Source organism: Dunckerocampus dactyliophorus, chromosome 14 (assembly GCF_027744805.1).
Source record: "Dunckerocampus dactyliophorus isolate RoL2022-P2 chromosome 14, RoL_Ddac_1.1, whole genome shotgun sequence".
In the NCBI taxonomy this organism is placed as follows: Eukaryota; Metazoa; Chordata; class Actinopteri; order Syngnathiformes; family Syngnathidae; genus Dunckerocampus; species Dunckerocampus dactyliophorus.
Window position 1 is genome coordinate 1,287,113 of NC_072832.1, and position 288,358 is coordinate 1,575,470.

A 288,358-nucleotide genomic window follows, 5' to 3' on the forward strand; every position below is an offset into this window, starting at 1 on the left:
ATCATAGTGTCCACTGATGAGTTGCTTAAATAACTTGAGAAGTAATTATCATGTCCTGCAGTCCTCCGCTGTAAAAACTACGCTGAAACCATTCATGGCTTGCTGTGTGACCCCTGACAGGGAAACACCAAAAAAAGAAGAACTGAAGAACTCATTTCACAAAGAAAACTAAAAAGCAGCAAACATTTTTAAATCAGCAGTCATTTTACAGGAAGTAAGTCCAAATATTAAGAGACTATCGTTGGAATGTAATGAGGAAAAGTCGTCATTTTACGAGAAATAACGTTGTGATATTATGAGGAGAAATTATTTATAGTAGTATCATGTTAAAGAAAAAAAGATATTTTTTTAAACAAAATAAATTTGTAATTTTGGAAAATAAGGTTTGCGGAAAATGTTACAAGGGTAAATTCCAAATATTATAGGAATCAAGTTATAATTACAAGAACAAAATTTACAAAAGCTTAAATAGTTGTAAAAAAAAATAACAGCAATGGAAAAAAAACAGCTTTAATTTTATGAGAAGAGGAAAAAGTGGTATTCTAACTAGAAAACAAGTCACAATTTTCAGAGAATAACGTTGTAATATTATGAGGGAAAATAATGTCATTTTAGCAGCATGAAATATGAAAGAAAAAAAGCCGTTTTTTATTGTAATATTATGAAAAACAAACAAAACAACAAATGAAAGTGTCATTCTTGGGAAAATCAGGTTGTGGAAAACGTTTGAGAATGAAGTCAAAATATTATGGAATAAAGTCACAATTGCGAGAAGATAATTTACAAAAGAAAAGTTGAAATAGTTGGAAAATTAAAAAAAAAACAGCAGCAATGGAAAATACAGCATTTTATAAGAATAAAGTCAAAATATTAAGCGAAGCACAAATTTGAAATATTAAAGAAAAAAGTTGTTATTTTTTATAATGTCATAATATTATGAGAAACAAACAAAACAACGAATATAGTTGTAATTTTTTGGAAAGTTTGGTTGCAGAAAAATTTATAATGTTATGAGAATTAAGTCATAATTATGAGAAGAAAATTTACGAGAAGAAAGTTGGAATAGTTGGAAATTTAAAAAAACAAAAAATAACAGCAGCAGCAATAGAAAAAACTGCTTAAATTTAAAAAGAATCAAGTCAAAATATTAAGAGAAAAAATCATATTCTAAGTAGAAAGGAAGTCGCAATTTTATGAGAATAACGTAATATTATGAGGAATAATGATGTCATTTTAGTAGAATAGTTGAAATATTAAAGAAAATAGATGTTATTTTGAAAAAGTTGTAATATTATGATAAATAAACAAAATAAATATGATTTAATCATTAGTATTATACAATTATTATACTATACAATATTATTATTATGCTGTATATTATTTAATTTTTGGAAAAAAGGTTGCAGAAAAAGTTACGAGAATAAAGTCAAAATATTATGGGAATAAAGTCAGAATCATGAGAAGAACATTTACACTAATAAAGTTGAAATACTATACAACAGCAGCGATGGAAAAAACTCTTGTCTTACTAGCGATCGTCGACCACTCGTTTTTTTCTGCGAGTTTGTTGCTCCCGCCAAAATAGTCCGAAACCTTTGAATCAGTGCGGAGCTCTTTTCAGTCCGTCCGTCCCCACATGAAGTGACGACAAAAAAGAATGTTTCACTTTAGAAGAAACACTAAACATGCATACTCTCTTTAGTGTACTGTACATAATAATAACAATAACAATAATAATAATAATAATAATAATATCCCTGCAGGGTTTAAGAAGATAGGTTCAACATCAGCCAGTCACTGAACTCGGAACATCAAAGTGCTAACAAAAAACAACACGTGCTGTATCTTGTAATTGGATCCATTTCAGGATTCTCTCTGAATCCATAAATAAATTCGCAAAGGACACACATGCAGGAAGCGTTTTTGTTTTGTTTGCCTCCTTCGTCTGGGAGTGTTATTCAAACGTGGCAGTAAATAATCATTTGGTTCGCACACGCACATTGTCTGCAGGAACGGATGGCTGTCTGCTGCCTCTCCCACACTTTTAATTCCGCCACAAATGAGACGTGCACAAGTTGTGACACACTGTCCATCACTAAGCATGCGTGCGCGTGCGGGCGTCAGCAGCCACATTAACCTTGAGATCAAATTAGTACTTGTGTTTGGATGTATTCTTTTAGCCGCGTTGTTGTACTGTTGCACCCACATGCTAATGTGCTCTCAATTAGGTCCACCTGCACAAAACTGATTTAGCCATACATACAGGCTAAATATGTGTGTGTGTGTGTGTGTGTGTGTGTGTGTGTGTGTGTGTGTGCGTGTATCTATATGGCTGGGAAACAACACGTACTTGTACTATGATGCAGAATGCTTCTTCATAATAAACGGTGTTCAATCAAAAGTATGCATTATTACTACTTTTCTCTGTCTCAGTATCAGCGGCGGAGCCAACCCCCCCCGCTTTCCCCTTCCTTCCATCCATTGGCCAGTTATCTGCCACCACGTTGGCCGGTGCTGCTCGCTGACATGTGGGCTGCAGATGGCCGCCGCGTTGAACTGGCTGCCAGGGAGCGTCGCTTCTCTTCTGCCGAGCCAAAGAATTGTCACGGTTGGCCACATGACGCTCTTTACTTCTCGCGACCGTGCGCAAAGCTTTGTGCATAAAACATCACAACAGCAAAAACACAATGTAGTCTCAGCGTAGCAAACTAGCGTGAACGGTGGCGATGTTGCGTTTTACTGCCAGATGCAGCAAAGTCCGAGTCAAGGCCCGAGTCATTGATGTCAAAGTCCAACTTGAGTAGGAAGCCTTTGATGATACTGTCAAGTCTAGTCCAAAGTCATCAATGTTGTGACCCGAGTCTGAGTAGAATGAAGCCGTGTGACTATTTGTACACTTGGGTTATGACTCGGAATGCCTGATTTTTTTCCAATAACCGATATGCTGATATTGTCCAACTCTCAATTTCCCATTTCGATATCAACCGATACCAATATGTGCAAGATCACATACCTCCTGTCATGAAATTAACACGTTGTGGTGACCCACAGTATTGTTTTAGAGACTTCTCTTAGAGATGAATAAAGTATCTTTGTATCTATCCATCCATCTACTCCATCTACCAAGTTTACTTCCATTTCTGGCTCATGAGGTTGTTGTAGCCACTTTGCTATTGCTAAAGAATTGTTGCTTGTAGTTGAGCTGAGTGGAGATTAAACTGGTTGGTGCCCCCTACCTCGAATCCTGTCTCGTTGTGAATCGCATCTCCATATTTGCTGACCCTCGACGTGGGTGAAAATGTTGACTGACAACAGAGACGAGACCGTACCGCTACAAGCTAACAAGTTAGCTAACGTCGGTGCAATCTGCGCCGGCACACCCACGGCCGCGGCTTCAACATATCAAGCCCAGTTCCAGACTGCGAGGAATAACACATGAATGTCTGGCACAACTAAAGGTACATTTGTTTGGACAAATATGATAACAAATATAGCTCAGAAGACTTCCATTTAAGAGCTGATATCTAGCAACTTCCATGCTTTTCTTGATGATAAAGTGACCAAAATCACTTAAGTTCTTACATGAATAGCTATAGCATTGTACTGCCAAAAAATGAAACACTTATGAGCTATTTTTGTTGTCATTGTTATATTTGTCCAAACCAAGGTAGCTTTAGTTGTATCAGGCATTCAAATGAACAAGAAACCGAAGAAACAAGGGCGCTCTAATCATTTTTTCCATGACTGTACAGCAGTTTTTTATTACCGGTTTTCATGACAGGGAAAAACCTGATACCGATATCAACCGATATTAAATTAATTATTATAAAGGAATCAGAATGGCGAGGCGTCTTTGACATCTGTATGAAGAACCGTGGTTGGAATTCCACCTTTGAATTCTCTGTTTCTTTTTAGATGCAAGTCCTTTCCAGTCAACATGGTGGTTGGCAACATGGGAAAGTCTTTACATGTGCTTGAGCCAGCTTGTACTGTCCAAGCTGAAGTCTCACTTTTTACAAAGCCTTCAGATTGGGCATTGCCAGGCTGTCTTCTGGCTTGTCCCAGTAGAATTGCGTGGGGACTGATCTTTCTGGCTTTGCACTCTTGCATCAACGGGTCTCGCATTTGCAAACTTATTCACCGTGAAAAGATTTTTGGATTTCTTCCCAAATCCAACCTCCATTTCCTTCAAGAATGGCGAGGGCTTGTTTTTCCATTCGGACTCGGGCCAGGGCCACTTCAGTTGCTCCAATGCTGTTGGGTGAGTTGATCCAGTGGTGATCAGCTGTCAAGTTCTTTTGAACTTTAGCCAACCTGAACTTGAAGAGACTGAAATGATTTTAAAGGACAACTCCGGTAGATTTTCTTCAGTTTATTTCACACATCAACTATTTCCAGGAGCAACAAAGCTTGCTCAGTATGTCCACGGTTTCACCTTAATTTCACATCTCAGGAAGAACACACACACTTAGCGTGCCTGCCGCAAAATAACAAGCAATAAGCAACGGCTCATAACACGGTTGAAGTGCGATTCAAGTGTTGCTATGATTAAAGAAGCTAGTGTGAGGTAAATAGACTTTCCGACGTGTGCGCTATCTTTTAGTTTCATTTACATTTTCTGTTCATTTGGAGCTGTTGATACATACAAATATTCATAATCCTGTCCTGTCTTGTATCTTTCTTTCAATAAAATACAGTAAAAATTGCCATATTTCAGACATAGTTGCAGATGGTTAATCCTGATGAATTTATTTGAAAACTGTGGTTAATCTGATTAAAATGTGTAATTATTTGACAGCCCTACTGTTTTCTTTTAATCTAAGAATTTATTTTACTTTATTAGCGGCCCCCCTGTATTAAGACAAGATATGCCTTTATTAGTCCCACAACAGGAAATTACCGGTTTACAGCAGCAAACGTACAAGAGCACACAATCGCACATTAGAAGAGAAAAACAGTGCCATCTAGTGGTGACCGCACCCTAATTGAATATTGCCACTGAGGGGCACAAAACTGTCGGCCCCCCAGCATGGCATTCAAGCAGCCCACTAGGCTTCACTGGGGCATGCTAATGTTTTCATTGACCTATGGGGCCGTCATGATTGTGCTCTCTGAATTCCAGCGACCAACAAGTGGGGAAAAAAAGCAAATCAGATATGAAAGGGTTTTTTTGTTATTAAAAAAGCGCGCGTGCTTCATCAGCGATGCACTTTGAGCACATGCACAGTACAGCAAGCGCTTCAAGCTGCCACGAGGAACCCATACATCACCGGGGGGAAGGGGCACTGATGCGTCAGACCGGTGCATTTCGCTATCGCTGCGACGTTCTCGCTCCATCACCATGGCGGGGCGGCGAGCGAATGTAATTGTCAAACATATGGGCGTATGGTCCCCTCGCTGCGTGTTTGTCATGACACCCTGCACATTCAGACAGCTTGTCATTTGCTGAGCTGCTAAGTCGCTTGTGCCCAATGGGCTGCTATAGCAATCTTGATTAGCTCAACACGGCCAACACAGCACCTCCCCTCTCAAAGCAGGGCCCCTCTCAGCGTTAACAACCCACATATGAGACATATGGGGTGTACATCGCCATGGCAACACAGTTAATAAAATCATTAAAGGATACAATGCCATACATTTTGTTCTGTTTGCAGAGGCCCCCGCTCCAGCTGATTTGTTTGCAGCTGGGAGACGCCGCTTTTTTTCTTCCATACTCCGAAGACGCTCTCGCTGTGACTTTTTAGACAATTAATAGTTGAGTCTTCTGATTTTCTTTGTTTTATAACACAAAGTGGTGCCTTTTTTCAGTCAAGTTGTTGCGACCATCGCCTTTTGTTTCTGCTCCCTGCTTTGCCGGTGTTACACTCATGAATATGACAGTTCCTCAAGGTGTTCCATAAGTTGTATTGTTGTGCTGAAACGTCAAATAACAAACATAAAACTGCATTTTCCAAACACTTTGCAATTATAGCCTAATTGATGATCAATAAAACAACCTTTAACAATCGCTAAATATCACTGAAATGCTAATATACACATGTGAATGGAACAGACTTTAGTCAATATGGCGTGCCGTTAGCGGCTAACATTAGCCGTGCATGCTAACGCCAGCTAAGTACAGCATTAGTCAACATTGGACACATATAAGTGAGATGGAATGCAGCGCCATTACAAATAAGCAAATACTGATGAGAACAAATGCATTTTTGACACACTAACCCACCTGAAACATCAAATAACAAACACTCAAGGCGTCTGTGCGTAAGCGCCTCTCCAGTGCCCGCTCTTATCGCGGCTGCCACCCGGTGACGAAAACGAGTATTGCAACACTGCGTACACAGATGGGTCTTTCTTTGCTGAGAATGACTGAACACATTAATGTGAAAAAACAATGTCTCTCCCTGCAATGTGGTTCGAACATCGTGCCCTCACTCTGTCACAGCTTTTCAAAAATTCATTATGCAATAAATGATCACGGTTTTGTGGTTGAATACGGCCTGTTATTAGTCAAAACATATGCGTATATAAGCAAATTGTACATATTCCTGGCCCAAATTAAGCATAGTCAATCATAAAAATGGCTAAATTATTAAATATAAATAATAAATATAAATGAATAAATATAAATACAAGGAATTTAGAAGTTGTTATATGTAGTGTGTGACCTTGTTTGCACCTTTAAGAGGCGGGGCCCGGGAAGTGACGTGCTTGACTGACGTGCTGTAGAGTTGCTGCTGTTTGTGCACAGTGCCGGTGACTGGCGCGAATTGTGGCTGACAGCAGCTCCTGTGTTCACTACGCCATTGCAGTAGTATTCCACTAGAATGGCCACTAGATGTCAGGAGTGTTACCTTGAGCCAATAGCCACCAAGTACGCTGTTGTTGCTAACGTGTGAGTCTATGTAGTGTCTTATTTATGTCTAAGTAGTCTTATTTTCCAGTATTATGTTACCTTATTGGGTAATACAAGTATAAAAGTGACTGTAGGGGTGTTATTTCATGTGTAGAGGGTTCTAAAAATGCTAAAAAAAAAAAATCATATTTAGAAGGTCTTAAACAGGTTTTCTATGCTTTATCAAAATATTAAATTCAAAAAATAAGGAATCCTACTTCACAGAAATTCACTTATCACGGTTGGGTCTGGACCCAAACGAGCGACGTCTGTACGGCAGTTCCTCAAATAGCTTGAACTTTAGCTTTAGCTTTTGGCATCCCCAATTGATTAAGGAATAAACGCCGCACCTTTTTCCCCATCGAACCCTCACGATGAGTGATGGAATTGGTTGACCTCCAAAACGTACTACTTTTGAGATGTTTGACTTTGTGGGTTCCTCTGCAGCTGGCATGTTCTTTGCCGGCTAACTCAGCATTAATATTAAAGCCTGCAAGAGGAAACCGTTACGTAAGCTGGGTGACATGAGAGGCTGTCACATGCTGCGCTACCTGAGCTCACTCAAGAGCTTCACTCCTCCTCAAACGCTGAAAATCTTCACCAAAGAAAAACCCACGTTGACGGAATCACTCAGGAAAGGTTAGCATTTTACCAGCGATTGGTTGATCCTACATCCTCTTCTTGTTCCAGCGCCACCTTTGAACCATCGAGAGGAGCTCACAGTGTCGTTTATCAGCTGAGAGGAGTTTCCTGCTGGACCACAGATCATTGTGGACTGCTTTGGTGACCGCTGCGATCATTTCCTCTCTATCTTGACTTGACTTTAATAGGATTTAGCAACGTGGCTTGTGCTGGTCGACAGGAATATATTGTCTGTGGCCTCCAAAAAGATGAACAGCTAGAAGCTCAACAAGGTAAGATGTCTCCAGTGCATACATTGAGGGCTATGCTGTCAGGTTACATTTAAAATCTTAGTTTTCTTTATTTTGATGTATTTCTTTTTCAACTGGACTATGCATATTAATGAACCTTGATGAATGGAAATCATCTTCATTTAATTCAATCAAAATGTCAATGAGCTGATAACAATGTGCAGCATATGTAAATAAATGCATAAAAAAGTCATGAAATAAATCAATAAATAAAATGTAATGAAGTAAATTCATCTGTCAGGAAATAAATGGATCAATGCAAACAATTTTTATGTTATTTCGCATTCATGTAATTATTAACCGTTTGGATCATGAAATAAATACATATTCTATGAAATAAATACAAATGTTCAGGCCAGATATGTTAAAATATATTTCTTAATAGATTATTTCAAGATTCAAGAGATTCAAGATTCAAGAGAGTTTTATTGTCATGTGCATAGTACAACAGCAGTTATACCATGCAATGAAAATCTTATTCTGTTCATTCTCCCAAGAAAAGAAAGAAAACACAAGAAAGAATAAGAACATAAGAAACATAAACACATAAACATAAATACCAATAAATTAAGCAACAACAACAGAAGAGACATTAATACAAGTAAATAATGCAAATAAATAAATAAATAAATAAAGTGCTATGAGTGTGTGCGTGTGTTGCGTGCGGCGTGTGTGAGTGCTTCGTTGAGAAGCCTGATGGCCTGTGGGTAAAAGCTGTTTGCCAGCCTTGTGGTCCTGGACTTCAAACTCCTGTAGCGTCTGCCTGACGGTAGGAGTGTGAATAATGAGTGTTGTGGATGTGTGCTGTCCTTGATGAGGTTGTGTGTTCTTCGTAGGACTCTAGATTTATAAATGTCTTGCAGTGAGGGGAGGGCTGCCCCAACAATGTTCTGTGAGGACTTGATCACCCGCTGGAGTGCCTTCCTATCACGTGTTGTACAGTTACCGTATGTAATATTTGATGTAATATTTTTCATTGTTTATTTAACGTTTTAATTATTCATTGAAATTATTTTGAACTATGTATTTTGGGCACAAGCAAGTAAAACGCAAAAAAGGGTTCAGTGTTAATAAAATATCGCTGCACAGTGTTAGCGTTAAATAAAGTGCACAAACGAGCTTCCTCATGTGCTCCCCTGGCACAACAGGCCTCAACGTTTTACGCTATTGTTTAGCGTTTTGCGAAATTCTCCGGAATGTGCCAAGCAAGCAAGGCAGATAACCGCATTAAGGAGAGTCGTCATGTGCAGAGAAGTGAGAGATTATCTTGTATCTTGTGGAACATGGCTTCGGGACGGACTAAAAAGGATAGCGACGTGATAAAGTGAAGAATGTGCTCATGGAGCCTCAGAAGAAAAAGCTATTTTCACTGCCTGGTTTTCACTGGCTTTATCGTGCGATCGCGTGGTGAGTGGAGTGTTGATTGCCACATATTCTCCTGCCGTGTGCTTTGTATGTGTTTCCACAACAAAACAGTAGAGGATCGATGTCAGCTGGACGTCCCTGAGCTTATAGACACCTCACATCAATGAGGTAAACATCCCCGTGCATCATTACCCGCAAGGTCACGTGACCTTGAAAACGATGGATTGTTTTTACTCCAAGTTAAGGTTCACAACATGTTTGAACTTCTTTTTATACTTGTCGGCCTGCGATAGTTAAGAACGTTATTATTTGACAAACCATACCTAATAGAGCGAAACGTGTTGCATCCTTATTTCAGCAGCAGCTCACTTATTTTTACACTTGTATGACAGTTTAGGACAGGGGTTCTCACATAGTGACAGCCTGGGACCCACATTTGTTTAAGTTGTTTTTATTTGTATTATTGTTTTACACATTTATTTACGTCATTGTTGATGTTTAACACTTTGAGTCATTTTTATTATTTTTTTATGCTTTTATTTAAGTCATGTTTAATTGTTATTTGTTTTTATTATTTTTATGCTTTTACTGTATTTAAGGCATTTTTATTTACATTGTTTTTTTAGTTTTTACATTTTTACACTTTTATTTAAGTCATGTTTAATTGTTATTTGTTTTTATTATTTTTATGCTTTTATTTCAGGGTTTTTTTATTTTAGTTTTTACATTTTTATCAAAAACATTAGTATTTTTTTGTATAGTAAAAAAATGATGTATATATATTGCACTTTTATTTAAGTAATTTTTATTTATACATATTTTTATTATTTTGTACACTTTAAGTAATTTTAATTTTTATTATTTTTACGCTTCTACTTAAGTCATTTTTTTAATGCTTGTCATTTTCATTTGTATTTTTTTTACACTTTATTTCATTACACTTTTATTTAAGTCCTTTTTTTTATTTTTATGTTTGTTTGTTTTTTACAAATGTATGTTTTTTAAAATTGCCTATCATCTTTAGAAACGTTAATAGACATAATTGCTCGGCCAAAGTGCATTTTAAGGGAATTTATGAAGGCGTTTTGTCAGGGAAATGAGGAAGAACATGAGAACTGCAAGTAAAATGAAATATGAAAAAGAGCACAAAATCAGATATTTCCCTTACAAGTGTGCAATGTACATGCACCAAGGAGGACGATGACTCAAATATTACTCAATTTGACACGTAAGGCACGTAAATTTAGACTAGTTACTAAGGAACTAATGAAGAACTATTGAGGAACTAATGAGTAGAGTAGTTACTGAGGAACTAATGAAGAACTACTGAGTAACTAATGAGTAGAGGTTAGGGTTAGGTAGCTTCGTTCCTCATTAACTACTGCAATTTTGTGTACCTTATTGTAACGTGTTACCGTAACTCCCTATTTTTAAGTACTTGTAATTTATTTCCGAACTATAATTCTTACAAGAAATGAACACGAGAAGAAAGTGTATTGCGCAGAGTTTTATTTAAAATTGGATAACCAGTTTCCAAGCATGCCGTTTCAGCTCTTTTGTGAGCTTTCAGTTCGTACACGGTGAAAGGAGAGTTCGCTTTCCCTTGCTGCTTGTCGAATGGACTTCTTCGGGCTATGAGTAAACAATTCTTGACCTCCGGGTGACTGGAATTGGAATGCCGACCTCTTCTTCGAGCCACGGGTCATGTAGCGATGACTTTTGCGTGACAATTCTTGATCGTCTTAGCGTCAACTTGAGCATGTCTTCTGTCCCTCCACCATCTTTGCACTTGAACAACGCACCTCCAAACTTCGTAACGTGCCGCCAGCTGGGCACGTTCCTGTAGGGTAAGATGCCCAGCCATTTTTGTAGGGCGTTCAAATTTCAAACAAAATAATCAATCTGAAAAGAAAAAAAAGACTCACAGATTTAATTCCCATACATCATGGAACATAAACCCAAAAATATTGCAACATGAACAAATGATAAGTATTTCAATCACCCTACATGTATCTCCAACTTACAAACACCACGCCCGAGGAGCGGAGTTCCAGTTACGTACTTCCGGGCCACTTAAATAAAGAGTTTGGCTTCTCAAAACTACGTTTTCCACAGCGCTCACATGCATGGATGACTCTGTGGAACAATGGACGTGCAGTGATACAACGGGACAGAAAGTAACACCGGGTCATTGTGAGGTCTGATTTTTGTGATGCAAATGTATTACACTTATTGTTTTGAGAAGCCAAACTCGTTACTTAAGTGGCCCCTCCAACTAACCAGAATTACGTTCCTCATGACCAAAATCCAACCAAAACTCTGCTCATGGGACAAAGTGGGGGGTAAGTCACCATTGATGCACTACACTGCCGATGGGGATACAATTTCATGTCAAAAAAATCCCTTTAAGTATTCTTGGAAATCCCATAAATTACATCTACACTCAGAACATGTGGACTCAGCAGAAATGACATTGTGTCTTTGAACGCAACCCTTCATTGCTCATAATACGGTTAAAGTGTGATTCAAATGTTCTGCTACTGTTAAAGAAACTAGCTTTCCACACATGTGTGCTGCCTTTTAGCTTGATTAAAATGTTCAGTTCATTTGGAGCTTTTAATACATACAAATATAAATCCTGTCTTTCTTAATATATATTAATATTTCAGATATAGTTGAAAATGGTGATTAATCATGATTAATGAATTTGGAAACTGATTAATCAGATGAAAAATTGTAACCTATTTTTTCCATTTGAATTCAACAGTTGCCTGTACAGTTAATGCACATTTATGATGTTCACTGATGAATTCAATGTTTTCAATACTTTCTGTAGGAAAACTTGTTTCTGCATCCAAACAAATCAGCCGTCATTCCGGATGGATCGCCTATAGACGTCCCACAAGGTCCTGCTGTGGTTCCAGCCCAGTCCAGCAGACCTAGAATCTGTCAGGGTAGTGTAATCACTCACCGTGAGTGTCTCAGGCGCCCGACAGTACATGTGCCAACGGAATCCTGCAATCATGAGGCCTAATGAGTGCAGACAAGCCCACTCACCAGCTGATGGATTGGCGCTGAGCGGTCCAGGGAATGGGACGATTCAAATTGCACAACGCAGACCCATTTCCATGGAGAGGGGAAGAACTCACGACGTGATAGATGGCTCAATCATTCCCACATCTCTGCCAGCCTCTTCCTATCGTACCTGCATCCGCCGAGAGGTGCCGCCGAGGTGCACCAGCTCTGTCGTGTTTTTGGACAGGCTATTTTCGCTGTGTCTGGTGGCACCGCAAGAGAGAGAAGCGCGTCAGCAGCACAGGTCCAGCTTGTTTGTTCGCCTTTGCGCATCCTCGGTTAACCAGCGGGATAAAGCAAAACAAACCTCCGGGAGACCCAGAGTGGCCATGTTGGACATCAACCAGCATGGAGAACCTCCCTCAGAGCAGCCAGGGCAAGAGGTTAGGCTAACAACGTTGGCTCGTGGTGCGAACAGGGAGGCCGCCACTGTGAGGTTCTTGCCAATCCCAAAGCCAAGCCCTGCAAGCAAACGGAGGCAGAATGCAGATGAAGCATCCCTTGCCGGCCGCAGCCTTTTCCATCACACTTTCGATCCCGGCCCAGGTATGAATTTCATCATCTCGCCCCACAAGTGAAAAGCTAAAGTACGCGCAGCAATTGATCTGTGTATTCGCCCATTTTCTCCAGCTATTGTTGATAAGATCACATTTCCGAGGTGCCGGGAATGAATGCTTGACTGTGGCTGCCTAGGTGGCTTTAAAAGACTTGGAGATTCTCATTTTTTCTTGCCACACACTCTGCCTTTCACGTTTTTGATTTATTCCTCTCCCTCTCTCTCAAGCGTACGCCGCATTCATCTTGCGGCACATTCACAATCTTTCAAATGAATCCCAAATGTGACACAAAAACAAAAATAAAACACATTCATTTATTCTTCCCTGCCTCCCAACTTTATGAACTCTTTGCATTGCTGTATGTCAGGGGTGTACAAAGTGCACCCTGGGGCCACATGCAACAGCAAAAAAACAACAAAAATGGGAAAAATAGAATGAGAAGGAATAATGTAAAGGCAAAAACCTGAAATGTTGATACCAATAAATGATAACACTTTAAATATACATCATGTTTTTAGCCTTTCACACATTTTAAAGAATATCAAAGTGCCCCCCAGCATCCTTTGATTTGCTTTGATCCACTGCTGTATATACAGTAATAACAATTATTGTCTATTTAGCACAGTGTGATGTCAGATATAGTGCACAAGGATACAGACAGGCCATTGATAGTGTAGTGGTTCATATAGCTGGCTTTGGTACAATGTGTTTGATACTGTATATTCAGGTGTGTGTGACCTGTGGATGTGCAAAATATACGCAGTCGACTGCTACAACGTATAAATCGCTTCATTTTGATTTGGTAGATGAGGTGGGAGAATCTCAACCTGAATGTTCTGCAGATTGTAATGTAGATTTCAGAAAACACATGAACAAAACTTGAAATTTGCATTTCAGGAAACAGATTAACTAAAGCTGAAACAAATGTACTTGTCAGAAAACACATGAACAAAAGGCAACACAAGTTAACGTTTCAGGAAACACATCAGCAAGAGTCGAAATAAATGTACATTTCAGAAAACAAATGAACAAAACTTGACACAAATTAGCATTTCAGGAAACACATTAACAAAAGTGAAACTAATTTACTCGTGTAAATGTACACGTACTGCTAAATTGACATGTATTTACTCATTTACAACACATTAACAAAGCTCAGAACAAATGAGCATTTCAGGAAACATATTCAAAATAAAAAGAAACAATCACACTTTTCAGGAAACACATTAACAAAAGACCCCGCCCAAAGTCAGCTGGGACAGGCTGCAGCACACCCCCGCAACCCTAATGAGGACTACGCCGCATAGAAAATGAAATCTACTTACATTTCAGAAAACACATTTTCAAAACTCAAAACAAATTAGCATCTCGGGGAACACGTTAACAATCGGCAAAAATTCATTTACATTTCAGAAAAGGTGAAACAAATGTTCCTTTTCGAACACACGTTAGCAAAACTTGAAACAAATGAGGAAACATTAACAAAAGACGAAAGGAGTTATTAAAACGGAAAGAAACGGAGGCCAATTATGGCGCGTGTCGTTGAAACAATTAGCTCTAAACGTGCGAGTGTACGTGGTGTGTTGCATAAAGACGTGAAATAGAGCGAGGCCACCAACAGGTGATTGAACAGCGGTGAAAGCTCGATCTTTCGGGTCAGACATTATGAATGTAGCAGATGATACGTCTATCTGCATCCCTGCACCAAATACATACCTGTAGTGTATGTGCATGCGCCCTCCATCGTTTCACCGTGCAAAATGAGTTTGTTTTCTGAAATGTTAAAGCGTTTCACAGTTCAAGTGTTATGCGCTTCTCAGCTACCGTAGGTTTTTGAAAGAAACATGAAAAATCCAGAGCCCGGGCTTGCGTCAAGCGAAACCTTGATGTATTTTGCAGTGTGATGATAACCACAAAACCAGAAATGGAATTTAATGATAATGCCCTGGCTGCTCAGTACAATATAGCATACAGTAGTAGTAACAGTAACGTGTCATAAAAATGATGGCTAACTTCTTTTTACACTTGCATATTGTGCTCTCTCCCTGTGGAGCAGATTCTGTTTGTTATTTCTTCTGGGAGCCCAAATCTGAACGAAGTGAATGTCTGTTGGACTGATTGCCTTTCCGCCCCGAAACTAAGAATCCGTTTGTTTTTTGTCACCATAGCATGTGTTTTATTACCACTCTGCTCCTGTGAGAAGATGCTCTGCAGGTTACCATGGCTCCCCGGGACAGTAAATGGAATGAAGCCATCACATGTGCGCCATTATTTATGGCGGCGCGCTTCCCGCGTGGACAAAATCCAAAATGCTCGCCGTGAAAAGCGTCTCTACATTTGCAGCCGGGCTCGCGGCTGCCTAACGGTCTCGAAAAGTGTTGCTTTACTAATTCATTGCTTGCAAAATATCATTGCTGCTGCTTTTCTTGGAACTTGTTGTTTAGTGTCTCAACGGCCCGGCGTATCCTGGAGGAATCATTTGGGCGGACATTACGTTTTTCTTCAGAAATGAGATGATCCTCGGTTTACATGGTCCTAGCTGGGTTATTCAGCTGTGATGCATGTTCCATCAAAGCAGGAGGAATGGGGTCAGAAGAGCAGGAGAGGATGCACTGTCATCTTCTGCATTATTCATAGGCCACACTCATGTTGCCCAAGGCTCTTTTCACTTTATGAGCTGCTGCTGCTGGTCATTTTCAGGTGTCTTCTTCTCGTTTTTACACATCATAAAGCGCTGATGGAACTCCATAGTGTCGTGAAAGTATTTACTGTGACTCCATCCACTGGATTACGGTCTTTAATACAGCACCATCAGCATTCTAAATGCTGTTCCTGCTCATTAAGGACATGTTTTGATGTTTTTGCTTTGTTTTTCTCTCTTTGTTCAGCAACGAGAGCTCACAGCTGGACAGAAGAACCCCGAGAATGTCCTGCACGGCCGTCAGCATATCTTTCCCACCTGAACTGTCTGGAAGACTCGCCCAAGTCACTCAGTCTCAAAGTAGGAGCAAAAACCAAACTGATTTTTGTTTTAGGGCCATATTATGCAAAATACTCCACTTTATGAAAAAACAGGCTTTGCTACACATCATAAAACTTAGTAAAAGACTTTTAAGCTGTCTAAATTCCAGCATCAAGGATCAGGTTTGGCCAATTTGCTTCCAATGGCTATCAAAGCACTTTTTTCTAACTGGCTTTTTAATGTTGTGGACATCTTTCTCTTGATTTAAGTTAAGTTAAGTCCAGCCAGGTTTTCTTCCCTCCTGTAGGATGCTCCCTTCCTTTTATCCCCCCTAAAGCAGAGCATAACGCTACACCACCTCGCTATTACAAGGCCGTGAAGAGGATTTATCAAGGTTAAGGAATAGATTACATTCCAAGCAGGTTGAACCCAGCCAGGATTCACCCCCTCCTTGCAGGATTAGTGTCAAAGTGAACTTCTTTCCACCAATAAGCAGCAGCAGCAGCAGCTCACTCCTCTACCGTGTTCTACTCTCCCTTCCCAGGAGGCTCTGGAGCTCTTCAGGCCAGACTTCATCAGCCGATCCCAGGGTCGAGTGAGGAGGATGGAGCAGAGGGCGAGGAGGAGAAGGAGGAGAGCCCTGCAGGTCCCAGGTCTCGGGACGGGCAGGGGCACACCAAGGAAGAATTGCACCACACCAGATCCACTTAGCGGTAAGCAGTGATCCGGGAAGGCCTTTTTTAATGCATTCTTACAGTTTTTATACAGACTGACACACTACAGCATACTTTAGGGGTTAAGACCTCCCATGAAATAACATTATAAGAAGTCACTGAAGGGGAATTTATTCTTGTTCAATATGTGGACTGGTTCATTTGAACTTAATGGATTCTGATAGGTGGCGGTACTTGACTGTGCAGTGTTGTGCTGGCTGGCATTTATCCAGCTTTGCTCTCTGCTGGCAGCTGTTGAGCATTGCAGGTCTTTGAAAGCAAATAAGACACATCAACATAAAAACAGCACAAAAAATATGTCTTTGCAAAATCACGTTGCTTACACAGACATTATGTGAGGTCATGTTTATTATTAATTAGCGAATTAATTAAAATGAAAAAAGGATTCAAAAATATATTGTGGAACGTTAAAGTGTTTTATAATCATAATGAAAATAATAATATAATGAAATAAAAAGGAATTTGAAAGCAAGTAAAATAAAAACAGTGTTACGTCAAAGAGATATTCATTTGTGTTGATCATATATTTTATATGAATGATGAAATTCATTCAAATGTTTTAAACATTTTATCAAATCAAAGAAAATAAACAAAAGGTATTAAATAAGTAGGATCAATAAATAACATGTTTTAATTGTAACTCTTTTGTAATATTAGCATTTATATTATAAATAATATGAATTTTTAAAACATCTCTACACAACTAAATTCATAAAACAATGAAAAAGTAAAATAACATTTGCAAATTAAACTTATTAAATTCATTCAAAGAAAGCAAGCTATCAAAATATGTATGGCTGTGGAATTTTTGTTATATTCAAATGTTTATTCATAATAATTATGCTTTTGAAAGGTCTTCAAAAGCGACTAAAAATGTTGAACACACAAATAAGTTCAGTAAAATCTGCCTTTAGAAAATTAAGAAGGGTCATTTTTGTCATAGAAATGTTAATTTAAAAAAATGTTGTTATTGTGTTTATTGAATTTTGCGTTATTAATTATTGAATTGATAAGAACGTATTTTCAAATATAAAAAATGTATTTTGCAACATGTTTCAGTACTAAAAGGTGTATTATTATTCATTTTAAAAGCAAAATACAATTATGTTTATGATTGTAGAATATTCTGTCATTGTTTTTGGTGCTGTTTTATGCCACTGCAATTATACATCAGGTAATATTGTTCATTTGCACATAATTGTTGAATGTTCCGCATAACACTGTTCCTTTTTCTACCTTTATGCACTGCTGCAGCTGATAACTCTGCCTGCACACACACACACGCACACGCACGCGCACACGCACTGACACATTTACATTTCTGTCTCATCAAAAATTCCTCTCATGCTTTCTGATTAAATCACAATCACATTTTTTATCACACAAGATTTTTTTTTCCTTTTTTTAATGGATCGTTCCGCAGCGTGGGACACCTGGCTGCTTGGTGGAAAATCTAATTAATGAAAGTGTTCCAAAGAGCTGCATATGGATGGTCATAATAATTACTATATACTTTTTATTGTTATTGCACACGTTTTCACCTTTTTCATGCATTGCACTCATGGAATTCCAATCTGAGGCAAGCAGATGCGTCCCGCTGGGGCTCAAGCCCAAACATCCTGAGGTGTTTCAAGTATTCATTCAACGGTGGTCAAACTCAAACTACAACAAACATGAAGGGGGGCACCAGGAGTTGAAACAGGGACCCCTCGATCGGCAGTCAAAGGCTCTACCACTGAACTATGACCTCTTGCTCCTGAATGTGCTTCGGTTTTGTGCATTTGTATTTTTATCGTCATTAACATATGAATTCCCATTTGCAATTCATGTGTGCGTCCTAGATAACCTTTTCAAGCCAAGGGATCGGTCTATATCAGGCAGAGAGATGCAGCGCAGGTCCAGACGGTGAGTGCTGTGCCCAAACACCACGTCACTTCACACCTTTATAGCCGAACCTATAAGGTCACCCGCAGTTTGTTTTGGTTTCCATTTTCCTCATAGGAAATATTGAAAATAGAAATAATCACTTCCAGGGCCAAACTGACACTCTTAGCAAAGTTTTAGGTTGCATTTTAAATCTCGAATCAAGAACAAAAGTCTCAATTTTACAAGAATAAACTTGTATTATTACTATATCATTTTTAGTAGCATTTCACCGAACTCGTGGAGTTCATTCAAAAAACGACACCAAGAGGTTGCCTACAGCCACAGCTGTTAACACCATTGTTTTCTGAGCCGGCGCCAATTCCAGACCCCGGCGGTTATTTGCTTCTATGGACCACATCGTTCATTTAATCCAGGCGTTCATTCGGGCATTTATGATGTGTGCACTTTAACATCCACCCGTTACGTTTCTGAGTAGAGGTCGAGTCTGCTGTATCTTGGTATCGGCATCAGCGCCACATCTCGACAGTATTGTCAACAAGATGCAGCTTTGATGCCCATCCTCTCCACACACACACACACACACACACGCACGTGATCCTGTCTCTTGACAGGAGATATGAACAGTCCTCCGCGTGCCTTATCGCCCACCTTTTATGTCGCTTATCTACGATGTCGCCCGAGATCAGGAGATGGCGACCCATTGTAACTTTGTCAGACGTGACACTATCTGACTCGCAGCATCTCGTAACAGACCGACCGACAGCAGGGGTGTGGAGTGCGTTCACTAGATAACTCCTCATGTTCGTCAGGTCCCCTAATCCCTGTCTGAATCTGCCTTTTGTGCATGTTTGTGTGTGTGTGTGTGTTTGGGGGTGTTTGCAGGATGTACAACAGGCTGCCGGAGGTGGAGAAGAAAAAGCAGGAGGAAGAAAAGAGAGCAGTTTCACAAGCCAACAGACTGAGAGCTGACCTCTTTAAGAAGGTGTGCAGATTTGAATGCTGGTGGTTGGAAAATCAAGTTCAAGTTCAAGTTTTTTATTAGCCATAGCAACAGTGTAGGTATACAGTTGCTAGGAATGTATTTGGTTGCTCACAGTTTGACAATGCAATCACAACAATACAACTCGAGAAACAAAACTAAGGAGGGGTCAAAAACAGCACATAGAAGACAGGAATGACAGCGTACGACCATTGAAAAAGTGCAGTGGTAAAAGTGCATGGTTGTATGGGGCTGCTGGAGTAACAGTGTGCAAAATAAGCAGAAGAGGTAGCAGGTCGGTAGTGGAGTCCAGTAAGTGTTAGCGCATATTCAAGTGGCAGATGGCTTGTGGGTAGGTGCTGTTTCTAGAACGTGTGATTGATGTTCAAGGCAATATGTAATAGAAAACGCTCCACCAGAATAGCATTTCATAGATGGCAAAACCACATTTGGTAACTTAAATATTGTTTCTTTAGGCCAAAGACAATGATTACAGTTTTGTCTAAGTTTGGCTGGAGAAAGTTGTTTATCATCCACACACTGATGTGTCGGATGCAGTGACAAAGTAACCTTGCAGGACCGTGTTCACCGGCCGTCAGTGACACGTGGATCTGGATGGTCGTAGTAGGACATGTCGCAGCTGCGTATTAGCTGGCCTAAAAGAAGCATGTACAGACTGAACAATGGGGGTCCCGGGATTGACCCCTGGGGAACCCCACAGGTCATAGCCATTTGGTCTGAGACACAGTTACCAATTCCAACAAAGTACTTCCTGTCCTCCAGATAGGACTTGAGCCAGTTTAGAGCAGTACCAGAGATTTACACCCAGTTTTCTAAATTCTGTAATAAGATCTCATGCTACTATAATACTATACTTTAATACCATAATATAATATGAATGCAACTTGTATCATATATGTTGGATTTATTTTCCAATATCATTAATTTACAAACAAATAAAAATGTCATAATAATAATAATATAGTGTATTGTTCATGTATTTTATAATATAGTTGAATAAGAATTTTACAAATGTGACTAAAGTAACGTCCAGCAATCTGGAGTTCTTATAAAGGATTTTTATTGTGTTACCAAACATTTCTCAAAACACACACTTTTTATTTTATGTTGAAAGTCAATATTACACTTATTATTCAATGATTCAAACTGCTGTTTTTTATGGTTCTCAATTAATTGGACTTAAAGGATTACGTTAAATTTTATTATACAAAAAACAGAAGTCATGTACAGAATGTTATTTTTTGTCATCCAGCAGAGGGCGCTGTTTGACTGCTAAAGTCCAAATCCCCTTAGACGTCCATTTTTTCTTGTACGTCAAACTACTATTCAGAATAAAATCTTGATTGTAACATGGATAATTATAGTCAATCAATCAATCCGTCAATCGAACTAGATACAACTTTTTTTTTAAGTGTTGTCTATATTACCTTTTTAAGTAACATTTTAGCATTCTTAACTGCAAGCCTAAAAAGAAGTTAATCGTGATTCATTGGCACACGAGTGTAAAAATAAGCGAACCAAAGTAAAACTAGACATAACCACTGAGAAGTGATGATGCGTATGTTGTATAGACTTCTTCTTCTCTGTAGGCATCTTCTTCTTTTGCAACAAGTGTCACAAAAGAGTACCACCCCCAAAAACAAAACAAAAGAAAAAGTTGAACTGGGCTCTCATGGTGTAAAGTAACACCATGCATGACAGGGGCTCCAAATCCAAAGTTCTGTGCAACTTTAGGAGTGTATTTTCACCAGAAATTCTGAGTGCATTCTATGTTTTTTTGGGTAGTGTGACCTTTCCACCTCTCAAATGAAGTTATTACCTCAGCTCAACTGCGGTGAGATTGGCACCTCCCTGGTAAAGTTGTGTTTGCTTATTTTCCGGGGATAGGGGACCTTATTTCTGTTCAACACATATATATGTGAGTAGGCGGGGCTTAGAGAGGATGGCGCCGGGTGCTTTTAAAATGAGCTTCCAGCTGCTTGGGGCGGCACGGTAAGATTGCACAGCAGCGTGTTTGGTCAGATAACAAAGTCAAATGATTGCTGCTGCACCTGAGCTGGGCCACAGCAGGACTGACACCGATGGTGTGAAAAAGCAATTTAGCCGCACCGCTTTGCTGCCACGATGCACAGCTATGCTCCTCTAGGAGATTATAGGCATGCGGCCTCGGTGCTGATATTGTTTTACTTTTCTTTCAGGAGCACCACTAATGTTTTTTTCTGTTTTTTGCAGAGACTTCTGGAGCAGATCCTGCAACGATGAAAAACTGAAGGCGATACACTGAAAGGCAAATATTATTACTTATTTCAGCTATGCAGTACATTTGAATAATAATAACATAGTGTTTCATTCATGTAGTGCTCCATACAAAGTTGAATTAGAAATAAACAAAAAATATTCCAAACTAATCCTGATTTTGAAAAAAGTACAAATGTATTAAGCCCTTCCCTAGAATAATAGTTATTTCTAGCTAATGCCATCATAAGCATAGTGGAATATAATAATGAATTCCACTTTTATATGTCAGTTTCTACTAATCGCTCTTGCATTTTCTAAATGTAATACAAAATATTTACCCTACAAATATTCTCAGTGTATGTGTTCAGTTATTAACGTTTACATGCTTTTAGAGTTCTCAATATACAACATCAGTTTGTTAACACATTAAAAAAAAAGCAAAAAATATATATTATTTTCAGGAAAACATTTGTATGTTTATATTTGTTAATATGTATTTTGTACATGTATAAAATGTATTATATATATGTATGTATGTATATATATATATATATATATACAGTATATCCAAGTTTACTTCCTATAGTAGCCAAATAATGAGTATAAAATATAGAAACAAATATATTCCAGTGTGTGTCATGCTGCTCGTGCTTAATCTTTTGACAGGTGCAGTAAAATAGGGAAACAATATAATAATACTGAATAGGTAAGACATGCAAAAACAAAAATGAGTATGAAAAGACTGTAGTGTGCATGCCAGACCAATAGATGGCTCTCTCGACGCTCTCTTTAAATACCATTCTTCAGCATATCATATAATGCATGACTTTAAAACTGGACGTAAAGTTTCTCCCCTAGTAGGTGGACAACGCTGGACAATCATCCCTCGCCACTTCGCGCCACAACTTTGGCGACGTCACACCATCACGTTTTCTCCAAACACATTCATTCATATTTTAAAAATCATATCGTGATTCCACTTTGTTTCTCAGTTGACTATGGCCTATTATCTGTCAAATAGATGCATATTTAAGCAGATTTTATGAACTTTTGGCCAAAATTAAGCATTTTCCAGCATAAAAATGGCCAAATGAAGTAAACATTGAGAAGACATACTGCCATTCAAAGACAAAGGCCTGGGTATACAGTACATATCGAATGTACAAGTATGTAAGTATTATTGCTATCTTAGCATGGAGCATCTCAAATGAAACAAACCATACGATAGTGGTACAGTGTTCCCTCATTTATCACAGGGGATGAATTCCCAGAATAGCCTGCAATAAGTGAAATCCGCAAAGTAGCCAACTTCAATTATATATGTTTTAAGGCCGTAAACCCTCCCACCATACACTTTTCTCAGACAGGCATAACACTTTCTCACGTTTCTCTCCTGTTTAAACACTCTTAAATAAAGTTCAAACCTTCCTTTGAATTTTAATGATCAACCTACAGGTCGTACACGAGAACTGATTAAGTCACTCATGCCTATTTCACTCCTGGGACCACGCTTTTTTGTCATGCCGCCGTTCCGCTGTACAGTAGCGTTTTTGTATCCTTGTTAAAATACAATACTGCAGTCCAAACGAAGATTAATTTACAAGCTAGCAAGCAAGCAAGCTAGCCCTGACACAGGAGACACGGCAGGGCAGCAAGAAGGAGATTGATTGACAATGGTATACAGCCAGTCAGGACGCAGAGAACAATGGGTGGTGAGAGACGAGAGAGAGAAGAGAGAGACACTCAGCTTCCCACAGTGCAATTCTTCTTAAAGACCCAGGCTCGGCCTGTAACTGCGTTCATACGCTGTAATAAAAAAAAAAAGAAGCACTAAAAAAATCAGCAAAACAGGGAATCTGCGATAGAGCGAGGGAACACTGTATGTGTGTCAGTGTTGTCAGGTGTCAAGAGACAAACAAGCGACTAGCTCTCTGAAAACAAGCCCAAAGCAACAGGGAACGTTACAAAAAAACAAGGCCAAAGTCACTTATAAGAAGTGTGTGTCTTATTTATTATTATGTCTACTATATTGGGTAATACGAGTGTAAAGGTGACTACAGGGGTGTTATTTCATGTCTAGAGGGCTCTGATAATGTTAAAAACAGTATTTAGAAGGTCAGAAACAGGTTTTCTATGCTCTATTTGGTTTGTAAATAAGAAATTCTACTTCATGTTCACTGTCAGACCTGATAAACGAGGTATCATTGCTGTTTTATTTATTTTCGTGTAAACGTGGAATGTCCAAACTTTTTCCATCGAGGGCCAAAATCAAAGGTTTCATATAATTTCCTGATTTTCTCAAAAAACAGACAAAACTTTGTGTTGTTAGTATGAACATTTCCGCTTTTTCTCTTTACATTGTGGGGGGGTAAAACGGGCCACAAATGGTCCCTGGCTTGTACTTTGGACACCCCTGGTGTAATGGCCAAAAAGCATCCGTTAATGGCAGCCTTGTGTCTGGCTGTACTGCAAGCCAGGGGGAGCTCTATTTGTGTCCTCATAATGTGAAGATGGTGACGAGTCCAAGTCAGGAGTGTTGCCATGTTCTTCCGAGCTTGTGATTGATTATGGCCTGTAGCATTCGTCATGTCCATGCGGTATCTTCTGACACCACAGGTGCGAGGGCAGTAGAAGCTGCTCTCCTACCATGTCGCCTGCTTCCAGATAATGAGGAAGGACTGACAGACAGTTGGACGCAAGAAGAAGGCCTGCCAGGCTGCAGCATCGCCCTCCTCATCGTCTACTCAGACCCCTTGACTGTCTTCCCCTGTTGGCTGACTCACACGGCCTCGAGGTGTTGGACTGACGGAGGAAGAATAGCTTGTTACAATCAAACAGGAGTGTTTGGTTGTACAGGTACCATTTCACTGACACCTGTATCATGTCCACATCTGTCCTCCACGGTCCTCTCTGAGTTACCAACAGGGGCTTCTGACGAGATATTATGACGAGATATTATAGCAATGCCTCGGTAGAAAACAAAAATGCCTCCAAGTGTCTCATCTTCTTTTGTAAGATTCGTTAAACATCCCCTATTATACAAAAATGACTTTTAATGATGTTCTAACAGTCATATGTGTCCCTGTAGCCTGTTTATGACCACCAAACGTGAGAAAAATCTGTCATCCCCCTCACTTGTTTGCTCCACTTTGATAGAAGAGGAGCTCAAATACCGGCTTTTGATGACGTCATGCAAGAAAACCCGCCTTCCTCATGGACAAGATAGTTTGTTATTATCGCTCATATTTTTATTTATGTATTATTATTATTTCTCTCTGCTTTCTTTTAATTATTTTTATTTGGTTTGCCTTGTAAACCTGTCATCATGCTAGTATATTATACCGTATGTAAGCTTCAATAAAGTTACAATTACTAACGTTTGTGTCCTCCAGTCCCACCCCTTAGTCTTGAATTGTTGTATGTGATACATTACGGTGTATATGGATACTAAAACTACTCTTAAACTGTCTGAATTCCAGCATCAGGGCTAGCTTTCAGCCACCACACGGAGAGTCACTTAAAATTGTTGAAAATTACTATATTATAGTAATGGGACCTTTAAAATACCACCTTGTTGTGTCTTGTATGTAACCGGCCGGCGCTAGGACCCTGCGTGGTGCCCATCGCACATGTCTCCAAATGTGTGTTTCGGGGTCTTCTCCACACTCCAACATCCTTTCATTCAATGTTTATTGCCCTCGTGACTGCCATGCCCTCAGCAGACGAGCAACACAAGGAAACATTAAGCTAACACATGTATTCCCAACACCGTACTTGAATGTCATTCATCTAAAGGACTAAGGAAAACTTTCCCTCCTCTTCTCAAGTGTGACCACCCGCCACTTGACGCTGGAATCCAGGCGGTTGAAGCCGTACGTTCCCCGCAACACTTTTCACTACAGCTTTGCCTTGACCGGGTCTCCATTCCGGTTTTGGTTCGGCTACGGGAGTTTCCATCCGTTCCCACCATGGGAATGTGGCGGAGGAGGAAGAACTTAGTGTTCCTCGTCTTCGTCGCTGTCATCTGGTGCCTGACCTCGGCTATCGCTAACGTTGACGGCGACATTTACAACACTCTGGGGGGTAAGTGAAAGCAACATACCTGTCAAAGCCCTTCACTTTTTCGTGTTTGTATTGTCAGTACTACTACGGCCACGGATGTATATTCATGTTTAAATCTTTGTTTACCTTTCCACTGCAATACTTCACATTTTGATGCATGCTTTTATGCGTTTCATTTTATGTACAAGTCATAAGTCTGTGAACATAACTTAAACATGGCACAAATAGGCTGCTTTTTCAACTGATACGTTAGCAGGACCATTAAGCAGCAAATTATGAATGAAAAAATAACATATTGATCCAAAGTAGTATTCCAACTGCCCACTTCATTTGGTACACTTTCACAATGTAATAGTACATGAGTTGTGCAAGAAATTCTGTCTTTACAAAGATAATGCTCACTTTTGTTTGACAAGTAATATTTCATGTTTATTATTGTCTTTGTACTTTGCAGGGGTATAGAACTGCACTGCATCCTATTCAGAGGTGTTTATTTCTACGATTAACTCAATCTATATGTAGATTTTAATGTATTCAGCTTATGTTTTGGAACTTTTTGCAAAGTTTCACTGAAGAAATGTTTACCAGCAGGGTGATTAAAACTTTCACATCAACACAGGATGAATGTAGTGAGTAAAAATAGTTGTATGTGTGAACAATGAAGTAGGACAGCACGAGGCATCTCTTTGATATCAGCGGGATATCCACTCCACCGCCTCTATGAATTGTTTGTCATGGCTTTCCTCCAATTTACACCCGAAAACTTGGGTATACGATATAACGGGATCGGATGCAAAATCAGTATTAAAAAGGTACGAATATGTTTATTATTACAGCTGCAGCAGTGTAGAAGTGCACTTCATCATCATACTGACAGGTCCAACTGACCAAGTGTGTTTACAAGCTGTTGTCAAATGACAGGCAGGGCTTCTGTGTTGGAAATAGTTGCCAGATTGGTGATGAGAGCCAAAGCTGGGCTGCTGGACTCTTGCCCAAATCCAGCCTAAGTGCAGTTTAGTAGTTCAGTAGCCCAAACATGGATGAACTCCTGGAACGCAGCCAGATAAAGAGCCAAATGTGCACCAGAGTCTTATCATGGTATCAGGATGCTGCCAACACCCGCCGGCACTCGGCCACCTGAATAATACTGAAGTTAGTGATGCAGCACATAATCAGGACATTCTGTGGAAGTGCTTGTCTTGTGTTAAAGCAACTGAGGCAAAGGCACTGTTGATTCAACAGGACTGCCGTCTAAACAAAAAACACACGTCAACTATGACAAGTTGAGCTCCATCGAGTTAATCCATCTTTAACTTTCCCAGTTAATCGATCAAGGGAATTTAGTCGAATGCGGCTGAACATCGGTGAACTGTTAAAACCCCCAGAGAGGACATGCGTTTGGACATTTGAAAACTCGTAATGGTTAACAACTTAATTTTTTAAAACTTGAATAATGATTTGGAATGCATGAGAAAGTGGAACGGAAAGTGTAGCTGTCTTTGACTACATGGTCATTATTAACAAGTATATTGTACAACAAAGCAGCAACAGAACCGATGTTGTAATGGCGGTAAGGTGCCAACTGCCAGCATTTTTGTCGCTGATGAGTTCATTGTAAGTAACAGTACGGCAGTAACACACGAGTTCAACACCAAAAGCTGAGTAGCAAAATTTTAAAGCGCATGCAGAGATAGATAAAGCTGCTGATTGCTGAGCACTCATGACACGTCAAATGTGGCTACTGCCATCTTGTGGAGTTCCTGAAAAACTACATCAGTTGCCTACAGCCACAGCTGCTTATGTTTTTTGACCAGGCGCTAATTTGAGACCTTGGTGGTTATTTGCTTTTGTAGACCACACCCCCGGCGACTATATGAATTGAATAGAGGCGTTAACTGAGCATCTACGGTAAATATTACAGAGGAATCAAGCCTTGTACGTGCATGTTGTGTAAGAACGTAGTTCCCTACCCCTTGTAGAAATAAAAATAATCTTTCATTACTAGCCTGTTGAACACATTAAAACGAAAGAAAAACACCAAGGAGTGTTTAAATCAAGCGTTATCACTTTGGCCACGACAATCAAAACAGCAAAGAATGAAGCCTATGTATTTTTAAATCCGTGATAAATCCCCTCTGCCTGTCTCTCCTCTGCATATCAACTACTTGTCTGGGGGGGGGTCTGATCTCATCTTTTGAGCCCAGGAAGCTCAATAAATAATTAGCGAGACGACCAAATGACCTGGATTAGATTTGTGACTCTGATCTGGTCCGGCTGCAGCGTCAGACAGAATTCATTAGAAAGATTAGTACGTCTTCTGTTGGCCAAACAAAGACATTTTCCCTTCTTGCTCTCCGGGGGAGCGCAGTCCACCTTTTCAGCGGCGCAGTTTTTCTTCACCAGGATGTAACTTGCTGATGAATGGCTGCCATCCGGTTAAAACAACCAACGTCTGCTAAAACCATTTAGGAAATAACCTCAGCCTGGTCTGTCTTTCAAAGCCCGCGGGTGGCTTGTCACTTGACATTTGGAGGACAGGCTGGCATTGATTTGTTGTCTTCCTCTGTGAGGCCTCATTGGTCATCATGACTATCAGCGTGATTCAGCGTCTTCCTCCTTTTTTGCCCGAGGAAGACGCAATAGATACGCTGACGTTATTAGACGTCCGCTGGCATGCTTATACCGCTTGTAAAGGATGCTTTACAGATGTCATGACCGGAGACACAGCTGGAAGACAGACAATTCATCTTGAGTCCTGATGCAGAGTTTGATGGACGGATGTGTGGTTGCACTTCCTCCATCTCCTTTAGACAGGTGCAAAAGGCCAATCCCGGCCATGCATCCAGAGGGTACAATTTTTATTTGTGTCCAGGAAGGGTTATGAAAACACTACATATTTATTTAAAACGAGAAAACAACATAACTGGGTCTTTGGAAACTACTGTGGTGTCATGCGGGCCGAGGAAAAAGGTTATCATGACTGACTATTTCATTAGCCACATAAAAACGACATAGCACATTTTCAGTAAACGTTGTTGCGGGGTGCCGTCAAGGAAGACCATTTGATAGCTGTTGGTCATTTATTTACTTAGATTTTCAGGAAACTTAGTTCTGCATCAGTCAAGGATGGATGAGCTGTGGACCAACTAGTTAGTTTGCTAGTAGGATTACACAAAAACTACATAACCAGTTTACAAGAAACTTAGGACAGTAGTGTCTTTTGATCAATTAGTTGGTTAGCAGAACTGCACAAAATAGTGGTGTTGCACAGTTATTTATTTAGTTTGTGAGTTATAAAGTAACCTAGTACATTTCGGTGCAGATCTGTGAAAAAACTGGGAATAAATTTGACTTTCCTGAAGCAGTTGGTGACCTTTTCAGTATCCTTCTGTTTATGTCTACGTTGGTGTGCAAGTTCTCCTTTCACTTTGACGAAATCACAAGAGACATAAATATATGTGCGTCTTAAGGAATATGCATGAAAATCTTGAAATGCGCTTTTTTTAGAATGACCTAAAAAAAAAAAAACATGACATTGTCGGGCGTTTGTCCCCACTGCCTCAACTGGGAGGTGACCCAACACGTGTAATAAATTCCCACTAATCCCGTAATCCCCCTTTAAATTCGCATCAGGCCAAAATCTGGAGACTGGAATTGACTCCCTTGTGATAAAAGTGGGAATCTCCATCACCAGGATCCTCCTGTCAGTATTTTTCCCAGTGAACCCTTCACCTTAAAGATGATTCCATGTTTTTGCAATGGTTCAGCGAGGGGTCTGGGGGTCCCACAGCAGCTGGGATTAACACCTTCTCAACTTCTCCACTAATTACCGTGTTGTCACTTGGGAAATTAGATAGGAGGGAGTCGACTAGGGGTGTAACGGTACATTTATGTGTAATCAGATTTTTTTTTGGTATGCAACATTCGATACGGTACCAAGTGACAGGTCTACTCTGCAAACAAATACAGTGCCTCCCTGAGGAGGTGTTCAGGGCACGTTCGATGGATCGAAGGCCTCGGGGGAGACCCAGGACACGTTGGAGACACTGTCTCTCAACTAGCCTTGGAACGCCTCGGGATCTGCCGGGGGAGCTCGACAAATTGGCCGGGGAGAGGGAAGTTTGGGCTTCTCTGCTTAGGATGCTGCCCCCGCGACCCGACCACGGATAAGTGGTAGAAGATGGATGGATGGATGGAAAAAAAAATATTGAGTTCATTTTCATTTATTGTGTCATGAAAGTATTAATTTATCGTAAGACAGTTTTTTTCTGAATGACAAATCTCGTCATGTTTTATTCTTGCAAGATTTAGTGAAAGCTCTCGTGACACCCCAGATAGGTACTCATCGCAAATGACTGATGTAAGATGATCAACAGAACACATGGAATCGGAGTGACAGTCTAGCCTTTAGCCTGGTTGCCAGGCTCGTGCTACGACCGTGCTTCTGTTTGACGCGGGGCCACCTCCATCTGCCTCTAGAGCGCCGGTACGCGGCGTTTCTCCAAGCCGCGTCTTCATCATCTACAACGAAGCTCATGCTTTGATGCCCACTGAACCGAGCTCGATTGTGACTCATTGAAATTTGCTAAATTATACGTCTTTAGGTGCGTTCCACTTCATCGCGTCCACTGTAATTCCATTAACACAATCATGGGTGAGGAAGTTCCAAGAGAATTCAGAGGGACATCAATTAAAGTCTTTCCCTTTATTGCTTCCTTTTTTATTAGCCTTCAAACCGCAGCCTTTGTTTGAGTCACACTGCTCCATGTCCAAAGTAACTGAAATGTTCAAATGCTAGTATTTAATGCACTTGTTTTAAGGATGAACGTGCACTGAGGGCTGTTGCGGACCGTTTCAAGTGGATAGACGTGTGTAATTATGTCCAAAGAGTCATTGCGGGATTTTATCGTCAAAGAGGGCGACAGACTTTATTTAAAAACACAGTGGATCTGAATGAATACATCACCAGCAGAGTAAACACGGCGTGTATCAGTGTACTAGTGAACTCCCCGTGTGCCCCACACACATTCCCACAGATGCTTTACGCTCGCATCCCGGCGGATTTAGCAAACGGGCCGTGGCGTGAGGCGTGTGGAGGCTTTGCTGTGAAACCTTGAACACCCCCCTCCCCCCAGTTCTCACCCTTTGCTCGTCTTCCTTATTGGCTCTGGAACATTCGCCGGGCTTTGCCTGAAGCGCGACCGCCGCGGTTGTTAGTGAGAGAAGAGGGAATGCGGTTCCCGCATTTCGCCTGAAGACACTGATTCGTTTGAATGCATTTCATCATATGCTGGCTATATACATCCCATACTGTTTGCGCAAAGGGACCATCTTTGGAGCTTATTTTAATAATTCTGCTGTAACTATGTGCTAATTTAAGCGTGGTAATGGTAATGAGATTTGTAGCCACAAAACACTCTGATGCGAACTGAGTAAAAATGTCATCCTATGAGGGCTGTGGGCATTTTTACACTGTCATGCAAGCGTAAAAAGAAGTTAACTGCTGTTAATAATTACACGTAAAAAACAAATATTTTTAAAGACCTAGGATGAAGGGGTAGTGCAAAGTCACACATGTCGCTGTCGCAATTTAACAATTTAAATTGTCACGCAAGTGTTAAAGCACGTTACCCAAGTGTTAATAGCAACATGAGAAAAAAGTAAAGCACTTAACCTGAGTTTTTAAATACAAATGAAGGCCGGATGCAAAGTCTCACAGGCGCCTCTTGCGTTTTAACATTCTTTTCACACACGCAATTGTAAAAATAAGTTAACCGCCCTAAACTGTAACACGTGAAAAAACAATAAAACATTCAAGTGGAACTTTAAAGACAAAGGATCGATGCCGAATGCTAACTGCAGATGCTCCTCTTTCATTTTAACATTCTTAATTCTCACGCAAGTGTAAAAAGAAGGTAATTACTCTTAAGAGACACACACAAAAATGTGTCTGAACTCCGATAAGAAGTGTGTTGCATGCGGTGTATACAGTAATCCCCCGTGTCGTGATTAATCAGTTCCAGACCCGACCATGATAACTGCATTTCTGCAAAGTAGGATTCCTTTTTTATGACTGTAATATTTAGAGTATTTTTATACCTCTTAGATTTGGAACATTTACCTTTCAACATGTCTTAATGTTGCTAGAAATGGAAGTGGAGCACTGTGTGCAATGACAATAAACATCCAAAGAAAAGCCAAAGAAAAAGTCAACATACCAACGGTTAACCCTGTTTGATTTCCAGTAAGTCCTGTGTGATATCACGCATGATGGTGATGGTGATGATTTTTCCCAGACCCGTGTGCCTGCTCCCAATTTGTACCATGTGTTCAAAAGTCATCGCTCATGTCGAGGTCATGTGTTCTCATACTGTTTTTTTTTTGTTTTTTTTGCAGGAAGGGTCTCTGCCAAGGCTGAACATCAAGGCCAGGCAGCTCAACCACAACGCTACGGGACCACCGTACCACTGCTGCTGACGGGCCGGCACACGCGGCCACTCAGCCAACTGTCCCCAGGGGTAAGAACCATGATATTTATCACATCACCACAATGGCAGTCTGTAGACCTCAGCCAAGGTCTAATTTGGATCAGCACCATCAAAGACAGCCGCATCCTACATAAGGGAATTTAGTCAGGCGCACATCGTTGGTGTGTCTGTGCATACTGCATATTGAATCTAAAGTACATGTGCTATATGGACAAAAGTCTTGGGACATACCTCAAGGGGTGTGGCCTAGACTTTGACCTGAGGAATTTAGCTTAACAAGATATTTTGGAGAATTTTTGCCGGGGACCACCTGTTCTTCCATTTTGCAGCTGGGCTCATGTCCCAATTCTTTTGTCCACGTGGTGTATTTTATTGGGAAGGATGCGGAAGCTGTCTTCCTCTCCCTCCAGCTCTATTGTGCCTCTTCACATCCTGCTTTGTGCGAACCAGAGGTGAAGTGTGACACGTAAACAGGGAGTATAGCTGACATGAACACCATCCCCCATTTTTTTTTTTTCATGTTTCAGGGTTATCCTCCGTCACTGCGGCTGCTGGTACTCGTGGAAGGTGAGCAGCTGGTCCTGCTGCTGGAGAAAAATGAGTGAGTTTGAAATGTAATTTGTCTTGGTTGTGGTGGTCATTGCGAGCAAAAGGGGACAGAGGAGAGGAAACATTTATTTATTAATCACAAACAGATGAATGTGCACTCCCCCGCTGCCTATGCAAGTATAGACGATGATATAGTATATTCAAGGAGGGAGAAAATAATATGTCCCCCAGTGGTTTTGCCCTTTTCAAAGTTCACTTTCTGTGAGATGAAAGCTGATAGAGAAGAAGGCAGAGAATAACTCTGAGAACGTGCTCGTTCTCTCCTCTTTCTCTGTTCTCATCACCCCCCTCCAGACGGCCCAGAATAACAGTCAATGGTGAGGGGTGGGGATCACGCGGAGTTCATAAATATGGCAGTATGTACATAAACACTGGGGGGAGGGAAGACGAGAAGAGCGTGCACAGGCGAGGAAATGTTACAGTCTCCATAGTATGATGCCATCGCTGACTCATGCCTCGTGTTCTGCCAGTGGTTCTTATTCACAGGGAGTGGAGCTGCAATATTTCACTCATTTGACGTTTTTGACAACAAAAGTTGCCGAGTAACAAGCATAGCACAAAAACACAACCTGATGTTGCTGATGAACTTTCAAAACAATAATGCTTGCCAGCTGCGATGTCGCAACGAGTTTTTCAAATGAATATATACATTCAAAGTTCACGTTTTGACTGTAAATTACATTTGTGGCTGCAACGCTTTGGAAGACGTGCAAGCATGCAACAATTTTTTATCATCATTAAAGAAATGGTCAATGACTTCTGGTCAATGTACTTGCCAGGTCCCGCCTGCGCCCCCGCCCGTGCCATATTTTTCAACCAATCTTGCTCAAATTTTACAGACTTAAGCGGCGTTTACACTTGCATGCATTTTGCCTCCACATTGTCTCGCAATTTGCCGTGGCAATGCGTGTCATTTATTTCTTTATTTATTTATGGCACGCCTGAAAAGCATGAAGACTAGTTTGCGAAATGTTTGCATTCTGTTGATGCATAACTTACACACTTGGCACGCAATTCGTGAACGAAAATGGTGCACATCGGCACGAAATGACCACACTCCCACACAACTTATTTATACCATGTCAAGTACTGTTTACGTCTAGCACAGGACAGCAGTACGTGAGATGTGCATTGTTCCTGCATGGGTATGCGTTGTCACTAGGGATGTCCGATAATATCGGCTCACCTGGGCTTGATAAGTTGAAACCACGGGCATGGGTGTGCCGCAGATAGCACCGACGTTAGCTAACTCATTAGCTTGTAGCGGCGCCGGCACGGTCTCATTGTCTCTCTTGTCAGTCGTCATTTTTACCCATGTCCAGGGTCACCAAATGTGGAGATGCGATTCACAACAAGACAGGAGTCGAGGTACGTGACATCAGTCAGTTTACTCTCAACCACAAGCAACAACTCTTTAGCAATAGCTAAGTGGCTACAACAACCTCCTATAGATAGATAGATAGATAGATAGATAGATAGTTAGATAGATAGATAGATCGATTGGGCAATTGTCCTGATTGTTATATAATCATGACTCTAAGATATGTATAGTGTTGCTATCTAGTTGGGTGTGCACCACTGTTCTGTTAACAGTTTTTTTCCATCAAACAACCTACCATCCATCCATCCATCCATTTTCCTCCCCTTATCCGGGTCCAGGTCACAGGGACAGTAGTCTCAGTAGGGAAGCCCAGACTTCCTAGTCCCCGGCCACCTCTTCCATTTCCACCCTGAGGACACCATGGCGTTCCCAAGCCAGCTGTGAGACATAATCCCTCCAGCGTGTCCTCGGTCTGCCCCGGAGCCTTCACCCGGCTGAGCATGCCCAGAACACCTCACCAGGCAGGGGTCCAAACAAACTAGACTATCAGATCATATGTTTTAACCAAACCTGTCAAGTAGTAGTGCCTCTAATTGTAAATGAGAAGCACATTTTCATATCCACATACATCTTTCTTCTAGGTTTTAAAGCAGTATACTGTATGTCTTGTATAGCCAAAGCTGACATATTGCTAATTTTCCTTGAAAGTGTAAGGTGAAATTTTCCCTGACAGACAAAATGAATGACTTTTTTTTTTTTTACACAGTCGTGTTCAGTAGGACCCATTAACCAGTTTTAAAAATAAACTCTCTTCATAGTCTCCCTGCCCACACCTCGCAAATCCACTTCCTTCGATCGAGCCTCCTTGCCCTCCGATTCTTCCTGCGACCTGTGAGCTGTGAGTCATCCGTCACCAGCTTTGAGGTCCTGGTGTATGCCGCCATTCCCATCCGCTCCACTCGCCGCCAGGCCAGATGTGTCCTCTTGATACGTGCGGCCACATCTGCACACGTAGTCTCTGACCTCGCTTTGTCTCGTCACAAGCAAATTTCGGGGATTGATCCACCTAGTCCTGAAACGGAACTGATGACGACAGCAGATGTACGCAGTTTTATCCTACCAGAGTGTTAAGTGCGTATTTTCTTGCCGCCTGCCCGCCCACTGGCTCACGCACGTTGTCAGTAAGAATATTTCTGCTGGTTATTCCTCCTGGCTTGTATTTATTATTTTGTTCACACCAGTCTGTGGTGAATGTTCAGCACTGCGGGGCTGCATGCGACTCACACTTGTGACACTACCCATGCCAAATGATTGGCTCTAATCCTGACCTTTCGGTCTCATCATAGTTCCGTATGACCTTTTGAGCTGAGCAAATAAGAGCATCGCTTGCTGGAAATTGTCCAACAGCCACAAGATTGGTTAAAAAAAAAAACTCTTATTGCTGTGGGGTGAATTTAGCAGAACAACATACCGCCCTCCTAAATAATTTATCAGCTGTACAGGTCATATTTTAAGTAGCATTTTGTCATGCAAGTGTAACAAGAAGTTAGCCACACAATAACATCAATATGTACAAGCTTCAAGGCATTTTGACACAAAACCACTGTAAGCGGTAAGGCCATGATATATTTTTTCAGTTTTTGAATACAGTGCATACGTTTCTGTGCAAAAGCCTTCTAAACTGTTAGCATGTGACTTGTCTTCCTGCTGGGAGCGTGATACATATGAACCACAGAAATGATACGATGTAGATCTGATATATTATTAGCTCATTACGCTACAACTCTCCCAGCCATTATGAGCCACCATTATCCGCCTCTCGTCCTTTTTTCTTAACACAACTCATTTGTTCGCGCTCCCGAGCAGCCATGTGCAGAAAACCTTGTTCGCTTCCCAATGAGAACATTTCCTTTCATTCTTCTGCGGCAGGAAGAGACAAGAGGAAAGAGTCCTTCTGAAACACATGGCAACACTGCAACAACAGCATTATGTTTGTGACTGAAATCCCCATAGCAACATCCTCTGTGTGCTTTCAAAGGGGAAGAAGATGAGCTAGCTGCTGAGTAGATAGACCCAGTTTGAGCTTTTTCTTATCTCCAGCTGTTTCTTCCCAGTTCTAGCCAAGCGCTCGCCACGCAACCTTGGGTGTTGGGACAGTGATGGCTTCCGTTTGATGCCAAAACGAGCGTGTTGTAATTTGGTTCCGTGTCCCTGCTGACGGTGTTGCGGATGCCAAGGCATTTTCTTCCGCCTGTCACAATTTGTTCATGCCTAAATGCAAAATGATGCGCGGGTTGAGGGAGAGGGAAGACATTAAAGAGTTTTTGGTACTATACTTGCTACTGATTATAGAGATACATCTACAGTGGACTATCTAAATTCAAATGCCCTTAACCTTTTATATACCGGATTGACCCGGATATAGGGCAGAAAGTATGTAAAAAGAAAGTTGGAAGAACATGTTGTCTTATATTTGAGCTGTAGAGATTTGACCGCTCAGGACAAAATGGCTAAAGCAGCTATCGCTTCATTTGATTTAGTGCTTATTTGATGCGGAAATCACCATTACATTGGACAAACCAGATGCATTTTGAATGTTTTGTTTTGTTTTGTTGTTTTTGTTTGCTAATTTGTAACGATTGTCCACAGGAAATTGTAAAACATTAAAAGGAACAAGAGTAAAAGAAGGTTAGAAAAAGAAAATGCAATGTACAATAACAGTTTTTCAAAAGAAATGCATTTGTCAGTGAAAAAGCAAAGGCAACATGCTCAAGCAATGAACCAGTTAAAACTATTCATGTGAGCACTGTTGTTTTGATTTTCACCATTGTTTAAGGCTCTTGTTAAGATCATTACTGTTAGTCTCTCATTTTAAATGAGGTGGTAGAAAGTTCCAAAACTGTGCCCCCTTTACAAAAAGAATAGACTGACAAAATGAAGTCTTGCATCATGGGACACGGCAATCACCACCGCTGGAGGCTCGTATGGTCGCTCTGTGAGAGCTCTGACGCCTAGTGGCCAATGTAGAAAACAACGGACACCTGATTATTTAGACATTTATAAGCAGTTTAAGAGTACTAAAATTCATAACATTTTCAAAAGTAAAAGAGTTGTGATTTCTTAAAATGCGGCAGTGGTGCCATCTCGTTGGTTTCCGGTCCATGATTTTTATTGCCCGCTTGTATATTGAGATGACGGGTGTTCATGTGGTTGGGGAAGCTGGTGACCAAGATGGAATGCAGTATGACAGATGAGAAAGGATCATTGCATGCTTGCACTGTTTTGCAGCTCGATGTGACATGCGTGAAGTGACTCGCCTACGCAGTACACATTCTAATCCCAACACAGTTAAACTGCACATCTTGGAGTGGCCTTTTATTGTGGCCACCTGTGCAATGCTCATGCTGTGCAATGAGCATCTTGATTTGCCACACCTGGGAGATGGATGAATGAATGCTCACTAACACAGTTTTTTTTTTTAACAAAGCAGTCGTCCCTATCACAGTTTTTCAAAAATATATTAATGAATAAATAATGCTGGTTGAATTCATGGCTGAATATGGCATATTATTAGTCACAAATATGCACATTGAAGCAAATTTGATGTATTCCATCCATACATTCATTTTCAGCCTAGAGGAACTCATTCAATCCCAGCTGTTTTTCAAAAGACAAACCCTCCAGCACCGGATATTTAAGACTATTTTGACTGATCTTTCAAGGCACACAGAATATTGTTTTCTATGGTTATATAAATATGGAACCTACCAAAAGAAACATTAGACTCTCATCTTTCATCAGAAAAAAAAAGTTTGTTTCGACCATTTTTCATTCTTTAGTAATCAGCAGTAGAACATAGGTTTGTTTCAGGAAAATATCAGTTCCCGACTAAAACATGGAGAAAACCAGCTTTTTGTGGAAAGATACATTTCAAGCATAACTTTCACTTTGAGACAATTTTTTTGCTTTTGTGACAGCTCATATATCTAACCAACGATACCACAACACAAACAACACAAAAAAGGGTTGTTTTACATCAAAATAACAATTTATCTGCAAATATAACACCAGGAACTGTTTACAGTTTTCACGTTGGTAATTAAACTGTGCGTGTGCATGAGTTCAAATTTCCCTACAATGACAATAACCTTCTGCATGCTACACTCCTCCACGCTCTTCCGTGTCCTTCTTTTGTTCGGTGTGTTTTTACATGCAAACCATCCACACCGAGCTCTTATCAAATGCACTTCTCTTCTGCCACCTTGTGGCCGTTTTTATGGCTTAAAACTGCTCGAAAGGTACTTCTTTCAGTCTGCAGATGCGTCATAACATCTTTTTGCCTCTCTTGCGCAAAAAAATTTAAAAGACGTACAAATACGTCTTTGAGATTGGGCGTTATTGGGTGTATAAAAATGTATAAAGATTTCTTTCATATTGAATGAGTTAAGAGCACTAGAGAAAGTGTGTAAAAACTTATAAATGAGCCTCTCTTGAAACACCTTTGGCTGACCTGTGTGGGGTGTGTGTTTCTGAGTCCAACATCCATTACCTGCAGTGATGTTTTGGGAGGTGGCAGAGTGTGCTCTCCGGATGTTGATGGTGCATAATATCATCCTGAGCATCATTTATCGCCATGAGAGGCATTGTATTACCTTTCTGCAGGCAGATAATAATAAAATGCACATGTGAAGTGTGCGTTCATGTGTTAGTTTGTGACAGGATACAGCCATTAGTGTGCTATTTGTCTTGGGAGATGACTGGTTAAAACAGCTTGCACTTTTAGACTCCAGCCCAGCAAACCCTTTTTCCATAAAAGCGTGATGTAAGACTTTTAATGTGATAAGAAATAGCGAGACTCGCATTTCTTGTTTTTTTTTTATATATAGTTGCATGTGGCACACATCGAGTAAAAACATGAGAAATAAGAAATATTCTAGTTCAACAGACTCCCTGGTGGTTGGCTAGCCTCCATAGTGTCCCTCAACCCTCCTGGGGAGATGAAATCCAGATTCATTTCATGGTGCAGATCACATGTGTGTCAAAAAACACACTATACTGTCCGTCTAAACATCACAAACACAAACAAATTTCCGGTGTATAAGACGCACCGGTGCTTAAGCCGCACCCACTAAATTCGGAGAGGAAAAACCTACTTGTACATACACTATATAAGCCGCACCGGACAATAAGCCGCACATGTCCACGTCATAAAATGGCATTTTGTGGCTCGCACGAGTCCGTTAGGACCAGGTAGCTCCTTATTTGACAGGAGCCAATCATTAGCTATGAAAAAACTGAGCTGGTCAACCCAGAGGCGAGAGGCTCCTCTGGCTCCCTCTGGTGGACAGAGGCAGCTGAATGAATCAGCTTTGAAATGCTTTGAAAGAATGAAATGCTTTGCTGGGACGAAATGCATTATGTGAAGAAGTTAAAATAGCGGTTGTTTTTTATTTGACTGTACTTGCAAGGTATATCACCATATCACCTCCACGTGAGCCAGCAGCCATTATGGCTCACGTTACGCCGCATTAGCATTGGTTATGGATGGTTCACCCATAGCATCAGCTTCATGCTATCATCGCCTCCATCTTCGACGAGGTAAATGGGGCGAAGACCAACAGATTCTATGCTGTTATCTTTTGGGAACCTCGGTGCAGATCAGCAGAAGTGTTTAATGGCGTGGAGGGGTGGGGGGAAGCATAGCTGGGTGCTCTCTGTCATATTAAAGCATGCAACTCAGCCTACTTCTTTCTTGTGCGGAATAAAATGATTGATACCTAATGAAGTGTCCAGTGAGTGTGTCTTTTCTACAGTGCTGGTTCATGTTATCTGCGTATTCTATAAAGGGATTGCTGTTCTTTGCTGATAAATTGTGCTTTTGTGACTTCACAGCATCAGTATTCACGAATATTCTGTGCTCGTGTGTTGAATGAAATCCCACCTTCACAAAGTGTCTGATGTGCAGCCATGAAGCTGTAACGCAGCAATGTGGAGGATAACAATGCCAGGGGCTCATTTAGCACCGCATACTGTGGTCGTGACAGAAGGTAATGCACATTCAACTTTTCCTTTTAAGGGCGTACGCGGCACAAGCTAACTATTCTTTTCCTGAACCGCTTGCGTGTCTTTCAAAGCATTTTGAGCACAATGCATAGACTTTAATCCTTGCTTTTGCACTTGTACTTATTTTTTGATGTATTTTAATCATCGGGACTATTCAGTTCCAATGCCTTTGAGGATGGTACTGTTTTTGTATAGCGGACGGAAGGCGCTTTAAAGGCACATACAGTACCTTCAGTGGCTCAGTGTATACAATGATTCTTTTTTGTTGACTATCTCGCGGGCCTGAACATTTTATTCCTCAGGGTCATTCACAGAAAAACACATCATAATAAAAATATATATTTGTATGTTCATGGAAATGCCCTCATCCACATGTCGGCGAAACATCTCAAAGTAAACATGCTGTTCTTTTTGTGACAGCCATTGTTGCTCATTAAGAGCTGTATTTGCTTTGCTTTGTCAATATTTGAATAGGTTCAGCCCATTAGCCAGCCAGCCAGACAGTCAGTTTGTTTGCACGTTTATATTGGCAAATTTTACTCCACTTTTTCATTGATCTGCTTTACAAGTCTGCCACTGGTGATGGCAAACAGTCCCACGGTCGATCGTCTTTCCAGATATATGGAAAATGACGGTGACTGTTTTTTTTTTTTTTTTTTTTTAATATTTACACATTTTACTCAGGCAAGCTACGCACCTTCAATAGTTAGATAATAGTTAGAATAGTTTCGCCCAGGCCCCAGTGTGCCTCTGTCTAGCCTGCCTAGCTACATAACAGACCTATTATTTACATTTTTATGTTACATTATATCTTATTTTAATCAATCATTGTTATATTTTGTCAAACATGATGAAAAAAATATCCATATATTAGAGCTAGATTAGATAGCATTTTATTAATTGGTTGGCCATGTTCTCTCAGGGAAATCAATTGTTGAACTTTTTTGAAAATTGTTTTACAAATAAAGGCTTAATTATATCTTATTTTAACACAGCAAAATTATGAAAAATATGTAACATTATTGCATATTATTGCTTTAAAAATGTGTTGTTTTTTTTAAAAAGGCTCAAATTCCAACTTTGTTGCAGGTTAATTTTTAAACAAGTAACTATTTGGGGAAAAAATATTTTAGTTCATTTAGCCATTTTTATGCTTTGAAAATGCTTTTGGACTTTTTTGACTAATAATAGGCCATATTCAACCATAAAAAGTAATTTTTTTGAAAACTGTGATAGCGTGACGCTGCGAAATTTAAAGCACGAAGTGACCGTATAGCATTCAGTCAAACAGTTTCATTTATTCATGGAAAAAATATGTAGAATTATTTGAGCTGTACATAAAATGCCCTAACTATTGACGTCTGGTCCTCTCTGCTGTTGAGTAAATAAATAAAGTATGAGGAGCTAAGGTAGTTGGCAAAGGGGGGCCACAATATCAATATTTTGTTAGAACAAATAAAAGGCAAAAATGAAGGGAGTCTTTTAAACAAGGGCAGAAGACGTGCAGTCGTGCACTCGACTGTCCAAATGATTTAGCTCTTTTGATATGGCCGTGGAAAGCGAGGGGGTGACACTGAGCCGTGTGTAGAATCTTTTGGAACACGGCCACATGTGGAAATAGAATAGGACTTGTCTTCCGCAGTAGTATGTCGTCGCCTTCCAAAGTGTGGCCTCCAGCAGCTCCACTTGTAGGAAGGCTTTGGGTTCCACTGGGGGAGGGGAGGGGGGGCGAGAAGCGATTAAAACAAAATCACTGAGGTTAGCAGTTAGTCTTCAAAGGAAGCGAGGAGCCACGCTTCTTGTCAGTGGTTTTTCACACTGGAGGGCTTATGTGATGGTGAATTATTACATGTTCCAAAATGTAAATGAGACCGCTCTCAACCTCCTTGGATATGGAGGACGCAGCTTGTGACAAACATTCATCAAATAATCCTATCCTTGGTGACTTTTTTGTGTTTATGATGTCATTTCAGATATGGTCGCTTTTATGGGGTTTTGGGCTCACAAAGGAGTCTGTAATGAGTTTTCTGCTGCATCCTTGTCAGCGGCATGCCTGCATTGTGACGGCCGTATACTGTATATCGCTGCTGGGTTGTTCGCACACGGTCGTGGTGGCCCGCAAACCAATTATGTCAAGGAATGGGAGAGAGCGACAGATACGGTGGATTGGAGGTGGAAAGGTCGGGAAAAGAATAACAACAGTGCATACGCAGTACATTGCTGTATTTGTAATGTTTGGGGTGAGTGACATTTATATGATACTGCTGGAGATAAACCAGCACATACGCTACATACTTGTACACAGAGACATGTTTTTTCAGTGAAAGCCCCTGCTAGAGTAGTGATTCACAACACCTTAAGCCAGTGCTTCTCAAATAATCCCCAATTTATTTAGGTGTTGTGTGCCTTTTCCGGAAATGACTCTCTTCAGATTTCTGTCTGGCAAAAATGGCCTACAAATTGGAGCTCACAGGCGTTTGATAGCTTGCAAATACATTTTCCTCTGGACCATTTGTATGCACATAAATTACCTACAACATTGTTTTATGAGGCTTTATGAGTTCACGCTGATCGATTGTTTGTGAGGCCCCGAATAAACAAACGGGATAATTTTGAGGGCCATTTATTTTCCTTTCTTCTAGCCATTAAGGAGCAGCTCATTCATCACAATTAACCTGTGCGGCCATTAGCGCATCCTTAATTAGACGCTGTGTCTGGAGACTCACAACACTGCCTCCGAATCGATTATCACTGAGTCGAGCAATTAGAGGAGCTCAGCACCGCAAAGACAAAACAGACTTTTCACTTCAAAATGTAACGTCAGTAAGCATGGAGGCACACTAGATTCATTTATGAGTATTGTGATCGAAATTGAGAGCTCACGGGGTGTTGATGGATGCGCTCACAGAAAAAGACTTTGGGGAGGGAAAACAGTCGGTGGACACACGTCGTCAAACCTACGCAATGTTAATCTTGCCAAGTTGTTGACGAGAGGCGGCTTTTAACATGTCACGTTAATACACGATGCATCATCGTGGCCTAAGCTGGCTTTCCCAGTCATGTCGCCTGTACAGTCGCACGGGAGTATTCACTGGGAATTACGGCTCACGTGCCGCCACTAATCCAATATCGAGTGCCGAAAAACACATCCTCACTTGCCCTCATGGCGGTCATGTATGATATTATTACATTATAATATATCTTGTATATTCAATTATTGATAAAAACATTAATAAATAAATATTTTAAAGATTGACACACTTAGAAAAGAATACATGAATATAAACCACTGTACATACTGTGCACATAGGATGTGCCATGTGAGCTTGTGTTCAAATTGCATTTAGTCTTGCAGGCGTTTTTACCTTCTTAAAATATTGTCCCAGGCTAGTCTGGAAGGATAAAGCCTACGGCTGGGCGATATATTGGTATTATTAATATATTGATATTTCTTTTAAGCGAGATATCAAAAACAACCATATCGTTCATATGGATATCGACTGGATTTGCACTGCAACTCTTATCGAGGAAAAGGCTTCTTGAGACGTCATCTGTACTTCTGTGTAGAAGGTGTCGGACGTTTCGCTCCTCATCCGAAGAGCTTCGTCAGCAAACTAATAAGTGCTGGTAGCTTAGGCCTTAAATACAGTAAGAGTGGGCGGAATTGGTGTGCCAACACCCTCCTCCTATTGGTTCGTTACACTAAGCCTGGGCGGAGCAGTGGTATAATCCTATCCTGTTATTCACACTTACGATAAAAGGGAAGTGTCACTCCCTGAATTGGGTATGAACGACTCTGATACTGGCTTGTTAGCATCTATTGTTCTGGCTCGGCCCTGCCTTCACCTCATTTGCAAGACTAAGAGCTGTGGGTTTTGGTCTCAGTAACCTGCTGAACACAGGGTCCAAATTAAACCTCAAACCACCATTCCGATTCAAAGATGGGTTCTGTTGTTTGACAAAAATAGCTTCCTTTACTCCTCTTTCAAACCATCTGTTTTCTTTGGCCAAAATCTTTACCTCGCTGTCCTGAAAAGAGTGATTGGTAGCTTTCAGGTGTAGATGTACTGCTGATTGAGGACCACTAGCATTGTCCCTGCGATGTTGATAAAGCCTTTTTTGGAGCATTTGCTTAGTTTCCCCAATGTAGTGCTCTTTGCATTCCTCATCTTTACAGTGGATGGAATAGACCACATTGCTCTGTTTCTGGTTTGGAGCCTTGTCTTTAGGATGCACTAATTTTTGTCTCAGGGTATTTACTGGTTTGAAATAGGTAGGAATTTTGTGTTGCCATAAGATCCTCTGGAGTTTTTCGGAGACCCCCGCTACATAAGGGACTACCACTCCTCTCCTTTAGGAACCAATAGGAGGAGGGTGTTGGCACACCAATTCCGCCCACTCTTACTGTATTTAAGGCCTAAGCTACCAGCACTTATTAGTTTGCTGACGAAGCTCTTCGGATGAGGAGCGAAACGTCCGACACCTTCTACACAGAAGTACAGATGACGTCTCAAGAAGCCTTTTCCTCGATGGACAACTCCTGTACGACTGAGAGCCTACACAGACGCACTGCAACTCTTAGCATCTCAGTCATCACGCTGCACTGTGTGTGAGCTTCTGCCCCGCCCCGTTCAAGCAGGAGGAGGGAGGATGCGTGGAGCAGAACCCCGGCAACTTAGTCTTTGATGAAAATGGAGGACGCGACATTGTCTGCGGTGGAAGAATTAGTCATAATGTGGCCTTAATAATCCGCCGTAGCTCAGTAATTTGGAGGTACTTCGGATTCAGAACATTAAAGAAATCTTTTTCACCACCTTAAAACTTGGCACAAACTCCAATATGAGGAATGTGTGAAGCTGCGTTCTGGCTGCACAACTCCTCCTGTCGTTGCAACAGTGGAAAAACACTTTAAAAACCTGCTGAAAACGATGGACTCGCGATGTCCAGCGAGCTTCGCAGTCACAAATATTTAGCACGACAAGCTCTACCACAAATGTACAAGGAAGTCAGACAGTTGCTAAGCCTGATGCAGTTGACAGGTTGATGTTCCTGGCGCAAAATAACGACTTGTGTCTTCTAAAAATGTGTACCTAAAAAATACTTCTGTTCAATTGAAAGTGTTTTTGAGTTGCTGACATTTAAACATTACCTCTTAAACCGGGCACTCCTTCATATTTTGTTCTTTTGTGCTTTTGTTATCACCTGAGGATTTGAGCATAGCTAAAAGGTTTGTTATAAAAAAGATTATATTTTACTTTTTCTATATTTATTTCAAAAAGAGACTGGTCTACTTTATTTTAGCGGCTATTTTTAGATACGATTTTTTCAATGTTCATCTTGCATGAAGCTTTAAAATATAAAAAAGTTATTTTAATAAAACTACTTGACACGCATATTTGGCTTTGACTTTGTCTAAACTCACTTTGCGGAAAATATATCGGGATGTACTGTATATCGTATATCGATATTCAACTTAACTATATCGGGAAATTACTTTTGGTCCACATTGGCCAGCCCTAATAAAGCCACGTTTAAAATTGCACACATTTTGTCCCCACAGTGGTAAGTGATCATAATGCCCAAAGTGATGTCTTTTAGTCAGCAAACCCTCTCCCACACTGTCCGTCCCTCCTTTTTTCTAGATTATGCCTCCTCCTTGCTCTTTTCAGATTCTGTCTTTGCAGCTGCAAGATAATATAGACCTTTCTTACCTTTCTTTTCTGCAACGAGGGCTTCTTCTCTGGAGTTCAATGTCTTGTAGGTCCCTTGCACATAGAGGAATGAAGGAAGCTGACGTCACATGGGACACAGCAGGACCAAATAATGCCACTACGTACCCTTGAAGATGGTTGCCACAGTCGAGCGCCCGATATTGGTGGCCATTTCTCCTCTTTCTGAGCTTTTTATGATGTCCGTTTTTACATCCATGGTGATGGCTTTCCTTTTCTTTGGCGCACTGCCGCTTGGGAGACATAATGAAGTGTAAAAAGTTAACTGATACGCGATGTTGTACACTGAGCAAGCACACACCGTGTTCTTCTGCCTAGCACGAGGCACACCCTGCATTCTTTCACATCACATCACATCATTGATAAACACGAGACCAAACACCCAGACGCTGCATTCATTATATCTGGCGATTTCAACCACTGTAACCTCAGGACTGTCCTCCCCAAATATTACCAGCATGTGAGCTTTCCCACAAGGGAAAATAACATCCTGGACCAAGTCTACAGCAACATGAAAGGTGCTTTGAAGGCTGTTCCAAGACCCCACTTTGGAAAGGCTGACCACATCTCTATATTCCTTTATCCAACATACAGACAACTTCTTAAACAAGCCCCCCCTGTAAGTACAGCAGTTAAAGTGTGGAATGAAGAAACTGATCAAGTACTTCAGGACTGCTTTGACTGCACAAACTGGGATGTGTTTAAAACTGCAGCGGGGAGGGAAGATTGTACTGTTGATTTGGATGAATATGCTTCTGCTGTTACTGGCTACATTAGCACATGCATAGAGACTGTTACCACCACCAAGTATTACAGAAAATACCCTAACCAAAAACAGTGGATGAACTGTGATGTAAGGGCTAAGCTACGTGCTCGTTCGACTGCATTTGTCATGGGCACCGCTGATGACTCCAAAAAGGCCAGATATGACCTGAGGAGGTCCATACGAGAGGCCAAAAGACAGTACAGACAGAAGCTGGAGGGCTACTATTCCACCTCAGACCCTCGGCGCATGTGGGCGGGGCTCCAGCACATCACAGACTATCGACAGCGGAGTAGCGTAGCCACGTCCAGCCAAACCACACTTCCTGATGAGCTGAATGAGTTCTATGCCCGCTTTGACACTCCTGATGAGCAGAGAGGGTGGCTGGACTTGGGGAGCACACAGGACTCACCTCTCATGGTGACATCAGCTGATGTGCGCAGGGTTCTGAACAAAACAAACCCACGAAAAGCAGCAGGCCCAGACAACATCTCAGGACGTGCACTTCGGGTTTGCTCATCAGAGCTAGCTGATGTGCTTGCTGACATATTTAACCTGTCGCTTGCACAAGCATCTGTACCGACCTGCTTTAAGTCCACCACCATAGTGCCCGTACCCAAGAAGAGCAACGTGACCTGCTTGAATGACTATCGCCCTATAGCACTCACTCCTATTGTTATGAAGTGCTTTGAAAGAATAGTCATGACCCACATCAAAAAGAGCATCCCGGCGGCAACTGTGGACCCTCTACAGTTTGCATATCGCCAGAACCGGTCCACGGATGATGCAGTCAACACTGCCATCCACACAGCCCTTTCTCACCTACAGGGCCAGGACACATACGTCAGAATGCTATTTATAGACTATAGCTCTGCTTTTAATACAGTCAGCCCCCACAAACTCACAAATAAGCTCCTCACACTTGGCCTGTCACCCTCCCTCTGTAACTGGGTGTTTAACTTTCTAACAGGCAGGCCCCAGTCAGTCAGAGTCCACAATCGCACATCCAGCTCAAGAATTGTGAGCACTGGGACCCCACAGGGGTGTGTGCTGAGTCCGCTCCTCTGCACGCTCTTCACCTACGATTGCGTGGACTCCCAGAACAACACCAGCATCATTAAATTTGCGGATGACACTACAGTCATCGGCCTGATCACTGGTGGTGTTGAAACATCATACAGAAGAGAGGTGGCGGACCTCATAGCTTGGTGTCGCGATAACAATCTCCTTCTCAATACAGATAAGACTAAAGAGATGATCATCGACCCAAGAACAAGGGAAAAGGAGCCGCATAGACCCCTGTTTATTGGTGAGACTGAGGTCGAGAGGGTGAAAACCTTCAAGTTCCTTGGCACACACATCAGCGAGGACCTCACCTGGTCTCACAACACCCAACAAATTATGAAGAAGTCCCAAAGGAGACTGTACTTCCTGAGAAGGCTGAGGAAATTTGGCATGTCCACCAAAATCCTGAGTTGCTTCTACAGATGCCCCATCGAAAGTGTCCTTACCGCCTCCATCACTGTTTGGTACGGTAACTGTACAACACGTGATAGGAAGGCACTCCAGCGGGTGATCAAGACCTCACAGAACATTGTTGGGGCAGCCCTCCCCTCACTGCAAGACATTTATAAATCTAGAGTCCTACGCACAACACACAACCTCATCAAGGACAGCACACATCCACAACACTCATTATTCACACTCCTACCGTCAGGCAGACGCTACAGGAGTTTGAAGTCCAGGACCACAAGACTAGCGAACAGCTTTTACCCACAGGCCATCAGGCTTCTCAACGAAGCACTCACACACGCCGCACGCAACACACGCACACACTCATAGCACTTATTTATTTATTTATTTATTTTGTATTATTTATTTGTATTAATGTCTCTTCTGTTGTTGTTGCTTAATTTATTGGTATTTATGTTTCTTATGTTCTTATTCTTTCTTGTGTTTTCTTTCTTTTCTTGGGAGAATGGACAGAATAAGATTTTCATTGCATAGTATAACTGCTGTTTTACCATGCACATGACAATAAAACTCTTGAATCTTGAATGTCTTGAATGTCTTGAATCTTGTTGTGCTGCGCGTGGCGCGTATTCCTTCGCTGTTACTACTTCCTGAGCGAGTCTTGTTTTTACAGACCACAATTGGGTTTTTAGTGAATGTGTGGGAGCGTGTTTGCAACCACGAAATATCGTAACACAAAACGCCATATGTATGTTCATTGGTTTTAGATATTTTTGCATGTGAAATGACAAAAAAATCTCTATATACAGTTTTTTAAAGACGTTTTTTGTCCAATCATCTCCAAATTTGGTGCACTTATAGTTAGGAAGTAGCCACTTTGCAGTTTTTGGTAGCCGTTGACCTTATCCTTACTGAGCTCGCATAGGTCAAAGTTTAAAAAAACAATCACATAGCGGCAAACCCCATCAAGCCACATATCAAATTAAAGGCCTTGATGGATGTTTTCCATATATGTAATCATTTTTCCAATCTGGACTAATGTGATGACGTAAAGGCCAAAAGGCTAACGTGTAGTCATTTTGTCAATGTCATATATGACAGCACATTTGGCACATCAAGTGACATGCTACAACTAATAACGTCCACGGGTGACATCACTAGTTCTATTGTATTATGTCGCCTTGGGACATGATGAATATGAAAAGCTCATATTTTTGTCCTGCATCACGTCATGTGCACATGTGAGATCATCCCGGCTGACATCCACGTGATGCAGCTGTAATAGTTCCTGCAGCTCCTTGGCCAGCGCTCAGGGTGGGGCTCCTTATGTCCATCTGCTAGTGGCTAGAGGAGTTGAAACCCACACACACTAAATAATTACCTCTGCAGAGATTTGTGCTTATTCTCAATAGAACATGTTCTAATCATGAAGGATGGCTCATGAAGACGCAAAATGTTATCCCTTAAATCCTTACAAGCAGTCTACTTGTAAACATCCAAGAAAGCTTTTCTGCACACTTGTCAAAAAATGTTCTTCCTTTTTTTTGTGTGTCCTTTTTCAGAGGTCTCTTTGCCAGCCATTACACAGAAACACACTACCAAGAGGACGGACACGTTGTCACCGGCGCTCAGAACATGACGGTATGACAAAAAACACACACACAGCTATCAAGGGAGTGAAGTTCAAATCAGGTTTTAATGTGGTACTGGATTGTTTTTACCGCAAACTACAACATGTGTGACCTAGTGTGTGTATGTGCGTGCGTGCGTGTGTGTGTGTGTGTGTGTGTGTGTGTGTGTGTGTGTGTGTGTCAGAGCCTCTGGCACAACATTTTATCTAGTGGCCTACTTGTTGATAAGCTGAGTATTTTTTTTTCCATTCAGAATGATTTTCAGCCAATGTTTCCGTCAGGGTTTTATTATGGAATCCCCTTTAACAGCTGACCCATTGCTCGCTACAGCAGGTTATATTTTCATCCTTGCGGGTGAGTCAGAATGTGGAATTGAATGCCACAGAGGTTTGTGTGTGTACGTGTGTGTGTGTGTGTGTGTGTGTGTGTGTGTGTGTGTGTGTGTGTGTGTTCTTCAAATATCAAGTGAATTTCAGTTGTGGAAATGCTGTAACTTCACATAGATTGAATATTTTTCCAAGCTGAAACTGTCGTCATTATAAAACCTGAGCGATCTATACAGGCGGTGTATTCAACAACCTGCACACCAGGGGTGTCAAACTCGCCGCCCTGACCATATCTTGACATCAAAGTGTTAGTATGGCCCCGTGATCTTGAGTCGTGCAAGAGCTTGCTTATAGGAAGAAGCTCTTTCATTTGGTAAGCACTAGCCAACACTGGACGTGCAGTGAGCTTGTGACACAGTGAAGTGAACGTTAGACAGAACACTACCAACAGTCACGGCGCAAACACGAAAATGACAGCACAACATGGAACAGATAAATAAACACACTACTACTACTTTCATAGGGAATAATAAACAAGTATGTTAACTCTAAACACGCAACTTTTTACAAACACCTGCCTCAAGGCATGCTTGGAAGGCAGAAGCAGTACAGTATGATATATTACAGTAATCCCTCATCTATTGCGGTTATCTGGCCACGATAAGTGAATTTCCACAAAGTAGGATTCAATATTAATAAACAAACAAATATGTTTGTAGTTCGAGCATAGAAAACCTGTTTATCACTTTCTAATAGGATTTTTATTATTATTAGAGCCCTCTAGATGTGAAATAACACCCTTATAGTCACCTTTACACTCCTATTAGCCAATATAGTAGATATAATGAGAGAAAATAAGCCATTTAAGACATAAATAAGACTCGTGCTCATGTGTGCTTCAATAAATGTCTTCTGGGCATGTGGACAGGAAGTGACAACGGGGATTCAGAGTTGAGTTGCTTGAAAATGCTTAATTTAGGCCAACAATACATAACATTTGCTCACATATGCATTTTTTTTTACTAATAATAGGCTGTAGTCAACCATGAAACAGCCATCATTTATTAATTATTTGAATTTGAAGAACCGCGATAGTGTGAAGTAGCGATGTTCGACCTGCAATGGGACGATGGTTTATTTTTATATGTATGTTTTATGTGTTTTTTGGACTACTTGAAACCCTTTGTTTGTGGAATACAATGGCTCCCAGTTCAGCTGCATGCCAATTATGTTACACGTCTGCTTTGTAACATTAGTATGTATAAAGTATGTGAATGATATTTCCTTCTTTGTACTTGCATCGTTTTCCATGTTTGCAGTTGTCGTCACTCTTTTTACTAACGTAAGCATTTTGCATTGAATAATACCAAACGGCGTACAGTAATGCTGAATAACAGTTGTAACTACATGATTATCCATTTCCGCACTGTAAACACAGTTACAGTTTCGCGTGATCCACTGTGGCGACCCCCAACGGGCAAGTCGAGGGTGGAAGAAGAAGAAACACAGTTACAGAATGGAATGAAAAACTGCCTTATGTTTTATTAGCCAATGGTAATCTAATGTAGGTCACACACAGCCTGAGAGCACAGAGTTCTATTTTTGCATGTAATGTAATTAAACGCTATTGCATCAGCATCTGGCTTGGTAATGTAGAAGAAGTCCCGGCAGCACTGCTTCACTTCAGCTGTGCTGTCTAATATGCAGCAATATTATGCAGCATCTTCACCAATGACCTTTGATTTAAACACACCATTAGGCAATAAATACTTCCTCTTTTAGCCATCGTACATTTTCCTTGAATGTTCAATACATGAAGAGTGTTTGTTTTGTAGAAGAACTGCTACTATCACGGGGAGGTGCAGGCGCATCCCGACTCGGACGTCACCGTCAGCGCCTGCTCGGGCCTTCGGTAAGAGTTTGCATTCACTCCATGCCCCTTTCCTGCTATTTGCCACTTTTATATTTCCTTATGTGGCTTTGAGTCGGAAGATATCTCTCATTTCACAGCTCATTGTCTTTTTCCACAGAGGGACTAGTCGGCATGGACGCTGATTTGTGCGCTAATTGGCGTCTAATGGTGAACCGCAGTTGAAATATTCAACATTTTCAGAGTCAGCACCGTCCCACCCAGTTAAAGGGTGGCGGGTGTTTAATTTGCCATGATAGCCGTTCAACAATTGTATCGGCGCTAATGATGGAGATCATTAAAGGCGCTAATAGTCTGTTTTGAGATGCTGTGATGTCACTCGTAATTGTGGCTCAAGGCAAAAATGTCCTATTGAGTCTTATTAAAAGGGGGAGGGGAATGCAATGTATGGCGCCGGGCATAAGTCTTAGCTCTGTCGGTATGTTACCGCCCATCTGTCCATCACCCTCTGTGAAGCAGGAGGTAGCCTGTAACTAACAAACTGCCGTCATGGTTCATTGTTATTATTTGTCATCCTCACACAGAGGCTTCATCACGCTTGAGAACAAGTCATTCATCATCGAGCCGGCGTCTGGCCAAGAAACGGGCGTCCACTTCATCTACCGAGCCGAGGAGCTGCGACTGACCCAAGGAGACTGCGGGCACGGGTTCAACATGTCCTCTGTCGCGCCTGAAGACCACTTGAAGAAGCCCTTCCAGTCCTTCCGCAATAGGGTGAGGAATCTGCATATGGAAAGGTTGCACATTTGCGCACAAACAAAATTAAGTACAGTCGTCCCTCCTTTATCGCGGTTAATTGGTTCTAGGCTTGACCACGATAAGTGAGTTTCTGGGTAATAGGATTCATTATTAATAAATAGAATATTTTTGCAAGACACAAGAGACGGCCGCCGCTTTAAACATTGCATGCTACCGAGCCAACTAGTTAGCCTCCACTTTGTTTATTCTAAACTTAAGAAAGGGTTTCCGACGGAGTGGGGAAGAAGGAGAAAGTAAGAAACCAAAATCGTACCACCTCTACACAGAATGGGAGGAGAGAACGTGTTTTGTCATGTCGGACATGCCATGGCTGACTCCATGCAGTGTTAAGGTGATCTAATGTAAAGCATATGTCTCATCAGTGTAACATTACTGACGACTAGTGACAAGAATACTACATTTAACTTGTCTTTCAATATTTTTTGACTAATAATAGGCCATAGTCAACCACGAAACAGCGACCATTTATTAATTCATTCATTAATGTTTGAAAACCCATCAATATAGCGAGGGGTGACTGTGTATGCAATATAGAATATAGAAATCTAATTAGCATGTCTGCATGCGAACGCAGCCTCGTAACAGCAGCTGAAAACACCCGCTCCCAATGAGTGTGCAGACGTAGTAGACGGCTAGTGTTTACGTTTATGTTGTTGGTGTACGTCACATGCAGTTTTACTTCCTGCTTTAATTTCCTCTGCAGCCCATCTAGGCGGGAAACTTGGGCCTGAATCCATTATATACATCTGCTGTCTCAAAATGTGGTGCCGACACAGCATGACCTTGTTCATGCAAACGTCAGATTGATCATCATGCACTGACTGGGTGACAAATGGCTGTTTGGACAAAAGAGTGACAAACTGGCGCATCACGTTTTGGATGAATTCCCAGAAGGATGTTACTTTGGGCTTTTTGATCTGTGCTTGGAGTCCAAATTTTGTGGGTCCATGCAGAGAGTTTTGGCTAAACATTAGCATGGAGCAGGTGCAGCATCCATCTGTCCGTATTATCCCAAATTGTCAAACACGGAGTTAGGCAGTGTAACATAGCAGGGCAGTTTGTGTATCTGTGCATTACCTCACATGCCGTTGCCGTTTCTAACATCACTTTTGTTATACCTCAGCATAAACGGCACGCACAGAAGACGACCAAATACGTGGAGCTGATCATCGTTGCAGACAACAGAGAGGTAAAACCACCCGCCCCATTTTGATTCATCACCTGCCCCACAATGAAGAGCGCTGTCTGTGTAAGCAGAGCGGGTAGGCGGGTGGGAGTTTGTTGTAGTAAGAGTAGAGATGCAGATGTAGGTCAGTGTGCAACAAGCACCATGAGTGTGATTTGATGCCAGCGGCTTGGCAGGAAATGACTCCCCAGTGGAGAGAGCAGACAGGAAAACAGGAAAAAGCAGAGAGGATGCAACGGCGTCCCAACGGGGAGATCTACGCTGGGTTTCCTTCTGGTTCTGTTTACGTCAGCAACCTCAAACCTTTGGGATGACTTAGAGTGGAGATGGTCAGCCAGCATCAGTGGCATTTGACCTCAACTGTTTTTTCTGGCTAAATGGAGCTAAATTCCCACTGTCCATATTTATACTACACTTCCTGTAGCTATAGTTTTCCTTATGTTTCAATGGTATTATTATTATTTAAATGAAAACAACTTTCTTACATTTTGGTGATCAATTTTCCATTTCTTTTATTTATGTACAGTGGTATTAGCAGTATTCAGCAATTACACATTATATTGTTTTGTTTTTCTAGTTTCAAAAACAGGGGAAGGACTTGGAGAAGGTGAAACAAAGACTGGCAGAAATTGCCAACTATGTGGACAAGGTAAGCGTTCCATCGTCAGATCACTGAAAGATAAGTTGATACTACGCTGATAAATGTAATAAATGGTCTGTTTCCTCTCTTCCGTTGCCTTGACCACGTCACCTTAATATTCTCAAACTTTCCTCAACATGTCCTATTTTCTTTTCGCAGTTCTACCGAGCACTGAACATCCGTGTGGCCTTGGTGGGTCTGGAGGTGTGGAGCGACCATGACAAATGTCCTGTCACGCAGGATCCCTTCGCCACCCTTCACGAGTTCCTCGACTGGCGCAAATTCAAGCTGCTCCCCCACAGGCCTCACGACAATGCTCAGCTCATAAGGTTTTACTAACAAGACTTTTTATTCATTCTTAAGTAAATAGATGCATTAAAGTCATAGTAAGGAAGTGCTGAGGACTCCCTCGATAGTTTGTCATTTACTTCAGTTCTGTGTTAAATACAAAGTCAGCGGCCACGTATGAGCCTTTGTTTAGTGACGTAGACAATATTTGCATGAACACTAGCACAAAATGAGGTGGAGGTGACCTGGCTTGTCCAACAACACCACAGACAACATAAGTATTTTATGCTGTTTCCCCCAAAAACTAACAAAAATGTTCCAGCTAACAAGATGGAAAAGAAGAGGCATTATCCAGAGGATACATTAAAGTAAACCGTTTACCTTAAAGTTACTATAAGGAATAAAAATTGGGGTCTTCTTTTCTCCATAGCATTCCCTATGGATTGTAGTAGTAGCAATAACAGTAACACATGAGGCAACATAAGAGGTGTCCTGGCTGGTCCAACAACATTATTGACCTCGAAAGTAATTGATCTATCTAGCTGCTACAGAAACTCGACAAATGCGCAACTGTTAATGTGAAAAATATGCGCTAACTAATTTTATGAATGAAGCGTAGCTCATTAAAGTCACATTATGGAATAACTATTGGATTTTTTTGTTACTAAACTGCTTCTTCTGCTATTTTCAGGTGTCATTTACATCAGGCCACTTTATTAAAAATAAATTACCAGCAATAAACAAGCATTTGCGACCAGTCCAGGGTGTACCCTGCCTCTCACCCAAAGTCAGCTGGGATAGGCTCAGGCATTCCTGAGTGAGGACAAGCGGCATAGAAAATGGATGGATGGATAAACAAGCATTTGCTAACCGACAATGACAACATGGTGTCCTGGCTGGTCCAACAACATTATTGACCATTAAGATAATTGATCTGGTTTCCCCACAAACCCGACAAATGCTCTTACTGACTAGATTAAAGACACAATAAGGAAAACTATTGGATCATTTTGTGGTTGTTGTGGTTGTTGTTGTTGCTCAACTGCTCATTGTATAATTTCCAGGTGTCCTTTACATCAGGCCGCTTTGTGAAAAATAAATTACCAGCAGGAAACAAGCATTTGCATGAGAGGTGTCCTGGCTGGTCCGTCAACATTATACAGTAGACTACGTAACCATTTATTGCGTTGCTGTGAACTCGCGTACCATCCTAATAATGTCACCCTTGTTGAAGGTGAAACGACTACAAATTTTCCCTTTAAGGTTGAATACTACAATTGTCACATTGTGTTACTTTAAAACTGAACAGTAGTTTCCCATCATTGAAATGTTTTTTTATTGATTTTATGATCAGATAAGATAAGATAAGATATGCCTTTATTAGTCCCACATTGGCAAATTCCGGGTTTACAGCAGCAAAAGTACAAGAGCACACAAGAGCAGAGGAATTGCAAAAATCAAGTTAATATAAATCAAGAAGTTATAAATGCCCATCGTGGAGGACAGCTCGGCTGTCATCCTGCTCTTTCCCACCTCCTCGACCAGTTCCAGAGGACATCCCAGGACACAGCTGGCCTTCTTAATCAGTTTGTCCAGCCTCTTCCAGTCAGCTGCTATGATGCTGCTCCCCCAGCAGACCACGCCATAGAAGATGACAGAGGCCACCACAGAGTCATAGAAGGTCTTCAGGAGTGCCCCCTGACTCCGAAGGACCTCAGCCTCCTGAGCAGATAGAGTCTGCTCTGACCTTTTTCATAAAGTGCATTTGTGTTGTCAGTCTAGTCCAGCTTATGGTTCAGATGAACAGCAGGCACTTAGAAGATGTCACCATCTCAATGTTCAGTCTTTGAGGCTTATTATCACAATAAAACTGAGAATAGCACATCATTCTCCCTGTAAAATGAGTCGCAAAACCTAAAATTGGAATATTTATTTTTGCTTTAAATGGAATCTTAGGTCTTTAGCATCCAACAAATACAAACTGTCATGTCACATAGAGAGAAACTGATGCAATCCTCCAAGCAATAGTCTTGTATTCTTGCTTATCTAACGTTCTTGTGTTCTTTCTTTGTAGTGGGGTTTACTTCCAGGGCACCACCATCGGCATGGCGCCCATCATGAGCATGTGCACGGCCGAGCAGTCTGGGGGCATCGTCATGGTGAGGGTGAAGTCTTTCCTCTTCTCCCTCCTCTTGCTCTATCGCATTCCATTTATGCAAAAAAGGTGTTGTGTCATTGCCGCAAGGGCGTTTGTGAACATGAAATACCTTTCTACGCACGGACACGACAATGTATGACTTAATATGTAGTTGGTAAAGGCCCGGGGCTGCCAGTGCTCACGCGGCTTTGTAATGACCTTCTGAGTGTTGCGGTCATTCAATCTCAAGGTGTTTTACTACAAAAACACATTTACATTTTTATGACTTGTGATAAATTGTTGGTGCCGGCCAGCCAGCCAGCGCTCAGTCCAATCAAAAAGTATTTTCCCCACAAGCCGGTGCGCCCTCGTCACTGTGCTGTGGCTGAAATATGACGCCTTGTAAAAAACAATTAGCTGCCAGCGTGATCCGGCTGTCCTGATCACAAAGTGGATATCAGCCCGATGCCATTAGGCACCAGCCCAGATGCAGCCCCCCTGTTAATAGATATGTCTTCTTCTGGCCGGGGCTTCTCCACATGTTTGCCGTCCCCATTACTTACTCATGGCAGATGGCTGCGATGAAGATTAAAAGGCTGGCGAAGCAATCAGTGGGCAATCACAAGAGACAACAGCTCTGAAACCGCACAAAGAAAAATCATATCACCTGACTGGATTCTCATGCCTTCTCAGTTAGCGCGTTGAAAATTGGCTTTCTCACGTCCGTCCTGTGCTGTCTTTTTGCAGGATCACTCCGAGAACCCGCTGGGTGCCGCCGTGACGCTGGCCCACGAGCTCGGACACAATTTCGGAATGAATCACGACACACCGGAGCGCGGCTGTGGCTGCAGGATGACGGTGGACCGGGGAGGCTGCATCATGACGCCCTCCACAGGGTAAGATCTATACTGTATATATATATACAGTATGTGGGCTCCAAATGTGGACTGTTACAGCGTACTGCTGTATTGTTGCTGCAAAGGCCCAATTGGAACTACAGTCGTCGCTCGCTACATTGCAGTTGGAACATGGCTTTCTCACTCTATTGCGGTTTTTCAAATTGATAAATGACCACTGTCTTGTGGCTGAATACGGCCTATTATTAGTCAAAACATATACATACTTGATATAAGCAAATTGTACGTATTCTTGGCCTAAATTAAGCATTTTCAATCGTAAAAATGGCTAAATGAACAAAAATACAAATATAAGGCGTTTAGAAGACATTATATATACTGTGGTCTAATATCTGTGACGTTGTGTGTGCCTTTAAGAGGCAGGGCCTGGGAACTGACATGTGTGACGTCAGCTAGCTACTGTAAAGTTGTGCCCTGTTTCGCAGCGCCCGCACCGGGGCTTGGACACAGGACCTTCGTAATGGGAGGCGAGAGCGCTGACCACACGGCCAAAAGTCCGCACTGTCGACCGCTTGTTCAGCACAGCTCTTAAGGCAGAGGGAGTGAGGTTTACCAATGTACACTTGCACAGCCTCACAGGCTGGCATCCGTTACACTAGCATGGTTAGCAGTGTAGAAAGTGCCAGTGTCTGGCATGAGTTGTGGCTGACAGCAGCTCCTATGTCAATCTTCACTGCACCATGGCAATAGTATTCTACTACACTTGCCAGTAGGTGTCAGGAACCTTGTTTATGTCTAAAAACGTCTAAAATGTCTTATTTTGTATTATTATGTCAACTATACTAGGTAACACAAGTGTTAAAGTACTATAGGAGTGTTATTTCTTGTCTAGAGGGCTCTAATAATGCATTATGCTATGCTCTAACTACAAAAATATATATTCCATTGATAAATAAAGAATCCTACTTTGAGGAAATTCACTTGTCGTGGTCGGGTCTGGAACCAATAAACCGCAATGAACAAGGAACGGCTCTACTATGTTTATTATTGCTATTTAGTGTATTTCCTTGCATTTTTGGGTGCCTTAAATTGCATAAAAACTCACCAAAGTTTGCAAGCATGTCAGACCTGGTGAAAAATGTGGTATTTTAAAGGTTCTGAACTCAAACCCCCAAAACTCCCTCAATTGTGACCCCTATAATTAAAAAATAATATAATAAGCCTGCCACTAGTTTCACCTGTCGTCACTAAATATGCTGTCCTGTCATGACAGGACGCACAAAAACCCATGTTCGCTAGCAAACAGGAAGTTGGCCATATTGGTCTGGACCAGCCATTTTGGGCCAACATCAGGGGTCATAGTTTGACGAACTCCTCCTGGGGACTTTGACCAAATGATCTCAAATCAAAATCACAGACACTAGACAGATGGACGATGACAAGGTACGAAGCATTTTAGCCTACACCTAGCCTAGGATGTGGGCGGGGCATAGCAACAAACTTTGGTTGATAACTCTGTTCCACAAGGTTAAATCTTGATGATAATTGTTGTGTGTGAAGACGATGACACCCTGAAGCTATGCACAGGTCACTGACAAAAAAGATTTGCTTCCTCGCGTGAACCCCGTGTTATGTAGGGGGGCGAGGGCCTGTTCAACACCGCCCGCGGCTTTCATTTTTAGCTGACATTCAAAACAAGCTGGCCAAGTTTTCTTCTTCTTTGAACTTCTGCTTGACTTTGTCTAAAGCGTTACACTCAAACAGATGAATGAAGCCCAACTAGGTCCACACCGTGGTTGGATCATTATCATTTGTACTGCAGCTGATGCTGTACATGCTCATAATTGCTCTTGTGGCTTGTGAGGCAGGCCGCACACACAATTTATAAACACAAATACACACACACACACACACACACTGTGGCCCGAGCATCTGCTCCAGCATTCCGCCCACGTCGCCTGGGCCGCCGAGATAACAATGCGGCTGCAAGCGATGGACTGTTAGTAAACAGCAAAGCCGATAAGGCGAGTCCACAGCGCAATGGCGGATTTGACTCCGCTGGCTCCGATGTCAGTCATCTGCTTTGTCTGATGGAACTTTTGCTTGGGCGCCATTCCGATGCTCTACGAAAACAAATAGGAGGTCGAACATTAATTGCAAGTGCAGCATCTCACAAAGTGAGTGCGCGCCTCACATTTTGAGCAATTTTTGTAATGTCTTCTCAGGGGACAATGTTATAGAATATAGTTAGTTATACGGTGGTGGGAAAAAGTGTTTGCCCCCTTCCTGATTTCTTTTGTATTTGCATGTTTGTCACACTTAAATGTTTCAGACCATCAAACAAATGTAAATATTAGTCAATGGCAACGTAACTCAACACAAAATGCAGTTTTTAAATGAAACTTTTTATTAAAAATTGAAACCTACATGGCCCCAAGACAAATTGTTTGAGCAGGCAACTCGTGCATCTGCACTGCAACATTTGTATCCGAGAAGATTGTATGCTGAGCAGTGTTGACATTACAGTAATTTATTCACTTCTGTATTTCATGTGATCTTTTTGATGCATAAAAAAGTGATAAGTAATGTATCAATGTGGTAATATAAATGTCAGGGTTCAGGATTTAAGAGGAAAATTGAAATATTAGGAAGATTAAAAAAAAACAGAAAAAAAGAGCAAAGAGCGACGTTCATGCTAATAATATGCTTTTTCAGCTCTATTCCAAAGCTGAGATGCATTTTTTTTCTTGAAATTTTAACTTCTTAGCATATCTTTACATCCTTCCATTTTTCAGTAGGTGGAAAAAGTGTAGACACCCTTGCACTAGTGTCATGTTGAACATTAGGGGAAATGATGGTATGATCTAAACAAGTCTGCACGAGTCACAGTGCTGGTGAATTATTAAAAACAAAAAAAAAACACACCACAACGCTGCTTTGGAGGTACTTCATGGAGACTTGACGAGAATGGCTTGTTTATTCATGGCGCCTTCCGACAGCAAGGCAGTTTAATATTCCTCTCATGAAGCCTAAAAGATGGGCTTAATTTACCCAAAATGAGTGGAACTCAAGTTAATTAAAAGGCATAAAAGTAATGAATGTTGCTGTCTGGTCTTCATCTCTCATGTTTAGTGCATATTATTAACTAACTAACAACTTTGTAGTTACATTCAGAGCGAAAAGGGAGAGTTTTCACATTTACCTCAACCGCAAAGAGGAAGGGGAGTTAATTGGAAGCGGGCGATAATTGGACAGAGGCTTTTATTTCTGAAAAATTTGAAAAGTCATTCTGAACAACTTCATTTCTCACCATTAATAATCGTTTTGAGTGTATGAGAAAGTGGAAAGGAAAACAGAGCTCTCTTTGACCACATGGTCATTTATTAACAAGTATATCGCACAACACGGCAGCAACAGAACCAATGTTGTATTGGCAGTAGATTTGTAGATGTATTTATTTAAGAAAGACAGGGACAGTGCATATTGTTCTAATTTCCATCTGTCGTTCCTGAGGGCAGGTTGATGTTAAATACCTTACTGTATTTAACACCAACCTCTATTTAACATTTGACATAACAGAAGAGAAGAAAGAACACAACTACAAAAACAGTAGGAGTGTCACGAGACAAGACCATGCATGAGACAAGACGACATTTTAACATAACTTTTAAGAAAAGTACAATGAAAAAATATATGACAATATACCGCAATCTACTCACATCTACTACGTTACACTCTTCTGTACTCTGTGTGTATACTCGTGGCCCCGCCTCCACCCACCGAGACGACGAGACTGTATGACTGACAAAAGGGCTCACCCTTGTTCTATTTAACAAAAGCGAGAAGGTGCTGAAGCCAATGCACAGAGTGAACCCCTCTTCCTGCCTGTTTGGAGGCGAGAGACAAGGAAAACAGACACGCACGCACATGGCAATCTATTGAGGCCGGCAAAATGATCATGTTCGTTTTCATTTATTGCATGATTAATGACTTTATTTATTATCATCCCAGGCCTGGTGCACACGAGACATTTTTTTTGTCCCGTTTTTGTCTTGTCACGTTTTAATCTTGCGAGATCTTGTGACGCCCCTAAAAAAACAGTAATCAGACAAACAATTGGCATAAAATGGTGTGGACTGACAAAATCACGAGTTTGGGGAGACATAAAGTGCTAAAATGTTTAGGTGCTAAAGTACTAGAGTGCTAAAGTGCTAGATGCTACAGTAGCCAAACCTGCTGGTGTGATTGCATGTTTCCAGATACTTCTTCCAATTCTAATAAATGGAATAGCGCTGATGAGATGCATGCAAATGGCATTTTAAAGTGTATACAGAGGTAGATAAAGCTGAGCGCTCATGTTACTTCAAATGCAGCTACTGCCATCTTGTGGAGTTAATTAAAAACACTACATCGGGAGACTGCCTACAGCCGCATGCTGTTAATGCCGCTGTTTTTATTTTCTAATGTAGACTTAGTGGTGTTAATTGAAGCATTTACAGACTTCCCATTCTTAGTTCTAAAACTTACACCAACAATTCCAGCAACAAAAGTGATTTCCATCCAGCGTTGTCCATGTAAAGCTGTTTAAACACAGCGTGACAAAGCATTGGAGCTTGTTGGGTCATATTTTTGGAGGTCCTCTCACTCGCTAGACTTGCTAATGAGGCAGAGGGCGGTCTGCATCCAAATGATGTGATTATCAGTGACGCTGCCAGCTGCAATCAGGACCAGAATGCGGAGAGATCCACAGAGAGGTGCTTTTAGGCAGCCAGACACAGAGCAGACCAGCTGAATGCGGAGGCGAGGCTTGTATTTATCTGTGTGCAAGTGGAAAGAAAGGAAACGAGTAGAGCAAGGTGAGCGTGACAGGCCTCCATGATAGAGATGACGGGAACAGAACGATGTCTTGCAGTACTTTTGTATGACAGCAGCTATCTATGGAACCATTTTCTCATAATTCTATTCTTTTTATCCATGTTTTTAATCACCAAAAGGCCCCCCGACCGATGTTGTAGCCTAATATTTGCTTAAAGGTCACACACGTCTCCCCATGTTAGCCGGGACTTCATATTTGTCACAGTGGAGGTAGCAGCTCTTCTGAAAGTTCCTCCACAGAAAAAACACTTTCACTCTCGTCCCTTCTGAATTTGCCGTCAGTGAGCACTCACTCATTTTGTGTCTCCTAAAATATGCATTTCACTTTCTTGTCTATTTGTGTGTTTAGTGTCGAGGTTTAAAAGTTGAGGGAACTGTCAGTGTGATCACGGAGAAACTGTTGACTCGCTTGCTTTGCAAGCAAGACGACTTTTTCTAAAGCAGCGGTACCAAATGGGGTACCGGCACTTATGAAAAGTTCCAGAAAGGCGATTTTACACCCTAAATACCTTCAGAATTTGGCTGGAATGTAAGTTATACGAGGCCCTGCTAGAGCCCAGACCTAAATCCAGTTGCAAATCTACAAGAGATGCCCTTGCTATCTAACAGATTTGAAGCACTTCTGCAAGGAAGTTCTAAGAAAAAGACAGAACTGAGGCATAATATGCTTCAACAAAGTTTTATATTTTTTTAGATTTCTCCTACAGTGTGTGCAGCTGTTTTTTAAATGTAATTATTTTATTCTTAGTTTTTATTTTATTGATTTATTTATTGTCTTTTGACTTGTCACCAAAATTGGGCGCCCCATGGAGTCAATCGTGTGTTTTATTGATTTGGATTTTTTTTTTTTGTTTACGCCGCTTTGCATTCCTGACGCAACGGTCCCATTGGTCCAAGGTTGGGAGTAACACTGGACATCTCCAAAGGCTGGGTATGGGGGCTCTGGCCGGGAATAGAACCAGCGCCGTGTGCACAAAAGTGTACCATTCCACTGTGCTTCAACCATCTCATTGTGCTTTCTATTGCTTTTATTTATTTTGGGGATGTTTAACAGATTTTTTAAATTTTATTTTGCAGGTTATATGTCACCTAATAATAAAAATACATTTTCTAATTCATCTTTAATCATTTAAATGATCAAGTATGGTTCTTTTGTATTGGAAAAGCTATTTTTTATGTGTTCTAGCATCAATGGTTTGTAGCTTGTTCCCTCCTGCTGTGAAATACCACAAAGAGCATAAGAGCTTTTTTCCAATGCCATTATTGGACCATGTGCAAGAAGAGTTGTAAACAAATGGCAGAGAGGTGGTGAATTGTGATTTCTCTTTCCACTTGATAGGCATTTGAAAGCAGCCCTCACGTCTTGATCAATAAAGGAGGAGAGCACAATGGAATGGAAAGCAGCCCCCTCCTCCCTTCCCCGCCTCTAAAGCACACGATATTATCTTGAACAGTGTGTTTATTTTCACTAAGAAATGGGCTGGCTAATTAAAATGTGCCTAATTGTTGTGCGCACAACGGCATTAGTTCCGCTTGGGCGAACTACACCAGGAGGAGATGCTGCAGGGCTTGAAGCCAATATCATCCAAGGAAGTCTACACTTGTTCAGCTTCAGCTCATATTCTCTAAACCTGGTGGCCTCTGCTGTCGTAATAAACACCTTCAAGTGTGGCTCCACTCCAAAACGGATACATCTGAGTCCATGCTGGAGTGCATTTTTGAACAAGAGTCTACTTCTAGAGCAGTGCTACCAGTGCTGTGGTTTCTGCTACTGTAACGTTGGCATTTGGTTCACCTGTTGACTGCTGGAACAGAAAAACTGACCAATGACTGAATAGTCCAGCCGTGTCAGAAAACATTAGCATTTGCAGCTGTGGCTGAAGGCAACCTCCTGATGTCATTTTCTATTAACGCTGCAAGGCGGCAGTCGTTGCATTTGATATCATGTGTGGTCAACCGCCAACAGTTTTATCTATCTCTGCATGCGCTTTAAAATGTTGCTACTCAGCTCCTACGTGTGGAAAGAAGTATTAATGCTGACTGAGGCCCTGTCCACTCGGGAACGCTCCTGAGATTTTATGTATTTTTTTTGACACTGTGCCGGTTTACAAAATACAGTAGTACCTTGCATAACGTAAACCTCCTTTTACGTAAATTCCACTGAACTTAAAGAATTTATGTAAATTGTTCGCATCGTATTACGTAAGGAATTCCATATAACGTAAAGCGTCAAGTCCGTGCAAGCAACAGAGAGACTAACAGAGTACACTTGGTGACGCCTTCTGACGCTTCACGCTCTCATTGGCTGATTATCGGGGCACCGCCTACGCTCTCATTTCATTGGCTGACTAATCCAGCGCGTCAGTGTGTTTATGAGAGACATGCTGCTCCCTTCCTCATCGTAGTCGCCCTTAAACTAGTTTGCACGTATTGAAATCTCTTCTTATTTTGTTTACTTTTCTTTGTGTTAAAATGGCCGCAGTCATGGGCCCTAAACCAAGTGGAAGTGAGAAGAAAAAAAGGGAAAAGTTGTCGATTGAAACAAAGCAGGAAATGATCCAGAAGCATGACGGTGGTATGAAATGAAGTGATGTTGCTAGACTATACGGCCGTTCCTCATCGACCATTATACCTTATTTACCTTATTTTATATTGGAATGTTACTCTACTATGTTTATGCTGTTTTCTTATATTTTCCCACCATATTTGGTGGACTTTGAATATTTTGAAGGCCCAAAGGTGTGAGTTTGGGAAGATCTTGGAACGGATTAGGCTATTTACATGTATTTTACGCTTCGTATAACATAAAATCCCAGGTTCTTGGAACGGATTATTTACGTTGTAGAGGTGTCTACTGTAGTTGCATCCAGATCCAGAACGGATCACCAAGTGGAAAGGATGTTATACACAAGGTACACCTACGTGTGGCACTGTGAACAGACACGCAGACGGAACCACGGGACACACCAAACCATAGAAGAAGAAAGAACGCACGCGCGTAAGTTTGTCTTCTTGTGCTTCCAAGGGTCATCTAGACTTACGAGGAGTGGAATTACGTCTGCAAGTCATGATGGAGTTTATGTCAGGAGAACGTCGACAGGGGCGAGTCGTGCCGGTCGAAATATTCAGATATTACGTTGCCTTGTCATCAAAGCTCACCAGTATATGGAGCTCAAGAAAAAACTGCATTTCACCTTTGTAATAAATCTGTAATTTAGGTGAAATGCTCCTAAAAATGACGTGTTTTCTTTAATAATACGAGTTTATTCTTGTAAAATTGGCACTTCTGTTCTTTATTCGAATATGACTCATATTTTGACTTTATTCTCGTAAAATTACAGCTGTTTTTTCCATTTCCATTTTTCATTTCCGTTTTTTCCAACTGTTTCATTTCAGCTTTCCTCTTGTAAATTTTCTTCTCGCATTTTTAACTTTATAGCTTTAAAAAAAAAAAGTATTTTTTTTCTTTATTTCAACATTGTTACTGAAATGAGTTTATTCTCATATTTTTTCAATGCTGACTGAGGCCCTGTCCACTCGGGAACGCTCCTGAGATTTTATGTATTTTTTTTGACACTGTGCCGGTTTACAAAATACAGTAGTACCTTGCATAACGTAAACCTCCTTTTACGTAAATTCCACTGAACTTAAAGAATTTATGTAAATTGTTCGCATCGTATTACGTAAGGAATTCCATATAACGTAAAGCGTCAAGTCCGTGCAAGCAACAGAGAGACTAACAGAGTACACTTGGTGACGCCTTCTGACGCTTCACGCTCTCATTGGCTGATTATCGGGGCACCGCCTACGCTCTCATTTCATTGGCTGACTAATCCAGCGCGTCGGTGTGTTTATGAGAGACATGCTGCTCCCTTCCTCATCGTAGTCGCCCTTAAACTAGTTTGCACGTATTGAAATCTCTTCTTATTTTGTTTACTTTTCTTTGTGTTAAAATGGCCGCAGTCATGGGCCCTAAACCAAGTGGAAGTGAGAAGAAAAAAAGGGAAAAGTTGTCGATTGAAACAAAGCAGGAAATGATCCAGAAGCATGACGGTGGTATGAAATGAAGTGATGTTGCTAGACTATACGGCCGTTCCTCATCGACCATTATACCTTATTTACCTTATTTTATATTGGAATGTTACTCTACTATGTTTATGCTGTTTTCTTATATTTTCCCACCATATTTGGTGGACTTTGAATATTTTGAAGGCCCAAAGGTGTGAGTTTGGGAAGATCTTGGAACGGATTAGGCTATTTACATGTATTTTACGCTTCGTATAACATAAAATCCCAGGTTCTTGGAACGGATTATTTACGTTGTAGAGGTGTCTACTGTAGTTGCATCCAGATCCAGAACGGATCACCAAGTGGAAAGGATGTTATACACAAGGTACACCTACGTGTGGCACTGTGAACAGACACGCAGACGGAACCACGGGACACACCAAACCATAGAAGAAGAAAGAACGCACGCGCGTAAGTTTGTCTTCTTGTGCTTCCAAGGGTCATCTAGACTTACGAGGAGTGGAATTACGTCTGCAAGTCATGATGGAGTTTATGTCAGGAGAACGTCGACAGGGGCGAGTCGTGCCGGTCGAAATATTCAGATATTACGTTGCCTTGTCATCAAAGCTCACCAGTATATGGAGCTCAAGAAAAAACTGCATTTCACCTTTGTAATAAATCTGTAATTTAGGTGAAATGCTCCTAAAAATGACGTGTTTTCTTTAATAATACGAGTTTATTCTTGTAAAATTGGCACTTCTGTTCTTTATTCGAATATGACTCATATTTTGACTTTATTCTCGTAAAATTACAGCTGTTTTTTCCATTTCCATTTTTCATTTCCGTTTTTTCCAACTGTTTCATTTCAGCTTTCCTCTTGTAAATTTTCTTCTCGCATTTTTAACTTTATAGCTTTAAAAAAAAAAAGTATTTTTTTTCTTTATTTCAACATTGTTACTGAAATGAGTTTATTCTCATATTTTTTCAAATTAGAAATCGATTTTTTTCCTCGTAATATTTTTTCTTTACTCTGGTAAAATTTCTGCTGTTGATTTTATATTTCAACTTGTTTTCTCCTGATATTTTGACTTTATTCTCATGTTATACATTTTCCCCCAATCTAAGTTTCCAAAAATTGCAACTTTATTTATTGTTTTTGACTTAAAAAAAAAATCTTTAATATTTCAACGTCATGCTGCTAATATGACATTTTTCCTCATACTATTACCTAAAAAACAATACTTTTTGAGAAATTATGTCTTTTTTTTCCTTGCTAGATTACAACTCTTTTATTGTCTGGCTTTTAACTCGGCGTGAGTCGTGTGGTCCTCTGTGTCTTTTATTCTATTTTTACTTTTAATTATGTATTAAAATTATTTATTTTTTTATTAATTTAATTTAATTCATTTATTTATTTATTTATTTTTACCTACTTCTTATTGATTTATTGCTTTTATTGTTTTTACTTCTTGTTTTAAATATTTTACTGTTGTACGTTTCTTTGTTTTTATTTGATCTTTTGGTTTTTACTGTAGTCATTTTTACTTTTAATTATTATTTCTGCTTTTACTAGTCTGTAAACAAAGTGTTTTACAACACTTTGGAAACTGTTTATAAAACGTGATATATAAGTAAAGTGGATTGGATTGGATTAATATTGTGACTTTTGATTGATTTTTCCATTTTTGCTGCTGTTGTTTTTTTTTTATTATTTCCTTGTGAAATTGCATTTTTAGACTGTGCAGCGGGTCGATAAAATCACAGCCGCAGGCTAAAAATGGCCCCGGGCCGTACTTTGGACACCCCTGGTTTGAAGTGTGCTGTATTGATCATGCAGTAGAAGAAGTAGTGGAATCCTGCGCGGAGTTGTCTTTGCTTTCTGATAACGATTTGGGTTTGTCGTTGTAGGTATCCGTTCCCGACGGTGTTCAGCACGTGCAGCAAGAAGGACCTTGCAGCCAGCCTGGAGAAAGGGGTGGGCATGTGTCTCTACAACATGCCCGAGGTCAAGGTGCTCTACGGGGGCCAGAAGTGCGGCAACGGATACGTGGAGGAAGGGGAGGAGTGCGACTGTGGGGAACCCGAGGTAAGGAGAGCGCTTTGTCATTTATTTTGATCCAGCTTTTGCACAGGATCCTATTTCTCCAGATTGTGCAGGCTTACCTGTGAGAATGTGGCGCAAACTTCAAGTGAAAGTTAACCTTCACGCTGACTAAAAGCGTTAAAAATCCTCAAAAAGGCACACCCAGCCATCCAAGCTTTCTTTTAGAAGTATTTTATTTCCATCACACTTCTCTCGGTCCACCTTTGGTGCTCAGTCGGTGGTTTGACAGGCCATCGCAGTGATGTCATTCCCCAGTCTCACACCCATTCATCAAGCTGCTCTCCAGTGTGTGAGGAAAAAAGGAAAAAAGAAAAAGTTTGTTCAGGTTGAGGCTGAAATAAACTTTCCTCTGCTTTTTGTGGCACGCCGCCTTTACACGCACGGCGGCACCACCAGGGGGAGTGGCTCACGGCAGGGCGACGTGTTGAGTCAGTGAGTGATCGTCATCCAGTTCTCCATTGAAGTGTTTTGGCCTACGAGTTTATTTCTGCTGCGTTCACAGTGAAATATGATGACTCGTGATTTTAAGGTGTGATGATGTGAAATCAAAGCTTGACTGCTGGAATCAAAGCGGTAATGCTTCAAATGGCCGAAATACACAAAATACTGTAAGTATTCCATGTTGTCATGAATGTAGTTCTTACTACATGGCCACAGCATGGAAAGAAAACCATAAAACCTGGTTGGAGGTTTTTGGAGGTCTTTTAATTGTGGGCTTTGTAGACGGCATCAGTGTATCCCATTACGTGCACTACTGAGCTGTCACTTTTTATCTGTTTTTATATCTTTAAAACGCACAGAAAAGATCCTCATAAGGTTTGTGGATGATGGGCACACTTTTTTTAAAAGTGCAGTTTTCCTTTAACTCTTGTGTGTATGTTGTGCTTTTTCTTGAGCTTTTGTGCTTCTTATTCCGAACAAAGAAGCAGCTTCAACCCGGGATGCTATGGGAAGAAATAAGTGTTGTCACTTGCTATAAAATGTAAAGTTTGTTGTTTAATAACTTCTTCTGGTTAACTTCTTATTACTCTTTAATGGCCTTTGCCATTCACCATTAAAGTTAAGATCAGAGTGCTGCATGTCTTGTTACGAGTAGCACAAGTTTTATTTACGCCTTAAATAGCTTATTTTCTCTGATTATATATACTATATTGGGTAATGTGAATGTAACGGTAACTATAGGGGTGTTATTTCATGTCTAGAGGGCTCTAATAATATTAAAATAGAATGTAAACAGGTTTTCTATGCCATAACATGAACATAAATATTCCATTCATAAAGAAGTAGTCCTCCTTCATTGAAGTTCACTTCTCACGGTCGGGCCTGGAACCGATGGACCGCGACAAACGAGGGATTGCTGTATTTCTATCCCATTCTCCTTTTTATGGAAAAATTAGTTTGGCCGTCTTCATTTCCTCCCGCCGCCACCTGCTTGTTTGATGTGCGGGTGCACTTGGACCAGAAGATGAAAGCAGTCTTTTGTGTCCTCCGTAAGCAAAAGGCTTCTGTCAGGTCCAAGAGATAAACAACCTTCACTTGTCCGACTTCAACACATCTCTCGTTACCTTCGAGAGCCGCCCAAACAAGCACACAGAGACCACTGAACCCAGCGACACTAATTCTTTGCGTGACGGTGCAGTACGTGACTTGCTTGGAGATGTAAAAAGATGATGTGTTTTGGCATCTAATAAAAGATAAAAACAGCCCCAGGGGTTTTTTACAGCATTACCCCCCATCTCTGCTTCTCCTTGGGGGGGTGGCGGGCGGGTAGCAGGCTGGTTTTGTCACTGTGGAGGATCTTTACCCAAAGAAAAGTCTTGCTCCCGCCCCTGGCCACCGTCAACCACGTCAGGTTATGTCACATCAGACGTAAAGATCTCATTAGAGACGCTGCTGCAGCCAATTTAGGACTTCCTTCGCGCTGTCCCACTTTGTTCGACGGTCCTTGAACGCACCATCTAACTTTCTCCACCGCTGCACAGTTACACCACTACTGTATACTGTATTTTTCCCAGGTTTTTTCCCAAATGCTGGTACTATGTAGGAATGCATCAAGGTAAGGTTTGATGGTTTGATGGTTTGAAGTTAATTCATGCTAGCACATGCCAGTGTGTCATCACACACATCAAACAGCGACGTCATAATCTTCTCTCTGAAGAACAAACTCTGCGCTCGTACTGATGGATATTGGCTCTGTATTCATTTTGTGCTTTTAATTTGATGTCGTTCCTGTCTGAGTTTTACACACTTGCCAATTTGGCACATCTGTGCTCATAAGCATTAGGATGTCGTTTCAAAAGTCACTTTTGCATGATATAATAACAACAATAAGCATGTGGTCTGCTATATTTCTGCTTCCCTCAGGAATGTTTGAATCCGTGCTGCAACGCCACCACATGCACGCTGAAAGGAGACGCCGTGTGCGCCCATGGGCAGTGCTGTGAAGACTGCCAGGTGAAACTTTTATACTTTCACGTAAACATGCAAGATTAGAACCGGTGGCTAATTTCCCTCTTTAGTCCCTGAGAGCATGTTGATGAACATTTGATGTCAGAGAAGAGAAGAAAGACTAAATAAAAGTGACATGAAGTGCTCGAATGCTAAAGTGTTTAGGTGTTAAAGTACTTGAGTGCTAAAGTGCCTCAGTGCTAGAGTGCAAAAGTGCTAGGTGCTTATAGTTGGTTTTCTCCTGTCCGGTCTGACGTCCTGGAATCTTGTTTTACGTGTGCAGCTCAAACCGGCGGGGACCGTGTGTCGGGAGTCGGGCAACTCCTGCGACCTTCCCGAGTTCTGCACGGGCGCCGACCCTCACTGCCCGGCCAACGTCTACCTCCACGACGGCCACGCCTGCCACGACGTGGAGGGCTACTGCTACAACGGCATCTGTCAGACGCACGAGCAGCAGTGCATCACGCTGTGGGGAGCAGGTAATGCTTGACTCTCGTCTCGGCTGGAATGTGACTCATGTTTTGACGTACTGAACCACTCTCCGCGTGCAGGAGCCAAGCCGGCGCCGGGGATCTGCTTCGAGCGAGTCAACTCGGCGGGGGATCCTTACGGGAATTGCGGGAAGGATTCCAAAGGCTCTTTTGCCAAATGCGATGCAAGGTGGGACGCCGCTGCCGCTGCATTGCTCTGCTTGATAGGACAGTGGAAATTACTGAGCAGAACAATTATGACTATAAGCTCAAAGGGTGTCATTCGCAATCATTCTCAAACAATAACTGAAAAGTAACGCCAAACAGACGACAGTTCATTTAGTCTACTGAAGTATTCGTGCATGTTTTCAAGCTGTTCACGATGGTTCAGTCCTGTTCCGCACTCTTCATGCGTTTTGTGCCTTAAAGACGCCAAAGCCAGTGCAGATGAGGTCCACGTATGCAAAGCCACCTGAACAAAACCAACATAGCTACAGTATGTGTTTCAGGCGGCAACAGGGATGTGCTGGTCCATGCTGAAGTATCGACGCTTCCCACACCAGCTCTTCACGCTCGAAAATCGAGACTCAAATCAAAATATTGACACTTTTGATACTTACACTATTCATTTGAGGCAATGTGTGTCTGAAACGATGAGCGATGGCAAACAGAGACACGCGTGAATCGTGAATAAAGTTTGCATTCTCAGAGTGGTTTTTAATAATCGCTAATTTTAATAGTGTTATTATTTGACTTATTTTACCATTTTCACATATTTCATATGATGTAGTCTTCTGTTTTTTCTGTTGTGTATTAGCTTGGCTATATTGTAAATCCCCTCGTTACCTCAATATACCCGAGGCTTCCAAATCAATATATAAATTACTTCAATTAATTATTTTTCTTATTATGCATTTAATTAATCAATTAATTGCAAATAAATTGTATTCTTTATGCTATGATACGAAATACACTCATTTACCAGACACATTAGGTGAATCTGCACACAGTATCGGTATCGGATCAGTATCGCCGATACCAGCCTGACTTTTACTGAGCATCAAATCAGAAACTGTGGTATCGCACAGCAATGGGTGACAAAGCAAATAAGTGTCCTATCTTAAACAATCATGATTTCCTTTTATTTTTCGAATACGCTGATTATTTCAGTGGAAACAAAACAGGTGCGTGCTGAAAACGGCCCCCGTGCTGCACTTTGGACACATCTGTCTTAATGAGTAAGAACTGCACATGCAAACTGCATGTTAGCGTCTGTTCATTAGCATCTAATTGTCTTACAGTTTAGCTGCTCAAGTGCCACCTGCTGGTGCTTACACGTTTTCTCCCCGAGTCTACGTGTGTACATGTGCGTGTTGTGTTTGAGTCCAATATGTAAGTGTGCGTGTCGGAACCAGGGACGCCAGGTGTGGGAAGATCCAGTGCCAGGGCGGAGCCAATAGGCCGGTGATCGGAACCAACGCCGTTTCCATCGAAACCAACATCCCGCTCCAAGAGGGGGGCCGTATCCTGTGTCGGGGAACGCACGTTTACCTGGGGGACGACATGCCGGATCCAGGTCTGGTTCTGGCCGGTACCAAGTGTGGAGACGGCAGGGTAAGTGGCCCGGCGGTTTCACCAAATGCTAATCGTTACTCAAGCACGTAACACCAATACTATCACGTACGCCATCGTTTGCTATCCTGTCAATGAACCGGTTGAAGACATGACGAAGTGCGCTTTTTGTTATTCATTCGTTCAAAGAAACCGAAACGTACGAAAACCGAGGCAATAATTCCCACAGGAAATCATGCAAATCCAATGAATCCATTCCACACACACAAAGTATTAACCAAAAAGACTTTTTCTAGAGAATAAGTCTAGTTTTACATGCAGAAAACAACGCAAAATACTAAATATGACTGGACGGCCGAAGTGGGTTTTCTCCATAGGGTGGATAAGGTGAGAAGCGCCGTCATCCGGGAGAAACTCGGAGTAGAAGCACCGCTCCTCCGCATTGAGAGGAGCCAGATGAGGCGGCTCGGGCATCTGGTCAGGACGGCTCCCCGGGGAGGTGTTTGGGGCACATCCGACTGGTAGGAGGCCTGGCCTGGGAACGCTGTGGGATTCAACGGGAGGACCTGGACAGGGAGGTCTGGGCCTCCCTGCTTAGGCTGCTGCCCCCGCGACCCAACCTTGGACAAGCGGAAGAAGATGGATGGATGGAACTTAATGTTGATGTGGACTTCCTGTACATTCTCACCGTCTTGGTCAAAGTGCTGCCACTCACAACTTTCTTTGGCCCCGTGGTGGGTTATTTATCAGTCGCACTCCATAAAAAATGCACGGACCGTGAGTCAGCACTCGATTTTGCGGACTGTACGAAAGCCGAGACGGTGTCTTAAAACCGACGCAAAATTTCAGACAAAACCCAATCATAGGAAAGCTGAGGTTTGACTGGAGCTTCCTTTTCCCTCTCAGTTTCAAGACTTTTTGATCCTCGTCTCGGGACCTCCTAAAAAGTGCCTAATTCTGCTTTGCAGGTGTGTCTGAGTCGCCAGTGTCAGAACGTCAGCGTCTTCGGCGTGCACGAGTGCTCGGGAAAATGCAATGGACGTGGGGTGAGTGCAGACTTGACGAGATGGGAATCACGGCTCCCGTTCTTCTCAGTGTTCACTTGGCGCTGATCTAGCAGGAAGTGTTTAGGTTGGCTGTGTAGGAACATTCCCCTCTATTTGTTAATATAAAGACATAAAGCTGCCACACGTCATCCCCCTCCCTCCCTCCGAGTGCCTCTTAACCCCCCCAACCCGCAGCAGCGCAGCATCCATCCAGCGTGAACTGGAAAACTCCTCCTTGCAGCTGCACAAGTCCTGCTCCTTCCAGCATCACAATGACAGCTGGGCCCTGTTGCCTCGCTCGGGAATCCTCTTGGATCTCAGCGAACCCCCCCCGGATGGACTTTACACATGTTTTATCTGTTACGACTTCCCGTGCACAGCTAGCCATTTTTCCACAAAGCAAAAGTTCAGCTAAGGTGGCAGCTTTTGCAGTGTGCCTGAAGTAACACATCTCATTAGCACAACAACCGACCACATGGTCATTTGTTAACAACAACAGAACCAATGTTGTAATAGCGGTAAGGAGCAGACTGCTCAGCCAGCATGAATTCATTGTGACACGCATGACTCTCACGCCAACAACCAACATTTCAAAGCGCATGCAGAGGTAGATAAAGCTATTGGATGTTAGTTGTAGCATTTGTAGCATTGCTTGATGGTCAAAGATCCTTTATATGACAGAAGCGCATTGCTGTTTTTAAGAGCGTACTGCAAAAAACGCCAGTCAAAGATCGTCTGTGTGACGGAAGAGCTCTGCTGGTTTTTTTAAATCTGTAAAAATGCTGGTCAAAGATCCTTTAAATTACAGAAGTTCTGTGCTGTACTACAACAACGCCAAAGATTCTTGGCATGACATGACAGCTCTGCTGTTTGTAAGAACGTACTGCAAAAATGCTAGTCAAAGATCCTCCACATGACAGAAGCCATCAGCTGTTTTCAAGAACCTACTGCTAAAATGGTAGTCACGAGGCTTCTGTGTGATGGGAGCACTTTGCTGTTTTTAAGAACCTTCTGCAAAAATGCTAGTCAGAGATCCTGTATATGACAGGAGCGCTCTGCTGTTTTTGAGAACCTGCTGCAAAAAATGCTAGTCAGAGATCCTGTATATGACAGGAGAGCGCTGCTGTTTTTGAGAACCTGCTGCAAAAATGCTAGTCAGAGATCCTTTGTGTGACAGGAGCGCTCTGCTGTTTTTAAGGATCTGCTGCAAAAATGCAAGTCAAAGATCTTGTATATGACAGGAGAGCGCTGCTTTTTTTGAGAACCTGCTGCAAAAATGCAACTCAAAGATCCTTTATATGACAAGAGATCTGTTTTGGTTTGAAGAACGTACTGCAAAAATGCTAGTCAAAGATCCTTAGTATGACAGAAGAGCGCCACTGTTTTTAAGGACCTGCTGCAAAAATGCCAGTCAAAGATCATCTATACGACATAAGAGCTTTGTGGTTTTTAAGGACCTACTACGCCGCCTGTCAAAGATCATCTATATGACAGAAGAGCTCTACCGTTTTTAAGGACATGCTGCAAAAGTGCCTGTCAAAAATAATCACAAGAGAGCTCTGCTGTTTTTAAGCACCTATTTCAAAACTGGTCTGTTGAAGGATCGACTGCAAAATCAATGATTGTTGTGACGTGAGTGCTGTGATGTGAATATTCCTGCTTCCTGGAGTAGCTGCGTGTCTGTCCACGCCATTTCAAGCACGGCAGAGAAGAACTGCTGCTCGCAGCATAACGCAGACGCTGTGTGCTTAATTGCAGGTGTGCAACAACAAGAAGAACTGCCACTGCGAAGCACACTGGGCGCCCCCGTTCTGTGAGGGGGCAGGCTTCGGAGGGAGCATCGACAGCGGGCCGGCGAGACTGGCAGGTTAGTGCGGATGATTTCAACAGCTGCATGCTACACGTCTCCTCCCGGCGCGCTCAGCCGTAAATTACACCGCACGCACTTCCAAAGAATGGCAGCTCATCGTGACGAGAAGCACTCGTTCTCCGCCTCTTGTCTTGTGGTCGTGGTGTGTGTGGCGTAGACGTGTGCGCATTAATGTGCGTCTTGTCCCGTGTGGCGTCAGCCCACAGCGTGCTCATCGCCGTGGCCATCCTGGTGGCGACAAGCGGCCTTCTGCTCGCCAGCGCCCTCGTCTTCATAAAGAGGAAAACTCTGCTGCGGCTGCTCTTCACCAAAAAGAGCACCTTGGAAAAGCTCAGGTATGAAATATTATCACAGACGTGATGAAAGATGGGTTGAAGGAAAACCACCCACAGGGCGAGAATTGGTGGAAATAATCAGCACAAATATGAAAGACAAATTATTTAATTTTTACATAATCACCTCAGGGCGCCACCCTGAAATAGCCAATTAAATTAAATGATTGTCTCATGAGCAATATTGCAGTTAACATTATGAATTATGATTAATAGCTTAATTAATAACATTAACCATGACGCATTCACTTGAACTTACTGTATCACATTGGGTAATTGTGGCTGAAGTGGGACCCCGAAGTGATTTAAATTAAAACAAAACAAAAAAAATCCTGAATATAATGGATAATTGTTTGCAATAATTATTCATTTTATGTGATAGCCGAATTCTAACTGATTCACTCTCAAAAGGCTAAGAGTTGGCGCTCCCTGGTGGCGTAACACCTCCATTGTTATTCGTTTTCATGACGGTCGATGCGTTCAACGCAGCTTGGTTTTCGCAGCTTTCTACGGTACTTAATGCAACTTTAACAAACAGTAAAAACGGAATAAATTATCGGAAAAATAAAATGAATGTCGATTTTTTTACCGTCTTGCAGCACGCAAGTGAGAAATGAATTAGTTTAATAGAAACATGCACTTTTCTCTCATTTATTCTCTATATAATAGAGTAAATATTGTAATATATAAATCATATTATTATTACATTGTTATATTTTTACTGTATATGTACTATTATTAAATAATGATTAATAATAATATATAATGTAGTTAAATGTATCTCCCATATTAAGCTGTGTGTTAGCACTAGCATCAATGCTACGTGAAGGTGTAGTGCTAATATGAACTTTGATTTCATTGACATTTTAAGACTATTTCAATTCCATTTTAGAACAGTAGGGGGAGCCCCGATGCTAAAAAAAAAACAATAAACAATTATCCCCTACTGCTTTTAAAAATTAAATTGCCTCAATCAAAGATGGGGGTTTGATAAAGAGTGTGTCAAGCGTGTTTGTGGCCTTTTAAGACCTTCCTTTAAATGCAGATCCATTGAGGCAAAGAGGCCCACCAGCCCAATCAGGACCCAGTCCATTTGTAGACCACTACCACAGCGGAAACCTCCCCCCAAACCATGTGGGGCCAGCATTTACAAGGTGAGTCTCCTTCTTTGACCTCCTTTTACCTGTTAAATCCATCTCAAACCTCCTTCGTGGTTTCTCCCTGCAGCCTTCTTCCCTCCTGAGCGCCGAGCCTCTCCTCCCCCAGCACAGGTTCCACTCCCACAGCCTGCGCCGCCTGCCTCTCTACCAGCCTCTGCACATCAGCCAGCCCATGCCCGTGTCACACGGCGTGGGACAGCCCACACTGCCTCCCCTGCCGGACCGACAAAGGCTAGCGCCGTCCCACCACGCTCTCTCACCGCCACCGGGCGTGCCGCCTTTTCTCAGTCTGCCCCGCCAGCCGGCATCTTACCGACTGGTCCAGGTCTGTCTAGTGGTTTTTTGCTGATTTTTTTTCCCCGCTGTTTTATGTAGCAGAAAACCATGACTTTTATTGTCATTTCCACTGTCAGAAAGTGTGTAGGATTTCATGCTGTGCCAGTGTACCTAATGAGGTGTCCTTTCGGCTATGTATAAAGTTGTTTATGTGTCATCTTCAGGACGTGGACAAGCCCAGTCCTCCCCAGAAGCCGCTTCCTGCAGACCCGCTGGGGAGAAGCTCTCGTCTGGGTCACGGCTCCCCGATGGCAGGCGTTCACGTGCCGGTAAAAGGACTGTTGCCCATCCCCATCCCCACTGTTCCCAGGCCTCCGCCCAGCATCCCTTTACCCAGCAGGTTGGTTCGTGTACTATATCTCATTTATTTTGACTTGTTTTTCCATCAAAGGTTTGCTTTTTTTTCAGACCTGCACCAGTGTTGCCCTACAGACCACCAAAGACCCCCAAAGACTGCTGCTGAGTCTTGCTTTCTTTTAAAAGCACGAGGAAGCTTTCTTGATTTTTGCACTAATCACTAAAGGGAGGCTCGGCAGCCATTGTTTTTACACAGCTGGACTGTTGTTACGCCTCGGCGCTCCACGAGGGGGCGGTGTTACAGCACCGAATGGAAGTGCATAGTGCAGCGATTCAAGTCACGTGACAAAAAGCCGGAAATTAGCTTGTCGGGACTTTTTGTGAACACTTTGGAAGCTAAATGAGGCTATGATCTCCCATTGACTAAAAGGTGCTCTTTTGTCCTCGCTCAGGTACCAATGGACTAATGGTGGACTTAATTTCAAAGTATGTGTTTCGTAATGTGTGAAGTACATTTTGGAGACGAATGGAATGTCCACGTCACCAAGTGGTCCATAATGTAGTAAATAAGCCAACAACCATTGTCACGTTTCAAGCATTTTATTTTAAGTGAGCAGAAAAAAAGTTGTAAAAGTTAAGTTCAGTTATTTTATTTATTAAGGCTGTTAAGGCGTATGTATGAAAGTATGGTGTCATTTTCCTCAATATGTTTTCTCGTTTACCTCCACTTCGTACCTTCAGTGTCTCCGGTGTTTTGATGCTTTCTTGTCTTTCATGTACAGCAGTTTGTACATCCTAAAATGTGGTTTATTTACATAAAAGATCACGTAAAATTAGCGTACCTTGTTTGTGTCCCACACTGCCACCTTTCCAAAAGAGTATTAATACAAGCCAGGTATAGGATTGCAGTCATGTTCCGCGTTAACACAGGTTGCATGGGGGAGGGGTTCAAGTGAGACACAGTGTAGGAAGTGTTGCGAAGGATGCAGTGATTGTACTTGCTGATGAAGTTAAAGTGAGCAAGTGTATGTACAGCGTTAAGCGTCTCCAGAACGAACTAGTGATACAAAGCCCTCCGACATATCCTCTAGTATTGTCTCAACACTGCCCTCTATTGGACTAAATAGTCACTGCACGAAATGTAATCTATGATCACTCTGCTAACAGATGGCGTTCATATGTAAACAAAAATAATTCATGACGATAATTAGGAGGTTGGAGAAGCGTTGAAAAGGTGCATACGTTTTTTAATTTCCATGTCACAGCAAGCATGCCCTTATTTATAATGTATATAACACATTTAGACAATTGCACTGTTGCGTTGAAATGTTTAAAAAAGCAGACACGCTTGGTTGATGTTTACAGCATCCATGTAAGCTCTGCATATCAAAAATATAAAAAGAGTAGCCTTCCAAATGCTGCTGGTGTCAAAGTGACCAGTTCATCTTCAAGTCGTCACGGCGTGTTTACTGATGTCACGACACCATATCAGCGTCGTCGTCTCGTCCAGTTTGCGTCGTCAGAAGCTGCAGGAGCTCAGCGTAGAGCTGGACTCGGGCGAGCAGAGGCATGTTTTTGTCGCAGCGCAGCAGCTTGGAGTAAATGTTCTTGTAGGTTTTCAGGAGCTCCTCGTGGCTTTTGCTATCACACAAAGACGTGTGAGTCTCTGTGCCAAAAAGAGAACGAGTGGATCATCTCACCTGGGTTTCCGTTTGGTCTTAGCCATGACTTTTATTAGCTGGAGAAGCAGGTCGGAGAAACGCGACTCGAACAGAACGATCAGCTTCGTCACTTCCTGGAGGTTCAGTCCTGATGCCGAGCAGTCGGCTGCAGCAGGAGAAGACGGCGAAATATCTGCGTGGCTTCCCTGCAGAGGGACACAAAAGATGGATGGCAGGTTCGTGCATGAAGACTGCTTGCCACCGTCTAGTACGTACCTCGCTCTGCTCCTCCAGCATTTCTGCATGAATCATCTGAAAAGCAAAGCGAGTCTCAGCCATGATGTCAAGAGCTGCAGTCAAGCTCTTCAGCTTCGCGGCGCTGCTGTTCTGAGCTGCAGAGAGAGACACACACACACACACACACACACACAAAAGGTTAGTTATTTATAAAAGGGGGTTTCCAGTCCAGCACCTAACTAATCCATGTACCCGCCATAGTGAACTCGGCGAAGGCCACCCTCTCCAGAAGTGCGCGGAGCAGCTCGCAGGGTGCGTCTTTGAGGCTGAGGAACAAATAGATGGCCTTGCTGTAGTGGAGCTCCGCCAGGCTGCGATGGTGCTTCCTTAAGCGTTCATCTCCTACCTGCTCCACACAAACGTTCCTTTGAGTGTTTGCAACTTTAGTCGCATGTAAAACTCACTTGTCTTTGTCCACAACATGAGGACAAAAATATCAATAAGTAGCAATTGCAGTGGAACCTCTACATTTTCATGATCATAAAAGGGTAGCAGTGATGGCAAAGAGGGAAAGTGTGATTATAACCATAGAGAAGGAAATGGAGGAAATGGAACTTTCTTGGAATAGAGTACAGTAGTCTGTCCTTGTTGCTCAGTACAATGATGCCTCGGTAACAATAAGTCAACATTAACTCATTCAATCCCAGCCATTTTTCAAAAGATGTACCTTCAGTAGCGGCCGTTTTAGACGATCTTTCAAGGCACACAGAATATTGTGTTGTATGGTTTATCAACATGGAACTTACCAAAAGAAACATTAGACTCCCGTCTTTCATCAGAAAAAACAAGTTTGTTTCTAGCTTTTTGTGTTCTTTAGTAATCAACAGTGATGGAATGGATACGTTTCAGGAAAATATCAGTTTCCAACAAGAAAAATAGCTTTTTGTGAAAAGATACATTTCAAGCATAACACAATTTTTTTGCTTTTGTGGCAGCACAAATACCTAAACAACTGTACCACAACATAAACAACACAAAACAGGGTTGTTTTATATCAACAGAGTATTTACAAATGTAACACGCTGAACTATTTACAATTTTCACATTTGGAACTACACTGTGTGTGTGTGTGTGTGTGTGTGTGTGTGTGTGTGTGTGCATGTGTTAAAATTTCCCTACAATGCATAACGTAAAGCACCGTGTATAAACCGCACCCCCATTTTCAGGCTCATGGCGAGGAAAAAAAATTTTTAGTTCATAAATGCTAGCCAACTCTTTCATCTCAAATCAACATGCGTAAAAGGTACTAAGCAATTTCAAAAAGAAGAATAAAGGAGAAATCTGAACTTCGGCATCTAGATCTTTAATATTATGGCTAAGCACAGATTAATAATAATAATAATAATAATAATAATAATAATTTTTAAAAAAATCTAAAGAAATTTGCAATTTTCAGAGATGTTTTGATATTTTATCTTTCACTGCTTCTCTTTTTCTCTATTATTATTTTATTGCATTGCTTCAGTGTGAATTTGAATAAACTACTGTATTGTATTTGACATTGGAAGCTTAGGTTAGCTTCAGTGTATATAGAGATCCTTTCACTGTGTGAAAATACAGACAGCCGTCAGATAAGTTAGTTGCATACACAAGCATTTTCAGCAGCTGTACAGCAGAGGGCGCTAAAGTCAAAGCAACTGTCTGACCCACAGACGGCTATTCAAAATGGGCTTCTTGTCAATTTCTGCGTCTGGTCACAGACCTGTCATCGTGTATAAACCACACCCCGATTTTTTGCTTCTTACCTGTGGAAAAAAAGTGTGGTTTATACACGGTGCTTTACGGTAACCTGCATTCTACATACACTCTGCTCTCCCACTTCCACCTTGCTGTGGAGTGTGTTAATTCATGCAAACGATCCATGCCGAGCTCTTGTCAAATGCACTTCTGCCACCTTGTGGCAGTTTTTATGGCTTAAAATTGCTTTAATGGTGACTTCTATTGGTGTGCACTTGCGTCACCACCTCTTTTCGCCTCTTGCACAAAACGACGTACAAATACGTCTTTCGGATCAGGCGTTCAGGTTTATAAAAAGGTATAAATACATCTTTGGCATTGAATGAGTTAATATTAAAAGGAGAACAAAGTGTCCATAGCAGGATGAAGCTGTGACGAGTGACGAGACCCCCCCCCCCAGGCGCACACAGCAAAATCCTCCTCCTACGTGTCAAGTTACCAGGCCATGCAGTAGTGCTCTTCATGTGTCAGGAGCTACGGTATGTATACATAGTATTGTTATCAGGCTGATATCAGCCTGATAACAATAGGCGTATTGGATTATATGGGCCTTTGTCTAAAATCTCAGATTTTGCCACTCCGATACAAGCAGTCGATTCCAGACTCCGCACCAGCACGTCTATCCAGCAGCAGCCAGATGGAGCCCACGCATGGAGTGGGAGCGGTGTCGGCTGTGTGTATTTTTTCTTAAAAGTCCGAAAAAGACGTTGCAGCTGAGTGCAAAACTTGTCATGCACAAGTTTCCGCGGCACCGGGTAAGTTTAATACGACCAAACTCATTGCGCATTTAAAGCGGCCTCAAACGGGGTAAAAAAAAACTCCCACGGGACGACAAGAAGTCATTCGCTACAACAGAAAAGATGACCAGCCCCTGCCGGCAGTGAGTAAAGTCTGGTTTAAACGCTTCATTCGCTACATCATGCCTAGCCACCACTATTATTGTTCTCAGTTTAAGAGGAGGATAAGCGGCATAGAAAATGGATGGATGGATGTTTGCGTAAGATTGCTTGACAAGCCTTTTCTAACGTTGCTCGCTACAAAATAAGTCAGAAAAGCTTGAATGATTCGTGCTGACATCAGATCGATATCGGTATCGGTATCGGCTGATAGTCAAGGGTGCAATATCAACATGGGATTGGAAGTGAAAAGGTTGTATCAGGACACCCCAACACATAGTCATGGTTTTTAAGTTTCACTTTCCAGGGGTTCACTTCTCTTCTCTTCTGACATCAAAGGGGAGCTGATTGCCTTCTTCAACACCACGCGTCATCAAAGGGTGAGTAGTGGTTCCACTACAGAGGTTAGCTTCTTTTTCCACTTGTGCGACCATTACGAATGTTACAATGTTACATAAAATGTCTTTATAGTGCATAAAGGTTTAACTCGGAACTGATGAATTACATTTGAAAATACTACGTTCCAAATTCAGCCGCATTTGTCATGCGCGTCCAAGAACTGGTTGGAAATGGTTTTCCCACCTGGTTGCGGAAACAGCTGTGGTACATGGAGGCCAGGCGGTGGTGGATGGTGGCGGCTCTGTACTGGTACAGTGGCTGGCGGGCCGACTCGGTCTGCAGGTCGCAGTACTTCAAGGACTTCATCATGGACTCGGTCACCTCCCGCTCGATCTAGGAAAGAAAGCGCTGATGCAGAGATTAACCTATAAGATGGCGGGTGTCGTGAAAACCGACCTGCTCCGGAGCCTTCCTGGAAAGCGGAGCGTAGTCCTGCAGAAGCGTAGCCAGGGTGAAATACGTAGTGGACAGTTCCCAGTTGACGCTGTCCCACACGCCCTGGTGGTTCTCTCTGCATGACAGGGACCTCATGGCCCGCAGATAGTAGTCTATAGCCTGGTGTTATAGGAAGACACAAATGTGTGAATGCATATGGCGGTGAAGTTGTGAGGGGGGGATTGTGGAGAGAAGGACACCTTGTGGTAGTAGAGAGCCTCTTCAGGGGAAAACTCCCCTCTGTTGTCGTCCGCAGGGACGCCAGAGTGAGCCTGAGCACAGATTCTCATCAGCTTGCCTGTATTGCACAGCAGCAAAGCCTTGTTCGTGCTGTCCCCGATGGCCTCAAAGTCCTTCATGCCTTTCTCAAAAAAGGCAAAACTCTTTTTCCACAGCTCCTGCTCTGCGATCGACACAAAGGTCTTCACTGCAAAAGGAGGCCCGTGTTTAGCCATGGCAATAAGTCCAAAAGTCCCTGCCAGTCTCACCTTTCTCAGTCTGCATGGTCGCCGACTGGTTCATGTAGTAGACTCCCATCTCGTTGCGGATGTTTCCCAGCCGTTTGAGCACCTGAGCCAGCTGATCAGACGCGTCATCTTTCAAAGCGTGCGAGACGAGCAGCTCGTAGGCGGCCTCGTAGCACTTGCTGCTCACAAACAGCTGATACTCGGGGTCCATGGCCAGGTCTGTCGCCATGTTAAAGGCTGAGAGATGACAAATGTAATGGTTTGGAAACTACAAGCATGTTGCCTCACCGGAATGAGCAACTGACCTTGGCAGCTGCTCTCCCGGTGCAGACTGTGTAGGATCTCCTGGTCCTCTTTGGTCTGGTAGCTGTACTCCTCCTGGTAAGCGGCCCTGTTGTTGGCATTTTGGGCCAACATCAGCTGGATGTCTCCACACAGAGAGAGGCACTGGCTGTGGAACAGAAGCACTTGCGGGTGCAGAGCGCCGCCAATGCAACAATAGGCATCTGGGGAGGACACAAAAGGAGAGAGAAATGACCACAAAATAACAGAGTCCTGGATCAGAGTTCTATACCATAACACTGCAGAGACAGCTTGATGTAGCGCAAGGCTCGGCCGTATTTCAGCAGGTTGGTGGCAGCATCAGACAAGACGTAGTACGCCTTGGAGGCCTTGAGGAAGAGCTGCAGCTTCATTTGGTGCTGCCACGTGCCGGGAATCATCCCTGAGCGTGTTGGGTGCTTCTGGTCTGCCTGCAAGGGCCCTACTGAGAAAGACAGTTGAGTCCTGCTTACCTCGCTAGCGTTATTCCAGTGTAGCAGGAAACAGACTTACCTCTTTCAAGGAGAGGAGAGATGCCTTTCTCTGCAGCACAGCCTCTACCGGCACTTCTGTCCTCATACTTCAGGGGGATTGGTATGTTTGGGTCTACCGCTGGGAGATCGCTCTCTTTTTTGATGCTCCCATCCACTGCCTTTAGTCCCTGTGTAGCCATTTAATAATATTACACAAATACATTACAAAAATATCATATTATTTTGTTTATTTACTCAATTCCAGCAAATAACAGGCATTTATCAGGGAGTGCTTTTATTTGTGTGTCACCGTCTATGCAGTGGTTGTTCTGGGGGCCCTAAACTGATGATGTCGGTGTCTGGGGGCACCTTATGGGCCGCTTAGGTTGGGTGTACAGTCGTCCCTCGTCACTTCAAGTTTTGAATATTGCAGCTCTATCACGGTTTTCAAAATATGCTAATTATTATAATTAAATATACTTATCTAAGCAAAGTTCACATATGGAGCATCTAGCCTAAATTACGCATTTTCAAGCATAAAAGTGGCTAAATGAACTAAAATACAATAAGACTCATTCAAATACACGTTGTTGATATGTAGTATTCTACATTGGATGCAAGGTGTCAGTAATGGTACATTGATGAGAAATGAAATGAGACTCTCCCAAAGCAAACACATGAGTCTATCCATCCATTTTCTATGCCGCTTCGCCTCATTAAGGTCGCGGGGGTACGACCTCGGGCGACAGGCGGGGTACACCCTGGACTGGTCGCCGGCCAATCGCAGGGCACATATAGACAAACAACCATTCACATTCACACATTCATCCCGATGTCAAATGTAGTTTCCCAACTATTACAAGACAATTTAGAGTCGCCAATAAACCGTCATCCATGTTTTAGGAATGTGGGAGAAAACCGGAGTACCCAGAGAAAACCCACACACGCACAGGGAGAACATGCAAACTCCACACAGAAATGCCCAAGGGAGAATTGAACCCAGGTCTTCCCGATCTCCAGACTGTTACTGTGTGGCCAACATGCTAACCACTAGACCACCGTGCGACCCATGTGTGAGTCTATATTATGTCTTACTTGGATAATGCGAGTGTAAAGGTGACTATGGGGTGTTATTTTATGTCTAGAGGGCTCTAATAATGTTAAAAACCATATTTAAAAAGGTCATAAACATGTTTTCTATGCTCTAACTACAAAAATATTTGATTTATAAATAAGGACAGTTGGGTCTGAAACCAATTAACTGCGATAAACAAGAGGTAACTATGGTAACTGAAAAATGATATAATAATAATACAAACCTTAAACAAAAAATGTGTTGTTTTTCCCCCACAAAACAAATTGTTTTAATATAAAATAAAATGTATTTTTTATTGAACAGCAATTTAAATTTTAATATTTTACATTGTTATGTAGAAATCATAATAAAATGTGAACATGCTAAAATTATATTTTTAATTGTTGTTTTCAATTGTTTTTGTTTTGTTTATTGCAAATTCCTGAAACAAAAATAGATAATAGCATTCCAGTACATAATTCTAATACCTGTGATTACACCCACCAAGTAGCCCTTTCCATCTTTAAGTACGTGACGAACTCTGCACTTAATTGAGACACTGTGAAGGCTACCGTCTGAGGAAATACGGTATTCTCCTGGAACAAAATGCACTCCTGTAGACTTGCCTTTAATACGTAGTTCAGGACGTGTCTGCATCGCTCCTCTTTGTCTTGTGAAACAGGGAAAGCGCAACCAGGCTGCAAAGACAAAAACACACTTGGTGTCCAATTTTTTCTGCTGGAAAAGCTAACCACTACCACATCAGGAGAAACTGCAAACACTGACTCGGATCAGCTGAGTGGATTTGTATTTCTCCGGGACGGATAGTTCTCCTACAGAGCGGATGACAGCCACGGCTTTACTGTCGTCCTGAGGGCTGTTACTGCCTGAACTGCTGTCGTCGCTGTCCTCCTCCAGGTCCTCGTCTTCTTCGCGGCCGTCATTACTGTAGCTGTCCTCTGAGCCGCAAGCCCGGAGCGACTCGCCTCCGTCGTCGTCCTCCTGAGGTTCATCCAGCTGGAAGAGTTCTGACAACATGTAGTGGGCTGAGGCGATGATCTGCACAGGTGGAGAAGACAGCAGGACTGAAATGTGACCATCGCACTCACACAGAAATAGGATGCTGTCTCCGAAGCTTACCTGGGGATGCCGGTCCTGGTCCAGAAGCTTGACGCAGTTTAAAAGCAGAGTTCGGATTGTGCCGTAGTGTTTTCTGTTTTCGCTGGCCTTGAGCATCAGGTTGCAAGCCACTCTGGAGCACAGACAGGCACAAACGAGTTGCTAATCAGCACAATTTGTGCTGCACAGAATGAAAAAAAACGGGTGGCAGCCAGCGTGGTTGTGTGGATGTACATTGGTAAACCTCACTCCCTGCACCTTAAGAGCTGCACTGGACGTGGAGTTTACAGTCCAGCATTTTAGCTTGACAGCTCGTGGTTTCGGCTAACTTTGGTGCGAGCCCAAGGACGAACACGGGGCTACACAACCTCGAGTCACACTGACATGTGATCTAATTTCTATATGACATCCGACGCTTCCTCCTCGCTCTCGCCATCCCTTATCGCGTCCCACCGGCCAGGGAGAGTTGGCTGTGTTGCCCTGGGTTTACCCGCTGATGGCTGATGCCAGCAGTCAGGCACACTTAGCTGTCATCAGTCTGCTCTTGCATTAACTCATCAACTTTCCTTTTGATTTGTCTTTATTACGTGCAGGACTGTATTATTCAAGTGAGCAAGCGTGCTGTGTTTTTGACTTCATGGATTATTTTTGTGTTCATTTCTGTTCCTGCATCAACTGTTCTTCTGGAGTTGTTCTTCCACATTCTTTCAGGTTCTTCCATGAAGAAAGGCCAAAAGACGCCTGTAAGCTTCTTTATGCAAAACAAGACAACGAGAATTCTAATAATAATGATATCACAACAAAAATTAGTGTGATTACTTTAAAACACGGCCCTGAACACAGGGCGTGTATTTGTGCATGTGTGGGAAAAAAAATCATCCCAGAGAATCGAGATCTCACTTTCTATGCATGAGAGGATATTTTGCAGAATCATGCGGCTCTAGTAAACAAACAAACAAAGACGTTTTCCTACTTGTAAAGTAACACGGCCACAGGAAGCGTGAACGGATTGTGGCTTTTCTCCTCTTCGGCCTCCTCGCACAGCGTTGTAAGATCGTAAAGTTTGACGATGTCGCTCCCACTAGCTAAAAAGGAGGGAAAAAGCAGGAGGAGGAGTGAGGAAACAATAACAAGCATTGCGGATGACTTCTCCCACCTTTAAAAAGCCAGTAGGTGTGACCCTCTTTGGTGCAGTTGGACTTGAGGAACGAGAGGATGTTCTGTGCGATGTCTTTCACCACCCTTGTGGAAAAAGTAGAGTTCTCCAAATGGGGGATGTCCTCTGTTTTTATCATCTCGTACTTCTGCAAGGAAGACGATTTAAGCGTGCAGGAATGTACAGACACAGATTAAGGCTAAATGAGTTGTTTACTTGAACGATGCCGTTGACGTGAAAGCACATGACGAGTTCTGGAACGTTACACATCAGATTGTCGAGCCAGTAGTCAATACCTGTCAGGATATTGATCGGTTTATTGTTGTCCCTAAAAAAAAAAAAAAAAAAAAAAAAAAAAAAAAAAGACAGAAAAAGAGAAACGGCAAATTAAAGTATGACGCGAGCATGTCCAACTCTAACTTCACGTTTTCATTAAAACAATAACAACATGCAGTTGATCAGCTTTAAATATTAATGGCTTGCATTCGGTTGGTGTATATTTTCAACTGGACACCCTACACGGGAGCCATATGTCGACAGCCCCCAAACCGGCTGACTCACGTCGACATAAGTGGTTGCCCAACTGGCCATTGCTTGCATATTTCCTTGTGACGTTGACCAGAGACATAAGGACAATGGTCAATAATAAAGGATTTTTGAACATACAGTACTTGACATTGTTTTCCTCTAGTTGTGCATAGTCGTCCCTCGTTTACAGCAGTTAACTGGTTCCAGGCCCGAACGCGTTAAATGAATTCCCGCGACATACGATTCAATGTTAATAAATGGAATATTTTCGTAGTTACAGAATAGAAAACTGTTTTATGACTTTCTAAATACGGTTTCTAACATTATTAGAGCCGTGTAAACATGAAATAACACCCCTAGAGTCACTTTTAAACTCCTATTATTCCTTGTTTCCAGTACACTACACTGCAACTCTCATGCTGCAGGAACTCGAGATGGACTCGAGTGAGCTAGCCAGTTAGTCTCCAATTTATTTCTTCTAAAACTTAAGAAGTCAAAAACTTACCACTTCCAAACGGTAAGTGAGGAGAACATCATAAGGGACATGGCTGACTTCATGCAGTGTTAAGGTAATGTAAGGTAAGGTAATGTCTCAATGTTTTGTGCCATTACTGCTACCTGGTGACCAGAATACTATTTATCACTTGTATTTACATGTGTTGTGACTAACAATAGCCCATAGTCTATCACCAATCATTTAATTAATTTCTGAAAAAAACACAATATAACGAGGAAGCGATAATCGGACAGTGATATTGCAAGGGTTGACTGTATTTTTATGTCGATTCTTCTCTTTTCATATTCTTTATACTCTTATCTAACAGAAATGCTGCGATAATTTGTTAATAATGGGAAAATCTTTCTTCTGGTGGCTAACACAAAAAAAAAAAAAAAATCAATTGGGTGCATTTTCTTGCTTTTATTTTGAGGCCTACAAGTCACTGTGTGCATGTTTTAATGCTGTAACTGGATGGTAGTTATGTTGCTGTTGTTTCACGCTACTACGGGATAACGCAGACGTTGACAAAACGACAACACGTTGACATACGGTGAGAACGGTCATACAGTCAGAACTTGATTTGTTTGTTGACGAAAATGGGACCAACTTTGTCACTATGCGTCTCGATCCTGTTATAGCCCTTTGACGATGGTTGAGCATGTGACTTGTCATTTTCTGGGGCAGTGTTTTCCTGAGAGTGAGCAACCACCCCTCTCGTTGACTAGCTATTTAGCTTCCTGTGTAGAAGGAGTGAACCATGGCGGCTGAAGTGTCATCCAGATTGCTATTGGAGCTGGAACACCAGTCGCTTTTATAGCGTATGTTGCCCTGAAACCTTTTTTTGGTGGATTTAAAAAATGGCACTTACACAGTAGGAAAAAACAGGAAAAGTTACATAGTGGAAATTATGTACTTTAAAAAAATACAAAAATAAAAAAGCTGACCAATCACAGTTCTGAGGTCTGTTATGCAGTTGACAAAAGGTTAGGTTTTTTGCAGGTGCACGAGGCATATAGCACAATGAAACCTTTAAGCGGGTTCCACTACATATTGGTGACAATTCCCACCTGAGTTTAAGGCTGACGGCTGGATAGCGCCCCCCTCCAAATATAGGCATGTTGGAGCCAACCAACATGTGGATGTCCTCAAAGGTCCACATGATGTTTCGCACAAAGTCGTTCCTCAAACCCTGCAAAGAATATCACTATTAATTGTGCTAAGTCAAATCATGACTGAGTAGACTTACCTGACTGTTCTCTCCTTCGTTAAAGAGCGCCGGCAGGTTTTGCTCTTGTGGCACCGCCGTCACCTGGCCCAGAGCGTACTTGCTGTCCATGGGAACACTTTCCTAAAACATTTGGAATGAAATGTTACTCAAAAGTCAGCAGTGCTTCTTGAGATAATGCTAAATAAGTGCTACGCTACCTGTTTACAGGCAGACTCTTCCTCTGCGTCCGAGCTGGAGAAGGTGGTGGGCCACGAAGAGCTGAACTCCTGCGCCCCACTGTCCTCATCACCATCGTTCAAGGTGTCCTCTACAGGCTCGGCGGCACAGTCGCCATTAATACTGTAGTAGAGGAACTTAGACAGGATCGCTTTCTGATACCAATGCTCTTTGCTCTTCTTTTTCCGCTGCCACTTCTGATCCATCAGCCGCTGATAAAAGTCTTTTAACCACGTCCAATCTCCTGTCTGGACACATGTGCGCTTATTATACTTCCTTGAAAGACGGGACTAGACAACTGTTGTACCTGAGAGGATCTCATGAAGAGCTCTTGAATGTCCAGCTCGTCCAGAAGAAGGGTGCGACCCACGCGATGGACGGCCATGCTGACATGGGACTTGCTGTAGGGGATTTTCAAGAGCTTCTTGATGTTCTGAGTGGGTCATGGGGACAGGTCAGTATTACTACAACACATACAAACATATCTGGTCTGTGACAGTTCCACAAACCTCCGAGTCTGACACAACATCAACGTCATCCCCGATGCAGTCAATAAAATCATACGCCATACCAAAACTGCCAAAAAAAAAAGGTGTTACAATTGCAAGAGATACTATAACACTCTTGACTCAACCACACTAACAGTGTTTTATTGTGTATTACAGTACTTGTATGATATAGTACCTTGAAAATGGCTTGCCCTTGCTGCTGGAGCCCAACACTGTGGTGCCAGCACTGCCCAGCTGGGGGTTCTCTCTCAGCCAGTTGGCAGGTGGCAGCTTCAGGTCTGTCTTCTCCTGCAGCAAGGCATATGCGCTTGGAGGTGGGGCTGCACAGTACTTGACAACAGCCCGGCTTTTGATTTCACTGCTGCTCGAACATATGGCTGAGTCCTTTACAACAACCACCACAACGAATTGCTTAGTTTCGAATTAATGTACTCGCACAGATCCATAACTTTCTACTCACTTGCTTGCTGTCGTCTTGGGCATTATCCCTCGGGATTCCAGGCTCTCTGCACCCATTTGAATCACTCATTATGCACATACGACCAACCACATACAGAGAACTAGGCAAGCTTTCCCCGGCGTCGGTAGTCCATGGACAACACCTTCAGCGACACTTTCAATGTGTGTCGCTGAAGTTGCTGACTTTTATTAGCTTAGCTTAGCTAGCTAGCTAGCTAGCTAGCGCCTCGACAGCACCGCGACTTTAGACATGAAACGCCATGAAGTGTGGTAAAATACCACATGCACAGATTAGAACGGTAAATGAGTCGTCTTTTCTTTTATGCTGGCAACTTCAGTCAAACGAAGTCCCAAAATAATTACTTCAACTTCTCCTCCCCCTTAACAGCAGCCAGTCACTAATGTGTCTTATGACAACACACGACAACTTCCGGTTTTGATAACGTCATTCTCTCACCCAAATTATTTTGTATTTATGGTAAATTAAAAACATCACAATAAAATATAAAAATTAAAATTACACGACCTAAGTCATTTTTTATTAGGCTTAATGTTAACAACCGTGTTCAATTTAAGAACGAACTCGGAAGTACTTGACAGCCGGCGAGTCTTCTGGAAAAGTTAATATTTCTTCCTACATGCCTCTAGAAAGTACTGGACGGAATCATCTTGTGTAAAATATTCAAACTAAATCATTCTTTATTGAAAGAACACAGGAAAAAGGTACATGTTAGACGAAAAATAAATAACCTGATCAATATATTAAAGTAAAATACATTACATTTTTACTTAATATTTTTAATAATAAGCCATAATATATATTTGCGTTTTTCTATTAGATTTATTTATAACGTTTTAATTGCCATTAACGTTGTATATTGATTTACTGTGAGAACTCATGGATTAGGTTAGTTACGTTTTATGTTGAAAATCTAACTCAACTAGAGTGGAGATGTCATAAAATGACGTAATGCAAACATGCTTTAAATGGAAGAAAGTCAAATTTAATTAAGGGTGTCAACCTTGATTGAGGGCCGTTTGGACATGAACAACTTTTCTTTTACTTATCGGATAAGTAAAAGCGGAAGTAGAAAACAACATCTGCCTTCTCTAGTCGCATAACTCGTGTTTTTCAGAGCAAAATAAAAATACAAAAATTGAACAGAGTGGAATTTTATTTTCCATAGCTTATTTGTTATTCATATTATATTATGAAATTATGAATAATTGATATATTATTGTAGGTTGGGGGAGGCGCCATGGCGTCAACGTGCCTGCTCTGTGGGCAGGGCAGGCAGCCATCAGCTGATGCCAGCGTTTTAACAATCAACTGTTGTATTTGACCAGTGCAGGAACACACTGTAGTTTGTGACCTATTTTTGCGTGAACTAGTTAACTAAAATGGGGAGCTGGAAGAATCAAGTGCGTGCTCGATTGCTACTCAGAGACCAACGAGAGAAACATCCATACGAAGGAGTCTTTACAAGCTGTAAGACTCCCTGTTTTTAGATACTTTTCAAAATATTACTATGTAAACATTGTCTTTACCTTTTTAACTGTTGTAGTGTCTCAGTTGGAAGAAAGGTCTGAAATTCGCCAGCAATTTTTGGAAGAAGTCCAGTCAAACAGGTTAGAAATGACTCTTTGGTTCATCTGTTTATGTTTGACACGTGCAACATTTTCCATGTAGCTCAGAAGGTGGAGTTAATGTGAGATTACTTCAACTACAGCTAAGGGAGAGTGAACGTCTTGCTGAAAAGGTGACTTGTGCCATTTCAACAAAGTGACAACAATCATTTGATTCTAGGCATTAAGGTTTGCGCTGCCTTAATGGTCTGTCCATGCGTTGGTTTGTGTCTCCTCAGTTGTCTCAGACTGTCTCTGATCTGACCACTGTCCTGTATTTGAAAGACGCCGAGCTGCAGCACTGGCAGTCACGGTAATTACCTCCGCCAGGGAGCTTGTGTTTGTTTAGTTTGTGTGTTTGTGTCTCATTGCATCCATAGAGTTGATGAGGACAATACTGCTGGAGTACCACCTCTCTATGCTACCGTTTCAGTGTATCCCGCCACCGCCAAGAGGCCCTCACTCTGGCCAAAGGGGGCAACGCTCTGAAGGCGACCCTTTCACAACAAGAGTTCACCATTGAGTGTCAGAATAAAGAGCTGGCCGCCCTGCACGTGGAGCAGAAGGGACTAAAAGAAGCGCTATCACAAGCTTGGCGTGACAAAGAGGAGCTGCTGCAGCGTTGGATGGAGGAGAAGAAGCAAGAGGCGGCCAGGTTGAATAAATACAATGATGCACAGGAGAGGTACGCGGAGAGTCGACACTTGAATGCAGCTTTTTTTTTTAAAGCTTTTTACAAATTATTTCCTGCTGCTTTTGCGTGCCTTTCTCCAGGTGGCAGCGTTTGGCCAGACACTTGAGGAAGCACCTGTGTAGGGAGGTGAAAAAAGATGGTGAGCCCATTGCAAGCAGCCCTTGAGCACTCCTCATTTACCTCAGCAGGCATGTCAGCAAGACGGTATGTCAATATAATAACTTAAAAAAAAAAAAATCTAGCACCATGTCAGGTCATCTGCTAGTCTATACAGTTCACAAATTCAACCAATTTGGATTTAGGTTCATGCTTGAACTGCCTCCTGTTAATACTTTCATACTATTTCAGTGTTGTGCGTGCGTTGACTTCTACCGCCTATCGCTTTGATTGCCTTGATGGTGCAACCTACCTCATCAAAGTACCTTGTTTCACCTTATTACACACTTGATGATGTCACAGTTCATTTAAAGAGCCAACTTATTCTGTTTTTGCCAAATAGTTGCTTCTAGCAAACCCATCTGTTCTCCAGGTAAAGTGTGATTCACCACGTCACTTGTCAACTTTTAGCTAAGTAACTAGATAACGTTTAACATTTTTAACCCCTTGGCCTGAAAAGAAAGCGGAAAACTTTTAACGTGTTTTAAAACAAATTATATTTGCTATTGAACTACTGTATGTTCTCTGTTCTGTAGATCGCTACTGTATTGAGTGTTGTGGAAATAAAGTCAGTTGCTAATGTACATTCTCTGTTTTGTGTAGCGTCTCTTTTGTTCAGTCATTTTCTGTTTGAAAACAAATCTCAGTTAATTGTAACAGACAGTGGCATCAGTAGTTCATCGAATCTTTAATAAGTAGTCACTGGAGATAACTGTTGTGTCCCTTTTGCATTCCAGTTCCCCATTTCTGTGGCAAACGGAGATCACGTATCACCTTGTTTGTCGGCAGCACGTTTCCATAGTCTCCAGTGTTTTCATGAGGTGTTAAGTTGGACTGTGTGCGTGCGTGTTGTGTGTGTGTTTGGTGAAACTCTGCAAGCTTAAATGTGTGCCAAAATGGTAAAAAGTGGAAAGCGGTATTATTCGTCAAAGGCCAATGGTGGCAAATGGGTAAGACACCTTTCCCCCCATTTTGTTAAATCAAAACTACTTTATCCATGTCACTTGCTAAAACTGCACAATCCAACTGGATCCAGTGCAAGAGTTGTTTAAAAATGTGCTTTTACAAAGAAAAAGGCAGAAGTCTTATTACATCGTGCAGGTGTGCTGATGTACTGAGTGATTGTATGTTGCCTTTTCATTTTTGTCCTCAGTTTCCTCATCCAGATGTGCCGCGAAACGAGGGCAGGGATCGCGAGCTGTCCACAAGCACGGGGCTCATGCTGACTCAAGTGAACCCGTCTTTGCCGCAGGCTTTGAGCTTTGAACGCTTTCCAAAATGGAGACTAGAGCAGGTATGTGTGTAAAGAACAAAACACCTAATAAAAAACTTGCATGTGAGTTTTACATCGCAAACACTCTTTTAGCCACCTAATCATTGAATTTCTATTAGAAGTCAGGATGGACGTTTGACTAAATCTGATCCAACTGTGATGGAAATGAAGGATTAATTGCTTTTTTTTTAACAGGATGGGCTAATATGTAAATGTTCTGAATTCTTGTTGTCATTGACCAGTGTTCTATTGATCAAATTCACCCTTGAGGCCCCTTTAAAAAAGTACACATTTGACCTTTAAAACAGTCCCTCTCATAAAAGTGAGATACAGCGATGTTTCTTTTCTCTTTCGCTGCATTGAATCCAGGAAACAACTTCAACCCTCATTTTTATGATTATTTTAAAACGTATTTTTAATGTTTCTATTTTAGAAGATCACCTACATTTTTTGGACGGGAAAAAAAACACCCAAATATGCTATATTTTCCTTTAAAAAATGTGGTTGTAATTGTAGCCACTTGGACCAAATCGGTCCCAACGGAAAATGGAACTATATGGTCTATACAACTTACATTAACAATCATAAAAAGCAAATGAGTACACATTTCTGGTTCCTCAAGGGTCCTTGAGGAGTTGTGCCTGTAGGCAATAGCTGAAGGTGTTCTTTAGACGGCAAACTACTGTAGTTAATACTGAATCAACAGCGCCTCTGCTGGTGCTACCCAAGTAGTGCACCTCACTCCTCCTTTAAATAACAATTCCACGCACTGATCTAAAAAAAAGACTGGATCGAGCAACCTATTGTTTTCACGCGCCAAAATTTGAAGCCAGATTTTTTCAATCGCCGCCATCTTGGTGAGACCACCTTACACGCCACAGCTTTGTGATTGTGCTGGTATACGAACGCAGAATTAGTGAAAAATCATCAAAAACATCAGGAGTGCCAGTGAAGGAAGCGAGGATGAGGAAACACAACTTAAAAAGCACTTCCCAAGAACCTTCCACTTGTAAGTACTTTTACCTGGCACCTTTTTTTGACCTGATATATGTGCCACTACTTGAACGGCTTTGCTTTGAAAAGTTCTCGAAATGTAACCAAAAGTTAAAGTATGAACTTTGATGGGTGGTTTTGCAAGAATTTTCTTGTTACACCTTCCTGTAACAACTAGGCCTTTTTTTGGTGCCTAGCCTAGCAATCAATGATAAAATTATTTCTATGCAGTTTTTTACAGTAGGCTTTGAGTATTTGCACTTATCTAATGTCTTTTTGTACCAAAAAACAGCTTTTTTAAAAGCTACCACAACTACCAAGTTACATTAATTCTGATACCACACATGATTCACGCAAAGGTAGAAGACATGTCACAAAATTTCTGCTTTCTTCCTGCCTTAACCTTATCCTGAGATTAAAAAAAATAATGGTTTACCGTAGGAAAATAATTAGACAAAGATAGACTTTAAATTCCGTACGTAAACAATGTTTGCAGGCTGCCACACAGCCAATTTTTCGTCCGTCTCGAAGCTAAAATACATCTTACTAGCTTGATAAATGACACAAAAGCGTATAAATCTGAGTAGTTATAACCTTTAGCAGTTGATTTTGGTGGCTATACGATCAATCGAAGTTTTACCAGTGCGTTGCCATACTGTTGTCTCACAGCAAAGTGGTCTCACCAAGATGGCCGCCGCAAATTTCCATTGGCTTCAAAAATAAAACAATAGAAGCTCGATCCAGTCTTTTTTTTAGATCAGTGATTCCACGCAATCGACAGATCAGTCATTCAAGCCCATCCTGACACCGAAGATTTTACCCAACTAATTCTTCCCTCATGATCAGTGTTGACCGCTTAGGTCACAATTCCTTTCCAGCATGTATTTTCTATGTAATACAGAGCGGTGATTGACATGTATACATACTGTATACTTGTCTCATAGACCCTATAGTGCTGCTCTTGCTGCCATTGAAACAGCCTAGTAGGGGCATAGCATGTTTTTAAATATAAAAAGTAACTAATGGTGATGATTTTGTTGCTGACAGAAATCCAGGGCATATCCAGTCTCAAACCACGACAACAGGCTTTCCTACAAAGACAATATCCTCGTTTTCGATGACGTGAGTAAGAAACCATGTCTCTTTTACACGTTTGCCCTTGAAAGCACACCCTGTCTTTCTTGGCCGTCAGGGGGCTGGACGCAGAAAGTGCCCCAGTGAGGTCAGTCTGCACAGATCTCATTTCTGCCTGTGCCAAGGCCCCGCCATGGTAGCCAACACCGTCTACCAAGCTGACTTTGCCACGCAACCGACTGATGACGTACCGACTGGTGCCAGGCGCTTTGCACGTGACCACAAGAACAAGTGTGAGGAGGCGGCTCTGGCACAGGGAGGAGGGGATTTCATGTGGTTCGGACAACACAACCGTGCCGAGCGTGTCAGCATGGAAGTGCTGGGCTTCGCCAACCTTAAAACATCTATCAGGCCATAAGATGCTCATCAAAAGAAGAGGGAAATATATCTTGCAGTGAAGAACTGAATGCAAAATACTTGCCTTCTATTTTCTCCTGACATGTTCCAATAAAAGAGGTATATAATTTATTTGCGTCAATTATGCAGCAAATGCCCTAAATCCAAGTTGCATTTACTTGCATGTGAATTTTATATCGCAAACACTCTTCTTAGCCATTTTTGCAGAGGGTGCTTTTTCATATAAATAAATATTCACACAAAACTACTGTAAACACTGTACAACTGAATAATAGCAAGAACAACAATATACAATAGAACAATAAATAAAAAGAGGAAATTGTGGATCAAAACAACAAAAACTGTATAAAAGCCAGACAAAAATGTGTACGTTAGCAACACCAATGCAAAGTACTGCGGTTAAAACATGTTTGATAGGATTGAAAATGCACAAATAAAATAATCATTTCTTGTGATATTTTATAAAATGTTCATATAGTAGTATATTTTCAAATATTCCAAATGCAGTTCATATACTTGCCGGCAGATGGCAGCAGCTCCGTGTCAGATGTCCCGAAGAGTTGCCTAATTGACATTATTTGCTCGATATACTGAAGTTAATTTCTTTTCACCGCACGTCAACACAAATAAGAACATGTGAGACAAACCGAGCTCTTGGTTTAGTTTCATTTAGCCGAGGAAGCGTGGGAGCAACAAAAGCACTGATGGGAGACGAGTAGGCCTCACCGCAGCAGCGCTCCGTCCAAAAGCTGTTTTTCTTTCTCCAGGGTGCTTTCATAGAAGCTACTGCTACTTAAAAGCATCCACTTGGGAGAGCTGAAGTCATTAGCTGATCCCCATGCAGTCCTGACCAGGCAATTTAACTGGATTACACTTGTTTGCGTATTGTTGTGTTGATTATTCTGGTTTGAGTTGCAGGGGTGGACACAATCTCACTGAGGGCTGTTTCCACTATTGCAGAGTACAGTCATTAGATTACATGTGTGACTGCGTGTAGCGCATCATTTGGAGTAGATCATGGCAAACTACGGCCCTCGGGCCACATCCGGCCCATTAAGCCTTTTAATTCAGCCTGCCCATATTTCAGTTTTTCTTTTTAAAACATTTAATATTGAAGCTGTAGCCGGCATTAGCAATGCTATGCCAGATATTACGGTAATCATAGGGACTACGGCATCTCCAGGAAGACAAAGCAATGAAGCAGCGTGGATGTTTACGGAGCAGGCAGCAAGCACTAGTATTGTGACGGAGAGAGACACAAGCGCTTTCTACGACAAAGTTTGGCAGAAGGTGATATTTTATTTTGGTGTTTTTTTTATATTGGGCTGTTTTTAACCTTTGCTTTCATGTTTAACCATGTGGCCCATTTTTGTCACATTTTTGCTTGATTGCAAAACATTTCGCGGAGGTCGTCAAGGAAGTAAACGAGGGACAATGACGTACTCAAGATATTACATCATGATATTCTATCATTCATTACTGTATACATTTTTTTTGTCCTGTCCAGCCATTACATACTGCATTGAAACAGTCATACATACTAGTAGTATTTCATTAACTATGCTAGTGATCAGAATGACAATAACTGTAATGCACACAACTGTAATAACTAGAATCATATTGCTGATATCACCGTCACTGTAATAAAAGCAACAACATAATAACACCCTGGTTAACTCAGTGAGTTATGTCTACATGTTTTAACCCAACGTGGCCTGCGATTCAAAACAATTGCCCGCCCCTGAAGTAAAGGGTTTAAAGGCAAGCTTATGCCAACATGTTAGCCTTGTAGAAGCAAGGAGAAAAGAGGTAATAAACAAGAACCCAAGCACTGGAAGCTTTGCAATTCATGAATATTAAACAAGGCCCTCCAAATCCAGACTCTTTGGTGTCTGAAGTCTTAACATTTGCTGTGATTTATGCACAGGTGCACCATTCTTTGATGTATTGCGCAGCACAGAGCTTTTGCACCTGTTGGGGGGGGGGAATAACAAGAAGTGGATTTGCCGGTTGACATAACAGCGAGGAGAAAGGATGTGCTGGGGAAAATGTTCTGACACTATGAAGCTATGCCTTTTGGACACATTTATTGCAATAGCGTTGCCATAGAGATGCTACCCGAAGATGATATATTCCCCATGGAGTGTCCTAATTTTTTTCACAAACTGTATTTATTTATTCGTGAAAGCTTCTACTGTTGAACTGCTGCACACAGTTCTGCTATTATTTTCCCAGACAAGCCCCAAAATCAAACTGACTTGAAATTTCTCAGAGTTTTTAAATGCTGTCAATAAAAGACCCACTCTAACTTTAGGGTGTTTAGCCAAGTCACCACCAAATTTGGTACACACCTTTAGGGGACTGATGAGCAGGTGGGTGTAAAATTTGACCGTGATTGGACGAAAAACATGACCGCCATCAAGCAAAAGGTCTTTGCAGTGGCACTGGTGGGATTTAGCAACAAACTGTCCTTAAGTCAGTGACCGTTTGTCTCATGAAGGTGAAATTGGCTGGTCCATCAGCTGAAAAAAGTGTACTAACACAGCCTTTAAAAAACAAAATCTTGACAAAAATATGCAGTCAATGTCAATGTCATGGAAAAAAGTAAAATGGTACACCCAAAAAAATGTCACCGGCCCTGAGCCGGAGGATCCGATTGGCTGTCCGTAGTGCAGTCCAATAACCATCACATGGCATCTGCAAAAGACAGGCTTAAAGAACAAAAACATGTCTGCTACGGCCTCATCTCCTTCAACGCCAAAAAAGTGCCCCTTTGGAATTTGCATGAGAGCACCAAACATGAAACAGAAGGTTTTATTCTCTGATGAGAAAAAATGTAACCTTGACGGTCCTGGTAGCTTCCAATGTTTCTGGCATGACAAGGAGAGCCCACCTGAGATGTTTTCTACATGGCACACTTGGAGGGGGCACTACCATGATCCCTCAATGGAACAATGGAGCTTCAGGTTGTGCAGGGGTGTCAAACGGCAGCGGCTATGTGGAGATGTCGCAGGAAACATCCCTCATGACCGAAGGCCCTCATCTGTGTGGTGATGACTGGCTTCTTCAACAGGACAACGCTACTGTTCACAATACCTGCCAGACAAAGGGCTTCTTCAAAAGGAATATGCTCACTCTTTTGGACCATCCTGCGTGTTCCCCTGATCAAAATCCATCTGAGAACATTTGAGAATGGATGGGAAGGGACGTTTACAAAAACGGCCATCAGTTCCAGACAGTGGATGCCCTCCGTGAAGCCATCTTCACTACCTGGAGCAACATTCCCACAAGCCTCCTGGGAACACTGGCATCAAGCACGCCCAAACCCATTGTTGACGTGATTAACAATAATGGCGTATCTACTAATTACTGAGCCCTTTTCTTGAACATTTTATTTAGATTTTAGGGGGGGGTTTGGTTTTTTTTTGAGCTATCGTCTTAAACTTTTGATCAGCTGATGAACAGCCTGTTTCACTTGAATGCTTATTTGCAATACATTTCTTACTCAAACATTTTTTTTGTCTCACTTCCATTTGTTCTTTTTGCATTTAAAATCCAACAGTGCAAAAGATAAAATCTTGTAATTTTTCAACTGGTCTTAAAAATGTGATCAGGAGTGTACATACATGCCTAAATCCCTTTCTTGCTATGTTAGTTCAAACATTAAAGTGACGCAATGCTGTATCATAGCATCTTTTACTGTCAACATGAGAGGCTGCTTTGTGTTTTGCTCAAATGATGCGTCATTACAATAATGGTTGTGTTATTGTGTCCCCCTTTCAAGCAAGTAGCAGATGCAGAGCCGCTCTCTGCTTGTTGTGTGACTTACTGCATTAAAAACGTCTTAAGATTGAGCAGCTTGCCTCTGAAGTAGAAGAATCGCGTTGCATTTTAAAAAGGTCACAGACCCTCAGATTTGCGCCAGGAGGACTTTTTGCCAGGAAAAGAAATAACTGTAGAAATGTGCCGTTACGCTCCACACTAATCCTGTCAGTTAAAATGGATATAGAAGCCATTTGTTTGCATGCTTGAAGGCGCTAATAGCTGCTACTACCGTACTTTTATTGGATAAATATCTGTATATGAGATGACAGTACTGCTGTTTCTAATGATTTGGAGCATATACAGTTGAAAAACTAATGTTGAACACCAGAAAAGTTGTACAATTTGAAATGTTGAATTCAAGCCATCAAAAGTGTTGTGTGTTTCTTGCCATGAAGATTGAAGAGGAAAAGTGTGATGATAACCACAAATGTGAAAACTGAATTTATCATGACATACCAATCACCATGCAGATGCTAAGATCTTTTTTGTACCTTTTAAAATGTTTCTGTTTCTTACCCCTTAATAAAAATTGGTGCTGATGCAAATTAAGGGTAGAAGAGGCTCAAAAATGGTCCCAAGAGTGGAACAATATGTACATACATACTTCAGACAGATATTGCTGGAAAAATATCACTCAAAAGACAATCAACTTTGCACGTGTTTTGCTTTTTCTTTGGATTTTTTGTTATGACAACAGAAGGTTACCATTTTGGACAAAAGAGAATATGTGTAAGCGAAATAACATTACCAAAATATGCTAAGAGGCAATGTGGCAACTATTTTTTTATTTGGCGGCAGCTCAGCAGTAGTTTCTTTAATTATCATATTATATTTCATACAGAGCAGTGATTCAATCGTAAAATTAATGTGTCGATACAAATATGACAGCTGTGACTGAAAGTACCAATTTTTGCATTAACCAGTGGGGCAGTCATGGTCGCTCTCTACAAACTGTTAGAATTGGGGCAGTCACGAATTCGCCCTATTGTCTCTGCCTATCGACATTTTTTAACGTAAAGGTGTACAATTTGGTACTAATCTGAATTACGATTGTAACTTTAATGTTTTGGAAAATGCCACGCCTCCTGTTCCAGAGATGCAGCGAGCGGGGGGAAGAAAAGCAGGAAGTAGGCGTGAAATTGCAAGAAAATTCCCACTGTCCCATCTCCAAGTGCTGCAAATGTGTGTCTGTGTTTGCGTGCGTGAGAAGTGTGCAAAAAAGGCTCCGCCTCATTCACCAAGCGACCGAGGAAGAGGAGGGAGGGAAAAAAGTGATACACACCTCTCGATCCTGGAAGGAGAGAACCAAGAAGAAGAAGAAGAAGAAGAAGAAGAAGAAGAAGAAGAAGAAAAAGACCAGGATATTGTTTATCCGATTCGAGGCTGCACTTTCCCTCCGTCTGCAAAACAAAAACCCTCACCAACAACGGAGATTCAGGATTAAGGTTTTTTTTTATTTATAATCCAAATGGGAGCGAATTTGCAACGCGTGTAGCCTGTGATGCTGCTTCCGGGATCCGACGCTTCAACTGTCACTCAGCATCTATTGGAGGTAAAATGAGCATTAATACCAAACATGCTAATGTGTGTACATTATAATACAACACTCTTTGAATGGCTCTACGTGGATTCCCTACGCCATCCCAGCTACTCTTTATCGTGGACTGGACTCACTTCCAAACGAATCTCACCTAAAAGCATACAAGTAGTAAAAGTTTGGTGTTTAAGCTAACTTCTGCGGAGAGCCACTGTTAGCATGAAGCTAATCACTCAATTAGTGAGCACCTGCGCAAATATAAAGACGATAAGCCCTCCATTTTTTTTATTGTGACAGACAAGTCTTTCTATTCTTTCCTCTTTTTTAATGTATTGTTGAGTTTTGGAGGCTCTTGTTGAAGAAGCGGAGGAGGAGGGAGGATCTATTGTTTGGAGTTGGACACAAGGGGTGGGCCGGTCGATCCAAACATAGATAGTATTGATACCATCGTCGTGCCATTATCGGGTCGATACTAGCGTGATGAGATTGATATTATTCAGTTCTCTTCTATGTTTAGTTTCACAATTTAACAACACATTCTACGCCACTTGTCTACCGATATTGATAAAGTTTGTCATGAAGCTATAACTAACTGTCTACCTATAACTAATCACGTACTATTTATTCAGAAGGAGCACACAAAGCAAAACATAACATTTTACAGTCATTGCAAATTGCAAGGGCCGCACGGTGGTCTAGTAGTTGGCATGTTGGCCAGCACAGTAACAGTCTGGAGAACGGGAAGACCTGGGTTCGATTCTCCTTGGGCATTTCTGTGTGGAGTTTGCATGTTCTCCCAGTGCGTGCGTGGGTTTTGCCCAGGTACTCCGGTTTCCTCCCACATCCAAAAACATGCTTGTTAGGTTAATTGGTGACTATAAATTGTCCATAGGTATGAATGTGACTGTGAATGGTTGTTTGTCTATATGTGCCCTGCGATTGGCTGGCGCCCAGTCCAGGATATACCCCGCCTGTAGGTAGGCTCCAGCATGGGGTAGGCTCCAGCATGCCCTGCGACCCTAATGAGGAGATGCGGTATAGAAAATGGATGGATGCAAATTGCAGGAAAACCCATACCGATATGATCCAATATCTTGTTTTTATGCCAATATCGCACATCCCTAAATAATTTGATTATGTTGTTGTTATTGTGTCTCTAAGTATAATCACAGTCAACAAGTGACAGACGAATTCATTCAATGAGCTTGGAATATTTCAAGTAAAAAGTCTTGGTATCGGCAATGCTGGCCTCTGTATTTACTTGATATCGTATCGATACCAAAATTTGCAGTGTAGCCCAACCCTATTGTTACTGTAGGATACTTACTTGTGGGTGTTGTGACAACGTTATGAAACCTACTCTATGATTAAATGAGAAAGTAAGAACTGAAAAGTTTGTCAAAGTGATGATGAACGTTCACGTGGGCCCCGACCAGTAGTGGGCGATGTCACTTAGGCACACATTGAACACGTTGGTCGTTGGCATGTGTCTGTTTAAAAGTCGACGCGTAAAAGTGATGTACACTACAATGCTTACGCAGCCCTATTCTCCACCATTGCCAGTAAAAATGAATGACATTTGATATGACTGGCATTTGAAAGAAGTTAGTATTAGGGATGTCACAAGATCTCGCGAGATTTAAAATGTGGCAAGATGTCTCGTTTGGAAAGAAAATGTCTCGTTGGCACCAGGCCTGGCACGGTAATAAATGAAAATGAACTATAGAATTTTGCCTGCCTCAATAGATTGGCATTTGCATGCGTGTCTGTTTTCCTCCTCTCTCGCTTCCAAACAGGCAGGAAGAGGGATCACTTTATGCGTTGGTTTCAGCACTTGGGCGCATTTGTTCCTTAGAACAACGTCATGAACGGAGTGAGCCCTTTTGTCAGTCATACAGTCTCTTTGTCTCGTTGGATGGAGGCGGGGCCGCTAGCATACACACAGAGTGCAGAAGAGTGTAATGTTGTCAAAATTAAATTAGTATTTTTTTCATTGTACATTTCTTAAAAGTAATGTTAAAATCTTGTCTCATTTTGTTCTCGCAGACCCAATCTCATGTGTCATATAACACACAATATGGCTCTCAATGTGGGTTACACTACTGCTGTGTTACTCTCAGCAAAACAACAGCAGAAATGTGATATATAACATGACATTTTATATATCCTTTACCCAGACCGGTGCCAAAAACAACCGATTACAAATGAAACAAATGTAAATTGGCCCAATTACCATTGAACGTTTGTCCTGCTTTACACATTTAACTTTAATAAAAATAAAAAGCAATAGCAAATCTTAACCATGATCAACTTCCAAAAGATGTATTTTAGTCAAATAATTTTGCCAAATAAACTAATAAAAGTATAAATAGCATATTTTTGCCAGGCCTTACGTGCTTAACTTACGTACTGTACACGTTAGTGACATCACGGCCAATCATTGGTGTCTATTTTATCCAATGACATCACGGGAACATTGATTTATTGTTTGATAATGATGCTAAATGCGGCTGTTGATCCAAATTAGGAACCCTCTACCTTCTGCCTGCTTTGTCGTTGTTTTCGCCCGTGTTTGTGTGCTTCTTTCTTACCACAGTCACTCCAAAAATTGTATTCTAATGCTATTTAGTGTGTAGCTTTGTTGTGACGATCCAAGGAGTGTCATCACAGCTTTGCAACCGAAACACGCTTCTAATTCATTTAAGGACATTTTCAACGCTTTAAACAGTGAAAACAGGATTTCACTGTGAGCTTTGTCGTCTCAATAGCTGTACTGTTGTGACGAGGAAAACAGTTTTCCACCTCCGAGCCGCTATGTGCTATCTTCACATTTCAAAGGCTACAAACATTTCTGTGTGTTGAATAGATTTTGCACACTCTACAAATGTTCAGCGCCTGTTTCTCTTGTTGGTGATGGCTGTGAAGTTCGGTAAGGCCGGCAGCAGCAGGCAGTAGCAGGCAGCAGCAGGTGTTTGATTCTCCTCAGTGATGAAAGACATCGAATGCTCTGATCTTCTGTCTGTGTGGGCGCCGGCGGTCCCTGTCTGTGGATATGATCCAAAATGTGCAGGGAAAAATATTCATCCTGTCTAAGCAAAGTCTGTTCGACAGCTGTAGCTCACTCCTCAAATCCAGTGCATAGTGAGTAAGTCATAGGACAGGATAGTAGGATTTGACATGATGGTTGGCGCACTGTAATTAGTAGAAAACACACTGTTATTGCTAGTTTCCTCCATGAAATGGAATGCACTGTAATTGGTGGAAAATGCATTTTGGTGATCACTTAAAAAGCTTTTGAGCTTAATTCATGGACAAAATGTGCACTTTGTTGGAGAAGCATTGTACTCGTAAATGCAATAACAGCCCAGAGGTCAGCGATTGTTTGTTTGCATTTTGGCGTTCCCACACATGTAAATGTGGTTTACTGTATTTTCAGGGTTAATTTTAACATTCCAGACGTAGGACGTCGGGAAAATCCTACGTAAACAAAAACATGGATGACAACCTCATTTGGCGTTAGTGGTATTGTATTTATTGTGTTAATGTACGGTATCATTGTGTTAATGTACTGAAAACCAGCTAACTTCTAGCGGTGTTCCAATACACTTTTTCTCATTGGAGGGCATACACTTTCAATTTGCCAGTTTTTTTGGAATGCGGAATTAGACGGAAACATGAAATGTGTCGTGTTTCAACTTCCATTTGTCTATTTGTGAGCCATTTACAAAGTTTGCATTTCCATGCTCCATGATCCAATATTGATATTGTAAATTGCTCCGATATCAGCCAAAAAAACAAAAAAACGTATCGGATTATATCGGCCCTTCTATTCAGCATGCAGAACCCATGTGATCACACCAACCGCGTGTTTAGCCAGGAGTAGGAGTGATGTCAGTCGTGTGGTTGTGTTGTTCTTTAAAGTTACAAGACGTTGCAGCTCAGTGCAAAACTTGTCATGCACACGTTTCCTGTGGTGGCACCGAACCAAGGAAGTTTAATACGACCAACCTTATCACACATTTGAAGGAGGATTATTGCGACACCACGGCTTCCTGAAAACATCCACCAAACTCCCACGGGACGGCAAAAAGCAATTGGCTGTAGCAGAAAAGAGCCAGGCCCTGTCGGTGATGAGTAATGTTGGGTTTAAATGCTTCATTGAGCGCGTCGAGCCTCGCTACATTATGCATATTGCCGATAAAACTATATACCAGATGCATCAAGAAGTAAATGGGTCAGTTTTCTCATACTTACTGTTGCTGACTATTTTCTCTGTTTAAGTAATATCACTTCATCAAGCCTTTTCTAACATTCCAGCTACTAAACAAGTAGTAAAAGTATGTATGCCTGATATTAGATCGATATCGGTCAATATTCAAGGCTGCAATACCGGAATGGGATCGAAAGTGAAAAACTTGTATCAGGAAACCGCTGCTCTTAAATGCCGTTATTGTGCAAATTTCCCATATTGATCCAAATGTAAGACGCCCGATCTTTTTCAATAGCCGTTTTTGGAAAGTCAACAACAAAGACAAAAAATAGATGAAATGCATCTTTCCCGGTCACTGGTGTGTGTGTGTGTGTGTGTGTGTGTGTTTGTGTGTGAGTGACAGGAAGAAAAGCTCTAGGGAGAAGCTGTTAGGCACATCTTTTGAATTGTATGTATAAATCTCTCACCTCCATATACAAAACTAGCTATCTTTCAGATTTTTTTGTAGGGAAAAAATACTGTCTCATTTAGAAGCAGTGTATTATTAGTGTATATTATAATTGCCCCCTTAAAGGCTTGAGACTTTTTAATTATTATCGCCCTTAAACAGCAACTAATAGTGGACAGGCGCACTACTCCGCATTATTAACTCACTAGGACTTTATAAAGGACGGGTGGGATTGGATATTTACTCTTCCCGGTATTTCTGACAGTTGAAGTTTTGCTCAAAGCACTTAATAACCTCCCTCCCACTCCTCCTTAATGATGAGCCATTTCCTCGCCAAAGTGCTCCTAATGGCCTTACATTAGCATTAGCAGCCATGGAAGTTGGGAAGGAAGCTCCACCTGCAAGCAGCTCGGACTCTCGCTGAGGGGAATGCAAGAGGCTTCCTGTGAGCATCGTTATGAAACTGTTAATACTAACGGTTAGTAATGATGTCGTCGTGGATAATGGGCGGAATATTTCTGAAGGCCCTTTTCTAAGAAACAGCTGTGCTGTAAGAAATTCTGTGTTTGCGAAGATAACAATGTTGAGTTTTGACTGACACTGGTAATTGAACAGTATGCACTGCGTCATGCTGAGGGATGTTTATAATACTGTCGTTTAGCTGACATGTGCCCATGTTTGCATTGACCAATGGGACGGTTATGATGGAGCCATATGAACTCTGCCTGGCAACATTTATTTTTTTGCCGTCTCTTTCGCATTTTATATTTAATACAGAGCAGTGATTCAACTGCAAAATGAATGTCTACAAGAATGTGACTTTTTCTTCCTGTCAAACTGTGACCAATGTTTGCATTGACAAATGAGGCAGTCCTGATGCAGCCCGATGCACTCCATTTTTTTTGTTTTTCTTTTGGTGTTCTTTGAGGCAAAAAATTGGACTGCCTACCATCTTTCATGCCAAGGTGGTTAAAGAAATGGTGTCTATCAAAACTGACCATTTGAGCACGATTGTGTATTCGTAAAGGCAGAATTTTTGAACGTGTGGGTGTACCTAATGTTGTGACAAGTGCATGCTGAGTTCAATCCCCCCGCCTTGTTATGTGTTTTGTTCCTTTCCTTCCTGCCCACTGTCTCCTGTCTGAACCTCTTGAGAGAGAAGTGGCATGTGGAGGAGGAGAAAGGCTTGCATTGTGTCTGTTGCTGAGTCTCTATTTCGGTGTGGCTGACATGTACTTGTGTCAGGAGGATGCATCCTGCTGATGCTGGGGAAGCTGCAAACTCAAAGAGATGAAGCGAGGATGAATGACTCTGTTAGCCATTCTGCTGCATGAGCATCACTTCTTCCGTGCTGACGGGGATGAAGTGTTTTTTGGCCACTTTTAGAGTGGATGATACTGACATTTGGACACAATGAAGGAGATCTAAAGTAAGCATAAGAGAGTTTAGTGTGTTCCTTACCTCTCTAGCGCTTTCACTACTTATTATAATTCTTTGGAGAAGCAGCTGCTTAGCCTTGCCGACCACTTAAGACTGATTTCTTTTCTTGATTGGCCCTCATATTTGAAACAGGTTCATGGAATATATGTATATGAAAAAAAAACATGTTTAAGAAATCTAAGCAATTCTTATGGCAAAGTAAAAATGGCATTTGGAATAGAGTTTTTGCATATGTGAAGTAGCAGTAAGATTTTACCACAATGACGTGAATATAAAACAACCCGAGTATAGGAAAACACATCTTTTCCAAGACAAAGATTAAATAAATTTAAAAAATAGACAGAATTCCTTGTTTTAAAAAAAATATATTTTCAATACCAGTATAACAACATCTGGAAATTTTCTTTCTTAGGTGCCCGTTGTTTAACGTCTCTGCTTCATTGATCGCCATTACCTTAAAATTGTTGTCATAACTCTTCTTTTGTTTTTTTGCTAACTTTCCCAACATTTGAGCCACTTTTTATGTGTGAGTGATAAGAAGAAAAGCTCTGACTGAAAGTCGTTTGCCACCACCTGCCAGTTGCATGTACAGCGGAAACCTTGGTTAATGTCATTAATCCTTTCCAGAAGCTCTGATTCAAACCGAAACATACTCTAACCAAATCAAATTTCCCCATAATAAACAATGCAAAACCTAATAATGTGTTCCAGATGCCCAAAAATATTAACTCGGAACACTTAAAAAAAAAAAAAAGTTTTACAATTATAGTTTAATATGCAGAAAACAATTCAAAATGCATATAAATGAAAAATGAAAGGGATAAATGAACATTTAACAACACTTCTATCGTTATTGAAGACTTACTGTAATTTCTGGACTATACAGCGCACTGGTATGTAAGCCGCACCCTGCGCCCACCAAATCTAAAGAGAAAAAAACATTTGGACATATATTGGCCGCACCTGTCTATAAGCTGCAGGTGTCCACGTCGTAACATGGGATATTTAGTACACAGAAAGATGTTACACATAATGTTTTTTTAAAGTTTTGATGAAATAAACAGAACAGCTACTGTAACACGGCAATTTGAAAAGTGCTGAACACTGCCTGTAACATGGCTAGTTAAACAGTAGCCTACCAGAAAAGTCTTTTATCGCCGTTGTCATCCTCCTCCTGGGAACTAAAACCACTAAATTCATCTTCTTCAGCATCACAATTAAAGAGCCTCCAAATCCCTTTGTCACGCACGTTGTCAGTCTCTCTCGCTCTTTCGTTGGCTTTTCTGTGTCACTTTTGTCTCAAGCCATTAGTCATTTAGCTTGAGCTAAAGCTCTTTATCATGCAGTAGTGGCCGTCCGAGTCGTCCAAACAGAAGCTGTAATAATTCTACACATGATCAAACTTACTTAAGATGTGTCAGAGATCACTGCACAAGACTTACTGAAGTTGCACTCTTAGCATCATGGGTCGTACTGTAAATTTAGCCATAAATTAGCAGCATCACTGTACAAGCCACAGGGTTTAAAGCACGAGAAAAAAGTAGTGGCTTATACACCGGAAATTACGGTAATTATTGACAAAGAGAGCTATGGCGAGCAGCGAGGGAAGAGGAGAAGCAAGATCCACAAAGATGACACTTTTTGTGTTTGGCAGCCAGGAACAAAAGAAAAGCAGAGATTTGTGGCATAACCGCCTTCGTAAGCAAAGAACCACAGAATCAACTGTTGATGACATCATTGACACGCAACAGAGCTGGGGGACTTCTGGTTCCGGTTCCCATTTTGTTAGCATGCTAATAGGCTACTAATCAGGATGTTTTGTGATTAAAAATACGTTAAGAAAACAGTTGGACTCACGTCGTGCATAAATGACACAAAAAGATCTGTTGTATAGTTAAGGCAGAAAATGTATGTGTAGCGAGGCAAAATGTCGGTGTACATTTTTGACATAGACCGGAAAACACACTAACTGAGTTTGCACTTTATACGTCTCTAACTAACTCATCTTGGCCTGTCACCCTCCCTCTGTAACTGGGTGTTTGACTTTCTAACAGGCAGGCCCCAGTCAGTCAGAGTCCACAATCGCACATCCAGCTCAAGAATTGTGAGCACTGGGACCCCACAGGGGTGTGTGCTGAGTCCGCTCCTCTACACGCTCTTCACCTACGATTGCGTGGCCTCCCAGAACAACACCAGCATCATTAAATTTGCGGATGACACTACAGTCATCGGCCTGATCACTGGTGGTGTTGAAACATCATACAGAAGGGAGGTGGCGGACCTCATAGCTTGGTGTCGCGATAACAATCTCCTTCTCAATACAGATAAGACTAAAGAGATGATCATCGACCCAAGAACAAGGGAAAAGGAGCCGCATAGACCCCTGTTTATTGGTGAGACTGAGGTCGAGAGGGTGAAAACCTTCAAGTTCCTTGGCACACACATCAGCGAGGACCTCACCTGGTCTCACAACACCCAACAAATTATGAAGAAGTCCCAAAGGAGACTGTACTTCCTGAGAAGGCTGAGGAAATTTGGCATGTCCACCAAAATCCTGAGTTGCTTCTACAGATGCCCCATCGAAAGTGTCCTTACCGCCTCCATCACTGTTTGGTACGGTAACTGTACAACACGTGATAGGAAGGCACTCCAGCGGGTGATCAAGACCTCACAGAACATTGTTGGGGCAGCCCTCCCCTCACTGCAAGACATTTATAAATCTAGAGTCCTACGCAGAACACACAACCTCATCAAGGACAGCACACATCCACAACACTCATTATTCACACTCCTACCGTCAGGCAGACGCTACAGGAGTTTGAAGTCCAGGACCACAAGGCTGGCAAACAGCTTTTACCCACAGGCCATCAGGCTTCTCAACCAAGCACTCACACACGCCGCACGCAACACACGCACACACTCATAGCACTTTATTTATTTACTTATTTATTTATTCATTTATTTGTATTATTTATGTGTATTAATGTCTCTTCTGTTGTTGTTGCTTAATTTATTGGTATTTATGTTTCTTATGTTCTTATTCTTTTTCTTGTGTTTTCTTTCTTTTCTTGGGAGAATGAACAGAATAAGAATTTCATTGCATAGTATATTGTAGTATATGGCATACTTTCTGGCATTATATTATTATACATAGTATATGCCTGTTTTACTATGCATATGACAATAAAACTCTTGAATCTTGAATCTTGAATCTTGAATCTTTTTCAGACGTTTTTGTAGTCATATTGGAGTGAGTATGTGTTGCGTTTATGCTGCTGAAGGAAGTCCACAGGCAGTTTGACTGACAGGCGCTTTCATTTTATTCAAGGCGGCAATAAAATGTCCTCAATATTCCGCTGTCATCAAAGCATCTTTGCTTTTTAAATGCCAGGAGTTCATCCTTGCAGTCAGCTACCTCCATCGCTGTCCCTTTTTTTTTTCCATACATCTAATGATGGCCTCTTTGCTTTGCATAAACACGGGCACGCGGCCAAACAAGAAAAGCTGGCAGACGTCCACACGAGCGTTTGACTCCTAAACTGCACTGTTACGACCGCTGTTGATTTAAATGATGTAGGGGAGTCAACACGCTACATGCTTCTCATCACTCATGATCCAGAATGGAAAATAAAACAGCCAATTATTTCCTCATTGTTGACAAAGATGATGATGTTATTCGATGTTTTATCGCCTCAGCTATCTGCGTTTATGAATATGGATATTAGCGAGGCGTCGGTCTTTTCATCCTCATTACCATCTCTCTGTCTGCTTTTTAGCTCATCAGCGTGTTTACACAAAGACCTGTTTGATTTTAAGCTGTATGAAGGTCTTTGATCCCTGATCCTGAACAAAAAGGATTTGCTGTGAGTTAATGTTCCGCCGATCCTGGGAATCCGAGCCCTCCACACTCAGTCAGTCGTCTGAATGCTTGTCTGGGGAGTCCTTGAGGTTTAAGAGAATGTACTTTGAAGGAATTACATGTACAAGTATACTGTGCATACAAGCGCAGTCAGTGGTGGGATAACATGGTGAGCTCTTGTTCGAGCACCACGAGTCTAAAATAAAGTGTGTTTGCTTTCCTGTGCACTACAAGGTCCAAGTGATGATAAACCTGGCGCACAAGGCGAACTATGTGAACTACTGAAACGTTTCAAATAACACATTTATTTTCCTCCCTTGCTTACATTTCAACCCTGACCTTTCTCGTCCCTTTTCCACCGCTAAGACCTCCCGCCCGCTTTTTCCTCTAAATTGCATTCAAGCCATCTCTGCCCTTGAATCTTTTTTTGGCTATAGTTTCTGTATTCTTGCTAGCAGGTGGTTGAGAGGTAGCCTGGCTGCTTGTCTATGTATTTTTCTTTGGTCTATTCAATCCAAGGCCTTCGATAGGGAAGATTGCCTAATAGACGCACACATCGTGCGTTTAGATATTCATCTTGTACCACACTGTTTTTATTTGCTTTAAATGCAAAAGTGAAGGGCAAACATAAATATATCACTCCTCATGTATAGTTCTCCACTCCACAGTTCAGCCTTGGTGGAGCTTTGCACTCTACTTAGGAACATTATAGTTTTTATTTCAGCACTTTGGTGAAGGTCTCCTTGGTTTCATACAAATGACTATAAATAAATACATGGAATACACCCTGTAATGTTGCAAACAACAGCATGTCACAAAATCAGTCATAGTATAGCTTTTCAAGCGACAATACAAAAGAAAGTAAATGTGGATGTACTTCAGAGTAGTCTGTGTACAGCTTGTATAGCAGTTTAAATTTACTATCCACTGAAAATAACTCATCACAATGGCTAGGAATTTGAGGCTGCCTCAGAATACGATACACAATATATGACTTACGATCATGATAATATCTTGATATGCCGATACTGCAGTTGTCGATGTATTGCTCGTAATAATCCACGATATAACCGTGTGTTTATTGGGGTGAAACAAAAACAAACCAAAATAAATGTCATAGTTTATATTTTTCAGCTCCATTTAACCAGAGTATAAACAGCATGCATGCAAAAACAAGTACACTGTTTTAGTGAAAACCATGTAAGATGCAACAGTTTGTTATCCGCAATATGGTGAGATAACCGAGACGGTGTACAAGAACCCAGACAAAATTTGGCCAAATATTTTTGTTGAAAACCGAATCATACGAAATGCATGAGTGTTGCAGGTACTGGGGAGCTACGGTTCATTGAGAAGAAGCATGAATTCCAACATGCGCTATAATATTCTAAAGCAGAGCATAGTCGTTATTTAGTCATTTAGGTACAATGTAAATTGTTTTTTAGTCTGACTTTCTGAATCCTGCTTTTGTTTTATGGTTAACAAATTAAGACATCAACATGATCCACGTTTCCATCACAACTTGTGCACAAATTGGGCATCTCTGTCACAACTGTGCTGATATCCTGCACGGTGACATAGTGGTTAGCATGTTGGTCTCACAATAAGGAGATAGTGGGTTTGTATCTCCATCTGTGCATCTCTCTGTGGAGTTTGCAAGGTCGTATCTGTGCGTTGGTTCCCTTTTTGCTCTCTGGCTTCCTAGAAAATGGATGGAACTGCGCTGACGTAATTAGTACTGTACATTTAAATTGTGTTGCTGCTATGCTGTGATAGCGAAACAAAAACAGACCTACAAATTACTGTCTGAGTGTTAATTAAGTTTCCCTATTATGTTTTACCCCCCGCCAGACATGCCAACCAGTGAACTTATACCCATTCGACACGATTCCCCTCCTCTTGAGTCGTGATCTCACGTCGGGGCTTCTAAGTGCTTTTATAATTGTTGCATATGCATCAGGTGCTCGGTTGCTAATTAGGCAAGGACAGATCATTAAATTGAACAATTTAAACTGCCACTTGTGACCTCCCGACACTTGGAAAAATGAGGCAGAGTAATCAGCGTGGACTTGTTCAGAGGGTATTCTTGGAAAATGTCTGATGAATAGGCGTCATTTTGAGATTAAGTGTGGTTTCTTCATTCTCGTAAATGTGACTTTGTTCAAGTAGATGTTGCGGCAGAAGCGAATTGTTGTGATATCAGTTTTCATGTTTTGTGTAGCTGCATGAAGCTTCCCATTAGTCATGCTCAGTGCTCCTTTGTGCGTTCTGCACTTTAGCTTAATCAGCCTGCTCTCAGTTGAAGGAGTTGGCCCAGCTGTTCCATTTTCAAGTGTTTTTTTAATTGCTATGTTGTAATCTTAACAGAGGATTTTGAATTTGAGCAAGTGTGGTAGTGTTTGACTGTTCCTCCCCCCTTTGCCTGTCCTTTCTCTGTTGTGTGGGGCAGCGTAGCCCTGTGCCCCATGTGTTGAATTAAACTTTTGCTTGATTTACACTACAAGGTCCATTTGCCTGTGGGTCATTGCAACCTACGATTCAGATTGGAATCAGGCCCATTCATCGTGCTTGCAGGCATATATTAGTCTGCCTAGCAACAAGTGTCCATGTAAACAATCCAAGGAAATTGGTTGGTATACTGTTCATTGTGTCTGTCTAAAATTGTATTTCTGTTGTTTGGTGTGTGTGTGTGTGTGTGTGGCTTAGAGATTAAAGAGAAAGTGATTAAAGCAGGAGATAGTACTGTCGTTTTTCTGATTTGTCGCTTTAACATATGTATTCATCAAGTAAAAATGCCACGAAGAAATGTTTGTATATTCTTGTCTTTGTTTATTACAAGAAACTTTTTTACTTTTTTATTTTATTTTATTCATATTCATGTTGATTTTACTTTTTTTTAACATTCAAATTGAGCGCTATACAGTAGTACCTCGCATAACATAAACCTCCTTTTACATAAATTCCACTGAACATAAATAATTTTTTTTAAAGTTTTTGCTTCGTATTACAGAAGAAATTCCATATAACATAAAGCGTCAAGTCAGTGCAAGTCTTTTTTTTTTTCAATCAACTTTATTAATGCCTCAAGTCGGTGCAAGTTCAGACTTGCACCGACACTTTCTGATGCATCACGCTCTCATTGGCTGATTTCCGGGGCACCGCTTCCGCTCTCATCTCATTGGCTGATTATCGAGGCACCGCCTACGCTCTCATCTCATTAGCTGATTATCGGGTCACTGCCTACGCTCTCATCTCATTGGCTGAGTTATACAGCACGTACGTGAGTTTGTGTGAGAGACAGGCTTGTCCCTTCAAACTCCTTCCTCTTCGTTGTCCCCCTGAAACTAACTTAAACAATTAAGTTAAGTTACAAATTAAAATTTGGCACACAGCATTATCGTGTAGTGCGTGTGCGTTTGTCTGTGAGACCAGATGACTCTCAGACTCTTTGAGTCGCGTTTCGACTCAGGCTAGACCTCCTCCTCCTTCCTGCCTCCACTTGCGCTCCTGATCAAGACATCTCGTGAACGGTAGGATTGTTTTTGTTTTTCAGTTTTATTCATTTACAGTAATCTTATTTATTACCTTATTTTATATTGGAATGTTACTGTACTATGTTTATGCTAATGTATTCTTATATTTTCCCACCATATTTGGTGGACTTTAAATATTTTGAAGTGCCAAAGGGGTGAGTTTGGGAAGATCTTGGAACAGATTAGGCTATTTACATGTATTTTACGCTTTGTATAACATAAAGTCCCTATAACATAAAGGTTCTCGGAACGGATTATTTACGTTGTAGGGGCGTCTACTGTATATGCATTGTTTTTTATTATTATTATTTTTTTTATTATTACATTTTATTATATATCTATGATAATTAATTTTATTTTTTGGTGTACTTCCTTACATTCAAATTGACAGATATTTGTGGTAAATGACCGCCCTCTGTAGCCGCAGGACGATGGGATTAATGCTGGGAAAAACTGGGTTGCCTTGGCATAGAACTTCATATGCATTCCATATGTTTACTGGGTCATCAAGTATTGCCAAATCACGCACATGCACCAGTTTGCTGAAAGCAAACGGCACTCAGAAAGCACATACACATCACTGCAGCAAGAAGGTTTGTAGCATTAAATATTTCAACAAAATATTGAGACACGTTTACGGTGCCTTTTATTTAATCAGCCAAATACTGTTGTGCTGTAAGGCTGTGTTATTATGCAGAAAACAAATTGCCAATTTACTCCAGTTGAGATTTTATAGCTGGACTTTGTTTACAGAGTTCATTATAAGAAACAAGCTGCAGAGAGAAGGAGGCCTCAATAAGCCTCAAGGAGTTTGGCTGCTGTGTGCAATCATGTCACCATTATCCATTGTGTCTGTGACTTATTGTTTGTACAAAATGAGCATTAGCGCAAGTTAGCGGTTCTGTTCAGAAGATTAGGGGTTAGAGTTAGGTTTGAGATGAAGGGAAGTTTGTTCGTAGCCATAAACATAAAATGAAGTTCTCAGCAATGTAGGTACTGTGTGTATTGATTTCACTATTTGGCAGCAACCAACAGAAGGCGCACGCAACACAAACCAGACTAATCTCCTTCCTAAACGGGCAGCAGAAGAAATAGTTTGTTGTGAGACTGAGAAAGATGGCGATGAATGGACAGATGTCACCACGATGAAGCGTTAGGAAGAGGAAGGCTGGGACTAAAGGAGGAGGAAAGTATAAATGAGCAGTTTGAGTGACTGCTTTACGGGCCCCTCCGAGCCCCACTACACTCCGGTTTAATGAAGGGAGAGAAAAGTAAAAGCAGCCTCGCCTCGCTGCCTCCTCTTTTTCTGCTACATTGCACTTTTTGGAACATAAATCATCACCTCTTAAGACATGGCTTTGTGGTGCTGCTGCACTTCTCCTTCCTTTGCAATGTGTTGACAATGTGGACATTTTTTCATGTTTTTAACATGAAGTTGTTGACTTACGGTTGTTGGTTTCATTTTGTACAGCGGTAGATGCCCATGTGTGTTATTAGGCAGATGCACGGGCGCTTAAGGAAATAAAGAAACAAAACAAAACATTCATGATGTTTCCAGGCCTGGGCTCCATTTAAGTGTGCACTGATTTTAAAGATAATGTACACGTCATTGCACCTATCATAGTTTGCTATATTGTTGAATAGATGCATTTATAATGCGTGACCAAGTCAGTTGTGGTATGTTTTTCAGGCTTCTGCGGATGAGAGGTCGTGAATGTGTTCTACTCACTCCAACTTTTGCCAGTGTTTCCGGTCGCCGTTTTGACATTTTAGTTCGGGGGGGGGGGGCTAGTTTTGGTGATGAGATTCCTCCATGATTGAACGGTTCGCCGAGGAAACACAAATGCCACACAAACGTTCCTTCTCCTCATGATAACAGCCTTTCATTCACATTATGTCAATTTCAGCAAGATTCCGCGTTCACCAGTAGATTCAGTTTTTATTTTTATTGGCCAGTTGCACAATTCTGTCAGCAATTCCGTTCCGAATTATCGGGCCGTGCATTTTTTTTACACAGGAGTTGGGGAATGTGCGTTTTTGACAATATATAATCACTACTTGCTTTTTTGAGTCGCTAAGCCAGCAACACTGAGTTCCCTCCTGCAACGTCTTCTTATTGTTTGGCAGACCGGGTGTGTATGAGGCAGAGTTACGTCCCATTTATAATATGGTCATGAGTGAAAGCAAACGGGTCGTGCCAAATCTTAAAAAAAAAAAAAAAAAAGTAGTGGCAAATGTGTCTGCGGTGGTGTCATTCCTGGCAGGCCGCCACCAATAAATGAATGTCTGGGAAATACTGTTGTTCCTTTAAACTTGACTCATCTGCAATACTGCCTTCCCGCATAAAAGTCCATCACCCCACCTTGTTGCTTCAACGCTAAGCAACACTAATGTCTAATTGTGGTGAAAGATGTCATAACAGCATCATTGAGAAACAAAGCGCAGCCTTCAGGAAATGAGTCGTGGAGGAAAAAGTCATCGGAGGAAACTGAACGACACGCTACTCATCATACACCCTTTTTTTAATGTCTTTAGTCTGCTGATGCAACCACTTCCTATCTGCTGACTAACTGACCCACATTCCCCCTTTGTGTGTGTGCATTGATGTGCCTTACTCTCCGTCGCTATCTGCCTCCCCCTAAAAACAGGGCTGCCCTCCACCACCATCCCAGGCCTCAGCAGGAACCTATTAGAAGATTGCTCTTCAGAGGAGCATCACTCATTGAACGTAAATGATCAGGGAAATGCCTTGTTTACTCACTTGCATAGACACAATTTAATCAAAGAACATCTCTATCTAGCAGAGCGAAATAAGCATGAAAGTTATTTTTGATATGTTGTAATGTGATTTGGTAATAAAAGCAGTGTTTTATTGCCTCTGTGGTTGATTTGATTGAATCTGTTTTGTTGTTTACACATTCCAGGCACACGACGTCACCGAGCTAACAGACTGAGGCTTGCGCAACTTTGGATGTGAAGGTGGAGAAGTGCAGGAAACCTTGAAAGCATGGCGCTGACCGACAAACACAAAGTAAAACGCCAGCGATTGGACAGAATCTGTGAGGGTGAGACAGGTTTTACGTTATTTTTAGTTCTGTCTTCTTTTTGCTGTGTTCTAATCGTATCCCGTCGGGGGATTCGCAACATCAGCCGCACCTGAGATCTCGACTTGAGCCAAAAATGGTATCTCGTTCTTCAATTTTGATCAAGTTCTGACTATTTTTATTGCCATTCAAAAATAGTTCATCGTTTTATTTGTGATAACTGTTTGAACTTACTGTGTCTGTTGAATGAGGATAGTAAAGATCACTTTTGATGAACATTGGCGTGAAGGTCTACCAGTGTTTCCCATACGCTTGTTTATCTGCAGCGGCCCGCCACAAATACTGCACATTTGGAGCTGCCTGTTTTCCCTCGCTTATGAACACATTATAACGCACCTGGTCTGCCAGAGAATAAAAGGACGGAGCAGGAGGGATCGGTGTTGGCAACTTAGTGACTTTGTCACTATATTTAGCACAGGAGTGTGTAAAGTGCGGCCCGGGAGCAAAACTGAGTTGGGTTGTACTTAATTGAAGTATTTTAGAATGTACTCACGTTATTTTTCATCAATCCTCATCCACAAATCCATCAAAGTCCTCGTCTTCTGTATTCGACACAAACAAAGCCGTCTTCTTTTCCGTTCGCTACTAGTCTGTTAACTTGTCAGTGTTATTCAGCTCCGAAGCAAAGAAGGAAACTTCTCCTGTTGCTTCTGCCAACTTTATTTATTGAACGCGGCCACCAGAGAGCAGTTCAGAACACACACACGTCTCGTCTCTCCTTCCTGCTTGCCCACAAGGAAAAGGTTAAATAAGCCCCACTACATAGCTGTCCAGGCAATGCCTGTAACAACTGACACCGTTTATTTCCTGGTGTGAGACAATGTGCACTGGTCAATACTGTAATGCCGCTTGTTGTGGGGAAGGAGAGACTCACGTCGCCGATGCACTTTAATGGCTTTATTAACAGCGGAGAACACTGCAGGACTTTACATCCACGCCAACATAAACACACTTCCCAACTCTCTCCAAACTCACAGCTAGCACTGAGCCTAGCTCTCCTGCTCGGGACGCCCACCGTCACTTCCCGTCACTTTCTGATGAACTAAAGCTGTAATGACATTCTGCCGTATAAAAAGTAAAATATTAAAAACAAGCGTAACACATTACTAGCACAGCTTTGTTCTGTGGGTCGTGGATAATAACAAGCCTAGTAGATTCAAGATTCAAGAGTTTTATTGTCATATGCATAGTAAAACGGACAGTTATGCTAAGCAATGAAATTCTTATTCTGTTCATTCTCCCAAGAAAAGAAAGAAAACACAAGAAAAAGAATAAGAACATCAGTAGTGCTGTACAACTTTTATCCGCAGTCCCATAGTGCCCTCTACTGGTCAACATTATTATTATTTTTTCCTTTTTTTTTTCCTCTACTGGTCAACATTCAAACTGGACGCCAACCTGTCTATAGCGGCCACTTTTGCAGACTCCCTCTAGTGGCCGCTATAGACAAGTTTGACATATATATATATATATATATATATACGTTACATTAAATATTTTGTTTGAGTTTGTTTAAAAAAAAAAAAGTAAAAGCGGCCCCCGCATCTTTTGATTTTTCAGTATGTGGCCGTCAGTGGAAATAGTGTGGACACCCCTGATTTTGTGAGTAATTTAGACCCCTCTAGAAGAGTCTTTTGGTGAGCACATAACACTCAATGAGCGGCGAGTGCTGCCCCTCCCCCATCTAAGAAGCACTCACAGGCGGCTCAGTTTTGTTTGTGACATAAAAAAGCGACAAACAAAAGTGACTGAAGAAAGTTCATTGTTTTTCACTTTGCAAATGCGACATGGTCAGTTATGCAAATTCAGTGATGATTCAATCATTGCGTCACCCCCCCAGCCCCCACTTGTACGCCATAATCACAAAGTGAAATGATCATTTTTGAATTTTTTGATAAAAAATAAGAAATCACGTAGTTCATTATTGACAATCTTTGCAATGCCACTAAGCTTGTTGTTCAATGAATACCTTCATGACCATGTCAATCAAACCTTTGCATTAGTTATTTTTGCCCATGTTTTTAAAGCATCTCTTCAGGGAAAGGAATTTGAGCATCTCGGTCACGAGCTGCAACATTCCTCCTTGAATCCAGACTGTCATAGTTTAGTGTGGATTTCAGCTTCCAGTGAGTCATACAAGTGTTCCGTCTGTTGTCCCTTTGAGAACATGCCAGGAGGACTAGGACAGCAATAAGAGAAATATGGCAAACACCTGTCACTTTCTCCTTCCTTCCCCCTGTTTCCCCCCACCCTCCTTATGTCCGCTCCATATGCGTTGCCAGTATGCATTGGCAAGGGCAACAGCAGCACCAGTGCCCGGCATTGCCGTTTATCCAGAGCTAAGATCTGGGCAGGGGGTGGGAGGTGAGCATGATGTGAACTGGGTCGATGGGTGTGTGTTGATATTTACAAAACTGTGCTTGGGCACATATGCCACAAGGGGGCATCTGGGTATTTGTCACGGTGCCTCGGTGACAGTCAGGCCTCTTAATGCATTGTAATCCATCATATGATAGGTTCTTTATAATCACACGGCAATGTATTGCAAAGTAATATAATCAAATATTATTTAAAAAAATGAAATGGTGTATGATTATGATCACCCATTTTGTGGCTCATTCAGTCCCTGTAGAGATGCTTTTAAAGACAATCATTGCATCAGTAGACTTGCATACAAGGCATCCGTGCGCCTAATGTCTGTTAAGTGTGCATTACAATCCAAACTGACAGCGTTATTCTCTGTAATCCCATTTCCATTCAGTGCCTCCTGCCCCTCGCTGCCGCAATAAGTCAAATGTAGTGTTTAACATTCGCATCATGCATTTGTTTCGTGACAGCATAGGAGACACTTGTATTTATTTCTCCTGCAGCGCTGCATTTTCGCTTTGAGTCATTGTTTATTCATATATGCGCGGCAGACCAAGGCCGAGGCTTTAGTTGCATGAACAAAAAGGAGATATTAACTAAGGGAGGTGCTGCAGCTGGGCGGAAAGAAATGTGATACAAGATCATGCTTGCACAGTATGTGTGTGCTCCAAATATGATTGTACGGCATGCATTTTTTTTTTTTGGTAAATCTTAAGCATGAATACATTTTGCACGATTAAAGTTAGGAACACGGTAGCGCACATAAAGTTATGTACCTCTGGCATCCAGCTTTGTTCACAAACTATTCACAATTGAAACACAGGGGACATAAATCTCAGTCTGTGATTATTTTGGCATGTTTAAAATGTAGCACGCCTCTATTGTGTTGTATTTGTCTGCGTTCAAGCCAAAGGTTAGAAGTGCTTTGGATTAACAGCCATCACACAGAGAAGCACCCTGCCCCCAACACAAACTACAGTCCTCCCGGCATTTTAGTTTTTTCTGCAGACTACAGAACTACTCAAGGTGAACATGTAATTTATAGCATGAACATATATTGTAAATATATCCTAAATCTTAACAATCAGCAGTAATTACATGATGTTGGTTGAGAAAGCCCTCTTGTCAATTACAGCTCTGAACTTTTTTTGTTTTTTTATGTAGGGCGCCTTAAATGACTCATAGTGGGGCAGTGCAAAGTGCTACACAGCCATTGGGGATGTTTCAGGACCAGTAGGGCAGCAGTTGCGTGGAGGCTCTGCAACTAGCACGAGGCCTGGAGGATTAGTGCCCAATCAGAGTGGATTTGACATTTACTGACAGCACATGGGACTTAGCAGAGAGAAGCGTATTTCACTCGATAACGCCGCGAGCGCCCTCCCTCCACTGGGGAATCAGGCAAACTGAAGGCGGAAACCTGTTGGCGACACATCATCAGCTTCAGGTAGGTGACACTTCAGGCGTGGATGTGAGGGACTGTTGATGATTGGCTCCATCAGTTGCCACCGCCGTTGCCGCGTACGCTCATATCTGGTTCACGTGACGTCACAAGTGGAATTAAACAGGCTTTATTTGGTTGTAATCCCTCGTAGCAATCGGCAGAGCGAGTAAAATGTACCAAAGACGGGAGAGCTAAATCCTATTGGATTAGTACAAGCCCATCCCTACATCTAACCCAACCGTGCCCCTCCTTTTTGTTTTTTGTTTTTTTCATAATCGACATTTGGTGGCTCAATCATGCACCCTGTCATAGCGTAAAGTTGCGTAGGCTGTGTACTCTGTTTATGTGCGGTGTTCTCTTTCCAAGCCAGCAAAACCGGAGATTAATTATTCAAGGACATATCAGCTGGAGGGGGAGGCATCTGATAGCACGGACATACAATATTACAACCAGATATCGGGTGAAACAGTCGACCCCTGCTTTGCCTTCTTTTCTGCTTGTTCCTTAACTACCTCTCTCTGTTGCATTTTTGATGCTATTGAACACAAGGACTTGAACAAGAAGTGCCACAAGTGGAGTACTCATTTTGTGTGGTATATACTCGGTTTTCTCAGCTTTTTTTCTCCAATGCTTGTCACCAACAAACAGTTAAATCTCGGTCGCTCCCACAGTTGGGACACTTTAGGTGGGAATGAGGGTCAGTGGGACAGGACTGACAGTGTCTATGAGCAGCAGGCAAGAGTAGCCGGCCGGAGGAGCTCTCTGTCATACGGAGAGGGAGGAGAGGGCTGGTACGAGCCTCCAGCAGGGGTGCGTCCTCCTGACCTGAATTTGAAACGGGAGCCATATTCCTACCAAGACTACGGACAAGTTTACGCAGGGGGTCTGAGGAAGGGTTCTGTGCCAGACCTGAACCACTACGAACGAGCAGCGATGGCTCACAGAGGATCCATTCCACATCAGGATTACTACCCACATGATCCAGCCATGACTCCTCGACCACCAGAGGGCTTTTACCGGCCAGAGCACCAGGCTCTACCGCCTCACCCTCATCCCCTCAGTCGGTCAGGCTCCCATTTTGGGCTAACTCCCGGGACTCGTCCTGCTTGGGATCAAGGTCAGGGCGGGAGAGGAGGACCTCAAGCCCCCCAGTCGCCTTTACCTCCTCCTCCGTCTACTCCGACTGCTCACGAGCTGAATCGGGCCTACAGAGAACCTGGTGCTTCCAAAATGATGCCTGACGGTCAACAGCGCATACCTTCTCGGGAACCATCTCCTGCCCACTACAACATGGAGCATGCATCTCCTCGATATGCAAGTGAGCCCCCACCTTTGGCCGGTCAGTCGGTCTATACAGATGTCAACGGACGACCGCTGGATCAGCAGCAGCAGGCTGCTACCTGCCTTGTGGTGGATCCCTCCAGTCAGGGTATGTTAATGAGGCAGGAGACAGCCTCACCCTTTACTGTTCAGCAGCAGCAGCAATTACAGCAGCAGCAACAACTGCAACAGCAACAACTGCAGCAGCAACAACTGCAACAACAGCAACTGCAACAGCAGCAATTGCAGCAACAACAAATACAGCAGCAGCAATTTCAGCAACAGCAGCTTCAGCAGCAACAAATGCAACAACAGCAGCTTCAGCAGGAGCAGCTTCAGCAACACCTGCAGCAGCAGCAGTGTTTGCCTCCTCCGAACACCATCCCAATCTCTGATCCTAAACTTCCTGTGGCAGCTCCACTTCCTCCATCTCCCGCCCCAGTGCAGACTGCCACGATTGCCCCAATTGCACCAGCTACTGTGCAAGCAGTGCCAACTCCGGCCCCTCCAGTTGCTCAACCACCTGCTCCCCTTCCCGCCCCTCCACCTGCTGCCCCACAAACACCTTTGCCCGTGGATACCAAGAAGACAGTGGATCCCGAGTTTCTTGCCCTGCTGCGAAATGAAGGCATCTCTGAGAGCACCATCTCCTCGCTCATCCAGCAGGGATTTGACTCCACTAGCATGCTGGCTGTCATGGAGGAGAATGATGTCCGCACAGTGGCACCCAACCTTGGGCAGGCACGTGTGCTCTCTCGCCTGGTCCACAGCTGTAAGCGGCCGGCTGAAGCTCCCCCAGCGCCCTCTCAGCCTCAGACCCCCATGCGAGGGCGTTCTAATAGTTTCAGCCACCGCTCAGATGTCTATCAACACCACCACCAGCATCCACATCCTTCACAGGCTTTGAATATTGACCCTCAACTGATGCCGCCACAGACACCGGGTGCCATGCACACCATCTCACCAAGGATAGGAGAGGTAATAGGCAGAAGGCCAAGCAGTGCACCCTCTCAGCAGCTCCTGGAAGCTTTCCCAGGCCAACCACCTCGCTCCCCAGGCCCATATGTGGGAGCCATGATGCCCGTTCAATCGAGACCAATGTCTGCATATTCCTCTGGGGTGACCATGCCAGGGTTGCCTATGCAGGGTATGCAGATCATGCCACAGCAGATGACTGGATCAATGCCTGCAATACCAGGTTCCATTCACTCCATGCCAGGAATGCCACAGCAGATGCCCGTCTCCATGCCAGCATTACCTCAACCGCCACAGCAGGTACCCAAAGCATACTCTACCAATTACACAGTACCCATGGAGCTGATGAAGAGGGACCGGAGCTTGCTGCCGTTGTCACCCATGCACAGCCCTCACCCAAGTCCCCAGATGAGTCGGAAGGTTGGTGTGTCTGCACCAGACAATGCTCTCCCCGTGGGAGGCACCGCTCAAGGGCAAGGTGCTCTGGTTGCTAATCAGAAGCTCAGTCGCCGCACCGGTCCACCAGTCATCGTGTCCACTATGGCATCTCCTGACACAAGTAAATCTTCTTTTCGTTTTACTCTTTTTCAACTTGACCATGAGCTATTTGCCTTGATCCAGCTTGGAGTTGATTTATCGTTTTCTGCTTTAACACATCCTGATTTGTGTTCATTTGCCCCTGTTGTAGTCTGCAAGCCACAGTTTCCTTGCACGGATGTATTTCTCATTTTGCTCTAACCCGGTGCTTCTCAAATAGTGGGGTGGGCTGTCAGAATTGTCGGGGGGGCGTGAGAGGCAGGGAGTACTTTCAGTGTTACTGCAGACCTGCCAACGTGTATAAATTTGTCGTACTCAACATACAGTTCGACCCTTGAATCAGTTTCTCATCAAATCGGGGGGGCGTGAAAACATTTCTGTCTGGTGGTGGTGCATGACAGAAAATAATTGAGAACCAAACCAAATAGAGCAGGACAGGCCGTTGTTTATAACCCCGTAATATACAATCTTCTTAAGCTATGCAGCTGGTGTAGTATTGCTGTTAAATGCAGCTTTCATTTTCCCCTCAAGCTAATGTCGTTGTAAACATACATGTCTAATTTCATTATGATAATGATGGTGCAGCAGAGTAGCCTGAAAAGGCTACACAATCTACCTACAGTTGCCTGACAAGGTGCATACTGCTTGCACAGGCGGATCTTACCTAACACTACAAGCTCGTGAGCGCTATATAAGTAGTTCCAGCACAGATAGCAATTTTCTTATTTGAATGGCAATATCAAGAAATTTGCTGCATCGATTAAATCAAATTACAGTGTTGATGGCTGTTGTGTGAGTGTGTCATTCTCTCTGCACATAGTGAGTGACAAGACAGAGGGGAGGTTTAATCCCTTAGATCCTCCGTATCCACTGTCGCACTAATCCACAAATACTCTCATTCTGTACTCTTAGACTATGAACACAGACCGTGTCAAGTTGACATTGAGGCAGACTGCACTGCAACAGACTTCTTAATCATTTTTTGTCTTTGCAGTATTAACAAACTCTTAGGTCCTCCTTCAATGAAAGGCTGGTGTGTTTAGCACAGGTCGACACGTGCATACATCCCAATCAGTGAAGAAGGGCTTGTTTGCATGTAGAAAACATGGCAACAAATGTGTGTTGGAAGTATATTTCTGCATTGGCAACATTTTTCTTGGTGTGGATGCTGGTCTACCTCCAGTATCTTTAAATATATTTTTTCCCACTTTGGAAATAATGGAAATAGAAATGACTATCGTTTTAGCAATGGTTTAGCATTCGAACTAGAAGGGTAAAAAGAAGCTAACCACTGCTAAAACCTGGAAAAAGCTGTGTAACGTAAAAACAAATGTAATGAAGAAGGCCAAAGGTGCAGTGTAACAAGTGACTTTGCATCTCATTTGATCTATTCTTCATTGCCGACACAAGTGTAAAAATAAGTCCAGTTAATAGCAGTAATTAGTTTTATGTTCATACAAACAGCACACCCTTAAAAGTTAAAGAATGACTCTTCAAATTAAGTGTCAATAGGTATGCTGTGACCACGCCCACCTCCATATACTGTAAGACCCCGCCTCCATATGACTAAGGCTCACTCACGTCCCATTCCTCGGGGGCATTGGTTGCCAGATACGGCACATTGGGATTTCCACTACATTACTTTCATCCCACGGAGGTGTACCGGGTCCCGTTAAGACTCAGGCTCGGCGGTTCGATGTCCACACAGGTCAGTCATGCTCTGCGTGACACACTAGCCGCGTTTTTTTTCCTCTAGCGTGATGATGATGGGGGGAGGGTCCTGGCATATTAGTCCTGGAAATGGCAGATTATGTATTAATGGGGGAGGAGGGCAAAGCTGCGGGCAGTTGTTGAGCGATTAGGGAAGGGGGGGAGAGATATCGTCCTGCTACTGACGAATGATTGAGGTTTGCAGGTAGGGGTTGGGGTGGAGGGAATGACGTGTTGTGACAGCTGTCAGTCAACCTTGGACTCGCTGTAGAGAGAGATTTAGTGGACTTTGTGCAAACCTTGTCCTCAATCTGCAGTTTACAGTCCATTTTTATTGTGTTTGTTGTAGCGTCTGTTTGTCACACACGTACTAGGATAAATATTTACTTCCGTTTGACCTGAGAGGATGCTCTACAAGGGATTACATTTGCATGTTTTCAGATAACAGCGGGACAACAATATTACTGTGGTTTTGAGTCATAAAAAGAGTTTAAATGCAATTTTACTTGAGACTTCAACCTACTGTTAGCAATATAAAGTCTAGTTACACATTGTTACTCACTGTTGGCCGTGCCTGTGTTACATTTAAGATTAAAAGTTGTAGTTTTATTCTACAGCTATTTTCCAAAATGGCATCTTTTCGACCCTTTATGGCCGTAAGTCTTAGTTTTGCCTGACAAAGCAAAAGTGTGCCGCAGCTGTATGGCATAAAATGAAAATTTGCACTGTTTGTCGCTTCGCACACCTGTCAATCATTTCATGTACACATAAATAAAATGTAGTTATTACAAGAGTTTAGCAAATTTAACTCCTGCTAAAGTTGTGCTTCCTCAGTTGGTAGATATATACACATAACATCCTTGGAAACATCACTGTAACATAATTAAAAACTAATACCAGTTTGTAATTTTGAGTTTGTATGCATAAAGAATGGACAATTAAATTTCCATGTCATCTGCAGCTGCAATTTCAAACTTGAGTGAAACAGGCTTTTCTGGGTTTCCAGTGAAAATACAGCGTTGCAGTAATGTATGCAGACCGCAAAACATGCGTAACTGTATCTTTTTTTAAAATGGTGGAATAGTGTTACCAAAAGATTTGTGAAAGCAGCAGCTCCTCCGCTTTGGTTCTCAACAGCCTGTGAGTAGACTGATCTTTGCATGTGTGTGTGTACTGGCAAGTGGCGTCTGTTTAGGCATGGTACCAGAGTTGCCCCCACCACCTGCTCCCCTTGATATTAGGCGGGATCATTTCCTCTTTCGTTAATGAAAGGATAAAGTGTGAGAATTGAATCCCTGGATGACTTCATTTCAGCTTTCTTTTGGTAAAACCGATCCCACGCCATTCTCTCTTCCTTTGTTCATCTTGGGAGGAAATTATTGGTGTGTGTGTGTGTGTGCACGTGTGCACGTGAGTACGCGTGTGTGGGCAAGGGAGGGAGGGCAGAGCGGGAGGTAATAAAAGAAATATGTCTCCAAACAAAAGTCATACCCGACTAGGCACTTTTCATTCATGACTGTGGTTGTGGGGGAGTTCATGGACTTATTGGTTCAAGGAGAAGGCTGCTTTATAGCCTTTTTTTTTTTTTTTAAGATGAAAGGTGGACAAAAAGAGTGATGGTGTCACAGACAAGGGGTGAATAAGAGAATGAGAATTTATGTGCTGACATGGCCCCCACCCTGCACACATCTGTCATCCACTTGCAGCTGTGCCATCTTTCTTTCTGTCATTCTTTTTTCCACTGGTCCTCTTGTCTTTGACAGCTGACCTTTCCCTCGGTGCTCTTGTCATGAATGAAGTCTTGTTTTGTAAACGAGGGCCCTGCTTTGGACTCTGGTTGCATCTTGTAACCAAAGATCCTCAATGAAACACTTGCTACTGTTAACTTTCGAGTGATCCGCAGTGCTTTCAAGCTGCATTGCTGACTATTGTTAGATTTTAGTTAGTTGATTGTTAGATTTTGTTGCACACAGCTCTCAGTATGATACGTTGCAGTTCTAGATCACTGCAAACTATAACCACTTTCATAAACCTATTGTTAAGATGGTATGGTATGTTTCATTTGTTTCAGACATGCTTCACAAGTTACATTCAAGAACATCATGTGGTTACAGTTGCACAATTCATCAGAAGCAGAGCTCATTAAACACGACCCCCGTCTCCATATCTTTTACTGATCATTCTTTCACACCATATCTTTTACATGTTGACACTTAGTTGCAATTTGGGTCGTCTTTGATTTTTCATAGTCGAATTTGATTAGTCGTTTAGTTTAAGAGCAAATTAACCCATCTTGTTTGAGACTTTTTCCACCTCAAAGAAGCAGGCTAGAACACTCAGATAAACAAATAAGCATAGTCTGTTCCCATTGCACAGAAACAGCAGGAAAAGTAAAGTGCACCAGCAGCAGCATGTATAAAATGAACAAAACTCAAAATTCTGAGTAACCAACATAAAAAATCTGCCCTTATTCACAAATAAATAATAGACTTCTGAATTCAAACTAAAATCCTGAGCATAGAATCTCTCAAAAACAGCTTTCATACAAGATGCGGGTTTCTGTACCAGCGGCACTCATACAAGAATATTTGCAGTGTCAGTGAAATAACGTTGCGATGGGACGTTGTGTCTGAGTTCCAAAGTGCGCAACAAAGCACGAAGCCCTGTTTATCAACAACCGAATATGGCCACAAATCCTTCTCAGTTAAAGTGTTTCAAGCAGAAACACTTTTCCGAGTTGGGTGGAAAATGAGTTATCACCTGCTCGATGATTCTCTGGTCGGCAGCAACTCCAGCTGGCTGTTTTTCCTCCTGGTTGGGGTGGAAACGTGCTATTTGGTTTCTCATATTTGTCGTGTTCCCAAAATATTTGAAGCTTGTATGACGAAGCTTGCATATTGTCTGGCTCTTGTCCAGCTCATTTTTACCTTCAACTACGAGAAAGCTAAAGTGCTTCCAGACGCTCGCTTTAAATCCAGCGGGTGCGGGTTGGAGTTTACGCTCAGCCATTCTGGTAGCGTCTTACACTTAGGTGCACCACCATAAACTGTCCGGGGGGCACTTCCACTTTCCGTCTTTTTGTTCCACTTTGTTGTTCTGTCAGTGTCATTTATTGACATTTATGATTAATAATCGTCAATGTCCACATCACGATGCATCTAAGAATCGATTAGTTCCCCCACCCCTAATGGGAGGCTGTGTCGTGCTGCTGCTGTGGCAGCATTTTTTTTTAATATTTAAATTTACTGTCGGTAATAATGTGAACATTTGGGTCCCACACAATCAAAATGATCTACTATAAAACATATAGCATATATAAAATCTAACCGGTAAACTTTGCAACTACTATATAATACTAATGATTAGTATTTCACATTCACAGTTTCAAAGTCATGAAAATAGTGGCAATGAAGATAATTACACATAATTGTGTACATAAACTGAGTAATATGTCAGTGAAAATAGCTACGTAGCATTTGTTATACATACACTTCATGTATTACATCCAGTTAGCATTTGCTATCAAACATTACAGATATTGTATACGGGAAATTAAAATGATTATGCAAAAGACTGTGCAGCCAAAGTCAAGGCAACATACCTGTATTAAAAATCTTTCAGCAAATGCAGCAGTGTGTGTGCGCGTGTGTGTGGGCGCGTGTGTGCGCACACGCGCATGTGTGTGTCCGTGTGTGTGTGTGTGTGTGTGTGTGTGTGTGTGTGTGTGTGTGTGCGCGCGCGCATGGGTGCGTAGGAGTGTGTATGTGCGTGCGTGTGCGTTCTTTTATTTATTTATTTATTTATTTTAGTTATTTATTTGGGGGGGGGGGCATACAGGGGTTTGCTCCGTGGGGTCGGGTGCTGGGTGATACATCTCTGCCGCCCATGCCTCCGCCGGGTGGGTGGAGGGTGTGCCTCCTGCATCCCTGGGCGGGGCGGCCCTGTGTCGGGTGTCGGGCGGGGGTTGGCACGGGGCGGGCCGGTCTCCGCTCACTGGGGATGGGGGTGGCGGTGGCGGTGGGGGGGATTGGCGCTTTCGGCGTGGGCGGGCTTCTTTCCGGTTGTGGGGGTGTCTCGGGGCCTGCCGGTTTGTGGCCCCTGGTGCTCGTCTGCCTTTGTGGGGTGTGATCTCTCGCTGGTCTCAGGGGTTGGCTGTCCTCCGGCCCGCCGGCGCCCTGTCTTTGGCTGGGATTACCTCTCTGCGGCCCCTTGCTGGTCTTCCCGGGGGGGAGGGCTCTCTGGGCTGCCTCTTGGGGCACTGATCTTTGTGCTGCGTGCCCCTGTGGGCCTGGTGGCCTTCTGGCGGCGGGGGCTCGGCCTGGCTATTTGGGGCGGGGCTCTCTGGGAGGTGGAGGGCGGCCCCTTTCCTTTCATGCATTCTCAGTGACAATTACACGCCCATACATTCTTGCACCTTTAAATATATGAAGACTTCCCCACATACAGAGATACCTGTACACACGTACATATGCACACTCACAGTACATACGTACTTCCCCACATTACTCACTGAGTTAACCAGGGTGTTATTATGTTGTTGGTTTTATTACAGTGACGGTGATATCAGCAGTATGATTATAGTCTTTTTTACAATGATGTGCATTACAGTAATTATCATTCTGTTCACTATTATAGTTCATCATTTCATGACTACTATTATGTGTGACTGTTTCAATGCAGTATTGTCATTGTGATCACTATCATGGTTCATCATTTCATTACTACAATTGTGTGACTGTTTCAATGCAGTATTGTCACTGTGATCACTATCATAGTTCATCATTTCATTACTACTATTATGTGTGACTGTTTCAATGCAGTATTGTCATTGTGATCACTATCATAGTTCATCATTTCATTACTACTATTATGTGTGATTGTCTCAATGCAGCATTGTCATTGTGGTTGTTGATATTGTTTTGTCCTTTGTCCTTATGTCCTTGTTCGTCTTTATAGTTGTCACAGACATTTATTTGCTGATGTAGTTCTGTATGTTTCTGTTGTTCTGTTCTTGTTGTCATAATTGTTGTTGTTGCTGCTGTTGTCCTTGTCTCTTGTCTCTTTTTTTTTTTGTCCCCTCTTATTCCCCCCCCCCCCTTTTCTTTTCTCTTCTTCTCTGTCCCCTCCTGCTCCGGTCCGGTCGCTCCAAATTTGCTTAATAGCAAGCATCAAAGTCAAATAAATTCTGTATAACAGGGGAATTTTATATCACGCTTCTCCCTGGCAGAGTAAATCTGTTGAGCACTTGACGGCATTTAGATCTACAATTCTATCTGCTTTAAAGGCTGGACAGGACAGGGGTAAAAAAAAAAAAAAAATCTTTCAGCAATGGCCACATTTTGCAATTCATTGTGAAATAGTAGTTGGAGAAAACGCACATTTCTATACTGGAGTTCATGACGTGAAGCGCAGCCATGACACAATTGCCTTTTTTTCTACCTATCTAGCCGCTGCAAGTGAAGGATGCATTATCCCTGTGTGGCTGCCGACATCTGTTCTCCATTTTTTTGCCGCCTAGGCACACGAACGTATCAGGAGGGGGCTTAATGTCAGCTCACTGATGTCATATGACATGTACAAAGTGATGGTTATGATGTAGGTGACGTGTGACCAACACTACCTTCGCGATGGCCGTAATGGGCACCCCTGATATAGCATGAATATACATTCATACAATGTATTACTTAACATGTTTTCATGTAAAAAAGAAAAAAAAAGCAATTTCCAAGGTGTGGTGGCTTTTATTTTACTGTGATGCTGCGCCACGATCCATTACATGTAGCGGAAAGCCTGGTCTTCCTCGCGTTCAAAGCAAGCACTCACCTCAGCTCCACTGGGTTGTGCCACTGAAGCAGGTGTTTTCTATTCATACGTGGTAAGTATAGGTCTTCTGTTAAACACACATGTCATTTTAAATTCTTTATTAACTTATTATTGTGCCTTCTGTAAGATCATTCAAACCTGCAATAAAAGCCTTGTTTCGGCGATCAAGTCTGATGCTTGTGTGCCTCACCGACAATTACTGTACTATTACTGACACCTAGTGACCAGTGTAGAATGCTACATAGTATCACATCTTCGAATGCATCTTCTGAATGACTTATATTTGTATTTTACTTAATTTAGCAATTTGTATGCTTAAATGCTTGATTTAGGCTTAGAATGTGCTTAAATAGGCATATTTTTTTTACTAATAAGAGGCCATTTTCAACCACAAAACAGCATAATTTATTAATTTTGATATTTTTGAAAAACGGTGATGAGTGAAGCTGTGAAATTCAAAGTGGGACAACTGTAATGCATTGGTGATCTGTGTGACAGATGTGCCCCACACATTACATTTTTAACTTCTTAACTGTCATACAAGTGTAAACAGAGGTTTAAAACCTAATAAATAAACAAATAAAGCAAAAGTTAACCTAACCTAAACATTAAAGGGCTAGATAGGGATTTTTTGACATGAAGTATGACATCCTCATCGGCATTGTAGTCCAACAACAGCGACTTCCCCCCCCGCACTTAGTCTCCTAAGTCCAGTTCTGGTCAGATTTCCGTGATGAAGAACGTAGTTCCACTTAGTCGCTGGGGACAATTAAGTAAAGAGTTTGGCTTCTCAAAACAATATGCGTTCAAAAGATTAACACATTTGCATCACAAAAATGCCTTCTCAAAAAAATCAGACCTCACAAAACGCTTGGCGTTACATACTGTATCTGTCTCCCACCGTATTCCTGCATACCGCCGCCTGTGCGTTCATGTGTATGTGATGAAGACGCTCGCATCTACTTCCGCAACGGAGCGCCATGGCCATCTTGTTTACGTATGTGTTCCACAGTGGAAGCAGATGCGAGTGTCTTCGTCACATTCACATGAACGCACAGGCGAAAGTGCGTGGGGATACGGTGGGGGACCGATAAAACGCCTAGCGTTTTGTGAGGTTTGAGTATTTGAGAAGGCATTTTTGTGATGCAAATGTTTGAATCTTTTGAAGGCATATCGTTTTTAGAAGCCAAACTCTTTACTTAATTGCCCCCAGCAACTAAGCGGAACCACGTTCTTCACCACAGAAATCTGACCAGAACTTGACTGAGGAAACCAAGTGGGGGGGTAAGTCACTGTTATTGGACTACAATGCTAATGGCAATGTCATACAACTTCATGTCAAAAAACCCAAACTATCCCTTTAAAGTGCTGTACCTTAACATGGAGTGTTACTCTTTTGAATGTGTTGTTTCTTTTTTTATATTCTTTGTTGAGGCTGCTCCTTCCGTTGCAAAAAAAAAAAAAAGCAAAATGCTTAGAATTAATTCTGTAGCGGTGCATGATGGCTTATGCATGCATTCTACAGCCTGGGAATGTGTTGTCCTTTTAACAGAAATGTTTGTGCAGGCACAATTGAATGGTGATCCTCTTGCCCCAGAATGAGGAAAATAATACATTTTGAATAACAGGCTGCTTGAATGACATTGAGACACTGAGATGAGATGTGTAGAAAATGAGTGATGTCATGCAGAAGAGCTTAAAAGGAAAGGGGCTATTAAAGGACCAAGGCTGCATCCCAAATAATAAAACAAAAGGGTGGATGGAATGAATGAGGGACGAGAGGATTTGGAGGGGACAAGGATCAAGAAAACATGTTAAGTTGATGAGAACGAAGGAGAAAGTCATCCAGAGGCGCTGCGACTGGTGATCCTCAAGGATTTTTTCCCCCTGTCTTTTTTTTTTTTGGCTTTTCCATTCCACCCCCTCCCCTCTTTCTCTCTCCCTCACACTCTCTCTGTGGCTGGCAACAAAAGACTGCCTGACGTCTGCGTGAAAAGACCAAAAACCTGCCGCCTCAAGGGGGGTGGTGGCGTTGGTGGGAGCCGGGACGAGGAGACTGGAAGTGATCTGGAGGAAGAGGAGCGCTCTGAGAAAGTGCAGCTTGCCGCTCGCTGAAGACAAATCTTTTTTTTTTTGGTTCTCTTTTTCAGTGGAGGTTAAAAGGAAGAAGCGTCGCTTGTCTTTTTTTTTTCTTCCTTCCTATCTTTGAGGCAATAATGGAGCTACTGGGGGTGAGGTGACTACGGCGGAGAACGAATTTGGGAACAAGCTGTGGGAGAGAGGAAGGAGGAGCAGCAGTGGAGCACCTACGTAGAAGAACCCACTAAAAGCTCACTTTTGCTTTTATTGTAATTCCTAAACCTTTCCAGCACATTTTGTGGACAAAAAATGTGCAGCTCCTGATTGGAAGAATGTGGCGACAGCAATTCACAGGCAAGAAGCACGCCTTTTGAGTGTGTGTGTGTGTGTGTGTGTGTGTACTCTTTTCAGATGAAAATACAAATATAGCAGCTCCAATGAAGGAGGCGGTGACGTCTAATGAGCCTCCTTAATGTTTTTGCAACGAGGTGTGTCATGCATCACACTATGTGCAACACAACCCTTGACATCCCACTTTAATTATGAGGACATTTGTCTTTGCAGGACGTTTTGGCTGGTCCATATAAGAAAAATGACAGGATGAGCGTGTGTGTGTGTGTGTGTGTGTGACAGAGAGAGAGAGAGAGAGATCACCCTGCACTGCTGCAACAAGAAAGGGGAGGGGGGCGGATGGACATGGCGATGGCGATGGTGATTGTAAAGGTTGTCATGTGTCATCATTGGGTGTCTTAGCGAGTGTCACCCTGATGCCAAAGTGTATTTAACATTGCATTGACACCACTGAACGCGTATTTTGGATTGCAGTGTAATTGGGGGCTAATTTAAATTCAGTTGGCTCTTAATCTGTAGAAGCCCAGATGCATGCACCGCCAAAATAACACACATCATTAACTAGTATGCTGTCTCTTCGGTGCGGACACAATTTCTATTGCAAAACTTTTTCAGCTCCAGCGCCTTCTCGTGACTGAAAGTGCACTAAAATACATCATGTATTGCCATTACATCGCCACATGCTGTACGTAAACTAATGATAAAAGCACTTGCAGTGTTTTACTTCGATAATTGTTTTTTTTTATGTGTATAGAGCTTCCTGTTCTTCTTACAAGGTGTGCGTCTTCCATACTCGTATACTACTGCTGATTTTGTGTGTGTGTGTGTGTATAGATGTAAAATGCACTGCAGGCTGTTCATCTGCACTGACAGATGCTTTTTTTCATCTTGCAGCCTTACAAGCGAGGTGCAAAAGTCTTCTTTCCCGTGTTGTGTATTTGTTACAACCAAGCATTCTCCATTGTGCCTTCCCTTGGCGTGTAATAAGTTTGGTGGAGGAGGAGGAGGCCAGAGGGAAGACAAACAAGGTCTTTGTGTGTCCACATAGAAGAAGAAGAGATAGGCTGGTAGTATAGCCGGGTGCTGATAGGGTCCAGCTGGGGTAAAGGTGGGGGGGGTGGGAGGGTGCTGGGGGCCTGTCTCAGAGGAGGCAAGTCTGCCAACAAAAAGATTACTGACCCACCCTTTTTGGGTTTTTTGCCCGATGCCAAGGGATGGTAAAGCCACTCCAGAAAGTAGACAGTGCCAGGAACACAGGCGCCATATTGTAGCTTAGCTTGGACACACAGAAATGTTTTCTGTTGTAGATAGTAGAACTGAAGTCAGTGACCGGTCATCAGTGGTTATCATTTTGTGTTTGTGTGTGCTGCAAAGTTGTGTTGGCCCACAGCGTGTGTGTTATCGTGTATGCTGTGTAAGACTTGATACAATATTAATCAAATGTGTTACGCCAGCGATTTGTTGTTTTAGTAATAATGACTTGATTTACCTGGAATGCCACTCCGCAGAGCACAGACTTCCGCAACGGCTTGGACTGGGAACAAAATAAATAACATGAGTGGAAAAGTGTTGGTTAGCAGGCTACTTTATGGTTTATGGGGGAAAACAACGGGCCATACCGTTTTTGTAAAACGCCCCTGAGGTGTTTCATTGATACTACAGTGACTCCTGCACATGTGTCCTACTAGTTGCTGTTGCACATAATGGCTGGTTGGTTGTCTATAAAAGTTATTAAAACATCAAAACTAGTGTTTGCCGAAGACTTTTGCACAGTAGTGTATGTGCAAAAACATGAGGGAGACTCACCTGTCTTCAGCAGTTATTCAGTAGCAGGTCCCATACTTCTTTGGTCCATAGCTGGTCTCAAAGTCCTTGTCCTTCCTGTTTAGGAAGACTTCAGGATCTAACATTTGTGCACTTGCTACAAAGAACCCCAACTGTGTTCCTGGCTGCATCCGGCCTCCCACCTCCACCCCCACCCTCTCCATTTCTGAGGCCCCCAGCTTGGGAGTTGCTAGGTAACCTAAACCAGCTGTTGGTCCTGAGCCCATTGAGCCGGTCTTGGCTGCAGGTCAAGCGCGGAAAAGTTTTCTACGAGCGCTCGCTGTGAACCCGACGACCGCCGCCGCTGTGGCCTTGACATCATCACGCCATGGAAAATCTTCCTCACTTCCTTTTGTTTTTTCACTTTTTATTGTTCCACTAATGGAGGGGCCGGTGTGGGGGCGTTCGTGGCGTGCATCGCAGCTCGCTACAGCTAAAGCGGGAGAGTTTCATCACCTTTCCCCGCTGCAGGCGGCCATGGGAAGCTGAAACTTGACTAGGGGAAGTGACCCGCCATCGAGCTGAAAATGACAGCAGGGCATAAAGAGGCTCTCTTTTGTCGGTGCGCTGTCTCAAGGGGCTGTTAACAGAGATTCAAGATAATTTGGTGGAACTGTACAATAGTGCTGGTGCCTTTGAGAGTGTGTGACAGGCTTACAGGTTTAAAAAAAAAAAAAAAAAAAAGTCAACACAGAAGAATTATCCCTCTGGTTTCAACGTGGGCTTCTCCAACTGACACTCTTTTGTCTTCTCATGATTGTTAACGCTCTATATAAGCAATGAGTCTCGTATCCTTGAAAAATTCCCATGATTGTAACCCCATGAAACCAGAGAATCAGAATCAAGGCACATTTCTACCAGTTCATGCAAGAGTAGGGCTTGGAACATTGATTGGAAATTATGTTTTCAGGAAATACAAAAAGGGAAACAACGGAGGACAACTAGGTTTTGGTGCTGTAGCTTTGAGAACAGACAAGCACCACAATTTAGGTATCGTACCACTGCCCTGTGTTATCTCTGGGTTAGTATCCTCCAGTACCACTTTTGTTAAGTACCAACTTTTCAGCTTGACAACATACTGTACCTGTATATTTTTGGATGGAAAAGTTGCAAAAAGTTAAGGGAATTCCAATAATTAGTCTTACATTTGTGTAGACAGAAATTGACTCCTCAAGTCCCCTTGTTTTTGATAATGTACACCAGTACATTATCGGTGCCAAACTGTGCTATAGTGAAGATGTCTTATTTTTGGTACTGTAAACATTCCATACTGGAATGAACTGAACCGAGCAATTCTTCCTAGCGAAACTGCCCTTAAGACGAGCTCCTACTTTTTATAACTAAGCCCCTACTCTCTGTCTGTTATTAGAATCCCAAAAAGTGTTCTTTTTCTTTTTCGATTGGAACATCTGCAATCCATTTGTGGTTTTGAGGTTGCCAGCTCTGGCAAAAAAAAAAAAGTTTTCATAGCTCCTGGAGAATCATTCAGTTTGTGATTAGTGTTGGCTATAGGAGATGCTATCAAGCCTCAAAGCTCCCCCCATCCCTCGAAACATGAAATCCCTGCAGACCTCCACTGTAGAGGGCGACCTGCTGTCACATAAAGCGCTATTTACATGTGGCCGGTCAAGCTGTGGGCTTTGTTCCTCACTTGGGAGATGATAAAACACTTTCAGCACACTGATGGGAGTTTGGCACAGGCACTTTGTAATTCTATCCAAAAGATTACCAGCCTTAAATGTCCCGCTGCCTAATGTAAACCATCTTCAGTCATGTTGCTGCATGTGCTTACAAATGTTTACGTAGAAGAAAGATGATACTTAGCCTCAGAGTCGGACTGCGGGTCTGATTTAGGGTGTGTTTGCTGTGGGGATTTGGTTTCGTTATCCTGCCATCCCGGTTCGTGGTTTGGATGTGTGTGTGTGTGGGGGGGGGTGGGGGCAAATCTCACCATTCTGGATTTAATAAACAGACAGGAAGTGTCATCATGTGAGATGAATATGTGCGTCATCAAAAGTTCAAAACCGCTGATTAGTTTCAATATTTTCCTTTCTTTGGGCACCTAGAAGAATCCAGCTTTGACCTTCTGGTGGTTCATTTGTGATTCAAGTTCATTTTATCCCGGAACCTGATAGCAAATGTTTTAATCATTATACTGTCGTCCAGTCGTTCTTCTATCCAAAAAATACAGCTGAGATGTGGAGTCTGTACTCATACGATACTGGAAAAGGAACAGTAAATTATCGTACAGCTTATCAGGTTCCCACTCAAGTTGTTAAAACTAAGTAGTCACCAGCTGTCGTCCCACAAGATCTTGCAAGATTAAAAATTTGATGAGATTTCTCGTTCAGAAAAAAAATGTCTTGTGATAATTAATAGTCGCACAATAAATGAAAATCAACTCGATAATTTTGCCAACCTTCATATATTGCCGTCTCTCGCCTTCAATCAGGCAGGAAGAGGACCACGTTTTCCCATCTGGGAAAAAAAAATACACATCGAGATGCAGAGCCTTTGCCCCGACAGTCAGCATTCAGTGCAAAGTAAATGCAAACGGAACGGTGCAAGATTGTGTGCGTTTATAGAAAGTCATAGCAAAAAAAATGCTGCTCTTTAATACAGTTGAAAAGCTAGCATTTCAGGAAATGCTGCAGACGTTTTGCACTGGGGCCATCTGTGGAACGTGGCTCATTGCTGGAATAAAATAAACAACCCAACAAAAGTGAGAAAAATAGAGCAAAAAGGCATAATGGTACTAGAAAAAGCTAAAAATGTTGACACTACTAACTAATAAAAACACAAATATTTGGCTTTAAATATAACCTGTAGTATGTTTTTATTGTAAATATCAAAGGACAGCTGGACAGCCCTGACGTAAATAGATAAAGACAAGTAGATAAGACAAAAACAGTAAGCTGGCATTGTTTAACTACGAGCTGGAGAAAAGCCAGCATTTCAAGATATGCTGCAAACGTTTGACAGACAGCATGAATTGCCTGTTAAAAAATATGTCACAAACGCCAATTCTGCAACTTTACAGAGTGAACGATGACATGTTAAAGGAAACATTGCATTATTTTGATATTATTATTATTATTATTATATAATCATAACAGTGGTTTGTTTGTTCTCAAAAATGGTGACAATCATTTTGTTTAGTGTCAATTTGTGGGACCATAAACATTTCCAAATGCACCTGCATCGTTTTAGGACTCGGTTAAATGAAATAGTCATATTTTGTTGTTGTCCTTTTCCTAAAATTAATGTTGAAATTATTTCTCGTGAGTTGGGTGTCTTGTGACACCCCTGCTATATACCTTTCCATTAGGTATGCTCCGATCAGGGTTTTATGCTGCCGATTCCAATACCGATCATCCAGGACTGAAATCGTTTGATACCGATCACATGGATTAATTCTACATTTTTCTATTTATTTATGCTTAGTGCTATTGGCCAGGGGTGCCGTATAAAAGGTAAAAGTCAGGACAATTCCAAGGTCCCTTGGCTGCCAGGGGACCCAAAAAATAGGTAATTGTGTGAATGCCCTCGAGCATTTTTTTGTCCGCTCACTACTATTTTTCAATCGATTCACACCATTAAAGCATCAAATCATTCAGCTCGTTCGGGAATAGTGCGCTATCAATCAGTTTTTTCCTAAAGTTCACAGATTTTCCAAAAACAATTTTTTCCCATTGAAAATGAATGGGCCATTTTTCCAACAATTCTACCATGAAAACATTCCATACATCCAGGGCTTCAAACTAGCATTCCAAAAATTCCAACGTTTCCTGACATTCCCACTTTTCTTTTGGTCTTAATTGCTATAGTTTCCTTTGATCTTAATTACTCCACTAGTTCAACATTTTCAACCATTTTCAACAATTCCAACATCGAATCGTTCAGCACAGTTAAGGATATCTATTTTTCACATTAAAACATTTTTTTAATTTTTCCCAAAATTCCCATTTTTCCAGAAAACTAATAAGGCTATTCCTTTGATCTTAATTACACTTTTCAACCAATTCTAACAATCCCAACATCAAATTGTTAAGCACAATCCAGACACTAAGGCTACCTATGAGATTTAGCGTACATCATACACATCATACAATGTGATTTTTCTCATGGGACCCAGAATTCCTGGCTCTGCACCCCTGCTACTGGCTATATGATACCAAAATAGGAACCATAAAATCACCATCATTTAGACAAAAGCATATTTGACTTACTTTTTGAAGAGAACATACTGTATATCAGTGGTGAAACCTGCAGACAATGAGACGCCCTCTTTAAGGGGACTTTGGATGTGAGAGTACATTGGTGGAACTCTAGCAGGACTTCCAGCTAAGTGAGAGCGCACTGTCACGCACATACGGGCGGTTGTTGTCCACGTGGGTGCGTTAGCTGCCGTTTGACTGATGGTCACACCGTGAGCCTCGAAAACTCACCACATTCCGTCAAGTGTGTGTTCTGTGTGCTAGTCCCGCGAGATAGTTTTTGTGGCATGTGTTGGGAGTTAAGTTCCACACGTTTTTGTTTTGGCATGCCTGCGCAGTGTGAAGGGGAGTGGGAGGACGACGCTGCCCAAGATGCTAGTTCGGGCAAGACGCTACACTGCACGAAGGGATCGCTGTGGGCTCCAATAGTACGAGGCATTTATCGCCATATGCCCATCACATGATTTTTCATGGAAATTAGCCAATACTGATCGGTGGCCGATCAATCGGAGCGTCCCTACTTTCCATATTTATTATAACTGTATTGCCATAAAAACTTCCTCTTTTGCCCTTGAAAGTGGATGTCCACAACCAAAAACACAGCTCAGACTTGGCGTAACTTGCATCTCTAGATGCTGAACTTGGAAACCTTCAACAAACCCAAAGTACTCCTCAGCAAATTGTTTAACTGGTGGAAGGGGGAAACATTTTCTTAATTCTTTTCAGAGAGGGTCTATGTTGTTCATGATTGAACCTTTCAGTCTTGCATCTATGTGTTAGACTACACCAACTATTATTAAAAGAGGTGCTTTGTTTGGCGCACGTTTGACCGTCTCATAACCGGGACAGTGTACGAAAACCCAGACATATTTGTGGCAATATTTTTTTGGTTGAAAACAGAATCCTATGAAAATCGGGGCCTACGAAAACAGAGGTTTCACTGTATTCTCATTATTTATGAATTACTTGTATTTTGGTCCCCCTGGGCTGCACTTTGGACAGCCATTTTATACGGTATTTCATATGCTCTGCCTTTACTGTAATAGACGCCTTGGGCCAGTTCATTGTCTCATCCACTTAAATAAATAAACACCTCAACCCAAACATAAGTCTAAAAATATTAGGGCTGCGAGTAACGATTATTTTCTTAGTCGATTCATCTGAAGCTTGATGTTTCGAGTAATCCGTTGCACTCTGGACAGACCAAATCAACATGAACCAAACACAAACAGTCAGTGCTTTGGTCTGCAACACACCAGAAGAGAGGCAAAAATGTTGATGACTGCTCTCCAAAGTCAAAGCTTGTGTGCGAGATTATCTTGTTTTGCCTAAAACGCAAAGATAATAGCTCTGCTTTCATGGATGGCTAAGGCTATTACAAAGTATTCACATTTCAGCAGCTGAAATCACAGCACATTTACGTTTTTCAATCAAAAAAAACGATGAATCGAATACCAAAATATTTGTCGAATGATTGGATAATTGATGAATCATCGATTCCTTGTTGCAGCTGTGATAAATATAAAAAAACACATTTGTTCAAATAATAAATGCCTGGTACGCTTGGCAGTTGAGTAAACAAGCTACTGTATCTTGGCCACTATTGAAGGAATTGCGCTAGTTCAGTTGTACAGTCAAACCTCGGTTTTTGTCCGCCGCAGTTTTTGTATGATTCGTTTTTTTGTTGAAAATGTTTGCTACTCTTAACAAACTAGTCCGTTTGCCCTGTACGGTATTTTTCCATGAAATCAGGTGGCCATCAGTGCTGACTCACTCACTCACTGTGCATTTTTTATTGCGTGCGACTGTTAAATAACCCGCCATGGGGCCAAAGGAAGTTGCCAGTTCCAGCAATTTGATAAAGAAGGTGAGAAACACCGTTGAATTCCATCTCGCCAGAATGCACGAGAAGTCCGCGTCAAAAATAAGTTGTGTTTGTTTGTCGTTTAGAATGATTTCACATTGATTTCTGCATGTTAAACTATAATTATTCTCTATCAAATGTATTTTGTGTTCATATTTTTGGGCAGTCGATGTGGATTTGATTGTTGTAATATCTTGTCTTGTATTGTGCATTGTGTTTTTATTTACGCACAGTACCCTAATTAATGGCTTGGCACATTGCAGTGTTGTTTACGTTGTAGTTGGTTCTGTGCACAGCACAGGCTCCTTAAAGTGATCTTTATGCCATCCCAGCCATTAACAGCCTCGTTAGGAGTTAATTATCGCCAGATTCATCACGTGCTTAGTGCGCCGGCACGTTCCGCATTATTAGACCGAAGAAAAGCTGTCAGCCACCAATAATCAACAGTTATTTCCTGAAAGTGCTTTGCATTCACAGCTGCTGGATGTTGGTGTTGTGTGGTGCAATATAACTGTGTGTGTGTGTGTTACTGTCAGTGAATAATAATACAAACAGAACAGCACCATCAAGGTCGTTTGTCACTCATTATTCCGTTTTCTTTTTATGTACTCCTGCAGCATAGCTCTCACGATGTGCCGTTCAGGCCTGTTTGATGAAGTACCACTTTTATTAGGAGTGCCACGCAGTCATATTGTTAATGGCTGTGATGTAAAAATGTGCAGTAAAAAAAAAAAAATCTCTCTTTATCTGCAGAGTTGTGAAGTGGCTGGCTCACAAAGCTGCTGTAAAACGTCATTCAACACAGAAACGCATCAATATCAAGCAAACCGGAGTACACGGGACATCGAAATATAAGAACCTAGATTGGAAATTTTTATGACAGGGTTGTCCAGGCTTATTACACTGAGGTCGCACACAGAAAAATAGTAGGATGTGGGGGCCACTTTGATGCATTTTGTACACGTAAGATGCTAAAACCAATCCAGTGTATGTCAACATATGCTAACATATCTGAGAAAGTAAATACTTTGGCCCCCGGGGCGGACTTTGGACATGTCTGGTGTCGAGGTATACGGCCTACACAGATGCATAATTATGTCGTAGTCGTGTCCGATCACGTGATGGCTCCCTCAAAGAGATGCAGAGTGAGCAAAGGGTGATGAACCTCGCCTCTAGCAGCGGAGAAGCCACTAAATAAATAATATTTCATAATCCTGCCCAAATCCTCTCATCACCATGACAACAGGCAGCAAGGACAAGGGAGTCATGATGCATGGACACCGTCCTCTTTTTTTAATATTATTATTATTATTATTATTATTTCTTTTAATTGTTTTATGTATTTATTTGTTTATGTAATTTATGTGTCCGTCTATTTAATTTGATGTATTACTTTTTGTCTATTATTTTGGAGAGCAATTTGCGTTCAATGCTCAAGCCAACCTGGTTGGATGATTGAGATGGTGACCTCATGGGATGAAAGGACTTGTTGCCGGGAAACAGTGTCGTTAACGGCAATTAAGTGTGTGTGTGAGTGTGTGTGTGTTTGAGTGTGTGCATCTGTGTGTCCATGCAGGGGAACACTTCCTGTTATCCTCCTCCTCCTCCTGCCACACTTTATGAATAATTCAACGCGGCTCCCTCCTTGCAGGTATCCGGCCTCAGATAATGAACGGGCCCATGCACCCGCGCCCCCTGGTGGCGCTGCTGGACGGGCGTGACTGCACCGTGGAGATGCCCATCCTCAAGGACCTGGCCACCGTGGCCTTCTGCGACGCCCAGTCCACGCAGGAAATACATGAGAAGGTTAGGAGTCTTTCCACTGCACGGTTAACAAAGCTTGGCTTATTTTTGCTCTTGAATGAGAACTTAATGAAGGTTTGACCCTGGAGTCAAAGCACAAGAGGAGCTTTAAAGTCCCTGGATTTAGCGTGCAGCTCCCCTCTGGCTCCAAGAAATTCATTTTTAAAAAGTCATATGGAAATTCCTGGCGATGCTAATCCGCTGAGGTGATGTTAATTCTGTTAGCGGGTTGTGGGTTTAAGCTTGTTATTTCATAAGCAGTGGCTACTCGCAACGCTGTCTGGCCTGTACTTCAAGGCTCAAGCTGTTTGGATACGCTGGACTTCATTTACTGGATTAGCCACAGAAAAATGGTTTGTTGCTAGGCGTAATTCATGGCGCACACTAATTTACAATGCCAGTAAGATACACAGTAAGGAAATGACACCACTAGAGGTAAGGATTGGAATTTGATTTCTGCATATGAATCGCACTGTGCTCTGTTTATTATCAAATGCATTTTTTTAGGAATAGTCAAAAATCTGTCCTTCAGGTGCTGAACGAGGCCGTCGGCGCCATGATGTACCACACCATCACGCTGACCAGAGAGGACCTGGAGAAGTTCAAGGCACTGCGCATCATCATCCGCATCGGCAGCGGCTACGACAACATCGACATCAAGGCGGCCGGCGAGCTCGGTAATACAAGAAACTGTGTTTAACGTGACACACGTACTGTGTGTCAACACTTCAGATAACGATGCCTATTCTTCTGTACGCTCGATATAAAAATGGAGTTTCCGTCATTCAACTTCCAGGCATCGCCGTGTGCAACATTCCCTCAGCGGCCGTGGAGGAGACGGCAGACTCGACGCTTTGTCACATTCTAAACCTGTACAGGAGGAACACCTGGCTCTACCAGGCCCTCCGCGAAGGCACGCGGGTCCAGAGTGTGGAGCAGATCCGAGAGGTGGCGTCCGGAGCGGCCAGGATCCGAGGAGAGACGCTCGGCCTCATCGGGTTTGGTGAGTCGCTGCTGCTGATACTACTACTACTACCACTACTACCACGAGTACTATTACTCCTAATATTAGTATTCATTAGTACTAATACTGCTGCTGATACTACTACTACTACTACTTCTACTACTACTACACGTACTATTACTCCTAATATTAGTATTCATTAGTACTAATACTGCTGCTGATACTACTACTACTACCATGAGTACTATTACTCCTAATATTAGTATTCATTAGTACTAATACTGCTGCTGATACTACTACTACTACTACTACTACCACGAGTACTATTACTCCTAATATTAGTATTCATTAGTACTAATACTGCTGATGATACTACTACTACTACTACTACTGCTGCCACGAGTACTAACAGTGCTAATATTAGTATTCATTAGTACTTCTAGTGCTAATATTAGTATTCATTGGTACTACTAGTGCTAATATTAGTATTCATTGGTACTTCTAGTGCTAATATTAGTATTCATTGGTACTACTAGTGCTAATATTAGTATTCATTGGTACTTCTAATGCTAATATTAGTATTCATTGGTACTTCTACTGTAGTGCTAATATTAGTATTCATTGGTACTTCTAGTGCTAATATTAGTATTCATTAGTACTTCTAGTGCTCCTGCTTCTGCCTTTTCTGTTTAACACTGAAGGCTTAGACAGGACGTACTGGTCACTCTATTAGGTACACCTGGCCAGGTGAATAATATCTGATATAAGACCTGCATTGTCAAAATGTGCTTTTACAAACATAATAAGGCGTACAGTCAAACCTGTCTTAACGGCCACCTTTATAGAACGGCCACCTGCCTATAGCAGCCACTGAAAAATCCCCCGCAGCAAATTTACATGTTATAGACCCTGTGTATAGCAGTCACCTGTCCAACTAGCTGTAATGACACTGCCGTATAAAAAGTAAAATATTAAAAACAAGCGTAAGACATTACTAGCACAGCTTTGTTCTGTGGGTCGTGGATATATTCTATCAGTTATTATTAAGCCTCTAGCTTCCTTTTAGTAAGTAAAAACCTTGGCTATGATTGCACTACATTGTCATGTAGACCTACAGAGTACACTTGGAAGAACAAGAGGTGAATAAATGTATTGCAACTGATGTGAAACTGATGAGGGGTAGGATTAAATAAGCTTTGCTTCTTCCTACTCCTTTTTGGACATGCAAAATTGTGAATTGTACTACGTGATGTGCTACTGTTTGACTCATGCATGTTCAGGATTAAAACCATGAACCATGATAATAACAAGCCTAGTAATGCTGTACAACTTTTATCCGCAGTCCGCAGTGCCCTCTACTGGTCAACATTATTATTATTATTTTTCCCCTTTTTTTTCCTCTACTGGTCAACATTCAAACTGGACGCCAACCTGTCTATAGAGGCCACCTGTCTATAGCGGCCACTTCTGCAGTCTCCCTCTAGTGGCCGCTATAGACAATTTTGACTGTACTTTTGAATGACTGGCTTGACTTGTATTCCTTCATTCATGTTTTCAAAGTGTGAAAAAGTGCTTTGATTGTTTTGTAATTTGGTGATCGAACGTAGAATTTAGACAACTAAAGGCTGTTGTATATGGAAATACAAAACAAAAACTATGTAAAATATAGCCTTTCCATTGTTATTTTTTCTTTAAAAAAAAAATATATATATATATATATATATATATATTGTACAGAAAAAATGAATAGAAAATGGATGGATGGCTAAACTAATAAGAATGATGGTATTTTTTCTAAAACAAAAACAAATTAACAGTTGTTATTAAATAATACAAATAATCAAATGATCAATATTTAATTGTTCTTATTCCTCTAGCCATTGTTTTCATCCAGTTTCATTTTTACATTTAATTTTCATTTTTAGATTTATTAAAATATATATATATATATATACAGTATATTATTAATACATTGTATTAAATAATAATAGTAATTAAATAATTGATTAATAAATTTGAAATATTTTTAAAAATAATATATTTTACATTTTTGTATTTTAAAAAACATATTTTTTTTACAAAATTAGGAACAATCCTTTTTTTCTTTTGCTCTAAAACAACGTGCGTGTCCAAAAACAAACTGTAAATTGTGTGACACCTTCACTAATGTACGCCGCACCTCCTTCAGGTCGCGCCGGCCAGGCGGTGGCAATGCGGGCCAAGGCGTTCGGCTTCAACGTGATCTTCTACGACCCTTACCTCCAGGACGGCCTGGAGCGCTCGCTGGGGGTCCAGCGGGTCTACACGCTGCAGGACCTCCTGTACCAGAGCGACTGCGTGTCTCTGCACTGCAACCTGAACGAACACAACCACCACCTCATCAACGACTTCACCATCAAGCAGGTCGGCTGGCGGCGCGTCACAACACACTACCCCAGTGGACATTTGGCCAACTGCAGGGTGTGACTCATTTTTTAAAACGTCGCGGTGATGTTTGCAGATGCGTCAAGGAGCGTTCCTGGTCAACGCGGCGCGAGGAGGCCTGGTGGACGAGAAAGCCTTGGCACAGGCCCTCAAAGAAGGGAGGATACGTGGAGCTGCTTTGGACGTCCACGAGACAGAACCCTTCAGGTGACCTTCACAGTTCTCAAATACATTTGGGCCAAAATTGGTATCCCGTTTAATTTTGACAAAGTTCTGACCTTTTTTGAGGACACGTTAGGTTAGACTGTAGTTCACCAGGCAGCCCATCGACACCACATTGGAATTGGTGCTTCATCTTTAATGCCTGTTTGTCTGTCACCATGCACTTCAACTTGTGTGTGTGTGTGCGTGTGCTTGTGTGTGTGTGTGTGTGCATGCGTGTGTGTGTGTGTGTGTGTGTGTGTACATGTGTACTTTTTCTTCCAGCTTCTCTCAAGGCCCTCTAAAGGACGCCCCCAACTTGATCTGCACGCCGCACACCGCCTGGTACAGCGAGCAGGCGTCGCTGGAGATGCGGGAGGCCGCCGCCACAGAAATACGCAGAGCTATCACAGGTACGACGTCGCTGAGTGCGTGCAAACACAACGTGACACAACACAAAATCCTCCGCCTGCTCACGACCGTGCGTCCTCCCCGCCGCCACGCAGGCCGCATCCCCGACAGTCTCCGAAACTGCGTGAACAAAGAGTTCTTCATCACCTCGGCACCTTGGGGAGTGATGGAGCAGCCTCAGCCTCACCCTGAGATCAATGGCGCCGCCTACAGGTGGGAAGGCCGCATGTTTTGTTGCTGAATGTAAATGAGACCCAAATACAGAACCTGCAAAGTTCCATGTGTGATGGGTGGGTTTGGGTTAGGGTTACAGTAGGGTTAGGGGTTAGCGTTAGAGTTAAAGTAGGGCTAGAGATGGGGATAGGGTTAGGGATGGGATGGGGTTTGGATTTGGGTTAGGGTTAACGTTAGAGTAGGGCTATGGGTTAGGGTTAGGGTTACAGTAGGGTTAGGACTAGGGATGGGGTTTGGTTTTAGGTGAGGGTTAGGATAGGGTTAGAGTGGGGTTAGGGTTAGGGTGGGATTTACTATTAGGGTTGGGGTCAAGTTTGGGGTTTTGTTTGAGTTAGGTTTTAGGGTTAGGGGTTACGTATTAAAATGTTACTTAAAACTTCACCTTTCCACTTAGTAAAGGTTTTACGACGGCCACAGTTTGACCCTGGAACTGATGAGTTCACTTAAGTGGGAAAAAAATGGTCACAGAACTGAACTGTGTTCCACTTTGGAGGTTTCTACTGTCCACATTGTCCAAAGTGTTTTGAACCAGACTGAACTGCTTCTCTCACACAGCCGAGTGAACCAAACCATGGTACAGGCCATAGCAACGGGGGGAATGCAGGACAAATTATATTCCTAATTCCTCTCACGCAGGTAATTCAATGCTGCTGGTCATGCTGATGATGATGATGATGATGATGATGATGATGAGTCCTTTTTTGGTGTATGACCTTTCCCTGCTAACACGACCCCTGTACAAACAAGTATTGGGACACCCGACAACTAAACACTCAATGATTGATAAAGGGGGAGTGGGACTTTTGCCCACATAGTGTGTACCTCCAACGTATCAAACTGGTCATTGATAAGTTAGTGAGGTACTGTGGTGTTTTTGGGTCAGCTATCCCTTTTAAGCAAACACCCTTCGAGAACCCAAAATGGAGAAGTGTCCCTAATATTTTAGCTGCATGCTTTAATGTGCCTCATAAGTCCCTGGTGCGTCTCCACAGGTTCCCTCCCGGCGTGCTGGGTGTCGCCCCCGGTGGGATCCCCAGGCCTATGGAGGGCTTGGTGCCCAGGGGAGTGCCAATAGTCCACCCCCTGCCCCCAGGTAATCACGCCCCCCAGGCCACCTCCCCCAACCAGCCCTCCAAGCACGGCGACCCCACCAGAGAGCACATGAGCGAGCCTTGAGGACTGAGCAGCTCAGAAGCCCACCAGCATGGACGCCTAACCCACTCCCCCCTGCTGGGCAACATGTCGCCCTCTTGGGGACAATGGAGGACACGCAGATGAGACTGTGAAATCCCTCCTTCCGTCCTGTCTTCTTGGACTGCTAGGAAATTCTTTTAAGGCCTGCGAGGAGCCATTTAACCCCCAGCCTCTTCCCTCTCTTCATTGACAAACACGTCAAAGTGTCGTTTTTTTGTCGTCTTCTTTCTCAATGTTGTGTTTCTGTTCTTTGCTAATGTTATGTGAGTTTTAGCTGCTGTGTCTCCCTCTAGTGGACGGATGCATCAATACACTTAATTCTTAGAGCATAATTCAATTCAACCGAAAAGACCTGAATTGTCGGATACGATACGTTACATGTTCAAACCAGGTAAAAAAAAAACAAAACCTAAATCTGTTCACATCTGAATATACACCAATCTGGATTATTTTGCCCACCATTGTTTTTTTGTTGTCAAATTGTGTTAACGTTCCAGGTTTTGAGTGCAGTTTGATTGTTAAATGTTCTCATCATCTCCTTGAAATCCTAGCACTTTTTTTTTTTTTTTTAGCTTTTTGTGTTTCTCGTACAACAAGGTGAACATACAGTAAATACAGCACACAAGTACAGCTGAAAAAAATAAAAATAAAACAAGATGCTGTCCTGATTGATAATTGACAGTGGATTTTTTTTGCAGTTAAACACTGAGCATTATTATCCTTGTAAAGGCATTATGTTTAATACAATCACTTTAGTCTGGTGCAGGTGTACCTAATTAAGTGTTCAGAGGACTCAAGTGCGATTTAATTGTGTAATTTTTAAAATGTACGAGGCTGAATTGTTTAGTGTGCTGCCATTACTACAACTAATAATAAATATGAATATGTATTACATTTGTTTATGTGCAACGCTATAAATTTGACTGAATTATTGAACAATTTTCAATTTATACATAAATTGTCCTGAATGTTTTTAGATTCTTTTAAATACCATCAAATATATTTAAGTAAAATACACTACTTTTAAAATTATATAACAATTGACATAAAAAGTTACTTAAAAAATCAACTGGCAGCTTTTGTTGTAGTACACCTAACGTCCACTGGAGGGCGCAATAACAAATCACCAAATCCGTGCAGGTTTAGGCCCTGTCGCTCAAAGGAAACAAGAAATGCGTAAACGGTGTAGACATTGAAAAATGTTTTATTGTCTTTTTTGCCACTTGTTCGTGTTACTGTGTACGTATAGTGTAGTAATGTGAGGCCTAAAGTCCCAAACAAAATACATCTATTGCATAAATACAAAGCAACCAACGGGTAATAACATGAAAAACTTTGAATGAAAAGGACGCTATGCTACGAGATGGCAACAAACCAAATTCACAGCAAAACAAAACAAAAACAAGTGTTTAAAATGTTCCATCTGCTTTGGTTTTTTTGTGTTGAATGAAGAGATGGTTTCCACACAAGACGGGTGACCGTAGTAGAACATGAAAATGTGCCTCGAACGTTTCCCCCTCCGAAAAAACAGAAAAGCACCAGGTTGTAGGCTTGAGGTACTAAAAAAGACGCCAAAAAAAATCACGAGTAAACTTTTCACCGACGGTTGCTTCTTTCCTCGCGGCGTTTCTGTGCAGCGTGTCTTCATGGAGATTCACTCAACTGTCAACAACAAAAAGCAGCAGAAAAATATACAGAAAGTAGCTCCGATACAAACAATAAATATGTCGAATAAATTTAAGAGAAAAAGGAAACACGCAACTTCTCAATCAGTCCGGAACGAGAAGAAAATCAAATTGCGAACTAGTGTGAGTCCACTTATGAATTAAAGGGGAGGTCTCCCTTTTTCCAAGAGCTTCATATTTGAGCTTATTCAAGCAATAGAATACAAATGTCATTCATGTGCAGTGCTTTAAAGTCATTTAGTAGAACAACACAACCGTTTCCAAACAATAATGGCTTTGTCCAAACGGAAAAAAGATCAATTTGGAAATGTGCTTTTTTTTTTAAGTCAGTGCGCTTACTGAACACATCGATGCTGGTATATTATTCCATGATATACTTTTTAAACATGCATTTGTACATCTACTGATAAAAGATTATCTGCTTTTTTACATGTGAAAACAAATCAAAAGGTTGAATTTTCAATTTGTAAACCTTTAATTACTGCACATTTTTTGCAGGTGTCACGTGAGTGTGTCCTCTCCGGAAGGCGGTCACTAGTTTGTCCGTGTCAGGAAAATAAAAGGGGAAAAAAGAAGTAGTGAGGAGGACCGTCACTCGTCGTCGTCGTCCTCCTCTTCCTCGCCGTCAGACAGCGAGGCGCAGGGTCTGATCTGGCGGTAGCCGTCCAGCCACTTCTCCACCATCTGCGTGACCAGCGGGTGGTTGCGGCGGCGGGAGCTTTTCTGGAGCGCCACCAGGACGCCGCCGTCCGTCACGCAGCAGTCCAGCCACTCCCTCAGCAGCTTCTCCTGTTGCTCCTCGTTGCCCATCTACACAAAAGACATGAAATGGCCATCAGAGGGCGCCACTGACACATCACACTAGAGACACACAGCGTCTCAATTCGTGCACTTCCATACTTGGCATTTTAAGTACTACATACTGTAAGTGAATGCACTTGCACCCTTACACACTTCCATACTTACACTTAGCATTTTGGGTACATACTGAAAGTGAATGCACTTACACACTGGTATACTTACTTTTGAGTACTATACTGAGTACACTTACACACTTAGTTTTTCTGTTCACCACTTCCATACTTACACTGAGCATTTTGAGTACATACATACTCTAAGTGGATGCACTTGCACACTTACGCTCTTCCATCCTGACACTTGGGTTTTGAGTACATACTGTAAGTAAATGCACTTACTCACACACTTTTATACTTAAGACTTTTGAGTACTATACTTTAAGTGAGTACACTTACACACCTCTATAATTACACTTAGTATTTTGAGTACATCTTGTAAGCGAATGCACTTTACACACTTAGGTTTTGAGTACATACTGTAAGTGAATAAACTTACACTCTTCCATACTGACACTTATCATCTTGAGTACATACCGGTACTGTACTCTTACATAGTTACATTTGAGTACACACTAGAGGTGAATGCACTTATAAGACACTTCTATACTTTTGAGTACTATACCTGAGTAGTGAGCGAGTACACACACACACACACGTTTTTCAGTACATACAGGAAGTGAATGCACTTACACACGTCTATATTTACACTTAGCATTTTGAGTGCATACTGTAAGTGGATGCACTTCCATACTGAGACTTAGCATTTTGAGTACATACCTTAAGTAAATGCACTTACTTTCACACTTTTATACTTACTTTTGAGTACTATACTGTAAGTGAGTACACTTACACACCTCTATACTTACACTTAGCATTTTGAGTACATCTTGTGAACAAACGCACTCACACACTTGCGTTTTGAGTACATACTGTAAGTGAATGCACTTACACACTTCTATACCGTACTTATATGCTGTAAATGTGTACACTTACACACTTCCATACGGCCTTATTTTGAGTACACACTGAGTGAATGCGCTCACTTACACACTTCTATACTTAAGACTTAGCATTTTGCGGACTGTACTGTGAGTACACTCAGATACTTTCACTACGTACTGTACAGGAAGTGAATGCACTTAGAGTGATGCACTTCTGCTCTTACTGTACTTTAAGTGAGCACACTCGCGTACTTCTAGACGGTAAAAGTATGCGGGTGCATAAGTCATACGGTACTGTATGTAGTCCAAATGCTAAGTGGACTGAAAAGACTAAGTGCAAGTACGGTGCAGTGTTAGTAAGTGTAAGTGCACAAATCAAATCCTACCTCCTGCGCCGACAGGAAGTGGACGTGAAGCAGCTTCCTCTCGCTGTCGACCAGCGGCAGGAAGGTGACGGTGACGTCGTCGTCCGTGTTGAGGTTGGCGCCCGCGCCGCGATTGTCGAAGCCGTCGTTCTCCATGGCCACCAGCGCCGAGAAGTGTCCGCGCGTGTAGCCCAGAGCGATGGGACTCTTCCAGCAGAAGCTCTGCTCCCACAGGAGGGGCAGGTACACGCCTGGAAACAAGTGCACGCAGCAAACATCTCATATGCTGTATTTCTATTAGTAGAGTTTTCATGAAATCTTCTTCTAATATATATATATTTTTTTATTTTGATTTGAACTGATTTAGGGTGTTTTTTAAATTCAAATTGTATCTTTATTTTTGTAAAATTACAATTGAATCTTTATTTGAAGCAACTGTTTAAAACATTTCTTTAAATGTAATACGGTTAACAATCATATTCATTAGAATAGTAACGCATAGGAAAACCTAACTCTAATGATGACTGTTTCTAATTTTATCTTGCTTTATTTACTTAATTTAGCTTGTTTTTATTTAATTTCAGCGTAATATAATTGTTCAAATCCTAATTTCATTTTATTTTGATTCACTGTTTTTATTTTACTTTTATTCTCACTGTTTTTACATTTTACTTTTATCTCATTTTTTATTTACATTTGCTCCTACAAATGTCTATCATTTTTCCAGGAAGAACACAACCTCGAAAACAAAAAGTCAGTTTGATGAACACACAATGTCCCTGGTGGAGGTAATGACGTACCATAAACTGGTTTTGGACGTTGTCATTGGTCCAATGAATGTACAGCTTATGGACACAAGTGTTGGGACACACTTCTTGCTGTAAATTCCGGTGCATAAGCTGCTACTTTTGTCTTAAACTTTGAGTTTAGTGTTTGTAAGATGACACCGTGACTCGGGTGTTATATTGAGTAATGACGTCTGGCAGTTCCCAATGGGTTGACAACCTTGTTGCGAGTTTTTTCGTAGCTCACGATTGGCTCCTGGCAAATAAAAAGCTGCCTGGTCCTCTTGGACTTGTGCACGCCACAATATGACATTTTATGACGTGGACACGTGCGGCTTATACACCGGAATTTACGGTAATTAACCAAATAATCACTCAGCGGGTTAGACTTATTCTTATTCTTGGTCATTCGACATTTGGAGTGATTTGTTCAATTTCCCCTCAGCATGGCTACAGCCTACGGACTACAGCAGCAACTGTGTCTCTCAGGTCCAACATCAGGCACACGTGACCTCACAAAATGACCAATAAAATGATAAAGTCACACACCAAAATCTTGTAGAAAGTCTCCCCAGAAGAGTGGAAGCCGCAGAGGGACTCTATATTTTTCTTCCGTGGCCACTTCCTGTTGGTGTAATGGGTATGTGCGCGTGTAGCGTACGCGCGCACCTGACTTAAAGAGAAGCGTAGGTATCGTCGTGCACTGCAGTAGAACACAGCCTTGACAGCAGAAGGTTTTCACTTCCTGTGTACTTGAAAGGTTTCTTGTGTGTTGTGTGTGTGCTGGCAGCATCACAATTGCTTTCACACACACACAAGTCCTTTCATCATCTTATTTATGCTTGCAGTGACTTAAATAGCTGAAAGGTTTTGCATGTTGTTGTGAGCTGCAATGTGCTGGCACGTCACAGTGGGCTATGTCCACTATGTCCGCTATGCGGCCGTCTTAAAGGACGCCTCAGGCTTTGGACGCCATGTTTTTTTGCACCACTTTGGATTTAAAGTTAAAATCCATAAAAAAAACAACTTGGGACACTCCAAAAAGCAATGGACGGCGCTACACACTGTATCAACAGCCGGGCCACAGTAACCAATCAGAAGCCTGAAAAAAGTAATTTGAGGAAAAAACATAAGATTTAAAATTGATTGATTTTATTTTGATTATTTGCCTTAAATATATATCTTGAACATGGCTAAGGCAACGTATATCAGGAGAACTGATTTTGTTTTTTTATTTACATGCAATGGACTTCATTTTTATCTGTGGCTATAAATAGAACTTATACAAATAGCTCACATTTGAATGTCAATTATGAAAATAATAACAATACATGTCAAAATGTAACTTCATATATTTGTATCGTAAACATTTTTAATTTTCTCATTTTTTTTAAAATATTTTTTTTCATTTAATTTGATAGTTTTTCATGTTTGTATTTTATTGTTTTTTTTCCCCACATTTACATTTTTATCAATTTTTTTTCATTTTAATTTCCTTTTAGATTTTCATTATTATTTTCATTATTGATGATAAAATATAGTTTTGCTTGTTTTTTTTGTATTTTAATAGATTTTTTTACTGTCTTAAAAAAAAACATAATTTCTAAGCAGAGAAAAAAATAGTCCCAGAAAAGAGAAAAAAAGTGTGATTTAATTTTGGTAAAAATTGAAGATCTTCACTTTTCAAAATAGACAGTTTAAAGCAAAACATACCAAGCTGCAAGGAAAAACATGTTTTAGAAGAGGCTCGTGTGCACGTTCAACACAGAAAGCAGAGTGTGCTCACCTTGAAAGCGGGTGTACCCCAGCGTTTCCCCACGGAAACTTTTGTAATACTTCACTCCGTAGACAATGATGGGCCTACGAAGTATGTGTGCAAGAACAAAGATGTGCGTCTGCTCCAAGCTGGATCCTGGCTGTGAAGGACAACGTGAAATGGGTTTAAAAAAAAACAAAAACGACCAACTGGCTAAAACAGGAAGCACTTGCAAAGGCTTCATGTGATTGGCTGCCACATTCATCATGACAGCCGCTTTTTAACGCACGTTAGCGTACCTGACTTGCCAGCGAGAGGATGAACGCCCAGTCTTCCTGCCACTGCTCCTCCCGGAGGGAAAAGTGCAGGCCGAAACTCTGGGAATACCACGATTCCCACTCCTTCCAGCGTGTGTAGAACCTGCACACACGGACAAAGCTTCTCAATGCAGTTCTTTTCTCACTCCACTACTCTTCATTTGGATCTGAAGCTCCAACACATGCCCGCCATTTCCAAATCAACGCTTTCCATTTAACCAATGTGCTAGTCAGCAGGGGGGGTCGCCTTGTGGAATCCCAGCGAGATCAACGTGACGTTTCAGCTGCTGCTGTTGTTGAGGGACGTGTCCTTGAGGGCGCTACCAAGGGTGCCTTCACAGCAGCTACAGTGCAGTCTGCTTGGTCCACTGCCAGTGACGGACACACAAGATACAACGTCCCCGTCCACCTTGAGCAGTTCACTTCTAGGTTGGAACTTTGGTGGCGTACCGCTAGCTTTGACTCATTCAATACCGAAGACGTACTTACATATTTTTATAACCCCGAACAACGTATTTATACGTCTTTTCCCTTTTTTCCCACGAGAGGAAAAAGAGGTGATGATGCAAGTGTTCACTAATGCAGTAACATTTCAGAGCACTTTTAAGCCATAAAAACGGCAACGAGATGGCAGAAGTGCATCTGATGAGAGCTCAGCATACACCTTTTGCATGTAAGAACACACTCGACAGCAAGGAGGAAGCGAGAGAGCACAGAGGAGTGCAGCGCGCTGAAGGGTACGTTACGCATTGCAGGGAAATTGTAAAGCACATAGTTCAGTTCCAAATGTGAAAATTGTAAATAGTTCATGGTGTTATATTGATGTAAAACAACCCCCCCTTTTTATGTTGGTATAGTTGTTTAGATATCTGAGCTGTCACAAAAGCACAAATTTGTGTCAAAGTGAAAGTTATGCTTGAAATGTATCTTTTCACAAAGCTGGTTCTCTCTCTTTTTTTTAGTCGGGCACTGATATTTTCCTGAAACTTACCTATGTTCTACTGCTGATTACTAAAGAATGCAAAAAGACAGAAACAAACAGTTTTTCTGATGAAAGACGAGAGTCTATATCTTTCTTTTGGTAGGTTCCATGTTTATATAACCATAGAACACAATATTCTGTGTGCCTTGAAAGATCAGTCAAAAGGGTCTACAATGGCCGCTATGAAGGGGTTGTCTTGTGAAAAATGTCTGGGACTGAATGAGTTAAATGAGCCAACAATGTTTATTTTGAGACTATTTCATTTTTTTTTTTGCTCAAAAAATGCAAATAAACTACCCTAAATTCTGTAATTAAACTCGGGTATTTAGTATACTGCACAACACAGCAGCAACAGAACCAATGTTGTGATGTTGGTACAGTGCCAACTGCTGCACCAGCGGATGAGTTCATCGTAAAGCAAGCGTAATGTAATGTAATGCACGAGTTTCACACCACACTCACACAGCTGAGTAGCGAAGCCAACATTTTAAAGCGCATGCAGGGGTAGACAAAACTGCTAGATGCTGAACATAAAACATCTGGAGGTTGACTACAGCCACAGCCATAAATGCCAGTTTCTGACAAGGCACTAATTAGAAATCATAATTATTGTTACTGTACAAAAGTATTAGGACACCTGGTCATTTTACACCTACAGGGAGTAAAAATATTTTCTACAAGATTTTTAAACATTTTGTTCAGGAGATGCACAATGGGGTTGAAGTTTTTTCACACCAAACTCATCCGTGCATGAATTTGTGCACTGCAGCCTGACGTTGGCCGTGTACATTTAAGGCGTGTCTCAATACTTGTGTCCAAAGCTCATACTTTGCTGATATCAACCCTCACCAGTGAGAGCAGTCGTGCAGGCTGTCGTGCAGCGTCTTGCGCAGCACCGAGTCCTTGTCGTAGATGCCCCACGTGGCCTGCAGCACAGAGTCCAGCAGGCAGTCCCCGGCCGTGCGGTTCCATAGGGCGTATAGACGGCTGTCCAGCCTGGTCCCCAGCTCCAAGGACCAGTTGATGATGGGAGACTCCTCTTCAAGTTCTAAAAACCAGAAAGGAGAGGAAAGGTCAGGCGGTTTGATGCTGCAGAGTGTGTGTGTGTGTGTGTGTGTGTGTGGCACCAAGACAGGTGATGGCATTTGAGAGGTGGAAGAGTGTTAATGACGACCAGCAGCTGACAAAATTCAAGTCATATATATACAGACCCTTTCCAAAAAATTAGAATGTCATGGAAAAGTTGTTTAATTTCCATAATTCCATTCAAAAAGTTAAATTTTCATAGATTATATATTCAGAACCCACAATTTAAACGATTTCAAGTGTTTATTTGTTTATTTTTACGTAATTTGGGCTTCCAGCTCATTAAACCCACGAAAACAGGAATTCAAAAAATTTGAATACTGTGAAGAAATCACCATTTACTTCTCAGTTTTTGCAGGAAAAAAAAGAAAGAAATTAGGATCACATCAAATCAATCAAAATATGGTACTTTCAAAACGATATGTCAATCTTCAATACTTGGTTGGGAATCCCTTTGCCTTAATCACTGCCTCGATGCCACGTGGCATTGAAGCAATCAGCCTGTGGCATTGCCTGGGAGTTATGGAAGCCCAGATTTCCTTGATGCTTGCTGTCAGCTCTTCTTTGTTGTTGGGTCTGGTGCCCCTCATTTTCCTCTTGAGAATACCCCATAGATTCTCAATGGGGTTTAGGTCCGGTGAGTTGGCTGGCCAGTCAAGCACTGTGATGGCATGGGCATCAAACCAGGTTTTGGTGCTTCTGGCGGTATGGGCAGGGGCCAGGTCCTGCTGGAAGATGAAATCTGCATCTCCATACAGATCCTCAGCAGAAGGAATCATGAAGTCCTCTAAAACATTCTGGTAGACTGTTGCGGTGACCTTGGATTTAAGAAAGCAGAGTTTACCAACACCTGCACCGGACATTGCACCTCAAATCATGACGGACTGTGGATATTTCACACTGGACCTCAGGCAGCTTGGGTTCTGTTCCTCACCCGTCTTCCTCTAAACCCTTGGACCTTGATTCCCAAATGAAAGGCACACTTTACTTTCATCGGAAAAGAGGACCTTGGACCACTGACCAACAGTCCAGTCCTTCTTCTCCTTGGCCCAGTGGAGACGCTTCCTACGTTGGCTCAGGTTCACAAGTGGCTTGACCCGACGAACCCGACAGTTGTAGCCCATCTCCCGGATGCGTCTGAATGTGGTGGTTTTTGAAGCTGTGACTCCAGCCTCATTCCACTCTTTCTGGATCTCTGCCAGATTGTTGAATCTTCCTTGTTTGATAATCCGCTGAAGCCCACGGTCATCTCTTTTGCTGGTGCATCTTCTCCTGCCACATTTTGCCCTTCCTCTAGACTTTCCATTGATATGCTTGGACACAGCACTCTGTGAACAACCAGCCTCCTTAGCTATGAACTTTTGTGGCTTACCCATCCTATGGAGGGTATCAATGATGGTCTTCTGGCCAGTTGTCATGTCTGCAGTCTTCCCCATATTGAACCCAACTGAGACAATTGAACCAAACTGAAGCAATTTAACGACACCTGGGGAAGCCTGTGCAGGTGATTTGACTTTAGTAGATGATTAGTGTGTGACACTCAGTTTAAAACATTCATGCCCTGCAAAATTTGGGATGATTTCTTCACAGTATTCAAATTTTTTGAATTCCTGTTTTTGTGGGTTTAATGAGCTGGAAGCCCAAATTATGTAAAAATAAACAAATAAACACTTGAAATCGTTTAAATTGTGGGCCCTGAATCTATAATCTATGAAAGTTTAACTTTTTGAATGGAATTATGGAAATGAAACAACTTTTCCATGACATTCTAATTTTTTGGAAAGGGTCTGTGTGTATATATATATATATATATATATACACACACACACACACACACACACACACACAGCATATAAACATTTTTCTTTAATTCAGGTCATGATCATGCCCGGCAAAGGTGCAAATCAAATATATGGCTTTGAAAATGGTGGTAGATTAAACGGGAAAACCAGAAAGCTGACTTTAAAAGGTTATATAGATTGATTTTGATCATAACAGAGAATCCCGGAGCCTCCAAGTGATGCTGTTGCCATGGCGATCCATATTCCCCTCACACACAAGCAAGCTCTGGCTGCAGTCGGCAGGACAGGAAGTGTATTTTCTTTTTTTAATAGAACTATTTTATAGAATGTGGCTTTTTTGGAAAAGTCAAAGTGAAGATTTTCTTAGAGAAATCACATTTTTTTCTCCTTTAATGACATATTTTCGTTACCCACTTTTGTTTATTGTTTATAAAAAAATTCAGATATCCCGACCAAATTTTGAAAGTAAATTTTATCTTTCAGCAGGTAATGATAATGGGTGTTCACTCTTTTTGAGGAAAGGTTCGATATCCAATATTATTCATACTCATTCTCAAGACACACGCAGATAATATTCTAAATCAGCGGTTGTCAACTGGCGGGTCAGGACCCAAATGTGGGTTGCGAATCCATTCTGGGTGAGTCGCAGACAGCAAGTCAAAAATTACATAAAAATATGGAATTCACAGCTGATGTCTGACTTATTTTGAAGTAAATTTGAGCGATATTTTTGTCATCTTCCTTATACTGTATGTTATATATTCATAGCACGGTTCTAAGTAAAATCTGATTTTGTGGTCTTTTTGATATTTAATTTGAACATCTGCATTATTTATATGCATGCAGTTATCATGTTTCCTCATTTCCTTGATAAAATGCCCTAATAAATTCTTCTAAAACTTTGGATGTAATTACAAGTAATTAAGGTTTCAAAACATGAGGCATTTTTTAAGAAACAAACACTTTTGTTTGGTTTGACTTAATAAAAGTAGAAAACATATAAATAAAATAAATAAACAGATGATAGATTTTTTTTAAATTCTTTTATATTTAGAAATAAAAACAGACTTACATAAGTGTAAATAAATTAATTAAAATAAGAATGACAAGTGTAAAAAAATAATAAATAAAAATGGCTTGAATAAAAGTGTAACAATAAAAACAAGTGAAAATGACTTAAATAAAAGTGTCAATAAATTGTAAAAAATAAATATAGAAAGGACTTAAATAAAAGTGTCATTAAGTTATAAATATATATATATTAAAATGGCTTAAATAAGTGTCATTAAATTGTAAAAATACATATAAAAATGACTTCAATAAAAGTCTAAAAAATAATACAAATAAATGAAAATTATAAATGATGCAAATAAAAGTGGGTCGCGACTTAATGACCTATTGACAATGTGGGTCCCAGGTTGAGATCATTTGTGAACCCCTGTTCTAAATGCATTATTGATTAGAATGCTCTACATGATGCTAAATGTTACCAGAATGTTTTAGAATGGTGATATGAATCATGTTTAGAAAAAAACAAAACAATGAAAAAAAGCACATATTTTTCATTAATATCTACTTTTTAAATACTTTAGCCGCTTTCTTGCGTCTTTTCCAGCTAGAAGACAACAGAGACATTTACTTTAACTCAAGATGTGTCCCTCTAAAACCAGACTTGGTAAGAAGTGACACCAGATCTTGGAGTATTCTGTAACAGGGTGGAACATGTGACCTTGTAGGAAGACAACAAGCACATTGTGTTCATCTGCTTGTGTCTGAACTTTATTTATTTAATCGCTGACCTTTTTGAGTGCATCATTGTAACAACAAGCTAACAACGCTGCTGTTTTGTGCAACATGGCTACACCTAAACATACTGCACAGAAGGTGGTGGTCAGGGGGTTTGTTCAGCAAAGCACAGAAAGTCTGCAAGCGGTTTACATGGTCACATGATCAGATTTAAATCTTAATCCATTAATCTAAAATGGGGTGGGCGGCAGCGGAGTTTTCAGTCCAAATTGTGTTTCTGGCAAAAGTGAAGTCTGATGTGTTCTTTTGAGCATCTAAAGAAGCCTAACTCTGCAGGACTCCTGTCAAATACGGTGTGACATAAAAGCAATGCCTTTTATGTGTTCATGTTTATGTGTGTCTGGTTGAAGGTAAAACCACTCCGAAGCCCAATTTGGCTGATTAGGGCTGAACATTGTAACGAAAAAGTGCCTGGTAACGAAAAAGTGCCTGGCAGGGGGACAATCAGGAAGACTGAGGAGTTTTGGCAGGAGAGGAAGTGTAAGTCATAAACCACTGCAAATACTTGGCATGCTTCGCACTGAAGGATGTGTGTGTGTGTGTGTGTGTGTGTGTGTGGGTGGGCGGACTACCATCATCTTGGAACTGGTTTCCCTCCCTCAGAGTAATAATCCAAATACAGTATCATGCAAACGTGAGTACAGTCGTCCCTTGGGCCTCCAATTTCGCGGCTTCATTCTATCATTATTTTTATTAATGAATAAATCATGCTGTTTCCAGGTTGAATACGGCCTTTTATTAGTCTTAAAAATATGCAAATTTAAGCAAATGTTATGTATTTTTTTGCCTAAATTAAGCATTTTCAAGCATAAAATAAATTTAAAAACAAACTAAAATACAATTTTAAGGCACTCAAGACACATTCAAAGACACTGCGATGATGTGTAGTACTGTACACTGGTCCCTAGATGTCAGTAATGTTACTTTAATGTTCTGTAAGACGCACAAGCGCAGGCTTTCCCTGCAGTTCGACACAACAGGCACAATAATCCCTAATAAAAATCCCTCAATAAAAACATGGGCTATTGTTGCAGCCGTTACCCACGCAAATCCTGAAAATCAACTCTGAAGCTCCGATATCACTTCCTGTCCGCCCCTCACTTAGCCCCCCTAGGGAAAACAATTACCGTAACACGTGACATGAGCTCTATTGATGTGTTAAATGGCTTATCTACTCTTATTGTTTGCTATATTGGGTAATTTAAGTGAGGTTTTCTACACTCTACAGTAACTACAGAAATAGTGGATTTATACATAACGAATTCTACTTCACTTATCACGGTTGAGGTCCGGAACCAATTAAACGCAATACACAAGGGATTACTGTACACCTCTCATATTTCAGCAAGCATTCTTATTACAGTAAATCTACTCAAGGGACAACAATACCATCGAGATAGAACTATAGAGTAGTCAGCGTACAGCTTGTATAGCAAAATGAGTCAACACATAGCCTTGATTGTCTAGATAGCTGGCAACACAAGTGAGTAGCAAGATAACTGTGTATGCCTACACTCAAGCGTGGTGGTGGTATAGGGCTGCATGAGTGCTGCTGGTGCTGGAGAGCTGTGGTTCATGTGGGCGGAAACATGAATTTCAACATGGCCTGTGACACTGTGAAGATGAGCATGATACCCAATATGATAAGGAGCCCAAACACACCTCCAAGATGACACGTGCCTTGCTAAGGAAGCTGAAGGTGAAGGCGATGGAGTGATAGGCCAAGTGTGTCTCCTCCACACCAGAACCCAACTGAACACCTTAGCGGAGGTAAGGAAGGTGGACGAGTGCAAGGTGTCTGACATCCACCAGCGTCACCAGTGATGTCATCATGGAGAAGTGGAAGAGGAGTCCAGTAACAATCTGTGCAATTTACGTGAATTCCTTGCCCAAGAGGATTAAAGCACTGTTAGATAACAATGGTGCTCACACCAACTATTCACTCTTTGGACATGTTCACTTGTGTTGCCAGCTATTTAGACAACAACAGCTGTGTGTTGACATATTTTCAGTGGATAGTAAATCGAGACTGCTGTACAAGCTGTACACAGACTACTCTATATTATATATACACATTTCATTTACACAGTATTGTCCCTTGAAAGGAAGAAATGTGTCACTCAATGCTACAATACAACAATTCATGTAAATGTTTTACCTTTTTGCACATCTCGGTCCAAAACCTCATCAAAGAGTTTTTCCTGAACTGCTGGTGGCAAGTCCTCAATGTCTGAAAGCCAAAAAAAAGATCTTATTGACAGATATTGTTTTAATGCTTTTAGAAGGGTTGTCCTATTTGACCACACTAAAGCACACCACTGAGCAAGCGCCAACTCGCAATGCTTACGCTCATGCTCATTTCAAGTCAAGCCATCATCATCAGCCACAATAACCACTGACTTTCTGTGAACGCTCCAGGCTCTTGTCAACACAGTAGCTAATTCTTCCTCTAAAAAGAAATGAATGCATGGGCTGTGTGTAACTGAACAGAGCGGCTCTCTGCCGTGGCCAGAAGCCAAGGTCGTTATTGTCCCGCAACACACTGCACGACCAAACCTTGGCTTCTGCGAGCAGGCTAAACCAGGCGCTGCAAGTTGAGACAATTTGAAAAGGAGACATGACAAAACCCCAAATATCGCGTTCTTTTTCTTGATACGGTGTTCTTGCACATTCTACAAGAACAATGCTCCAGACAGTCAGCTGGAAACGCAACACTGTTGTATTAGGAGGCTTCTTCACAGGCCACAAGGGATGGAAAGAGACACAAAATACACACGCTGTTGTCTTGACCACTCATTCAAAGAGCATGTGGTCGTTTTAGCTAAGTTTTTACCGCACTGACCTGCAGGCAGTGTGAAGGTCACCAGGTCGGTGAGGAAGTAGCAGGTGAAGTCCCCTTTGCGCTGATGGAGGGAGGCGGCCACTTCGCGGCGGATTTGCTCCGTCAACTCGGGACACACCATGGCCGGGATGCACTTGGCGGCCTGTTGGGACACCTGCATGAGGTATAGAGGAGGAATGAAATCAGCTTTTGTTAAAAAAAAAAAAAGCCAGTGTTGAATCATTTTCATCAACCCTTTTTTCTCCTGACGAAAAACGAGGCGATAACTAAAACAAACTAACAATTGCGTCAATTAATAAAAACAAGACAAAAATATTGAAATGATAGCTGTCAGTCAATTACAAGTAATTAATCGCATTTTGTCCATAGTTAACTCATAATCACATTTAATCATAGATGAAAGAAAGGGTTTTATCTTGAATAAGTAGGGATGTGAATCTTTGTGGCAAACCATTCAATATGCAAATACAACTAAAACTACATCAAGTTACAGGAAACTTCACGTTCCATTTTCCGTTTGACGGCCCTAATTGAAATCAAATCACATCTAACTTGGTCTAATAGACAATAGGGATAAGTTAGGAATACATCCAATCAGCTATTTTAGCTGCATGTAGGGAGAGGGTGCAGCAGCTGAGTTACGAAGGAGATCCAATCAGAGCTTACTAAGGTCGGCTGGTGGGGTTTCCGCCGTAAAACCGCACCGTATGCTGCAATATTGTACCAAATGATACACTGCAATATGCCTACGCCTGGGAGAAAGAGAAGAGGGGCCATATGGACACATTTCAATACCGATCATCCATGAGTGAAATTGGCCGATACTGACACCGATCACATCGATGAAGTGTAAATGCTGAAATGTACGATTGGCTATATCAGGGGCTACCAACATTGTTTCTTGTGAGAGCTATTTTTACAAAATGAAAATGCCTAAGAGCTTCTCATTTTTGCAACATTTATTTTCACGGCTTATTTCAAACCAAACAAAAAGAACATGCTTGTTTTACCAGAACAGGAGCAAAATGCTGGTATCCACCACTCATGTTCTATTTCACAATGCATTCCTTTCTAGTCTTCTCACATTATTAACTGAAAACCTGAATGAAAAGCAGGCTTGCAGGTGCCTCATGTGGTCATGGGGGGCTCCCTGGTGCCCACTGGCACAATGCACATTGGTAACCCCTGGGCTATAAGATATAAAAGGGGAACCATAAAATTTAGACAAAAACAGATTTGTCTTACTTTGTCAAAATCACTGGTGAAACTTAAAGGATCAGGCGCCTTATTTAAGGAGAATTTGGATGCGAGATCAGCTTGGTGGCAGTCCAGCAGGACCCACAGGCAGTCCATCGCTCACATGGCGGGCCTCCATAACACATCCTGCAAGTGCCCGCCCCCCTGATGCCACACCAAAGTAAAGCTTTTCAATGCGCTACCCCGACGAGACATTTTTCGTGGCATGTTTCACATGCGCGTACACTCTCACAACAGGTAAGTTCCACACGGCAGCCATGCTTGTTTTGGCATTGTGAAGGGAAGGTGCATTACACATTGTTAGCTGGCTCATACTAGCTTCTTTTCTCTCGTTAGGACGCACAGAAAAGGAAAGATATAAGTGTTCATGTTTCACAAAAGGATTCTGAATGACGGGCAACAGTTTTCCTTTAATGTTCCATTGCTGTAAACAATATATGGCATCTTTTACGTTTTTACAGTTACAGTTTACAGTTTACAGTCCATTGCTGTGAGAGATATATGGCATCTTTACCCTTTTACAGTTTTCCTTTAATGTTCCATTGCTGTGAGAGATATATGGCATCTTTACCTTTTTACAGTTTTCCTTTAATGTTCCATTGCTGTGAGAGATATATGGAATCTTTTACGGTGGAAAAGTGCAGAATTACGGTGTAGATGTAAAAAGTGGATAAAGATCACAATAGCGCATTTGGAGACACGCAACTGTCGGAGACAAGCGTGGACAAGCACAGCTTATGAGCATTAAAGCTACAGACACACAAATCGGTGTGTTCCCAGTTGGGTGTATGAAAAGCACTTTTAAACTGTCTAAATTCTACCATCATGGCTAGATTTTGGACAACATGCTTCCAATACACTATTTTTGGATACTTTAATACAGCATAAGAATTATATTATCCTTGTAAAGGCTTTTGTATTGGGTATCATTAGATAACAATATCTAAGTAATAAAGTAGCCGGTGAAGTGCAGCAACCCTGCTTGGCTTCTAATTAAAAGTTTGAATTATGATGATCAGAATGAATAAAAGGCTGTGAAATAATTCCCCAGCATTGGTGGGAGTCTAAATGCTTACCAGTGCTGCTTAATGGTTTCCTACTAATATGATTTGATCAGACCTCCTGCTTGGAAAAGAACAAAGCATGCTAGAAATGTTCAGGGGGGACTTTCAAGTGTTTTCGGAGGCATGCTCCAACACCTCACTCACTGCTTACTCACTGACCCACTCTGGAAGGAAAATTGGGCCATGGGAGGCGAGGTGTGCATCTACAGATAATCTCGGATAACGGTGCCGTCAGGAAGCAAGCTTCCGTGCGCCTCAGGCACGAACCCAACACACACACAAACAAACACGCACAAGCATAGCGTGGGCCTTCTTCTGAAGCATTGGTGACGTTCACTCACCTCGGTGAGCAGCACTGCCAACATGTCCTGTCTCTGGAAGCGGATGGCGAGGTGAACCAGCGTGAAGCCCACGTCGAACGCAGACGGGCGATTCAACAGGTGCACCTCATCGGACGTCAGCTGCCTGGCGATGTCGCCTCCTGATGTTTTGTAGGTCTCCACAGCTGCCAGGTCGCCCTCCACCACACCTTGGTAGACAGACGAGAGGAAACAATTGTTGTTTGGGCTAGCTTAGACGGTGCTGACACATTAGTGAACACGTTTCTCCTGCAAACATCCATGTCTGAGGACCATGTTCAACCACCAAGAAAAGTATAAAACAGATTTGAAATAATGCGATGGCTGTGGCAGCTACAGCAGCTGGAGGTCTTCCCTGCCTTCAAAGTCCAGGGGAATAACGCCCAGCGTTAAGTTGCCTCTATAATTTATAGAGCATCCATGCTAGCAGTGAGAGTTAGTTGGATGAATGCACTTCAGTAAACAAATGCAGCTGTTTGCTTTACATTGCTGTGCTTTTTAGCAAGTGCAAACATAAACTGCATGATTAGTTGAATATGGGGGGGGACTGGCTCAGATATACCGTATACTTACTGGCCACTTAATTAGGTACACAAACCTACAGTCACGTGAAATCAGGACACAGCATGGGGTTTGTGTTTTTGTAAGCTAATTACTCCTGAACTGCTGCACACAAAAGGGGCAAAGCTTGTCAAAACATGCACCCCGACGGTTCTGCATTTCTGCTGGGGGGGTTTTGCCCCAACTATTTCATTTCAGCTTCCCTCTTGTAAATTTCCTTCTCGTAATTATAACTTTTAAAAAAATAATGTATTTTTCTTTATTTCAACATTGATACAAAAATGATATTTATTCTCATTTTACAAGTTTATTCTCATAAAATTGCAACTTTTTTCCTCTTTAGAAAACTATTTTTTTCCCTTAATATTTTGAATTTACTCTTCTTCTCCAAAGATTTTGACTTTGTTCCCATGTTATAAATTTTCCCCCAACCTAAGTTTTCAAAAATTACAACTTTATTCATTGCTTTTGACTTGAAATAATTTATTTCTTCTTTCAACTTCATGCTACTAAAATGACATTTCTCGACATCCTCATACTATTTTATTCTTGTGAAATTATGGCTTTTTTTCTTTGCTAGATTACAACTGTTTTTAACTTTCCCATTTTTGCTGGTGGTGTTTTTTTTTTTTTTTTAGTTTTCTTGTTAAATTACATTTTTAGACTGTGCTGCGGGCCAATAAAATCACAGCCACGGGCCGCAAATGGCCCCCGGGCCGCACTTTGGACACCCCTGCTTTAGGGGAACAACAAGCACACGTGTGTAAAATGTGAGCAAGATTGGTTGAAAAAAATGATGTCTTTGCAGAGGTACGGGCGGGACTTAATGACCATGAATGCATTGACTGGCGAGGCATAATAACCATTTGTCTAATGACTGAGGATATCTGTATTACATGTCTTCCAAAGCATTTTCAACACAACCTATAGGGGGGGCCACAACTGTCTTTACAGTCATGTAAAAAAGGTTACCAACATTAATTAAAAGATAACTTGTTTCCAGCATATACAATAGCACCCATGTACCTCTTTGCATGTTTGACAAGAGATGTTTTTTCTCATGTCAAAAGGACCACACACACAACACGACACAACGCCTGCACACAAGGATTTGTGTGTGTGTGTGTGTGTGTGTGTGTGTGTGTGGAGAGACGTGAAGTGGGTGGAAGGCCTCGCCGTGCCATGTGGAGCTGGCTAGCGCTGCGAGCGATGGAGAGAGAGACAGAATCGACACAAAAGCATGGCAGTGTGATAGGAGAGGATCACAACCACTTCACATAAAAAACACCGCACCGGCGTGGGCGCGCCTGTGGCCCCCTGCCAGTCTTCAGACAACACCGACAGCAGGTGCTTTTCAAACTCAACATTTGTGACTGACTTTGCTTGATACGTATTTTATTCTTGTCGTCTCAGATTTCTTATTTTTCATACTCGGTCGTAGTTTGACACCATGTCTGTATGTGGAAGTCTGCATGTACTGTGTGTGCTACACTACATCCTAAATGGACATTAGCACGGTTCCTACGGACTTGATATTTCAGAATTCCATACTTTCTCCAGACTCAGCAAATAGATGTGTATTATTAGAGCTGCAAAGTTTCATCAATGGTTCATCAATTAGCAAAATAATCAACAACATCAATTCATTTTTTTTTTCAATTAATTTGATGTAAAAATTTAAATATCCTGATTTCCGCCTCTCAAATGTGAATACTTTTTGATTTCCTTGGTCGGGGTAGTAAGATGCCTTTGCTCTTCACACAGGACTGTAGGCTCTCATTTGTGACCGACATTGATGAATTAGCTTTTGTTTTTTTTATGTACCGTAAAGCACCGTGTATAAACCGCACTTTTTTTCCACCTCTAAGAAGCAAAAAATGGGGGTGCGGTTTATACACGATGACAGGTCTGTGACCAGACTCGGACTGAAAAATAATATCAGACAACGCTTCTACAACGCTTCAGCGGAAGATCACTCGTACTACAAGCAAGGTCACACCGCCTGAACTTTGCTGTAGCGTTCCTGCAGCGGTGAAAAAAATTAATCACCGCTCGTTCACCACCGCTTAACAGAAGTTGGACCCTGTTAAGGCAACGCCATATCCGCTCAGCCACCGCTGATGGTCCCTCCTACCGCTCCGAAAGTTTTGAGCGGCACAAAATATTACGAGCGGCCAATTTTCCGCCACGGCAAAGTTCATCACCGCTCCAACAACGCCCAGTCAAAATTTGGCGCCGCTAGACGCAAGTTCAAGGACGCTTGGGTCCGCTAGGCCAGAATTTGGCTATAAATACAGGGAGAAATTGACCAGAAGCGCATTTGGGAAGCCGTCTGTGGGTCAGACAGTTGCTTTGACTTTAGTGTTCTCTGCTGTTGGAGTTTATTCAAATTCACACTGAAGCAATGCAGCATTATGTAATTCCATTGCAGATGAATTGATGGACGGCAGATTTCTCCTTTCTTCTGCTTTTTGAAATTGCTCGGTACCTTTACGCATGTTGATTTCAAATAAAAGTGTTTGCAAGCAATTATGAAATAAAAAAAAAATTTTCCCCGCTGTGAGCCTGAAAATGGGGGTGCGGTTTATACACGGGTGCGGTTTATACACGGAGCTTTACAGTATTCATGGTTAGCTTACCACAGCTCAAGAAGCTGCCTGCGGGTAAAGCTTAGGGCCATGCATAAACATATTTTTTTAATTTCATGTTTAAGTTTCACTTCAAACTCCAAGACATAAAATAAACCAAATTAAAATAACATACAGACACCAAGTCTATGAATAAATATCATATTTTTCATTTGTCATGACCAAAAGGACCACAAGGAGGCTGAAGAACCGCATGTGGCACCGGAGCCGCGGGTTGTCTACGCCTTGCCTAGGGCCAAGGGCCCAACAAATTACTCAATTAATCAAAACAACAAGCTTCAGGAGATTATAGCTAGCCAATGTAGCTCATAAAAAGGCTTGGAGGAGGATATGTTGTTGAGGATATCATGTTTTCCAGGATGTGTCGCCCACTGTGTTCTCTCACACAAACATCTTAGCTGCCCTAGCAAGCGACTTAGAAAAACTGATCCTTCCAAAACAGAAAAGTGGTAACAGTCTGGGAAACATTAATATTTTCCCATAATTTCCATTCTTTTCCACACCTAGAAATTGATCAAATCAAAATCCATGCTTGCACAGGAACCCCGCATTACAGTAAATGCACTATACAGCAGCAGAACTTTGAAATGACTTGCGCTTGAAAAAACCTAATCATTTAGCACACCATGGGACTCTTTTTAAAAAAAATAGATTGGACACAATACACCTTTCTTCCTTCACTCAAAAAAGTCCAAATTATGGAAATACAGTGTTGCCTCGTTTATCGCGGGGGATAGGTTCCCAAAATAGCATGCAATAAGTGAAATCCACGAAGTAGCAAACTTTATTTTTTTTTACAATTATATAACAATAACCCCTCAGCATACACATAGTTTTTATACTAAGTTCAAGCCTTCATTTGAATTTTAATGCTCAACCTACAGGGTTGGGCACAAGAAATTATTAAGTGACTCAGGCATATTACACTGCTCTGACCGTGCCTCTTTGTCCTGGCGCCGCGCTGAAGCGTTTTGTGTCCTTCAAACATATTGTTGCGGTATCCTCGTCCTTCAACCGAGGATTCATTTATCCGTAATGGCTCCCTACAGCCGCGTAACGTCTACGTTCTTTCAGCATGCCCACATGTCCAACTTTTTGTGCAATGGTTAGCATCTTCCTCTGCCTTTTGGGTGAAGAAGGTTTTGTCGACATTGTGGGTTTTGTCGGGGAAAAATGTGCAAACATACAGAGTTCAGAGTCTCTGCTAGCTGTTTGTTAGCGGTCAGACAACAGTTCAGCATGAAGGAGATTGATTGACAGTGGTCTACAGCCAGTCAGGACACAGAAGACAATGGGCGGGTTCTCACTTAGCCAATAAGGATACAGAACACAATGCGCCTTCATATCCTGTAAAAAAAAAAAAAAGTGTATATATATATATATATATATATATATATATATATATATATATATATATATATATATAAAATTGCACAAAAAAAAAACAAACAGCGAAGCAGCGAGTCTGCGAAAGGTGAACCGCGACGGAGCGAGGGAACACTGTAAAGGAATCATAATAGGTAACTTAAGCGACGGCTTGTCTGCTGTCACATATGAGTGATGGCGTGTAGATGTCAGGTGGTCAATAATGCAGGCTGAAAGTCATCGCCGTTGCTCAAGACGTATATATTTTTGACAACAGCTCTACTTGTCACTCTATTTTTAAGGCGGCAGCTCCTGCTAATAGCCGAGTTATCCGGCACGACAAGGGGGCAACGATGCATGTGTCACGGTAACCTCCCTAGCAACAGAGGGCAAACTAACGTGACAGATTGTCTACAACACAATTGGGCTATGACCTCCTTTCGACTTTAAATCCCCTTGGCCTGAAAGCATCCATCGCTTCTACGGGAGACAATGTAGATCCAGGCTGACGCCAAATACTGGATGGAGGTTGACAACAAATGTGAACAACCACAGTGATCGTGGAGGGGGGGGGACAATCGCTATATTTTCTTAGGATGATCATCCTCCCACTCCATGCTCACCAATCTAGTGTGGGTGGCCGGACACTTCGCTGCTTGTACTATCAAGCTTTACACTCGCCCATAGCAGAGAACTGGAAGGTATACAGTACAGTTGTGTGTCTGCATCCCAACGACAAATTATTATCTGCACATAAACCACAAAGCAGACTGTAAGAACTCCTGTATCTACAATAAATGTTGACGATTGTGCCTGAAGACTTTTTGCCCAAATAAGGGAGCATACAGACTGTATGCCAGTGATCGTAAAGAGAAAGATGATGACGACCATAGAACTCAAAATGAAATTTACTGCCACATCGCGGTAGCATAGCATAGACACAAAAGGATCTCTAGCCTGGCTACTCAGGAAAGCATAGGCAGAATAAAGACCATAAATAAAGAATGGAATGTACAGTGCAAAGTGCAACTCACCAACACAAGCGTTGACGAACAGCCAATCCATTCTCCTCATCCTGTTCTTAATCTGCTTGAGTTTTTTGTAATCCACCTCCAACTCCTCTTTAATGCCAATTCCGGCCCCCGACGCCACCTCAATCCTTTGAAAGTCCATGGTCACCTCCGACTCGCGTTTGGAGGATGTAGGAGACCGCCTTTGGCTGCCGCTGCAACCCCCGACTGAACCTACCACCGCCCCGACTCCTTGCCCCCCCACCGGGTATCCGACGCCCCGTCTGTTGTCCCGGTCCGCGTCGATAAACTTTGAAGATGGCTGCTGGCGCTCGGGCTCGGATGCCAGTTCAATTGGTTCAGCTATCAGGCTATTGTTTGGCCACGGGTGATCACACACCACACACTTGAGTGCCTTTGACCAGTTCTCGTAAGTGCAGGCAGTGCAGGTCCAGTGCTGTGCGTGTGTGTTGAGCCTATTACGGTCATTATATTCCTCACAGGGGTCTGTGGTGGTGGATGAGGGTGCAGGACGTAATCCAGAGCCTGAGGTTTGGGGTGCCTCTGTTGGGCTGCGTGGCTGCTGATGTCCTTGATGGCTAGTGTGTTGCTGTTGCTGTTGTTGAGCCTGTTGCCTCTGACACAGGCACTGAGTGCAGCGGATGGCACGAGGCCAGTTCAGGTAGGTGCACATGTGACAAGACCACTTGCTACTGATATCAGGAGCGTCTGCAACGCGAACACGTGGTCTAGCACTGGAATCCGGGCATATAAGCAAAGAGGAGCTCCCCTGGGACGGGCTGTTGCTTAGCCCCGGCGGGTCCCACTGCTGCAAGCTGGCATCCAGAGCTGGAGTGCTCTTGAAGGGCTCCTCGGTGATGATGGCACCCCCGTTGGGCCTCTGAGCACGGCACATTGTGCACTTGATGGCTGACGGCCAGTTCTCGTATGTGCAGTATTCACAGGCCCACTTGACAACCAGCTCGGTCATCGTCACACCGACGCCGAGGAGGCTCGTTGCCGTTCAGAGGGGTTCTCAGCTCGGCAGATCCACTGTCCAGGAGAGCGCACAGCAGACAGTGCACTACAACAAAAGACAGAACGCTTTTTATATAAGTGCTTTAAAAATACCCCCTTTGAACTTAACTACCAAACGTTGGTGTAGCAGCCAACTGCTACATTTAGCATTATTGGTAGCTGTAATATTAATCGGCCAGCTGATAATTTATATTACATCCTTACATCTTTAATATTAGCACGAGTGATACTGTCATCCAACACCCCCAACACATAAGGCTTGGTTGACGCTTCAGCATAGTCACCTTCGTGCAATTCTCCACCCAAATGCTAGGGCGCGGCGTTTTCTCGTGAGTCAACTCAGTGAGAAACAGTGACACGTGACTATTTAGCTTGTTCGTTTCCTTAGTTGCTAGAGAACAATGGCAACTAAACGTAGAAGGCTCTGAACAAGTCATATACACATGGAAAATTATGGACGGTACTAAAAGCAGACCAATCACAGCCTTACAGTCTGAGAATTTGGAAGGGGAGGAGCGCGCTGGAAAAGCATAAACTAACCTTTGGTGTGATATATTGTAACATTCAACACTGTAACTGTTCTTCTGTAATGATCAAATGCGAGCCGTGCTTAACAGGATCTTTAGGATATGGCGCTGGCTAATAAGCCACAAGCTGCTGGCTGCAATTGTCCCCCAGTACCGTTATTTGGATACTCCTGTTCTATAGGTTAAAGTGTCAATTATTTACTTGTACTTACCTATTAATAAACTTTGCATCTGTTCTATTTACATGACAAATTAAAAACCTGGAGCGGGGCTAACGCCAAGCTGCAAAAATAAAAGACAGACTTACTGTAACACAAACTCCACCGTTGCTCCTAATGTGGAAGCAGTTGAACAAATCGAACACGAAAGAGTCCCAGTCTGGACTAGTATTAAAACCTGACCCTGGTAATAAACACATACAGTAAAGTCAGTTATAGACAACAGGCCAAAGTGGCCCACACGACCTAGGCTGGTAACAAGAGACAAGGGTGCATGAAAGCAGACACCCAGCAGGAAGGCGCATGACTGCCTAAGACACTTATACTGATGCACTGAAATTCAAATTCACCACAAAGCCTATTAAAGCCGTATAAAAAGGGAATAATCCAAACCGCATGCAGCACTACAGTCTTTTTTTTTAAAACACACTAACACACTAGCTTGGCCTACTACAGAATGTTTACACACCAGGCCTCCAACTTGAAAACACACACAAGGCGAGAAATTCATCACATTAGCGCGACACGACAACCCACCACGGGCGCCTTGTTTTTGGGGGGTGGGGTCAACATCCCAATACCACAACAACCTCGCCCACTTTACTTTTTTGAAAGGTGCGACGTTCTTGTTTTACAGGTTTACAAGTGACGTGTTAATCACTTTCGTGCCGCGATCAGGTACACAACGAGCTTCGCGTCAGTGAACGCATCAACAAGCTAGCAAACTTTGCCGACAAACGCAAACATCGCGAGGTTTGTCATTTACGTTACAGATACAAACGAGATTTGAGAGATTGCCAGACGAGTAATTACAGACAAGATTGCCACTCACTGGATTATGTTTTGCGATTCGCTTGTTAAACGTTAACAGTTTGAGTACACGCAACACAAAACCCTTACCTTGACACAGCCACGTTCGCCGTGGAGCTCCCACTCGCCACCCGAGCCCACTCGGGCTTCCCTCACTTAGCCGACACTAGCCGCATATTGACTTCGCTGGATGGCGGTGGTCCATACAAGCCACAGGACGAGAGCCTCCACCCCCACAAGCCCCCCTGTAATAATCTTGACTCTTTTAAATCATTTTTATCCCTTTCCCGATCTCCCAGCGCCGAGATAAAGGGTTTTAATGGCGGCAGAGCGAGGCAGGGCTAAAAACACTCTACGGGAAGAGAAGTATGGAGCTCTGGGCCGTGTTACAGTTAGAGGCTGGCCCAAGATTTACTACCTGAATCTGCTGCGCCTTGTGATTGGCTGACGTCTGTGCATCCTCTCCGTTCACCCAATCAGAGGCGACGTACCTCATTGTCCACGTTAAAGGGATATGTCAGCGCAAACAGTACACTTCAATGTCGACAGTAATCGTAACAATAATTGCAGTTGCGAATTGATTTATTATCCTTTCCAATCGACGAACCGGATTTATTAAAAACAAAAACAAATTAACATTTTAAGACAAGCACCCTTATTTCTGTATATTGATATATGTTTTGCAGCAGTAGCAATTAACCACGTGGTATGGCCTCAAAAGGGATGATGTCATCGCAAAAATACTGCAAGCAGCCTGCAGTAATGCATTCAGCTTCAATGTCAGTCCTCCGAGACGAATACCCATTAAGACGTGTGCAAATACAGGCTGAGATTTAAAATGGCAAAATTAATGCTTATTAACAAATAATGGAATACATATATCAGCCTGGCAGTTATTACGAGTGCCATTAGCATTTGGCATACCTATACCAATGTTTGTAATACAACAGTTGTATATATTTAATTTGTCTATATATATATATATATATATATATATATATATATATAAAGTATATACAATTCTAAAAGCCTTTTATTATTTTTTTTTATAGTTGCAGGGGGTGTCCAAACGTTTTCCACTGAGGGTTACGTACTGAAAAATCAAAGAATCTGGGGGCCAGATATTTTTATTTCGTAAAAAGCTTAAAAACCATAATATACATTATATATAGACACACATATATATATATGTTTTTTGATTTTAAGTTATTAGTATAAACATATCAGCCATTTCTCTTTTCATCGTGCCTTTTTGTTGAATTTTATTCCTACAAGCCGTGGGCCGCAAAAGGTCTCCGGGCAGCACTTTGTACACCCCGTTGTACGTATCTCACTTGTGTTTGAAAGAAAGACACCTCATACCACATGTACATGTCTCTTTTATTTATTATATCCCCCTCTGTGTTCATTCAAACATGTCTTTTTTGTCTTCTTCCAAGTGCACAAATCCAAATAAAAAGCCTAAAGAGTCCCTCAAGTGTGTGCTTCAGGGAGGTGTCGTAGTGTGTCCCATTTAGGTAAAGAAGGGAAATTGAAGTATCACTCTACAATAAGAGTACATGAGTGTTTAATGTTATAAAGAAACTACCATTGGCTCACAGCACCACAGCCCTGCTGGTTTTTGATCATCAAGTCCAGGTTACACAAGGCTACTACCCAAATAACTCCCCAAAAGGGTAACAGCAAACACGGAAGGGGCTCGAGGACCACCATCAGTAAAAGTCGACTAAATGCTACTCCCTCCCTTGTCTACTGTACATTCATTATTTAATATAGTTCCTCGTGACACTCCAGTTCTCCAGGGAAAGCCATACAGTAAATGTCATGTTTCTACATCATGTGATGTGATGTGTGTTACTCTGGCTGATTAATGAAGTAACATTTAAAGAGTGCCAGTTCCCGATCAGTGATGCAAATGAGACAACCCTAAGGCAAACAGGCATACAAACAGGTCGCTTAAGTAAAGCAGAGCTTGGCCTCAGATTGTGTCAGTTTGGGATGGGGGTACAACCTGCCGGTGACCGTATCGAACACACTCCCTGTGCGGCGCAACAGTCGGCCCATTCGAGGACGGCGTCCATCACAACACTGCTTGCTGCCTTTAGCTTTGGTTACATTTCACGTCTATGACAGGTGTATTAGTCACCAAGCAGGTTCTCTCTGACTTTTGCGGTTAGGATTCCAGTTTGTAACAAGATAGACGGCGAAGCCACAGTCGCGACACTTCTACTTAAATTTTGTGTGAGAAAGTGTAGGTGTCAGCCAAGAACAGTTTTGCAGACGGTAGCTGCCATACTGTAAATTGGAAGGCACTGTGTACTGAAGCAAAATGTTTTGGTTTTTGTTTTTTTTTTAAATCATATTGCCCAAGATCATGCAAGTGATATTAATCCAATCAGATAAAGAATACATGGCATCTATTCTCAACTATATCCATTGTTACAATTCACACACTACAGGGGCTATTTAGTCGTATGTTATTACTTTTTAATAGAGAACTATTCGACGAGAAGTGAGCTTCCAGTGGTTATAAGTCAGCAACAAGACAAGGAGCAATGTGGAGTGAAAATAGCAGACAGTTTTGTGTTTTTAAATGACAAACAGACATTTGTTGTTTAGTGGTATAGCTCTCCGTGTTGCAGCAATTGAAGGGAACCTTAAGCGTCTGGTTAGTAAAGCTACAGTACATTGTGTTTGCTCTGTGAACCCTGTGTGTACAATGTACAAAAGATGAGCGGAGCGGGTGTCAAAGGGGACTATACAAGTGGTACGACATCACCTCATTGGTATAGCACATAGAAAAAGGAAATCATACATTTTAACGTTAAGTGCAGCAAAGCACGATACAATTTCAGTGTTGTTTTTTCCCCCCCTCCCAGAAGAGCAAGACATTCATGCCAATTTCATTGAATTAACTGACACCAAAAGACAAAAATATATATTTATATATAAAGCACCCATAAGTGGAGTAGTAATTTAGTTTGAGTTCTACTTGTCATTACATAGACAACTCTATGACTCCACTTTATGCTGTACTGCTAACGTAATAATTACAGGTAAGCACAAATCCACGCAAGTGTGACAAATGTGCATGTGAAAGTCTAGTTACATTTACCTCTTTCCTTGATTTTCACCATAATAAACAGTAGGACTTCTTAAAACATGAGTTGGAAGGCTGATTGATTCTCTCCCTTTGTGTTTCTTTGAGAGGTCGCTAAAAAGAAGGCAATAAATAGTGCAAAAGTAATGCAAGAGTGGGTGCTCAGAGTTAAGTGAGGAAAACGTGAAACAAAGAGGAGCAGGACCTGCCTTTTTCTAGAACGCAATGGTTGAAAATAACATCCTCCTTGTAGAAGGCTAAACGCGTTCAAAAACGTACCGAGACAGCATCCCCTTTCCAAAAAGAAACATTCAGAACCAAAGGACCCCCCCACACCCCCTCCAGTGAGACATGGGTTCCCCTTAAAATGGAGACAAAACAAGCACATACAGTATTGCGGGACCCCAGCTGCACATGCCTTTCACTTTCAGGACTGGCACTTCTTTGTCTATCTTTGATTCCTTGAGAAAGTGCGTCAGTTGCACGTGTCCTGTCCACACCTGGCGGCATGTTTCTATGTGGTCTGTGAGCCACGAGTGTCCCCATCAGGACCCAGGGCGGACGACCGACTTCGAGCTAATAGGGTGGCGGGGCTCACGGGCAGATGGCCGGCTTCGCTCACTAGGTTCTCATATTCGCTACTGTCCTCATCTTCATCGTCAAACTCCTGACCCGCTGCTTGTCTGTCTAATGAGTCTGAGCTCGATCCGTCGCCGTTGCCGAGGTACGGGAGGCTGGGAGCGCTAACAGGATTTGAGGTGGCACCGAGGCCCAAGCTCGAGATGATGCCTAGTGGGCCTGGGGTGGGGTGTCCCGGAGATCCCACAGCCTGAGGCCGGGGCAGTAGAGCAGCACTGGTAGGCGGAGAAGAGGAGGAGAGAAGAGAGTCACCTTGGGACATGAGGTCAGCGTAAGAGGGAGGGTTGGACGAGATGCTGGGACGCTCCGGTGCAGAGGGCGCATGGAAAGATATCCTAGCTAGATGAGAAGTCTCAGAAGGTTCCGTGTTTTCCTCTGGAGTGGAGTGGGAGTCTGGATTCTGGGCTCCTTGAATCCCTGTAGAGCAGAAGACACAAGCAGTTAAAAAGGATGTGGAATGTTCATGTCAGCCCAGGAACACACAGTAGCTCACACAAGTGAGTACACCCCTCACATTGCTGCACAAATTTCAATGGACAACAGTAGCAGTTTGTGACTAGAATCCTCCTCCACTCCTCCATGATGACATTACTGGTGGTGGATGTTAAGCCACCTTGCCCTTCTCCACCTTCTTTCTTTCCGCTTGAGGATGCCCCATAGGTGCTTAATTGGTTTCAAGTCTGGAGGACGCATACTTGGCCACTCGATCACCTTCCTCAGCGAGGCACTTGTCATCTTGGGGGTGTGCTTGGGCTCCTTGTGTTGGAAGATTGACTTTCCCATCATGCTCCCCTCAGTGAACGTCAGCTGTCCAGTGCCAGCAGCACTCATGCAGCCCCAGAACATGGCACATGACAGCGCGTGATCTCCCTTCTCGTTTGTGTTGCCAGCTATTTAGACAATAATGGCTGTGTGTTGAAACTTTATACTGGTAAACAAACTGTACACTATTTTGATAGATGATAATTGTCCTACAAAATATTGCCAGCAAATGATATTACTGTCAACCTTATTTTGAGACCATTTGTTTCATTAACGTAATGATAATATATGGCATAATAATGCAGGTACACCACATCAAAAGCAATCAACTAAAACATTGTAACTGGAATGTCAAGAGCTTTTAAATAAACAAACAAACAGCATAATAACTTCAACAGAAAAAGACAAAAAAAAAAAACACAATGAAAACAAAATGGACTCACTTTTAGAAAAAACTGCACTTAAATAAAAATACAATCATAACCAAAAATAAAAAAGCAGACCCCAATCTGTTAAGAAAAAAAGCACCAACACATCAATAAAAACAATAAATGAAGTGTTAAGTCTATGTAAACAAAAATGAACTTCAATGCAATTGATGTGTTCTTCCATGCATGTGCCAACACGGACATAAGATCATTTGCACATACAATGCCTTCATTCACTGGCAACAATACGTGAATACGTGTTTACGTTTAATGAGGTGCAATGTTTTGTCGGAGTTTGGTCAAAGTACATGATTTGGATGCAGCGAAATGCGCTTGGTGCACTTTGAGGTCTTGTACTTCGGGAATCACGGCAGCTGAAAAGTAAGTTCCACCCTTTCTATTATTTATTTAAATGTCGTTGTCAAAGGAGCTGAAAAAGACATCAGAATGTGTTTTATACACAACAGGCAGGAAGAAAGCATTCAATCGTGTAGCACACAACACACACAGCTAGCGCCTCGCCTCTCCCCACTGGGACAAAGAGACTGAATGACTGACAGGAGGGTTTGGTAACTCCGTTCATTCCGCTATAGAACCAACGCCCCAGGTGATGCGACAGATGCACAGAGTGAACTCTCTTGTCATCCAGCCTGCTTGCTAGAGAGAGAACGGACGAAAACAAAGACGCATGCACATGTCAATATATCGAGGCTGGCAAAATTGTGGAGTTTGTTTTTATTTATTGTGCGGTTAATTGATTTATTGATTACCGTGACAGCCCTACTGTACACCGACAACTCTTAAGTTATATCCTAGTTTTGTTTGTATTGTAATGTTCGAGAAGGTGACATGTAATAAAATGGTTGAGGGTTGTAGGACATTGTAGATAAAATGCATAGAGAGCTACTTACGCCTCTCTTCTTCCGCCACCTTGTGTTTCCTGAAGGCAATTTGCTGCTTCAGTTTGTTCACATCTTCTTGAATTTTCTCCTTCACGCGTTCACTTTCTTCTACATCCCCGCACACGGCCTGAAAACGTACAAGGAGGAAAAATGACTGAAGTCAAAACGACAAAGTGATGATAAAAATGTGATTTCGTCTGCTCACCTGCACTTTATCTTGTAGCGCACTGTAGACTTGAAATATTGTTCGGATGTCCTTCATCACGCCGTCTTTGTCGAAGAATTCAGCCCTGCAGTGAAGTTGATTCAAAGAAGATATTGTTCATAGCATCAGTGGCACATCTTACTAGAAAGTCACCAGTGGAGTTACATTTTGGCTGTAATTCAAGTGTAACAAATTCAACCGCCCATCGCACAAATTAGTCACGGTCAGTTCACGGGGGGAATACTGTGCCTTGCCCCGCTTAAATTGCACAGCCGGCAGCAGGGGTATTAACTCTGTCAAATCAATGTGTGTGCGTGTGTGTGCCGGTACATCACCGGCACGACACAGTTGTCACGCTGCTGTTATGGAACTTTATGCAGCAAGCCTGGTGAACGCCTGGAGTCCAGATATTACCCGTGTTCTTTGACAACCTTGGCGTAGTTGAGCGAGGTGTTGGGTACGGAGGAGACCTTGTACTCCTGCTGGCTTGTATTGCCCAGGTTTGGGATGGTGAGGGTGATCCTCTGGTTGTACCTACTGAAGGAACATGACCAGTTAGCACTTCCATACATAACCCACAAAACGGACAACTACAACGCACTATAAAATGATTTACAATAGACTCCCTTAGAACTGTCCAACAGTCCATCAGTACCTGCGGTTCGGTCGGAAGAGCACATACTCCAGCGCGTGTGTGGAACTGTTGGTCGTGGAGATGAAGCTGAAAAGGAGGAAGACGAGGTCGGGCACGCCGAGCAGCTGAGTCAGCTGTTTGTGGACAATCTGTTCCCTGAACGACATCTGCTGCTGGGTGTTTCGCCGAAAGCGGTACCAACCGATCACATTCTGCGTGAAGAAAACATAGCATCCATCACGTCCATTAATTCAGGTGACTTTTGACATGAGGAAGTGTTAACTACAACAAAGAGAGGAAAACAACTGCAAAAAAAACAAAACATCACTCACTTTTCGCCTATCTTTTAGAATGCTGTTGAGATTTTCTTCATTGACTTTCCCAGCGTAGTCATAAAAGCTGATGACAGGGAGACAAAAAAGTACTCAGTATACATGCCCACTGTTACACAATCTTGTCAGATGGGGCCATCTACTGTCCTAAAATGGGTATAAAGTGGCTGGCTATTAAATTAAATACAAAAACAATAGAACATAGATATTTCCCTTTTTATTTAGCAGATTTCACAAATATTAGTAGTTAATTCATGTATTGCTAATAGGTGAATCTACCATTATAACCTAATTCCTAAGCAGCCACATTAGTTACAACTGCCAGGAACTTACCTAAACAACCGTGCACAAGGGTCATGTTTATGGATTTCTGTTGGATGCAAATGGAGACAAATAGCTTTTAAATAATTGACATTACATAGACATATTTACATATTATTGTATAGAAGATAATAATTATTTTTTACACAGTAATCACCCCACACACAGTGGAGAATTATTAAATACATGAATAAAGAATGGCTAAACCGGATAGATAGTCCTATAATTTCATACCACACTAACACATTTCGTGCTCGCTGGCGGAGGCCTTACCTACTACCTGGAGCAATTCTGCATTGCTAATCTGTGTGTCACTGATGCTGATAGTCTCCTCTTGCCTTACTTCTCCTAATAGGAAGCCCTCCTGTACATACAAACACAGCTTACACTCAGATAATTAAACCACTGCAGCGGAACTTTGATTTCCCCTTAGGACATACAATTTTGAAAAATTGTGGGAAAAACTGTCTTATTTACCCTAGAATTTCCCCTACATTGGCGGTTAACTTCTTTTCACACATGTGTGACAGTTATGAATCTGAAGAATTTAATATGCGCACCTTGTATAACCTGTAGCTGTTTCGGAATGTTGACAAACATGCAGGCAGCACACATCTATCTATCTTTGGAAGCACCTTTGATTGACAGCAGTTGGTGGTGTTTGTCTGTGGACGGCGTTGGCTTGAGCTTTACCTTTACCATGACAAATCATTTATTTCCAATTTTGTCTTTGATTACAGAAACCAGTGGTTATCGATATTAGAACGGCTTAAAGTACATTCAGGGTGACGTCATGCTAACTGTCGTCAAGTTGGTGACAGGCTCAGCTGTCGACGCGGAAACGAGAAACACAAAAACAGAGAGTTTTAGCCTCTTATTGAAACAAATTAAGATTTTCGTAGATGATACACCCAGTCACTAAACTAGGAACAATTGCTAGCAAGCAAAGGAGATAACAACTGAGTATTTCCTGGAACTTCAGGCACTTCCTGTTCTAAAACAACACAAATAGACAGCCGTGATTACTGATCATGTTTTGTCACTTAAGTAGCGTGAAACCGTAATAAATATCGCCTAAGTACATAAATTCTGAATTAACGTAGCGCTTAGTATATTAGCTATAATGAATACATCCACCGGTAAATAGACGACACCATAACTAGCTAGCCAGCAACAGGATAATGACACTGGCAAACAACACAAACTAATGACGCTGATAAACAACGCCGGGAGAAAGCACACTGGAGCATCTCTCTTTCTCTTTAGCGACATTACACTGAATACTCACATGATCCGAGTTGCTATTGGCGCTGTGGTAACACACAGAAGTAAAAGTATAACCTGAAATGGATGCCGCCATGATGGAAACATCCCTATCAATCCCACTGCCCCCTGCGGTTGGAACGGCGCGTCAAGAGGCCGCAATGCCTTGTGGGAAAAGTAGTGTTTTATGTGCCAAATACTGAAATACAACATGGAAGCCTCCACGGGAAGCACACATGTTTCGGACGCAGAAGAGGACAGCGGCTCGGATAACGATTTTGACACTTCACAACTAGGAACGAAGGCATAGTAAGAGTTTTGACTTTGATTTTTACTACGTTTACTAGGACAGAGCATTTTTTTGTTTGTTACATTTCCTCTAGATAGGTACTGGAAGTAACAACAAAGCTAGCGCTAACTTGAAATTATAGAACTTAATCTTATTAATTGCTTTATTTATCATTGAAATTACTTGTTTGCTGAATGTTATCTCCAGTTGGGACGATGCATACAAAAGGGAACTGGAAACGTTCAAGGACATCGGTGACGTTGGTGAGATATGGTAATCAAAACTACCATGCATACCGAAGCATGCATTCCTCTTGGTTAAGTCACATTATTTCGTCCATCCGAAGCCATGGCTCGACTCTTCAAACAAAATATAATCCCTAATATGAACATGTATGTACAGTGGTGTGAATGTGTTTGCCCCCTTCCTGATTTCTTATTTTTTGCACGTTTGTCACACTTTTCAGATCAGATCAGATAAAACACATTTAAATGTTAGTCAATGATAACACAACTGAACACAAAATGCAGTTTTTAAATGCAACGTTTTTATTATTAAGGGGAAAAAAAATCTACATGGCCCTGTGTGAAAAAGTGATTGCCCCCTAAAGCAAATAACTGGTTGGGCCACCCTTAGCAGCAACAACTGCAGTCAAGTGTTTGCAGTAACTTGCAATGAGTCTCTTACAGCGCTGTGGAGGGATTTTGTAGAATTGTTGTCATTCAGCCACAATGGAGGCTTTTCCAGCATGACATGCCTTTTGAAGGTCATGCATCTCAATAGGATTCAGGCCACCAGGCCACTCCAAAGTCTTCATTTTGTTTTTCTTCAGCCATTCAGAGGTGGACTTGCCAGTGTCAGCTTGAAGTCACCAACAGATGGCCGGACATTCTCCTTCAGGATTTTTTGGTAGACAGAAGAATTCATGGTTCAGTTTATCAAAACAAGACTTCTAGGTCCAGAAGTACCAAACAGCCCCAGACCATCACACTACTACCACCATATTTTACTGTTGGTATGATGTTCTTTTCTGAAATGCGCCGTTACTTTTACACCAGATGTAATGGGACACACACCTTCCAAAAAGTTCAACTTTTGTCTAGTCAGACAAGAGTATTTTCCCAAAGGTCTTTGGGATCATCAAGATGTTCTGTGGCAAAATTGAGACGAGCCTTACTGTTCTTTTTGTTCAGCAGTTGTTTTGGTCTTGGAACTCTGCCATGCAGTTTTTGCCCAGTGTCTGTCTTATGGTGGAGTCATGAACACTGACCTTAACTGAGGGAAGTGAGGCCTGTTGTTGAGGGGGCTTTTGTGACCTCTTGGGGTCATTTTGGTTGGCCAGCCACTCCTGGGAAGGTTGAACACTGTTCCATACTTTCACCATTTGTGGATAATGGCTCTCACTGTGGTTCGCTGGAGTCCCAAAGTTTTAGAAATGGCTTTATAACCTTGTCCGCACTGATAGGTCTCAATTACTTTCCTTCTCATTTTTCCTTGAATTTCTTTAGATCTTGGCATGATGTCTGGCTTTTGAGGATGTTTTGGTTTACCACAGTTATGTTTTAATGGGTTGGGGGGCAAATCACATTGTCACACAAGGCCATGTAGGCCCCTTTTTAATAATAAAAAGTTTCATTTAAAAACATTTTGTGTTCAGTTGTGTTGTCATTGAGTAATATTTAAATTAGTTTGATGATCTAAAACATTTAAATGTGACAAACTGAACAGACAGACTGATCAAGAGAGCGAGCTCTGTCCTGGACGGTCCTTTGGACTCCGTGGAGGAAGTGGGGGAGAGAAGGATGTTGGCTAAGATGACATCCATCATGAACAACACCTCTCACCCGCTACATGACACTGTTGTTTCCCTGGGCAGCTCCTTCAGCAGCAGACTGTTACACCCACGGTGTAAGAAGGAGAGGTTCCGCAGGTCCTTCATACCGACCGCTATCAGGCTCTACAACACCTGAACCATTTTTTATTCACTATGTGAATGCATTGCATGCATTGTCAATGACTATGCATTCTTTACTTGTGTACATACTTGTGTATCTTGCTTGCTGCTGTAACAGATGAATTTCCCTGCTGTGGGATTAATAAAGTACTACTACTACTACTAAAAAACATGAAAAACGTGACAAAAAAAAAAAAGAAATCAGGAAGCAGGCTAACACGTTTTTGCACCACTGCAACTGTGCTTAATCTGTCTTGTTTTTGTTATCCAATGAAAGGTTTGGTGAGGAAAGCATGAGCCGTGTGCTAAAATGGATGGGCACCGCTAATATTCCAGAAGACGCTGCCATTCTTGACATTGGCACAGGAAATGGAGCCTTTTTGGTCGAACTGGTATGAAAAATCTACACATACAGGAGGTGCTCTGTCTGAGGATTGCAAGGAGTGAGAGACAGGCTTGTTGGGAGGAGAAAGTCTCAATAATGAGACCACTACACTGCATAGTTATCACTGTCCATTTCAGGAGCACATCCTTTCACATGTTCAAAGATGCCAATTTTATCCTTGATGACAATCGTGTCAGTACAGCGGCCTAGACGAAGCATGCGGCCAATGTAGGTTGACATTTCCCCCCTTTTTTTTATGTTTTTTCTGGTAGTATTTCATGTTGTCTAATTTCACTTACATGGTGACGGCTTTCATTTTCTTTAACACACTGCGATCAGAAGCGCATACCTTACACTTGGGAGACATTGTCCTTGGTCAGTGTAGCTAACAATGACTACGATTAAGGTTTTCTTTAAACGTACTAATCTAATCTTGTCTGTTTTATTTCCCCCCCTTCTTTCCAAAAGGCTAAACTTGGATTCAGGAATTTAACTGGAATAGATTATTCCACAGCTTCTGTAGAGCTGGCAAAAAGTGTTCTGCAAGCAGAGGACCTAACACATGTCAATGTTGAGGTGGGTTTTTTTAAATATATATAATATAAATAAATATATATATATCTCATATTGTACTCTGTGTGTGTAACTTCTATATGTTTAGGGCATTACACTTCTGACTGTATGCTTGCCTTGGTCCTTGGACATGATGTCAATATTGACATTAGGTGGACCTGCAGAGCACATCGCTTGTGTGTGTGTGTGTGTGGGAGAGAGGGAGAGAATACAAAACATTCCCCATGCACAGTTATTTTATTTTTATTTGCATGTGCTCGTGTTTGTGTGCATGCAAATCCTAGGGGTGTACAAGAAGAGTCAGACGCACGCAAGTGTAAGACTTAAAAGAACGTTCTTGTTCTCAATGCCATGCTCAGGAGTTTTAACATCAGGGCAACACTAAGGAAAAAAGTCCTAAATTACGGAAAAAGTCATTTGTAACATCAAGAGAATTAAGTTTGTGTATATGAGAATATTCTCGTAAAAGTCTGTTTTTTTCTCTTCTGTATAAAAATGAGGACTTTTTTTCTTGTAAAATATGGACTTCTTTGTAATATTACATCTTATGAAACCGCGTTATTCTTGTACAATTAGGATTTATATTTGTGCTGTCAAAGGATTAAACATTTTAATCAAATTAATTTTACAGTTTACAATTAATCATGATTGATCACCATTTGCAACCATGTGTGAAATATGCCCTTTTTACTGTATTTTTTTTTAAATAAAAAGGTAAACGGCAGGACATTAAAAGACAATTAACAGCGCCAAATGAACTGAAACTTTACATCATGCTAAAAATACTTGTAAACGTGTGGCATTATTTTTGCAAAATCATGACTATTCCTGTCAAGTTTTAATATTTTTTTTAGGAAAAGTAGGACGTTATTCTCTGAAAAGTATGATTTTTGTTCTTGTAAATTATTGTTTTGTAAAATCTGAAATTAATATTGTAATAAAATGACATATTTATTTTCTTGTACAGTACTGTACATTTTGTTCTGAAATAATTTCCTCCTATTTTCTTTTTTTTTTTTTAGGAGGTGGACTTCTGTCAAGGGGAGCTTAAGGGTTTCGACGTCTGCATCGACAAAGGAACGTTTGACGCGATAAGCCTAAACCCTGACCACACCAGTGAGGTCAAAAAACTTTATGTACAAGCTTTAAAAGACGCTCTGAAGGACCGGGGGCTCTTCTCTATCACGTCGTGTAACTGGACTAAAGAACAGCTGCTTGAGCGATTCAGTGAAGGTGAGTGGGGATCGTACTGTTATTGCTGCATTATTTACATGACAGTGATCAGTCGGCCCATTTTTACTATCTTTGATTCTGCTTTAGTTAGTTCTCTCTACGCCTCACACAGTCATAAGTTAGTTATTTGTTTGCAGCAATGGACATTCACTTTGTTTTTAGCAGTACTTGAGAGATCAACATGGCCAAAATATTATTTAGATGAAATTGTAATTGACTAACTTCACCACTAGGTAGAGCAGCCACACTTTATCTATGCTTTGCTGGTGTCAGGCGGGGTACATTGTGGGTTTCTGTGACTGCATTTCTAGTTTTTTTTTGTTTTTTTTTTTTTGGAGCTGGGTTGTACTGAAAAGAGCAAAATACATTTAAACATTTTGTGGCTTCTGGCATTGAAACACAAACATTTACATTTGGGCCCTTTTGTTGTCTAACCATCAGTCAACACGCAGCTCTTCAATCGTGACGGTTACCTGCTGGGCTGTTAAGCTTCAGGCAGCAACTGTCTGAAGTTGTTGTGTTTTTGGCAAGGGGCCCATTAGCCGTCACCCCTCTGTCAGCGTAGTCGCACGAGAATGCCTGCAGGGGGCTGTGAGGGGCCTCCGAGAGCAATTGGAGGATGTTAAAGTGCTTATTGAGGCCTTTTGGTGATGCTACACAAACTTAACACATTTCTTGTCTTTTCCTCCCCCCCATGGTGTCTCACAGGATTTGAACTTGTGCAAGAGTTACCCACACCCACTTTCCAGTTTGGAGGCATGAAGGGCAACAGTGTGACTGCATTAATATTTAAACGACTACATTAATTTTTTTTTTACATGCATCCGTTTGTGAGTGGGGTTCAATTCTTTAAATAAATGATTTTTTAAATTTTTTTATTAACAGTGCAACTTTGGGTGCATGAGTTTGATTCCTAAGCAGGGCCCCAACACCCAGCCATCAGAGATGTCCAGTGCCTGTCAGGAAGGGAATCCGGCGTGCCAACTAAGCCAAATCGCTCATGTGATGAACTTGCTGTGGCCAAAACCCCCCCCAAAAATTGATGGTACAACTTTCAGTGATCATTTGTGCAACAAGCGGATGTCAAAAACAGGAAACGATACGCTCCAGTCATTAATGCACACTGTAAACCTCAAGGCGTATTGGTAAAGGTGTTTTCATGCCGCAACGTGTTAGCGGTGGGTTTTATCGTCAAGCTCCTTTCGCTTTCCGAGCTGTTTTAATGCGACTGTCGAGACTATCTGACAGCGTTTGTCTTCTGTGTAGCAAGCAAAAGAAGCCATGTTCACTGACAGACATTAATGCGTCCCCGGGGGGAAAGCCATTCAAGCGGATTGATGAAAAACGAGCTGAAACGGCTGAGTAATGCGTACGCCTGCTGCGGATCTTTGATCACGTCAAAATGTTTTCACATGGAACCTCTTAGCTCTGATGAGCTCTTGGCCCCAGTTTGAAGAAATGTTGGTTTGGAATCAGGAGAAGAGTCCCACGTCATGTGGCATTAAGAGTCTTTCATTTGTGAACATAGTCCATGTGCACCCACTCTCAACACACCCTTTTTTTTTGACTGTTCAAGCACTCATCAGAGTGTATTTGTGCTGATTGCTGAGCCAAACTGTGATTTTTTTTTTTTTTTGCTTAAGACTGACCCAAAGGAGAAAACGTGTTTCCTGTTTAAAGGAGCTCATGAGAAAATGTGCTGTTTTGCATAAACCTCTTGCTGGAGGAGCATGTTTCAGGGGATGTTTTCAACTAAAAATGGCAAAATACAGTGTTGTTTTGTCATTTTCAAGAGAAAACTGTTTTGGCCACTAAAAAGTCAATCTTTCGATAAGGCGTTATTCACCTCCAAACACTGAGAACCGGATATGAGGCGCTGCAGAACATATGGCATTGATTCACACAGAACCTGTAATGGTAAGGGAAATGCTTTAGTTTCTTTCAAACATGTTCAACACAGAACTTTTAACTTGCAGGCCGCACAGTGGCCTCGCAGTCAGGAGATTGTGGGTTCGCATGTTCTCCTCGTGCGTTTGTGGGTTCTTTCCAGCTACTCTGGCTTCCTCCCACGTTCCTAAAATATGCATGCCTGTTTGAATGGAGTCTCTTAACTTGCCCACAGGTGTGAATGTGAGTGCGTTTGTCTACAGTATATGTGCCCTGCGATTGCCTGGCGACCAGTCCAGGGTGTACACCGCCTCTCAACGAAGACAGCTGGGATAGGCTCCAGCATACCCACGACCTTAGCGAGGACAAGCGGTGTAGAAAATGGATGGATCGATGGACATTTTCACTTCATGTCTGGAAAAAGAAGCACAGCTTACTGAATCCTACCCCTTCCTCTGCTGGGTGTGCTTTCACACAGCAACACTGAATCCCATGGTCGCATCATGAGATGCGTGTATTAAAACTAGTCAGAGTGATTGAGTTCAACAAAACGGAGCAGGAGAAATTTGTCCCTGGTGTTAATTCACGTCTCGGTCCCAGCTTTGTGGGATAGTCTTACACACAGGTGCTGTCCTGGCTCTGTAACTACCCCCAAAGCTGTAACATTGCCATGTCGGCTTTAGTCACCCCAGATGCAAAAAAACAGGCTGAAAGTGGAATTTATCCTGTTGTCTTGTCTAAAAAGTCAAAACATGCTGCTCTGCTGCTTTGACACAACCCTTAAAGGGATATTTGGGTTTTTTGACATGAAGTTGTATAACATCCCCATCAGCACCCCCCACTTCGTCCCATGAGCCAAGTTCTGGTCGGATTTCGGTGACGAGGAACGTAGTTCCAGTTAGTTGCTGCATTTATACATTAATACATTTGCATCACAAAAATGCCTCCTCGAAAAAATCAGACCTCATAATCGCTTGGCATTACTTTCTCTCCTGTCGTATCACTGCGCGCTGCCGCTTGTCCATTGGTACGTGTTTCACAGCGGATAAAGAGCGCTGTGACGCGAGCCAGGCGTGTAAACACTGTGGAACACATCCAATACCGCTCAAAACACTTCGGTTTCTCTGAAGGAAAACCCTACATTTATTACAAGTGTTAAGATGGTCTGTCTCTCTTCCATTGTTAATTCCCTTTTTTCTTGCCATTTTTTGTAGCAACATGACTTTCTCCAGTACAATGCTGTTCACGAGGGTATAGTATTGCAGTGTGTTCCCAATACTGTTTTTATGCAGACAGAGGAGGTAGTAAGTACTCCTGTAGGAAGGAGTTGCACCAACCACCAAGGCTTGAACCTCCATTTCTGCACAACAGCTTAACATTTCCCTGAAACTGTATCATTCTGAAATACTCATTGTTTTTCACTTTTGGGTAAGCTTACATTTTCTTTACCCTCTGGCACTTCACCATTTAACTACAATTTCAAGGTATTCATTGGACTTGAACCACTTGAATTTCAATAAATAACTGAAAAAATTGGGGTGTCCTAAAACGTTTGACCAGTAGTGTGCACGACAATGGACAGGCGACAGCGCGCACTCATACGACGGGAGAGAAAGTGACGCCGAGAGATCGTGAGGTCTGCTTTTTTGTGACACTCTTTTGAACACATATTGTTTTGAGACGCTAAACTCTTTACTTAAGTGGCCCCACCAACAAATGGGCACTACGTTCCTCACACCGAAATCCGTACAGAACTCGGCTCACGAGACAAAGCGGGAGAGGGGGATGGGGATGTCATACAACTTCATATCAAAACATCCGAACCATCCCTTTTTAAAAGCTTTTTTACGTGTTGCTGTTCTCACTTTGAGATGGGTTTTCATGTTTTTTTGGTATCATATAAACTGCCCCTCAAGCTCCTGCTTTTGCTATGGCCCCTTTCACACACCTTGCTCAAGATGTGGGATTAATCCGCCTTTTTTCCTGCTAGATTTTCTGTGTCTGTGAGCCAGTCCGCCAATATTCTACATTTGGAAGTAGGAACAGAGGCAGGCCACACATCTTCAGTCTTGCTGTGTAAAATCTCACAAAGTTGCAGCAATATCCCGGCAATGTTCACTGGGTTCTGTGTAAAATTCAAAGACAGTTTATTGTCAGACCCATTACGTGGTTTCTGTGTAAAAGAAGCTTCTATCATTCTCGTTTTACCCCAAGTGCCTGACCCACAGTTCTTGAGGTAGTTAACTGCAACCATCTGTCAAGTCCAAACGGAAAACAAGCGTCCCAAGCTAACGAGCTAATCAGGAGGCTTTGGGGTCCTGGGAGTCGTGATGAAGAGCTGCTGACATATTGAATAAACAAGAGGCCATCATAAAGAAGTACTCTGCACTCCTAATTGGAAGCCAGTGTTCCAATGGAAGTCACCTCGCCATGCTGTCGTGCAAACACATCCAGTTTTTACAAGAACTGGCTGATTTTTAGTAGATTTTCAGTGACCTGCTCAGATGTGCATAAGAATATGCTTTACAACATTCTGAGAAACGTTCCCATGAAGGGGAAACGCTGATCTCAAGCTCAAACGATTACACCGCCCTTTACGCTTTTTCTTGTGATTTTATTGCCAGTTGTTATTTATTACGCTCGGTCATTCCAATGCATCCGTCACATCCTGCTGTGCTGTCATGCCAATGCATCCCGCCATAAGTCAGGTACGTTATAAGACCACAATTTGCTGTCCTGCACAAAAGCCCACAGTCGGCACTTTGGGGTTGGCGCTTGCTGCAAAACGACACTTTTATTCCGCTTGTAACGTAAGCCTACAAGCGTGTGGACACGGTGCCACGGCCGGCATGACTACTACGCTTTCATTTTACGCCAATATTTATGCTGGTTTTTCTTCCTTTCGCTCCTCTGGGTCGAGAGGTGTCTTAATAGGATTTTATGGGGTGGGGGGATCACTCTAACATGTTGCCGGGAAGTTTTCCACGGCAGGAGGGCCAGCGCGGAGGTGGAAAGGAAAAGAGAGATGATTTTGGAAGATGTGCTCGGGGATGACGATGGATACTTTACAGCAGGGGTGTCCAAACCTTTTCACAGAGGGCCTCATACAGAAAAATTAAGAGACGTGGGGGGCCGCTCTGATAAATTTTGTGCATTAAAGATGCTAAAATCAATCCAAGTAGGTCAATGTGCTCAGCAAAAATATAAACGCAAAGCTTTGGGTTTTGCTGCCATTTTTCATGCGCTGAACTCAAACGTTGCGAACCTTTTCTGGGTTGATAAAAGGCCCGTCTCTCTCGTATGACAGAGTGTTAGGGACACACTGAAAAACTAATCTGAGATTTCAAGAATAAAGTCGAACATTTACGAGAAAAAAAGTCAAAATATGACCTTTGCCTCAGGCCAAAGGTCACATAAGTCCTCCTTTTCATAGCCATCTCAAGCAATGCCTGTTATGACATCCTAATGTGTTTGTGCTCAACTGCTGTTTTGTTGCCACGTTATAAATAAAAGCTTGCCTGAAGCAAGAGGAGTGTTTCCTTCCTTCCTGAAGAGCTATGCTCTATTTTCTCTCTCACATGTAATATTACCACCTTATTCTCATACATTTACGACTTTATTCTCGTAGTGTTACGACTTTTTACCTCTAGTAAGTGTATGACTTTATTCTCCAAATCTCAGATTACTATTATTTTTTTCAATGTGGCCCTAATACGCTGTCGTACTCTCGATTATTCTTCTCAAGTCTGTCGAAACTCTTGTTCGCGAGCATTCATGGTTCATGATGGATCCACCTCACAGGCGGTGCACATCAAGATGCTGATGAGGCAACATGATTATTGCACAGGTGTGCCTTAGGAGCCCATCCCAGCTGACTAGTCGCCAGTCAATCGCAGGGCACATATAGACAAACTTTTACTTGTAATTGAGTCAAATTACACCATAGTATTTTAGTACTCTCCCCGCTTGTGTGTACATGTATGGAAAGAAAGTACAATAATAAGCCAGTGTGTACTCTAGGTAGTAACAGTAACTGAATTAGGTCTTACTTTTTACTTGAGTAGATTTTAGACCTGTATTTATACTTCATGAGTAGTATTTTAATACTCTTTCCAATCTACAATATGGCTGATGTGTGCACTAGGTTTATGGATCTCAACTGGTTGTTCGGGACCCAAAAGTGGGTCGCAGATCCATTCTGGGTGGGTGACAGACAGCAAGCCAAAAATGACATTAAAATATGTCATTTTCAACTGATGTCTGACTTTCCTGTCTGAGTTTCCTTGATAAAACGCCTTAATGATTTTTTCTAAAATGCACTTTGGATGTAATTATGTGTGAATGTTTCAAAAGATGAGGTGATTTAAAAAATAAAAATACTTTTGCTTGGTTTGACTTAAGTAAAAGTATAAAATATATAAATAAAGAAATAAATGAAGGAATAAATAAGTATAAAAATGACTTAAAGTGTAAAAAAGTATACAAAGAAATCAAACATTTTAATGACGTAAATAAAAGTTAGTTAATGGGTCTTATTTTTTACTTGAGCAATTTTTTTTTTTACCTGTACTTGTAAATTGAGTAAATTTTCAAAAGACTATTTTTGTTATTTATTCAGTACTCTTTCCACCTAATGAAAAGAACGTATAGTAAGTAGTAGTAAGCAGTATTTCAAAGTATACTAAATGGTAATTTATTGAAATACCTCTAGACTAAATGAGATCACAGTTTCCTCCAATCTGATGATCAAAGTAAAATTATTTAAAATAACCTTAAAAAGCCCCCAAACTTAATGTAACTTTAAGAGTATTCGAAGTGGTGGAGTGGCAAAAGTAGCACACGGGTATTGTAAATGCCTGAGGGAGGACCAGAGTGGAACATACCAACTCGACGGGGGTGTTATGTTTCTGTTTGTCATTTTTTTAGTCGTATCTGCTCACAAATAGTTCACCTTTGTTTTACATGCGTGTTTAATTTACGTTAAATTGCATACATGTTTGACTTCTGTTTTAGCAAGCGTTATTGTTAACTGTCAACTGAAACTAGTTTATCGACATTCCCCCGCCCCTCCGGCGAGGTCGACGTGAAAGCGGACATTGTTAGGATGGAAAGAGGAGAGAGAAAGCAGCTTGGAGCGCTCAGCTGCTCGCAGTCTTGCTTCGCTCCTCAGGCGACTGAGACCGCTGTGGAACTTTTCTGGTACTTTCCCTTTCCCCTCTCCATGGAGATGTCCTAACTTGGGAAGAGCCTCTGCTGGCCAGGTAGTAAATGGCTTCTATACTCATGCAAAGCTATGAGGTTAATAACGCTGTTATTGTAAAACTGTATTTTCCAGGCAACACGACAACCATGTTAGTTTACTGTAGGTCGTTATTGTGTGTATTTTAGTCTAATGCTGTGTGTGCACACGCTTCATGATATACTGCCTTTCACCTGTTCAGGTGAACTGAAAGCAGTTGATTCATGTGTTTTGTGTGGTTGCATGTATGGCTAACCTGTTGCTGCATGTTAGTCTGTACTCAGCTCTAAAGTCCCTCGACATTTACCATCTGTGCGATCACACATCAAGCTGTTCGTGTGTATGACAAACACACACACACACACGCACACACTTTTTCAAGACAAAACAAAAGTGTTGAAGAGGCTGAAGAGATGCCCTGCAATCTGCAACCGCACATTGCATGTTTGCTTCCTCTGGTGACAGCCATTAGTTACTCCTCATTAGGACTCCTAAAAGTCAGCATTATGCATTATGCATTTGAGCCGTAGTAGATTGAAACAATAGCACACACCACTGGGTTTTGTTTCTGTTGTCAGGGCAGTGAGGACGCAAGGCCTGAGGTCAAATAAACATTTGTTATGATGAGTCATATGCTGTACCCTAAACTGCTGTTAAAACGCTCAAATGCAACTTTTAAGATGCACAGTGGTAAGGACTATCTCCAGTATCTATCTATTGTTCCTGTTGGAAGAAGGGAAATAGAATGAGTCTGTTCCACGGTCAAACTGTCACCACCATAAAACAAGTATTAAATGCCCAGTCAGTGTTTTTTTTTTTATAGCATTTTTATGCATTTTATAGCTCAGAGAACACCGTCCAGCCTTTCACACAGAACCCTGCTAAGTGTAAAGTATAAGCTACTTGTCGGACAGCAACAAGCTGGCTGGAGCACCAAGTGTCGGTGTTAACTGCACACTCTAGTTTAAGCACTGAGAAGATGCTTTCACACAGACGTCATTCCGCCTCTGTTACAGCTCTGGAAAGTTGCTGGGTTGACTTATCCGGACTTCACTCTGTGACTGAACAGCAAAGGGGAAAATTGTGCCTTTTGTTTGAAAGGATTTACATTACATGTTTATTTTTGAATGATTATTTTAACATGAAACCTTTACACAGCAGGCTTAGAAGTCAACAGCGCTGACAAAATGGAGGGACCAGGTTGACCAACCCTTTTTTTTTTTCAAGTTTTGCAGGGAGCATCAGAGCTGGAACACAGGCGGGACAGCTTCCTGTTTGAAAGTGTGTTAGCGTACACTGATAACTGTACATGTTAAACAGGTTGAATGCTTTTTGCTTTCAAATAGCAACGCTAGCGTGCAATGCACTTCAAATGATGATGATGACTGATGATTGCAAGTTCCTTTTATTCTGTGGGCCAGGAAGTCGCCTGTTTTGCCCTTCTCTACTGTTGCATGGCGGCTTGGTTGATCTCTGTGGACACCTTAAACAAAAAACTGGTTTAGCACCAGCAGGGCACCCTAATGGGGAATACCTGGGAGTGTGTGTGTGTGCGTGTGCGTGCGCTCCACTCTCACGGTTTGATTTACTGCTCTGGAAGTGTCCTCGAATCATGTCAGAGGAGCACATACCGGTTCACCTTATAAGGAACCTGTTCAGACATATTCACAATAATATACAGTATGGCCCGCTTTTGCATTTCCTGCTGTCACACTATCATGCAAACTGATGTTGCAAGAGTGCTGCTACCGGAGGCTTTGACTGCAAAAGTTCCCACGGGGACTTCTTATTGACAACGCTTGAATTTGAATGCCGCATTGAAAAGTGCTTGAATACATTTGGATACAGTGCTAAAGTAGATGTTTATAGCATAAAAGCATGTCTTAGAATAAAGATAAAGTGCACTTTGACTACTGTGTAGTTTGTCATGGCTGTGAGGTGCCAACGTGCTTAGAAGGTGCTTGAATTTGAGCTTGGAATATGTTAAACATGTCCATTTATGGCCGCTGGGCCACAAAAACATAGAAACCAAAGCGAATTGAATCCATCTGTTTCAGAGTCAAACTGTCCGCATTGCAAACCCCTTTAACATTCTTAACTAGGATGTCCCGATCCGAACTTCAGGATCGGGATCGGCTGCCGGGCCGCTGTATTTTTGAAGATCAGATAATATCGGCTTCCGCCACGAGATCGGGCCGACCTGGTTGCCGTATAACGTTCGTAACTCTGGGCCACACTCCAACACAGTAGGTGCGGTAATGCGCCTTAAAGCTGGTTGCCACTCGACACCCGCCCCCCGCAAGAAGAAGAAAAGGCAACACCTCGGTTTACCGTGGTGAAGTTAGTTTCACGTTGGATATTTGTCTCCGTAGCTAGAGCGGAAGTGCACACTCACTGTGCCCTGACTGCTGTGTCACGGTGCAGGGAGCTCGCACGGGAAGTGTTGCTGTAACCACTGGTTGTCTATAATAGGGACCATCAATAAATTACTAATGCGTTGAAGAGAGTTGTCAAAAGTGTCATATATTCTAAATCACACTACAAATGGATCTATAACCATGTCAAATGATTAGTCCTACCCTAAATGTGTTTTGCACACTCATTTTTTTCCAATGTTATCTTTTACTGGGTGGACTTTTATTGGAGGTTTGCTACAAAAGCCAAACAATATTGTTGGTCATGCTGTGTAATAAAAAAGTCAATTCAGCAATACTTTGGTTGCATTATTTGTAATGCTTTGAAGAGCTACGTTTATAACCATATTCAATTCCACAAATTCATGTTTGTAACAAAAGCTTATTGTTAAAAAACAAAAAAAAGGATCGGTACCGGATCTGCAAGACTATTTAAAAAAACAAAAAAATCGTATCGGATCAGAAGCCAAAAAATGTGCATCGGGACGTCCCTATTCTTATCATTGTATGTGTAAAAAGACATTCATATGCATGGTACAATTAAAAGAAAATGAAAGGAAATAAAAATACTCAATCACATACACAAATGTTGTATATAAAAAAAATAGTGTGTTTACCCTTAAGACCTTTGATGACTGATGACTGTGTGCCCGGGAGGAGAGTCTCTTCACCTCAACCGCAGACTTGCAGTGTGCATTCAGCCACAGTAAGTTGTAGCTCCGGTTTTTATGGCAGTCGTCAGATTTTCCTCTTTGCCATCGCCTGTGATAGCGTCACAAAAAGAAAACGCAAGTAAAGAAGAAACGGCCTACACCTCAGCAATGTGTTACAGTCGACAAAGCAAACAGTGATTGTTTAAATGTGAAATTAAGATGTGTGCTTAATTCTATGTTGGGAGTAGGCCACGACTAGGCCACTAAGAAAAACACTTGTGGGCCACAAATGGCCCCCGGGCCAGACTTTAGGCACCCGTGCCTTAAATGCATACTGACGTCATTCAAGTTTTGCGCAACTTTAGTAATTTTTTGAAAAAAAAAGGACTCTCAAAGCGATTTGAGGTCAAAATGTAGTGCGCTACTTGGCTGCCGCCGGCAGAGGCGCCGTTGAGTGAGTCTCAATTAGTTTGGCTGGCTAACGAAGGACAATCACCCAATCAAAGTTGGACAACCATCCTTATCCTCTGTAGTCAGCATTCCCAGAGTGTGTGCGTGTGTGAGTGTTTGTGCGTGCTTAAGTTGCACATTGTGTCGTAGAAGCAGCTGCATGCCAAGCAAGGCACTGATCTACTCTACAACTCTGCACAATCTGCCCCCCCTCTCAGTTTCTTTTTGTCTTTCTCTGTCTGACTATTTTCCTGTTTTTCACACAGTCAGTGTGTCATTTAGCTTTCTGTTCCTCTCACACTGAGCCTCTTTCATGCCTCTTCTGGCCCTGAAGCCAAGCGACCAGAAAAGAGTTTATTTGCCATGCCTTGTGTGTCTATGTAATGTGTGTGTGTGTGTGTGTGTCCTCATGCTTCTCTCTCTTCATTTTAGTTTTTTTTTTCTTCCTCTCAGTCGTAACTTTGACTGAGAAACTCAAACCTATCGGCAAACACCGCCCTGACTCTTCTTCTCGTGCATTTGCTCCATGTGTGCCCTCCTTGTTAACGTGACAGATTTGCGGGTCTGATGACTCGACGCCCACCTGAAAAGAGAGGAGAAGAAAAGAGGCACTCTCTCACATACCCCCCACCCCCAAAAGGCTCCCACTTGAAGATGAAAAGCATCGTGGTAATGCAGCATGCCCCCATTGTGTTGTTTCTTTATGCAAGTTTTTAACAGTAGCATTCTAGTCATTAGTTTATTGCGTTTTCGGAGCCTGAGAACACACTCCTCCGTCTGGGCATGTGCCAAAGCAGTAATGGCGGAATGCAGCGTTGCGGTGACGTTTGTTATCTTGCATAATGAACAACAAAGTCTTTATTCCCGTGTGCGTGACTCGGGATTTTGCATAATAGTCGAACATATCATTTCGGATGCATTCAGTTGCGCAGACTTGACTGGAAATGTGTGTCTACGAATAGTGCACTACTTGTCTACCACCAGCAGAGGCACCATCGCACAGTCTCAACAAGTTGGCTGTCTTGGGAAGGACAACTTGATGTCCTCCTTAGATTCACCCTCCGGCGAGCATTACTCTACAGGAGTTCAGAACGTTCTGAAAGATAGAGATTATCGCAGCCTATTAAAAGAATACAATATAGGGTACATAAAATGAAAAATACAACTAAATAGGAAATAGTCAATGCATAATTACATTTAATAATAATAATACAAATAATAAAGAATATTTTACATGAAATATAATGAATAATAATATACAGGTTAAATATAATATCTAATATATTTAAGTATAAAAACAATATTTTAAAAAATAACAATGAATTGGTAGTTAATTTTCCACATAATCAATCAAGGAAATGACCATACTGCTTCGCCAGCTACTAGACTGATACGCATACTAAAGAAGCCAAAATCTTTCGCGGATTTTTTTTGTGTTTCTTTTTTGTTTTATTACAGTGCATAAACGCTGTGAGCGGCTGAGCCTGGCCCTTTAAGAAGAGCTCCATTGTGGGAAGTTGAGTGTCTATCTCTTCCCTCTCTCGTCTGTCTGCACCACCCACTGTTTTCTGCGTCCTGATTGACTGTAGACCATTGTCAATCAATTTCCTTCGTGCCGTCCCGCCGTGTCTCCTGTGTCATCGCTAGCTCGCTTGCTCGCCTGTAAATGAATCTTCGCTTGGTCTGCAGCACTATGTTTAACAAGGATACAAAAACGTGACAGTACAGAGGAACGGCGCCAAGACGAAAAGGCACGGTCACCGGACTGAAATATGCGTGAGTGGCTTAATCATTTCTTGTGTTGATCATTAAGATTGATCATTAAAATTCAACTGTTTTGTGAGTGTTTAAACAAGAGAGAGATGTGAGAAAATGTTATTACTTGTCTGAGAAAAGTGGATAAAGTGTACGGTGAGGGGTTTTACAGCCTGAAGACATACAAGTATATCATTGTAAGAAAATGAAGTTGGTTGCTTCACTTATTGTGGGCTATTTTGGGAACCTATCCCCCACGATAAACAAGGGAAACACTGCACCTGAAAACAAGCAATCAATTTGAAATCTGTTCGAAAACAGAAAGATTTGATTTTTAAAAAAGTGTTTATAAAAGGCTAAAACTAATCCAGTTCATGTGCATGCTTTTTTTCCCGCTGATGATGAAGTGTGGACCTATTGTCTTTCGTAATGTTGTTTGCATAAATGAGTCAAAACAAGCTGCGGGCCTCCAATGCTGCAGTGGCCCCAAGGCCACACTTTAGACACCCCTGGTATAACCTGTATGTGCGGAGATGAGCTAATGTGCTATCATAACTGGCCCACAGTGCCTGTTTTCAGTTAATTGCCCTGCGTCGTATGTACATTCCAGCCGTCACGCAGCACAAGTTAGACTCGCGTGTTGTGTATACAGCATCTGAGCTTGTTTGAGCAGATCCCTTGTTTGCACCTCTACAAATTAAAGCCGCTATTGTGCGGCACAGACAAGCTAATTGCAGCAGACGCACACCGTAGAACCTGTTCTCCGCCGGTTATGCAATTGTTTTTGTGCTGTTCCTTCACAGTTCCCCGCAATAGCCTTTCGTCATTCAAATCATTTGACATTTTATTTGCAAGATGCTCCCTCCAAACGGTGGCCTTATTTTCCTTTGCACGCCCAAACTTGAGGGAGGAGTACGTGTGCAGACGACGTACGTGTGTCTCAGGGACTCTTAGCAGTTTGGTAGAGATTTGCATGTCGGTTTTACATACACCTGCAGGTGCTGTAGCAGACAAAAAGTGAAAAAAGCAGCTGCGGCAAGGAGATTTGCAAGTGCTGATCTCGCCAAAGGGAGATGAAGAGATCAACAAAGTGCTGGATTAGAAAGGTCTTTTGCCAGTGTTTATATAACCAAAATATTTAAGCTTTCAACTTCTCCGCTCTTTAAATTGTTTTTGTTCCTGAACAAGCCGCCACACAATCTTATCACTTCTTGACTTCTAACAGGTACGGCATTTTTACATACGTCGTACACCACATTGCACTAACAGTTTGGTGAACCCTGGTCAGATGTGCGCGAGAAACGCAACGCGGTACTCAAAGCGTACTGTCCTACTGCGACCGATACAGCAGAGAAAGTCTAGGGGTCAGATATTTGTGAAGGAAACGTTGAAAGCTGGAAACTTAGCGATACGAAGAAATCCTCAACTGAAATACGCAGTATGGGCAATAATCCATTTTCCTGTACACGACCACTAAAATGCCTTTTATACATGGACGTCTACTTTTTTCAGCTACAAAATCATCAGTCTGCATGTATTCTTACCACCTCTGTGCGTTTCTGTTTAAGACCCGCCTTCCTGCATGCTCTGACTGTATTAGCCATCATTATTATTATTATTATTATTATTATTATTATAAGGAATTTCCTAGGGATGTTCGATAATATCGGCCTACCAGTATTATTGGCCCGGTATTGACATAAAAATCAGGTAATGCTTCTTATTCTGCCGCAACTAACGCCCCCACACGTTATATCACTGGATAGTCGGTGTTTCACGAGACGATACACGAGATTGGGTCCACGAGACGAGATGAGATTTTAATGTTACTGTATTTTTAAGAAAAGTACAATGAAAAAACATGTAATAAATACATACTGGACAAACAGACTTTGAATTGAATTGAGTCACAAAACAATGCAGGTGCATTTTGAAATGTTTATTACTGTCCCCCAAATTATTATATCAACGATTATTGTCAACATTTTTTTGAGACCAAATGAACCACCAATGTTATAATATATAATGTTAATAATAATTAAATATATGCATATATGTAAATACACTATATGTATATACAGTATATATCCTTTTGTTGCCACCACAAATTCTCCATACTGGCTCGTCCACGTCTGTTACCTTGCATTGCTCCTCATGAGACAACACTCCTGTGCTGCGTGTATGCAAGGGGCCCTGCCTCCCCTCACAGAGATAGACACTGTATGACTGACAAGAGGGCTCACTTCGTTCAAGCCTTTGTTTCATAGAGCAAACGCGCCAAGGGGCTGAAAACAAACACAGAGTGAACCTTATTCCTGCCTGTTTGGAGACGAGAGGCGAGGAAAACAGACGCCCATACCACCCGGCAATATATTGTGGCCGGCAAAATTATGGAGTTGATTTTCATTTACGGTGTGAATAATTAATTAATTTATTATCGCGAGACTTCTCGTCACGTTTTAATCTTGCGAGATCTCGTGACGCCCCACTGGATAGGCGTCGATGGTGGGTAGTGTGCTATTAATAGTGTGTCCCTGTCTGTGTAACCGTGGCGACGTAACTCACGAACAAAGTTGAAAACAGGCCACTTAATTACGAACCCGCCCTTCAGGTCATACCGTGCTAGCATGCTAGCAACCTGAAAGAAAACAACCCAAATGGAGAACAACGATGCCAACAAACTGGTTAAAAATCCTTTCTTACCTCCCATTCCATCCCGCTTGCTGCTGTAACAAGTGAATTTCCCCGCTGTGGGATAAATAAAGTACAAATACAAATACAAATTCTCCTTTTGTCTCTGGCCAAAGTCACGAGTGATGTACAAGCAATGGCTAGTTTGCGTTACGTCGACAACAGCTGATGTCCATGTTGATGTAAATGGGTTCCTTTGTAACGTGTTGCTGGATTTTATTGGCCTCTGGGAGGAAGCCAGCAAGACAGAAAGAACATGCAAACTGCACACAGAAAGTTCCCAGCCTTCATAAACACATCTGTCTTGTTCCACTCACAATGGCGTGCAGTCAGAGGGGCTGTAGCCGAGCCCCCTCGTGAATGAATGGAGCGATGGAATGCTGCCTATGGTTTCCCCAAACGCCTTCTCACTTAGGATTACACACAACCACGGCCTAAACGTCGGCTTATGTAACTTCTGCAAGGTTATTTTTTAAAAATGCTTGTTAGTTGTTGTTTGTGGCGCTGGCTTGCAGCGTGTAGGCGCGCTGCCACTTTTAGAGCTGTGAAATTGCAGGCAGTCACTGGCCCGGGCAGGAACTCCCATGTAAACGTACCCCCGACAGATTTAAGGGCTCTGGTTGGTGTGCACGCAACAGCCACTCACGGATAATGACGGAAACCACGGGCGGAAAGGCAAAGACTCATAGCGAGGAATGGAGGCAGTGTAATTAGCGGGGGGGGGACCTGGTGTATGGAGGCATGAGAGGGTCACTGCGTCAGGGGAAAGGGGGGCCCCCCTCATATAACTTTTTGTGCTCAAAGTGAAACACCTGATCTTGCGCCTGTCAAGCATGTCAGCATTTCAGCTGAATAAGTCGCCGGTCTGAGACAGGGGTCGCGACCCTGAATACATAACACACCGCACAGAGGGGCCTGTGTTGCGTTTGCAGGTTGCTAGCCACCATACGCAGACCCGGTTGCACGGCCCGGTTTCCTGTAAGAAACACCGATGCAACGTAGATGTTAGCATTTGTTTCTTTCGGGCGGGATTCCTGCATTAATCACACCACAAGTTTTCATTGTTGTCCACTGTTTTTTTGTTTGGTTGCCATGGGGAGGCACTCGAATTTCTGCAGACATGCACTGGTGACACGTAGAAACTGTCATGTTAAGTAAGATTAGACAAAAACTCATCAGCAGCACATGACAGTCTGCACAGTTCGCCGCACGACATCGTACTGAGAGGTGTTTTAGCCACTCGAGCGAGTCCAAATGTTAGACATGTAAGAAATGAGCCTTCGTGTCACATCTTACAGTCATGAGCACAGGGGGAAGTGTTCTTATTGATTGCTCAGCACTGAGAACAGAGAACAGCAGGACTTTTTAAGGCGAGGATCTAAAAGCTCCACCTTTGACGCAACTGATTAAATGACGAGTAAAAATGCTTCGAGCCTCATTGTTCACTTGTGAAGAAGGAGTAATGTGATGGTGCTTCTGCTCACTGTCCACCCCCACCCCGGGCCAGCGGACACTAGGGGTGATGGGCCGAGTCTTCAATGGTATGTCTTGACCTCTCGTGGACCATTTTTATGACCTCCGCCTCGCTGCTGGCGAGCGGGGTGGCGGCGAGTTCAGCATGAATGGACGATCCACCGTGCAGACTTTGAAGTAAATAATGCCTCCCGCTTTTGTGCCTACAAAGAAACAGCGATTTGGCCTTACTTTCATTCCATGACAACTACAACCAGCATGTTGCCAAAGAAAAGTCAGACTTTCATGTTGCATACAGTATTTAACTGCAGTACAACCTCTATGGCAGGAAATGTTCTACCGAGGGCCACGTACTGAAAAAGGAAAGGATGGCCACTTTGAGTGTAGATGTGCTAAGACGCTTCTATGTATATATGTATTTCAAGAAAAGAACCAGCAGAGGTGCTGTCGATTCAGTCTCAACTAGTTTCCTGTACTATGAGGTCAGCTGTGGGACCTCTGCCGACCTCTGTAACAACACTTCCATGAAAACAGGAGTCCGTAACATTCAGAGACGGATTCCTCCAATCTCCCGTCCCATTAAAAATAATATGACTAGATTTGGTTACATATTGTACAACCTCAGGGGTATTGGACCTTGGTTCCAACATCTCTAAATTCTCCTGAGTGCTTTATTACGATACAATGATCTATTTCTTTTACTTTCCTGGTCGCTGCCACCGTTCAAAGTCTTGACACCAGACGCGCTTGGCACAAGTATGCAGTAGCCCGAGCCAATCGGTGATGGACACTAAACACCCCATCAGAGAGCTTTGCGGGGGCCCCAAATAGGCTTCTATTCATCTGCCTGCACAAATCACAGCTTGGGCAAGGAGCCACATTATCTTAGCTGCCCTTTTCTAGTGCCCTTCCTAGTCACTGGCTCTCATGAGCCAAGAGCTGCTGTCTGCACCCCCTGGCCTGGTGGACACGAGTCTGACTGGAATGACTATCAGATTGGAGGCCATACTGAATGTGGAATCACCTAGCAGCATCTATACCGAGGTGTCCAAAGTGCAGCCCAGGGGTCATGTGCGTTTTTTTTATTGGCCCGCGGCACATTCTAAAAATATAATTTCGCACGAAAAGAGAAGAAGTTGTTATGTAAAAAGAAAAAGTCGTAATTTTACGAGAATAACAGAATATGTGGAAAAATAACAAATACATTTGTAATTTTTGGGAAATCAGGTTGGGTAAAAAGTTATGATATTGTGGGCAAAAGTATTATGGGAATAAAGTCATAATTATAAGAAGAACATTTACAAGAAGAAAGCTGCAATAGTAATTGCTGTAATTTGACAAGAATAAACTCAAAATATTAAGTGAAAAAAGTCGCAATTTTATGAGAATAAACCTGTCATTATTAGGCAAAATAATGTAATTTTATTAGCAGAGATGAAATATTAAAGACATTTTTTTATTTTTTTAAAGTCGTAATATTTTGAAAAACAAACAAAATAAACTAAAGTTGTAATTTTTGGAAAATTAGGTTGGGGAAAAGGTAACATTATGGGAATAAAGTCAAAATATTCTGAGAATAGAGTCATAATGTTATGAACAATGTTTTAGGAAGGTTATTTAAGAAGAAATATTTGTAACACAGCACAAGTGGGGGAAAAAAGACACAAAGACTGAAGTTCATATTACCGTCATTTCCAGACCATAGGAAATGACGGTTCCTATAGACCGGTTTGTAAGCCCCACCCACTAAACTTAAAGACAAAAAAAGATTTGTAAATAAACACTATATGCCACACCAGCTCTAAGCCTGCAAGTGTCCATGTCGTGAGATAGGATTTTTAATACACAGAAAGATGCTAGAGAGAAATTGTTGATTAAATAAATGCTTTTTTCCCAAACAGTGCGTTGTAACATGGCTGAACAGTACTGAACAGTGCGTTGTAACATGGCTGAACAGTACTGAACAGTGCGTTGTAACATGGCTAAACAGTAGCCTACCAGAAAAGTCATTCATTGCCATCCTCCTCCTCCTCCTCCTCCTCCTGGGAACTAAAACCAACTCAACTAAACCAACTCAAGTGGTCTTGACAACCATCACAATTGAATAACCTCAGAATTCCTTCGTCACACACTTTGTCAGTCTCTCTCTCTCTCTCTCTCTATCTCTTTCTTTCGTTGTCGCTCTTCGTTGTCTCGAAGCAAACTAGCCATTTAGGTTGTGCTATCGTCTTCATTCAGTCCAGCCTTTCAAAACCCGCCGGTGATAGCGGACGCTTGGTTCAAGTAGTCCAAACAGAAGCTGTAGTAATTCTACACTTGATCAAACTTACTTAAGGTGTGAGATCGCTGCGTAAGACTTCAAAACGTGATACTGGTTTCCACTTCACTCATCCATGTCACTACTTCCTGAAGCTGCACTCAAAGCATCATGGGAAATGTAGCTTTAGCCATTAGCCGCATGACTGAACAAGCTGCAGGGTTCAAAGCATGAGAAAAAGTAGCGGCTTATACACCAGAAATGAGGGTAATAATACGCAATTATTATTACGTAATAATATATTTTTTACCAACAGTTTATCACAACACAAAGCTGTTTATTCTTGATATAAGTATGTACCTTCTTAGCTAATCTACATGTGTTGCTTTACAAAATATCAAAGTGGCCCTTGCATCCTTTTTTCATGTGGCTCTCGGTGGAAAAAATTCGGACACCCCTGATCTATGCAGTCACGTAAAATAATTAGGCACCCCATTACAAACTGTAGATGACGTTGTGGTGCTCCCCTTGACTTGTGCGTTGTCTGGTCAGTTTCGCTCCTATACCATGTGATGCCATTGGACTGGGATATCACTGTAGCTGTTGTGATCGGTCAACAGTGGAGTACCAGCTCGCTCCACTTCTTTCACCATCAGGTTTCTGGTTTCTCCATCATGAGAAGCCGCTTCATTAAGTAAGCACGGCTCGGGGCTTGGTCTAATTCATACTCTGCCCTCTCCCATGACCCCCCTGCTAGCATAAACACTGCGTGAATGTCCAGTCGCACACAAAAGGAGTAACTCCTTGCACGGAAACGCCACGCTCCCCTACTCTCTTCAACACCCACACTAAACCCCCATTCGCTTTGCTTAGGTGTCAGTGCTAATCAGCAAAAGTAATCTCACAGTCATCAACAAGAACATTCCCGTCTTAACTCCCAACAAGAAAGCGTACCAGCCCGTCTCTTCCTGCAAGAGGCCCAGTTGTGCTCCACTGACTCTCCAGGATAAATGGAGATAATGGGAGTCATATGCCGGCAGCTGGTTCAGGACTAGCCAAAGTCAAACATTTATAGTTTAGAAAAGTAACACAAATCCTCGCGTTTCCTCACTGGTTCCCCCAATGCACACAGCGGGTTGTATAAGTGCAGCAGCGACCTTCACTTCACACGTAACCACATGTTACACAGCCAGAATCACACTGAGGCCTGGAAGAGCCATTAGCCTCGTGTTCACTTGATTGGGGGGGTCAGGGGGATCTGAAACGTGCTCTCTAATTGGCGGTCAGCAAATGAAGGCTGGAGCCTGAGGTCACCGCAACTATTCCTGCAGCCGAAGGCTAAAGGCCTGGGGTGGGGGGGGGTGTAAGGGGTGGTGAGAGGCAGGGGGAGCACTACCATAAAATGTCTTCAAGGTTGGCAGGTGTGTTAATGCCATTCCTGCTCATAAAGTGGTTGTACAGATGAATCAATTCACATTATCAGCTTCTCAATGGTACTTCTATACAAATTTCCCCTGGGGGGCATGATAGAAAAAATTGAGAACCACTGCAGTAGAATAATAGAAGTTAGGATGTGGGAATATGAACGAGCAAGGTGAGCCCATCAACACAAACGAGCCAGTATTGCAGAATTTATTCGAAAGTGGTGGTAACGCAAAAGGAAACAAAACCAGCTCGCCCACCTCAAACATATCCACTAGCCCCACAGACTTGGGGGAAAAAAAAAATCTACACATGGAGATGCCGAGCCTTCTTCCTGACAGTCATCCCTCACTGAGACGTTTGAGAAAAAAGTCTTAATACAGTAGTATGACAATAAAGTAGTACATTTCCGACATTATTCTTGTAAAAAAAAGTCATAATATTAAGAGAATAAAGTCGTAAATTTATGAGAAAACAGTTTTAATTTTACGAGAATAAAGTCGTAAACTTCCAAGAATAAAAGTAGTAAATTTCCAACATTATTCTCGTAAAAAAGAAATCGTAATATTACGAGAATAAAGTCGTAAATTTCCAAGAATAAAAGTTGTAAATTTCCAAGTATAAAGTTGTAAATTTCTGAGAATAAAAGTCGTAAATGTACGACATTATTCTTGTAGAAAAAAGTCGTAATATTACGAGAACAAAGACGTAAATTTACAAGAAAAAGTCAGAATATTATTAGAATAAAGTGGTATGTTTACAAGAATAAAAGTTGTAAACTCACGAGAATAGAGTCATAAATTTACGAGAAAAAAGTTGCAATCTTATGCGAATAAAGTTGTAAATTTCAGAGAATAAAAGTAGCAAATTTACAACATTATTCTTGTAGAAAAAAGTCGTAATGTTTCGAGAATAAAGACGTAAATTTACGGGAAAAAGTCTTAATATTAAGAGAATCAAGTGGTAAGTTTACAAGAATAAAAATTGTAAATTCACGAGAATAAAGTCATAAATTTACGAGAAAAAGTCGCAATATTATGAGAGTAAAGTTGTAAATGACAGAGAATAAAAGAGTCGGCAAAGTCAAGACAAATGGAACAGCATGGAATCGTTTGTGTTGACAGAAAGTCATTGCAAAAGAAATGCTGCTCTTTAATAAAGTTCAAAAGCCAGCATTTCAAAAAATGACAGAGTCCGCGAAAATGCACGTCACAAACGTAAATTCCACAACTCTACAGAGTGAAAGACGACATATTAAAGGAAATACCGCATCATTATATGATTAATTATTCTTATTATAATACAACAGTGGATGATTTGATGTCAAAAATGCTGACAATAATATCATTTCGCGTCAATTTGTAGGGTGAGAAACATTTCAAAACAAAGCCGCATCGTTTTGTGACTCCGTGAAATAAAAAAGTTTGTCGTCCAGTCATATTTTTTCTTTGTACTTTTTTTAAAAATCAATGTTGAAGTCTCATCTCGTCTCGTTCTCGTGGACCCAAGCCCGTGCATCGTGTCGTCTCGTGAGGCCTACTAAAACCTATAAGTACCGTCCAGTTACACAGTATGAGAACGTGCAGTGACTTCCTATCCACTGCAAAGTAGGCTTCAAACAAAATGCACACATTTTATGTGTGTTCTTAGATTGTTAGCCACCGGAAGGAAGGTTTGTGTATGCATGAAAGCTTTACTGTCATTGAGGTGAAGACATGCAACGAAATGTAGGTACGAGTATGAAATATCATATGAAAACAGGCAATTCTAAATAAAAATATGCACAAGTGGAGGAAAACGATGTCAACAAACTGGTTTAAAAATCCTTTATCATCACCCAGTCTCCTGATGTCTTATGTCGACGCCAGTCAGCCAGTCTGAGGGGTGCAGACTTCAATTCCACTGCATGTGCATCAAACGACCACACTTCCATACAGTTGTTGCTCCTTTTACCGCTCAGGTGACCACATCTTCAGCCGTACCTCCTTTTCCCCGGCTAGCTAAATGATTCCACCATGTTTAGTTCGCCACATGTTCAGACAAGGAAGCAATTTAGTCAGGTTAAGAAAGTACTCATTTGGCCCGTGTAAAAGTTTTAATTAATGGAAAAAAAAACCTTGTGGGAAAGGATGAGGCAGCTGTCGCTACACCAGCATCATCAAAACATCACACGAGGAACTCTCTTTTGGAAGAATGGTGCTCATAGCTCCGGTAGAGACCTCATGGCCTGGAAGAATGTATGCCAAGCCACACTAAAACACACCTTGTTTTCCTTTCCTTTGAATTTGTCACCTGCCTGCATGGGGATGTTCTGTATGCTCAGTGTTTCACTGCCGTACGAGACATGCATGCTGTACTGTGTCCGGGAAAAAAAGCAAAGCTCCCTCATAAAATCAGCACACGTTTTCTATTTGACTGCCTGGCCTGTTATTTAAAGAAACCTTTTGGAGTAAAACAGCCGAAAGTGTGGCGGTGGTGCTATTTACTTAGAGTTTTATTACCCCTGCCGAGTAGGTCATGTTTTTGGTGGCATTACGATGTTTGCTCGCAGGATTTGGACAAAATGACTTAAACTAAAAATAAACATTACAATTTATGGAAGGGTAAGGATGAGTTTTCTTTGTTGATCTTAATGGAATACACAGGAGATTGGGAATGTCTAAGGGAACCAGTTTGTGGTGAAAATGACTGCCGCCGACAGCACTGGCGTGGAGTAAGAGCAGAAAAAAAGTAATCTACTCCTGAAGTGCCGCACACAAAGGGGGGGAAAATTTGGCAAAACATGCGCCCCGGCTGTGTTGTCTGTGTTGTTATTTTTCTCACACCTCCACCACACGGTGGAGCTGTTCTTAAACCCCAAAGTTGAATCCCAGAAGCATTGAAATTTCTCACACGGCGCAATGCGTTCTCCAAAACACCAGCTGTAAACTTCAGGGTGTTTGGCCCAATCACCGCCAAATTTGGTACACACCTTTAGGGGACTGATGAGTACACGTGTTTGAAATTTGAGCAAGATTGGCTGGAAAAACGAGGGTGTCACAAGATCTGGCCAGATTAAAACATGACAAGATTTCTCATTCGTGGGCGCTAGGCCTGGGACGATAATCAGTTAATAAATAAATTAATTAATCACAATAAATGAAAATGAACTTGATCATTTTGCCCGCCTCGATATATTGCCATGGGCATGCGTGTCTGTTTTCCTCGTCTCTCGCCTCCAAACAGGCAGGAAGAGGGTTCAATACACGTAGAAGTCCGCAAGTGCGGTGGGCGAACAAATTGACATTTTGCCCAAACCTGACACCAGCAAAACGTACAAAAGACGCACTTTGGTCGCACGGACGTCTTGCAACTGGAAAAAAACAAACAGCCGTGGAGTTTGTTGGACATGCGGCCAGTCCACATTTGTTTCTTGTGCTTTTTGGTCACTCCCGTACGACCGGTGGTGACCTCGGCTTAACAGTTTCCACTTTACTGCGTATATCAGGTTTCTTGCTGCCCTCAGTCTTCTCTAAAATTCATCCAGAAGTAAATACAGGAGACCCTCATTCTCCCCACTTGTCGTTTGTTAGCGTGTCTCGTTCAATGAGGCGTAGCTTTAGCCGGTTTCCCACGGTACAAGTTGGACGTTACCCCAGAGTCAGCACAACAAAGTCATATTTAGCACCATTTAGTCAAGTATTTGACTTGTCGGCCACGTTGAGCCAAGCTGCGTGTTATCTATCTAGTATGTCACATGCCAACAAGGTGGTGGAATTGTTTGAGTACCTGCGTGGTGATTTTTTCATGTGATTAGATAACAAAATACCCCCCAAACATGAGGGCTAATTGCCTCGTCTCTCTACTCACAGAGATCGGCTCGACTCTTCTGCCTGATGGGAGACGGCGGCAGCGGAAGCTTCAGTCGACCCAAATTCGGACCCTCACCCAAGATGGCTGCCCATGGCCGTCGTCTTCTTTTCCTCCACCTTCTCCGCCTGATGAGACCTGAGCAGAGCGCCGCGTTACCATGGTGATCATTTTCTCCAAAAGCCTGGAAAAGAAGAAGGGTGTCAATGATGTAAGGCCCAAGAGCACCGAAAGACGGCCGGTAAGAGAAGCGAAGCTAACCTTAAAAGTTGAATAAATGCAGTACAGTTTGGAATGTGGGCTACATTATTGGGAACTAGAGAAGCACAGTTCCCCCCGTACTGTGTTTCACTCCAAAATAATTATCCCACATTGTTTGGATCAGTTTTTGATATTTTCTAGAACCTGTTGGAAACATGTCCTGTATTTTTCCCCAGTGCTCTGGCACAAATGCCGAAAATGGTCCTATCCCACCGTGTTAAAGAATCCTTTAAAAAATTCCTGGATCCAGACAGTGATCCGGATCACTCCCATAATGTAATCAGTTCTTCCATAACCCATTTCCGACATTTCCTGAAAATTTCATCCGAATCCATTCAGAACTTTTCAAGTCATTTTGAACACAAACAGACAAACGCCGGCAAAAACACAACCTCCGTGCCGGCAGAGGGAACAAAAGTCTCTCAAGTGGCAGAAAAACAGATATGTGCGACGTGCTGCGACTACAACTGCACTTTTTGGTTGGAATTTTGCCCATCATCCACAATCCTTATGTGAGACATGAACGCATCTTTCTCTTTCCTGTGCGTTCCAAATAGAGAACAACTGCTCGCACGAGTTCCGCCTATAGAGTCCTCTATTAAAAAAACACCTCCAAAAAGGTTTTATGGTTTTCTACACATGTGACCATGGAGTGACTGGCGCATTCATGATAACGTGTAATATTTCAAGTATTTTGCAGTATTTTGGTTATTTAAAGCATCCTTCCTGGGCGCATTGATTGACAACAGCAACATAGAGAGACCGTCTGCTCTCCTTATTGTGCGTGGCAGACTTTGGGAGAGCCGCTGCCGACTGCCGCTTTTCACTTTAACTCCCCCCAGGCAGAGAATATACAGCAATGTTGCTGGGTGCTAGGACGAACACTAAGCCATTCTCATAGCGTTAGCATGTAGCACTAGCGCTACATGTTTCGCAGACAAAACGAGAGCAGAGTGCAACAGTATTTTTTAACGTTTGCACAGCAGTTAACTTCTTTTTACACTTGCGTGACAGTTAAACAGTGCAATAGCGGTGACACAACACAACCTTAGCGACTGGTCTTTGATTGTTTTTGCGTTTTGAAGTTACTGTTCGCAGCGGGTTCCTCCAGCTGCCGAGAGGGCGCAAACATTGAAACGTGCTGCTAGCGTTACATCATGCCTCTTCCTGCTTTGATTACGTAAGACATAAAGCACATGCACACACGCTCTAGCTTTGTTTGTCGTCAGCTAATGATAGCGATTTAGCCAAGTTTAGCTACTAACGTTAGCGATCGTTGAATGTTTAGCTCGTCGTAATGACACGACTGCAGATTGTTGTTTGCCTCTGTGAGATTTGCTTTTGTGTGTGCGTACGTGCCACGGATTACGGTTCGGACAGGCCGAACGAAAAGTTTTTATGTTTTTATGCAACAGTAAACATGTAATTTGGAGCGAGTTGCATGCGGTCCCTTTAAGATGCTTTCATTTAATTTCAATCTGGCTTGTACTGCCCATAAAGGCGACAGGTTGACCCTGGCACGGACTATTTCTGTTTTGGCTTTACGGCTTCGAAATCATGGAATGTGTGAATTGTGCCCGGCCTTTTGAGGTATGACATCATTACGCCGCATATGACATCGTCTTCCATGGTCAGGCGAGCAGCGTATGTAAGTCAGCTGAGGCTATCGTCTTTATTGTCAGATGCTACGTAGCCGTGAGATGCATATCAGCGCCTGAGGTCGCTGCATGTTGCAACAAGCGATAGAAGCCACGTGGTTCCTTTCTGACCCGTGCACTGCATGTACCTGTTAAACGTACTCTTCGATGCGTACACGGTATTACCTACAGCTCTCCATCTAAACGTATGGTATGGTTTCATTGGATGACACCCAAACACAATACACCGCATTGGCTTGTACTTTTGTTGTTGTTGTGGTGGTGGTGGCGGCCATAACCTCCACGTGAGTCACTGTAATTTTCCACCACATTTTCCTCTTTGTCCTTGGTGTGCACAGAAGAGCCACCACCCTGTTACACCGAGAGCGAGCAAAGACGTTTGATCACAAGACAGGAGTGTGCAGACAAACAGTTCCTCACGGGGAGAGCGTGAACTCAGTTAAACCTTCAGAATAAAAGCACTCCTGATGTGTGCAGTAACAACGCATTTACTGTATTTGAGTTTGCGCTCGATGTGCATAACAAATACACGTGCTGAGCCTGCTGACCGATGTGTCGGCCACTATGGAAATACATACACTTACATTTGTTCATATAGAAAAAAAGTGTTTTTGTTAGATAGATCATTACATACACACAGCATGGGTGTCCAAAGTGCGGCCCGGGGGCCATTTTCGACCCATGGCCATGACCCATTTCCCTGCAGAGCTTTCTAAAATTATTCAAGATCTGGAAAACAAAAAAAAAACAACCAAAAATGGAAAAACCAGCAGGAATTTTACAAGAAAAAGTCAAAATATTGAGAGAAAAAAGAAAAAAACGGTAAGAGGAAAAATAACGTCATTGCAGTTGCATAAAGTTGAAATATTAAAGAAAGAAGTTTTTTTTTTAAATTCATAATATTATTAGAAACAAAAAACAACTAATAAAGTTGTCGTTTTTGTCAAATTTGGTTGTGGAGAATAAAGTCAAACTATTATGGGAATAAATTCAGAATTACGAGAAGAAAATTTACAAAAAGAAGGTTGAAATAGCTGATCAATTAAAAAAAACATTAGAAATGAAAAAATAAAGTCAAACTATTAAGAGCAAAAAGTAAGAGTTTTCGGAGAATAAACTCGTAATAGCATGAGGAACAGTAACGTCATTTTAGTAGCATAGAGTTGAAATATTCAAGAAAAATGTTATTTTTTAATGTCATAATAGTCTACAAAATAAAGCTGCAGTTTGTGGAACTAATAATATTATGGGATATTAAAGGCTATTAAAAAAGGGATATTAAAAAAGATATTAAAGCTGTACTATTCCGAAAAGAGAATTTATGAAGATTATCTGAGAAGAAGGTTCTCAGCATACCTACATGAGTTGCTTTACAAAATATCAAAGTGGCAAAGTGGCACCCGTTCCTTTTTCACTTTGTGGCCCTTGGTGGAAAAAGTTTGGACACCCCTGATATACAGTATACTGTATATTAAACGTGAGTACTGACTGACATGAAGCATTGCCTTTCTCGCTTTCATTTAGCACAGCAATTCACTGGAATGTACATAAAAGTTTCTTTTTTTATAAATACATCGTTGCGGATGTAAAGACAGAAGAAACATTTAAAAATGGAGGCAGACGTGGAGAGCGGAAAATATGTATTTTAAGACAACATGCCCGAACCACACTGATTTTATGGTATAATATAGCATTTTTACACACAGTCGGTTTGGAATGGAATGGAAGAAATGTCTCGTTGCGATCCACTCTAATGCGGGACTTTTTTGGTATGCTTTCCAAGCAAGTGTGCAAGGTAGGCACGGCACATGACGACCACACTTGACGGTGATCGTTCCGCATATGAAGAGAAAGCAAACACCTAAGAAAGAAAGAAACAGACTTTATCCCTCGTTAAGTAGTGGGAATTTTTCATTTTCCCTCATGTCAATGTCTGTCACTTCTTTTCAGCGTGAGCTCCACACCATGAGCAGGGGGACGGCCCTCTTCTCTTGTGGAACTGCTGGTGAGTCACTTGGCTTTCATGCACTACCGTATTGCTCTTCACCTTTTGGCCGCAGTCAAGCATGAGAGACGCCAGTTCTGCCAACATGAAGGGAATATCCCTGTGCTGCGTGTGTCGGGCTTTTTCTTTAGCTTTTTTGCAGGACTTCAAAGATGCATGAGGGACATCGACGACATGAGATGAGCCCCCTTGTGTTACGCAGTTCTTATTGACTTGAAAGGGTCACTGACATGATTTTTTAACTTAGCTTAAATATGTTCTACAGCGGTCCCTCACTCTATGGCAGACTCACAGAATTGTTTTTTTTAGTGCTTCTTTTTTTCAATTACAGCGTGTGAACACTGTTACAGGCCGAGCCTGGCCCTTTAAGAAGAATTGCATCGTGTCTCTCTCTTCCCTCTCTCGTCTGTCTGCACCGCCCATTGTTTTCTGCGTCCTGATTGGCTGTAGACCATTGTCAATCAATCTCCTTCATGCCGTCCTGCCGTGTCTCCTGTGTCATCGCTAGCTTGCTCGCTTGTAAATGACTCTTCGGTTGGTCTGCAGCAATATGTTTTAACAAGGATACAAAAACGCTACAGGACGAAAAGGCACGGTCACAGGAGTGAAATATGCGTGAGTGACTTAATCATTTATTGTGTTGATCATTAAAAGGTAGTAGTTGTGGTGACCATGAAGGAGTAAGATCTCAACACACATGGAGAACACACGACGTATCTGAACATGCATTGGCTGCACTGATTGCGTACAGTCTGTGAGGTGCACATAGGAGTTCGCAAGTGCGACGTATGAAAAAAATTGGCATTTTGCCCAAAGCTGACACCAGCAAAATGTAGGAAAGATACACATTGGCCTTCCGGACGACGCATGAAGACGTTCAAAGTGCATAAGTTTGAAAAAACATAAGCGCCCGTAGAGATTGTTTGACATGACCCGAAAATCAGCACATCGCACACGCGCCCTCCGGACGTTTCTTGCATTTTTTTGCACATAGACCGGTTGTGACCTAGGCTTAAAGGAGGACAACAGGACTAAGGTCTGCATTCATGCAGACCCCCACAATGGCACAACTCCACCGGGCATTTGCTTAATAAGATGCTGGCATGGAAACGAGCGTTTCTCTCCAAAGCGCCATCGCCAACTAGTGGCCTGGCATGCATGTTACAGCTTTTTTGAAAATGACCTTGAACAGGGACCGTTTGCACAACTTTTCACACACTTGTTGTCACTTTTTGCAGAGGCAGACAGATGGCTGAACCCGGGTCGAAGCTTCCAGTCTGCCACCAGCCTCGAGAGCCTGTGGGATGTGATGCCCGAGCCGGGCAGCCGCCCCTGGGCCAGGGAGCCGGGTGGCGCCACCGCCATCACCAGCCTGATAAGAGATCTCAACCTGGGTGATGCCTCCATGACCAAAGCACACGCCGCCTCTTCTGCCACTTCACACTACACCACTACAGCCGCCAGCCAAGCCCCCGTGGCGCCGCCCAGCAAGCGCCAGTGCCGCTCTTTGTCCTTCTCAGATGAATTTGGTGGCTTTCGCTCATCATGGCGGCCTCAGGGCTCTAGAGTGTGGACAGCGGTGGAGAAACGCAGGTGCCACAGCGGCGGGAGCGTCCGTGCTGGTGGAGGGTTCCTCGGCGGCCATTTCCCCGCCATGCAGCGCAGCTGCAGCTTCACTTTTCCTTCACGCACCAGCATCCCCACAGATGGACCTTTGGACCTGCCCTTCTTCAGCCAGCGACTGCCTGTCCACCCTCACTTCACTGCCTCCCCAGTGTCCCCCATCTCTCCTCCCTCGCATCCCCCGCAGTCCTCCCACTTCCTCAGACCTCTCTCCCTCTCCCACGAGAGGATCAGCCTTCCCGAACTCCAGAGGGAAGAGGCTTCGGAGGCCAGCTCTCCAGACTCCACCCCAGAACTAGGGCGGCGGTCGGTCCAGAGAGGCGATGGGAAGGGGTGTCTGTCTCGGAGCAGATCTCAGCCTTGTGTGCTGAATGATAAAAAGATCGGAATGAAGCGGAGGAGACCGGAGGACGCCCAGGAGCAGCGGCCCTCTTTGGACTTGGCAAAGATGACTCAGGTGAGTTGGAATTGTAGAACATGCACAGGCAAACACCTGCATGCAAACACTGGATTTGTCTCATAACCAGGCTTGAGGGACACATATGACTCTTAGAACATCATTAAAAAGTCACTTTTGTATAAATCGGGGACCTGTTTCTGTCACATAGACGATCTTTGAATCCAGTGTCAATCCAGTTTTACGACTAAATGTTGAGAAGTACGCCATCTGAGACGTGAACGCTGAGGGAGTGCTGCTTGCTCAAGAAACATGCCTCATGTTCAGTCATGCTGCCCAATGCCACACTCGATAACATTTCATTGACTGAAATGACGTCGGGTAAATGGCCAATCCAAAAGGTTGGGCCTCCTCATTTGCTTATTGACGGCACCGATCTGGCTTTTATCACAAAGGCACAGCGAGGAAAAACTGGTGATTGAACAAAGAAACAACATATGTTCAGTTAATCCTTGGCAATCAGCGGAACAGCCAAAGATTTTAAATCACCCCTGACTACACAAATAGAGCTCAAGGAGTATTTTAATAGTATGTACTCAGTGTTGCTTTAATCTCCAACGGCCGGAGAGATACCGATCTTGAACAACTCTTGAAAGAATCTCCATATACCATAAACCAAATGACCGTATGGCAGACAGCCAGTAAGATTAAAGCTGTACAATGGATTGGTAGTTTCACTGTAGTCTCTCATACTCCTGATGTATTGCCCATTTCCTGGTCTCCTAATAGAAAGTAGCATCAGCTTATTCCGTCACCCTCCCTTTTCCTTTTTCCCAAGATTTGTGTCACCCTCAGGACCACGCTAGCCAGCAGGAGTTGGATCACCGAGGCCGATCCAGCAGTGTTTCCTCTAATAATCATGCCAGCTGCGAGGCGGGGGAAACAGGCGCACGTCAACACGTCCAGTCGTCAGTTTGACGTTACCTCTGCTCGCAGGAATGCTCCTCTGCGTCACACGCTCCTCGGCCATTCTTTCGTAGATTTCTTTGGGATTAACAGATGGAGATGTTGGTTCTATTCAGGTTCTTGTGTGCAAGTTGTCTATTGACGTTTGAGAACCTGGTAGTGCTGAAAAGAGTTGTTCATTTGAAACTAGTAGATACTCTATTGCACTTACCCAATATCATGGCAGTGGTGCATTTGGGAATTTGGCTGATAGCTTCCTCTACCACCTCAGTGAAGGTGATTGTGGAATCTTGGGCTGCACAGCAAGTGCCGTAAAAGTGAGCACGCCCCTCACATTTCAGCAACCACTTTTATTATACTGTATCTTCTTAATAGCTGGTGGATGTTCCACACCTGTGCTCCTCCACATTCCTTCCTTCCTTCCGCTTAGGATGCCCTGAAGGTGCTCACTTGGGTTCAGGTCTGGAGGAGACATATTTGGCCACTCCATCGCCCTCACCTTCCTCAGCAAAGCTCTTGGAGGTGTGTTTGGCCTCTTTATCATGTTGGAAAACTGTTGTGTGGCCCAGTTTCTGCTTCACAATGTCATAAAACATGATGGAATTCACGTTTCTCATGAATTGTTGCAGCTTCCCCCGTGCTGGGAGCACTCGAACAGCTCCAGACCATTACCCTACCACCATCATGCTTGCATGAAGGCAAGACTCACTTGTCTTGCTTCTCGTGTGTGTTGCCAACTGTTTAAACAATAAAGGCTGTGTGTTGACTCATTTTCAGTAGATAGTAAATCTACACTGAATACCAACTCCTCAGAAGCAGCGGTTCGCAGCTGGTTTGGCTGCAAGGCCCACCGTCACCACTTGAAGACAAGTGGCGAACTAAATAGCAATTTTTTTTAACTCAAATATCTTATTTTTAAAGGCTTTTTGCAACACAACGTGAGCTGCAGCGGTCCTCTTCTCCAGCACATATCTGCAGCTGTGTGTCGGACAGAACCACTCAGTGTCCTTCCCTAACGCTCAAGCTTCACAAGTTTGCCCATAAACATGGCCCGCACCCCATAACGGCACAGACAAGATCACCAGACGCATTCATGGACATCGGGTCATTACATGATTTTTTTTTGCCCAGGCACAGAGCAATGACCCACTGAAAACAGCTTTGCGACCCACCAGTTCAAAATCAGTGCTGGAAAGTAGAGGTTCTCAAGTGCTCTCAACCTGGCACCCACATTCTCAAAGGGTCATTAAGCTGCGACCCACTTTTATGTAAGTCATTTTAAATGTATTTTTATTATTGTTTTACTTTTAGTTAATGTCGTTTTTATTCATTTTTTTACATACTTTAAAGTCATTTTTATTTTCATTTATTTTTATAATTTTAACACTTTTATTTGTCATTTTTATGTTTTTTTACAGTTAATTTAAGTCATTTTTCAATACTTTTAAGTCATTTTTCCCCCTTCCTTTATTTATTTATTTAGTCCTAGTTTTATTTCAGCCAAAGCATGCAAATGTATTTGATTTTTATAAAATCACCTGTCATCTTTTGAAACATGAGTACACATAATTACACGTCCAAAGTGCATTTTAGAGGAATTTGTTAAAGCATTTTGTCAAGGAAATGAGGACGAACATGATAACTGCATGCATACAAATAATGCATAGATTACAATTAAATACCAAAAAAAACACAAAATCAGATATTTCATTTCCAACTGTGCCATGAACATCTACCAGGAGGAAGATGATGACAATTTCGGTCTGTTTTACTGCAAAATAAGTCAGACATGAGTTGTGTGTTACATATTGGAATGTAATGCGCAAGCCACCGGTTGAGAAGCACTGCTCTACATACAGTATACTACAGCGTACTACATACTGTAAACTACAGTATACTACAGCGTACTACATATACTGCAGTGTACTAAAGTATACTGCAGTATATCCAGGTTATATATTCACTGATTGAGAAGCACTGCTCTACATATACTACAGTATACTACAGTGTACTACAGTGTACTACAGTATACTACAGTATATCCAGGTTTCATTTCTTTTGCGCTGCCAAAAAAACAGCTTCTGAAATGTGGGGGGTGTACTCCCTTGGGTAAGATCCTGTATTTCATGCTCGCCAGTGATAGCTCGTCCATCGCATTCCTTGAATAATCGCGCAAGCTCACTCCCCTGTCCGCTCTGTTGTTTGTATCCCTTGCACCTTGGCTCGCCATTGTGTTTTTTCCTCCCCATCGCGGCTGTGGAAAGCTGTCGGACAAGAGAGCCTTATCTCACATTGCTAGGCCCGCCTCTGAATGACTGTTGACGCGGCGCTGGCTTCGCTTTTGAGGAAAAGGACCATTCCAGAATGATTTAAGACTGCAGACTTGAATGAAAAATTGCAGGTTGTCTTTGGCTTTCGTTGTGTTCATGGAACGGTTAGGAGGGCTGGTTATTCATGCAAGGAAGCCAGCCGTCGTACTCCTCTCTATTAATACAGTCACCCTCCGCTCGCCCTCACGCTCCATTCCTGGGATGGCAGACGTGGCGATCATAGCTGAGTGGCAAGCTCGGCGGGCGCATGGGAACATCTCACCTCGCCGGCCGCACCGTCCACCACGTGCTTTTGACGACGCGCCGCGACTTGCCGCGGTCGCAGCGTAAAACACGTTATCTGGTCTGTGTTTAAACTCTTGGGGCTTTATCTGCCGTGCATTCTGTCCTCGGTACACTGAAGACAAGTGATTGATGGCGGAGGTGTGCGACTGTGTAGTCTACTTGTCAGGAATGGGTTAAAGATTCCTTCCTCGCTTGCTTGTTTGCATGTCTTACCCTCTTTTGTTTTACAGTCTGAGGCCTGCTTGTGGGTTTTCCTTGGAGTATTTAGTCACAGAATGTTGTTTACTTGAATATCTGCTTTGACCTCATTTGAAGACATTCATCAATTCATATGTAAGACCCGTGTGTTCCACACTGTAGTGCCCTAACAGCCATGGGACATGTGTTGGAACTCCACGTACAGTAGATGTTGCATTTAAAACAACACTCTCCTTCCTTTTACGAATGAATCCTTGGCCTCCTGTTATACCATAAAGCGTTTAGCACTCATTTGCATTTGCTCATTGCCTGTCATTGTCCTGCTCCCCAGCTCTCCCACAGAGCACCCCACTGTGGGTACATACAGCATTCCCACCAGAGAATGACGGCACACACTCAATGTGGCATGTCGGACGCAAGCCAGCGCTAATTTGCATCTCATGGCGCGGCGCTTGAAAAAGCCTCGTATGTTCATACCGTGTTGCGATGCATTTTAATCAGGGGTGTCCCGATTCCATTTTGATATCGGATATCGGTCCAATATCAGCCAAAAAACAGTATTATTGATTATATGGGCCTGCATCTAAAATCCTAGATCTCGGCACTCTGATACAAGTAGTCCATTCCAAGCTCCGCACTAGTGAAGTGCGATACCACTGATTTCATTTCTGATCCGATACTGAGTAAAATTAAGGAGCATCCATTACGGGCGTAATGTTGGCTTTGACTTTGTGGATTATATCCCGTCTTTCTATTTCATTATTTTATTGTTAATAACTGGCAGGAGCAACGATTGCATTTACAGTATATGATGCGCACCCTGTGCTGTGGATTGGACTTGGTGGATTATTTCTTATTTTGTGACACGTCTACTTTGTTATCATGACAGGAGGAGCAATTGCATTATGATAACTTCAGGTGTTGTGCTTCATAAGATTGATCCACGTTGAAGAGTGAGACTTTGTAACGTCCCTGATCAACATGTCTGCTGATCATAAATCCTCCCAGTAAACACTTGCTAGTTTGGTGTGTCCATTACTAGAGTCACTTAACAGTGTGCAACGTGATGTCATGATTGCCTGCACATGTGTGCTGTGTTTTTTGTGCATTTATGGGTGTGGGTGGGGGGTTATGAAAAGCTGGGCAGAAATCTAACCCTGCTCCCCCTTTTTCTCTCACTCTCAAACTTCCAGCAGACCCACCCAAATCCCAGGCAGTCCCAGTGGGCTTTATGGAAAGCACATTGCGACCAAGCAGCTCTCAACCTCCCCCACTTGCCTTGCAAACCTTTCTGTCCTTCTGTCCTTTGGTCTCCTCCTCCTCCTCCTCCTCCGCTGTGATAATTAGTAGTCAAGTAATACCAGGGGGGCTGAACAGAGCGAGCATAGAAACCCCCTTTTCCACTCCAGTGGCAGACGGGGAAGGCCTTCCTCTACTCTCATTATCACCTGAAGCGCTCCCAGCTGAGGTTTGTCAGTCCGGCAAAGACTCCCAGCGCAAGCAGGAAGTCTATGTCCCAACAAATGCTTGTGAACATCCAAGTTGTCCTTCACGAAAGAAAGCTTTTTAGTGCAAAACCTCATCTCTATTCACCTCCATGCCTCCAACATCTGCTGCTGGGCCACTCTCGAGATCATTAACCCCTTCATGGCACTGCACAGCATTACACCACAGTGCACGGGGTGCCTTGCTTTTTGTCACAAGAGGAGCTTGTGCTGCTTCTTTTTGGCTTGAATGGCCTCAAGGTCAAGTGTTTGAATGAAAGGAAAGACAAGCCCCTGTGCCGGTAGCGATGCTTGCAGATCCTCAAACCTTGACAAAACCAGAAACAAGATACACTTTGCGGTTTTTGCGACTTCACACGGTTTCGTTTTTACTCCGCGACGGCTTTGCACATGTTGCCTGCATGTGCAACGAGCATTTCAATGAAATACACAAGGCAAGCAGCTTTTTGGCAGCCTCAAGAGAAACCTAATAGTGCAAAAAACTGACAATTACAGGAAAACCTCAAGCTGAAATTCCAGCCCTTGAAAAAACTTCACGGTAGTATCTCTACTTTCTAACCACTAAAAGCTCAGCACTCCAACAAATCATCCAAAATATGCTTCATTTGCATATTAAACTCAAGTGCAGAGCACATTTTGAACACAGACAGCATTTTTTTTTTTTACTGTTTTTAACAAAAATTGTTGATTTTTTTTAGGTATTTGTTGCAATAAAATTGCAGGAGAAAATGAAAGTTGCAATAAATCAGGGGTGTTTTTTTATTGGCCTATGGTACATTCTAAAAATATCATTTAGCATGAAAACTAAAAAACAATCAGCAGTCATTTTACAAGAATAAAGTGAAAATATTAAGAGAAAAAGTTGTAATCTAACAAGAAATAGTTGTCATTTTATGAGAATAATGTCATGATATTATGAGGATAAATAATCTCATTTTAGTAGCATAAAGTTGAAATATTAAAGAAAAAAAACACACTAAAGTCGTATTATAATGCCAAACAAACAAAACAAGACAAAACAATGTTGTCATTTTTGGAAAATTAGGTTGCGGAAAAAGTTACAATGTTATGAGAATAAAATATATACAAAGTCATAACATTACAAAAGGAACATTTACAAGAAGAAAGTTGAAATAGCTGGAATGTTTTTTAAAAACAACAGCAGAAATGGGAAAAAACAGCTGTAATTTTACAAGAATAAAGTCAAAATATTACGAGAAAAAAAGTCTTATTCTAACAAGAAAAAAGTTTTAATTTTACAGGAATAAACTTGTAATATAATGAGAAAAAAATAACGTTATTTAAGTAGCATACAGTTTAAATACTCAAGAAAAAATGTATTTTTCAAAAGTCGTAATATTATAAGAAAACAAAATAAAGTTTTTGGGGGAAAAGTCATATTCTGGGAATAACGTCAAAATAATATTACAATAAAAAGTTAAGATTACAAAAAGAACATTGACCACGTTTATTTAAGAAGAAAGTTGAAATATTTGGAAAATGTACCAAAAAAACAACAATGAAAATGTGGAAAAAAAGAGCAAAGACCTTACAAAATAAAAGTTTCACCATTATAAATCATTTAGGCTGAAGACGACGAAGCAATGCAAATACTCTCAAGGGACGTTACCACTGTAACGTCCCTTGAAGAGAAGTACTTCAGTAAATACAATTGGGGGGGTGTACTCATACTGTATACGCACACTCGGGTCATTTTCAATGTCCAGTTTATTCATAAACCGCCAGTTGCCCACGGGGTGATCCACCTGCTGCCATTTTTACACGTGTCAGTTCGCACAAATGTGTGCACGTCTTGGGAAACAAACACCAGCAGAGGTTCCCTCGTTGTCCCCCATCTGCTCCGTCCTGTGCAAGTTTGCGCTTGGAAAGTGCTTTTGCTTTTGTGTGCGTTCCGACATGTTGCACCTAGCTTAGCACCACTTTTGATGAGAACACTGGGGAAGTGTTGCGCGCGGTCGATATTGGATGTTTTCGTTGGTGAATAAGCGGCGATGAGAGATGATCAGCGCACGTCCTCGTCTCTGTCAAAGTAAACAACATGGGTGGGCCATGCAAGGACAAATTTGATTGGTCAGACAATTGACGTGTGCGCATTTCAGCACTGCTCGGGGACAAAATCGGTTGGCGAAAATGACAATGACTGGCCAAAACGTCTGGGGGAGTTACGTGGATTGGACAAAGTTCGTAATTTACGGGGATTGGATGAATTTGTGTGAATTGGTTGCGACTGCAACGTCACGAAATCCTGGAGGGTCTGATGTGTCAGACCTTTGACTTGTGTTTGTTGCAGTAGCTTCGTAAAAACAGCTGAACATTTCTGATATATAGAGGATCTTTGACAACCGACTTTGCAGTAGCTTCCTAAAAACAGTCAAATGCTCATGTCACACATATAGGACCTTTGACTAGCGTTTCTGCAATAGCTTCCAAAAACAGCAAAGTATTTCTGTCAGATGCTAGCATTTTGGCAGTAGATCCTTAAAAACAGCTGAGCACTTGTGCCATATAGAGGACCTTTGACTGGTTTTGACTTTGACGGTTTTCCTTGGTGTCTCTCTTCTATCTTTTACAGCAACTTCAGACTTTCCAGAGCTTGAGTTGCCCCGGCTTTTCAATGTTTGACAGCTGCCAATCAAGCCTGCCCGTATCGAACCCGCCCACCAGCCGACCGGACTCGGAATTCTCCGCCGTGTCCGAGCTGGGACGGGAGCCCCGACAGGAAGCAATGGGAGACGAGGAGGATTCTTCGGATGAGGAACTGGACAGCGACTCGGCTTGTAGTGTGGGCTCGCCATCCGGGTCGCCCGTGGGCACCGTGCAGGGTAAACTCGCCCTCTGGAAGGGCGACTGCAGCTCAAAGAGGGACATTTTCCAGCTCGGAGGAGAGCTGGATCTTGAGCAGATTGAGAGAAATTGAACATGTTATTGGAGATGTGGAGAGACTGTCTGGAGTGGACACTGAAGACAAAGATGAGAAGAATCTGAAAGGGAAAGAGGTTGGAAAGACAATGAGAGAAACTCTTACAAAGGATCAAGTATGTGCCTTGAACCTCCTCAACAAACTTTAGTTGTTTTTATTGGGGTTTGCTCAGGAGTGTAAACGTGAGGGTTAGTCTTAAAAAAACACAAAAAAACAGATCCCCCGCCGTCTTCCGACCTGGTCACCCTGTCCAGAGTCAGCTTAGCCTGTTGCTGTTGCTGGAAGGGCCGCCTTCTCTTTTTTTGTATCGCTCCAGATGGGCACAGGAAGTATGCTGTGCTTAGACCTGCCATTGACCTGACTCTCTGACCTGGCTGAATGTAGACTCAATAAGCTTTAAGACGTTGTCTGGGTTCACGTGGACATCAGTAGTCCGGTGTTAGTCGACCTGCTGCGCCAACACGTGGAATAACACACTGCCATCTACCTGATGACCTTAACCTGGACGCCGTCGTCGTGGTAGCACATGCAGTGCTTCTCGCGTGCATGTGGTGACGTTTGATACACAGTGAGCACATCCCTCATATTTCTGCATACATTTTATTGCATGTTCTCCAGGGGCCACACTAAAGAAATAATTCAGGTCAAGTCTGGAGGAGCTTCCTCAGCGAGGCTTGGAGGTGTGTTTGGGCTCCTTGCGTTGGAAAACTGCCATTCGGCCCAATTTCCAAAGAGAGGGGATCATGCTCTGCTTTAGAATGTGTCACATGTTAGAATTTTCCCCCCAAAAAACACAGCTCCCTCGTACTGCCCCAGACCATGACGCTACCACCACAACGCTTGACTTGAGGCAAGACATCTTCTTGCTACTCACTCGCGTTGCCCGCAGTATAGCCAGTAGTACTTTCTATAGCGTTGTCCTGGGAGAAGATGATGTGAGGGGTGTATCCCTGTTGTGACATCCTGGAGTTACTGAGCATTAGGAGGGACAGAATATTCCATCATCCACATAAGCTAAATGGCTGGATCACTGCTGTCCATGTAAACGCAGGCACATTCTCCTCACACGCAGGCGCCCTTGTGTTGTACTTTCTTCTAGTGCATTTGTATATTTGAATTCAACACACAATCCCTCAAATTAGGAGTTCCGATTGATCATGTTTATTTTTCTAAGTGACTTTTTTGTAACGGCGCTGTTTGTGGAGCGAGAGCACGAGGGCCTTCTTCTTACGGAATGGACATGAAAATAAATCTCCATTCACTACCGACTGACTTGTTTCATTTCAGAAACATCGGCTGTGTACACTTCTGGGTCAGTACTTTGGTGCTTGCAGTTCCAGGCCAAAAACATTAAATAATGAAATAATAGTTGGTGCAAGCTTGGCCGCACGTTGGGCATCTGCATGGAGCTTCCATGTTCTTCCCGTTCTTGCGTGGGTTGTCTCCGGGTACTCTGGCTTCATCCCACAATCCCAAAACATGCATTTCAGGTTCAAAGGAGACGCTAATAGTCCATGTAGGTGTGAGTGTGAGAGGGTACCCTGATACCCGCCCAAAGCCAGCTGGGACCCTAAGGAGGGCAAGCGCTGCAGGAAACGGATGTACGGTTCAACGCTTGGTGCACTTGGCTTCATGGTCACGCTGGTATTTTGGTCATGGGACCAAAGGCTGTGCAAAACAGCACATTTGAATAAAGTATTCAAAGTTTATGTGAGGTAACTCAAACGTTCCATACCAAAATGCCTCTGCTGGGTTCAATACGAAGGTTAGATTTGAATTCTTCCATATTTAGCAGTTTAGCTTGAATAAAAAGCTTCTAAAATAGACTTTGAAGGAGCCATTGTTTCACAAACAGAGAAACAGCACCGTCAATGCATTTTCTCTTCATGTCTGTCATGTCTGTGTGCGTTTTGCTGTCATTTTAACCTTGGTCCGTGCCATCCATCCATTTTCTTCCGGGCCGTGGGGGCAGCAGTCTCAGTATGGAAGCCCAGACTTCCTGGTCTCCAGCCACCTCTAAGCTCTAAGCTCCTCTAGGATGACCAAGCTCCTCACCCTATCTCTTAGGGTGAGTCCAGCCACTCCAGTCCAGAAACTCATTTCAGCCGCTTGTGTCCGTGTTTTCGTTCTGTTGGTCACGACCCGAAGCTCATGACCATAGGTGAGGGTGGGAACACTGACCCACCGGTAAATTAAGAGCTTTGCCTCTTTTTTCACCACGACGGTCCGGGACAGCGACCGCATTACAGCAGATGTTGCGCCGATCCGCCTGTCGAACTCACGCTCCAACCTTCCTTGAGATACTCGAGCTCCTCCACCTGCGGCAAGACCTCCCGCCAATCCACCATTTTCCGACTGATTTGGAGGCCTCAGATTTGGAGGTGCCGAGTCTCATCCCAGAAGCTTCACACTCATCTGCAAACTGCCCCAGTTAACGCTGAAGGTCACAGCCTGATGTGCAGCCTTCACATCTGAGCTCAAGCTTGCAAGCGGACTGAGACCGATTGTTCCGATCGCGTTCACACTTGGCCAAACAAACCGTACTAGCACAGAAAACAGCGCATCATACACGTTCTGCATCACTTACGCTTGGTCGATTTCATACCCCATCTCTCTTATGCCTCTCCAAGAAGCTGCTCCCTTGTCCAAGACTTCTATCTTCTACCGGGCCTCGTTTTAAGTTGCATAAAGGCTCATATCGTCCTTATCAAAAGGCGCCGGGGGGGGCTGTTTGCGCCGTAGCCATCCAGACGATAGGACAGATTTGTTTTTCCGACATGGGGGAGGAAAGCCCCAGCCGCAGCAATGTTTATGTCCCAAAACAGGATGCCCCCGTCAGCGGCGGCCTTTCCTTCGACGGCGGCCTCGAAGGAAGGTGAACTCTGACATCTCTGAGCAGAGGTGTTGGCTTACACGAACAAAATACCCTCACCCAGGCCTGGAAAATTGTTAGCAGTATCCGCCGCTTGCTGAAACGGCTGTGAAATTCAGACACCGTTATGGTCGCATTCAACTGGAAAGAAAATACAGCGGCCATCAATGGCCGTGTAGTCGCCAGCTAATCCCAAAGGTCAGTAAACCACACGCACGCAAATAAACACACACACGTTTCCCCTCTGGCAGGAAATGACTAGCGAAGCCAGGGAGAGCGCTAATATCTGAGGCAAAACTACTATAAATAGGCAGCATTGTAGACGGGGGCGCAGGGAGGGGAGGACAGGAAAGACTGCGTTACACAAACCAACAGCACCCTGGACGGCCTCGATTGCATGTGAGAAAACATTGTCTGTGTTTTCAAAGCAAACTTTGTTTTACTTTGTCAGCGAAAAGCGCTGCGACTTTCCTTCAGGGGCTTCAGACGAGGTCAAAAGAGTGACGTCGTTTTCTTTTCGTTTGCCTTTTTAGGCGCTGCGTGGCGTTCGTGTCCAGCTGGGTGCGAAGCCCGAGCAGAAGCAGAGAATCCTTGAAGCGTGACAGCTTTTACGCTCAAGATGAAGCGCTGCTGTTGATTGTTTACATTTGCTTGTGCTGGCTTTAGCTAGCAGCATATCGCAACGGAGACGTGACAAGTCGCACCGTCTTGGCGCTTAAACTACATCCAAAGTTCATCTTTCTTGCCAACTGATATGCGACTAGCATGACGGTATCCCGACTGTACGCATGTTTGCAGACACATTTATTATTATTCACTGTTTGAGTGACAATTATTTTCACAAATCGGACAATAACACACAGAAATGTCATCCGCGGAGGCGCTGCAGTACTCCACCTCACCTTTAGGGGGCAGGGCGTGTGTGACCTGGCAGGTGCTTGTCGCTGCCATCATTCTTCAGAAGCAAAAAGCCAGACAGCTTTTTTAAACTGCAACTTTATTGAAACACACCAACAGTAGCGTAGTCATATGTATTAAATATATTTTTATACTCTGTTGAACAAATACATTTGGCTGCAAAGATGTGGGATTATTCAGTGTATCCAAGCTCAACAGAAGGTGATCAGACTTTTACAACAAAGTAACAGGTCTTCTTGGAGAAGCATAGGGTGCATGTACAGTGATCCCTCATTTATCGTGGTTAATAGGGCCCAGATCCGGCCGCCATAAGTGAATCTCCATGAAGTAGGATCCCGTATTTATAAAATATCAATATAACATATCAAATATTTTGTGCAAAAGCTGCTTATGACCTTAGAAAAATGCTTTTCAACATTATTGTGCTGTATTGTGCCAGCCAGTGAATGATACAGAAAACTCTTTCTTGCATTTGTGAAGCTTTCTTTGACGTGCACGTATGCACGTGGTAACATACAAAAAAATTCAATTACAATCTACGAATGTACATTAGACGTGCTAAACGCAAGTAGCTAGCCACAACACGTTCCTAACTGCACACCATCAAGTTTACAAACATCAATTCAGAAATATTTGAGATCGCTTTGTACACACAGATACTCACAAAGACTAAAGTTTCCCGAGGCTAAAACGTGTTAGAGCAAATACAGCGTGTTTCTGATCTTTTTCAGACGTCGTTTCTGCCGTTGCTAACTTGCGCTTCACCGTGAGAGGAAAAACGTCCAAGATCGTCTACTAGAGAGACGAGCACTCACTCTTAATGTCACTGAAACGATCCTTTTTTGGAGAAGACATCTCACTTTCACTTTTTAACCATAGCTTTAATTTTTACAGTTTTTTTCCCATACATTTAAACGTATTTATCCCCCAACTGGGAACTCATTTATTAGTTTGAAACCAACCCAGAAATGAGGTTCCTGTGGTCGCCTTTACGCTCGTATTACCCGACACAGTCCACATAAAGGAAGCATTACATTTGTATTCTAGTTCATTTTGCCATTTTTATGGTGGGAAATTATTTTAGGCAAGAAAACACATAAAATTATCTTAAAAATGCACTTTTGGTTGAATAGTTTTTGCTAATAATAGACGTTATTCAACCATGAAACGGAATGATTTATTAATGAATGTACCTGAAAACCGCCATGGCCTGGCGAGCGCTAAGCAGCACTTCATATACAAACCGTTGGTTTCTTAGTGGGAATGAAATGGGACCAAGAAGCATCTTAAAACAACATTTTTAACAAAAGTGGTTTATTCTCTTTTGTGCAACCTGCATTAACTTAAAAAAAAATAAAAAATTCCAAAGGAGTCAGTGCCTCACCAGCCACGTACCTCACCGCACATCCCTGCCAGTTGGCGACGTCACGTCACACGGAAACTTTGCATTCACACACCAACTGCGTGCCCTTCCAGCTTTGATCCTTTTGAAATGCGTTCCACCGGCGCACGTGGGAGTTAAAAACGTGACAAACGTGAGCGATGCGTCTGCCCGGACGCACGAGTAGTGCAGCCGGCGTCCTCGGAAGCGATAAAAACACAAAACAACCCACAGAAGGGGAGAACTTTTGGTCACTCTATCATGAAGGACTCCGTGGCTGACTCATGCGGTGCGAGTGAAGGTAAAGTCATGTAAGGTAATTTCCCATCAATGTACTGACGCCTGGTGACCACAAGACTACGTATGACTTGTCTTTCAACATTTTTGGCCTAATAATAAGGCCGTAGTCGACAAAACGGCAACCATTTACTAATCAATACATTTTAGAAAAAATGTGATGAGTGAGGCAGCGGTGTTGGAACCGCAATGCAGCGAGGGACGCCTGCACATACGAAATGATAAATGGGCTTTCACTGACACAGTGTATAGCGTTAGTGAGTGTCGTGTTGCTAAAAGGGGTTTGATTCCTCGCACAAAAGCAAGTGAATTGCATAAAAACAAGACAAAACTACCAAGGACCCCAAGTGAACTCCCTCACTTGAAGGAAACACTCAGAGCTCTTAGTCCCCATCTGGGACAGCTGGCCTGTCCCGCCTTAGCCACACGCATGCTGCATGGAGGCGGTAAACGTGTGCTCGGATGCTCAGCGTAGTTGGACAGGTGGCCGGCGGTGTTATGTGTCACTGATTGACTATTCCCCACTGCAAGTTGCCAGAGTGCAACCCAACACTTTGTCACCATGGTTCCCCGTGAACGCCATCCCCTCCCGTCTGGCTGCCTCCCCGTCGCAGGGATTTACATCCTTACAAATGTGCCCTAATGACGCCTTTTGTTCGAGTGTCAGCCAGCAGAGAGTGGAAAGTCTCCGAGGATTCGTCAGATTCACACAGTCGGAGGGGGGGGTACGCTCACATGACAACCATCGCGTGGAAGCAGTAACGTTGTCGCTTTGCATCTTTCCAGTTTCAAACACTGCAATAGTCATGCCAGGCCAGTAGTTGGCGATGCCACTCAACTATAGCACGGGTCCTACGGGAGCTCATTCCTTAGCGGCCTGTTGCATGTTGACATATTTACGTCATGTTTTAAAACGTGGAAACGTACAAGATATCACGCGAATACTTCTTATTTGCGTTGCCAACTACAGCTACAGTACAACTACAACTACAGTACAACTACAGTACACCTACAACTACAGTACAACTACGACTACAGTACACCTACAACTACAGCTACAGTACAACTACAACTACAGTACAGCTACAGTACAACTACAACTACAGTACAACTACAGCTACAGTACAACTACAGTACAACTACAACTACAGTACAACTACAGTACAACTACAACTACAACTACAATACAACTATAACTACAGTACAAATACAGTACAACTACAGTACACCTACAACTACAACTACAGTACAACTACAACTACAGTACAACTACAACTACAGTACAACTACAGTACAACTACAACTACAGTACACCTACAACTACAACTACAGTACAACTACAACTACAGTAGAACTACAAGATGTGGGCTGTTGTTTTCTTTCAAGGAAAACTGCACTTTTTTGTGGAATGGTGGCCATCGTCCACAGTCCTTATGTGAACCATGAACACATATTTCTTTCCCTTTTCTGTGCATTCTAAAAAGAGAAAATGAGTTAGCACAAGCCAGCTAACAATGCACGTCGTGGGCGGCACCTATTTCGACTGTGAAGCCCTCTAAAAAGACCAAACAATGTGTTCTGGTTTTCTATCCATGCTGTGATCAAGCTTTATCAGGTACATTGATGATAACTTTCTCCCTTATGTCATACTTACAGTATCTAGCCGTATTTTGATGATTTCAAATAAAAATTTGATGATTTTGGTGGCACAGAACCGGAGAATTTTAATACGACCGACCTCATCGTGCATTTGATGAAGGATTTCGGCAACACCTCAGCTTTGCAAAGCGTGAGGAACGACCACGGGACGGCGAAAAGTCATTGGCTTTAACAGCAAAGACCCTGTCGGGGGTGACTAATGTCAGGTTTAAACGCTTCGCGGAGCGTATGGAGCTTGGCTGCATTATTGTGGACATCAACAAGTCAATGGGTCGGTTTTTCTCATACCTGCTGCTGCTCACTATTACTCTCTGCTGGAGGAATATCACTTGACAAAGCCTCTTCAAACATTCCACGCCACGAAACAAGTAATTCAAGTACGTATGATCCGTGCTGATCGGACTTTTTTGCTGCTGCTGTTGGGGCTTTTTTTAGTTTCCTTGTTAAATTACATTTTTAGACTGTGCTGTGGGCCGCAAATGGCCCCCGGGCTGCACTTTGAACACCCCAGATCTACACGCTATTCACGTTAGCATTCATACCGTCGTGCCGTCACACTTTTCCTCTTTGCAGCCTTCATTCTTTGCCGTCATTCTTGGCTGCCGATGTCAGGCGGTCATGTAGGTTTAGGCCGCCCTGCTAATTATGCAATAGAAATAAACAACAGCCTTGATTTCCATGAATTAACATTTTCTGCATGCCGGTGTTCCCAGAGAGCCTATCCCCCCCCCGAAGTTGTCAGTTCGAGCATGTGCTTGCAGCGGCGGGCAGCTGACAGGCTTCACCTGAACGCAACATGCTGTTAATGTGCGCAGGATAATCCCGCTCCGTGTTGTAAATCAGGTTTATGAGGAGCAGATGGCAAGCTTGTTTGCTGTTGATGTGCCGTGCTACTCATTCAAATGGAGTGTTTTTCTTTTCGCAAAAGGCCCGTTGCTGCCAGTCCCACAAAGCGCTCTCCAATTACAGGAAAAAGGAGCGCCACAGGCCCACAGACGAGTCCACGGTGCATCTGCTGCCAAGCTTTTATTCCATTTTGGAAATGGGTTGCCATGCCTTCCAAACATTTCCCAGTCTGTGTGTGTGTGTGTGTGTGTGTGTGTGTGTGTGTTCTGTAAGTGAGTTTCACAGTGGGCAGACACGTGTTGGGAGGAAACAAACACACACACACTGGCAGTGAGTGACACACAATGCAGGACTGAAATAGACGTCTCCTTTCTGCTTCATGTTCATCACTTCAGAGAGATCTGGGTCGACTAGTGCTGCCTGCGCTGGCGACGCCCTCGCATCCGAGTCGCTAACAAAACGCCAGCTGCACCGGAAGCGGCGCTTACGCGGTTAATTCCACAAATTGGTGATGACAAACAAAACGGATCGTTTTGATTTCTTTTGCCGAAAGCGTGGACCCTTCGACTGGCAGTGCAGCGGCAGGCTGAACATTTTAAGAGCAATGTGACAAAAACGCCAGGCAATCCAAAATTTGGTGTGTGTGTTTTATTTTTGGACATTTTCCGTGGCATTTGTAATTATTTTTATTTTGTATTCAACCACTTTATTTAATATATATTGAATATAATAACATGGTTATGAAAGTAGATTTTCAAAGCATTCAAAACAATTCAACTACAGCAATGCTGAATTTACTTTTTTATTACACAACAGGACCAACGATGTTGTTGGGCTGTTGCAACAAACCTCTGGGGGGTGAGGCAGGTCCCTAATCCAATACAAAAAGTCCATCCAATAAAGGATAACATTTGGAAAAAATGGGCGTGAAAAATAGTTTCAGACACGTGACATGCTTATAGATCCATTTGTGGTGTGATTTAAAACATCTGGCATCTTTTGAACAAACTCACTTCAGCGTAAAAGTAATTTATTGACGGTCCCTAGTGCAAAGAACCAGCAGTTAGGGCAGCACTTCCCGTGCCAGCTGTGGCGGAGCCAGGAATGTTGCATTGGGGCGGCCAAGGTGAGACCATTACTCACATGGGGGTGGCAATAAGTTGATACCTGAACTGTCGAGATGGGCAGTGGGGGGGCCACACCCACCATTGGCCCCCACGTAGCTCCGCCATTACTTCTTGTAATTTATTTCTAATGATTCATGTACCTATTTTTAGTTATTTATTTACTTATTTCTATTTCTTTATTATCAATTACTTATTCATTCATTCATGTTTTTTTAACCTTTTTTTTCTCTTTTCCTTTTCTTTCATAAATGTTGTTGCAGTTGTAGATAACCACAATCTATCCCACGTGGTATCCTCCAGTCTTTTATGATGCTGTACATGTGACCTTTAAAGAGGTCAAATGTCAGAACGTCATCCAAGTTGAAGAAGTGTTGTCGAGAACGGCGAGTAAAACTGTGTGCTGTGTCCTCTGCCCCCAAACACGGATTCATTTCAGATTCCAAACAGCCTGCTTATTGATCTCTTACACCAGGAGTGTCCAAAATGTGGCCTGGGGGGGTCATTTAAAGCATTCTAAAAATATCATTGAACAAGAAAAAAAACCTGCAAAAATGTAAAAATCAGCAGTGATAGACTTACAAGACTTTACATTAGACTTTATTAAATTTTACAAGAATAAAGTCAACGTATTACCAGAAAAAAGTTGCAACGTAAGAAGAAAAAAGTCATACTTTTACGAGAATGACGTTGTGATGTCATGAGGAAAAATAACGTCATTTTACAAGCATAACATTGAAACGTTAAAGGCAAAATAAGTCGTTTTTACGAGAAACAAACCAAACAAAAGAAAGTTCTCATTTTTGGAAAATTCGGTTGGGAAACACGCTGTAATACTGCGTAGTACCACATAGTACAAGTACCACGTAAAAGAAAGCTGCAACAGTTGGAAAATAGAACAAAAAATAGCATTCATTGAAAAAAACTGCTGCAATATTTATTAAGAAAAAAATCGTATGCTGAGGAGAAACATTTTATGAGTTTTTTTTTACATCATTTTAGTAGCATAGAGCTGAAATATTTGAAAAAGAGATATTTAATATATAATATATGTTTCAAGGCGTAATATCATGAGAAACAAAAAAGGTTTGGAGACTGAGGTTGGGGGAAGGTTGTCATACTGTGGGAATTACGTCACGATATTACGAGAATATTCACAAGAAGAAAGTTGAAATATTGAAATAAAAATTGGAGAAAAAGAGCGACGAGCGAAGTTGATATGAATAATTCACCGTTTCTTCTTCAAGAAGAAGCTTCTTGAAGCCCTTGCATCTTTTGGCCCCTGCTAGAAAAGGTGTGGCCCCCCAGCTCTACGCAGTACATTTGTTGTGTTCCATCGGTACTAAAGAGCATTCGGCGAGTGACCACATCAGCATGACCGAAGCCAACATGGCCGCGTCACGGCTCTTGGGATGAAATCAATGTGAAATCAGAGATTACTCACCGACGTCACTCGTCATGACCAAGAACGTCAGCGTAGCGAGAACCCACACGGCTGTGCCCATACGTCCCTTTCACCTGCTCGCCTGCTCGTGGTTCCCTAGTCAGTTTTCTGAGTAAGAGTGGATCACTGTTGCGGCAAGCACACACACACGCACACACACACACACACACACACACACACACACACACACGATCATCAACAACCGAGGAAGACGTTACACTTTATTACAAAAGCAGAAAGAAATGCAGTGCAGCGCAGACGGAGAGAGTGAGGAATATCAATGTTGTTCTTTCCCACAAGCCGTTGCAGATCTTCGACGTACGTGGGCTGCCAGGTGCTTCTGTTTTCAGCCCACATTTGCACGTGGGTGTGAAACCTGGTAGGCACATGAGTCGCCGCTCGTGTTTCCGTCTTACTTTTCACTCATGACCTCTGAAGCTGACTGTCCCTCACTGGAAAAAAAACAGCTAATCAGCACCTTGTCAGTGGAGTGTCTATCTTCAAGCTTACAAGGGTTAAGAGCTAGAACCCCGCCTAGACCCCTACAGGATATGATGGAGGACGACAGGATGGGAAGATAGTTCACGCTGTAGCGGGGGTCTGATGCCCAATTCGCATTTCCAGTCACGGGACGTGGACTCAAGTCGGACTGGAGCGTGCGCCTTGCCGGGCCAACAAGACGTGTGGTCTTCCAAAGAGAAGGATCTGTTTATGTTGAATCTTTGTGTGTGCTAAATATCCCACGTCACGACGTGGAGACATGTGGCTCATCCACAGAAGAATCTGGTTTTCTCTTTTAATTTAGTGGGTGCGCCTTAAATACCGGTGCGTTCAATAGTCCGGAAATGATGGTAATTTTTTCCAAATAAACTTAAGTTGTTAGCTTTTATTTGTGCATGAAGTGCATGCTGCCTTTTTGTCTCCAGGAAAGGTTCTGATACTTTGTTGTAAAAGTCTGATCACCTCCTGGTGAGTTTGTGTATAAAACCCTCCATCTTGGCAGTCAAATTCATTCATTCATTTGCTCAACGGAGCATAAAAATACATTGAACGCAATTGATTTTCTGCTAGCTAGTGCATCTATAATTCATTTATGGTACAGTGATCCTTTATTTGACATTATCGTTATTCATTTTTCAATTGTTCATCATCAACTCACCGGCCTCCACAAACTAAACAACACTTTACAGATTTCCACTCTGCATGAAACATTCAAACACATCACTTCATACAAAACCCGTCCATGAAAGTGTACCAAAGACCTGCGGCTGCCACCAGGGGGCGCTCTTCTAGCGTAACTACTGCAGTTGCAGCGCATGCGGTTGTGTGTGGACTGTGGGCGTGCACGGGAAAGGCGCCTGGCCCAGTCACACGTCTGTAAACATGGGCAGACGTGAAGGCAGCAGTGGCAGATGCTATCGGCGCAGACATTAGCTGCTGGCAAGATAACTAATGAACATGAAAATGCTAATTGTGTCCAAATTCAATCCCCCGGACAAACTTGTGACTTGCGCTTGTAAGCAAAACCAGGATGTTTTCGGATTATGTGTGTCGTTGCTGAACCGGGTGCACTTTTCAAGCTCATCTTAGTGTGTGCGTTTTTGCTCTTTAAAAGCTTCAAACTGCACTTTGGCTTGCTTTGCTATCATGAAATCTTATTTTGTTATTCCTTTCTTGATGGAGAAAGAATGTAGAATTCTCATAAAATTACTTTATTTCCATTCTTTTTTTAATTGAATTTCTTTTTTCTTTCTTTTTGTAAGTATGACTTGATTCCAATAATATTTGGACTTTATTCTTGTGACATTAAACTTTTTACGCAAGCTAATTTTCCATAGATTGCAACTGCTGTTTTGTTTCTCATAACATTCCGACTTTTAAAAAATAACATTTTTCTTTAATATTTCAACTCAGTGTTCCTCAAATTACATTCTTTTTTCCTCATAATGTTACAAGTTTATTGTTGTGCAATAGAAGAAGGTCATTGCAGAAAAGAAAGGTAAGTCTATATTGTCTCGCAGCTGCAGATAGAGAATGGGGAAAGAGCAGGAAGGAGGCATAAATTAGGAAAAAGGAGGCACGGACAGTGAACAGAAAACATGTCTTTTGGCATTACGATCACTTATTAACATTAACAAAAATGCACAAGGAAGAGGCTACAGAAATGATGTACATTTTTTACATTTTAATAAAACAACTTGACAGGCATATTTGGATTTGACTTCGTCTGAACTGACTTTGCGGAAACAAAACATCGGGCTATATATCGCATATCCATATTCCAAGTAAATATATCGGGATATGACTTTTAGTCCATCTGGCCCTGCCCTGCCAGTTATTTATTGGACTTCACGTCCAATGAATGGATTCAAATGGTACAAAGATACGTGGTGAAGTGCCAGAGGTAAAAACGGTGAGCTTACCCAAAACTGAAAAATAATTTACATTTCAGAATGGGACCACAAAATGGGTGAACAATTTAAAGCTGCGCTGCAGCACTCGAGCCCTGACAGTTTGCTACTAATTCCTACAGTGTTCCAACTTTTCTGGAGCACTCATAAAAGCAGTGTTTGGAGCACACTGTGGTGCTACGCCCTTGTGAGCATCAGTTGAACGGCACTGACTGCAGAAAGTCATGTGCTGCCACACAAATGACGATGGAAGCCATCTTCACACTCAAAATGCAGGTTCTTCCTACACAGAAACTGAGGTGCTCTAGAACTTTTGACCGGTGGTGTACCTCACACCTGTCTACCACCGATGTACTCATTGGCACGCAAAGTTGCGTACGACTGTGGGGGCAAAGGGTAAGCCCAGCTTAAGGCGTGTGCGTGCAGAGCAGAAGGGCGGGATGAACAAGCAGAACGCCTTTGAGTCCTGACAAGAGTTCCCACCGAGCCGCGGTGGAGGACTAGTCTGTGATGGACTTCTAATCAGCTTTGGTGTGTTGCTCCCAGATACAGTAGTTGTGTTGCAACTGGCTGGGAAGGCGGACAATTCAAGTGCTTAGAAAAGCATTGATAAAAGTTCTCCACTATCGTGTGTCGGGCTCCTTTGGCTTGCCGAGCGTCTACTCTTTCCCAGCCGTGCATTGAAGGCGGAGTGACATTTAAAGGCAAATCCTCCTCTATAGAAAGAAGGGCAAGGTGACACTGAGGATGCAGGCTGCCTGTACATTTGTTCATCCGTCTGCAGGCCTCCACTGTCGTGTCTGCCCTCTCATGTTGTCCTTCGCCTTTACATCCTACGCTTCAATGTCAAACACCAGCCCGCTCGGCTATTGTGTAAAAAAGTTCCACGGAGGGGAAACCCGCGCTGGAGTGCATGGCGGCATGAGACAGACACAGGGAGGGACAATAGAGCGCTGTAAGGTAAGCAAAGACAGCACCGGTGTATGTGTTGGCCTCCGGTCCCTGCAGGTTTGTGTGTTTGACAAAAACACAAAGACCTGGCCTCAGGGCTTTACAAGCATGGAGCGCTTGTGTGCCCCCCATCTATGCATGTGTGCCCCCCATGTATGCATGTGTGCCTCCAGCGATCCTACAGTGCCAGGCCCTTTTTGTTTGTTGATGCACTTCACGCCTGTCTGACATTTTGGACTTCTTTATCAGGCATCACACACACTCACACACACACACACACACACTCACACACACACACACACACTCACACACACACCCAGAGCTCCCTTTACTGCAGCAAACAATGGATGGGCTGAAGACAGAATCTCACTAATGCGAGTACATCCCTCACATTACACCAGCATTTGTATTGCATCTTCTCGTTCAATCCCAGCCATTTTTCAAAAGACAACCCATTCACTAGCTGCCATTTTAGACCATTTTGACTGATCTTTCAAGGCACATAGATCATTGTGTCGTATGGCTATATAAACATGGACCCTACCAAAAGAAAGATTAGACTCCCGACTTTCATGAGAAAAAAAAGTTTGTTTCTACCATTTTCCGTTCTTCAGTAATCAGCAGTAGAACATAGGTAAGTTTCAGGGAAATATCAGTTTCCCTGAAATATTTCCCTGAAGTTTGTGAAAAGATACATTTCAAGCATAACTTTCACTTTGACACAAATATTTTTTGCTTTTGTGACAGCTGAAATATCTAAACAACGATACCACAACATAAACAACAACACTGCACTTTGTTTTTCTTTCGTCTCGGAATTATGACTTTATTTCCATATTATGACGTTATTCCCATATTATGACTTTATTCCCATATTATGATGTTATTCCCATATTATGACTTTATTCCCACAATATTACAACTTTTTCCCCAACCTAATTTTCCAAAACTTACAACTTTATTTTGTTTTGTTTCTCATAGTATTACGACTTCAAAAAAATAACATATTTGTCTTCAATATTTCAACTCTATGCTACTAAAATGACATTATTTTTCCTCATATTACAACCTTGTTCTTGTAAAAGACTTTTTCTTTTAATATTTGAACTTTATTCTTGTAAAATTGCAGCTCTTCTTCCATTTCTGCTGAGTTTTTTTTTTTTTTTTTTACATTTTCCAACCATTTCAACTTTCTTCTTGTACTTATGACTTTATTCCCATAATATTGTGTCTTTATTCTCGTAACATTTTAACATTATAACATTATAACATTATAACAGCCTAATTTAAAAGAAAATACAACTTTATTCTTTGTTTTGTTTGTTTCTCATAATAGTTTGCAAAATAAATATATTTTATTATTCAAAAAAGTATTTTTTTTCTATAATATTTCGATTTATGCTCCTAAAATGATGTTATTTTTCCCTCATAATGTTACGACACTATTAAATTACGACGCTTTCTGTTCCATTACAACTTCTTTATTTTAATATTTGGACTGCAAAATGATTGTTGATGTTTTCATTTTTGCTGTTGTTTTTTTTTTTGTTAAATCTTTCTTTAGACTGTGCTGTGGGCCAATAAAAAAACTGCCACGGGCCGCAAATGGCCCCCGTGCCGCATTTTGGACACCCCCGTCACAAAGAATCATGTAAACCCCACAAGCACAAAGAATAAAGTTGTGTATGAAACACACACAAACGCCAGCACACTTTTCTCAATGACAAAAGAGGAACTGAAGAAGTTTTGAAACGAAGAAGAGAGATGAGTCAAAGACGGACGCAAGCAATGCAGCAGACTTCCACGAGCGTCCAACTTGCACGTTTCCGAGGCTGGCTGCGGCGTTGAGCAGCCAACATCAGCCACAAAAAGCATTCTTCCAGCGTCATCACACATTGGACATGTTTTTCCACGTGTTTAAATTGAGCGCAATGTCGTTTGGAAAGCCCCAGAGCTCGCTAGTCATTTTCCCTCTGTCCCCCTGCGTGCTCGCCAGCCCACTCCACCCGGCTATTATGGCGGGGTCGCTCTCCAGGGAACCCCCCCGACACAGACGCTCAGCAGGCCCGACCGCCTGCGTTACAGCGTGTGGAAGGAAAGGAGGAAGCGTTGCTTCTGACTGCATCTTCCTGACTGTGATTTCTATCCACTGCGCGTGTAAACAAACACACGGAGGCCGAAGGAAGGAGGAGGAGGAGGAGGAGTAGGAGGAGGAGTAGGAGGCAGAGCAGCGCACAGGCAAACCAGTCGATGATTGACTGGCACTTTCGTCTGTGACTTTCACGGCAACATGAAAATTGCATGTGATTGCGCCAAATGAACATGTTGACTGTACGGCACATGCATGCAGGATGGAACACTTAATGGAACCAAGGGACAATCACAGTCACGTGAAGAAAGAAAGGCCTTGTTACAACCCCAAATGTTACCATGTGAACGGGCCTCGTTAATGGGTGGACCTGCGCACGGAGCAGGACGTCAGTGAGGGATTGATTGGGTGTCAGGAGAGGTGAAGGGAGGACCTTTACGAGCTCTGACTCCACTTTCCACATGACTCTTTTCCTCTCCCTCTCTTGCCCTCGTTCCCCTCGGCCCCTTCTTCTTCTTTCTCTCTCCCCATTGTAAGTCTGCTGATAAAAAAAAACAAGGATGCTCTTTGTGTTGATTGAGCAAAACCTGATGTGTAACAGGAATCCACCGCAGTGGCTGACAGTCAGGCAAATGCAATTTACCAGCATCAAAGGCTGCTATTTGTACTTCCTAAATGCCCTCGCTGACACCCTCCCTGGACTGAACTCATCACATCTCACCTTCCTGATTCATTTTACAAACAGAATAATACACGTAGAATGAAAGGAACTGACTTAAATAAAAGTGAATAGTATGGGAATATAGTCTTGAATTAAGACAAGAGACTCCAAAGTAGGAGGACATTTCCACAGGGCTGACAGTAAACGTACGGACGTCAATGAATGAAGTCCTAACCACAAAAAAGATGCAAATTCAGCGAATGGAGTCTGAATTAGGACGTACGCATCCGATCTTCACGATCGGGATTTAGAAGATGGGATAATATCGGCCTCCGTTACGAGATCGGGCCGATCCAGTTGTCATGTCAGGTTCGTAACTCTGAGCCACACTCCAACATGGTAGGCGAGGTAATGCGCCTCGACTCCCGCCACCCGCAAGAAGAAGAAAACGCGACACCGCCTTGCAGACGTGTCCGCCGTGTCCCGTGGTCAAGTTCCTGTAGTTGGATCTTCGGCTACATGGCTACAGCGGCAGTTCCCTCTCAGTGTGCCCGCAACTGCTGGCACGGGAAGTGCCGCTCTAACCGCCGGTTGTTTATACTAGGGACCGTCAATAAATTACTATTGCGCTGAAGAGAGTTTAAAAAAAAAGTCAAATATTCTAAATCACACCACAAATGGATCTATAGTCATGTCACATGATTAGTCCTACCCTAAAAGTACTTTGCGCGCCCATTTTCTTTCCCAATGTTATCTTTTATTGGATGGACTTTTATTGGATCTTTTACTGGATTAGGGACCTGACTCACAGAGGTTTGTGACAAAGGCCAAACTATATTGTTGACCATGTTGTGTAACAGAAAAGTACATTCAGCAATACGTTACTCGCTTTATTTTTAATGCTCAGAAGAGCTATTTTCATAACCATATTCAATTCCACAAAGTCATGTTTGGAACAAAATCTTGAATCTTGAATTTTTCCTGAAGGTTTTTCTTTAAAAAAGCTGGAATTTCCTGACAACATGGAAAAAAAATACAGTATATTATCAGTGAATAAAATTGGGATTACAAGATGAAAGCTAGAATTTCAATTTTCCATAATAAAAAATACATTTCATAACCCGAAAACTACATTTTTCTTTCAAAAACGCTGTATTTTTGACACAGAGAAAAATAATGATGAATAATGTCAGTGTGAGAATTGGAAAAAAAAGAAAGAATTGGTAAAAAAAGATAAAGGTGCATTTCATGACAAATAAATTGTATATCTCCGGGAAAAAAGTTGGGAAATAGCAAGAATTTTACAATTTTTTTACAACTTTTTTTTTGTTAAAGGTTTAATTTCATGACAATAAAGTCGTAACCCCCCCCCCCCCCCCCCCCCCCCCCCCCCCATATGTCAATTGTAATATTAGAAGAACTGAGTGGTCGCTCTGAATTTTTCTTTCAAAAAGCTGGAATTTCCTGAAACATCCAGTATGATGCCAGTGAATAAAGTTGGGATTCCAAAATAAAAGCTAGAATTTTCCAAGGTAAAAATACATTTCGTAACACCAAAGTCGCATATCTATGAGCAAAAAATGTTCGGGCAAAGCGAGAATAAGATAAAAATCTTTCATTTTATTCGGCATTTGAAGAATAATTGATTACTAATCTTACTAGTAATTATTTATTGCCTGTCCTGACTTTTCCGCTTCATGCGGCACCGCTGGCCAGCAGCACTCGTCATAAATACATTGAAACATTTATAATTAATCGGTATCAGTCGATTTCGCTCATGGAAATTGGCAGCATGAAACCCTGATGGGAGCGTCCCTACTCAAGATGGAATCTAATTGATGATATTGACTTTGTTCTTCTAATACGTGACAATAACGAGCTTCTTGTAACAACAACTTTATTGTGATGATGTTTTTCGCGTTAGTGCGGCGCTATTACGCATTTTCTCGTCATTCGTCTCCCCCCGGTGCATACCACGCAGGCTGTGGCGGTGTCTGTCGCTGCCAAGGCCGACCACAAAGTGCTTTTAAATCTTTGTCATATGGGCCGTGCGGATCCTCCCCCCGCGACCACCAGAAGTCTCGCCACTATAAAGTGCAGCCACATGGCCGACATAAAAGCCCAACAAAAGCCTCCGTGGTGGTTTCCAAAACAGCGTGCTCACTTTTTTTTTTGTTTAAACAGATGAACTCATAAACACGAGCGATCTGCTTTGTGATGTGTGCAAATGTGCCATTTATCCGTATCACAATATTTATGGAAAGGCTTCCTCCAATTCACGCGCGGGTTTCAGGACACGAGGTGAGGATGCTTGGAAGGGAGGCCTGCTGTCATTGTTCCAGTCTAGGATATCCACTTGGTAAATGTGGCCATTATTTTATTCAAAAAATAATATACAGTTAGAAATCCCACAGTTTTTGCATGTTTAAGTTGTTTATTGCAAGCAGTGAACTAGTCCCACTTTGTTGGACGGTCTTTGAACGCATCATCTAACTTTCTGATAGACGACCGGTACTATACGGTATTTTTCCTTTTTTTACCTCATATATGCTGATACTATGTGGGAATGCATAAAGGGAACATTTGATGATATTACTGAGTGCTAACATGCATATTTGTTCGGTGCACCTCTCTGAAAAACAAACTCCAGGCTCGTACTGGTGGCTGTGTATTCATTTAGTGCTTTTCATTTGTCGATGTTGTTCCTGTCACAGTTTTACACAAAACATCATAAATGAGATCAAGTAGATGGCAATAATGTACGTATGTTTTGGTGATGTGTTCTTTCCCAGTGGCTAGCTAGCGTTGCTAATGCTATTTACATCCATTCTTGTCTTCAGCCATGCTAAGCTACGCCGCATGTGTGGCAACCCTTTTGCCAGCAGCCACGGCTCCCGCGTTGTTTAAGAGAGACTGTCGACGGGTTGCTAGTCTTGTAATATCCGCCGCAAGTCTCTACGATCAATTCATCGAAGGATTTATGGCCGATTCTTATCGATCCAGGAGGCTGCAACCAATGCAGCCGCATCTCTCGCTTGTCAAACCAGACATGCGATCACGTTATTATTATTAAGTTACTATTATTGTGCACTAAAAGGTTGTTCAAGTGTGGTGCTTCGGGGGTGGGCTCACTGAACAATGACTGACACCTAGTGACCACTGTAGAATACTACAGTCACAAGTCGGTGGTCTTAACGGCTTGTACTGTATTCGTGTTTTAGTTCATTTAGCCATTCTTATACTTGAAAATGCTTAATTTGGGCAAAAAGTACATAGTTTGCTTAAATATGCATATTTTTTTACTTAGGCCGTAGCCAGCCATGAACAGCCATCATTTATTAGCGATCGATGTTCGAACCGCGATGTTCAAGGGACGAGCATACAGTTCATTTGCTGCCATGAACCGATTACAAAACTAGACCTCCACCAAGGCTTTTGATAGAAAACCATCGTGACGTACCATGCGATGCTACTCCACTCCAGTCCTGTAGGTGGCAGTAACTGTCCCTCCGTGCTTGCATCTGCCGGATCTGGTGGGTCACTGCCCCACTTGGTTTTGATGCAAGCGGACTTCAACTGTGAAAAGTAAAAATATAATGAAATGATTACATTTCTGAATGCGAATCGGCAGCTAAATGGGTCTTTTTTGCATAACCCTGCTGACTAACTTAACTACAAAGGAATGAGGATGCGTTGAAATCGTCAATCCAACAGATAATTGCTGACTCAAGCATGCATAGTAGAAAAAAGCAGTAAATCTCGGTCACTTTATCATTGATTCCTGGACTGGATCAATTCCAGATTTCCTGACCGGGCTTGTTTTTACACACGACTTATCTTTTCCCCTTTGGGCCTCCACCTCCCGGCACCTTTATTTGACTTGGAGGATCGTTGGGGGGGGAGTCCAGCATGAGCTGTCAGACGGGAAAAAGCACGCATGACGTGGAAACGGAGGGTGTGAATAAAACGGGGGTGAAAACAAATGTCACTCTTCCTTATTCTTGTACAATCCTGACAGATGGCTTTGTTGCGTAGTGGCTTTGTGTCTTCAAAAGGAGAATATTGGGGTGTTCAGCGCTTACTGGCTATTGATTGGGAGGCGACCATTGGTCTTCTTGCCAGGAGCGTGTCCACATGTTGCAGGGGGGACATGCACACACGGAGGTCCTATGAATGTAAGGATTGTTCTGTATCAGCAGCGGATTTGACCTTTTTTGGCCCCATATGAGGGTCCAAATATTAGAATCACCCCACAGTCAGCTCACGTCACTCTACAATCCGGACTTTACGCTTCCCTAAAAACATACGTTCTCATGAACCCACGCGGCAGAAAAAGAGTGTTTACGCAATTCCAAAGGGGTTATCTGCATGTGAGGAAGTGCGTGCGTAATGACGGAAGCCTAACGAAAAAGATAAACACACCACACCTTGTACTGTCTTGTCCTGTCCGATCCTGTCTCACTTTCGTCTGGCTGCTGTTTGCCTCTGGGTCGACACACGTGACACAACGCACAAAGTGCACAATCCGTGTGTGAGACAGGAGACGTGCGACACGATTTGGCTTTATGAACGAGACCTCAACCCCCATGACACGCCTCACTCCTGCAGCCCGACAGGCACTGTACACCAGGGGTGTCCAAACTTTTTCCAGCGATACATACACATACTAAAGAATGTTGATATTTTGCATATTGAATATTTCAACTTTATGCTAATAAAAAGATGTTCTTTTTCCTTATAAGATTACAACGTTATTCCTGTGAAATGTTGACTTTTTCTGATTAGATTACAACAGTTTTCACTTAATAGGTTGATTTTCCTGTTATATTCTATTTTTAGAATGTGCTGCGGGCCAATAAAAAGAGCGAGCCACCCTTTGGACACCCCTGCTGTAGCCTACATGCACACAAGTCATGCCAGCTTGTACTAGCTTTGCTGCTATTGAGGCTTTTTCTACGCATGAGCAGCGTTGCGGACTTGACCCACGTTTGACTGTAACACTGAACTTGTCTCACATAATAGATGCCATCCATCACATACAAGAAGGCAACGTTAAGGAGCGGGACAGGAGGATGCAAACGTTAGCAACGCTAGCATAGCCATGTGAGCTAACATTACACTTGCATTTTGCATTTTAACAACAAAGCCATGCTACGCTAGCGCTATAGCCTGAGGAAAAACAAAATGGTCAAACTTACGGCTCCCACGTCTGTGGCTGACTGATGGAAAGCTCCAGGCTTTACTTTAAGATGTGCAGCGAAGCCTGCTTTTTGCGTTTTGAGTGACTCTTCTCTCAAAAGTGGGGCAAATAAGTGATTACTCTCATGTCAGGTGCTCATAAACATGCAAGTCAGTGTTTTCCAAGTCTCAAGTAAGTCTTGAGTCAAGTCTCAATTAAAGACGTGCAAGTCCGAGTCAAGTTTCAAGTCAAGACAAGTCATGTCCGAAGTCATAGGCTTGAAATTTTAGAGTCCTAACAAGTTATAAGCACACTTTAGTGTCTCTCAATTGTTGAATTGTTTTATTTTTAAAATAAAAATAAGACCACTGTGACAAGACTGAGTCACCAAAAACGAGTGCTGACATAGCATTCAGGATTTATGTAATCCACATGTTCCTTGTTTGTCCTTGAACCTGATTGGACGTTAATAGATGCATTCAATGAGGCAGAGTCAAAGGGGAAACATGTTGTCTTACAGGAAATTCAAGATTCAAGATTGAAGAGTTTTATTGTCATATGCACAGTAAAACAGGAAGTTAAACTATGCAATGAAATTCTTATTCTGTTCATTCTCCCAAGAAAAGAAAGAAAACACAAGAAAGAATAAGAACATAAGAAACATAAATACCAATAAATTAAGCAACAACAACAGAAGAGACATTAATACAAATAAATAAATAAGTAATAAATAAATAAAGTGCTATGAGTGTGTGCGTGTGTTGCGTGCGGCGTGTGTGAGTGCTTCGTTGAGAAGCCTGATGGCCTGTGGGTAAAAGCTGTTTGCCAGCCTTGTGGTCCTGGACTTCAAACTCCTGTAGCGTCTGCCTGACGGTAGGAGTGTGAATAATGAGTGTTGTGGATGTGTGCTGTCCTTGATGAGGTTGTGTGTTCTTCGTAGGACTCTAGTTTTATAAATGTCTTGCAGTGAGGGGAGGGCTGCCCCAACAATGTTCTGTGAGGTCTTGATCACCCGCTGGAGTGCCTTCCTATCACGTGTTGTACAGTTACAGAAATGACATCATAACGATCACATTTTTGAGAAATTGGAGTGTTCTGAAACATTTCACCAGCAGTGCACTTATGTGCCTTTGGAATTGGAGTAATTGTAAAACCATAAAAACGTGTTTTCCGGGAAGGATTCATTGGATTGACATGGGAAGAAACGATCCGGTTAACATCCGTTTTGGTTTGAGTCGGACCTTCTGGAGCAAAGGAAGGACACTAACCAAGGTTCCAATGTAGCGTGTTGTATTATCAAGTGACGCCTCAGTGAGTGCCACGCGGTGTGAGTGTACCCCTTTACAATTAACACCAGTTGCTAGTGTGGTGTTACACGTTGCTGGGTGCTGTACCTGGCTGGTCCTGTTCTTAGCATCGTGACGCAGAAGAGGACATACTGAAGGACGACAAACAAAGCAGTCACATCTGGACTCAAGAAGGACGTGGTGTTTAGTTTATCAGCACGTTGTGGCACGGCCTGAACAAAAGCAACCACACAAAGTTCCTCGCAGGTTATTTCTAGCGGCCCGCCGGCGGCTGAGGATGAAAGACGGGCCACAAAGGAAAGAATGTGGTTCCTGTTGTGGTCTTGGAGGGTCAATGGCGAGTAGATGTGGGGGCAGGGGTGTCTGCCTTTCTCACTTTGGGTGGCCCCCGGGGGAAGGAGGATGGGGGTTGGTTTGCATGAGTCAAGGTCTGCGGCCCCTCTGGCCCGTGGGAGATGCGTGCTCATGGACGAGCTCCGAGGGATGTTATGAAAACACAACGGACGGCACCTCGATGTGCAGATAAGGAGGCTCGCTGCTGACGTCACGCCTTTAACGGAAACAAAATAGCGAGGGGGGGGTTCATGCTTTGACAGCTTCAACTTGGAGGACCAAACGAGCCACAAACATGAGGCAACATCCTCTAAAGCGGGACGATTCCACGAAATTGCTCTTCAGAATGCTAAGGCCCGGGGGGGGGGGTTCTCAACTGGTGGGTTGCAGGTCTTAATCTTGAGCTATTATTTTGAAGGGGATATTTAATGCTGCCGGGGTCGTCTATTAATAAGATAGAAGTGGCAACAATGCTCTGTGCTGCTCTCCGAAACACTCAGCCCAACATTTGCTAGTAGTCTCCTGCCATTAAGATGCTGAAAGTGGCAGGCGCGTCTCTTGTTGAGCCTCAGAAAGCGCTTGATATTTTATGCTTCATGTATCAGCTGTTTAAGTGAAAGTGAAAGTGAAAGTGCGTCTTGATTATCAATGAAACTGTCATATTTGGAGACGTTCAAAATCACAATGCACAATCACGGCTGCTAATTGCTAGCGCATATATGGGATTCACGACGTACTGTAAATTAGCATTGAGCTAGCGCATTTGTTTAAATGCATCTGGTTTCCGTTGAATGTCACAGAATTATAACTTTCTACATGTTCAGGGTTACAGCGCTTCAAAGTAAAGGCTCAGAAATGTTCCTCACATGGAGTCTCGAGTGAGAAGCGTTTATCTGTCTGCTCAGCTAGCAAGAAGAGGCCAAACATTAAACGCGGGGCAGAATCGAAAACGCTTTTCGTTCAAAATGATTTTGTGTTTGCAGATAAAAGCGTATTCTTACTGAAATACAGCCGTCCCTCACTACATCGCGCTTTAAACACTGCGCCCTCACGCTTTTAGGAATTAATAAATGATTGCTGTTTTGTGGTTGAGTACGGCCTATTATTATTATTTGAAATGTATGCATATTTAGGCAAATTGTACTCATTCCTGGCCTAAATTAAGCATTTTCAAGCATAAAAATGGCTCAATGAACTAAAATACAAGGCAGAAGAAGCATTGTAAATGTGAATGTAGTATTCTACATTGGCCACTAGGTGTCAGTAATTGTTCGGTGAGACAAGCACCAGGTTGAAATGATCTCACAACAGGTACAATAATAATAATAATAATGACATAAAAATCATAATGATAACACGGGCCACCATTGGCGCCATAAACCACGACAAGCTAAAACTCAACTCTGAACCTCCGACATCACTTCCTGTCTTGTGTGTAAGCACTATTCTGACCATATCTGACCATTTCCCAAGTGCCACAATATACCAACAAACGTCGCTGACATTGCAAGATTATTTTCGTGTGATTGTTTTTGCCCAGGCAAAGACCCGCGACCCACCAGACGAGAATCAGTGCTCTTTGTGACAGGAGACCTCTGCTGCTTTTTAAAGACGTACCGCCACAAGTGCTTTAGGAATCTGCTGCAAAAATGTTACTTGCGAACTGAACCCACAGGACAGTCCGATGTCACGTCTGTGCTGGGTAAGGCCCTCGGGTCAGCACTTGTGTAGCCCTGCTCTAAAAAGGCACGAGTGTCTTTTTTCCCCAAAGCAAAGGAACCAAGCAGCCAGTCTGATACGATTCTGCGGAGCGAGTTTGTCGGGCGCCAAGGCGCACAATCCAAAGACATTCAGGCAGAATACAAAGCAAAGGTACGACACACGCTTTCAGCTCCAGGAAGTACACCGCCAGTCTTCTTTGTTCCGTGATAACATTCCCAACCTTGAACCGAGCAAAGCGTGATTTGACACGTAACACAAATATACCCAAACATTTTTTATTCCTCAACCTGTCTGGGACATACCCACAAAATGATTGACACCTGCACAATCAATCAGAAGAAGAGCTGCCAGCCGCCCTTCAATCGCTCACTGAAATGACCCACAATGATGCTGCTAATGTTTAACAAACACAGGCGACAGGTGTGTGTGTGTGCGCGCGCGCGCGTGTGTGTGTTTGACATGTCAACTGCAAACAGGCCTTGGTAATTATCTCTCTCTCTCTTTCCCTCACCCTCACATGTTGAATCAATTGACTAAAGTGGAGAGAAGAAAAAAAAACAGTGACGGAAACCAGGTGCAGTACCACATGGAGCCTGTAGATGGCGGCATTCCACAAACAGTACACTTTTTACATTGCAGCGCGTGCAGCTGAGTTATTGCAGAACTAACTCAACCCCAAAAGGCGAAACCAATTTAAATTGTTTGAAAAAAACATACTGTATAATTTTAAGACTTTTTAGTGTTAGTTTTTTTTTTTTATATAATTTAAAGGACTCCCTGAGTCCCTGTTTTACTTTTACTGATGGGCATTGACATGACACAATAAAAAGAATTTTAAAAAAGCTTAAATAGTAATAATTGATCTGTGACGTCTTAATGTAATGTTTTAATTACAACAAAAAAACAACCCGTGTTGCTTTGCAGAAATGTTGATAATGCATAGAAAGTTGAGCTCACAGCGCCCTCTGCTGACAAACGGTGCCTTGCACGCTCTTCAGGTGACTACCATCCGGGTAAATGTGCATTTCAGTAGGATACATAAACTCTAGCGTCACAGCAACTAAGGCAGGGGTGTCAAACTCGTGCCATGGAGGGGGAGACACTGCAGGTTTTCTTTCCAGCCAGTCACTAAAGCAGGTGATTTTAATGATCAACACCTTCAGTTTGAGGGAAGGAGCTCATCACTTAAATCACCTGCTGAAGAAACTGGTTGGAGAGAAAACCTGCAGCGTCTCGGCCCTCCAGGGCACGAGTTTGACACGTGTGAACTAATGGGATGCAAAGCAAGAATGTGTGCCTTTAGAAAAACAATGAACAACTCAGTGAAAGAGGTATTCATCTCACAAAGCATCCTACTGGAGTACACAAGTGCACTGATTCATACCCTTCATTTGCTGACGATACAAAGGCCAGCATGCTAACATTTCAATGGAAAGAACGATAGGTGGTGCACACTTTGGAGGGGGTCACTCAGCGCTCACACCGGTATTTTTGTCATTAGGAACATTCATATGCCGCCCGGGGGGGGCATTTACGGCCCGCAGATGTTTCTTTATTGGCCCTCAGCACATTCTCAAAATCAAATAAAAAAACAGCAATAAATAAAATTAAATAATAACTGCAAAAATGGAATAAAAGAGCAGTCATTTTATGAGCGTAAAGACAAAATATCAGGAGAATAAAGTCACACTATTAAGAGACAAAAAAATTGCTTAAAGTTGAAATATTAAAGACTAAAATTTTTATTTTTTTTTTAAAGTTGTAACATTATGAGGAACAAACACATTCAGGAAATTCAGTTTGGGTAAAAGTAGTGTGAGAAGAAAGGCATAACACAAAGAGAAAAAGGGTACTAAAAGGAAATTGAAATATTTGTCAAAACAGCAAAAATGGGACAAACAAGCAAAAAAGCATAAGATAAGGAGCAAAAGCTCATTCATACCAATATGCTTGCCATCAGTAACAAAGCTGACATGCAGGCCGCTTTTGTGACGTATTAAATGCTTCGACTCATCTGCCGGGTTGAATGTGCAGGTTATTTTTATATTCTGCTACTGGATTTCACAAAAAGCTTGTAAAATCCACGTTTGAAGAGCGCCGTTGTGTCGCACACACCGAGAGAGAGCAGATGTGCGTGGTTCTTGCTGTCATGTCACCACCGGTCCATGTCGTTGGTCCGTGAATTGGCAGACATTTTATTTTCATCATCAGTCTCATTCCTTTGGACAAAAATGCTTCTTGTTTTAGTCACATTTCTGTATGTGCATATGTGTACCGTTTTAGTCCAGATGTAGAAGAAAACTCAAAATGTCTTAGTCTAGTTTTAGTAAAAAAAATTTTTTAAAAGAACAAAAAATATAATTTATGTCAATAAGTAAAATAGGAAAATTGGATGAGGAAAAAACCAAAGAGGGGAAACCATGACTCTCTGTATGCAAAGTACACCTGGAAAAGTCAACAGGTGAACACAAAATCAAATGTACCTTAAAAAACACAATACCCGCACAACCGGCAGAAACCGTCTGAAATGGTCTGATATACCTGCGGCCCGCTTCCTGGTGCACAACCTCAAGTTCATTCATGCTAGCACGCTTTTACCACACACATCAAACAGCGACATAATCATCTCGTCTCTGAAAAACAAACTCCAGGCTCGTGCAAGTGGATGGTGGGTCCGCACTCTTTTTGTGCTTTTAATTTGATGTCGTTATGGTCTGAGTTTTACACAACACATGATCATTAAGACACATTAGATCGCTACAATGTAGGAAGCCCCTCCCATGTTCTGACGGAGATTTGTGGGAACACAAGCCGGTCCGTGGGTCAAAAAAGATCGGGGACCGCTGTGGTTAGTCCACGCACTAACATTTTCATCCAGTCTCGTCTTGTCAACGAAAACTCACACAAGCCCAATGAAAATAAAATAGATTGTCAATCTCTTGCACTAAAATAAAAATCACAATATTTCTGACTTTGAATCAGTGTCACTTTCGTTTTGTCTGAATATTACCAAAAAAACCCTGAGAAATAACGTAGAAACACTCTGAAGTTCACATTGTGTGTCAACGCAGACGTCAGCTCATTTGCATATGAACGTCCTTGATTGATTGTGTGTGGAGCGAGGAGGAAAACAAACAATGCACGTGTCGATGTATCGAGGCAGGAAAAATGATCGAGTCTGTTTTTATTTATCGTCCCATCAATGAATTCATTGATCGTTGCGGCAGGTCTGGCGTGAAGCGTCCGTTTGAGCTCAAGTGAACCTCTGCTAGTACGATTCGTGCAATCACCAAACAAGCCGACCGCGATGGGTTTGGGTCCGCCTGCACGTGAAATCCGGACCAAAGACGTGGATCGGTCTTAAAATGACAGCAAAAAGCATGAAATGACAATGGTCCGGAGCACAAGTGCTTCTCGGTTCACCTGTGTGGTGCACATGGGGGTCCGGATGATGGCGTTCACAGTTGACCAAACAAGGAAACGAACAAGAGTTCCTTTTAAAAACCTGACGTACGCGCCATAAAATACCCTCGTCCGTCCTAAGCAGTAACCTTTATTTGGGGCTTTAGCTTATCATTGACCAGAAACTTAGTGCTCGCTTGTAATGGATTAATAGTGTTGATGGGAGAACAATGGCGCACCCCTCCCCCCTTCTGTGATTGCTCCCTGTGTCCCCGAGGTCTGATCGGTTAACCTCCGCCTCCCTGCTGGCGGCCCTGTTTGCTTTCTAAACTGTCAGCCCCGCACATAGGAGGAGGCCCCCCAATAGAGTGGAGTCATTGAGCTGTAAATACACATTTGACCTGAACTAAGACTCTCATCATCTGTGAACTCATTCAGCACTCGGCAGCCTCGTCTTGGAGGGACGGACTCCATCACCGAGGCCGTCCTCCTCTAGGTGTGTGTACGCAGAGGTGGTGAAGCGTCAAACGACAGCCCCAATGTGATCTCCCCATCAGGCCCGCTGAGAGGAGATTGTCCCCGGGGGCAGAATTTATGGAAATGGCCGTAAAACGCGAAGACCTCAGTAATGGGATGTGTCGATAAACGGCCCCCCTCGCACAATCTATTGTCGTTTACCGAGGAGACGAGTGGCCCGGCTGTAAGACAACTCACATCTCATTTTGTTCATAAAGCCCAGGCAAGTCAACATCGCTAAAGCTTCTATAAATCATAATCTAGAACACAAAGAGCCAAAAGTGGGAGGGGCATATTCATCAGCAATGGCAGACTTCATGCAAGGTTAACCTTCTGACTTTGTTCACTTGAATGGGCCAAATTAGACTTTTTCCTTGAGTGATTCAATACTTAATTTCCCTAATTGTCCCCAGGGGACTCATAAAGTAGAGCTAGCTATCAAACACTTTGAGTTATGATGGGAAAAAATGCGTTTTAAAGATGCTTTCATAAGCAGCATGTCAGGAAAAAAAAAGAAAACTCCCGCAAGCTCACTCACGCACAATGACAACTTGTGCAAGGGGACGTTAGGACAAAACAATGCAAAGGCAAGATAATATCACACAGGAAATGTACATATATTCTTTAAAATGAGGTGTAATTCCGATAAAGGTGTCATGACTTGTTCTATGGGCAATGAAAAGGTGTCAAATGGAACATTTACACTACTTATACTTAAGTTATAATAATATTATTTTGGATGTGATAATAATGGGATAGTATTTATCATATATCAAATATAATATTGTTTAAAAAAATATTAAAAACGGGCACATAAATAAATAAGTAAATACAAAAATGGATGAACATCATCCCACGATCAAAATATTTTTATGATACTAAATAGAATCCCATAACTAACATATTTTTGGAGTACATTATGACTACTTTTGACTTTCTAAAAAAAAAACCCCAAAAAACATATATATATCGAGGGAAAGGCTTCTTGAGATGTCATCTGTACTTCTGTGAAGAAGGTGTCGGACGTTTCGCTCCTCATCCGAAGAGCTTCGTCAGCGAACTAATAAGTGCTGGTAGCTTAGGCCTTAAATACAGTAAGAGTGGGCGGAATTGGTGTGCCAACACCCTCCTTCTATTGGTTCCTTACACTAAGCCTGGGCGGAGTTGTGGTCTAATCCTCTCCTTCCATTAGCACCTCCGATAAAAGGGAAGTGTAGCTCCCTGTAGTTGGGTATGAACGACTCTGATACTGGCTTGTTAGCATCTATTGTTCTGGCTCGGCCCTGGCTTCACCTCATTTGCAAGACTAAGAGCTGTGGGTTTTGGTCTCAGTAACCTGCTGAACACAGGGTCCAAATTAAACCTCAAACCACCATTCCGATTCAATGATGGGTTCTGTTGTTTGACAAAAATAGCTTCCTTTACTCCTCTTTCAAACCATCTGTTTTCTTTGGCCAAAATCTTTACCTCGCTGTCCTCAAAAGAGTGATTGGTTGCTTTAAGGTGTAGATGTACTGCTGATTGAGGACCTCTAGAATTGTCCCTGCGATGTTGATAAAGCCTTTTTTGGAGCATTTGCTTAGTTTCCCCAATGTAGTGCTCTTTGCATTCCTCATCTTTACAGTGGATGGAATAGACCACATTGCTCTGTTTTTGGTTTGGAGCCTTGTCTTTAGGATGCACTCATTTTTGTCTCAGGGTATTTACTGGTTTGAAATAGGTAGGTAGGCTACTCTCTTCTTTTGACATTTGTTAAAAGCCCACCGCGGGTACCCACAGGTTGAGAGCGCTCTCTGGACATGTTGTGTCTCCTTTTTCCTTCCCTCAGCACTAGTTGGTATTTGTTCCGCTCTATGTTGGAGGGTCCTAATAACCCCTAGTTTATGTTGTAGTGGATGGTTTGATTCAAAAAGCAGGTATTGGTCAGTGTGTGTGGCCTTTCTAAAGACCTCTGGAAGTAGCTGTCTGTCCTCTCCTATAATTACCTTGCAGGCTAAGAAGGCTAGTTGCTTCTCTTTAGTGTCCTCGCGAGTAAATTTGATATTGGTGTCCACCGCATTGATGTGATCTGTGAAAGACTGAATTTCCTGTTTTTTGATTATGACAAAGGTGTCATCCACGTATCTAAACCAGTGCCTTGGTTTTGTCCCTGAGAAGGATGTGAGAGCCTGTTTCTCCATCTCTTCCATGTACAGATTCGCCACTATGGGTGAGACTGGTGAGCCCATAGCACAACCAGGAATTTGTCTGTAAAATTTCCCTCTAAACTGAAAATATGTGGTGTTAAGGCAAATTTCCAGTAATTGGCAGATGTGGTCAGCACTAAGTTTTGTTCTCCGATGCAGAGTTGAGTCCTCGAGCAGTCTCTTCCTCACCACCGAGACTGCTGCTGAGGTGGGGACAGATGTGAAAAGTGAAGTCACATCATAAGACACCAAAGTTTCCTTGGCTCCAATCTGAGGTCTTTGATACTCGCCACAAACCCTTTTGTGTTCTCTATATGATGATCAGTGTTGCCTACCAATGGGGATAAGACTGTTTTTACATATTTAGCTACATTGTACGTGGTCGAGTCAATGCTACAGACAATGGGTCTGAGGGGAAACCCTTCCTTGTGGATTTTTGGAAGGCCATAGATACATGGTGTAGCCTCCCCAGGGTATAACCTATGATACATCTGTCTGTCAATTAGTTCTTCCTTCTCTAACTTTTGGAGACAGTGTATGATTTCTTTCTTATACCTACTGGATGGGTCCCTTTTAAGTTGCTCATATGTGTTGGCATCACTAATTAGACTTGTTATTTTTTCTTCATAGTCCAATGTGTTGAGATGATGGTGATGCTCTCATCTTTCTGCAGAGCTGCTAATGCTTTCCTCTCACCTACCGTGATATGTTGAATACAAAAATCAATAAGGTGAAAAGGCAACGGCGCCGTGTTTGAATTCTTCGGGAATGTCCCGTCATACCGTATGAGGAGACGCTAATGAGCAACAGTCCCTCTGGCAGATGAGCCTCGGTTCGACTTGCCGGAATTATTGACGGGTGGAGCGAGGGGCAGTTTGAAGTATTTAGCCAAGAATTGGTCATGTGCTTTGATGTCTCTTGGGTCTCTGAAGAGCTTGAGCGATATTCTAGAAACATCAGACTGCAACCACAGTGCCGAACATATCGATAAGACAACTCAACATGAAGCAAGATGGTCTTTATTGAGGCGGGGTTTTTGATACCTGCTTGTGTATTGTGCAGGTGTGCCTAATAGAGTGGCTGTAAAATCCCAGAAAGTAGTTTGAATTCAGAAGTACATTCTTCACACTCCTTTAAAGGACTCTGCACATGGTCGGTGGTGCCTGCAGAGCCAGACAGCCAAGTGTGGCGCGGTGGAGGGTTGGTCGGGGGGTGGGGGGTTTCGTTTCCTGTGAAAGACAGCGACCCCTCCCCCTGGGGAGAGCAGCGGTCCCACACCGTTTTACTGGCACAGAAGGCCAATAAGCGCTAAAGGAGCACAATTATACCACAATCATTTCCCATTCTGCTGCAGTCATGCCCCCCCCCCCAAAAAAAAAGCGGTCGAGGGATGAAGGTCGCAGGGTGGCAGGGGGCAACTATGAATGATGACCGACATAGATGGCGCTTCATTAGACAACCTAACATGAGTTAAAGCTTTCTAAAAATAAGAACTAGCAATGTGAATGTAAACATTGTCTTGTGTTTTGTTTGTGGCTGCACTTGGCTGTGATGCACTAATGCACTACTGCACATCGCGGGTGCCCAAACTTTTTACAGCGGGGGCCACAAAGTGAAGAATGAAAGGCTGCAAAGGACGCGTTGATTTTTTTGTAGAGCAGCACATGTAGATAGCATGCTGCCGATACCGATGATACATGAGTGAACTCAATATACCGATACCAATCACATAGATTAAGAGTAAACGTGCGTGGGACTTTTTTTTTGTTATTTGTGCGCGTCCAGGGTGTAACCCACATCCCCTCCGGCTTGAAGTCAGCTGGGATAGGCTCCAGCATACCCCCGCGACCCTAACGAGGACAAGCAGCATAGAAAATGGATGGATGGAACTTTATGCTACTAAAATGACCTTTTTTCCCCCTAATAGTATTACTACACTATTTTCGTTAAATTAATACTTTTTCTTCTTAGATTAAAACTTTTTTCTCTTTCATATTTTAACTCTATGTTTGGAAAAATTACTGCTGATTATTCCATTTTTACTGTTATTGGGATTTTTGAAAGTTTTTTTTGTTAAATTGTATGTTTAAAACCACAATTGGCCCCGCTTCGCACTTTGCACACCCTTGCACCACATCATCCTCAGAGCGGTTTCCAAATTTTTTGTCGCTCCAAACCCACCTATTACCTAAACAACAGCACAAAATCCCTATAATTGACTTTGGGAACCAAATACAATGGTGTTATTAGAAATATGAGCATCTGAGATGTTTGTGCCAACAGGACTTTGGTCTACCTTTGACTTGCGGAGGGGATGGTTCTGGTGTCAGACGGCAAGCTTCTCTCGGGAAGTCTGGGCCTAGATCAACAGTAATCCTGCTTCCCATGGAAGGTCACAGTTCCCAGCCCTCCATTAGCAATCTGTAAGTCCAAGGAGATGGGAAGGACCCCCGTCACAAACACACACGCTCACGGCGCAGACCTTGTTTGATAAAAAAGAACAATTAAGGAAGAAATGAAGGAGAATCATCAGGGGAAATAGCTGATGAAGACTTTATTGATTAGAGCAGCTCCACTGGTCCACATCTCACTGTAGCAATTACCAGCAGCCGCCTGACACTGAAGGGGAGGCCTCACCCTTACAGAGTGGGCGGGGGCGGGGGTGGGGGGGGTCATCACCACAGTCACAATCCAAGGGCCCAATTTGAAGACCACCACAGGAGGGACAGGAAGTGTTTGGAGTGAGCCTGAAGAACAGAAGGAGAAAAAATGAACTTAAGTAAAGTGAAATTCACTTTTATGACCTCATTAGGGTCGCAGATGAGCTGGAGCCTATCCCAGCCGACTTCGGGCGGTACACTCTGGAGTGGATGCCAGTCAATCACAGGCCATGAACAACCACTCACGCTCACAATGACACCACTTTTTACCAATTGCGGCCCGCGGCATGTTCTAAAAATAGAATTTAACAAGAAAACTAAAAAAACAGCACAATCAGCAGAAATTTTACATGAATAAAGTCAAAATATTAAGAGAAAAAAAGTTGTAATCTAACGAGAAAAAGTCGTATGTTACGAGAATATCGTACTCTTATGAAGAAAAATATTGTCATTTTTAGTAGCATAATGTTGAAATATTAAAGAGAGACGTTATTTTTTAAAGTTGTGATATTATAAAAAAAACAATCTTTGGAAAATTATTTTTTAAAAGTTGTGAGATACAGGAGAAACAAAATAAAGTTGTAATTTTTGAAAAAGTAGACTAATATGATGAGAATAAAGTGATAATACTACTGGAAGAAAATGTACAAAGACTTCCATCCATCCATCCTTTTTCTATGCCACTTATCCTTGCTAGCTTTACAAAGACTTTTTTTTTTTTAAAGTAAACCATTTTTAACATAAAAAAAATGTCAGCAAAAATGGGGGGAAAGAAGAGCAAAGACGATACTGCTAATATACAGGGAAATATGATCCCACCCTGTACTTCTTCACCGATATCACAAAGCTGGGATGCAGTATTTTCTTGAAATATGTATAACTTCATGAGTCGCTTCACAAAATATCAAAGTGGCCCTTTCATCCTTTCATTTTTCATTTCTAAGCACATTCTAAAAATGAAATGAGAAAACTAAAAAAAAAAAAAACAGCAAAAATGAAAAAAGAGCAGTAATTTTACGAGAATAAATACAAACTATTACGGGAATAAAGTCATAATATTAACAGATAAAAAGCATAAAGTTGAAATAATAACAAAAATATTATAAAAAACAAAAAGGTCCAGTTGCAATTTTAGGAAATTTAGGCTGGGTAAAAATTGTAATGTTATTCAAGATTCAAGAGATTCTAGAGAGTTTTATTGTCATGTGCATGGTAAAACAGCAGTTATACCATGCAATGAAAATCTTATTCTGTTCATTCTCCCAAGAAAAGAACGAAAACACAAGAAAGAATAAGAACATAAGAAACATAAACACATAAACATAAATACCAATAAATTAAGCAACAACAACAGAAGAGACATTAATACAAGTAAATAATACAAATAAATAAATAAATAAATAAAGTGCTATGAGTGTGTGTGCGTGTGTTGCGTGCGGCGTGTGTGAGTGCTTCGTTGAGAAGCCTGATGGCCTGTGGGTAAAAGCTGTTTGCCAGCCTTGTGGTCCTGGACTTCAAACTCCTGTAGCGTCTGCCTGACGGTAGGAGTGTGAATAATGAGTGTTGTGGATGTGTGCTGTCCTTGATGAGGTTGTGTGTTCTGCGTAGGACTCTAGTTTTATAAATGTCTTGCAGTGAGGGGAGGGCTGCCCCAACAATGTTCTGTGAGGTCTTGATCACCCGCTGGAGTGCCTTCCTATCACGTGTTGTACAGTTACCGTAGTCAAAATAGTGTGGGAATAAAGACACAATACTAAGAAAAACATGTAGAATATTAAAAAAAAAATCAAGTAAAAATGGCAACAATTGGAAAAAAAAAAAAAAAGCATAACATCAGAAGAAAACTTCAACCATACTAATAATATGCTTGTCATCGATCACACAAAGCTGGGATGCAGGCTGTTTCTTTCTTGAACTACGTTTAACTTCTTAGCACGTCTACATGCGTTGCTTGAAGAAAATGTTAAAGTGGCCCCCACACCCTTTGATTTTTCAGCATGCGGCCCTTGGTGGAAAAAGTTGGGACACCCCTGATTTACAGGAACAGAAGGGTGCACACAAGGGGGCACACGCACGCACGTGCACACACACACCACACAATTCACGTATATTCCAAGTGAAAAAAGCAATAAAAGCCAAACATTTACATCTGAGTCAACAGTGCATCACCACAGAAGACAGGGACGCTCGGAACGTCCCCTTCGTTTGCTCAGCTAAGACAGCAGCTTATTTATATTTAAATCTGACTCTTGTCCCTTTCAAGACCCAAGATGTCGTTGGGTAATGGATGCAGAGCTGCCCGCCCGCCCACCGGTGGGGAACGTGACGACTGCAATCAATTGCATGCAGTTACCTTTGCATACCAGCAGTGCGGGATGCACCCACGATGTCAAAAAGGTCAGCCGCAAATGTGCATTTTCATTGGCAGATACCTGGTTCAAAGGTCAATTGAGGTGACCTTCATCTAATTAGAGGTGAGGGCCTAAAATTTCATCTGAAATGAGAGCCGGTGCTGTGTGACAGAATGATTGGAGCAGAAAATCACATTTTCTGCTCGCTCTTGAATCGATTTTGTCCCTTCTGGCCCCCCCCAAAAAAGGATGTCGACTACAGCCTGCGTTCACGACTGACTGTACAAAGAAGGGAAAAAGATCAACTCTCAATGTTGTCATTGCAAGTTAGGCTTCACAATTGGCCACAATTTGAATGATTGTGGTGATGAAATGAAATAGATGGCGTCCACTGAGTGCTACAGTATGTCACCATAAGATTAAAGTAAGTAAAAGAGCTAACATGGAAAACTGAACCCATGCAGCGGTCGCATTGAAACACTTATTTTATGGTCAAATCGAGCTTGGAATAAACTCTGTGAACCTAAAAACTAAAGATGAGCAGTAAGTAGAGTGGAACCTCGGCTTCCGTAGGATTCGGTTTTCAACAAAAATGATGTCTGGGCTTTCATACTTACCAAATATCAAAGTGGCCCTAGCATCCTTTCATTTTTCACTACGAGGCCCTTGTTGGAAAATGTTTAGACACTCCTTGCTTAGAGGATATCCGTATTACATGCATGCTAGCATGCCTTCCAAAGCATGTTGAGCACATCCCGTCTGTGGGCAGCATTTTCACATGACAGTGTACCGTGTTTGAAACCCTCCGGAGCAGTTTGAACAGAAGCTTCTGAGAGCTGCATGAATGGGCGACCACTTCCTGGAGTACTGCCTCGATGCTGGAAAGCCCGGTGCACTATCTGGCAAGGGCACAGAAAGAGAGAAAGAAAGCGATCTAACGGTCAATGGAGAAATATAAAGGGACAAACACAATCTGTTTGTGCACTAGATGGAGATGAATGGAGCTCAGTCCCTTCGCCTTCCATCACACCTTCCCAGCCCGCACCATGGCGCCGCCCCACTCCCCAGCAATGATGACAAATACTATTGCCACTATTTATATTTCCTAATTGTAATTAGCAGGAATTATCAATTACCGTTAGTGCCTAATTGCCCTTCATAAAGACAGCTCCCCGGGTTTAAACGGGCCCATTTAAATAATGTAACTAATAGCTCTCTGGGCTTTACATCTTCATTGTTCCGTGTGTGAGCCGGTGATGCTTCGCTCGTAATTTAGCGTTCGGGAGGAAGGAGTGCAGGTGGCATTGTGGCCGTAATTACTGTTAATGAATTATGATGTGACCTTCTCAGAACAACGGCTAATCAATGCTTGTGTTGAGTGACAGTGCGATGCAAGCATGCCTGAGCTGGGTGGGTTTGCTGGTTCTTCTTCCTTCGGGGGAACTCTGCGTAAGGAAAAACCTTCATTTGCACATAAAAGCAAAACAAATAGATTGTAAAAAAGGGTATGTTACAATATAAGACACAAGAACTGTGAGAAAGACAGAAACACCAGCCTATAATAGGATTTTTAGGCACCACATCCAAAGATTGAGAAGATTGGAGTTGCGGGGTGACAGATAACAGATCAGCACTAGGGGATCGTAGTGGTTGATAAGTGGAATGAAGGGGTCACAACTGTGGCTAGGGGCAAGGTCACAGAGCGCCCTATGTGTTACCAAAAGGATCAGGAGGAGCTTATTGGGAATTCTACAGGATGCCATTGTTGGCTAGCAAGAACATGGGTCATCTGGGCCGTGTTAGAAGTCTTGGCACCAACTGACAAGATTTACAGAAGGCTGATTGAAAGGAGAAAAAGAAGACATTTCAATTTCAAGTCGTTCCTTTTCTTGTGCCATTCAAACAGGGCTGCTTTTAGTTGATAATCAACGTGACATCTCTTGAAAATGGCAAAGTAAATAAATGACTTACTGAGAACGCGCACACACAAAGCACAGCAGTAACCCTAAAACTCAACCTCAAAGAGAAGTACGTCTGCGTGTCAACTACACAACAGATCAACGATGTGTCTTGAAAATGCCTAAACAAACAACCTCCTGAAAATGTGTACACAGGAAGTAGCAGAAACTCACTACACGACACTGGAAGATGTAGAATGACTACACAGACGTCTCTAGTTTATCGCGGTTAATTGGCTCCAGACCCGACGGCGAGACGTCAAGTTCAACCTGGAATGGAATATTTTTGTAGTTAGAGAATAGAAAACCTTTTTACGACCTTCTAAAAATGTTTCTTTTAACATTATTAGAGCCTGCAGACATGAAATAACAACCCTATAGTTGCCTTTATACTCGTGTTACCTAATATGGTAGAAATGGTAAGTGATAATTGGGGAAGTTCCTTGCAGTTGTAGTATCTCGAACAATGTGGGTCGATCACATGGCAGTAACTAAAAAAAAAAAAAAAGATCGACATCAGCCATCTGCCTTTGATCCATCCTCACTTCACTAAGGTAGAAGGCAGGCATCTGCCATGAATCTGGTACGTAGACGTACACTCTGACACCATAGCTTGCTTAGTTTACACCACATTGCGCAACTCTTATGCGCAGGCTACTGGATTTGTGAAGTCACACAAGAGACGGATGCCGCTTTTAGCATAGCAAGCTACAGAGCTACCTAGCTAGTCTTCAATTTATTTATTCTAAACTTAGGAATGGGTTTGAAACAGAGTAGGAAGAAGGACAAACACAAAGACAACAAAAATGGACCACTTCCACATGGAATGGGAGGATAACTTTTCATTATGTTATATTGGATTCTTCAAGTTAAGGTAATGTAATGTAAGGCAATGTCTCATCAATGTAGCATTACTGATGCCTAGTGACCAGAACACCACATGACTTGCCTTTCACTATTTTTGGACTAATAATAGGCCATGCTCAACCACGAAACAGCGATCAGCGCCACAATAGAGTGAGGGAGCGATGTCCGAGCCGCGATATAGGGAGGGACGACTGCACATGTTTAGTTTGGAAGAGAGGTACACTGATGTCGCATGTGATAAAATGACATCTCTTGAAAAAGGCTGTTAAATAGTATTAAATAGTGTTAACAGTAAGAATCCTAAAACAAAGCCCTGAGGGGTCCCACACTGGAGAAAAACTAACGAAGCTCCACGATTGGTTACTCAGGTGTTTAAAAAAATGGGTTTCTGACATGTGAAAAAACACAATTTTACACTCCTAAAGTAAGATTAACATTCTTGCAGTTTAGGATGAGCATCATATGCAAATGGAGGTTTAATAAATGAAGGCAGCTTGCTATGCTAGAGGCGGTCGTCTCGTGTGTCCCTGCAGTGATGCCGTAGCCTGCACATTAAAGTTCAGCAATATGTTGTAAACAAAGAATAATGGGAGTTACTATAAGGGTGTTGTTTCATGTCTACAGATTCAAGATTCAAGATTCAAGATTCAAGATTCAAGAGAGTTTTATTGTCATGTGCATAGTACAACAGCAGTTATACCATGCAATGAAAATCTTATTCTGTTCATTCTCCCAAGAAAAGAAAGAAAACAAATGAAAGAATAAGAACATAAGAAACATAAACACATAAACATATATACCAATAAATTAAGCAACAACAACAGAAGAGACATTAATACAAGTAAATAATACAAATAAATAAATAAATAAAGTGCTATGAGTGTGTGCGTGTGTTGCGTGCGGCGTGTGCGAGTGCTTCGTTGAGGAGCCTGATGGCCTGTGGGTAAAAGCTGTTTGCCAGCCTTGTGGTCCTGGACTTCAAACTCCTGTAGCGCCTGCCTGACGGTAGGAGTGTGAATAATGAGTGTTGTGGATGTGTGCTGTCCTTGATGAGGTTGTGTGTTCTGCGTAGGACTCTAGATGTATAAATGTCTTGCAGTGAGGGGAGGGCTGCCCCAACAATGTTCTGTGAGGTCTTGATCACCCGCTGGAGTGCCTTCCTATCACGTGTTGTACAGTTACCGTACCAAACAGTGATGGAGGCGGTAAGGACACTTTCGATAGTGCATCTGTAGAAGCAACTCAGGATTGTGGTGGACATGCCAAATTTCCTCAGTCTTCTCAGGAAGTACAGTCTCCTTTGGGACTTCTTCAGAATTTGTTGGGTGTTGTGAGACCAGGTGAGGTCCTCGCTGATGTGTGTGCCAAGGAACTTGAAGGTTTTCACCCTCTCCACCTCAGTCTCATCAATAAACAGGGGTCTATGCGGCTCCTTTTCCCTTGTTCTTGGGTCGATGATCATCTCTTTAGTCTTATCTGTATTGAGAAGGAGATTGTTATCACGACACCAAGCTATGAGGTCCGCCACCTCTCTTCTGTATGATGTTTCAACACCACCAGTGATCAGTCCGATGACTGTAGTGTCATCTGCAAATTTAATGATGCTGGTGTTGTTCTGGGAGGCCACGCAATCGTAGGTGAAGAGCGTGTAGAGGAGTGGACTCAGCACACACCCCTGTGGGGTCCCAGTGCTCACAATTCTTGAGCTGGATGTGCGGTTGTGGACTCTGACTGACTGGGGCCTGCCTGTGAGAAAGTTAAACACCCAGTTACAGAGGGAGGGAGACAGGCCAAGTGTGAGGAGCTTATCTGTGAGTTTGTGGGGGCTGACTGTATTGGGCTCCAGTTATGGTAAAAGTCAAAAACAGCTTTCCTATGCTCTAACTACAAAAATGTTTAATTTATTAATATTGAATCCTAGTAGGAATTTGCTTATCTGGAAGCAATTAAGCGCCATAAATGAAGGATGACCGTACATTGTTTCTCATGGGAAAAACTGATGGGGTTATTGTACCGTTTGGGCTGACTTTTTTGCTGCTTCAAGTTTCACAGTTTCACTCTATTTTTCACTCTGTTAATAATTCATGCTGGTTTGTGGTTGAATGCGGCCTTTTATTAGCAAAGGACCAATTTCTTTGCCGAAATCACGCAATTCCAAGCATACAAATAGCTAAAGGAACTCAAATTCTGAAGGCGCATTCAAAGACCTTGTGATGATATGCAGTATGCTGCACTGGTCACAAGGTGTCAGTAATGTTACTGTCATGTTCGGTGAAACACTGAAACACACGGAACAAGTAGCTTTTATTGGAGGTTTGAATAATCCCACACAATAATCCCGAACATGGGCTGTTGCTGCCGTAACCCGGGGAAAGATAAAACTCAACTCCGAACCCCTGATGTCACTTTCTGCCCGTCCCCCCACTTAGCTCATCTCGCACTGGAAAACATTTACAGCAACACACACAAGCATGAGTCTTATTTAAGTCTTAAACGGATTGTTTCCTGTTATTATGTCTACTCTTTTGGGTGGTCCGAGTGTAAGGTGACAATAGGGGCGTTATTTCATGTGTAGAGGGCTCTAATTATGTTAAAAAAAACTATTTACAAGGTCGAAAACAGGTTTTCTGTGCTCCAACTATGAAAATATTCCATGGATAAATAAGGAATCCTACTTCGTGGAAATTCACTTATCACGGTCAGATCTGGATGGACCAACTAACCGCAATAAGCGAGGGACGACTGTAATGACAAAAAGCACAATTCCACTGTAGTTTGCCACTTGGGGAACTTTGCAGCTCGCAGCTTTACAAACCTTGATATCGTATTTCTCTCGGAGAACGATGAGGTCAAGTTTGGACTCTTACCTGACATGTTCGTACTGTACTGGCATGTGAACTGACCTTTACCTCGTTGTGACAGGGGCGAGGCATGACTGACAGTGTCCCTCGGTGTAAATTTACTCACCCAGCACCCCCACTTTTCTCCCTCTCCGTCGGCCATGCGATGCGGTTTGACCCTTTGTACAAATCACCGCCCAACTTTCCACATCTGCTGCCTGTCAGCATCTGCCAGGCGCATTCACCCGTCCCGCACATAATGAAAAACTCTCATTACTCGCCTCCACCCAACAGGTACACAAACCGTTAGGACAATTACCGGGCAATGCCACTGACCTTGTTGTCAGAGAGAGTCACATTGAGCACAAACAACTGGGAGGCAGCAAAGCCCACAGCCATGGAGGTCTGGCAAAAGAAACACAGCTTTTATGGAAAGAGATGGAAAGAAGATGCACACGGTGTATGGCTCAATGCTGAACACGTGACCGCTTATTCTCAGTAAGGCAGCTCGAAAACCAAGAAAAAAAACATTCCATCTGAGAACTGGACTCATTTATTTCCCATTACTATGTCTCATGTTAGATGCCTTATTTAATTCAGGTCATACAAGTTGGAGTTCGACTAGAATCCTAACTAAAGTAGCTCAAACTCCAGATTTTAGCACTCGGGTGTCCAAAGTGTGGCCCGCGGGGCCCGCTGTTTTTGAATTTTTGACAAAAATAAAGACAAAATATTCAGAGAAAAAAGTTGCAATCGAACAAGAAAAGTCGTAATTGTACAAGAGCAAGATTGTAACATTATAAGGAAAAATAACATCATTTTAGTAGTTTTAAGTTCAAATATTAGAAAAAGAAAAAAGACAAAACAAAAAAAGGTTAGCATGTTGGCCACACAGTCAGGAGATCGAGAAGATCTGGGTTGGAATCTCCGTCAGGCATCTCTGTGTGGAGTTTGCATGTTCTCCCCGTGCGTGTGTGTGGGTTTTCTGGGTACTCCGGTTTCCTCCCACATCCCAAAAACATGCATGTTAGCTTCATTGGAGGCTCTAAATTGTCCATAGGTATGAATGTGATTGGGAGTGGTTGTTTGTCTATATGTGCCCTGCCATTGGCTGGCCACCAGTCCAGGGTGTACCCCACCTGTCGCCCGAAGTCAGCTGGGATAGGCTCCAGCATACCTGCGACCCTAGTGAGGATAAGCAGCATAGTAGATGGATGGATGGAAAGTTGTAATATGATAAAAACTAACAAAACAACAAATAAGGTTGTAATTTTTTGGAAAATTAGGTTGCGGAAAAGTTACAATGTTACGAGAATAAAGTGTAAATACGAAAGGAATAAACTCCTATTACAAAAATTTACAAGAAGAAAGTTGCAATAGTTGGCAATAGTTGGAAAATTTAAAAAACCCCATCAGAAATGGAAAACACAGCTGCAACGTCTGACCTAAGAGAGTCTACTGTAGTTGAATGGATGAATAAATAACTCAGGGTCAAACTAAATCTCACCTCTAAGGGCATTCCTTGGCACCAGGACACGAGCGTATGCTATATATTGTTTCAATTTTCAGGTCTCTTTATCCTGCTTTCACTGGATATGCCAATAAAAAAAAGGGCATGAAAGGGATTCCAAGACAACGTGGACCACAACATTGAACATAAAGGTCCTTCAGCAGCTACAAAGTTTCAGGAATCTGACACGGAGGGTCAAACAGCCCTCCTTAATGGCTTACCAGACACTTGCTGCTCCTTTGTTTGGCCTCCACGTTACAGGAAAGCTGAGGAGACAGTGGAGGACAAAACAATGGACACAGCAGTCTGCGAGGAGAAGCGGAGCTCATCATGCCTCCTCTGCCATTAGACAAATTATCTGATGTTTAGCAGACTGGGGGCAGCCTCCCTGCCAAGTGATGACTTTATTGCCCCAGGAGGGGGGTCTGGGATGGAAGTGTGTCTCTGTGGCTCCCTGCCGTGTGCGACATGGGGGCCCGGCTCTGCCTCCCTTCGTGTCTCGCGCCAGGCCGCACATGCTCGGCCCGCTCAGCTGCTCTTCCCCGCTCTGTGAGGACAACCCGAGGGCGTCTTTGTCCTCGGGGCTGCTTCTTTGTCCCGCTGGCGCACACAAACAGATGTCTGGCCATTGGGTGTTTTTCTCGTAGGAAGTTGTAAACCTCCAGCGTGCGGCGGGCTCCATTCATATGGAATGGTGCCTGTGCAAGTGGCATACACATGCAAATGCGGACAAGCAGGCTCCCCGTTGGGGCGGCTTTAACAAATGTTTGGCCTGGAAGCAAAGCCAAAGCATGCCAGTCCACCAGGTTATGACCGGCTAGCGCTGAGAGCTCCATGTAGAACAGCAATCACCTCGCAGCATGCGAGTAACACAGGAAACAGCAGAGGGAAGAATGAGACCTCAAACAGAGTGTAAACACCGTCCCGATAGAAGTACACACAACAATGCAGACCTCACACACTCCGACCCTCCCAATATGCTAATGCAAGGCAAAAAGTCATACAGTGGTACTTTTATACAAAATACAAACCGTTGATGTTCCCATTTCTCTCCCACTGACAACAACAAGCAGTTGAGCTTCCTAATAAGGAATGGGATGGTAATCAATATATTAAAAGTTGAGTGTGCTATTGGGATGCAACCAGCAGAGGTGCTGTTGAGTCGCAACCTGATACCGTCTTAAGAAGGACAACTTGACGCCAGCAATGAGGAGTTCGTCTACAAGACATCCATGCTGTGGCGTAACTCCTCCATCAGGCTGCATTATTTTGTTCAAGACAACACTGGCATGGAAAAATGTTCAGAACGTTCAAGAAATACATTTCCCAATTAAAATGACCATTATTCAATTAATTGCTTTAAGCCACAATGTAAAAACACATTCAACAGCCACACACGCGAGCCCTCGAGTCTTAAATGGCTTATTTTCTCTTATTTTGTCTACTATATTGGTTAATACGAGGGTAAAGGTGACTATAGGGGTGTTATTTCATGTCTAGAGGGCTCTAATAAATGTGAAAAATCATATTCAGAAGGACGCAAAGGGGTTTTCTCTCCTCTAACAAAAATACTCCATTAATAAATAAGGAATCCTACCAATTAATCACGCTAATCGAGGGATTACTTTAAGCAATACCGAACCCTCTGCACATGACATGTTTGCTTGTCCACTTGTTGCTAGGCAGAATTTCTGTACCCCTAAGCTCATTTTTTTTTTAAAAACTACATGTTGAAGTCATAGTCACAATGTTGTTTCCTTAGCAACTTGGGGCAAAGAGCTCCGCTGCCCCAGACTGAACGCATGCAAAGGACAGGGAAGGTCATACAAATTAAACATGCCCTTGGGTTACTCCAAACATCACTTAAAGAATGATAAGACAGCATATGTATACATGACTTTTGCAATCAAACCACGACACTTTATCAAATATGAAAACGAGCGCTGTATCCCCTGATGCAAAATCACCACTACACTGCACCAAGGAATAAAGACAATGCCAATAGCGATATCACATAAGAAGTCAAATAATTGACGTCGTTCATAAGCTCAAGAAAGCTTTGCTGTTGCAGTAATTGCTTTTGGCCTCCCGCTATCCAAAATGACGGTTTTTAGCCGTCGGGTTGTTTTTTTTATCTGCATTGGACACCTGCTGGGAATATTGATCCTGCGCTGGTTTCACCATTTAACCGTCATCAGGCATCAGGGTTTTAAACAACCCCCGTGTCACTTTATATTGAATACTAATGGCAGAGACTCAGGAGCGCATTGATTGTGAATATATATATCTATCAGCTTAGGCGAGAAAACAATCAGGGCTGTTCATTGTGTGCCTGCAATTTAGCTGTGAATGCCTTAAAAGTAAGTTGGTCAAAAACACTTCATAGTATTCTTCAACAAACAAGCAAAAGCTGACATTTTGAAGACTTTTACTCTAATATACACATTTTAATTCCCCTGCAAACACAATATTGGCACAGGAGTACCCCTAAATGTCATATTTGCATATATAAAGTATATATATATATATATATCACAACAATACACCTAAATGTAGCAACACTTTCTAAATGTAGCTTTGGTATTGTTCATTAAGCGCAGAATTTGGTTGTTAATTCACGATTTTAATGAAAGGCCTGACATTTTTACACAAAAATTGAGTGCCTTTATATATAAATTATTATATTATATATAAAACAATAAAATATTGATAAACAATATTATACACACTGTATAAAACAGTGGGACCTTGGCTAGCATTCGCCTTGGTTAGCATGTTTCTTGGTTGCAGTCAAAGATTTACTTTGCCTCGGTTTTCATGCATTTGCCAGTTTGCGTACAACATGGCTTGCGTTTTATCGTGTTATTAATACACCGCATGAGTCCATCTGTAGTATTAATATATATATATATATATATATATATATACTGCTCAAAAAAATTAGGGGAACACTTGGAAAAATGATGTTGAATATGTTTCCTGATAATAAGTGGGTGATGTATTAGTAACAAAATGATGCCACATCATTTAATAGAAATGAAAATGATCACCCTATAGAGGGGGGAAATCAAAGACACCCCAAAAATCAAAGTGAAAAAATGATGCAGCACACTGGTCCATTTTGCTAAAATGTCATTGTAGCAACTCAAAATGATTCTCAGTAGTTTGTGTGGCCCCCACGTGCTTGTACGCATGCCTGACAACGTGGGGGCATGCTCCTAATGAGACTACGGATGGTGTCCTGGGGGATCTCCTCCCAGATCTGGACCAGGGCATCACTGCGGTACCTGGACGCATGGAGGAGATTCCAGGAGACAGGTAGTTACTCCAGGAGAGCTGGACAGGGCCGTAGAAGGTCCTTCAATCCTCAGCAGGATTGATATCTGCTCCTTTGTGCAAGGAGGAACAGGATGAGCACTGCCAGAGCCCTACAAAATGACCTCCAGCAGGCCACTGGTGTGAATGTTTCTGACCAAACAATCAGAAACAGGCTCCATGAGGGTGGCCTGAGGCCCTGACGTCCTGTAGTGGGCCCTGTGCTCCCTGCCCAGCACCGTAGAGCTCGATTGGCATTTGCCATAGACCACCAGAATTGGCAACTACACCACTGGTGCCCTGTGCTCTTCACTGAGGAGAGCAAGTTCAACCTGAGCACATGCGACAGACGTGAAAGGGTCTGGAGATGCCGTGGAGAACGTTATGCTGCCTGCAACATCATTCAGCATGACCGGTTTGGTGGTGGGTCAGTGATGGTCTGGGGAGGCATATCCCTGGAAGGACGCACAGACCTCTACAGGTTAGATAATGGCACCCTGACTGCTATTAGGTATCGGGATGAAATCCTTGGACCCATTGTCAGAACCTCCGCTGGTGCAGTGGGACCTGGGTTCCTCCTGGTCCACGACAATGCCTGACCTCATGTGGCTAGTGTATGCAGGTAGTTCCTGGAGGATGAAGGAATTGATACCATTGACTGGCCCCCACGTTCACCTGACCTAAACCCAATAGCACACCTCTGGGACATTATGTTTAGGTCCATACGGCGCCGCCAGGTTGCTCCTCAGACTGTCCAGGAGCTCATTGATGCCCTGGTCCAGATCTGGTAGGAGATCCCCCAGGACACCATCCGTAGTCTCATTAGGAGCATGCCCCGACGTTGTCAGGCATGCGTACAAGCGCGTGGGGGCCACACACACTACTGAGAATCATTTTGAGTTGCTACAATGACATTTTAGCTAAATGGACCAGTGTGCTGCATCATTTTTTCACTTTGATTTTTGGGGTGTCTTTGATTTCCCCCCTCTATAGGGTGATCATTTTCATTTCTATCAAATTATGTGGCATCATTTTGTTACTAATACATCACCCACTTATTATCAGGAAAGATATTCAAGATCATTTTCCCCCCAGTTTAGATCTGATTTGTTTTCGAAGTGTTCCTCTAATATTTTTGAGCAGTGTATATTTGTTATCAAAAAACTAACTACCTTGTTAGCATCCTCTTAGCTAGCGAATAAAATGGCAACCAAAAGTTACGTCGCTGTCTATAATGTCATCATCAGCAGTTGATTCAAAAATTTCAACACAAAACACGTTTTTATAGTTTTATAATTATAGCTTTATATGCATAAAACAATTATAAATGCAGGTAAATTACGAATGACAGGGCTAAATTTACATTTAAGGTTACTTTTGCCTTTATTGAAGAGTAGTTCCCAAAAGACACGATGTGGCAGCGAGACACCACAAGGATTCCATCTTCCTGTTTTGTTATTTCTTGAATTCAATAGTCTTTCCCACCTTCTTTATCAAAATGCTGGCACTTGTAACTTCATTTGGCTCCACTATGGGTTACAGTATTTCGGTGAAAAACACTGAATTCAAGAAACAACTCATGTCAAAACAGGAAGACGTGGTTGATCCCGCAGCCACACCGTGTCTTTTTTTGTACAGCACGTGGAGAATCACGTCTTCAGTGAAGGCAAAAATAACTTTAATGCTAGAAGTGATCAACCACCCCTTTCGCTCATCATTTGTATGCATTTCGAATTGTTTTCTGCATGTCAAATCATATTTGTAAAACTATAAAAACGTGTTTTGTGTTTAGGCACTGCACTGCACTGCATGGGGTCACGAGAGGTGCCAGTATATTAGAAACACCTCTCTGCACGATGCAGTCATTGTTATAAACAAACACCTGACAAAACTGCGCATTATTATTATTATGTTTGCAAAGGCAAAATGTGCATAGCCTATTAGTACAGGTGTACCTACCGGTAATTGTACGCACCTCTTTCTGGGGGTGAAAATGCAATAAAGCCTCGTAATTAAGGTCTCCAAAAGATTCTTCAATTTGGTGATGTGGCTCCATCTCAAGCGCCATCTGTGGCCAATTTACTTTCAGGTCGCGCATTATTGAATTTAATGATATGGGTGATTATCGACCAATACTCGGGGCCCATTAGGAGGTCGTGTGAAACACTAATAGTGTTTGTGTCACGTGCATGGTGCCGCTTGGTGGGGGGACTCGGACGCTTTAAAGAGCACCGACACACACGCACCACCTCGCAGGACTAGACAGACGACACGAAACACCCGCACCACCTCGGATCCGGTTCGAAGACGCGTTCACACCACTTTAGCCTATGAGAGGACTCGCTCCGCGCGCGTAATTACGCACGACATCGCCTCATTTTCGTTTACTTTTGTTTTCTTAATTTCCTTTTTTTATTTAAAGCATGCTGGATTCAAAGCACCGTGGAGTGACCATGATGACGTCCACTCACAAGATCTCCTTCTCCATCGTCGACATCCTGGATCCGAACAAATTCAACAGCGGCAGCAAGAAGGGAAGCGAACTTGCCAAGTTTGAAGTGCAAGACGCGGAGGGGAATAGTTGGGAGACGCACAGCGACGCGGAAGGAGACGTCACAGCGGCAGGTAAAGACTAAAAAAAAGACACTCTGCAAAATGTCATGTATAAAAAAATGCATATTTTGAATGCACTTGCAAAGTAAATAGTGATTCGTAGCAAATGGTACAGCCCTTATAAATAGTATACCGCTTAGTTTGTCATCTCAATGACAAACAAATAAAAAAATAAAAAATGCATACATACGTACAAAAAATGTATTAAATGTGCCTTCAAATGGCAAAAAGTTTGAGTAATCCTAAACAAGTAAACAAACAAACAAACAGGGACAATAAACATGTCACATATTGAAAAAACAACACATTTCTAAAATAATGAGAAACATTGCAAGTTAAGACTTTCCCCAGGAAGTGAGTAGCATCCAATGAAAGCTCTGTATTTTATTCTCTTTTTCTTATTTTTATCAGATTCATCTTTGTATGACCTTCCCCTAATTTCCACGGCTGCGTTCCCATTCAGGGGAAGCCACAAAGGCTTGTATCCCAGAGCCCTGGCGTGTGATTGGCATTGGGGCAGGCAGGCCCAGATAATTGTTTAAATCGTCCCATTGAGGACGCTTTGATCGATATCCCATTACTGCATCCTGCATATCTCCCCGCAGCACCTTGCAGGTACAAACCTCACACCCCAGCCATGTCTGATCCTTAAATATCGTTCGATTAAAACTCCCACACCCCCCCCCCTTAAATAGATGACATTTATCGACCCGCGGGCAAATATGAAATCCATTAGCACGTCACGGCCTGAGACGCCGCAGCTGGATTTAGGTGGGATTTCTTTCCGCAACATGACATTTGAGTCGCTATCTGGTTTATAAATTATTGAAGGATTAGCGAGCAAGTCCCACCCGCAGCACCCAAACCTGTGCTTTCTGCAGCCACCACCGCAAGAAGCTAACAAGACGTCTAGAGTGTTTGCTTCTAAAAGTCCACTACAGGTGTCAGCGTGAGTAAGAACAGATCACTGAAGATGATTTTAAAGAGAAAATCCTTAAAGAACACAAACATGACTGTAGCACCATCAGGGTGGACAAACTGTAGATCAGGGGTAGGGGTGTCCAAACCTTTTCCACTTGGACACATTTTGTACACTAAAGATGCTAAAACCAATCCAATGTAGGGCAATATATGCTAAGCTACGTGAAGAAAACATTGACATCTTAGCTTTATGTCCTAGATACCTAAACAACTACACCACAACGTAAACAACACGAAAAATTGGGTTGTTTTACATCAAAATAACAATTTATTTACAAATGACACAATGAAATATTTACAATTTTCACATTTGGAACTAATCTGTGTGTGCACGCGTGTCCACGGACGCATGCGTTAAAATTTTCCTACTTTACCTTCTGCATGTTACACTTCTCCTTGCTCTCTTGCTTCCTCCTTGCTGTGGAGTGGGTTAATACATGCAAATGATCCCTGCTTATCTCTTATCAAATTCACTCCTGCCACCTTGTGGCCGTTTTTAAGGCTTAAAATGCTTGACAAGTGACCTCTTTTATTGTGCACGTAGGTCATCGCCTCTTTTTGCCTCTTCTGCAAAAAAAACGTAAAAGACGTATAAATACGTCTTAGGTATTGAATGAGTTAATAATAAATTCAGCTTATTTTTTTAAGATGGTAAGGGCAAAAATGTCCCGCGAGCCGCACTTTGGCCACCCGTGCTGTAGAGGGACAGACAGACAGACCAATAAAAGGGGAATGGTTAAATACACAACTTCTTACTGCAGCTTTAGAAAAATATTCCTCATTATTGTTATGTGTAATTTTATGAATATTTTAATATCATGATATTACTATTACACTATTGTCTGGGGTGGGGGTTTTCACAGTGTGAGGCGGGGCGCGGCAGCTTGAGAAAAATAAAACTTTTTAAGCTAACTTAATTTGCATTAATAGGAAAAATAAAAAGATTTTTAGTTTCTACTATAGAGGTGTCCAAAGTACAGACCCAGGGCCATTTGTGGCACGCAGCGGTTTCTCTTTTCTTTTCTTTTCTTTTTTTTTTTAAATGGGCCCTTAACTTAAATAAAAAAAAACCAGCAAAAATGTAAGAAAAGAGCAGTCATTTTACGGGAATTATCAAAATATTAGGAGAATAAAGTCACAATATTCAGAAAAAAGTGTCAATCTTTCAAGAAAAAAAGTCGTAAGATGAGGAATATTTTACAAATATTTGACAAGCACAAAGTTGAAATATGAAAGAAAGAAATGAGTCGTCATATCACGAGAAACATAAACAATCAAGATGCCACTTTTGGAAAATTAGGCTGGAAAAAAGTTGTAGTACCGAGAACGAAATCAAAATATTTCAGGATAAAGTCGTAATATCATGAAAAAAAAAACATTAATGAAAATATGGTTGAAATATTTGTAAAAATTCAGAAAGAGTGAAATGTAAGGAGAAAAAGCTCATCATTATATGCTTTTTTTTTTTCTTTGATTATACACTATCGGTCAAAAGTGTTAGAACACCCCAATTTTTCCAGTTATTTATTGAAATTCAAGTGGTTCAAGTCCAATGAATCGCTTGAAATGGTCCAAAAAGGTAAGCGGTGAAGTGCCAGAGGTTAACAAAAAGGTAAGGTTACCCAAAGGTGAAAAATAAAGTGTACTGCAGAATGATACCGTTTCAGGGAGCACAAAATGGCTCAACAATTTAAAGCTGTTGTGCAGAAATGGAGGTTGATCAAGCCTTGGCAGTTGGTGCAACTCATTCCTAGAGGAGTACTTACTACCTCCTCTGTCTGCATAAAAACACACTCTGGTACTGTAGGTACTGTACCCTGGTGAGCATCACTTGAACAGCGTCGTACTCCAGCAAGTCATTTGTTGCTGCAAAAACGGCAAGAAAGAAGGGAATTAGTAATGGAAGAGAGACAGACCATCTTAACATCTTACCTCCAGAGAAATCGGGGTGTTCTAAAGCTTTTCACCGGTAGTGTATATAACACGGGATGGTTTACAAAATGTTAAATATCAGAGCGGCCCCCGCATCCTTTGATTTTTCAGTACGCTGCCCCCCGTGGAAAAAGCTTGGGCACCCCTGTTCTAGTGAGTAAAAAGAATCTAGAGTGAGCAGAAATCCACAAAGTATCTTCTGGAGAATCTGTTTTTCGGGGAATCGGGAGAGGTCCCAACCGTGTTATAGTCTCTGAGGGGAGGCTCACTTTGAAAACCCCTGCTGGACTGGGAGAAACCATATGCTTCTACTGGTGCCGGTGCTCCATTTTCAACATTAGTTGATTAAGTTACCAAATACGGTCATCTGAGTCCAGTAAAATGAGTTAAGGACACCTTTCTAACCTCAGTAAAGCCACCATGAAGAATTGTAGTCTCTTAAAAGAACAGTACTGTACCTTTAAGAATATGCTGCAGTGTTTCCCACAGTACTTCAGTGTATTTGTAGACAAATACAAATTCAATTTTCTTCTTTGAATTTTTTTAAATGCCCAAACATTTAATGCCCCTCCCCTTTTGAATAGGGGAGGGGCCCACAGCAGCACCCGCAGCTCACTGACGAGCATGTCCAGTAAAACCAGAAAAAGTTGCTACATGTTTCGCTTGTCTCCTTTTTGAAAAAGAGCGTCTCGAGCAGGGGTGTCCAAACTTTTTTCCAGCGTGGGCCACATAGACACACACGAAAGGATGCAACTATGCCACGTTGATGTTTTGTACAGCAACACATGAGATATGCTAATAGGTTGTATGTATTACAAGAAAAAAGCTGCATCTCAGCTTTGAGACATACCGTAGTTAAATAAGCGTATTGCTAGTATTCCCACTTTTACTGCTGTTTTTTTAAATTTTCCAAATATTTCAACTTTCTTCTTAAATAATCTTCATGAATTTTCTTTTCCTAGTATCCATCCATCCATCTTCTATGCCGCTTATCCTCACTAGGGTCATGGGGGTAACGCTGGAGCCTATCCCAGCCGACGTTTGGCCGAAAGGCAGGGTAGACCCTGGACTGGTGGCCAGCCAGTCGCAGGGCACATAAAGAGAAACCAACATTCACACCACATTGTGTTTAATTTGTACATCAACGACATTTGTAAAGTAACAAAGGACTTAAAATTGGTATTATTCGCGGATGATACCACCGCTTTCTGTTCTGGTGAAAGCACACAAGAACTCATTAAAAAGGCCAAGGATGAAATGGTCATATTAAAATCATGGTTTGATAGGAACAGATTATCCCTGAATTTAAGTAAAACTAAAATAATGCTATTCGGTAATAGCAGAAAGGATACGTACGACCAAATACAAATTAATGGAGTGGATATTGAAAAAGTGGAAAAATATAAATTCCTTGGGGTTGTAATAGATGAAAAAATGAGTTGGAAATCTCATATTAAAAATATACAACAAAAGGTGGCGAGAAATATCTCAATATTGAATAAAGCAAAATATGTTCTTGACCAAAAATCACTCCACACTCTGTACTGTTCCTTAGTATTAGCATATCTAACGTATTGTGTGGCGATATGGGAAATAATTACAAAAGCAATCTTCACTCACTCACTGTACTGCAAAAAAGATCTGTAAGGATCATTCACAATGCCAAGTATAGACAACATACAAACCCTCTATTTTTAAAATCGCAGATATTAAAATTTGCAGATTTAGTACACTTTCAAATCGCTAGAATAATGTTTAAAGTTAATAACAACTCGTTACCCAAAAACCTCAAACAGTATTTCTCAATCAGAGAGGAGAAATATGATCTTAGAGGAAAATTAAACTTAAAACATTTATACGCGAGAACTACGCTGAAAACCCACAGCATTTCTGTGTGTGGAATTAAATTATGGAACAGATTGAGTAAGGAACTCAAACAATGTACAGAGATGAGCACATTCAAAAAACAATACAAGCAGTTGATGTTTGCTAAATACAAGGCAGAAGAGTCTTGATTGTTCTGTCAGGTTTGTTATGTTTTTGTTGTTTTGTTTATTAAAAAAATGTTATTTATTTATTAATTATTGTTATTATTATTATTATTATTATTATTTTAATGTATATGAATATATATATATTTAATTTTTTTGGGGGGGGGGGGCTATCTTACCGTTATCTATTATGTGTTATCCTGACTATCACGGAAAACACGACATGGAATGCAGGAAGTGAACTACATGTACTGTAATAGATGTGGAATGGATGGGGGGTAGGATTAAATAAGCTTTGCTTCTTCCTACTCCTTTTGGACATGTGGAACTGTGAAAGGATGATTCATGAGATGTATTCCATTGGAACCTTCATGTTCAAATAAACTAAACCAAACCAAACCAAACCAAACATTCATACCTGTGGGCAATTGTGAGTCTCCAATTAACCTAAACTAATCTTCTCGTAATATTATGACTTTATTCCCATCATATTTTGACTTAAAAAAACATATTGTACTATGCTACTAAAATGATAATAATATTACACGTTTATTCTAGTGAAATTGTGACTTTTTTCTCTTAATATTTTGACTTTATTTGAATAAAATTACAGCTGTTTTTTCCACTTGTCTGTTGGTCTTTCCCCCCCAACTATTTCAACTTTCTTTTTTTTAATTTAATTTTATTTTTTTTCCTTTTCAACGTTAAAAATAAAGTTTCAACTTTATTTTTGTAAGTTTTCTTCTTGTAATTCCGACTTTATTCCCATAATGCTTTCACTTTATTCTCGTAACCTAATTTTCCAAAAATGACATCTTTATTCGTTATTTTGTTTTGGTTTCTCATAATATTACAACCTCAAAACAATAACGTCTTTTTTCTTCAATATTTCAACTATGTGCTACTTAAACAACGTTATTTTTCCAGAACAAAAAGGAAACCGGACACAGGATATCCGGTCACACCAGGACAAACAAGAACTAAAAACTAACAGACGAAAAACACCGGCTGCTGCTCATGCTGGGCACGAGCCTGCAGCGGATGAAGGCAGCACAAGCAGAGCAAAACACACCTGCCCACATTCATATAGTCCAGCAAGGGTGGGGCCAATCGGCAGCTTCCTTAAAAAAAATACAGAAACAAAGCTCAAACTCAAACAGTGCTCATACCAACACCTCACATATAATTGGGAATACATTATTTTGATGTAAAACAACCCCTTTTTTGTGTTGTTGATGTTGGTGTAGTACGCCAATCGTCACAGGGGGCACGTGAATAAAAATGAAAAACAGTTAGCGCCTAACACTCACAATTACGAGTGCACATGAACGCCTCATAGCGCACAGTCGTAGCAGAAAGAAGGAAGGAGACACGGCATGAAGTTCTTCATTGCTCTGTGTGAGTTCTGTGAATAAGTAAGGAAGTGTGATGATTCTGTTGTGCATTAAGAGTCTTTCATCTTGAAGGTTGAACTGTGAAAACCCGTCCATGTACAGTATGCACGTGTCAGGATGAGCGAATGGAGATTCTCCTGAAAATGAGGTTTTATCGCTGCTTGTATGTATTTTTGCGCTTTGGATACTGCTTTGCCCTGCGATTGGCTGGCGACCAGTCCAGGTTGTACCCCGCCTGTCGCCCGAAGTCAGCTGGGATAGGCTCCAGCATGCCCCCGCGACCCTAATGAGGATGAAGTGGTATAGAAAATGGATGGATGGATGGATGGATACTGCTTTATCGTGTTGGCTCAACTTTCCCTTTCAATTTGGTATCAAATTAATATGCAGATTTAAATCACAGGATGAATACTTACTTTATTCATCTCCAAGAGAAATTCACATCTTATCAATCTGTCAGTGCTCATGGAAAACGTTGTCCAAATATGATCATGCACAATACACATTTTTAAAGCAGAATTACTCACTATAAAGTTAATTAACCGATTAATCGTGTTTAATATTTCAATTTAGTGAAATGTAAAAATGGTTTATGTTTTTTAAGTGTGCAGCAGTAGGGGGTACATGGTTTCAAGTCAAATATCTGAAGCGGGACGCCACTGGAAAAAGTTTGGGAGCCACCGATTTAGATGTTTGAGCTGTCACAAAAGCAAAAAATATTTGTGTCAAAGTGAAAGTTATGCTTGAAATTTGTCTTTTCACAAAAAGCTGATTTTCTCCCTTTTTTTAGTTAGGAACTGATATTTCCCTAAAACTTACCCATGTTCTACTGCTGATTGCTAAAGAATGCAAAAAGGTAGAAACTAATTGTTTTTTCTGATGAAAGATTGGAATCTACTGCTTCTTTTGGTAGGTTCCATGTTTATATCACCATAGAACACAATATTCTGTGTGCCTTGAAAGATCAGTCAAAATGGCCGCTACTGAAGGGGTTGTCTTTTGAAAAATGGCTGGGATTGAATGAGTTCATAACCTGTGAAATACTCTTCAGACAAAATTAAACATATCAAACAAATCCCCCCAAAATGCCACCTGCAAACCAAAAGGACGACCTGTATAGTATACGGTGATGATTTTAGTGCCAAGGAGGATGTCAGCTCATCTTTGGTTCCTATTCCCTCAGCGGAGGACACAGACGACGACCAGTGTGCACCCGCCAGTCGCCACCCAGTCATCGTTGACCCCCTCCTACTCAGCCCACCAGCTGACAGCAACCACTGTCCCGCCAATGAACCGGACCACTCATCACAGGAGTCCACGGTCACCCCGCAGGAGCCCACGCCGCACAAAAGGCGGCGTCAAGACCCCAACGGCACCAAGCCCCGCCGCGCCCGAACTGCCTTCACCTACGAACAGCTGGTGGCACTGGAGAACAAATTCCGCGCCACCCGGTACCTGTCGGTGTGCGAGAGGCTAAACCTGGCCCTGTCCTTGAGTCTGACTGAAACGCAGGTCAAGATCTGGTTCCAGAACAGGCGGACCAAGTGGAAAAAGCAGAACCCCGGAGCGGACAGCACATTGCCACCGGCCTCCGGCTCCCTGATCAGTCCCAGTCAGGGAACATGTGGCTCGGGGCAGGCCGGCTTCCACCGGTCTTTCCCCGACCTCAGTTCAGGCAACGTCATCTTCCACACAGCCGGTGCTGTCCCTCTGTCCTCCACTGGGGGGCTCCTGCATCCCTTTATGTCCGGTGGATTTGTGCAGCCCACTTATTTTAATTCACACCTATGAAACACTATAGAATGAACTGTTGCATCTGCTATTATTGACTCAAAGTGCTGCACTGACGCCAAATGTTTGTGAAAGGGACAAGAACAACACTTTTATCAAGGTGCATGTTGCTGTTTTTGTCATGTCTCATGTTGCACTAATAGGTTTGCTGATGCAGTCTATCATTATTTTCTGTTGCCATGGACCTTTTTTCCCCCTTAGATATTATTGTTCCTGTGGCCATGTAAAAATGACGCACTACAACTGTCTGTCATTGTGTTTTGTTGAAACGCTGCGTGTGCAACAGATTTTGACATCTGTAACACAAACTGTGGCAACCGGCCGGCTTTGCTTGTGCAGCTCACATTGGTGTTCATTTATATGAGAAAATAATATCAGTGTTATTTCATTTAAAAAATGAAAAAGTTACGTTTTTTGTCGTGAATGCGGGATGGCTAATGACCCCTATTTTTAATGACATATTAGAACCACAAGAGATCGCTAGTTCTCTACGCTCCGATAAGGAGCTAAACCATGACTAGTCAACTAACTTGTTCTTTTCCAAAGCTGTAGCCAAACCTTCACATGACCTCACCAAATGACTATTTTAATACGCTATTATTATCGTCTATAATATATTATAATAGGCATTGTCATATAGGTGGAAAAGCCCGTTTTTAGTTCAGTGGCGGAGCCAGAAATGTTGCATTGGGGCGGCCAAGGTGAGACCATTACTCACATAGGGGTGGCAATATGTGGATACCTGAACTGTCTAGATGGCCAGTGGGGTGGCCACGGGTACCACTGGCGACCCCGTAGCTCCGCCACTACTTTTGGAGCGTCTAGTAGAGCAATTAATAGCTCAGCAGTGTGCTGAGCACATTTTTTCTATGCATAGCTTCTGCATTCTGCTCACCATCATGGCGGCCATAGCCGCGGAGGATATAATACGGAAGTGGATTTCGATCGGCACACCTGTTTTAACACTCATTATTAACAGATTTATGTACTGAATCCCGCTTCACAATTTAAGTCGGAGTCAACATAGTGAGAAAACTTAACCGGAAGCGACCAAAGTAATCATGGAAAACTTACCTACCGCTTGCAGTTCAGGCAAGATGGGCTTTTATCGACAGCTCCTCCACACGGAAAGTTGTGTGCTGCAGTGAAATGCCTCCGAGCGGAAACGGCGGTTAGGCTGAACTAATGTTTTGCACCACAGAGCCGCATTTGTCAAAAATTGCTCCCCCAGCCGTGGGGGTGGCCACTGGGGTGCTCAGCCACTGATTAGCATCAACTTCACTCTTTGTTCTTTTTTCCACATGTTTGCTGTTGTTTTTTCTTTTCATTTTCAAAATATTCCAACTTTCTTCTATAATAATAATAATACTCTTTGTAAATTTTTCTTATAATATTATAACTTTATTTCCATTTTATTATCAATTTTTCCCCAACCTAATTTTCTTTAACTTTATTTTTTTTGTTTGACCTTTTAAAAAAATAACATAAAAATAAATAATAATAATAATAAACAAATAATGTTCTTTTATTTAAACTCTTTTCTTCTAAAATGGCCTCATTTTATTTTTCTATAATTTTTATATTAATGCTATATAATTTTGATATACATTTTATATTTAAAAATTTAATAACATTTTCATAAATGTATTCTGGTAACATCGTGACTATTTTT

At 42.2% G+C, this 288,358-nt stretch overlaps 10 protein-coding genes across 26 annotated transcripts; 7 read left to right on the forward strand and 3 right to left on the reverse strand.

Annotated features, from left to right (window-relative positions):
* The first annotated feature begins 7,492 nt into the window (after positions 1-7,492).
* LOC129193951 ((E2-independent) E3 ubiquitin-conjugating enzyme FATS-like) lies at positions 7,493-24,978 on the forward strand. Of its 4 annotated transcripts, none has more exons than XM_054798777.1 (8): positions 7,493-7,806; positions 12,026-12,810; positions 15,710-15,822; positions 16,328-16,496; positions 18,359-18,422; positions 19,287-19,386; positions 21,637-21,691; positions 24,259-24,978. In XM_054798777.1, exons 2-7 carry the CDS (start codon positions 12,189-12,191, stop codon positions 21,664-21,666), a joined length of 1,098 nt encoding a protein of 365 aa, XP_054654752.1. In that variant the 5' UTR covers positions 7,493-7,806; positions 12,026-12,188; the 3' UTR covers positions 21,667-21,691; positions 24,259-24,978. The 4 variants fall into 4 exon arrangements, with proteins under 4 accessions (XP_054654752.1, XP_054654750.1, XP_054654751.1 ...); XM_054798775.1 differs by lacking the exon at positions 7,493-7,806 and adding an exon at positions 9,103-9,231; XM_054798776.1 differs by lacking the exon at positions 7,493-7,806 and adding an exon at positions 9,117-9,357.
* A 272-nt stretch (positions 24,979-25,250) lies between these two features.
* adam12b (ADAM metallopeptidase domain 12b) lies at positions 25,251-79,255 on the forward strand. Of its 3 annotated transcripts, none has more exons than XM_054798899.1 (23): positions 25,251-25,725; positions 32,101-32,222; positions 32,720-32,793; positions 49,713-49,791; positions 51,943-52,019; positions 52,562-52,751; positions 53,920-53,985; positions 54,560-54,631; positions 54,782-54,951; positions 56,985-57,069; positions 57,795-57,943; positions 68,696-68,873; positions 71,256-71,345; positions 71,623-71,818; positions 71,891-71,999; positions 73,225-73,423; positions 74,350-74,427; positions 76,186-76,294; positions 76,497-76,632; positions 77,675-77,783; positions 77,857-78,114; positions 78,290-78,465; positions 78,517-79,255. In XM_054798899.1, the coding sequence occupies exons 1-23, from the start codon at positions 25,611-25,613 to the stop codon at positions 78,644-78,646; spliced, it is 2,967 nt and encodes a 988-aa protein (XP_054654874.1). In that variant the 5' UTR covers positions 25,251-25,610; the 3' UTR covers positions 78,647-79,255. The 3 variants fall into 3 exon arrangements, with proteins under 3 accessions (XP_054654874.1, XP_054654876.1, XP_054654875.1); XM_054798900.1 differs by having other exon boundaries at positions 25,252-25,725; positions 78,534-79,255; XM_054798901.1 differs by lacking the exon at positions 74,350-74,427.
* Positions 79,027-92,363, reverse strand: edrf1 (erythroid differentiation regulatory factor 1). Of its 4 annotated transcripts, none has more exons than XM_054798895.1 (24): positions 91,899-92,349; positions 91,614-91,822; positions 91,439-91,505; positions 91,237-91,362; positions 90,911-91,177; positions 90,732-90,833; positions 90,553-90,674; positions 88,675-88,786; positions 88,459-88,606; positions 88,276-88,387; positions 87,324-87,435; positions 86,970-87,242; positions 86,810-86,881; positions 85,149-85,296; positions 84,889-85,080; positions 84,620-84,820; positions 84,336-84,551; positions 84,048-84,274; positions 83,809-83,967; positions 83,596-83,745; positions 80,573-80,726; positions 80,360-80,475; positions 80,123-80,289; positions 79,027-80,063 (listed from the first exon to the last, which is right to left on the reverse strand). In XM_054798895.1, exons 1-24 carry the CDS (start codon positions 91,974-91,976, stop codon positions 79,898-79,900), a joined length of 3,696 nt encoding a protein of 1,231 aa, XP_054654870.1. In that variant the 5' UTR covers positions 91,977-92,349; the 3' UTR covers positions 79,027-79,897. The 4 variants fall into 4 exon arrangements, 3 of the variants coding, with proteins under 3 accessions (XP_054654870.1, XP_054654871.1, XP_054654873.1); XM_054798896.1 differs by having other exon boundaries at positions 84,889-85,077; positions 91,899-92,348; XR_008573668.1 differs by lacking the exons at positions 79,027-80,063; positions 80,573-80,726 and having other exon boundaries at positions 80,142-80,289.
* Positions 92,364-92,872: 509 nt separating this feature from the next.
* Positions 92,873-95,503, forward strand: si:ch1073-143l10.2 (uncharacterized protein LOC565165 homolog). Of its 2 annotated transcripts, XM_054798724.1 has the most exons (7): positions 92,873-93,386; positions 93,463-93,526; positions 93,588-93,657; positions 93,763-93,836; positions 93,957-94,208; positions 94,298-94,421; positions 94,566-95,503. In XM_054798724.1, the coding sequence occupies exons 1-6, from the start codon at positions 93,299-93,301 to the stop codon at positions 94,380-94,382; spliced, it is 633 nt and encodes a 210-aa protein (XP_054654699.1). In that variant the 5' UTR covers positions 92,873-93,298; the 3' UTR covers positions 94,383-94,421; positions 94,566-95,503. The 2 variants fall into 2 exon arrangements, with proteins under 2 accessions (XP_054654699.1, XP_054654698.1); XM_054798723.1 differs by having other exon boundaries at positions 92,879-93,386; positions 94,298-95,503.
* tex36 (testis expressed 36) lies at positions 95,270-98,305 on the forward strand. The gene is made up of 4 exons (XM_054799419.1): positions 95,270-95,323; positions 95,527-95,667; positions 97,687-97,761; positions 97,832-98,305. The coding sequence occupies exons 1-4, from the start codon at positions 95,270-95,272 to the stop codon at positions 98,129-98,131; spliced, it is 570 nt and encodes a 189-aa protein (XP_054655394.1). The 3' UTR covers positions 98,132-98,305.
* A 4,807-nt stretch (positions 98,306-103,112) lies between these two features.
* ctbp2a (C-terminal binding protein 2a) lies at positions 103,113-152,500 on the forward strand. Of its 6 annotated transcripts, none has more exons than XM_054797961.1 (10): positions 103,113-103,507; positions 119,907-120,047; positions 146,246-146,400; positions 146,930-147,074; positions 147,194-147,400; positions 149,550-149,764; positions 149,862-149,992; positions 150,272-150,399; positions 150,493-150,610; positions 151,624-152,500. In XM_054797961.1, the coding sequence occupies exons 2-10, from the start codon at positions 119,990-119,992 to the stop codon at positions 151,805-151,807; spliced, it is 1,341 nt and encodes a 446-aa protein (XP_054653936.1). In that variant the 5' UTR covers positions 103,113-103,507; positions 119,907-119,989; the 3' UTR covers positions 151,808-152,500. The 6 variants fall into 6 exon arrangements, with proteins under 6 accessions (XP_054653936.1, XP_054653940.1, XP_054653937.1 ...); XM_054797962.1 differs by lacking the exon at positions 103,113-103,507 and adding an exon at positions 119,694-119,710; XM_054797960.1 differs by lacking the exons at positions 103,113-103,507; positions 119,907-120,047 and adding exons at positions 123,936-126,748; positions 151,187-151,267 and having other exon boundaries at positions 151,624-151,770.
* Positions 152,501-152,816: 316 nt separating this feature from the next.
* Positions 152,817-178,299, reverse strand: zranb1b (zinc finger, RAN-binding domain containing 1b). 2 transcript variants are annotated; one of them, XM_054797967.1, is made up of 10 exons: positions 177,186-177,938; positions 175,338-176,397; positions 169,712-169,899; positions 167,050-167,203; positions 166,366-166,437; positions 160,363-160,561; positions 158,514-158,634; positions 158,245-158,374; positions 155,695-155,924; positions 152,817-154,320 (listed from the first exon to the last, which is right to left on the reverse strand). In XM_054797967.1, exons 2-10 carry the CDS (start codon positions 176,302-176,304, stop codon positions 154,102-154,104), a joined length of 2,280 nt encoding a protein of 759 aa, XP_054653942.1. In that variant the 5' UTR covers positions 176,305-176,397; positions 177,186-177,938; the 3' UTR covers positions 152,817-154,101. The 2 variants fall into 2 exon arrangements, with proteins under 2 accessions (XP_054653942.1, XP_054653941.1); XM_054797966.1 differs by lacking the exon at positions 177,186-177,938 and adding an exon at positions 177,997-178,299 and having other exon boundaries at positions 152,818-154,320.
* Positions 178,300-179,136: 837 nt separating this feature from the next.
* On the reverse strand, positions 179,137-186,623 carry abraxas2 (abraxas 2, BRISC complex subunit). Its single transcript, XM_054799131.1, has 9 exons — positions 186,518-186,623; positions 185,503-185,593; positions 185,242-185,278; positions 184,909-184,975; positions 184,598-184,788; positions 184,357-184,479; positions 183,943-184,027; positions 183,747-183,864; positions 179,137-182,062 (listed from the first exon to the last, which is right to left on the reverse strand). Exons 1-9 carry the CDS (start codon positions 186,587-186,589, stop codon positions 181,521-181,523), a joined length of 1,326 nt encoding a protein of 441 aa, XP_054655106.1. The 5' UTR covers positions 186,590-186,623; the 3' UTR covers positions 179,137-181,520.
* A 30-nt stretch (positions 186,624-186,653) lies between these two features.
* On the forward strand, positions 186,654-197,064 carry eef1akmt2 (EEF1A lysine methyltransferase 2). The gene is made up of 6 exons (XM_054799132.1): positions 186,654-186,801; positions 186,989-187,054; positions 189,013-189,127; positions 189,589-189,696; positions 190,716-190,926; positions 191,635-197,064. Exons 1-6 carry the CDS (start codon positions 186,680-186,682, stop codon positions 191,730-191,732), a joined length of 720 nt encoding a protein of 239 aa, XP_054655107.1. The 5' UTR covers positions 186,654-186,679; the 3' UTR covers positions 191,733-197,064.
* An 859-nt stretch (positions 197,065-197,923) lies between these two features.
* On the forward strand, positions 197,924-287,027 carry LOC129193822 (uncharacterized). 2 transcript variants are annotated; one of them, XM_054798505.1, is made up of 7 exons: positions 197,924-198,074; positions 215,019-215,257; positions 218,886-218,940; positions 220,179-221,020; positions 223,058-223,194; positions 278,407-278,609; positions 286,079-287,022. In XM_054798505.1, the coding sequence occupies exons 2-7, from the start codon at positions 215,177-215,179 to the stop codon at positions 286,684-286,686; spliced, it is 1,926 nt and encodes a 641-aa protein (XP_054654480.1). In that variant the 5' UTR covers positions 197,924-198,074; positions 215,019-215,176; the 3' UTR covers positions 286,687-287,022. The 2 variants fall into 2 exon arrangements, with proteins under 2 accessions (XP_054654480.1, XP_054654481.1); XM_054798506.1 differs by lacking the exon at positions 218,886-218,940 and having other exon boundaries at positions 286,079-287,027.
* The last annotated feature ends 1,331 nt before the right edge of the window (positions 287,028-288,358 follow it).

Coding starts and splice junctions, on each gene's coding strand:
- abraxas2 (XM_054799131.1), bottom strand. CDS start 186,589: ATGGCGGCATCCATTTCAGGTTATACTTTTACTTCTGTGTGTTACCAC. Junction 183,865..183,942: donor CGCTACAAGATAAAGTGCAG/GTGAGCAGACGA, acceptor GTACGTTTTCAG/GCCGTGTGCGGGGATGTAGA. Junction 182,063..183,746: donor GGTGGCGGAAGAAGAGAGGC/GTAAGTAGCTCT, acceptor TCTGCTCTACAG/GGATTCAAGGAGCCCAGAAT.
- adam12b (XM_054798899.1), top strand. CDS start 25,611: ATGGGAATGTGGCGGAGGAGGAAGAACTTAGTGTTCCTCGTCTTCGTC. Junction 52,752..53,919: donor TCCAGTCCTTCCGCAATAGG/GTGAGGAATCTG, acceptor GTTATACCTCAG/CATAAACGGCACGCACAGAA. Junction 54,952..56,984: donor GACAATGCTCAGCTCATAAG/GTTTTACTAACA, acceptor CTTTCTTTGTAG/TGGGGTTTACTTCCAGGGCA.
- tex36 (XM_054799419.1), top strand. CDS start 95,270: ATGGTAAAAAGTGGAAAGCGGTATTATTCGTCAAAGGCCAATGGTGGC. Junction 95,668..97,686: donor CAAAATGGAGACTAGAGCAG/GTATGTGTGTAA, acceptor TGTTGCTGACAG/AAATCCAGGGCATATCCAGT. Junction 97,762..97,831: donor ATATCCTCGTTTTCGATGAC/GTGAGTAAGAAA, acceptor CTTGGCCGTCAG/GGGGCTGGACGCAGAAAGTG.
- zranb1b (XM_054797967.1), bottom strand. CDS start 176,304: ATGACCGAGCTGGTTGTCAAGTGGGCCTGTGAATACTGCACATACGAG. Junction 155,925..158,244: donor GGGGTACACCCGCTTTCAAG/GTGAGCACACTC, acceptor ACTTGTTTCCAG/GCGTGTACCTGCCCCTCCTG. Junction 154,321..155,694: donor ACTTCCTGTCGGCGCAGGAG/GTAGGATTTGAT, acceptor TCTTTTGTGTAG/ATGGGCAACGAGGAGCAACA.
- LOC129193951 (XM_054798777.1), top strand. CDS start 12,189: ATGTGCCAACGGAATCCTGCAATCATGAGGCCTAATGAGTGCAGACAA. Junction 16,497..18,358: donor CACACCAGATCCACTTAGCG/GTAAGCAGTGAT, acceptor TGTGCGTCCTAG/ATAACCTTTTCAAGCCAAGG. Junction 18,423..19,286: donor ATGCAGCGCAGGTCCAGACG/GTGAGTGCTGTG, acceptor GGGTGTTTGCAG/GATGTACAACAGGCTGCCGG.
- LOC129193822 (XM_054798505.1), top strand. CDS start 215,177: ATGGTGATCATTTTCTCCAAAAGCCTGGAAAAGAAGAAGGGTGTCAAT. Junction 215,258..218,885: donor AGAGCACCGAAAGACGGCCG/GTAAGAGAAGCG, acceptor ACTTCTTTTCAG/CGTGAGCTCCACACCATGAG. Junction 221,021..223,057: donor ACTTGGCAAAGATGACTCAG/GTGAGTTGGAAT, acceptor TTTTTTGCCCAG/GCACAGAGCAATGACCCACT.
- ctbp2a (XM_054797959.1), top strand. CDS start 124,522: ATGCTTGTCACCAACAAACAGTTAAATCTCGGTCGCTCCCACAGTTGG. Junction 149,993..150,271: donor CACGAGACAGAACCCTTCAG/GTGACCTTCACA, acceptor TTTTTCTTCCAG/CTTCTCTCAAGGCCCTCTAA. Junction 150,400..150,492: donor AATACGCAGAGCTATCACAG/GTACGACGTCGC, acceptor GCCGCCACGCAG/GCCGCATCCCCGACAGTCTC.
- eef1akmt2 (XM_054799132.1), top strand. CDS start 186,680: ATGTGCCAAATACTGAAATACAACATGGAAGCCTCCACGGGAAGCACA. Junction 186,802..186,988: donor CAACTAGGAACGAAGGCATA/GTAAGAGTTTTG, acceptor TGTTATCTCCAG/TTGGGACGATGCATACAAAA. Junction 189,128..189,588: donor GAGCCTTTTTGGTCGAACTG/GTATGAAAAATC, acceptor TCTTTCCAAAAG/GCTAAACTTGGATTCAGGAA.
- edrf1 (XM_054798895.1), bottom strand. CDS start 91,976: ATGTGCATAATGAGTGATTCAAATGGGTGCAGAGAGCCTGGAATCCCG. Junction 91,823..91,898: donor CCCAAGACGACAGCAAGCAA/GTGAGTAGAAAG, acceptor GTTGTTGTAAAG/GACTCAGCCATATGTTCGAG. Junction 80,727..83,595: donor ACAGCTGTTTCCGCAACCAG/GTGGGAAAACCA, acceptor TGTGTGGAGCAG/GTAGGAGATGAACGCTTAAG.
- si:ch1073-143l10.2 (XM_054798724.1), top strand. CDS start 93,299: ATGGGGAGCTGGAAGAATCAAGTGCGTGCTCGATTGCTACTCAGAGAC. Junction 93,527..93,587: donor GAAGAAGTCCAGTCAAACAG/GTTAGAAATGAC, acceptor TTTTCCATGTAG/CTCAGAAGGTGGAGTTAATG. Junction 93,658..93,762: donor GTGAACGTCTTGCTGAAAAG/GTGACTTGTGCC, acceptor GTGTCTCCTCAG/TTGTCTCAGACTGTCTCTGA.